Here is a 288,358-nt window from a genome sequence, read left to right as displayed (position 1 = left end):
AAGAAATTCACCAATTTTTATATCTTTATTTCAGAAGCCAAATGAGCATCAGCGGCTCTATCCCCTGCTCCTATCTATTCACTTAGATAATAGTTCACAAAGGCTCCGTACACCAGCCGTATGATGCGACGTAAAGTCAGTTTACTTGTGAGATTAGTAGGTACCTTACCTATGACTCTTTCTGACCCTGAACTATGTTTCCCTGAACATTTATTTACAACAAGTTTAACATTGATAGCAGTTCATAGTCAGACAATGGGGTGAGAGAATTAATTTTTTATAAAAAAATACAATTTTTATATTGTTTTGTACATTCCAATAACAGTTAAGAACAAATACCTGACAACACAATATGTGGGTGTGACCCATGGTTGATTTTAACTTCAGTCCTATACTGTCCCACCGTGTTCTCTTGGCAATGCACCCAGGACCAGGCCCTCCACACCTCACCCTCTGTGCACCCACCACAGAGGCACCTTTGGTATACGTGTTAGATAAATTTTAAAGAAGCTGAATCGTATGTTTTAGAGCTAAGGTCTGTAAACTGCCATTAAATATTCAAACTTATTTTGGTCAAGTGAGTTTGACATTTCAACTCCCTGCAAAAGTGTTAAGGATTAAATGCGCTAATGCTAAAAATTAAAGGATTAACCTCAGTGTTTGTAAATAAGCAGCCAGTGGACCCAATATAGCCTCCAGACCTGCTTTTCTGTGGTCAGAATTGAGTTTGAATTTGACAAAATCCTGCAGCCTCTAGTTTGCCATAGGCTCTGCTTTCCTTCTCCCTATGATGTTAACCCCGGTCTGATTCACACACTTATGTTACCTGCCTGACCCCGGGGGCATTTGAGTCTGTACTCCCCCGGTGCAATGCTGCAGAAAAGTTTCTCCCAGCTCTCAGACCCTGTGATTATTTGATTTAGAATTACTGAAATACATTTCCAGAGCCATCAAAATTCTACCTCAAAATTTAATATGAAGAAAAAGAATTTTTTCAAAGGGGAAAGACTTTCTGATCTTTAGAAGACATCAGTATTTACAGAAAAAGAAAATGGGAATGTGGTGTCTCCTTAGCATTGAACTGCAGGGAAATCTTTATTTATTAATCACATGCCAAGCTATCAACCACTGTGTCTGTCAGATGCCCACAGTGTGCATGGCACTCAGCTAGACATTAAAAAATATATAAAGAGGCATAACTCGTGGCTGTCATCATTCGAGAGGAAGATTTCATGTAGTTTATGAATTCACAATACATTGGCCTTTAAATGTCTTGTGGGCCTGAGTCCCTGAAAAGTGGCAGGTAGATTTTAAAATACTAAATCACAGTATACGTTTTACTAAGAAAAAAGAGTAAAATCAAGGCGATATACTTGGGAAAGTTAAACAATTGCCAGACACGTCCCTTTTGGCCATACTGAATAAAATGAACAGAAAAATAAATGGCTTGTGAGAAAAGGGGGCGTTTTTCAGTTTATTTATGAAATAAGGCCATTCACCGGACCCCAGGGGCTGAGAAGAGTTGAGCATGCAATCGTTAGCTGTCTCCCCCTCCCTCTTCCCCTCTCCGTTACGGGAATTCTGGCTCAGCACGTCCCCTTATCCTCTTGGTTCCAAATATAACACTCTTCTAATTTTGATGATGTCACACAAGATCGGTCCTGTCACAGAGGTAAAGCTTGTGAGCAAGGCCAGTAATCTTCAGACAATGTGGCTGAGAACTGCTATCCAACAAATTGATATAAGCTTCCAGAACAATGACCAATACACAGTTAGTGTTCGATAACTACTAAATGTTTATAATTTTTATCATCATTTTAGCCCGGATCATAAGAGCCTGTTTTTCCATTAGGAGGCTTTCAGTACTGTTAACCGATATTTTTCAATAGAAGTTCACTTGCTAGGTAGAATACATACTTGGGAAATCTAGAAGTTCATAAGGGACAAAAAAAGCTTTGAATATTGAGCAGTATACACGTGTCAAAGGAAGTGGCTACTGGCCAAGAAGACGGCTCGTGTCACTTACAGCACAGCACCCTACCCGTTTCACTTATGCCCGGACAGCTGAACTACACAGCCGCCATACGGCCTACATGTTATAGTTCTCAGTTTAAACCCATCGTTGTAAAATTAGCAGATGGCTCACAACACCATTAGAAAGTGTTGATTTCTTCATTTATCTCCCAAATGGGACTACTGAAATCTTTAAAAAATTGGGAACCAGGTATCAAGATAGAAAGTGATTACAACTATGGAGTGGGAGAGAAGCAGGAGTTTACAAATGCAACTGTGGACTCCCATAGCCCCACATGTGCTTACACATGTTGTCACCACTATTGTTATTAAAGTTCATTGTCTCCTTCCCCACTGTTCTGTTAGCAACCTGGTTGTAATTTTGCTCCCTGTGCAGCCCCAGGCAGGGCCGAGATGCTAGCACACATAATGGGCCAGTGGTACATCATTGTTGAGTGGATAAATGAATGAAATTACAAGTGGTATATTCACTCTTTAACTGTGAAACTGACTAGCCTTGTTTGGGGGTTTTTTGCTTTTTTTAAAATTTTTGCTCAAGTCAGAAATAGTTCCATGATCTAAGTTCACTATTTAACAAGAAAATCCTTGATATTTTTGAGATCTCTTCCTTTATTCCAACCATCAGTTATATATACCTGACTGAAAATTCTCTGCACTTGAATTTTTTGGAAGACATTTAATACAAGATTTTCATTGAGATTATTATAGGCATAAGATGTATTGTAGATTCAAAGTCAGAAGGGTATGGCTGACTCATGTAAGGCCTTTGCTTCATGTGTTATTTTTTTTCCACCCTCACAGCAATCCTCTGAGGAAAGCAGTGTGATCCCATTGTGCATATGAGTAAACTGAGGCTCAGAGAGATCAAGTTAGCCCGAGGTTAAAAAGCTAGTGTGTGGAATGGCTGGATTTCAAACCAGATCTCTGTGGTTCCAAAGTCCTTCCTCATTTCACGATAACTTGCTAAATAAGCAAATAAATTTCAAGTGAAAATATATTAATGATGGTTTACAAATCAAAAAATGGAAATTCTAATAATTAAGTAATCTAATGATTTAAAATTAAGGCCTAGCCTTAGAGTACAAAATCCATTGGTTTTAATTAAAATTATTGCTACTAAATAACTTCGTTGCCGATGTGAAAGTATTTTTCCACCACCTGAAGTCCAATTCTGTAATAGAGATCAATATGATGTATTGTTTTTTTCTATAAGAACCTGAAAATTATTTTCCCACATGTGCACTTTTTAGTCCCTTTACAAAGACAGAAAAGGATATGACCTTGTATTATGTTTTAGGTGTAACAAATCAGATATCACAATTTTAGACTACCAATATTTACTTCAAAATAATGAAAGAAAATGATTTCCTAGGATGTACTTTCCCTAAAACCATTTCCATTCCTCAGTCGGAGTTTTGAAAAGGTTAGGAGGAGGAACTCGGGGAATTGCAAGGCGTGAGTGCTAACTATGTATCCAGGGTTTGGATAAAGATGCTACATCTGCAGAAAGATGGGAGCTGCAACTATAATAATTATTGGGAGATGTCTATCACCTTCTACACCCCAGAATCCTCTACTGAAATCCTGTTCGGAGAATTGTCTGCATTCAACTCCCCCACCCCCCCTGGGAATTCCTGCAGCTATATTTCTACAGAAGGCAATATTGTGCTTACCCATGGAGAGGAGGAAGTTAATCTGCTGAGCTCTTGTCCTGTTCTTTAAAAATACCCAATCACTGACAGTATCGATTTTTGGCTCTTTATAAAACTTTAACTCTTCAGAATTTAATATGGAGACACTAATGTTGGAAAAAAACAAAGACTTTTCTTTTGGACAACCTCAGTGCTTGAAGGGTAAACAAGTATTTTGTAAATTGGTCCACTGAATGACAAGCCAACAGATTTGAAGCCAGCTGTCACCTTTTATTAGTCACACCCATAAATCTAGCCTGGTACTGGGATTGTTCCCGGTGTCCCTACACCACAGGCACGGGTATCGAAGGGAGCCCATCGAGGGTGGGTATCATTTCCTTCATTTTAGAGCATTTTATTTGGAAGTCTGAGGGACTGCCTTTGTTCTGTGGATTGATATCCTTACAAATTTTCATAAGGGAAAATTGATGACATATATTATTTCCTTTTTCCTCTCTCAAACTGTCCACTTCTCAATCACGTCTGTAGACATTAGTCCCGATGAACACTCTACATCTAAAATTCATCACTCCCCATCGGCACAATGCTTCTGTTTTGTCCCTCCTCCCCAAACCAAATTCTACCTTCTTGTTAATAGATCTCACAGGCTCACAACATTACTAAATAAAGTATGATAACCAGAGCAAAGCCTTCATATTTTACCATCAATGTGAATTTTAAAACAGTGGCATCAAGAAAATCATCTTCAAAGGTATTTTCTTGCATGCTTAAATACCGCGGCTGAGATGAAACTGGAATGACGGCAGCCGCTCTGCTTTCCTGGGCTTCTTGGTGTTCCGATTCTTTCCTCACTAACAGAGCCAGTGAATTTAACACTCAGATTTGCTCTGACAGGCTGACAACCGATATCACACGACCACAGCTAACAGTGGTTTATTACTTTTAGTGGGATTTATTTAATTCAGTCTCACAGCCTGAGGGTGGGGTAAAGATTTAACTTGAAATTAAATTCCAGCAGGAGACCTTTTAATATAAGAAAAATGGGCAGAAGGATAAATGACATGCTCAATTGCAATGATTTTTTTAAGCCTATATTTAACATGGAGAAAAAAAAAGTCCCACCATATCACTTCAGTTGTTTGACAGATATGGAGAGAAAATGTGCAGATGAGTCAGTAACAATAATATAACTTAAAAGAGAATAATCTAAAGGAAAGTTTTTGACACACTAGAATTTCTTCCATCCGGGAAAAAAAAAATCCCCATTTATGAAAGCTTTCATTGAATGTCTGGATAATTTGTTAAGAGATCTCAAGCGTTCTTTTATTGGTTGACCTTGAAATAGGTTGACCTCTGGATGAAATACTAGAGTTTTAAGCAAAGTCATGGCTAGAAATTACTCTGATTTTTAGCCTGAACTCAGGGGATGTGTACACCTGAAAAGCTGGTACCCGAAAGTGGTAGTCATTTGTATTATGAGGCTACAGGTAAACCAGACAGGGCCTTGCCAGTTGAAATACTTAGCACATGTTGGATGCTTACAATCATGGTCTCCTGATACCACACATACGGAGAAAAGGAGATAATTCATGGTTGACACATAGTTGAATGTCAATGATATATTTTGCTTTCTGTGGTAATATTTTGTTGGTTTGGACTTTCTCCTATAAGGAAAAATAACTTTCATACAAATATAAAAATAGATATCTCATTTTGAGGCTTTGGGGCATTTGGCATTTGAGGCTTTGGTATTTCTCAATGCCAAAGAAAGAGTAGAATATAATAAATAGAATACCTTTAAACACATACCTTACTATGTGCTTAAAGATACTCCAGTTCAGTCCAAGCTTCAAATATGTGGTTCCACATCACATCCAATCCAGGGCCAGCAGGAACAGTAACAAGCATGGCCCTGGACAAAACTGCTGAAATCATGACGTTTTGTGGTTAAAATGTTGTTAAGTGATTAACAATTAAGTGATAATATAGTAATGCAGGAGACCACATATTATCTTGGTTTATGGCAACCTTAATTGTCTCAGTAATTGCTCCAGAACATCCTCGAGGGAATAAAAACTCTTACAGTCCCATTTATTAAATTCTTAGGTCCAAACACCTTAATAAGCCTTTATGTGTTAAAAACATAGCAACTATTGACACTACACAAATCATGGAATCAGATTGGACAGCATCACCCCCATTGAAAGAAACAAAGCAATTAATGTTAAAAGTATTAACTACCTTAAGCTAATAGTTCACATGATGTCCCACAGAGGTTATCGTGCTTTTCTTGAGTTTTGAAATATCCTGCAGTGCCCCTTTGAATTTTCTGTGGGGTCCCAGGTGACCTCAGTGCTCAGTCTGAGAACCATGGGCTTCATGTGTTGTCTCTGTAACTCTGCGTTTCAACAGAGACTCTCATTCTTTGTGAACAGATGGCTGTTCACAAAGTTGGTGGCAATTTCATATAATTTGGTAGACTCAGCTAGGAAAGATGGAGACAGCAATTCTTTTGGCACCTCTGAGCTCACCATTCACCGGCTTCCTAATCTATGGAAAGATGATAAAACCCTAGTCAGAGTCTATCACGTTTTTATTGGTTTACCTAAAGTCCTAAGAACTCAATAATTTGAAATACTGACTTTCAATTGTTGACACTTTTGTCTATTATCCTTCTGCAATTTATCAATGAATTTTTTAGAGTCTAAGGAGTAATAGTCAAACCTCTTACCCAGTGCATCAATAAAGCCCTCGTTAGCAGGTAAATCACAAAAAAAAATGGCCACAGCCATTTGGAGAACAAATATGTTCCTCTTTCTGGCTTCCAGCATTCATTCCTCTTCCTCTTTTTGTCTACCCACTCAATCTGGATAGACAGAATACAGTGCAGTGAGAATCTTCTCTTGCTAGGAGCTATGTTTCTATGGGAGTTTTTGTCCCTCAACTTCCCCCAGTATGATTCCTCTACTGGTTCCCTTTCCTAGAATCTTGCTTGTATGAAGTTAAATGCCTTCAGCTCTGTGTAACTTGGTACAAAGTTGCCTCAATCCAATGGCTCTTCATCCTTATATGAGCTTTAGTTTTGTCTTTGCGGGTGAGCTTCATCCTCACAGTGGTATCTGAAATGCCTATTGTGGCACTATGCCTCACAGCCATGGTCAATAATTCCCACAAGAAGAGAGAGAGGGTCACTTCCAAAAACCCTCCCAGAAGACTGAGGAATAACTTTCTCAAAAGCCCCTAGCAAACTTCTTACATCTCACTCTTTTCTTTTTGCTGCCATCACTTTTCCTGCAAAAAAACACACTAAATAAACACACTCACTTTTATTTCACACAGGAGGAGTTATCTTGCTTACTAATATTTCAAGTACATGTTAAGTGCAGGATAACCATCAGCCAGTCCCCAGAGAGACTGAAGACTGGTGAATAAAATGGTGCAGAAGGAAAAACGCCCTTTCAAAGGCCAACTCTTTCCACCTCTTCTGACTCACCGCCAACCACTTGAAAGTCTCATTCCTTTGGTGAGCTATCACGTTGCATTTAAGATACTAACTATAATTATTTGTTTTTAAGTGATTATTTCCTACTTATGGAAAATTGGTTTCATTGTTCAAGGATGTTTGTTTCTTTTTGTGATTTGAGATGAAACTCATAAATTTTCTATTACAAATAATAGATTTTTTTTTCATTTAACAGCTTTTTACTTAGTGGCAGAAATTTTTTTTTCAGGAAAGAGTTAAAGTGGTTCAATAAGAGAGAGGTGTATACTCAAAGCAATTTACTTCTTAGGTGATTTGATAATTGAGATATCACCATACTTTTTTTCTATAATAAAGTTAAACTGAAGGCCCATCTGCTGATGAATAGCATAACCAGATTTTAGGTTAATTAGCTCCCAAGTGCCCTGTATGTATTTATACCATCAATAGATCAAAAGGTACATATTTGAGTGTTCCTGAAACCTGAGCTTTCTTCTACTGAAATCCAGCATATGCTTTTTACTGAGCCCCTTCTCTGCCAAGTAATAGTCAAATTGTAAGGTGTGCTTTCAAAAATACGTTCTATGAAAATTGTTATACTGAAAGTTACTGGTAAGGAATGTGCTAAATGCTTTTCTTATCTTCAAATTCCTAATAATGATAAATGTTTATTTCTTCCAAAAATCTGTGTATTGAAACACCCTAGAATGTAAGCTATTTGAATGATGGCAATACAGCCTACATATTAAATGTAAATCTCAGAACAAAGATTCTAATATGCAAAAAAAATCATTCTTTTTTTATACAAAATTCAACTCAGCTTCTATTGTATTTCAAGGCCCCTTACGAACACACTGGAAGGAAATGTGTATTTCTGTCCCCAGGGTTGTGTCAGGGCTCTGGAGGAGGAGGGTCATTCAGTGCCAGGACATTAGGAGTAAGGGACAGACTGTGTCCCTTAGTCATTTCCACTAACATCATCATTGTCTCAATCCAAGAGCTTCTTTACTCTGCCATGCTGAAAGGTACAGCCACCTTTTACGAGGATGTGACATTCCAAGTGCCCTTTGCAAACCCAAAATAATCTTTTCTTTCTGCTGGCTGATGCATATGCCTCTGTGGAGGGTTTGCCACATGGCTTAGAACTGAACTCTGATTATAATACAAATACACTTAACAGAAGAAGCAGCTGTAGAGATGGCGGCCATTTTCTCATGGTGTAAATTAATGCTAGAGTTTTTCCTAGGAACATGCTCATACAAGGGTAGAATGCAGTGTCAATTTTCTAAACATAAAAGGAAGCTGCTCGAAGTGCTGAGCTTCCCAAATACCACGGTTCTCATTCTCCTGTTTTTTTAATACACAACTTATGATTTTTATTTAAATCCTAATTAACTGATTAGTGGGGATTTTTCCATGTTCTATTGTCTTTATCTGTGTTTTTAACAAAAAGTTCTTAACCTAGACATCTCTAAATTTAATTCATATGGGTATTTTGGTATACTCAGTTCTTAAGAAAACCCAGTCAAATAATAAATAATGAGCATCAATAATACTAGTTTCAGTATAATGTTGTTTCTTCATTTTTCCAGTGTTTAAGGGTTTTTCCTTTGTGAATCGGACTAATTCTCAAAACACACACAAAACACACACATTCTCCCTTTCTCTCCCTCTCTCTCTCTCTCAAGTCATAAACTACGAGAATAAAGAATTAACCACGTGGAGAAAAATATGAATATGTTTGTTTTTATGAAGGAACTGAAGCAGAGAGAATAAATAAGTCATGTATTTCAATTGGCTTTCACTAATGGAAGACTTTTGACTGAAAACAGAGAGCACGTTGTATAGGGTAGTAATTGCAATTGGAATCAGTGAAAATCCATTTTGAGTAAGTCATCAGAAAAAGTAGAGCAACATGCAAAAGTAATTTATGTTTTAATGTAAGATACACATTTACATACCTTTTATAATCCATACCACATCTATACAGTTTTAACATACACTGAAAAGGCTAATTAAGTGACATGATTCCCTCTGCCATAAGTGATCCACCTTCAAAGCAGTACTTGGCCAGAGTACATCCGCCAGAGGGGCAAGCAACCTTGCAGTGGGCAACGAGGGAGCTCTGTTTTATCCCAGTGCTTTAAGTGTTGGTATTGATTTCATTTTTTCTTCTCTTGCCTCACTTTTGCAGCCCCCAAATTCTTTACACCTTCTAAGCTATTTGCCCATAAGCTGTAAATTAAAGTTAAGTCAATAATTATTTTCTACACTTCCATTACACATTCTCACTTGAATCTTGTCTCAAGTTTCTCTATTTTTCTTAAGGTTAGGAAAAATGAAGACTGTGGAGCTATGTGAGAAAGTGACCTTGAAAGTGGCTACGTTCCTAACATAGCTCCACAGTCCTCATAGCTCCACAGCCTGATGTGGACTCTATTGCCNTGAAAAGGCTAATTAAGTGACATGATTCCCTCTGCCATAAGTGATCCACCTTCAAAGCAGTACTTGGCCAGAGTACATCCGCCAGAGGGGCAAGCAACCTTGCAGTGGGCAACGAGGGAGCTCTGTTTTATCCCAGTGCTTTAAGTGTTGGTATCGATTTCATTTTTTCTTCTCTTGCCTCACTTTTGCAGCCCCAAAATTCTTTACACCTTCTAAGCTACTTGCCCATAAGCTGTAAATTAAAGTTAAGTCAATAATTATTTTCTACACTTCCATTACACATTCTCACTTGAATCTTGTCTCGTTTCTCTATTTTTCTTAAGGTTAGGAAAAATGAAGACTGTGGAGCTATGTGAGAAAGTGACCATGAAAGTGGCTACGTTCCTAACATAGTTCCACAGTCCTCATAGCTCCACAGCCTGATGTGGACTCTATTGCCATGTTTTGCAAGGCCAGCCCTTGGCTGAACTAAAATCATAGGCAACACTTGTTACTGAGGTATAGGTTGATTGAGAACCAGGTTCAGACTCTTCTGGAAGATGCCATAAGTTGTAGCATTCCAGTTATGCGAGAGTATGCTTAAAACTTCTCTAGAGCTGTAGCTTGAAAGGGTCATTACATTAGTGGTCAATTAAAATTCAAATATTTCAGGAACATAAAGGCAATAGTAAAGATGAACAAAATTTATTTTCAACATGATGAGGTCAAAGGAAAGTTCTAGCTACAAAAATGTTGATGAAAGAAAGGGGTGCTATAGCTTAAGGACCTGTCGAAGAAAGACATTCAGACAAAATGCTGGAATAGAGAGCTGTGTCAATACCAGTACACAGGGCACCAAGGTGAAGAATGGAGAGGCAGAGGAGACATGATGGACTAGCTTGGCTGACTGGCCTGTGGTGTCACGAGATAGAAGTCTGCGTGTACCCCATTCCTTCATTGGAGCCCTGTTCTTTCTGAGCATGTGTGGTACCACTGATGGTCCTCAGTGGAACTTCTATTAGCTGGATCCTTGATCCAGCCCTAGTCGACTCCAACCCACTGGCTCGCCATAACAGATACATTGAATTAGCTTCTCTCTCAATCTACTTCCCAGTGTATAACAGCAAAGTACTTGCCACTTCAAACTGAGCACAGCACTACAGTAAAATCAGACTGTATAAATGCAAACTTGTACAAAGACAGGCAGGATTTGAAGACTGGGAAAGAGCTGAGGGATAATCTTCCCTCTCAATCTAACTGCTACTCAGAACTTTCCTAGTACAGTCAAACCTCAGTTCTCAAACAATTCGGTTTTCAGCTAAGTTGTTATGGGGAAAAAGTCTGTTATCTAACAAAACTCTGGGGCTGGATTCTTTAGCTGGCAGCCCTTTCATGCTGATACCTGCATGCGCAGTCACATAGCTCTCAGGCCACAAACAAAGGAAATTCAGTTTTCAAACAAATTGTTTCTTGAACAGTTTTCCAGAATGAATTAAGTTCAAGAACTGAGGTTCCACTGTAATAACATTCTTCCAGGAACCTAGGAAAGAAACTTTGTAGTTTTTACTTTTCTTTCTGCCTCACATTTCATGTCAGTTGCTAAGTCTCAAGTCTTTAAATTCAACTTCCCAATACCTCTTGCTTTTGTCATTGTTTTGCCACTCCTTTAAGTTTTTAAAGAAATTTTAAGAAGTAATTTTCCCTGGCTGGTGTGACTTAGTTGATTGAAGGGTCATCCCATACACCAAAATGTTGGGGGTTTGATTCCTAGTCAGGGCACATACCTAAGTTGCAGGTTCAATCCCCAGTCAGGGTACAAATGAGAGGCAACCAGTCAATCTCTCTGTCTGTAGAGACAGATTTATTGACTCTCTCTCAAGTCAATAAACATATTTTAAAATCAATCTTTTTTATTACAGTACAGTTTCTTTATATAGGTGGGGGTTTTTCTGTATGTAATGAACTATCACCACAAAAGGGATACTCAGTTCAATCCAGCTCCTCATTTATATAATTTAAGACAATCTTGCAAACAATAACACATGGTGATGAGGCTGCATATATACTTTTTCTTAAGTTGCTAGTAAGTTGTCCAGCATGATGGACCTTGACCTGTCTTTTTATTTCTTTTTTTTTCTTCACAAAACATATGAGTCTAACAAAATTAATTTCTCTATGAAAAAATATGGGACATTTGAATAATATGCCAAATAGTAATGTACATTTCCAAGAGAAAACAATATTTTATTTTCTAAAAATTCTCCTTAAAGAATACAAAGATAAAAATCTAATGTTAAAAGCAAGCTCTGCAAAATGTCATGTTCAAAGAGCTTTGATTTATAAAATGCAAGAAAAAGATTGCCTTTCAGACTAGTAGTAAATAAAACTGCATATATATTTTTTCTATTTAACAACCCCATTTTACTATTTATCATTTTTATAGAAACATTTTAGATGGTTAATAAAAAACTTCAAAGAAGAAAAGGTGATTATTTTCAGAAGTTATAATTAACTAGAGCCAAATGTGATGCAACAAAATAATATAATTATCATTCATAACCTCTATTTCTTTACCTTTGGAAAAAAATAGAAGTAACATGAAGTTTCTGTTTACTTCATTTCAGTTTTGTTTTATAAGTATGCAATAACCTAGAAACCTCATGTACATACTGTGAAACATTAAATGAATTCCTAAAACATTCATACCTTAAACATTTGGTATGAATATAACAAATTATAACAGATACAATGAAAATGAATTTGAATTTTTGTTTAAGAAGAATTAAAATAGATATTTATCTTTACAGAGATACAAAGCTTAAGATCTTATCATCTCTAGATAGATATTCTCTGAAAGAATCAGTAAAGGATGTTCATGAACAGAATGAAAATGAAAACAAAAAAGGAAGTAAAAGAATAACACATTCACAGAACTTTTTAAGAATGTGTTGGCAAATTTAATCATACATTCACTATAAGGAATAGATATGTTTATAATTAAAAGCATTTGTTTTTATGAAATATATGGAAAAATTTTAAATAAGATATGGTATGCTATTCATTGAGTAGTTAAAACATGAAACATTTCTTATATGATTCAGAAGGATGGAGAGAATGAATAATTTTAAACCTTGTAAAAAAGGCCATATTTAATGAGTAAGCTAAATATTAGAGTCAACATTTAAAAATATAAATAAAATAATCTATTTTCCAAATTAGCAGAAAATGAAAAAGAAAAATATCAATCCAACTTAACTGTGAAGATATTATATATATTAAATATCATTATAAAAATAATTCATTGATAGAAATAAATTCAAATATAAATGGAATAAACCCACTAATTAAAAATGATACAATGATAAAGACTATGCCAACTTGCAACCAAAATTAAGAATGTATTTGCTGTTTTGCCCTGGTTGGTGTAGCTCAGTGGATTGAGCATGGGCCTGCGAACCAGAGGATCGCGGTTCAATTCCCAGTCAGGGCACATGCCTGGGTTGCAGGCCAGTTCCCGGCAGGGGACACACGATACATTGTGTGTCCTCGGCAGAGGCAACCATACATTGATATTTCTCTCCCTCTCTCCTTCCCTTCCCCTCTAAAGATAAATAAATAAAATATTTTAAAAAAAGAATGTATTTGCTGTTTTTAAACATCTATGAACAATGACATAACATAAATGTAAAGCAGACCTTAATAAAGTCTGAAGAATAACTGTCATATATATCAGGTTCTCTTAACTTTGACTTTAAAACAATTGAATTAATTACAGTTGCCAGATAAAATATAGGATATCCAGTGAAATCTGAACTTCAGGTAAACAATAATTGTTTGTAAAAGCACATTCCATGCAACATTTGAAATACACTTAGAGTAAAATATTATTTGTTACTTATCTGAAATTCAGATTGCACTGGGAATACTGTATGTTTATTTTCTATAAATATTTGCCAATAAAAATGCAGAGAACAAAGAAAATTAAAAAGGAGGCTTTTGTAAACTAAACAATTACTCCAAATTAGCACATACAGTCAAAAGAAAATTATAAAGAAAGGCATAAAGTATCTGAAGAAAAGGAAATGGGGGAAGAGAGAAAGAGAAGATTCACCCCACCAGATATCCAAACCATTGTAAGCCATTTTATGGTTATGTGTTTGTAAAAAGGAAAAATACAAAGAGTGACATTGTTGCAGAAATAGACATATAGGGAAGTGGAGAAGAATGCACAAGAGAGGTATCCCTTTGCGGAGGTTTGGCACCTGACAGAGGTGATATTATAAGTCAAAGTCAACAGATGACTTAGTCGGTAAAACTCGTATTAACAGTGTACTTTCCATTTAGAAAATAAAGCTAGATTGTTTTCCAATGCTACACGAAACTTATTTTTAGAAACATTGAAAACAAATTTAAAAGTAAAAAGTTTAGAATCATATAAAGAATATCTATTTGAACACAAGTTAGGAAAGAATTGTCTTATACAAATTTTGGAAAATATTAATCACAGTAACTATTAATAACATTATCTATACTGCATGAAATATATGTATATATGAAAACAATAAAAGACTAGCTACCACTGAGAAATGATACTTTTATTACATATAAACAAGAAATGATTGTATCTGGAGTACAAAACATCTCTGAAAAAAAAACAAGAGAAAAGCAAGCAACTCAATTTTTAGGCAACGGACATATAATTCCAACACATGACTTAGTGGAAAGGAGCTTGAATTGCCAGTAACTGTGAAAGGAAGTTTAATCTCAAAAATTATTTAAAAAATGTGACATAACCCCTATGAAATAGGCAAAATAAATTTTAATAAAAATCTGCCAACGAGTATTTTCTGCTTTCAAAATCTAACTTTACCACTTTTTGGCTGTACAACTAAAAGAAAGTCATTTGACCTCTGCTCCAGTTGCCTCATCAATAAAATGGCAACATTACCTATGTCAGAAAATTGTTATGATAATGAATGAGTTAATATTTTCAACATTTTTAGAACAAAGCCTGAACACTGTAAGTGTTATATAGCTTTTTGTTCAATAAAAGAAACATTGGCAAAGACGCGGGCACACAGGAACTGTCTGTTCTGTGAGCAGAGGGATGTGTGGGAACCCCTGCACAGCAGAACCCCTTGGCAATGTCCAGTAAAGGTTGAAATGTGTACAATTTGAACTTTTAACAAGCAGAATGTGTCATAAAACTGACTGTATTTTCTCCTGTGACAAGGTCCATAACTCAACCACATACTGCTGGTAAAGCTAAAGTCCTCTGGTTACTTTAAAACACAGATAGTTGCATTTTAATATTTAATACTTGACTGCTGAGCACTTTGTACAAAGTTACTCTCTTCTGTCTGGGCCCCAGCTCCAGCCCATTGTAGGGGAAGAGCCTGCAATGGGAAAGGAAGCTTGACCCTTAGCTTCTTACACTTTGTTATTTTATTTATATGCTTCCTCCCTCAGTATGAAAATAACAGGTTTTTGGGTTGTTTATTTCTTTCTGGGAGATACTTTTGTGGTGTTGGGGTTGAGGGTAAGAGAGTGTGACGTTTCGGTCCTATGGGAAACAGAACCCAAGATAGAGTTAGAAGAGTATAAGATTTATGGGGGATAACACCTATGAAAGGTAAAGAAGAGAGGAAAAAGGGGTAGGCAGAGATAAAGTTCAGACTTTGGTGTGAAAGGAGACGAGAGAAAAAAAAGATTGGAGTAGGAAGAGACTCCGACTGTGGTGTAGGTCTAAAAGCACCTTGGCAAGCCCAGAGGGGTCATCTGGCAAAAACTGAGCCATTCATGAGTCCTTCTCAGCAAGACTCTGTCTCAGAGGCCGTGGGAATGCTGAAGATGCTGCAGTGCAGGCTGCCCTCTGAGCTTCTCACAAGTTCTCTGTGGAAAAGCAACCTGAGCAGGCAGAGGGGTTCCCTGGCTCCAAAGAGGGGGCCAGGATTGGCCTTCCTTGACTTGTACTATCATGATTTGGTATCCATGCTCTCTAATCTGGAAAGGCAACGAAAGCTAATTCTATTTTTCATGGGTGCTTTTGTGCATTCATCAGGGACACTCGTGATGGTATTGTTCATCAGAAAATCTGTTGTCTTGGGACTTCAGCCCAAGGTGAAATAGCAAAAGTCCCATTCAACATCCTCTTCTATCTCTGGTCCCTTACACCTAGTAATTTCACTTCTACAGAAAGCATATGCCCAAGAGTATTCATAAAAGCATCGGGTGTAATGTGAACAAAAAATAGAAATAATCTAAATATCCACGAATATAACAATGAATAAATAAATATATATGATAGATACATGGCAGTGGTTCTCACACTTTAATGTTAGCATCACCTAGAGGGCTTATCAAAACACGGACAGCTGGGCCTCAGCCCCGGGAGTTTTTTAGTGGATCTGGGAAAGGACCTGAGGACTTGTGCTTCTACAAAGCTCCTGGTGAGACTGGTGCTGCTGGTTTCAGATCCACATTTTGAAAACCACTGGTATATGGAAATTGAATAGAAAAAAATAGATCCCTCTGTGGTATTATAAGTAAATATTAAAAAGAGTTAAGCAAATTTCAAAATGATACATGTGATCAACAACAATCATTTAAATTTAGAAACAAAATAGTTCTATAGGCACAAAAACATGCAATAAAATATAAAACACCATTAAGAAGGACATGTGTCAGATTAATAACAGTAGTTACCTAAAAGAGAAAGGATATTGGGATAGAGACAAGTTGAAGATCTCTAAGAGTCCATATGATTTGTTTTTATAGGCAAAAAGGTTAACATTTGCTAATACTGGGTACAAAGGAGTTTGTTTCATTTTTTTCTCTGTGTTTTTTTTCACATTTGAAGTGTATCATTAAAAATAAAAAAGACATTCATTGATTTTTGATAAAAGCATTATTCACAATTTATTTATTTACTCATTCATACCTTCTCTTGTTCAAAAGGTATTTAAGGAACTCATACATAAAAAAAATTTATATTCAATGTTATAGATGTATTAACAGCAAAGATTATTGTATTTTATAAAATAAATCATTACAAATTATGTAGAATCTTATCCATTTGGAAGGAAAGAAGTCAGTAAAACGCCCCTAATTGAAAGTTTTTTGTGAAAATATTTACAATTATATTTATTAATTAAAAATAATGATGACATTACCATTGTTATTAATAATAATAACTATAACTAGTTATCCTTTTGAAGCAATTCCATGGAAATTGGGGAGGATGGAGAGAAGGCAGCAGGCATCACAGGTGGACTGCCTAAACTTTAAATCATATCATTAATACAGAGATAAGCTTAAAGAGTCTTTTAAACTATAAAGTTGTTTGTGGTTTCCTTAAATTAATTATATTAATGGCCAATTGACTGAATGGAAACTCTGATAGCAGATAAGTTAAACTTGAAATAACTAACATGTACTTGAAACATGTTTTTATCAGTGATTGGAGGAAGATCGGCAGCTGCAGACATCAGGTGTGTCAATGGCAAACAGGATTGTTTGTTCTAAAATTTTTTTCTAACCTCACCTTAATGTTGTGGATGGTGAGCGATAAGGGGATCAAACGTCTGAGGAGATGGTAAATTGGCCAGTTTTCCTGATGATACTGAAGCCTTTACTACTATTTCTTCAGAAAGGGTTAAACATATAAACTCTTTCTACGCAGCATGTACCTCAGGAAAGCTAATCTACATCAACCCAATAATTGCTGTGATGTTAAAACGCATATCTTGTTATTCATAGTCCTTTTAAAATATGAATACACACTCATTAGTTTTCTCAATTAGAGCCATATCAATTGCGTCATGCCGGTTTTGTTTGAGAATGCGATTTAGTGTGGTGTTTTAGGCTGGCAGAATCCGTGGTTCACCACAATGTACTTAGTCATTTCGATTAAACAATTTATTGCTGGCATCCTGGAGACCTGGTCAATTACAGATTTTTCAGTGTTAGGCATCTTCTTTTCCCACAGAAAAGAAAAAAATCTCATTAGACAAGACATTTTAATTAAAAGCTATTAAATACCAATTTCTTCTAACTAAAGCAATCATTTTTAGAAAAAAAATGTTTATTAAGAGATGGGTTCTTAACTTGAAATGAAGCTATATTCAACTACTAATCACTGTTTAACTTCAATAAAGAACATTTACCTCCATAGTGTATTCTGAATCAACGCTACTTTTTCGTTTTGTTTTGTTTTAAACATCTGTGATGCTGCTAGCAACAATAATCAACCAAATTTGTTTAGTGTTTTTATAATTCATTATTGTGACCCCCCCACCCCAGTTTTCTATCCAGAAACTAGTGGGGCATTTCTATTGCTTTTGCGTTTCATTCCAAAATTCTAACTCACGGGACAGCGAGGCAGGTCCACGATGGATATTTAACTCAAACTGGAAATGGAGGTGGGAAGGGAGTTTGCATTGGAAGTAAAAACATGAAAATGCTTCAATTGCTTTCACGTTAACGTCTCCATTAATTAAAGTCAGCCTATTTCTATGAATTCATTTCCCCATTACAAGTGGCGGGGATGGTACAAAGCAAAAATCGGTGTAAATCCCATGCAAATGATTTTTATTGAACATGTCCTGTGCACATTTTAGGGGCTGTATTCTCCCTAAATAATGCAGGAGCATGTGATGCCTGCCAAATTCCACACAATGTTGAAACCCCAGTTAATGTTTTACCTTTAAAGAGAGAGCTCTGCATCCTTCTGGCTGCTGAGGAGTTCAGATAGAAAACATGCCAGCAGTGTGGACCGATGCAATATCCCACACACACCCCTGCCTCCTCATATGCCATAACATTGGCAAGCAGAGCCCAGAGCTCTTTAAGAACAAGAAGCTCATAAATAATGGTTGAATCACAGAAGAGATAATTAAATGAGACAACCGAATGCCAATGACTCCCCAGCAGAAAATACTCCAGTGAGGATAATTCCTGCCTCTCTTTCCTTTCTTTTTTTTTTCTTTCTCAGTTTTTGTTCCAACAGTTCATTACTGCTGATACTTTTCAAATGGATTTTTTTTTAATTTTCAAACTCCGCGAAACATTTCAGGCAATTTTACATTTAGGAATATTTCTTCCACATACATAAACATACAGACATATTCTTATTTTACATTTTTTATCTTTAATCTCCTCATTCTAATGACATATACTAGTTTAAAAACCAACCACAGATAACCTTCTAAAAAGCAAAAGGAGAAAATTCCACAACATGCAGAATCTCACTGAGCTGCATGTCCTACAATGTGAGTGGAATTCATTCATTCTTTTCATTTAGGATAAGTACACATTGGTGTTACAGCTGCCTCCTCATTCTTAAAAAAAATGAGATTCACAATACACTTCAATGTTTTTTCACCAACCTCCTCTGAATTCTTTTCAGAAATGCTTAATGTTTCTGGTTTGACAGATTTGCGCTCAGGGTGGAGAAGGTATTTTTAGTATCCCAAGTATTTTAAAGGCTCGAAAAAAATCTAGCTCTGGTTTGCTTGTTTATGAAATACTTTTAGCAGACAATTACAGTTGGTTTAATATGCATTTATTGCTGTCTGAGGGAAAAGTGCCTTCAGCTTTTTTGGCAAAATAAGGAGAAATATGCATTCTGCTACACTGAGGGCACGCAGAATGGGGTGTGCTCACCGCCCATGGAGTCTTGCAACAACAAAAGGAAGGAACTAAACTGAGAATGGAGGTAAAGCTTGTTGATCAATACAAGGAGTCCAAGGTCCCCATCCTGACTCATTTGAATTTAGTAGCAGCAAGATGATGTTGCATAGCAATGCAAAGTTGCACCTCACTTTCAGGCAGGGCTCTGAAAAGTTATATGAAAATCTACTGTGTCTCTTTGGTCAGGCATCCAATGTTTATTTAACACTTATACTGTGCCAGGCCCTGTGGTCCGCTCAGGAGCTGAAACAGTAAACAGAATAAAACGTGTCACTGCTCCCTTGGTAATTAGTATCCATCACGGAGAACAGACATAAAGAGATAATTAAAAGATCAAATATATTCTTGACATCCTATAATATCACTTATGCATTTATTCCAGACTGAACATAAATCTAACTATGATAAAACACCAGACAAAACCAAAATGATATCAGTTTCATTTAAAATGAAAAAATAAACCATATTCTTAAAAAATACTGACTTCTTGATAGACAAAAGGAAAGCTGTGAAAATTTTCTGAATTAAAGAAGACTAAAGAGAATTAAGTGACCCCGGACTGCATCCTGTCCTGGTAGGTGAATGAACAAAAATGGTATGTAGGTGGTATAACGGAAAAAGCTCCCTACTGTGTCTTTCTTTCCTGTCAGCGTCCTTTACTGTTCATACAAAACACTTCTTGTTGGTCACCAAATGTACGGCGGTTTTTCCCCACACCACCAAGCAATTTTTGGACATCAGAAGAGTGTCCAAGAATTCAACTGAATTCTGACACTATCTACCCAGAGTAAAAATCAGATTCCACAGGTTCAGGTCTCAGTCCAAGGCTGCCCAAATTCCACCCTCGACACACACACACATACACACATGCACAACACTCCAGACCCATGTTGCAAGCTGAGGTTATCATCACCTGTGCTGCTGACCAACTGGCTACAGACTGGGGGTTCCAACAACCCCCTCCTTGGGTTTGATTAATTTGCTAGAGTGGCTCACCAAACTCAGGGAAATACACTTACCATTGTAATAACGGATATGATCAGGGCTACAGAGGAACAACCAGATATAAGAGATGTGTAGGGCAAGGTATGATGAGAGGGGTGAGAAGTTTCCACCCTGACCAATCATGCCACTCTCCCAGCACCCCCACATGTTCATCAACCTGGAAGTTCTCCAAGCCAGGTACTTTTGAGATTGTATGGAGACTTTATCATGTAGGCACGATTGTTCGTAAACTTCATTTTCAGATCTCTCTTCTGAAGAGAATGAAGGGTAGGACTGAAAATTCCACACTTCTAATTATGGCTTAGTCTGCCCAGTGACTAACCTTCATCCAAGAGTCCACCCAGAAAGACCTCATTAAAGCAAAAGACACTCCTACCAACCAGGAAATTGCAAGGGGTTCAGGAGCCCTGTGTCAGGAACAGTGGTCAAAGACCAATATTAGGACCAAGGGTGGGAGGTGGGTGTGGGTGGGGCAGAGAAGACTGGTGGGGGAAAAGGGAGACAACTGACTCGAACAACAATAAAAAAATTCACTATAAAAAAGAGTAGAACACACACACACACACACACACAAAATGACCAATATTAGAATAAGGGATGCTCCTAGTGTTATTATCACTTAGGAAATTACCAAAGGTGTTAGGAATTCTGTGCCAAGAACTAAGAGAAAAGACCAATATCTATTATATATGTTTTCTATTATTTCCCAGATGGTAATCAGATAAAAGTGACATAGCAATGTTATGTTTACTGAAGTCAGTAACTCTACTGTGGTTATGAAATATAATATCTCTATTCTTAGAAAAGACATTTTGAAGTATTTAGGAATAAAAATCTATGACATATGTATGCAACTTACACTCAAGTTGTCCAGAAAAATAATGTATGTGTTTGTGTTATTTCTGTGTGTTCATGTGTATGTGTGAAAGAGGAAGAAGACACAAATGATAAAGCTAATGGGACAAAATATTAACAACAGGTTATTCTAGGTAACAAATGTTCTGTTTACTTTTCTTGAAAGTTTCAGTAAGTTCAAAATAATAAACTTCTAATAAAATTATAAACTTATAATAAAAAATATTTTAAAAGATCTTTGCAGCAAAGGAGTTGCACAGGATGCAATGAATATGTGCAGGTCAATATGCTTAGTTTCTAAGAGGGTTTGCCTCAGAAAAGTTGCATTTATGATGATTCCTGAATGAGAAAGAGGGGTCCAGGGTAAAGTAAGGAGGTGTTAGGAAGTCATTCTAGGCACAAATGTTGGCGAAGGCCTTGGGGCAAAGTGTTCAACACCAGAGCAGTGTGACATAGCTAGAGCACAGAAGTGGCAAGGAAATGATCTAAGAAGAGCATGGAAGGGGTAGCAGGGACCTGATTGTATAGGGTTTCATAAACCAAGTCATAAGAACTGGTAAGTCCAAAATGGCATGATAAATAGTGTGATGTAATTCAAGGCTAACAAAAAGAATTATTTTATCATAATAAAGAAAAGGAAAGGTGAAGGTGAACATCTTCAAAGGGTAAATGTTTGTTTTAGTGAATCCAACATAAGACCCCAAATGGTGAGGGCCCAAGCACACTCCCATTCTCCTTTCTCAGGACCAAACGACTCAACTCTCTTTCCACCTCATCCTTCCGTGAAACCTAAAGGAAGAAGAGCCCCTAGGCTACAGCTGGTTGCAAGAGTCATGGGAGGAGGGTGATGCTAATGAGCAGTTGATTGGAACAAACTGGCTAAGGAAGAGAGGAGCAGGAAAAAACTACAGGAAGGATGTTCTTAGGAAACCTCCAAAAGATCTCCTCAGAGAATAAAGGTTGTAAACCCAAGTGTTTGTTTTAGGAAGAAGTCAGAAAGAATAATGAAGCTCTTTCTTCAATTTCTGTGACTCTAAGCTTAACTGCATCACTTGAATGTGAAAGACTGAGTGCAACCTTCTCTAGTGTCCCCGTGTGTTTCTCCACCTGGAGGAAGGACCTCTTTATGTGTTGCTACTTTTTCTCCCACAGATATCTTGACCATAGCGAGAAAAATGCCTTGTAATGACGGGTAGGGAGATGAAAAGAGAAGGGTGATTTCTGGGAAACAAATTAGAGGGCTGCTGAATTATTCAAATGACAATTATCCAGGGATATCTAAGTTGCACCCATGGTGACATTCCATTATAATTATTTTGTAAGTCTTATTCATTTAAATATTGAGAGAATAACCTTCTTTCACATTTTGAAGTTGCTTAAAATAAGATACACTTATTAATTAATATCCTAGCCTCTTGGATTTCGATACCCTGCAACAGCTTTACCTGGGTATGATGTTATGTAAGTAATCTAGACCCCAAGAGCATTCCACTAACTAGGATCTCCCTTACTGAAGCAAAAATGCACAGCCTGAACTGTCTAAGCAATTATGCTGTCAAGCACAGAGCCTCCTAGAACCTACCTAGCACATATGTTGTTTTTCCTTAGGATGCAGAAGAGACCTCAAGATGAAAAAGTTGGCATGGAACTGGTAGGACCTGAAATGACCCAGACATCTTTTAAATTTTCTATGTATTCCACCAGGTACTGGCTCTAGACGAAGCTCATTAACCTCAAAAATAGGTACTGGACTGATAGTTCCTTTCTTTGATCTTTAGTAGACTTACTAAATTTTTGTTGCTTATTTATTTGTCTGTAGTAAAAAGTACTGTTCTCTTAAAAAATGTTGTTTTGATTTATAAAACCAAAGGAACTATACCTCTTTTTGATGGTATACCTCTTTTCTAATGTCAAAATTAATGCTTAGGCCATAAGGAAGTGGAAGTACTCAATGTTCTCCCAAGTGGAATCTAAGAATCTTAGTATATTTGGTACAATCATTTTCATGAAAAGTATGAAATACTAGCATAATTGGAAGAAAACAATTTTATATATGATTCTGTAAACTCATATACTTATTGTTAATTAGCATGGGAAGCTGAAAAGCACCTAAGATGAACATTTAAATTATCAGTGAACATTTACATTGTCTCCAATTTGCCCAGTTACTTGCCTTTCAAGTACTATCACAGTTGCATTAAATAAGAAAAACACAAGTCAAAAACTTGTTTCAAGAGGTCAAGAATTTTTCTCCAACAAATCTGAAGGGGCCTGCCAGTTGTTCAGTTCATCCTTCTCCTTGCCGTTGAGACAGAGAAGAGTATGATAACTTTGATTGTAAGGACAGAAGACACAATGTGATAGAGAACCTGGGAAAGAGTAGCAGAGCCGTCATTGAACAAAAATAAAAGTCCAATTCTACAAGTCCTCCTCTTTAATTTCTATTCACTGGACTTCAATAACACTCCCATGAAGTACCANGATGAACACTTAAATTATCAGTGAACATTTACATTGTCTCCAATTTGCCCAGTTACTTTCCTTTCAAGTACTATCACAGTTGCATTAAATAAGAAAAACACAAGTCAAAAACTTGTTTCAAGAGGTCAAGAATTTTTCTCCAACAAATCTGAAAGGGCCTGCCAATTGTTCAGTTCATCCTTACTCCTTGCCGTTGAGACAGAGAAGAGTATGATAACTTTGATTGTAAGGACAGAACACACAATGTGATAGAGAACCTGGGAAAGAGTAGCAGAGCTGTCATTGAACAAAAATAAAAGTCCAATTCTACAAGTCCTCCTCTTTAATTTCTATTCACTGGACTTCAATAACACTCCCATGAAGTACCACTCATAACTAGGACCTCATCTCCGCTCTGTCCATCTCTGCTCCATCTCCACTCTAATGGGTGTGGAAGAAGTCAACACCCATTACATGCAGGCTCACCCTTTCCTCCCCTCCCACCTGTCACTGGACTACATTGTCCTTTCCCTCGGAAACTTTTGATTTACTCCACCTGAGCCTTCCTAAGACTTGCCTGGGCCCTGGATAACCTAATAATCTGATGCTGGTCAGTAACTGTAGCTTAGGTAGGAAGGGGCTAGACTGCTGGGACTACACTACCTGTATCTGTGGGAATCTGTCTTTAGGAAAAACAACCTATTTAACTTTGTTTAAACAGTGAAGACAATTTACTGGCTCACTTAGTATTGTGCGGGGGGGTTGGCCTCAGTTACTCAACAGCTGTTTCTCGTTATCTCTCAGCTCTGCCTTCTGGGGTGCTGCCTTCACACTAGATTCCATAGCCTATTCCCATAGCTCAGGAGTCTCTCCATCAGTTCCTCAGTTCACAACAAATGTCTGTACTGGTTTGCTAGGGCTGCCATAACAAGATACGACAGCCCGGGTGGATAAAACAACAGAAATTTATTTCTCCTCAGTTCTAAGGGCTAGAAGTCTGAGATCAAGGTGTCAGCAAGGTTCATTTCTTTGGAGGCCTCTCTCCTTAGCTATTAGATGGCCACCTTCTCCCTTTGTCTTTACATGGTCATTCTTCTGTGTGTGTCTGTTGTAATTTTCTCATTTTTAAGAACACCCATCACACTGGATTAGGGCCTGCCCATATGACCTCCTTTACCCTCATTACCTCCTTAAAGACCTATCTCCAAATACAGTTACATTCTAAGTTATTATTATGGGTCAGGACCTCAACATGTGAATTTTGAGGGAACACAATTCAGCCTATACCAATGGTACTTATGGATGGTCAAATAAGCAATTAAGATACATAGTATGAAATTCATGTTAAAAAGTGATGATTATCCCTGGTAATTACTGTGAAAATGGGAGCTTTTCTTGTGCAGAAGTCTCAGTAAACATGAGGTCACCAATCTCATTGATGGCTTGGGATAATGGGATTTTTGAAACACGTGTTATTGCCAGAAAGGTAATATTAAACTGTCATCTGAGTTTGTCTTTAGAGTTGAGAAGGCACTCCAGGTTCCCTGGAGGATAACAAGGGAGCAATGATTTCCCAAAGAAAATTTGGGGTACTGTTGGGAAGGGACAGGTATATGAGACAAGCCTAAACAAAATACCTGTACTACATTAACTCAACATAAAAATGGGAAAATCCCTCAAGCAATAGACATTTCAAAATCACTGTGTTGTGCCCACCACAGTAATTATTGACTCAGGCAAGAAAAACAATGGGTGTGGAAACAGGGAACAAGACAATCACTGTGTCAAAGTATCACTTTAGAGACTACATTTTAATTATAATGGAAAAGTCTGGTAGGTAACACTGAACCAAGATGATCAAACTTAACAGTCTGTAAGACACAGAAATCATAATATCACCTATAAAGTATTTCTGCCCCCAAAATGTTTAACTTGAATCCAATCATGAGGAAAGAATCCCAGATGAGAGCATTTTTCAACACAATTAGCCAGATGTATTTCAAAATGTCAGTACTTGAAGGACTCGGAAAGGCTGGGAAACTATGTATACTAGACCAAAAAGGTCAGAGAGACATGACAATTGAAATGTAACATGATTCTTGTTTGGGTCTTGAATCAAATAAAATAACAACAAAAATTGTAAAACATACCATTAGGACAGTTGGGGAAATTTGCATATGAACTGCAGTATACGAAAGAAGATAAAATTGTCTGTGTTAAATTTACACAGTATAATATTGAGGGGTTTTTTATAGAAGAGGATGTCCTTGTTCTTGGGCAATATATGTTGAAATATATCAGTGTATATTTAAATGCTAAAAATCTCATGTGTCTTAGTCTTGGCTCACTGAAGTGAGAAAGATGCTATTCTATCAAAAAAATAAAGGTTTTGATGTTTATTTTCTTAAAAGTTTCAGTCTTTTATAATGTCAAAAACTATTGATATTCAAAAAACTATTGATATTCCTTTGGTTCCTTGAATTTCTCTTCTTCTTTGAAAGGAAGAGTATATAAAATATGAACAGTCCAGCCCTGTTAAATGTGCCCCATTTGCACACCACAGAGAGCACGGAAATTGGGAACATCTGTTTGTAACCTCCTCAACAAAACCCACACTTCTTTGGGTGTAAGGCAACTGTGGCAGTGAAGAACATTGGGGCATCCCACAAAAATATGTAAAGGACTTCTTAAATGCTAAAGACCCAGTACTTTTCTGCTTATCTCTTTTCTTAAAATATTTTCTTTCTTTTTCTCCCCCTTAAAAAACAAAACTACTCTGGTTTCCTTGGTCACTTTTTTTCTTTAAGCAATAATTACTGAGCATCTTCTTAGTGATTTATTAAAATGTCTTTTTTGCCCTGGCTGGTGTAGCTCAGTGGATTGAGCACGGGCCTGTGAACCACAGGATCGCGGATCGATTCCCTGTCAGGGCACATGCCTGGGTTGCAGGCCAGTTCTCAGGAGGGGACTCACGAGAGGTGACCATACATTGATGTTTCTCTCCCTCTCTCCTTCCCTTCCCCTCTAAAGATAAATAAATAAAATCTTTTTAAAAATCTTTTTTTATTTCCAAGAGAAAGTAACCAAAGGAAATGTACTTAATAGATGGAGATATTTAGAATATGTTTAAAGAGTCCGTCCCCTTTTCCCCTATGATTCTCTCCCCTCTCACATGAACAAGTATAAAGGACACATGGACAATAACTAAGGGTGGGGGGCTGAAATGGGAGGGAGGTGGGGAGCACGTGGCAGGGGCAGGCAGGGCTGGGAATATAAGACAGAAAGCTCTACGTGAACAAGAATTAAATTTTTTAAAAAATTATAAAATAAAAAAATATGTTTAAAGAGCTACCTGTAACATTAACTGCAAATATAAAAAGTCTCACTTCAGAAAAGAATATGATGACCATCTTTTATAGATATTTTGGGTATGTATTCATGAAAGGGGAAACAAAGGATTTGAACCAAATAGTTTCCTACTTTGCTTTGAAAAGCTAGAAGTATGTGATAATTGATAAGTATTAAGATGCTGACATGTTTCCTGAATGTTTAAAAGTGTTTTGCTTTTGAGAAATTTAATATAAATAGGTACTCAAAACTATACCTAAGCTCCATAAATGTCCACCCATGCTCCTTTCTGATTTTATAGTATGTACAAGATACATAGCCTATTTTACTAATAGTACTTACCTTTCCTTCTCATGTGAAGTAACAAAGATGCTTGTTACAAGTCCATGTTTACGTGATAGCCCCATATTCAGAGAAGGGTGTAATTGCATTAAAGAGCTCAAAATGTTTCCAAGGGTCTCCAGGTTTTTTGTGGGGTTTTTTTGGAACAATCAACTAATTTTAATCCTGTTCTTCTTTCATTAATCTATATTTGACTTTTTTCTTAATATTATAAAGAACAGAAACTCATCCAGGTAGTCACCATTATATCTCATCACTATTTTGAAAAAGAAAGGAGAGTGATATATTTATTGACTCAATTCTTGAATGCCAGCCTCTGTTTTGGTAAACTACACAGTATTACAAACCACATCCGAATTTTGTGGTTCAACCAAAAAGAACCCTTACTACCTCTCACAATTCTACAATAAAAGCTGAGCTAGGCTGGGTGGTTATTGTGTCCCACGTGGTACCACCTAGTACTGTGGTGCTTTTGCTCCACTGCACTCTGCTCAGAATGGCCCATTCACATGGCTAGCAGCAAGTGTTTCTCATGGACCGGAGTATCAGATGGGTCTGTGGGCTGAAATGCCTCTATTCTCCTCCACGTCGTCTCTCCAAGTAGTCTGGGCTCATAGAACAATGGCTGGCCCCAGCATATTTCTCAGTTTTATCCTGGGATACATGCAATGTCACTCTGTTAGTCAAAGCAAATCATAAGCATAGTCCAAATTACAGGGCATTACAGAAACAAAAAAGCATAGTATTTACAATTTATATATAATTCACACTCCTGTCTCTTATATGCCATTGTCACATATTTTACATATATACATATATATACATGTATTACAAAAAGCATAGTCTTTACTATCATATATACATATTTATTTATTTATATCCCTTCAACTTAATATATACAATACACAACAATACCACATAAGATGTCAGAAGATAGATGTACATAAAATACATGTTATATGTAAAAATAGTAAATACTGTATTTTCTGTTTCTGTAATTCTACCTGTGTGTGTATCTCTCTCCATATATATACAACACACACATATGCAACTATAGATAAATTCATAAGTACAACAATAGCATATATGAAGTCAGGAGGGAGATAAATGTAATTAAAATTTCTTATGCTCTTTTCATTATGCATTAGCTCGAGAAGAGAGGATGAAAACTAAGCACTCATCTCAAAAAGATTTTAAAGATCAGAAATTACACCCAAAGCAAGTGGAAGAAAAGGAAAAGTAAAGAGCAGATAGTAAAGTAAAAGAAAACAAACATAAGATGGAGATGATCAACAAAATGGAAATGGTTCATTGAAAAGAATATAAAATAGATAAATCTCTGAAGAAATTTACTATCCAAAAAACAGAAAGGAGTCAAAATAACCAATAAGAAAAATGAACAGTTTGCAAAGCTATAGCTCTTTTAGGCATTAGAAAGACTAGTAAGATAATATTGTAATGTTTTTATACCAGTATATTTGAAAATTCAAATTCCCAGAAAAAATAACATACTAAAATTGACCCTTCAAAACCAGAAAATTCGGAATAGTCCTATGTCCACTAGTTCGTGAATCTATTTTTATAAACATCCCCACACTCACAGAAATGTACAAAACTGTCATCAAGTTCACAAGGTTTTACCAGTGAATATCAAACTTATCAAATATATGAGAAAAGAATAATAGCAATCAATAAAACACCTCCAGTGAATTTAAAAAATCAGGAATAGTTTCCAATTCACTGTAACCTTAAAATAACCTGGCAAGGACTATTAAAATAGACAAATTACAGGTTAATCTTACACATAAGTATAAATTCAAAAATACTAAACAAAAGTTTTAGCGGGCTGAATTAACATATACAACTGACATGATTTAATACATTAATACTGAATGTGTATGTGTAATTGTATGCCTGTGTGTACATTATAATCAAAAGAAAACAAGTGTAGTTTATTCCAGGAATGCAAGAATATAAGACTGGTTTAACATTAGAAAATTAATTGGTATGTTTCACTACATTAACAGAAAAAATATAAAAAACATACATTCACCATATTAACGGAATAAAGAGAAATGCATTTTTATGGATTTTATAAATTTTAATACCACTGCATGATTTTTAAAAAACCTTCAAAAACTAGGAAAGAAAGAAGACTTGCTTTATCAGATGAAGAATGATTTTATTTTTTTAAGTACAACAAACACTTAATGATGAAATAATGAAAGCCTTCTCTGTGAGCCTGGGAAGAGCACAGAGATACCCACTATCACCTCTTCTATTTAACATGGTATTGAACGTCCAGTGCAATCAGATAGATGATGGATGATAGATAGATAGATGATAGATAGAACAGAGATTGAAAATTAAGATTTACAGTATTTGCAAATGGTTTGATGCCTTCTTTAGAAAATTTAAAAGACTCTACAGAAAAATTATTAGTATTATTGTGAGAGTTTAGCCAGGCACCAGGGTGTAAAGGCAATATTAAAAAATCCATTTATTCCTACATGCCAACCAAAGAATTTGACATTTAAATTTTATAATTATACCATTTATAGTAGCATCAAAGATATTAAATATTTGGAAGTAAATCTAACAAACACATGATTACCTCTAATGAAACTATAAAACATTATATTAAAAAGCTAAAGAAGACCTAAAGAAAGCAAATGAAGAAATATATCATGTTCAGGGGTACAAAACAGTAATGTAAAGATATCAATTCTCACCAAATTGATCTATAAATATGATTTGATCACAACCAAAATTCACAAGAGATTGTGTGTGTGTGTGTGTGTGTGTGTAAATTAACAAGCAAGTCCTCAAATTTGTATGTATATATAAAAAGCCAAGAATAGCTAAGTCAAAATTGAAAAAGAAGAAAAAAGAGGTAAGAATTGCTGTACCACGCAATAAGACTTATTTTTAAAGCTACAGTAATTCAGAGTGCGGGATTTGTGCAAAGATAGACAAATCCACAACAATAAAAAGAGAAAACCAGAGTGCAGAAACAGATGGACTCATACATGAACCCTTGAATTATGATGAAAGTGGCTCTGGAGAACAATACAGAAAGACAATGTCTTTAATAAGTGGTGCTGAATTAATAGGGTCCACGTGTGGGAAATAAAAACTGGATCTCTACTTCACACCATGCATAAAAATCAACTCCTGATGAATAGTAGAATTCAAATTAAAAGGTAAAGAGGAAAGTATGTAAAAATATAATCTGTTCAAATAGCTTCATGATTTGAGATAAGCAATGATTCTAATATGACACAATAATCACTTCATTGAAAATTTGAGCCATATTAAAATTATGAACTTCTGATTATCAAAAGTCACCAAAAAATGATTACACAAGCCAGAGTGGGAGAAGATATGTAGGGCACCAAGAAAAGGCTTGTATCCACAATGTATAAGGAACCTCAGTAAAAGACAAGCAACCTTAAAGAAAAAAAAAAAACGAGCCAAAGACTTGAGGAGGCATTCCCAAAAGAAGATATAAAAATGGCCTGTAAACATTTGAAAGAGTACTTAACTTTAACAATTATTATGGAAAGGCAAATTAAGCCACAAAAAAGATGATATTACATCCTCACCAGAATAGCTGAGGTTAAGAAGGCTGATGATTTCAAGTGTTCTAAAGAACAAGAAGCACTGAGCACTGGGAACTATCATAAAAGGCTGAAGGAGAGTAAATTGAAACCACTTGGAAAATGGTTTAGCATTATATGCTAAGATTAAACATAAGCATACCTAATAACCCAATAATTCCACTCCTAAATATGTGCCCATATAAATGCATGCATACATATGTCCAGCAACATACAGGTACCAGAATTTCATAGCTGCGTTAGTTTAGAATAGCTCCAAATAAGGGATAATTCCAATGTTCATCAACAGTAGAATTGTCAAATAAATTGTTGAATATTCATTTAACAGAATACTTCATAGCAAAGGAAATGAACAAGATAACATTCCATAATATGGCAGATGTTGTGAATAGTTAAACACAGGGCTGTTGAAGATCGTGTAAAGATTAAATGAGATTATCTTTATGGAGTGCCTCATCTTTAGATTCTGACTCAATTTACCAGCTGAACATTACCACACAAGTATATCATGGTTACATCTCCTTTACTTCTTTAGTGAAATGGTCCTTCTTGATGTCCAGTCTTGTGCCATTACTGTGCATCTACCCGATGCCTTTCTCATGTGGCGGCCTTAAACAAAGGTGGTCTCTAGAAAGTCAGTGGACCCCAGGAGCATTAATTATTCAGCAGCTGTGCATTAGGATCTGCAGTCTAAGACCAATCAAAGCTATAAAAAGTTTCTTAGAAACTGAAGACTTAGTCAGCCAGAGAATGATCCATCCCACTGAATAGCCAAAGGGCACAGGGTAGAGGGCATGGGTGCCAGAGAGAACCCTGCATGGAGGATGTGTGATACACACACAAAGCGCTTTCCAATTCCAGAGTTAAGAGGAAGGTACAGAAAAACTCTTGGAAATGTACAGACAGTTAGAAAAGGCAGAGACCCTTCACACACAGATTTGTATAAGGTGTCAACAGCTTCTTTAGATGTGATTCAGTCTGCAAGTGCCAACTCTAAATGATTCACATCTGGGGAAGTAAGATTTGTGCATAAGTAACTCAAATAGTAGTCAGCCTGTTTTTCTAAAATAATAATTGAGAGTTTAGTAGTTAAGGCTATATGCCTTGGTGTCAGAGTTACACATGTTATAATCTAGCATTTTGTGAGCTGAGCATTTTCCTAGCTGTGATGGTGTTACTGGTTTAGCCAGCCTGTTTTCAGGTCAAGTTTATCCCTAAGTATAATAATACCTACCAACAGGATTGTTGTCAAAGCTAAAAGAGATGATATATGGAAAGTATACATCACAGTACTTGGTAAAAAAATAATTATTGAATAACTGTCATTATTATCCAAAAGACAAACAAACATATTCATACACACACACACACACACACACACACACACACACACACTCAAACTCAAGCCCAAAATCTCAGGAGAGAAGTTAGCACTTCATCATGTGAGAAATGTAACTAGAGATTTAGCTTTTTCACCTAACCAAGACTGAAGACTAGCCATTAAGAAATAAATTTTGTATTGAAGAAAATGGACATTTTTGTGCTCAGGTGGATGTATGCTAGAAGGCAATACATGCTATGTGATAATATAATGCTTTCCAAATGGGTTGTGCCAATCCAGAATGCCACCAGCAACATGTATCAGTCTTGCAAAAAATCATGCTTACATAAGGTCTTATCATTTGGGGGTTTTTGGTTAATTTTCAGTCTTTTAGGAGATGTTCGGTTAATTTGCAGGACATTAAAAGATGTTCGATTAATTGCCATGATTTTTAGGAGAGGTTTAACTAACAAGCGTTATAGAGCTGTTCGGCTGAACCCATCAGTTCTCATCACTGGCATAAATTGATGAGGTTCATTAAACAAAGAGTGAAACAGCACAAGAAAAATTTTTTGTTCTCTAAAACGTTATATACTTAATCCAGAAGCTCATGCCGTTCTGAAGCCCTTTCACAAAGCATTTGCAATTATCTACAAAATGTGCTTCCCAAGAGCATTCTGAAAACTCGAAATTGGGGCTTATTTTCACACTTCCCAGTGTTTTCAGGCTTTCACTGGTTTTTAAATTAACAGGAAAAGTGTGACAAAACAAACAGAATTTTTTCTTATGAGAACCTATTTGAAAGCCCATTGTGCTTTTTGACAGTAAACATCAGGTAGGAAATTCAAGTTTTTTTTTATGTCAGCACACTCAATTTCTTGTTTACTCTTAAAGAGTCATTTGTTAAGTTTCTTTATTTCTAGTAATGAAATATGTCCAATCATTTCAAAAGCAGGATAATCATTATGAGTGACAATTATATGACAAAAAGGATTAGGCCTTGAGAGAGACAGAAGAGAGTTTAAATAGCTTGTGATAGACTGTTCTGTGAAACGATACTGAATATGTACTGAAATAGGTATGTATATATTATTGCTACTGTTTGTCATCATTGCTGACCATAATACCTGTGATTATGATTTTGATATCACAGACATGTATAATCACACCGATAGTATTTGTAATTTCTCCCATTTTGTGGAAAGGGTATAACAAGGACCCCCTACATAGTTAATAACTCCAAGTACCTTAAGAAACCCATCACAGCACTGAATTGCTTTCATTTTCAGTTTAAAGAGAGAGAGAAAAGGAAGGATACGTGAAATATATCATCATGTCCTCTACAATTTTTGTGCAACAGCTTGACATAATTGTCACCTGAATAATGTATGACCCTCTCTACCACTCTTAAAATCAGTCTATTTTGTGTACAGTTACTTCTGTTCCGTGGTAACTTACCTCTCAATATGGAAAGAGTAGCACTAAGGGTAAGCTGGTTTTTTCAGGCAACTCACATCTCTTGTACTTTCAGTATGGTATTGAAGATGTTATTGACTACATCAGATAGAATCCTCCTTATAAAGATATCTTAGAAAAATGTCCTTCAACTTTTGTTCCAGTGAGAACCAAGCTTCTCATTAGTAACTTACTTATGTTCATATCATGAGAGTTGGTTATAATGTAAACAAATGATTGTATTTCTCTCTTTGTCTTGGCTTACCATGGAATTAGTAACCTGCCTTGGACACATATATGACTAGACCATTCCTCATAGTTACTGTGATCCAACTTATCAATTTTTTCTTTCTTTATTCTTATTTCATTTTTAAAAAATTATTCAAAAAATTATAAGCTCTCTTAAATTCATTTTTATGCTGCAAGATAGGCATAAATACAATACAACCACCACTCAATACATTACTAACGTACAGGAGTGGGCAAAAGTAGATTTATAGTTATAATAAAAATAAAAAATAAACCTACTTTTGTTCACCCCTGTAGTATTTCACTTGTGCATACATATTGATTGAGCAACTGCCTGTCTCAAAGAACTATGAGAGACAGCATGGATGGGCCTGGAGAGCATAATGCTAAGTGAAATAAGCCAGTCTTTCTTTTACTGGCTTATTTCACTTTGCATATGTTCTCCAGGACAATTTATGCTGTTGCCAAGGGTAAAACTTTCTTCTTTTTTATGATTGTGTAGTATTCCATTGCATCAGTGTGCCATGGTTGTTTTATCCACTCATCTATTGAGGGACACTTGGGCTGCTTCCATACTTGGAGATTATAAATAATGCTGCAATGAATATAGGGGTGCAGAGGTTCTTTTGAATTAGTGCTTGGGGTTCCCTCATGTATATTCCCAGAATTGCTGGGTCAAATAGCAGATACATTTTTAATTTTTTGAGGTGTCTCCATGTTGCTTTCCACCATGGTTCGACCAATCTACATTCCTACAAATAATGCAAAAGGATTTTTCTTTCTCCACATCCTTGCCAGGCCATGTTTGTTGATTTATTGATAAAAGCCATTCTGAAAGGTATGAAATGATATTTCATTGTGCTTTTAATTTTCATTTCTCTGATGATTAGTGACATTGAGCATCTTTTCATATCACCGTTGGCCATCTGTATGGCCTATGTGGAGAAGTGTCCAACCAGGTTCTTTGCCTATTTTTTTTAAGATTTTATTTATTTATCTTTAGAGGGGAAGGGAAGGAGAGGAGAGAAATATCAATGTATGGTTGCCTCTCATGCGTCCACTGCCGGGAACTGGCCTGCAACCCAGGCATGTGCCCTGACTGGGAATCAAACCGCAATCGTGTGGTTCTCAGGCCCGTGCTTAATCCACTGAGCTACACCAGCCAGGGCTGCTTATTTTTTAATAAATGTTTTAGTCTGATGTTGTCCCATTTGTCTATTTTTTCTTTAGTTCCCCTTGCCTGGGGAGATATATCCAATAAAATATTTCATAAGCAATGTCTGAGATTTTACTGTCTGTGTTTTCTAGAATTTTTATGGCTTCAGGTCTAATATTTACATCTTAAATCCATTTTAAATTTATTCTTGTGTGCGATATAAGAAGGTGGTCTAGTTTTATTTTTCTACATGTACCTATCCAATTTTCCCAACACCATCTATTGAATAAACTCTCTTTAGCCTATTATATGTCCTTGCTTCCTCTGTCAAAAATTAATACACTAAAAAGGTGTGGGTTTATTTGGGGCTCTCTATTCTGTTACATTTATCTATGTGTCTGATTCTTCTTTTAAGATTTTATTTATTTATTTTTAGAGAGGGGAAGGAAGGGAGAAAGGGAGAGAAACACCAATGTGTGTTTGCCTCTTGTGTGCCCCTCACCGGGGTCCTGGCCCACAACCCGGGCATGTGCCCCAGACTCGGAATTGAACCAGTTACCTCTGGGTTCACAGGCCAGTGCTCAATCCACTGGGCCACACCAGCTAGGCCTATGTGTCTGTTTTTATGCCAGTACCATGCATGCTGTTTTGGTTACTATGGCCCTATAGTATAGTTTCATATTAGGTATCATGATCCCTTCAACTTTGTTCTTCTTTCTCAGGATCACTGTTGCTATGCAGTGCCTTTTGTGGTTCCATGTAAATTTTTAAATATTTGTTCTAGTTCTATGAAAAACATCATTGGGACCTTGATAGGTATTGCACTGAATTTATAGATTGATTTGGGTAGTATGGACATTTTAATTACGTTAATTCTTCCTATCCATGAATACTGTATATGCTTCCACTTATTTGTGTCTTTTTCAACTTCTTTCTTCAGTGTCTTATAATTTTCTGAGTACAGGTCTTTTACATCCTTGGTTAGATTTATTCCTGGGTATTTCATTCTTTTCAAAGTAACTGGGAATGGGATTGTTTTCTTAATTTTTCTTTCTATCAGTTTGTTATTGACATATACAAATGAAACCAGTCTCCAGAGCTTAATTTTGTATTCTGCTACTTTGCTGAATTCATTTATCAGTTCTAGTAATTTCTTGGTAGAATCTTTAGGGTTCTCTAGGTACAGTACCATGTGATCTACAAATAATGACAGTTTTACTTCTTCCTTTATGATTTGTATGACTTTCATTTTTTCTTCTTGTCTGATTGCTATGGCTAAGATTTCCATAACTATGTTGAATAAGAGAGGTTAAAGTGAACATCTCTGTCTTGTTCCTCATCTTAAGAGGAAGCTCATAGTGTTTGTTCATTGAGTATGATGCTGGCAGTGGTTTTGTCATATATGGCCTTTATTATATTTAGGTATGTTCCCTCTATTCCCACTTTGCTGAGAGTTCTTATCCTATATGGGTGCTGGGTTTTACCAAATGTTTTTTCTGCATCTGTTGATATGATCATGTGGTTCTTATCCTTCATTTTGTTTATGTGGTAAATCACATTTACTGATTTCTGAATTTCTGTGAGGTACCAACCTCGCATTCTCAGAATAAATCTCCTTTGATCATGGTGTATGATCTTTTTGTGTATTGCTTTATTTGGTTTGCTAATATTTTGTTGAGGATTTTAGCATCTATGTTCATCAGAGATATTAGCCTATAATTTTTTCATGGTGCCTCTACCTGGTTTTGGAATTAGGATAATGGTGGCCTCATAAAATAAGCTTGGAAGCTTTCCCCTCCTCTCAAAATTTCTGAAACACTTTGAGAAGGAGAAGTGTTAGTTCTTCCCAGAATTTTTAGTAAAATTTACCTATGAAGCCATGTGGTCCAGAGCTTTTGTTTGTTGCCAGTGTTTTTGATTACTAATTCCATTTTACTAGGTATGATCTTTCTATTCAGGTTCTCTGATGCTTCCTGAATTAGTTTTGGAAGATTGTATGTTTCTAGGAATTTATCCATTTCATCCATGCTGTTTAATTTGGTGGAATACAGTTGTTTATAACATTTTCTTACAATACTTTGCATTTCTTGGGTGCCCATTGTTTTTTTTCCCTCCTCTTTCATTTCTGATTTTATTTATTTGAATCCTCTTTCTTTTTTTCTTCATGAGTCTGGTTAAAGGTTTGTTAATCTTGTTTATCTTTTCAAAAACCAGCCCTTAGATTAATTGTTTCTTTGTATCATTTTTAGATTCTATTTCATTTATTTCTGTTTTGATCTTCATTATTTCCTTCTTTCTACTCACTTTGGGCTTTGTTTGTTGTTGATTTTTTTCAAGTTTCTTCAAGTGTATTGTTAGATTGTTTATTTGAGCTTTTTCTTATTTTTTGAGATAGTCCTGTAATGCCATGAATTTCCCTCTTAGGATTGCTTTCCTTGTGTTCCATAGATGTTGGATTGTTGTGTCCTCATTTCATTTGTTCAAAGCTATCTTTTGACTTCTTCATTGATCTTATTTTTGACCCATTCATTGTTTAATAATATTATTTAGCTTCCATTGTTTAATAATGTTATTTAGCTTTATGTCTTTCTGTATTTTTCAGTATTCTTCTTGTGATCAATTTCTAGTTTCATAGCATTTTCGACAGAGAAAATGCTTGATATGATTTCAATCTTCTTAAATTTATTGAGACTTATTTTCTGTCCTAATATGTGGTTTATCCTAGAAAATGTTCTATATATGCTTGAAACGTGTCTTTACTCTGCTTTTTCGGGATAAAATGCTCTGAAGATGTCAATTAAACCCATTTAATCTAATGCGTCATTTAAGGTCACTATCTCCTTGTTGATTTTCTGTCTAGAAGATCTATCCATTGAAGTCAATGGGGTGTTACAATTCACAACTATGACTGTGTTTCTGCTGATCTCTCTCCTTTTATATCCATCAAGATTTGCTTTACCTATTTAGGTACTCCTATGTTGGATGTGTAAATGTTTACTAGGTTTATATCCTCCTGTTGGTGAAGTGGTAGCTCTTGATAAAAGAATTTGAATAATCAGTAATGTGTTTTGGCTTTATTAAGAAATATGAGCATCCCTGGCTAGTGTAGCTCAGTGGATTGAGTGTGGGCCTGAAAACCAAAGGATCGTGGTTCGATTCCCAGTCAAGACACATGCCTGGGTTGCAGGCCAGTTCCCAGCAGGGGACCCATAAGATGCAACCATGCATTAATATTTCTCTCCTTTTCTCCTTCCCTTCCCCTCTAAAGATAAATAAATAAAATCTTTAAAAAAAGAAATACAGGCACCCCCATGTTCTGTGGAGTGTACTATCACTTAATCTGGGCTCTCTCTCTCTCTCTCTCTCACTCTCTCTCTCTCTCTCTTTTACTATAAAAAAATATGGGAAACCTTTCAAGGTTTCCTTTAAGATTTTATTTATTTATCTTTAGAGGTGAAGGGAAGGAGAGAGGGAGAGAAATATCAATGTATGGTTGCCTCTCATGTGTCCCCTGCTGGTAACTGGCTTGCAAACCAGGCATGCTGCCCTAACTGGGAACTGAACCATGATCCTTTGGTTCATATGCCCAGGCTCAATCCGCTGAGCCACACCAGCCAGGGAACTTTCAAGGTTTTAGTCAAGGACATCGTGTAAAAAAATTAATTGGGGGACAAATGTATTCAGTAATGAAAGTGAAAAAATGGTGCCAAGTGAGTTGACTAGTACAGTGGTTCAAGCAAGAGATGATGATATTTAAACTACAATAGCTGCAGAATGAACATAAAGGAAATATGAGTTTCCTCTGCAAGATATCTTCCTATCAAGATACTTTGTACCTTGTATCAAAGCATTATATTGTTCCTATCAAGATAGGAAGATATCTTCCTAAGCAAGATATTCATAGACTAAAAATGCTTGAAAACTTGGTTTTGGTGTACAAAAAAATTTGGAGAAGTCAAAGTTTATGACTTTAAATGTAGTTGATAATCAGTATTCAAATGTCATCAAAGCATATAGGAAGTTAAGGGAAAAGAAAAGAGATAAGGTGAATTAACTCAGATGGGATGGATGGTGTTTGAGGTGCCAATAGAATGTGAAGGCTGAGGTCTTAATAGAGTCAGAAATGGAAGCACTCAGAGGAGAGAGATAAAAGTAGAGGTAAAATAAATGGGGAGTCATTTGCATTGTTAAAGCATTAGATTAGATGAAATTTATTACAGAGAAAATAACAAAAGAAAAACTAAGAGAGGTAAGGATAGACCCTTGAAGAGCATTTAAACTTATGCTCAGTGGTGGAAGAGCACCCAAAAAAGAGTAGTTAATGAATTAGGAGGAAAACCAGAGCAATATGGTGCAGCCCAAAGATGAAAGAGCTCCATTCAAGTGACTCAGTGTTCCTTCATCTTTGGCTATTTCCATTTTCATTATAATTTGATGTTATCAGGGTAAATTTCACATCCAGAAATAGTATCATTAGATTTTTCCTGAATGTGATCATTATTATGTTTGAGGTAGTTGTTCATTTTTTAGCATGGAAAATTCAACAGAAAGTATCTTGCCATAAGGTTGTCACAAAGACTGTCATAAGGTTATACTGCAATAGTGAATTTAAAATTTTAAGAGAAACTGAATTGTCATGATGTATGTAGTGTAACTTTTAAAAAACCACAATACTCTGAGTAACATGATATTACTAATTCATTCTCTACAGCATTTGTAGATAAGCACATTTTACTTACTATCTATTTTTGCTTCTGTTTGGACATTGCAGCTTTAGAATGTCTTCACTCCTAAAAATCTGTTGTTATTCACATTAGGCATTTCATTTTTATTAAGATCTCCCTTCCGACAATCTGTTTTCTTTTTTCATATTTAACTTCTGACATACAGTTAAAAAATTTTAAGAACACTGGTAGTAAACAATAACATTGGTTATTAAATTGACCTGAAAGCTTCAGAATATACCAGCAACTGGAACCAGTAAGTTTATATAAATGCTAAAACTCTGATTTCACTGTCTACCTCTCCCAAGCAAGTCCCTCACATTTATTTTCGTCACTCTGCTACACTTGGGCTCACAGGCCTCTCTCGTTCTTTCTCCTCCTTGCCCCCATTGCCTGCAACTCCACTCCAGGATCACACCTTTCGATGACCACTCATGATGCCCTCCATTAAATCAGAGCCTCCTCCCTGTGCATGAACCTCAGTTTGTCCAAAGTGGGGCATGTTCCTTTCAATCACCAATGTACAAAAACCAAATATGTTCCACAGAAATGATGAGTACGCCAGCAGGTCACACACAGTGCATTGCACCAAGGTTGAGATGGTTTTTCCCCATCTCTTTTGAGGTAATCATTCTAAAATGTTTTTATTATAGCCTCTCTTTCTTCTATTTCAAATTAAATCACCCAAAAGAAGCTTATGATAACACTCAGCTCGGCTGTTTATTAGATTCATTACATTCTGAATTCCAGTTTATACAAGCTTGCCATCCTAATATAGATAGAGATGAAAGTATATTAATATAGAAATATATAGATAAATATTATATAAATATAAATATTATATAAATGTTAGAGATGCAGATTAAGTGAAAATAAAATTAATGGAATTCCCATGGTCACTTTGAGAACCATTTTCTATATCTTAACACAGGTCATATCAGGAGCAATTAAAGTAAAATGCAATTTTGGTTCAGTATTGCACCCATAAGTTTTTTCTGCATCAGAAACATCCCAGAACTTAGTAGCTGAAAACAATCATGTATTTCACTCACAATTCTGCATGTTGGCAACCTAGGCTAGGCTTAGCTGGGCGGTTCTTCTGGTCTCAGCTGAAACAGCTCACGTCTGCCGCAGCAGGCCAGCCCACATTGGCTCACAAAGTGGTCACAGGGATCTAAGACAGTAGAACCCTACCTTACTTCCAATGGCCTAAACTCAAAACTAACATGCTGTCACCTTGTCCCATGTTCTGGCCAAAAGAAGTGGCAAAGCTAGTCTAGATTCAAAGGATGAAGAAATAGACTTTCGCTCTTCATCAGAAGAGATGTGAAGTCACATTGTAAAGCTTTGGCATATGGGGCTAGTGAGGATAATGTCCACATTTTCAATCTACCATGGAGGTTATAATAGACTTTTTAGGTTGGTAAATGAAAACTGTATTGAGGTGAGCAACAGAACAGACAATGGGCACAGGGCCATCCTCTCCACAAAGATGTCTATGCTGCATATTGAGAGGTGAGGAATCCTGGAAGATATCTCAGGGTTGAAGGCAGTGACTAGCAAAAGGAAGGCATTGAAAACTGTTCACTGAGAGCATAAATTATTTTGGAGAATGAGCTTTCATGGCAATTAAAACTGGTCAACGACTAACATATTTTAAAAATCGGTTGTTTCCTCCCGATGCTTAGCATTGATTTGAACAAAAAGATAGAAATTACTCCAGGTTACAAGAGTTCAGGAATATAAGTAATTTTCAAAAGGCAAATGATATACTAAAATGAGATATGTCTTGCATTTGCTAGAGAAAAATGAACTTACCTTCAGGTTCTCTTCAGTATATTCCCATCAAAGAATAGAACCGAGTTAATGGTACCATACTGTATGTTTGACAGTACTAAGAGTAGATCTTAAAATTCTCAACACCAGCAAAAATATGTAACTATATGTGGTAATGTATATAGCTGAATTCATTATGGCAATCATATATAGTTATAGATAATCAATTATATCTCAATTAAAACAATTTTAAAACAATAAAGCAAAATTGGTAAATACTGCAAAAAAAGTTCCTGAAAGTCCATGAACAGAAGGAAAGGTGTTCAACATCCAGTAGTAATGAAGGAAATGCAAATTAAAACAATGGATACCAAATGTTAATTAAAGAATAATTCTGAGTTATTGGTGAGGGTAAAGGAAATGAGTACCCTCATAAATCATTTGTGGCCATAAAAATTGAAAAAAACATTTGGAGTTTGGTTCATTCAACAAAATGATAATGTTAAACTTGAGGCCTAATGATTCTATGTTATGGAAAAACTGTTTGTAGAATTGTTACATTATATATTATATTATAAATACTATATGTGTATATGTGCATACAGATACATATATACAGACAAACAGATATACATACATATACAAAACAAATTGTGAGTTTGAATGTAACATGAAATTTTTTTATTGCTAGGACTATTACAAATGGCCCTCATTCTCCACCCTCTCCTTTGCCCTCCTCCACCAAGCCCCTACCCCACCCCTGCCTGGCCTTTACCACATTGTTGGTTGTGTCCATGGGCTATGCATATATGCTCTTTGGCTGATCTCTTCCGGACCTCTCTCACCCTCTCCCTTCTGAGATCTGTCAGTCTGTTCCATGTATTTTATAAACAACACACGAATATTTTAATAGTGGTCCCTGCTATTAGAAGAGAAAAGGAATTATAATTCTTACCCTGTATATAAAAATGTACATAAAATGTACATGGTAATACTTGAATTTTTCATAATGCATATGTGTTTATGTACCACTTGTGTTATTTAATGTTTTAAAGAACAAATCCTGGTTATTTAAGAAAGTATCAAAATTAGGTTCTCCTGTTTGCAAATATAACTGCATTTCAGTTTTGCCATTTGCTATCTCGGTTTGCTTTCTCTGAGACTATTTACGTAATCCAGATAGAGAGCTAATTTAACTTTTTTGGCCATATTTACAGTGGACCACTTAGGTAGTATATAGAGAAGTAAGGTCAAATCTAACCCAGCTTGTGAATAGTCAAAGGTTTTATTTTTCGCCTCTTTTCTCTGCTCCCCTTTCTGTAATTCTGGTATCTCTAGTGTTGTCCCTTCAGCTGCCAAGGCCCAGCTGCGAGTGCCAGGCCAGCTCCTAGCAACCCCAAGCCCCCTGACAGCACCAGGCAGCTCCTTGCTGCCAAGGCCTCCTTCTCTGTCTCTCAGGGAGGACTGTTGGCTGGCATGCACTTTTGCCCTCTGTCTTCCCCTCGTTCCTGGTGTAATGCAATTGGTGGAGAAAATATCTTGAGATCTCCAGGGATTAAGCAAAACGGAACAAAAACTCATGGACACAGACAACAGTATGGTGATGGCCAGGGCAAAGGAGGTGAGGGGAGGTGAAGGAGGATAAAGGGGGGATAAATGGTGACGGAACGAGTCTTAACTTGGGGTGGTGAACACATATACAATGTACAAATGCTGTAGTATACAATTGTACTATGTGCCTAAAACCTATGTCATTTTACTAACCAATGTCACTCCAATAAATTCAATTAAAAGAAAAGAAACAGAGTAAGACTCGGATAATAGTAATTGAATGCTGGGTGCTTTCACATATGATTTCATTTAGTTCTCAAAGAGTCCTGTTTGACTGGCACAAGAGATGAAGAACAGGGAAGAGAATAAGTTAGTGACTGAACTCTGACTCCAAATCCTTATTCTTTTCCTGGCTGAGATCTCAATCTTGACCTGGTTCTTCCAGCACAGGAAAGTGGCTATGAGCTCCCCACCAACACAGGATTTTTGATAAGTCATGGAAGTGTTAAAATTCTAATTAGAAACACAGAGAACATATCAAAACCTCCAAAGCTCAAAACTGTGCCAGTTTTGAAAAGTTCTTCAAGATAGTAAGCAATCTCATGGTGGCAGCTCCATTGTAAAATGTCTTCTACACAAACATTTCTACAAAATGGATGTAACACTTCAAAATTGGTCATTTCAATTTACAAGACAACATAATTTGCAATAGTTGCACTTTCAACTCAAAAATAGATCCTTAAATTTATTTTGTTAAAAAAAACTTTCTGAAAGGCAAGGACCTACATCCACATTTACTCTGTCCAGCAAAGCTATCATTTAAAATGGAAGGGCGGTTAAAGTGTTTCCCAGACCAAGTCAAGTTCAAGGAGTTCATCATCACCAAATTCTTATTATATAAAATGATAAAGGGACTTATCTAAGAAAAAGAAGATGATCAAAAATATGAACAGTAAAATGACAACAAATAACTATCAACAACTGAACCTAAAAACAAAAACAAAAAACAAACTAAGCAAACAACTAGAACAGGAACAGAACCACAGAAATGGAGGTCACATGGAGGGCTATCAGTGGGGAGGAGGAGGGAGAAGAATTGGGGAAAATAAACAAGGAATAATAAGCATAAAGGGCAGATACAAAATAGACAGGGGGAGGTTAAGAATGGTATAGGAAATGTAGAAGCCAAAGAGCTTATATGCAGGACCCATGGAAGTAAACTAAGGCAGGGGATGTTTGTGGGAGGGGGGGTGCAGAGCAGAGGGGAATAAAGGGGAGAAAAATGGGACAACTATGATAGTATTAAAAAAAGAGCCCTGGCTAGCGTGGCTGAGTGGATTGATGGCCAACCTGCAAACCGGGTCACCAGTTTGATTCCCAGTCAGGGCACATGCCTGGGTTGCAGGCCAGGTCCCTAGTTGGGAGCATGTGAGAGGCAACCACATGTTTCTCTCCCTCTCTGTCTCCCTCCCTTTCCCTTTCTCTAAAAATAAATAAATAAAATCTTTATTTTTTTTTATTTTAATTGTTGTTCAAGTACAGTGTTTGTCTTTTACTCCCATCCCAGCCCACCCACCCACCCCTCCCCACCTCCCTCCCATGTCTACACACCCCTAGTTTTTGTCCATGTGTCTTTTACACTTGTTCCTGTAAACCCTTCCTCTTTTCCCTTGAAATTCCTCTGAAATAATTTTTTTGTAAAAGAAACTTTGCGAAACATAACATGACATGGAAGTATCTTAATATTCAAACCAGGGAATGATTACATAAATTGTAATATATAGCTATTTATTACAAATTATATTAACTAAAATCTTATTAAACAAAAGCAGCACATAAAATTACATGTACATAATGATAATTATGTAAAATCCTTGTGCATTTGAAAAGCAGAAGACAACATAGGAAAATACTACAAAAATGACAATAATTGTGTGAGTAAATATAATTATGAGAAGCTTATTCTTTTTTCTAAGCTTTCTCTGGTGGTTGTTATATGTGTTTTATAAATTAAAAATCATCATTTTGTGGGAAAAGTGCTGAACAGACACATCACTGATAAGATAAACAGATAGCAAAGAGGTACATGAAAAGGTGTTCAACATCATATGTCATTTGAGAATTGCAAAAGAAAACAACAATGAAATATCACCAAACACTATTAGAATGGTCAAAACCCAGAACAGTAACGATACCAAATGCTGGGGAGGATGTGGAGAAACAGGAACTCTCATGGCTGGTGGGAATGCAGAATGGTACAGCCACTTTATAAGATGGTTTGGCACATACCATCTTTATAAGATGGTTTGAACATGCTTTTACTGTACGATCCCGCAATTACACTTCTTGGTGTTTATGTAAGTCAATGGAAAGCCTGGAAGCAACCAAGATGTCCTTAAGTAAGTGGATAAATTAAACTGCGGTATACCCAGACAATGGAATATTATTCTGTGCTAAAAAAAGAGAATCAGTTATGAAACCATGCGAAACCATGGAGGAAACTTAAACATGCGTCACTAAATGAGAGAAGCCAATCTGAAAAGACTACACGATGTATGATTTTAACACTATGACATTCTGCAAAAGGCAAAACTGTGGAGACGAGGAAAACATCAGTGCTAGCAGGGACGTGGAGTGGGAACGAGGGAAGGGAAGATAAATAGATGACACAAGAGGATTGTTAGGATAGTGAAACTATTCTGTCATGGTGGGCACAAGTCATTATACATTTGTCAAAACCCAGAGAGTGTACAACACAAAGAGTGAACCCTCTTGTGAACTACAGGATTTAGTTAGTAATAATGTATTAACATTTGTCATTAATTATGAACACAAACACACTCATGTAAAATGTAATTAGAAAGGAAAACTGTTGTGGGAGTGGAGGGCAGGTGTGTATGGGAACTCTACACCTTCTGCCTAATTTCTCTGTAAACCTGAAGCTGATCTAAAAAATAAAGTCTATTAGCTGGAAAGCATTATGCTGAGTGAAATAAGCCAGGTGGTGAAAGACAAATACCATATGATCTCACCTTTAACAGGAACCTAAACAACAAAACAAACAAGCAAGCAAAATATAACCAAAGACACTGAAATAAAGAACAGGCTGACAGGGACCAGAGGGGAGGGAATTTCAGAGGAAAAAAAGAAGGATTCACAGGAACAAGTACAAAGGACACATGGACAAAAACTAACAGGGGTGGAAATAGGAGGGGGGTGGGGAGCACTGCGGGGGGGTTGGGCTGGGATGGGAGTAAAAGACAGAAAACTGTACTTGAACAATAATTAAATTTAAAAAATGGAAAAAAATTAAAATAAAATAAATAATAATTCAATGTGGTTCACAAAATTATCTTATCAATAAATTCTAGTTGTGTTTTTATGTAGTTTGCTTAAATTTTAATATGTGGAGTATTTCTTTGCATTTGTAAATGCATTAAAAATGTTCTACATAAAATTTAAAGCAAAATTATATAAGGTAATGGGGTTTTAGGCTTATGTATATCTTAGAATATTTTATAAAAGAATTTCTAGTTAAGTAAATATTTGACATTTTAACAATTTTTGTTGTCTTTGTAACACATTTACTCAAGGTGTTATCTCTGTTGAAATATATGGGTGATCAAACTGGCAGATTTTATTCAAATCCATAGTTATTGAATTTTTAAATGAATGAGAAACCTACTTATAAATATAACAATGGCTTCATAATGTCTTCTTTTAAAAAATAATTCTATTTTTCCTCCCCCGAGTTTCATCTCAATCATTTATAACCGTATCATCCACATTTTTCTATCAAGTCCAAGATCCTCACAGGCATTGAGGTTGCCCACTCATCACAGTCCACGGGATGAAAATTGGCTTGCTTTTTCCTTAGGCATTTTAATGTTTCCATTTACTGTCCTTTTGTTATTGTCAATTTCCTTAGTCCTTTAGAAAAAATTTTTTTTTTCCTTCAGAGACTATAGAACTTCCTGGGAGCTAGCATAAGGATCTATTATCGCCCAGATGCCCAAGGTAAAAAGATTCATGTGCAGCCAGGTTGCTAAAGACTTACTGATTTCAACATTTAAATGGAACGACCTTAGAATGAGCCAGAAAAAAAATAATAAATAGAGTCTGTGGGCAGGTAACATATGAGAAATGAAAGAGATACTATAATATTACTATCCTTTATGGAAGGCATCTATAAAAAATTAATGGCTGATCAGTATGTTCCTGATAGTTTCCCACTTATAATACTGTATTATAGAATTAAATTAAGTAACAACTGTTAAAGCAGATCAGTTTGGCTTTTATTTACATTTTTGCGCTCGGTGGGCTTGAATATAAAACATTGATGTTGTGGTCTACCGTGAGCTCTCTGAGTGTGGGAGGGTACTGGCCCCTTTTATGACCATCACTACAGTGTCGTCAGGTCCTTTCGCTCCTTCTATACAGAAGATTCAAGGTGGTTGCTAAACCAGATCCAGTGCTTCTGACACTAGCTCCCTCTGCTGGACACTGTTCTTTCATTTCCAAATCTGTTGGGACAAGTAGTGAATGCGGCCCACACCCGCGGCACGGGGCAGAGAACACACACTTATTTGTTGTCCTGACTTCTTTCACTTACTCATTTCATTTATATCTTGCTGGTAGCTCCAAAAACAAAGAGAATATAGTGAATATGTTCAGTATATCTCTATAGTGAATATAGTGAATATGTTCACTATATCTCTATAGTGAATAAAGAGATCTAAGCAAATCCCCACATAGTACAACTATTTATCAACTTACCTCAAGTTTAAACACATGAAATAATACTTGCACATGTATTCAAATATAACATGACCAATTTTCATAAGTTTAAGGCATAACATGACAAATAATTTTCAAAGCCATACTTTTCTATTTCAACTTTGATTACAAAACACTTTGATCCTTGGGACCTGCAAAAATTAATTCTGTTCAAAAACACTTGTGTTCCTATCTCTACCACACTTTGAGTGTGGCAAATTTATCGAGTGAAAAAAGAGAGATTCACTTGTATATATATATCTTTTGTCAGTTCACTGTTATTTAGAAGGAATTTTTTCTCTCTTTTTAAGATAATGGCTGTCTTATAGCACTAATTTTATTATTAAATTAAGGAATTTCCAAATGAGCAATATTAAACTCACCAAGTTTTTTTTTAAATTTTTATTAAACAACTTAGTTAATAGCTATGTGTTTACTTTGCAAAACAAAAAGAGACCTTTCTGAAACTTCTATCTGGGGACTATGAACAATATTCTGTACCACTGGCTTAATATTTGTATGCTGTTTATAAACTTAAGCAGAAAAATTCATCTCTCCCTTTTTCCTTGGAGAGTAAAGTGGTCAAGATAGGCCCTCGTAGCTTAAGGGTGCTACTGTGAGAACAGCCTAGGAATTAAAATGCCAAAAATACAATTAAAACCCTGCATACTTTTTCTCAGGAACCCAACCAATTTCTGTTTAAAATAAAGTTTCCCCTACCTCTTGTCTTCTTCTATCACTTTTTTAACTCCCCTTTTCCCCTTTCTAGTCTCCGTCTTTATGTCCCAGCTCAACTTTTCCTCATTCATCATTGAATGACTATTCTGAAATATCCCACTAAATATAAAATACACAGTACTCTTTACTCTATTGAGGACATCCATATACCTTTCTATTTTTCTCAAGACTTTTTAATCCATGGATTCTCATTCCTTTTCTGACACTTCATTTCCACCTCTGATTTCACTTTCATATTTTTTTCTCTCTTCCTCTTTTAAGTCCTGGCTGTTGAACTGAACAGAATTTACATTCAAATAAAATATAAAACCTTTCCCCCAGATTTTCATATCAGCTAACTGAGACTGTAAGTGCCCCAGTAGGGCATTCCAACATACTTGTTCAGAGTGTTTAAACTTACTCCCAGTGTCTCTCCTGAGAGAAGGATGAACTATTCAAAAACTGGTTTGGATTGATAAAGAACTTTGCCCTTATTTAAACAGTGCATCTTGCATCAAGCTCTTTTCATCCACTGAACAGACTCTGCAGCCCCCTCCTCGTCTGAGAGAACTAGGCCTCCCACATCCGCTTTGATCCAGAAAATCACACTTTCATTAACACAAACACCTCTTGATCTCTGCCAATGCACTTTAGATTTTCAAATTATGTGTGTGTATCATTTATCAAAGTGCTGTCATGCCCCGGGTCTGCCAAGCATTCAAACTGGACAGTCCCATGGCATGTACATGGATTTATTCGAAGGAAGGGTCATGGTGATTATAATCTTGGTCCCTAAAGGAGCTGTGCAGTTAGCTATGTATTTCTGACTTCAAGGAAAGACACGCAGTAAATTCTGAGAATGAGATTTCACATCTTAAAAGCAAGATTTAGATTCCCATCTACTCCTTCAAGCAGTAGAAAAGATGAAAACCAAATTTTGTACTGAAAATGGTCTGATTATGGTGAGTTAATTGATAAAAGAATAGTGTCTTTAGTGATATTGTAAACATGCAGCAATATACCAGTAACAATGTTGATACTTGAGAATTAGAAAACACAGAAAGTTCTTAAATTTTAATGGAAAATTCCCCAGGTAAACTTGGTCCACGTATATGCCTTTCAATAATTTTTTTTTAAATTCAAGTCTTCAATCTTCACCTCTGTTTTCTCTGTTCAGTTCAATCTTTTCTAAAACAGAGAAAGATAAAAACCACCATTTAAAAAAATAGCATTTAAACCATCTAGATACTCTGTAATGACAAAGTGTGTCAGGACTTCAATGAAAAAATTCTGGAAAATAAATAAACATATACAACTAACAGATAAAACAAATACTGACACTATCAAACATGGACTTTAAAGTTACTATATATTTATACATTCAAGAAAATAGATGATAATGTGGAAGACTTTACCAGATAACTGGAACTCATTTTTTAAAAAGGAAGTTCTGGGACTAAAAAATATAACTGAAATGGGTACCGTAATAAATAGGCTGAACAGCAGACTGGAAGACTGGACATAGCTGAGGAAAAGATCAGTGAACTGTAAGTTAGGTAAGGATAGAGTATCTTGGGGGAAGTTGGAAAGCAAAAAGCCTAGAAATTGCATGGAAGAGTGGAAATGCCACATAGGACACAGTGAAAAATTCTGGAAAACACTTAATACCATCTCCCTGCAGAAGGGGAAGAGAGTCAATGAATGGGGCAAGGGCAGTAGTTAAGCATATATGTCAAGAACTTTCCAACTGAAGAAAAATATCAAGTCTTAAATTCAACAGGTGCTCCAAACTCCAGACAAGAAAATTGCAAAGAAAACCACACCTACACACAGTAGAACAGCTGAATAGCAAAGACAAAGAGAAAATCATAAAAGGACTCAAAAAGGAAGACACATTATTTTCGAAGAAACAACCACAAAACTAAGAACTAACTCTTCAATAGAAAAGTTGTAAGACAGAAGACAGGGAATGATTTCAATAGGATGTGAAAAACAATCTGGCCCCCAGTGAAATTACCTTTCAAAAGCGAAGCGCTGGAGACATTTCTAGACCACCGAAGACTAAGCATGGTCATCAGCAGCTGCCTACATGACAAGGCTAAAAGCAGTTCTTCAGGCAGAAGGAGAATCATCCCAAAGGGAAATAAAAAAATTCAGGAAAAATTATATGGGCCAAATTTGAGGCAAATCTGACTAAGTGCTAACTATAGATAATAATAATATATTAAGGCATTTAAATACATGTTGAATTAAAATGCATAATAATAACAAGACCAACGGCATCTGGAGGGTGGCAGACTGTCAACAGAGTTCAATGTCTCAAAGTCTTAGCATTAACAGAAATGTGTTATGAGTTCTGATGCTTAGTTCTGGTAACTGTAATAATGTAAGAACACGTGTTTAATCTGTGGGGAAATTACTAAAGAATAGTGAAAGGATGAGTAACCAGCATGCCAACAGAAGAAAATAAGGGGAACAAACCAAAATTAATTAATTCAAAAGAAGAAAATTAAGGAGACCACAAAGCAATTAGAAAAACACAAGTTAAAAAACTAATAATGTGGTAAATATTAAATTAGTTTATATTTTGTGCACCTATTGTTTAGAAGTAGCTGGGAAATATGATAAACAAACAAAGTCTTATCTACCTGAACTGAAAAGTTTAGCTGTGGAATTAAAATAATTAGCTATTGTTCATTAGACAAATTTTCCACAAGCAAATAATAAAAATTATCAGTAGTTGATGATTTTTGCATGATCGTGATGTGCTAAACATTATGTTAGATACATCATTTTATCCTTTTGAGTTTGTTTATTACGTATTTTACACTTTTTTAAGTGGACATCGGGCAGGTTAAGTAACTGCTTACATTGAAAATAGCAGATCTATGAGGACAAAACAGTTTTTGTTTGTCTTTGTTGTTGTTTTGTTTCATTGATACACTTAATCATATCCATATATGTCAACTCTCTGGAAAAGGAAGTCAACGTTTCATGTGATTTTAAAATGTGGCAACAATGAGACATGGGGTGGTCTTAGCATGTGTGAAACAAGTTTTAAGAAAGAAAAAGGGACTTGTTTACGGTGCTCAAATCCTAGCAATTAGTCCAACCCACTGATTTATTGAACAACATTTTATTAAGCATGTCCTACACGTCAAGCATCATACTTGGCCCTGAAAATATAATACAAGAGATGTGGTCCTTGACTCATGGGGCAAATAATAATATTAATTATAAATTAATTTATTTCTTTTATTAGATAATAACAAGAGAAGAGAAGCAAATAATTAATCACAAATTCTGACAGGTACTATAAAGACCACAAAGAGATGCTCTGAGAATTTTATAAATTAGTTCTCTTTTAGGTGGTATAATGAGAGATGATTTCTCTGAGAACCTTAACATTTAAGCCAGCAGAGCTCTATAATCAGGGAATTGTATTCTGTATAGGGTAAACTGGAACACTTCTGAGAATGAAGGGGGCTGTGTCTAATAGTTACGTAGGGTACCAGGCTGAACCAGATTAGGTATTCGCCCTTCTGAGCCAAAACAAGTATGGGTTATTTCCTAAATGCAATTGGAAGATACTAAAATATTTTAGCAGAGAATATTTATTGGCTGGTTTACATTTTTAACAGACCTCTCTAACTGCTATATGGAAAATGTACGGGTTAATGGGCAAAAATAAAGGTAGGGAGACAAACTCCAAGGACATGGTTGGTACCCATCTAGGCAGGAGGGGACAGCAGCTCGGATTGATGAGACAGAGACATAGAGATGAGTAGCCAATTCAAGGTAAAACTTGAGGGGGTATACAAAAATTATACAACATATCACATTTTCATTTTAATAGACACACAAGAAATTATCTTAAATTTCTTGTGATCATCTGGAGAAGGGCTTTTCAATAGCATTAACAGGGATATAAACATGAAGGAGAAATTATTTACCAGCGGCAAAAACCACCAAGTATAAAAAAAATGCAATAAACAGCTCCCCTTTTCTCTACTAACCCATTTTGAGCTTTTTGTCCAATTCTTACCAATATGTAAGTTTATACACATTTGTTAGTAAAAACTATTAATTTTGTTCAATGATATTTTCTGAAACCTATTGTGGGTCTTCAGAAAATTATTTATTTGGGGGTCTTCAACTATTCAAAATATTTATGTTTAAATTTGTGTATAGGCAAATGCATGTAATTTTTATAAAGACTAAGTTTTCTAATTTAGAAAATTTTGTCTCATCCAAAACATTATATAAATATATATACAAGTGGAATTCTATTATTCCATATATTTCCTTATATTTTTTATGTAATCTCTATTCCACCTGAGTGTACTTTTGCATATGATCTGAAATAGGAGCAAGCATTGTTCATTATATTAATATACATCATACCTTTCCATCTGAACAGAAATTCCACTTCAGTTTTCATCAAGTCTTTAAGTCTTAAATCAATTTCTGTATGCTCTGATACACTCTACTGTCTCTCTATTTCTATACCCATATATTCCATTTTCGTTGGAATGACTTACAATAAGTTTTGCTAAGGAAAGTCCTCTTTATTAATCTTTTTTCCCCTTGTGGTCCTCCTGAAAATCGTTTTTCATCTCACACACACAGTAATATCTACCTCTTGTAAATAAGTCAAACAGTACCAAATATATGGCATGATATGTTATAATTCTCAATCTCTCCCTGATTCTTCCATTAACCACTACGAAATGTTGGTGTATTTTCTTTCCATTTTTCGGCTAAGCATTCATACATTGAAATTCATTCTAGAGTAATCTCATTTTTAATAATTTCATTAGTGATGCACAGACACTTATTCTTCTACAGAAACTTTAAAATACTTTCATCTAGTCCGTAAAATGAAGAACAACTCATCTACTACTGTCTGGAACATGCTGGCAGCCAGTAGATCTTTAGATTATTTTTTTAATCAGCCTGTTTCAGCAGAGCTTGGAGGGTTGCAAGGAAAACAGATCTACTCAATCTGGCTCACAAAAATGAGGATTTGTCATCTCTAAATCTTCAAGGGCCATGATCAGAATTGGAAGGAAGTTCACCAAAATACAACATAACAGGACGAGCATTAAACTGAGGCAAAGTTTCACTGGTGATTCATCCCCCAAATTGAACTAAATCACTTCATAAGCAGTTTAGAATGCCAGGTGCTGGATACCAAAATGAAAATGACAGAATTACTATCCTCGCCACACTCACTGTCTAATGGGGACAGTGGGATGCAGAAGTAATGTGACTGGCCTGGTGTCACACAGGCAATTTAATTGCTAACTGAGACCTAAACTTCAATAGTTCTCCTCTGCCTGTGCCTCTAAACCCTGTTAACTCCACAAAGTTGCTCTGTCTTTATCTATTCATTCTCTTTCTTGATTTCAGTTGCAGGAGAAAAGGTGACCTTATCAAAGCTAACCCATGACTCCTGATCTCATTTCTCCAAGTCTCTTTTTTTTATATTTAAAAGTACCATTCTATCATTCCAAAATTTATATTAAAAAAAGAAATATTTGGGGGGCTAGGTACAGAGAGAGACTCAAATGGCCCCTGATTTCTCTACCTAACACTGTGGATCATTTCTTTCTTCCTGAAACTCTTCCTTGTCTTCATTGCTCTGACCCAATACCATCAGAGATTACCCCTTCCCTCCTCCATCCATCCTCTCATTCGGTGGCTTGTCATCCATCTCCTGCCCTGTAGAAAGGGATCCTTGTTTTCTTCTCATATTATTTCTCTTCTCCTTAATATTTGTGAAAGCCTCATAAATCTTTACTTCCACATCTTACCAATTTCCAAATCTCGATTTCCACATAATGTCCAACCATTTGTTGGATGTTGCTGCCAATATGCACCAAAATTGAAAATTAACCTCAAGATTTTTCCCTATTTAATCAAGAACCTGCTTCTCCTTACTTACTTCTTTTTTTAAAAAGGTTTTACTAATTGTATTTTTAAATTTTGTGTGATTCTTTTTTTTAAATATTTATTTATTTATCTTTAGAGGGGAAGGGAAGGAGAGAAGAAGAGAAATATCAATGTGTGGTTGCTTCTTGTGCATCCCCTGCTGGGAACTGGCCCCTGCCGGGAACTGGCCTGCAACCCAGGTATGTTCCCTGACTGGGAATCGAACCACGATCGTCTGGTTCGCAGGCCCGCACTCAATCCACTGAGCTACACCAGACAAGGTCCTTACTTATTTCTATTAATGGTGTATTCATTCTCCCAGTCTCCTACTCGTGAAGCTTTGGTTTGACTTTTCCCTGGCCTTAACCAACCCCCTTCCTCCCAACACCACCATCTGATTATCCACTTGACTTTATAGCTTCTGCCTGCAAAATGTCTTGGATCTGACCGTTTCTCTTTTTACTTTTAGTTTTTCTTTGTACTGGTCCCAGTTTAATTTATGCTAAAAGTATCTGCGCCCTGGACTATGTATTACAAAAGTATTTCTAGACTCCATTAAGGATCTGAATTAGGCATTACATAATTGTTACATACATTTTTCGCCATATCCTTTTATTTTCAAAGTCAGAATTTGTTATTCTTTATTGAGTAGCATTTAGCAAATAACTACTTTCAGTCATAGTGTGCATGGCATGTAGTACTGTGCAGACAAGAAATCAAATGTCTACTTACTTATTCACAAGTGTATGTTAAGCACATAGTATTTCCCAGGTAAGATTCTAGATTCTGCGGATTCAGCACTGAAAAAAAACAAATAAATAAAATCAAGAAAGTGCCTGTACTTGTACTAAAACATATTTTAGTGGCTATGTCTGGGTTTGAATCTTGGATCTAACGTTTTTAGATTTGTGAACTTGGGTAAGTTACGTAACTTTCCTAAGCTTTTGTTTCTTTGTCTGTTAAAAAATGGTGGAGGAAGGGAGGGTATGAGATATATTTATATACCATGTAAACTCACTCTTTTTTTTACAGGAATTATGTAAAATGTTTTTATTTTTAATTATTTAATTTTGTCATTCTATTACAGTTGTCCCAGTTTTCTCCCCATTGATTTGAAGAAACAGAAATTAGGCTGACAGCTCATGTGATTCATTCAATACGAGTTAGCTCCTTTTTTCCTGACATATATGTTTTGTCCTTTCATAAAGCTTGCCTTGCTCACTTCTTAACCCACACACCGGGGTTCATTTTGTTTGGGCCCATAGCCCCCCTTTCCAATTTATTATATAACACACAAGCTACATACACATTTTTAGTATTTACTCTTTTTCCATTCTGAAAATCTGTTGAATTTTCATCAATACTTACAAATTAGGCAAAACTTAAACTATTAAAAGATATAAAGACTTTTCATCTGGGAATAAATTAAGAAGAAGAATAAATATTAAAATAACTAGATCTCACTTTCATTTGTAATTATGTAACCAATCTCAAATATTTTTCTTCCCCAAATTAAAAGATTTTAAAATGAAAAATATATACATATATATATCTATTCCTCTTTTCCTCTCCCTCTCCCTCTCTCTCTTTTCAGTAGTGACTCAGAAAGAAAAGACCATATTCAGGTCTTTGCTGTATTTCTGGTTCATATTCAGTGGACAAAAGAGTGGGAAGCATTCAACCAACCAGTGATTAATGAGCATCTATAAAGTACCAGAAGCTCTTCCAGACCCTAGGAAGTCCTGGCTCCTGCTCCCGTGAAGCCTGCGGAAGCATTAGCCCTGCAGCAGCTACTAGGGCAGTGGTAGAGGCCTATATGTGAATACACTTAGAGTAACAGAATGTATTGGAGGTAATCTAGATATTGTCCAGCCTAATAGAAAAATCTGTATACTTGTCTTTCATTCCACCTTTTCTTGGATGCCCTCAGCAACAGGGAGCTCAGTATCTCACCCTTTCCATTTTTAGTAGGTTTCAACATTAAAAGTTCTCATATTTTTCTGGTCTTCCAAATATTTAAAGGCCACTTTATACCACTTTTTCAACTTTCACAGCTACACAGGTCCCTAAACTGGGCTAAAAACACACAATCTTTTAGTCATTCTAAATGTAATATTATTATCAGTATTGCCAATGTTCCTACAAGATTTGTAACTACTTCAAATGGTCTTTATATGCAGACTGACCAGACTAGAATATAGTGAATCATTTCTTCCTATTTTGGTTCAAGCATTTTAGGATTGAAATAACCCTAAATGCCTTCATCACCCTAACTGGTTGGTTCATATTAAACCTGTGTGTCTACAGAATATGTCTTGCCATTATTACTCTATGGCCTTACAGCTAAACATGAAGGATGGTGATATGTGCGGAAAGCAGGTAGGCAGGCAAGCCAAACTGATTTTGTATCAGTTTTTGAGATTAAATACAGTGCTCTCTGACTTAATGATTTTCATTTTAATTTGTCAACATTTAGTTATCAACTTAGAACATCCTTCATGCCCAGAGCCAAAAGCAGAGTTTCAAGCTTACAGGAAACCAAACAGTTCCATAACCATTCAAATGAAATTGCTGACAAGTAACTAGTGTGAACAAGGACATTGTATCAATATATTATTATAATGCCACTTGAAATATGGATATTTCCTGGCAGATAGGTTACAAAGACAACAACAAATTATACCTAAGTATTTTATTATTTCAAGCTGATTTCTTTAATTTAAATCCTAAATATTTATTTTATGTAAGTCTTTTACTCCATTCAGTTGAAATAATTTGGATGTTATTGGAAATGCTGAAGGACTCATTTTTTTTTTAATTTTGATGGAGATCCAAAAAGTCCCAGGTCACCACATTATAACCAATGATCACCATTTATTTACTCTAAAAGAGAAAATAAATACTTTGTACTACCATGTATATAACAACATTATCTGTGCACCTTTGAAAAATGATAAAAAACATATTGTCTTTATTCCTAATTTAATTTTTTCAAAAGTAGAGAGCTTAGGAGATATGTGCTATGTGATATAGTTCTAAGCAAAATTAAGCACTGTAGAACCCAGAAAGCAAAAGACATAAAAATGTATAGAAGAAGAAAAACATACTTTTCATATGTGTTGGCATTTTAAGAATTACAGCTATAGAAGCAGCAAAAAGAAATTTTAGAATTCAATGGATATTTAGATGTTTAAGACAATGAAAGAGTTAAAACTTTTACATTTGTAAATTCTTCTTTAATGAGAAACAGAAATATAAAAAATGAAAACAATAATAATTATAGTGTTTACAAAGGCTTCGGAATTTTCAGTGTTCATGGGTCTCTTCTTGAACCACATAAAATTGAAATGATGCAGTCACAAATTGTTTCTTAACTGTTTTATATTCAGTAATTTTTAATGAAGCAACTAAATTAGGCATAACTTAGTACAGCTTTAATGTTATTATGATGAATCTATTTTACTTGATTAAAAATTATAAAACCAGGGAGCCTTAAATATTATCTTAAAAGATTAACTACTGTGTCAATTACAAATCTAGGGGAAAGGTATTTATAAGAGAATAACTATTCTGAACAATAACTTCCTTTTGTTCATTTCATTTAATTAAAGACTCAGTCAAATTTTTTTTATTGATTTTAGAGAGAGGAAGGGAGAGAAAGAGAAACATCGTTTGCTGTTCCACTTATTCATGCATTCATTAAATGATTCTTGTATGTGCCCTGACTGGGGACGGAACCCACAACCGTGGCATATCTAGGTGATGCTCTAACCCACTGAACTACCCAGCTAGGGCCTCAACTTTCATTCTAATACTAATTTTTTTCCAAATTACACATTGGCTTCAAATGGAAGGGCTTACAGCAGAGCTAAGTCAATTTAACACCAATGGAGATTCAGCGAGTAATCCATTTTTTATTACATGGGGTTGGGAGGACTACTTGGCAACGCAAAGTGAAGTAATTGCTAACTAAATAATCACCAATTCTACACTACATTTTGTGTTACATGACATAATATGAATATATAACAGTAAAAAATTACTTGGATACCTAAATGATGATACCATTTTGGCCTGCTCTGCCAGAATGCACATTAATTAGTAGAAGCCTCAATTCCTTAACACTGAGTCCATGAGGCAAATATTTTTACCTGTCTTTTAAGGTGACCAATTAACCAATGTATTTAGTGTCCAACTGTTGAAAGAAGATATGATCATCTGTATGATATGTTTGTTTTGAGAGGGGAAAACCTGCAAAGGAAACAGTTTAGAACTATGCATTGGATTTTTATCAAAATACAAATAAATGGCCATAGGAAACAATTTTCACCTAAAGAATACAAATAACTTTACCTATATTTAGTTGCCAATCTCCTCTAAATTGGTACATGTCTTCGGAGCAACTGAAATGAACAGTCCCTCCTTCCCCTTGCACCCCGATCAAATAAGCAGCACCACGCACACGTTCTGGCCTCAGCCCTCTGCCTAATAACCAAGGTAGCCACACTGCCAATGGGGCTACTATTGTGAGTGATGGATCCCAACGCCAGGAGATTCTTCAAGTGCTAATAAATATCTATTTCTTTGACAAAGGAAAGCATTAAACATGTTTAAATAATCTTTAAAAGCAGAAGGGATGACAGTGTTTTTGCTATTGTTCGTTTTTAGGTTTGGAAGCAGGAAGCATCTGAAAAAATGAGTTTAAAGGAAGCAGACTGGTACTTGGCATGGGACTGCATTTTGGATGAGTTCAAAGTGACGGAAGTTGATTTGTATTTTTCTGCCACTAAAACTGAAGCGTCCTGCCCAGGGAAAGTCCCGCCAGACTAAAGGAGTTCACCGAAAAAGGACTCAGCAGAGCGCTACCATAAATTCAAAAGTAATTCTCCGGGGCCCACAGGCTTTGCCAAAGAGGCACGCGACTTGGGACCCGGAGAGCCCCGCGCCTCTCGCCTCTGCAGGACTGATGGGTCAGGGTCCTCTCCTCACTCCTTGAGTCGTCAGTAAATGTCACCTGCACATCTTCCCGACTCTCTCTGTCGGTCCTTCCCGACCCCTACATAGTTAGGACAGTCTCAAATACCCATTTGCAGCCCTGGTCGTCTTCGGCTCGAGTGTCCCTAACCCCAGCCTCTAGCCTCGGATCTGGTCCCCTCCCCCGCAGTCCCAACCCTTCCAAGCGCTACCGGGCGCTGATTGGTAGTGGCGCTGACAGGAGGCGGGGCCTGGAAGTCCCGGCCAAACCCGCCCCCGCGTATAAGCCCCTTCTCGGCTCTCTCTTTCCATCTCTCTCCTCTCTTTCTCTCTCGCTCCCTTCCTCCCTGTAACTGAGCAGTGAAAATTCATATTGTGGATCCACTAACAGGCACAGATGTCATGTGAAAACGCACATGCTCTGCCATCCACGCCGCCTTTCTTTTCTTTCCAATTCCTCTTTTTTCCCCCTTGCTCCTTCTCCCTCTTCTTTGTAACTAACAAAACCACCACCAACTCCTCCTGCTGCTGCTGCCCTTTTTCCTCCTCCTCAGTCCAAGTGATCACAAAAGAAATCTTCTGAGCCGGAGGCCGTGGCATTTTTAAAAAGCAAGCCCATTGGGGAGAAAGAAAAACAAAAGCAAAGCAAAACCCAGGCACCAGCCAGCCAGCACATTTTTTTTCACCCTTCCTGAAAACAAACAAACAACCAAACAACCATCAAAACAGTCATCACTACCATCATCAAAACTGTTAACATAGCAGCGGCGGCGGCGGCAAACGTCACCCTCCGGCCACGGCGTCTGCCTAAAGGGATGGTTTCCTCAGCAGAGCAGCTCTTCGCCGACCACCTTCTTCACTCGTGCTGAGCGGGATTTTTGGGTTCTCCAGGGTTTGGGCTGGGAGCAGCTTCATGACTACGTGGAACAGGAGAGCGGCCACACCATGCGAGGTAAGCGAGCCCGCGGGCACAGAGGCTCCACGGGCACCAAGGCTCCAAGGGTCCGGCCAACTCCAGCCACAGGGAGATCTGGGGGAGGGGAGCGCACCCAGACGAAGGGGAAGAGGTTGGCGGGGCGCAGCTTTCTACTTCGTGTTCGCAGGTGGGCTACAAATGGCCTGGGCGTGGAAAGTTGTAGGGAGGCGTTTATGGCCTCTTGGGAGTTCTGGGGGTGCTTTCTGGAGAAAGGAGCTACGCTAGTTGCTTCTTCCTAGTCCTTGAGTTGCACTGAACCCTTCTGCTGGTGGCTTTCGGGTGCGGAAGCGTATACGGGATGGAGGGGGAGCCGGGAAAGGGATGTCTCTCAGCAGAAGCAGCGGGAAGCTGCCGGCGCGTGGTGGTTGCCTGCCGGGGTTGGACTTGCTGGGCGCACCAGAGGGAGGTGGGGCGGGAGCGTGCGGTCACACACTCTGCAGATTACAAGGCCCACCAACCTGCATCCCGGCAGGTTGACGCGTCCCTTCGTGGGAGAGGTAGGCAGAGGGGCGGTGTCGTGGAGCAGAACGCGAATTCCGGATCGTCCGCTGCGCGCGTCTGTCGCGCCGGCGCTGCGCCCAGGCCAAGTCTCCGTGCCCGAGCCCGCGCAGACCAGGGACGAGCGCCCACCCGAAAAAGTTGTACAGAGAAAGTTCCAGAGAATAGGACAACTTGCACTACCAGCCGTGGGAAGGCTCTTTTGTCAAAGGGCTGCTGCGGTGGGCGGTGCTTCTGCAGAGCCGGTGCCAAGACCCCCCGCGGTGACGGCGGCTGCCGGGACCCCTGGGCAAGGTGGTAGCTGTTGGGTGTCGCTCAGAGTACGGAGACCAGACACCGGCTCCTTTTGCACTCTGGGCTGCTGGAGCAGCTGACCTGGCCGGCTTTAGGAAGTTGCTTTGTTTGTTCCCTCCCCTGTGTTGCTGGGACTTTCAGGTTTTCTGAGCGGAGTGTCCGGACCCGCTCTCCCTTACTTTCCACTGGGCCACAACTTCACTCTTCTCTTGGAGAGCAAGCCGGGTGCCCACACGCCATGGGGATCTGTGCAAGCCTCTGGGCACAACCTCACCCCACTCCACGCCCCCCCCCCCCAGTTTTTCTGCCTGGCCACTCTGCGGTTCTGTGGAGAGTAGGGTAATATCCTACCCACTTCGCGCGACCCACCTGGTCCTGGCAACAGAAAAGTTGGGAAGGGACAACTGCAGACCTTCTTACATCCCTGCCCCCGCGACAGGTGGATTAGGCAGGAAGATCTTGGGAGAGTTAGGCTATAAACACTAATCGTTTTCACTGTGTTCACCTGCCACCAACTCCCCCCGTGCCTCTCTAGGAGAGCACCGAGGGTGCGGTGGGCATGCTCTCCCTGCTCCGCAGGCGGTGAGCCCAGGACCCGGACGCTTGAGGCAGAGAATGGGTTAGCCAGCTGAGCCCTGGCAAGAAAGAAAAGTAGAGGGGGGAACGGAGAGGCTGGGTGGGTGGGCGGGAGGGAGCTGAAGATATGGAACTGGGACGTCCTGGTGGAATGGTCTTGACTGACCCCCGCCCCCCGGCCCCGCACTGGGAATAGGGGCCCCTATGAGTGAGTGCGCTTTCCAGTTTAGTATCCCAGTTGGGAGCTTGGTCACATGTTCCACTATCCAAATTCTTCCGGAAACCAAGTTTTGGGTTATTTTCTTTTCTTTTCTTTTTTTCTGTCCCATCTCACCACCATCCCCTCTCCTTTAGGTTTCCTCTTCTCGGGTCTGGGACTGCTAGTTCCCCCCTGCATTACTTCTTTCCTTCCAACACTCCTCTTATGCTGGGTTTTTATGTTCAGAAGGTCCAAAACCAGGCAGCACCTCAGCTCTGACTGGGCCCTAGGACCTGGGGAATAAAAGCCACTCACTCTCCCCTTAAATTGTAGAAAACAGAAAAGGGCCTGACAGGAGTGGATGTAGCTGGATCGCACTGCTCCTGAAGGAGAAGTTTGCCAGCGATAGTCTGGGTCCCACACGTTCTTTCTTTCCGGACTCGAGAAGCTCGAAGGATTGAAAGTCAGGCTCTCGCCTCCTGCTAAGAGAAACCAATCTAAGCCCACATCTGCGTTCTAGAGGGCACCACCCTTGCCAGGCTTCCCTTCAAGTTCCAACTTAAGGCGGCTGTCAGGCGGCCTAGTGGAACGCGCTAGAGTAAAACCAAGCTTGAAAGGTGGTGGGGTCTTTCTCTCGTTCTCCCGGTCTCTCCTTCTTTGACCCCCTACTGTCTCTCCTCTGCCATTGCTGCGCATTTGCTACAGACCTTGCCCTCCAGCGATATCAGGGGTTGCTCTTTAAGGATGAGTTGAGAAAAGAGCCAGGCTATTCAGAGGTCTTGTGGGAATCAGGGGTTGAACTTGAATGTGAACTTGAGAAGTGAGAGTAGAAACGAATCAGCTTTCTCTTGTGCCTGGGCTGCTAAGCAGCCTGTCCTGGGAGGAGGAAGGCGATTTTCGAGTTCATCTCTACAGTGTGCCCACTTCATTTCCCCGCTAGACTACACACGCACGCAGGCGCGCGCGACCCCACGCTCAGAGAGCCCCCATCCCCAGTCAGTGCCTCGGCTTGGCTCCGCTGTCTGTAGTTGGCAACCGTTCTGTTCAGGCAGGGAGTCGCAAACTTGGTCCAGGATTGAGCGGCCCCCCTTGGGACCAATCCAGCAAATACATCCCCACCCCCACCTCCACCAGGTCTAGCGTATTTAAGAGATTTTATCCTCAGGGAAGCTCTGGGGTGAGAAAGGGGTTAAGGGGCTCTGGTCTTTGAGGTCATTGTCCTGCTCCACATCAGAACTGAGTCCTGGTCGGACGCAGTGGCTTACTCGGGGCTGGCCTGAGGCGGAGGAGATTGTATTTGGTGGCACAAAAACCATTTCACCCTTTGTGTGATAGAAGGTACCACATTAGTTCTGTGCACCCTTCTTCGTAGATTGCATTATTGAATATAACTTCTAAAGACAGGAGGAACTTGTAATTGGGTCCATTCATGGGTGAGAAACAACTAAGCCAAGGTGTGGGTTTCAAGACTTCTTCCTGAGAGTCGGGTCAGCTGTGGATCTCACAGGGGCACCGAAACGGTCGGGTTTTCAGCCCTGCCTCTGCAGAAAACCCTGCTTCCCAAAACAGGGGCACAGATGTCGTGCAATCAATAGGTGATTGTGTCTCTGCGGATTAGAAATCTGGTTTTATGCTTGCTGTAAACCAGAATGGGGCTTGGCTTTTCTAAAGCCCAGTTTTCATACGTTATTTTCAGGTAGTTATTTTTTATTAATTACTAACTTTAGGGGGGAAAATATTGCTTGCTTTCAGAGATACAGCAGCCCTCCAGAAATCTGGAGCTTTGAATGTCTTGCAGGCCAGGCCTTTGGATCCCTTAAACAAGTTCTCAATCTTAATTTCCTGCACAAATTTTAATTTCATATTTATAACCAACATTCCACCTCCCACAATTAAAAAACCTTGTTGGAAGGATACCTCTGCCGGTAATCTGTTAATAATAGTTCATTAAGTAATTATCGGTAAGCTGTCTTTATTCCAAGAAAAGTAAACATGCAAACAGTTTAAAGAAAAATCCAATCCTAAAGCTATATTTTAAGTATCATTGAAAATAGACAGCCACAAAAATAAAATATTTTCTTCCTTCTTGGGACGCTCTCCTTTCCCTTCCCCAACATCGTGGGTGAATTTGTGACAGGACACATCACAACGCTGAAGTGCAAGACACCCTGGGCTCGTGGAAAACGTATTGCAGCCACCGAGCCTTTTCACTTTCCTGTGTTTTCAGAAAATCAGGAACTAGGAAACCAAGATGACTTAAAGGAAGAAATATAAAGGAAGAAATTTAGAGCAGCAAGCTCATAAACATGAAGAATAAAAGATTAAAACACCTTTGTTAGCATCCACTTAAAACTTCATAGATTTTCCATCAACAACAGGCTAGCTTTTGCTCATTAGAAAACCCTTAAAAGATGGTTTCTTGCATCATTATGAAAGTGGTTTATGTTAGCTTTTATTTTAACATAAGTAATACATTTATTGTATACTCTTAATCAAGTAACAAATGTTAACATTTACTTTGATAACAGTTTGTTATATACTAAACAACTAAGAGCCTTAAAAGCGATCATCCAGGTGTGTATTTGTATACATTGTATTTTAAATTTAAGTGGTCCAGAGTCATGAGACCTAATTTTACATCACCGAGGGTTTTATAGCACCAAGATAATACAAACTTTCAGGGTCAGTCTTCATGAAAATGATATTCGAACTGTGTAGTAATACCGACTTTTCATCTAAAAGAATTATCATCAAGGTTTGTGAATGGTTCAATATAGGAAGTTTTTCTGGATAAAAATGCAAGTAAAGCTTTTTTCAGCTATTATTTCACATTATGTAAACTTGTATTTTTTTAGGAATACAAGGAATGTTGTGTAGTTTTTGTACTTTCGATACAAAATAAAAGTGGGACTCATAACACATTAACTAGATTTTTTCACTGAAATAATGATATGCTCCTAATTTAAAGTATATCTCATAGCATTTGACTAATGCAGGGTTAAAAATTATAATAGCAAATTAGTAAGTTTAAAAATTCTGTATGTGTGGGCCTGCTGGTGTTCCGCAAATTTGTAAATAAAGTGAGGTTTAAAATCGTGAACGATAACATCAATACCACTGTGCATTAGTGAAATCCAAGCCTTACAGGTAATTAATTATATGAGGAAATAGGAGAAATAATGTGAACGTTAAGACCATCAAATTCTGTACAGACTGAAGCAAATCAAAGGTTAAGAGTGTGTGTTATTAGTGCTAAAGTTATTAGTGATTAAGGTGGCTTAAGATATATTTTTTATCATTTCAATATTATGAAGACAATTTCTTAAGACTAAATCATTTCTGTATTTATCCTATAAAACAAAGAATATGGCTTTAAATTATATTGTCATTAATTTAATGTTTCTGACATTAACAAATTATTTTATTGTTATGTTAAAATATACAGAAAAATAAATGTTAGAAATGGACATTGTGCTTAATAATTAATATGTTTTTTATTCTACATGTAGTTTTACTGTTTCACTCATTCTTATCTAAAAGAAAGAAATTAAATAAACAAATAAAATGTCTTTTTCTAACGTAATGAATGATGACCTTTGATAAAATGAGCACTTTACACATAAAGTATTATTCCTATAATTTTGTGGTCATCTTCCCATTACAGCTTCTTGCAAATATTTGTCTTACTTTGAACAGAATCTCTGACTTAACAGAATCTCTAGCAGATAATAGCAATCTTTGGAGGCGTCTGTTGATATACACTGATACACAGTATGTATATGTATGTGCCTATAACCACCCACTCAGACAAGAAGAATATTTGAGAGAGGAAATCATTCTTATCTTCCCTTTCACAATCCAGACTTCCAAATTCAAACGTATTTAGAGAAACCCAAGCAACTTTCCAGAGCATTCAAGAAGAAAAAAATGAATACGTGTGGTCCTTGAGCTTCATTTTAAAAGAAACTATTAATAGCATCTATTTTTAAATAATCTACACAAAATACCATTATACCACCTAATGATAATTAGAGAGAAAAGAAATCAAAGAATTCAGGTCTGCCAAATAAATAAAATATTCCCTCCCAAATTAAGCAACGAATTCATAGATAACAAGGCTTATGCCATGAATTTGATGTCTCCTTTGTAGCACAAGACAAAGGGAGCATAGAGGAATAAATATTGATTGAACTAATCATCTGATGAATGGAAATGAGATGTACCAGTGCACCAATATAATAGGCCATGTTAACTACTTCTTTCATAGCGCATATGCTGCCCTTTCAACCCCTGACCCCATCCATTCACTTCTTAATGAGGGAAACCACAGGTGTTATAACGGCATTTATAGTGGATCAACGTAAATATAATAACCATGTGGTTAACTAATGGCATCGGGGGTGGGGGTGGATTCTTATGAAAGGCAATATTGTGATCATAGTGTCACACAATTATTATGCATTGCATTTTTCTTAGAATTTTTGGCTTGCTCTGTTTGTCTTTTAAAATATAGCTGTGGGGCCATGAATAAATTTTAAGTCCTGGATTTGTTGTCTCCATAATAAGTACAATTTTATTAGTGCTTTTATCAGGAGTTAAAGTGCTATTTAACATATTAACATCTTGCCTGGTAAGCATCCAAAACATTTTAAAATAACACAAAAGGTATAATATTTTATACTTAGTGTAAGATATATTTGTCTTGGTTAGTGGCTACTTGTAAATATGGGAAAGAAAACATAACTTTATGATAATTACATTATAAATTTTGTTTTAAAATGAAATTGGGATATTCTTGGCTTAAGCATGTTCTTATGAAGGCCAAATGAATGTCACCTTTTGCTAAAACATGAGCCTAAAGTAATTTGTTTTGACTTAAATGTGTTCACCTCCGCTTAGTAAATATTTTATTAACTGGTCGTGTATGCTGACTTTGTAAATTACTTTACCAGATAGGGTATTTGTTAATGACATTTTTTGTATGATTAGTTATCATATCATGTGGTCATAAGGTATCATATCATTTCTGTGAATTATATTTCTTTAATTCACAGAAATCACAGGCATAAGCAAATTAATCTAGTTTACTGCATTATGTCTTTTGTGACTAGCCTACTTATTACTTTGTACTCATATAAATCCAATATCCTGGCATCATGGCACATACAAAAGATTTGGGATGCTTAAAAAAATGTTTTATCTCATAGCAAAGCTTTTTTCCAAAGCATATTGCAATAAGTCAATTTTGAATCATATTTTTTAAAACTTTTAAGCATCCTCCTTTTTACATGAATTCCATTAGAATTATGTTATCAGATGACAATTGCAGATAGACATACTCTCTTAATTTCAAATTAGAAGTGCAAAAGGTGCTCTCTGATTTGGGCACATAATTATTTTTAACACAGAACATCAAAAGCTTTTCTAAAAAGTCCTTGGCATTTATAAGCATTCCTTGGCATGAAATAAATGAGTATTGGTACTGCAAAAAAAATTGTAGAATAACTTTTAACTTTAGTTTTCTAACTAGTTTATGAAAAATATTTTCAAGTACAAATTTTTCTCCTTACTTAGAACCAAATTTGATTCTCCTTCTTCTGAAAACTTTGTCAAATTCACCAGTCAACTGATTTCTAGGATCCCAAATTAAAATATCTTCTTGAATATAAAAATAAGATCATCTTCACAAATGTTTCTACTTTTCAGTTTTAATTCAAAAAGGGACAAAGTCCAAGATTTCTTCTCTTACACCTATATATATATCCAAACAGACATGTATGCAATTCACATTTATTTATTCATGATTTATTTATTTAAGCACTCAAAGCCAGGCCCAGTACTGGGCCCTAATGATGCTCAGGTTGATAGTGCACCGATTAACTGGAGAGACTCCTCTCTGATCAAAGCAAGAGCAGAACAAGTAGAGAGGGGCGCCCTCAGCAGGACAGAATGGCCCTCACAGAATGGCTTCTCTCTTCTTAGGGAAGTGATACCTAAGATGGGCCTCTACAGATAAGTAGAGGCCCATCTTTTGGTTGATTTGTTCATCATAAATGAGGTTGTTTAAACCATACTTTGTTGCATTCCTCAATTGCCTTTTATAGTTGGTACTCTGTGAAAGTTTGTTTATTGACATAAAGCCATTCCGGAGAGCATATTCTGGTGTAGAGAAAGTAGTAGTATTGTTCTTAAATAAAGCTTTGATTAGTAAAATGATTTTAAAGCCACAACTTTTAAAAAACCTCTAAAGTAATAATTAAATTACAAAAAGAAAATGTACTGAAGGAGACAAATGCTGGTGTGGGGAAGAGAGTAACATAAAAAATGTTAAAAGGATCACCAGAAAAATACATTGGAAAACACTTTATAATATCCCCATACATTTGTTTTTATAAAAGAAATTCCTAGTTTTGAAAAATAAGGAAATGGCCGGTATATATTGAGTTTCATGTTCTTTAACATTTAAGGCATTACCTGAAAATGGTGATATCTGCTCTGGAGAGAATCTTAGATTACTAGATACCAGGGAGAATAAAATCCATTGAAGTGACAGGGTGTGTCGGCAGTGTCTGAGGGCCACGGTAATGCTCTTCAAACTCTTACATTCCAAGAACTTGGATATAAGCTTGAACTATGAAAATTAACTAATAAATCCTACACCTAATGGTGTTACAGACTTTTGAGCTCTTCTCTCTCTTAAGCATAATTAAAGAAAGAAAATCTTGGACTGCTAGACAGTAACAGAAATGTGAGTGTAAGGAGCAACTGTTGGCCATGTTCATCCCAGCATTATTTATGGGTAAATCCCCAATCGGGCTGAAAAAAAAATAACCACTATACTTCACAATTAGGATCTTCATTTTGAAATGATAATTTGGCATTCCAGTTTTATATGTTAGTCCTTGTGAGCTTAGTTAACTTGAATCCACATACTGAGGACTAGTCCACTCTGAAACACTGCCAAGATCAAGTTTCCGAACCTACAAAGCTGAAAACCAGACCCTGGACTGGGGAGAATTCACAAAAGTGTCACCACTTGAGACATCCAGGCAGCCAAATTGTTACTCTTGCTTATAACCCTCTGCATTAGTATGAACCTCACCTTCAAATTACTACATGGTAAGCAAGATCACTAAGTCATGTATTTTCATCTTGAAAAATAAATACATTTTTAAATATTGATTATTAATTAGAGTTTATTAGACCAAGGAAGAGTGCTCTTCTGTTGTAACACATCCTAATAATTAAATGGCTATTGTACTTGATTTGATTATTTCTTGGAAATGGAAGAATTTAAGAAGTGACTGAATGACCCCATTTCTTGAGGCTTTTCTAAAAATGTGAAAGGTTGGATTGAGCAGTTATTTAATGAGGCAACTGGTTTTCTGGCTTTCCATCACCTCTTAGAGTAATTCTTCTGGTGCTCATATGTTATAGGACAGTGGACTCCTATACCCACTTCATGCCGTGCCTGGGCCAGTGCACTGTTCTGAGTAGTAAATGTAGATTTAACCTTTAGAGAAGAGCAGTTTTGTTTGAAATACTGTGTGTAATATAAGTCTAGACTTTTACTCCAGTTTTTAAGAAAATATGCCTACTGCTTAGTAAATATTGTTGCCTGTAATTAATTCTAAGAATATACAATTCAGAATAGTGCTATTTTATTTGCCTAAATGGTGTGATCAAAATAGTTAAAGCTAATTACTCATCAAACTGCACTTGCAATATGTTGAATTTCACCTGTGCAAGACATGGTTCTCAAAAGTGCTTCATACAGGTTCCAAATGATTGATGTGAAAACTCATATTCTAAATTTCTCAAATAAAAAATTCACATTATAGCTTGAGACAGGATGAACATTCAAGTATTATTTTATCATCCGACAGCTGCTGGCTTCTAAATTCCAGAATCAAACAATAACACAAGTTTAAAGAACTTAGATATGTTGTTTCTAATGTATAATTGGCTGGTCAAATAATAAAATTACTATATAGGAAATTTTCTATTAACTTCTACATAAGTTGTGTCTGGCACATAGTGAAGGAATTAAACACTTTTCTTAAAAAAAAAGAAAGAAGAAACCTTGTTCCAAATTTCCACAGTTTTTGAATATGAGCAAATGTCATACAGTCTGGTTGAATACAGTAACATTTGTTCAGAAAAACACAGCATATCATTAAGGTGCGGTGTTTCATGGCAATCATTTGTTTTGTTTTTTACAGAAACAAAATATTTCAGATAAATTTATTTAGAAATATTCAGGATCCTAACCTATTCATCAGTTTGCTCTAAAATTAAATTGAAAACAAACAGACAAATATTCTGTGTATTTTTTTACTTTTCAATGCTACTTTTTAAAAGTCTTGATTCTAAACACCCTCACCCTTGGATATATATTTTCATTCTTATGATTAAAAAAATAAGTACAAAAGAATGGGGCTTTGGGAATATTTTTCCAAGGACAGCTCAAAAACATCAACAGTATGCTAATAAGGTAGCATTAATACCTTCCAGTTGTGTTTTTGTTTTATCTTGTTTACTGATATTTCTAAATGTCAGTCTGACTGCCACTCCCATCACAATAAATTCAAGTTTATTCTATTGGTTTTAGAAAGTGTTCTTCAGTAATGGAATAAGTTGATCTGAATTTCTTTCCATTGAAATTTCAGCAATTATTTTGGAAAGGTTATCTAACATGATTGACATGCGTGCTGATTTATAGTCAAAGAGGGACACTTTTTATCATTTTACAATGACCAAAAAATAAAAGATAATATATGGCAAAGTTGTAGGTGACACCTTTGATAGTTGGTCAGGTTTAATAAATCTTTTTATTGAGGACTTATGATGCATAACAGATGATGCCTTCTTAGATAACAGTCTCAAACACAACAAAGGTGGTTTCTTAGAAATATGCTAAGGAATTTCTTAGCTAATTTTTGTTTCATTCAAATTTCTTAAGTGTCCAATGTTTTCATCTCTTTTTTCCTAAATGAGAAAAATAGATGGCTTGCCCAAAATTATTTGTTACAAGAAGTGGAGAACAGAATTTGTCTTCAATCAAGGTCTCCCGACCCTGAGCCCAGTTCTATTTTTATTACACTATGCTGTCTCTCTTCAGCTACACTAGTTTTTATCACCCTTGCACCCAAAGCAGACATCACTTAATCAGTCATGACATTAATACTTGCTAAGTCCACATGCAACCTTCATTATCATTTGACAAGTATTGGTCCTCGGAAGGAAACTTTTTATCAAAACTCTCTTGTATGTTTCGGCCAAAGAACAAATAATATTATAATGAAACCACTTTTCTTCAATCACATGATCTCCTTGAGCAAAACATACTTCTCCATAGTTTTCACCCATAAAATAATGGTATTGACATTTACCAATCTCAGAAAAAATTAAAATAAACATTATAGAATGTCTATACATTCTACATAGAAATTATTCAGTAAAAATAATAACAAAGTCAAAATATATACAGTAACATTTTTGTTACCATAATTGTCCCCTTGAAGATTCCAAAATATTATTTCATAAACTCAAATATGTCTTCTTTTACAGAGATTTTCAAGTCTCTAGTAAAATTGTATATTTATACAGCTTTCCTCCACTAAGATCCGAATTTGTCTGCATCAACTTTAAGGAAGGAAACAATTTTACAATAAGTAGCTGCAAAGACTGCTGCTGTCTCAATGTGGCATAACTCTTCATTCAATAAACAACTTGCCCTTTAGTTTATAATGTTAAACTACTAATTTGTCTCTCTGTTTATCAGTTCACTCATGTGGTTTTTACATTTGTCAAGGAAAGGATTACCCATCCTTGGCCATAAGCACTTCAAGCAAAAGAATGGGTTAAAAAAACTAGCATACCACCCTCTGCCTACCTGGGTTTAATTTTGCCTGATTAGAATTGAATATCTCAGCAGCACACCATCTTATCAAAGGCTTATTATCATCCTATCCAATACTGTGTTTGTACAAGCAAAAGTATTTTATGAAAGAAATAACCTTGATGACATTAAAAAGATGCCTAGCAATATAAAGAAAAAAAACAGAAGTTTGACATTAGTTCTAAATAAATGCCGAGTTCTGCTCCTCCTTAACAATATTGCAGTTTATTGTATTTTGCCTTTTGGCTGAAACATAATATTCCTTAGATCACCCTATCATGTATATGGTTAATTTTTATGCTTTCAAATTAAGTCCATTCACATTTCTTTAAAAGCACATTTATTAGCTCACTGCTATTGATTTTTCAGTCCTCTTCAGTGTAAGCTGTGCTATACAAACATAGCTGGAAACAGCAACCCACCCCATCATTTATTCTCCAGCACGCAAATTGATCTTATTATATAATGGTCCTGACTCCCACAACTCAACTAAATTTGACCACAGATACTATTAGAAAGAAAACGGACTGCATCAGAAACTGCATTGGACTGTCTCCATCTTATACTCAGCTATCTAGTATGTTTACTAATATCACAATGAAAAAAACTCTAAGCTTATCTCAGGTGATTCTCTTTGTTTCGCTTCATGTAAAATACCTTCTTTGCTTGCTCTGTGTTTTAGAAATTACAGCATATTTCTTCGTATTCATTAATTCTGTCTGTCTTTGTACTGTGGCTGCTCTGAAGGAAAATTCTGAAAACATTGTAAAAAGAAACCCACTAAACCTGAAAGGAGCTGACAGCTGCAATCCCATCTTTTTACAAAAGGTGATAGCAGGTAAAATTAATAATAATACCTTGTCTGTGTTTAGCACTCTAGAGTTCCCAGTGAGCTGCTGGAGACACCACACCGGCGATCTTGTGAGATGTGCAGGATACATAGGAATTCGAATGCGCCCTGGAAGCCAAAGGAAGCCCCAACCTATAAAGAGTGTTTTTTAAAGAGTTTAAAAATGCAGTCTCCATGTGTTAAAAATCATCCCCCCAAACATGAATGATTGTTTTATAAAAAGAGGAAATACAAATGGCTAGTAAACAATTGAACAACAGGAAGAACCTGATTTCACTTATTGAAGAAATTAAAACATGAGTGGCATCTTCACCTCTCGAAGTACAGAGTGGTGTGATGAATTGCACACCCCAATATTGTATAGTGGGTGTTAATTTAAAACAATCATTGAGCCTACACCCTTAAAAATGGCCATACCCTTTGGCCCAGGAATTCACCCTCTGGCAATCTTTCCACAGGAAGTAAACTGCAAGAGCAAAAGACTATACCTAAAGACATCGTAGCCTCATTGTAACGTTTACAGCGATATAGGGAAACTTTGTTGTAATGATACGTTTACAGCGATATAGGGAAACTTTGTTGTAATGATCATTATGGCAGACTTTGACTTAGTAGGTGCTCACTGTTCGACCACCATGTATTCACCATGTATTTAATATACGTCACTAGTGTTGAGTGTTTATACGAACCTGGCAATGCGTTTTAGGTCCTAGCAATAAAATGGTGAGAAAGAAAAATCCCTGACCTCACTGAACCTAAAGACTAATAAAAAAAGTTTGAATACAAAACTGTAAATATTTTGTGACCTAAAGTATAGAAAATGCACAAAAATGAAAGTGAAGGAAACATACAAAAATGTTAAAAATTATCTTGGGATATTAAGATATCAGGTAATTGTGTTCTTATTCATTGCCATTTCTGTGTTTTCAACATTTCCCGTACATCCTCTGTAGATTAGCCCTAAGAATCCGAGTCAATACTCCTGCACATTAGTAAGACTTTTTCTACAACTCATTGTTTTTTAGCTCATCCATTTGCCTGAGGTCAGCTAGTATGATAATAGGGTTAAGGTTGAAAGTTGAATGGCTCGTTGATAAAATTAACTTATTTAATATTTACCAGCTCATTCATTACCAAACATCAAGGACCTATTATGCACCAGGCACTACCCTCAGTGTTAAAGATACAGGATCAATATGATTCCGTCCCATTCTCTAAAGAGCTCAGAGTCTAATCTCCTTGGAAGCTCTATGCTGTAAATCGCAAAAAATAATGAAAATACCAGTGATAATAATAATACGTACTTTTAAAAATGTTCTCCATTATTGGAAAAAGAAGGATTCTCCCTTATTAATTTCTTATTAAGAGTAGCTTAATATTATCCCCCTTTTTCCTCTGATGGCTTATATTAATTTGAGAAATACACTGCTTCAAATTTTGAAGAAAAGATAAGGATGGGGTACTCGGATAGAGAAATTAGTCAATGTGCTTTCATTTCACCTTGGTTGAACTAGAGCATATATCTCCCCTGACAACACTGTGGGGCTTTGCAACCCCTAGGATGTCAAACACCAACACAGACACGCTCAGTTCTCAAAACAAAAGAATCTGGAGGATGCACTGACTCCTACTAATGGAGTTGTGGAAAACTTAAGACTCTATGGTCTATGGTAGATGAGGAATCTAATTTGCCCCTAAGACTTTTGGAAATCTGTTGGTCTTAGCAATGAAGAATTCAAATATAATGTTCATTGCTCAGGTGGTGGTCATTCGTGGCCACTCATACCCCTAAGTCAGTGTTTCAAAACCGGTGCTGATTTTTGCCCCTGTTGTTATCTATGAGTCTGTTTATATTTTGTTTGTTGGTTTATTTTGTTCACTACAGTACACATATGAGTGAAATCAGATGGTACTTGTCTTTCTTTGACTAGCTCATTTCAGTTAGTATGTCTCCAGGTCCATCCATGCTGTTGCAAGGTGTAAGGTTTCTTTCATTTTATGGCTGAGTAATAGAATCTGTAATATATTTGTTTAATTCATATCAATTGTGATTTAGTGATAATGATAATAATAAGTCAACCCAGAAGAAATGTTAATGCTCAGAACTCATGTTCACAGAGGAAAAATGTTAAATTTACTATAAATTCATATTTTTTGTTGCAGAGAAGTATAACCAGGTGATTAATAAAAGATTTTCAAATAGAAAATTTTGACATTAGTATAACATTGTGTGCGGTGGCAGTGTGAAATGAAAGTATGAATTTAAGGAGAAAATATATATTGTAAAATTTATGTTACAGAAGTGCTTATTTTTTTCTTTTCAAATGTATTATACAGATATCGAAACATTTTCAGATTTAGATTCCATTAATATATTTAAAGAGTGACTTAGTTTTATTGTAAAGTATGTGATCTAAAATGCCTCAGAAATTACATCCTTTGCAGTGAGGTAGTATGTACTACATTGTCTGATTTTACAATAGCCCTAGGTTGAAGGGGAATCCTTCAGGACCCCTGCCTCCTAGTTCATGTTTTTTTCAGGTTCATATTAACCTGGTATCCTAATTGCTTAGGAAATACAATAGACTGAGTACCTAGGCAACAACTGTTCCAAAGTCAAGAAAAGCCAAGATTGACAACCTCCTCTTTAGGAACTTTTCTGAGATGATTAGGCACAATGATACCCGAGAACCTTTGGCCCATAACCAACTGTTCATTTCACCCAAGCTTCTAATGTTCCAGTGGTCTGTAGAAGTTCTGGATGACTGCCAACCTCAGAATCCTTAATAGTGATATAAAAACAACGACCTTCACAAAAAAAGAGGTGTTTCCAGACATTCCTCTAAACCAAGGGTCTGTGGACTTTTTCTCTAAAGCCTGAGATAGTAATATTTTATTTATTTATTTTTTAAATACTAAACATTTTATTTATTTATCTTTAGAGGGGAAGGGAAGGAGAGAGGAAGAGAAACATCAATGTATGGTTGCTTCTTGTGCATCCCCTGCTGGGAACTGGCCCCTGCCGGGAACTGGCCTGCCACCCAGGTATGTGCCCTGACTGGGAATCGAACTGTGATTGTCTGGTTCACAGGCCCACACTCAATCCACTGAGCTACACCAGCCAGGGCTAATATTTTAGACTTTATGGCCCATGTGGTCTCTCTCACAACTACTCAATTTTGACATTGTAGCACAAAAGCAGTCAATATGGCTGCTTTTGGTAAGTGATTGATTCTGGCTATGTTCAAATAAAACCTCATTTACAAAAACAGGTGGCAAGCTACACTGTGGTGGGCAGTTGTTTGCTGAGCTCAGCACTGGACTGGCAAGTCCCTGAGGACAGGATCTGTGTCTTATTGAACTGAGTATTCTCATTACCTAGCACAAAATTTAACACCCGTTAAGCATTGAATAAACGAGTGAAGGTATTCAAGCTTTAAGAAGATAGTAGCCCTGGCTGGTGTAGCTCAGTGGATTCAGCATGGGCCTGTGAACTGAAGGATCATGGTTCGATTCCCAGTCAGGGCACATGCCTGGGTTGCAGGCCAGTTCCTGGCAGGGGACGCATGGGAGGCAACCATACATTCTCTCCCTCTCTCCTTCCCTTCCCCTCTAAAGATAAATAAATAAAAATCTTTAAAAAAATTTTAAAAGAAGATAGTAGTATATTTAAAATATGCTGTAATACAATGCACTATAGAGGAGAATAAGAATGGTGAACCTCACAGAACTTAGGTATTAGCCAAGGAGATCTATTCCTACAAGTACTAGGCAGCTTGACCACAATTAATTGAATGAATCTGCAGGGTATTATTATACATGTCTGCAGGATATTATTATATATGTCTTTATATTGAATAACTAATTAATACTCAAGTGTAACTTCTTATATATCTTCTCTATAGTTTGAACTTCTTGAGGTCAGACACCTTTGAAGACCCAACTCTAAATTCTGTACCTTATCCACACATAATAGATCATTGACACTTCAAATTAAATGTGGATGAGAAAAGGTAACAAAAAATAACCAATTAACTAACTGATCGACAAATATTTGGCATGTCTAGTATGCTCTAAGCGTAATGTAGTTGTTACAGGGGATCTAATGGAGAAAATTTATTTATTAAAAATAAATATATAGTGCTTATGTATTATATTCAGGTCTAATTCCTAGTAAATGTTAACTCAGTTAATCCTCACAGCAAATTTTGTCATAAAGTAGTGTTTAAGTTCTGATAGGTGAGGAAACTGAGATACAGAAAGTTTAAGTAACTTGTCCAAAGTCATACATCTACTAAATGGCAAAACTGGGATTCAGACCTAGGCAGGCCACCTCCTAGGTCTGTGTTCTTAAGCATTGCAGAATGTTATTACTTGCCTTAAGTGATATCCCCAGTTTCTAAAGGACAGATGTGAATTGTTAACTAAAATACAACACAGTATGGCATTGCCCAAGGACCTCTGTAACAGGAAAAGTCTAGATGAGTTAAGAAGTAAGGCCAATGTTACAGTGATAGGAAGTCAGGAACTAAACCTTCAAATTGTGTGGAATTTTGTCAGCAAAGAATCCTAAGAAGCTTTCAGATGGAAGAGCAGAGTGAACAGAAGCTTGGTGGCAGAATTGTAAGGCATATATTCTGTGTATATCGCCCCAGACGAAACAAAGCATAAGTAAGGAAAGAAACTAACTTTTACTCTACCCTCAGTATGTGCCAGATCCTGAGTCAGGTCATTGAATACACAGAGGGCTATATACAATCCCAGGCATTAAAGTGAACTTTCAGGTTCCAGTCCAGCCTCTATTGCTATGTGGGTGACCTGGGGCAAGTTACTTAACTTCTCTGAGCCTCAAAGTGTTTGTAAAACAGGGACAAATGCCTACATCATGGGGTCATTGTAATTGTAAGGGTCGGGTTACATGAGATAGCAGTATCAAGCACTCACATAGTGCCTTGGTATTAAATCCTTACTGAGTGCTTTATTTTTGTTCTTAATATTTATTGTCACAACACAGTGTAAAGTGTAGTTGTCTCTATAATGCAAACAGAAAAGCTAAGGTTCAGGGCGTCTCAGACCAACATCTACAACATGCGTTTCATTTTCCAAGTAGAACAGGTTTCCCAGAGAGTTCTCCTTGGGAAGCAGAGATCTGGTTAGACAGAGGAAAGAACTGAGACATGCTGAAATGTCAAATTAAACATTTTGTTGTAGTACGGTGAGATTACAATGCGGAGGCTCTGGTGTTTGAACTTTTGAAAAACTGAAATAAATGACTATTCCTTCTGTAAAATTTGCTTCTTAACCATATAGGGGTCACTGGATAAAAAGAGGAGTCAAGCAAAAAGCAGACAGGGGGTCTGGAGACTTGCTTTGGCGTTGCCAGAGTCAAAGGTTTAGCTGATCTCTCAACTCCCCTTGAACTTGTCTCATAGTAAGTGTCCTCACTTTCACTTAATATCTCTTAATGTACCTGTCAACTTGATTTCAAGACATTGATTGATAATGGCATTGCACCCAATTACAGAGAAAAACTCAAGATTGTTATGATAGTTTGGTTGTTTTTATTTTCTTATATTTATTTACATTTGTTCAGCACGATCTGGTTGGAAAAGCTTAGAGACACATTTACCAGCTGAAAATTGCAATGTTTCTCCACATTCCATCTCATGCAGTGTTATTATACTCATCAGGTTTTGTTTTGTTTTGTTTTGTTTTGTTTGTTTTTGTTTTGTTTGTTTTTGGTTTTTTTATAGCTGTGGAGGGTTGATCTGTTCTTTGGGAAAGTCTGTTCTGTAAACGACTTTCAAATGGGAGCTTTTTAAATAGGAGCTATCCAATATTTTATTTCCCTATATTTTGCACACAATTTTGAAGATCCCACCAGGTATCTAAAATAGTTGAATCTTTCCTCTTCTTCCCACTAAAAATTATTATTTCCATCAGAAAAACTCAAAAATTTCATCTGAATCTACTTTCAAATATACACCTGCAGAATGCACGCATGATTAAAAAGATCCCTCAAATGCCCCATTACTTTATTTTATAACAAATACTTTCATTCATCATTTCACTTTAGGATCCCTACTGGGGGGCTCATAAGTCCGATGGTGCTTTCTGCCACCACGGAAGGTGCTGACACCAGCAATCGCAACTGTGAAACTTATGTAACTTGCACTATCCTCGGCCCAGCATCTCATGGTCTAATTAAGTATGAACCAAGTCAGTTGGCAGAAAAATAGTGTTATGGTGCAGATATTAGCACCTTGTTAGTGGTCCAAAACTTGCTTTCTCAGGCAGAACCTATTTCTGAATGCAAAATTTTATATAGATGAAAGCCATGATGTTTGAAAGCACTGATGAACTTACATGTGGGGAAAAAAAAGTTATTTTCTACTGGACATTTTCAATTAAAAAAAATCTAACCCAGCATTCTTAAACATGACAGGCATATTCCAAAACCATTCTTTCACTTTTTAGGGCTCAATGTCTAGAAAAAGTCAAGAAATTTATTTATTGATGCCACTACATGATAACTGGCGATGTGCGAAATACACTATAAATGTGTTATATAAATGTGCTTTAAGGTTCTTGTTCCCCTAGCATTAATCTATATTTATTATAATCACCATCGCTAATTTTTACTGATCACTTACTATATGCTGAGCACTGTTTTGTGTACTTTATATCAATTACCTCACTTAATAACCAAAATAAGTCCTTGAAATTAGTAATAGGCTTTGATGCACATTTCACACATGAGGGAAATGGAACATGAAGAGGCACAGCAACTCGTTCAAGGTGACCCAGCTGGCACCTGGAGGAGTTGGGATTTGAATCCAGGTTTTTACCAGCTGCGCTGCCTCCTCTCCCCATCACTCGTTTATGGCCAGAGGCAAGTTTATTTCCCCCTCTTGTTCTGTCTTGTCTATCTCAGACGCCCTTCCTGGGGTACATGGCCTTCAGACACCTCCCTGACTCTAGCCAATCCCAAGCTGGGTGAATGGTCCGGGGAAGTGATCTGTTTATCTCCCTTTTTAAGTTAGGCACAATATTAAACATCCCTCCTTAGCACCATCAATAAAACATCTGGAATGAGAGGCTGATTATTCAAAATCACTTAAAAGCATGTCTTTCTATTATAAATGTGCATTTTGAAAAATTGCCACCAATGACCATACACTACACCTGGCCCTGAGACAACCTGTCTTAATTGGAGTGCGTGTGGCTCACACCCAAGTACAAGCAGTATCCAACACAATGATAATTTGCTGCTTCACAAAAGACATATCTTCTGGGCATTCAGTGGAAAGAGTTGTAGATTTTAAATCAGGAGACATTTCGCTGCCCCTGACTGAATACCCTTGAAAAATCACCTCTGTGATCTCACTTCCTCTTTTCCAAATGAGATTGTCTCTAAGGCTCTCCACTTTACAGAGTGCATGGGTGCCTACCTTTAAGTATAGTACTTGGATACATCGTAACCGGGGTTGTTTCTCAGTTATTTTAGTTATTAAGGAAACAGAGGCTTCTGCAGATTTGGTAACTAGCCAAAACCAAAAGTATCAGGGATTCCAATTCAGGGCCGTGTGACTCAAAAATCCTAAACAGGATTGTCCTTTGTGATTCCAAAATCCAATAGGTCTGTCCCGCACAAAATGCCTGGTCTCCGACTTATTAGAATCATAATGAATGTCTACACAGCCCCATAATCTTACAATATGCCAAACAATGCCATATTCATTAGAAGTATAGTAAAGCTCACATATATCAAAAGAGTCTTAATTGTTCTTGAATTCTACTATAGGACATATTACCAAGAAATTTAGCCTCAGTATCGGTTACACCCTAGTAAATGAGTTTACCGAATCTTCTCCCCAAAACATGTTTTCCCAGAGATAAACAGAGAGACCTCGAGGTCCTGAAAGCGCGAAAATCTATCTCTTGGAGACGGAGTTGAAATGGGGCGGGCTCAGAAAGGCCGTGCTGATTTCGGGTAAATAGCCTATACCCACTGCACAGTTTTGCAGAGGGCTAGTGCGGGTGCGCGCCCGTGCTGCACGCAGGAAGTATTTAGAGAAGTGAGGGCAGGTAGCTTGTGTGGGAGATCAGGGAATTCAATGAAGGGAGATACTTTAGCCTTTCCTTTAAGTACATCTCCCTCCTGAGTACATTTACTTCCATCACAATGGACTAGAAGAGATCCTTGCTTAGTGGTGCGGAACCCTTGAGACCTAATTTAGCTTTTATAGGAAATTCAAAAAGAGAGAGACGGCACAAGAGCAAGAGAACAGAACAAAGATATGAGTTTGTACAGGGAATATTGATACTTCTGGACTGCCTCTGTAACTCTTTTGAAAGAAATTTTCTAAGTAAATGCTGACTTAGACGTTTCTGTTCGTGGAAGGCCCAAGCTCCTCCTGCAGAACAATGTGCTGCCCGAATCATCTTTACAATTCCCGACAGTCTGTCGTCTCGGAAGCTCGAGTTCATTCGTTTTTATGCTGTGAAGGTCAGCAAACATTTTTGGAAAAATAAATTTTCCCTTTTTATTTCTTAAATGCGCCCTCACAAGGATGCCCAAAAATAGGAAAGTTACATAAATGCAAATTTAAAACATGCCCGACAAGCTGTGCCTGTTGGTCCCGTTGATCATTTTTTACTCACATTTCACAGACATTTCCAAGAGTTTCACCACACCCTTTGTTAGCTACGTATCCATTAAAACACCTCAGAGAGGCAGGTACGATAATGTTCTTATCTGTCTCCAACAGCGAAAGGCCCACTTTTTACCACCTGCTATCATGTAGAAAGACGGGGCGAGGGTGGAAAGCCTGCCTCTAAGGGTTTCACAGAAGATGAAGAAAGACTTTTTTTTTGTACCAGTGCTGGAGGGGGAAAAAAATAAGAGGCTTAACCAGGCAATCAGTGGGAGGAAAGACCAGAACACCGATATTCTTATTCTTTCTCATCTATTGCAGCCATGAAGTCTAATAAATTGTCATTCACAAGCAATTTTCCACACAAATACAAAGTTATTAGTGCAGAGAGCCCAAATTACTTTTGTGATGGCTCTAACGGTAAGCCAATGGAGGGCAGACTGATTTTAAAAAAGGAAAAAGGAGGGTAAAGGAAAATATTGAGCTTTGAAATTAAGTATCTTTCTGCCCTATTTACTTTCTGAGTCAGCTGGGGTCATTTTCCTACCCCTCAGGGTCTCAGTTTTCTCACCTGTCCAACAGAGGACTTCATTGGATAGGTACAAGAGTTAAAGAGGCAATACATGTCCAATGTAGCAGCTACTTAATTTGTAATATTATTTTCTGATAGCAGTCATATGTAATGTTTGCACTTTTAAAAGATAGCCTTAAATAGTTCCACTGCATTTAACATGCCATCCATATTTGTAGTACTGACTTGCTTTTCTGCATACTATGAACCTGCCTGTGGTTATGCTGACCTTGTGTCTTGTCTGATTAACAAGCTCGAGCATTATCATTAACCTTGGAGTCTTTCATATCCTTTAGTCTATTTACTATCTATAGCTCCACACAATTTTAGGTCTGTTAGATATGAATACAAAATAATTGTGTGTGTATATATATACATATATAATAGATAATTTATATAGAATTATAAATTCTGTGATTTAATGGATTAATTAACCAGGTCAAGATGTTGAATTGAGGCAGTGGTCTTCACATAACTAACAATATATTTAGTTTATTAGGCAATTGGGTGCTGACGTTTCCTACCAGCTAAGAAAATATATCAAGAGAACTTCTCAGCTTCCTATATCTATCATTAATGACCAGTCTTAAGAGGTCTGGAAGCTGAAAGAAGGAAGAGGGCTTAGGCAGGGAGGTCTTCTTGTTTTTATTCTGGAAAGTTGATTTATTCAAAATAATGTTTTCGTGTAGGGGCCTAATCATAGGCTCAAGATGATTCAGATGGTGACATCCAGCTGTAACAACAACAGCATCACGCAAAAAAACAGCCACATGTACACTGAATCCCCTGAAAGTTTTCCATAACAGATCTTGGGATGATAAATCATGCACACTCATTCTATAATTAACTAAAGTGTTCTTTTTCTTTCACCATAATCCAAAAGGATTAGCCCATGACCTTTAGTTGGATAAATCAGGGGTATAGGGGGATGTAATTTACTCTGCTGTACAAAATTAAGTTCAGATTGTAAAATCTGACCAAAAAATCCAAGCACACACAAAACTGAGCTTTTTCAGAAGCTTTAGAAAACATTTTCACAGAAAATTTTTTAAAAATTCAATATCTCCATACTAAATGACTGGCTGGTAGGAAACGTCAGCACCCAATTGCCTAATAAACTAAATATATTGACAGTACCTGCCACATGGGTACCTTTGGAATAAAAGCACCCAGGAAACGGACCCACACCTTGTTTTGCTAACTGTGATACTATGGAAGAAGTGAACCCCCCTTCGGATGGTTGACTATGAAATTATGAGGACTGGTAAAGCAACATTGTACACTACTCCTGTCTTTATAAATATGATCCTTGTGTGTTACCTCCTGGTTGCAACAGACCTTGGTTATATTCCTGTTTGGTTTTTGTTTTCTGTGGTCATTCTACTGATACAGTCGATAAAAATGTATTGAGCAATCACTTAAGAACTTTTTTTCAACAAAGATGGATGAGTGAATGGATAAATGGAAGGACAGGTAGCTTTCTTTTCAGAGAATACCTATGGTTGCTGAATTTTAGCAACATGTTTTTAATTTCAGTTTTACATTTTTAGCTCTAATAAGATATTGATCATCTTTGGAGAATCAAAGATGTTGCATTGTGCTGAACTTACTGATTTCCACTGAGCACGTTGAAAATGCCCATTACTTGATACATCATTAATGTAATAATTGAGATCAAGCATTTTTAGGTCCAAAGTAACCAATATCAAAATTTCACAAGCATTAGAAAAATAGAAGATAAAATCCTTCATCCCATGAAATATCAAAATTATCTAGATGGTGATTTTATAACATTATTTTCTGAATTATCAGTACACAGTTCAAATAAAGCCCAGAAAATTGAATTCACATTATTAACCCAAGTCCTGATCATGAACTGGTAACACAGCAGAGGGTTTGGCACTTACCAAAACTCATCCTTTGATTTTGCTCAGATGAATCATGTAATGCAGTGCATTGTCTGTGACTTGTTTCCCAGGAGGGTGGTATTGATATTCAGTTCTTTAAACTGGTTACAAAAAAGAGGCATAGCATAAATCAAAATCTGTGGAAGTTATTCTTCACAAGGAACAACCTGTAAGCTGAAGTCATTGTTTGGCTTTTCACTGTACCCAGATAATTAACTAAAGAATGGAAGGAAATGTTTTGATATATAGGGGCATCACTGAAAGTCACTATTAACAAGAAAGAAAGAAAGAAAGAAAAAAGAAAGAAAGAAAGAAAGAAAGAAAGAAAGAAAGAAAGAAAGAAAGAAAGAAAGAAAGAAAGAAAGAAGGAAGGAAGGAAGGAAGGAAGGAAGGAAGGAAGGAAGGAAGGAAGGAAGGAAGGAAGGAAGGGAAGGAAAGGAATGTAACATACACATGATCACCTCTTTTCTAGCCTGAAGCTCAATCTAATGCTTATTAACCTAACACATCACTCTGATTTATAGGGTAGGGATGGTGCCTTTTGAATTTATGTGTACAGGAAGCAGTAATAAGCATTTAGTAGGTATTTTTTGAGGTTTCAAAAGAGTTGTTAGCTGTTGATTCAAATTTTCTTTCCTATAATCATCTTTTAATGTGCAAACATCCTATGTTTTCACCTTATAGTCTCATAAATTTACATCTTTTTATTTCCTGTCATTTCTCAGTTTTTCCCTCATGTCATAGCTCTCCCCCCTGGAGACTGATTCTTTTGCTCTCTTTGTTAGTCATATTCCTTTCCATCTTTTTTTTCTATTTCTATTTACTTTATTCCAATGGTCTATTATTCCCCCCACCCTTTTTGAGTTTGCTTGATGATTTTCTTATCTCCATTTCCTTGATCTGCTCATTTTCATTCGTTGCTTTAAACTCCTCTACTTTAAGCAAAAGTTTATCAAAAATGCCATTAGACCTGGCTGGTGCAGCTCAGTGGATTGAGCGCAGGCCTGCAAACCACACGATCATGGTTCAATTCCCAGTGAGGGCACATGCCTGGGCTGCAGGCCAGTTCCCAGCAGGGGACGCATGAGAAGCAAACATACATTGATATTTCTCTCCTTCCCTTCCCCTCTAAATAAAAATAAATTTAAAAAATTAAAAAATCTTTAAAAAATGCCATTAGAGCTTACAGAAAAAAAGATCTCAAGATCTCCTTCTTGTACCTTTGCAAACTAGGTCAGATGCAAAGCACAAATGCGTATTTATAGGTCATGGCAGTGACTTAGAACTATGTTTGTTACATGTCAGTGTTGTTAATACTCCACACTAGAAAGCTCCAGAGATTTTAAAATGTATAGATATTGAGCCTAATTGTTAGTATTTCACAATCAAAAGTTAAAAGAAAATATCACATGTGATATTGATGTTTTCCAAACTAGCTTTCCGGTTACACTTTTTCTAGAAGACTATGAAGCCCGTTTTTTTAATGTGTGTTTTTTAATTTTTTATTGTTGTTTGATTACAATTGTCCCCATCCCCCCCCCATTACTCTCCCCTGCCCTGCCCACCTCCCACACTCAGTTCTCCCCCCACCCTGTTGTCTTTGTCCATGGGTCCTTTATACATGTTCCTTGCCTTAACCTTTCCCCTTCTTTCCCCTGTTGAAACCAAACACTTTTTAAACTTAATTATTTTAATAAGGATAAGTAATCTGTCATTTCCTGTTGAATCTTCCTTCTACAATCAATATTAAGTATGGCCTGACCATTTGGGTAAATTGACTATGCATCTGAAGCTGTTTGAGTTTAGGCTCAGTCTTCATTTCCTGAGCTATAAAAACCCAGAGAATATCTCAACAGAGAATATTCCACAACAGAGCTTGCAGTGTGGAAATTAGTGCCACGACTTCATTCACTGGGTCAACCACAAATTTTTTAACAAATATTATGTCCTAAGACCTGTGCTAGGTTCTGAAAGAACAATAAAGTGAAGATCTCATCATGTACAGAGAGCCAAAGATACAACTGAGCACTAGTTAGAGTGCAGAGCAATATGCCAGGGTTTTACATAGAGGGCTCAAGGTCATAGGAGAAGAGCCTTAATTTGTCTTAGGTTTGGGAAGACCTGATGAAAGGTGAGATTCCTTCATGAGGAAGAACAGTTAAGGCCAACCCAAGCAAAAGCAATGTCTGGAAAGGCATTCGGTCTTACTAGATATGATGGATAATGAAATTGGGGGAAAAGTTCGCTATAATGGTTCATATTAGAGCTTTATCATTACTATCTCACAGATACTAATTCTTAAGAGAACTTGAAAGAAATCCAAAGGCCTTGACTTCTGCTGGAAGCTAATTAACTTTACTTTTTGCTGACCTTTTAATTTCCTTCACATAAAATGATCTGCTGATTTAAATATATGCATGAAAAGGTTTAACTAACTTATAGAAGATAATGTTTAAATATTTATTCTATTGTTTGCTCAAACTGTTCCTGTGGTCTTTTCTCTATTTGCATAATGTAAATACTTTTTTCAACCACACAATTCTTCCCATGCCGAGTAATCAAAGCTTAGATCAACCATCATAGCTCAAATATGAAAAGCCAAATTCAAAAATTATAATATTTATCTTTATTTTATAATTAAATACTGAAAAAGAAGGGATAATATTGTATTTTTTAAGATCACATCTGGAAACCAAATAATCTTTTAAAGCCTTTTTTGGGAAAATATGTGTTTGATTCTAATTACATACAATAAGGAAGCATTTTAGAGGGGAAATTATTGCTTTTTACCTCTGAATTGCTATAGAAAAAAGCTAAGGATGTACAGGATATTCAAAAAATTACTCAAATTATATTTCATTTTACTTAAAGCTGAGTCCACTTAGTGATCTACATCCCAAATGCTGATAAACACAAAACATTAATCCAAACAATATTACCTTAGGGTAAGAATGAGGATTTTAAACTCTTGGTTTTCAGAAAACAAGCAATATTTTATTTTGTCAGCTGAATGGAGAAAGAAGAGTTTGCTTATGTGCCATAATCCCTACTGTGACTGATTAAATCCTTTGTAAGTAAAATGTAGAAGTTATAAAGAGTTGGAGGTTGTATTGATTTTTCATTACTAGCTAAAGGCTTGCATGCCATATAAAATGAATTCTAACATCAAGGCAGGGAGAAGCTGAGTTTCTGAGATCTTTTTTAAGAAATCCGTAGGAAACCAAACAGTTGTATGGTCTAGTTAATAAAGTCAGGCAATAGGGTAATGGAACTCTATTTTTACTTTTTTTTAGAGAAAGCTAGAGATTTATCTTCATAATTGGTCAGCTAATCTTTAGTTTCTCATCTTGTCTTTCATCTGTTATTGAACCAGTCAGATTTTATTCCTGAGTCTCTCTTCAAAGGACAAGAGGACACCACACCCCACATTAGAATTTTCATTCTATCAACACAGCAAGTCGGCAGGTATGTGGGAAACCTGATTTAAACCCAGATGTTCCCACAGGAGGATGAATAAATGGACCCATTTTCAATTTTTATAATAAGTGCAGAATTCTACTGTTTTTGCATTCCACCCTCATTCTAGAGGCACTCTTATAGATGTTCACCTTTGCTTCCTGAAACCTGCAACTAAATCAGAATCTTTTATTAAAAGTATCCCAGGTAACTCTTTCCTGGCTGATGTGGCTCAGAGGCATGAGTGTCAGCCTATGAACTGAAAGGTCACTGGTTCAATTTCCAGTCAGGTCACATGCTTGGGTTGGGTTGTGGGCCAGGTCCCCAGTCAGGGGCATGATTGAGGCAATAGGTGGTTGTTTCTCTCACACGTCATGTTTCTCTCTTTCTCTTTCTCCCTCCCTTCCCCTCCCTAAAAATACATAAATAAATAATTTTTAATAAAGCATCCCAGATAATTCCAGCATGGAGTCAGGGCTGAGAGACATTGAGGAAACAAATGCAAACATACCATAGTTGATCACTGAATTTTCAAAGTTAAAGAAAAAAATCATTGCAAATAGACTGGTTAGAAAAATACAAGATGAGATACAGTAAGTTTAAGAAAAAATGATTGCTCCTAATTTACTTCTTCATGCATGGTCATTCTCACAATAAGAAAACCAAAATACAGTGGATTGAGCGCGGGCCTGCGAACCACACGATCGTGGTTCGATTCCCAGTCAGGGCACATGCCTGGGTTGCTGACCAGTTCCCAGGAGGGGACTCATGAGAGGCAACCATACATTGATATTTCTCTCCCTCTCTCCTTCCCTTCCCCTCTGTCTGAAAATAAATAAATAAAATATTTAAAAAAAAGAAAAAGAAAACCAAAATAGACTATCAAATACTCACCTGATGTGGAATCACCCAAGTTGTGCTCAGTGCACTGCTTGCATCAGAACTTCCAAGAATTCATTTAAAATACAGAAAACTCAATAAAAATCTCTGACTGAGAGGCCCAGTAATAGAATAAATATCTATTGTAACAAAGACCCTCCAATGAGTCTACACTACTGCTTGAGATTCCTTACACTTGTTAACTCTCACACTTTCTCCTTAGAAAAGCATTTAATTTTGCAGTTCAAGCAACTGTTGAGAAAAAGCCTAAAAGCTTATCCAGAATCAACTGGACAGTCAATGACAGCGAGACTCACTTACATGGAGCTCACATTACTTCTGCATTGTGACTCCTCCATCAGATGGTTTCTCCTTTCTCACCTCTGCAGATCAAGGCTGCCAGAGTTCCATGGGTCCATTTTCCTTCAACGCTGTTTCTCAAAATTTCTCATGACTTTTCCAAACTACTGAAGATACATATGTGAGACATCCAATATAAACTTCCTGTCATCTACCAAAAATTACAGTGTTCCAGATACTGGGGAAGGTATATTTTGTTAGATGTGCAAATAAAGTGTTCATCATGATTTGTGGTCTCGCTGTCATGATATCTGGGGTTTTTTAATTATGTAATTATTATCAATTTCAGAACACACATCTGAAATAATTAATATAAAAGAGGCACTTAGGGCAAAGTAGGAGACTTATGGCTAACCAGGGAAAAAGCAGGCAAATATGCATTTTGGAAATTTATGCTTTAACATTTCCAAAACAAACAAGACAATGAACAACAACAAATAATAACACCCCCCACCAGGAAAGAAAATAGAGACTAGATGTTAAAGAAAAGACATTCTGGGACACACTGGTAGAACTAGGGCTGATGAGTCAAAATTGTTAGAAAACAAATTTTCATTAATAATAGGAAATATTCGTCCAAGGGAACTGTGTTGGGCTCTGTCATTGGCATACCCAAGCAGAGCTTGGCATGGTTAATTTTTACAAATATAAACCTTGCTGAATGGAAGATTAGGATTAAAGATCAAAATTCCATTCCAGTGCTAATAGTCTATGTTGATATATTTACAGTTATTCACAAAAGGCAAGTTGGTAAAAAACACCCTAATTAATTAAAACTAGCCATAAAACTTGTAATTTGGACTTAGAAGCCATAAGCATGAACAGTTGACCATTATCTGATACTGCCAGTGTATCTTTCAATGTGAAAAGACTTCTTTTAAATTAGAAATGTATTCTCAAACATTTATTAGATAGCATGTAAGGAGAAGTTTTAACTACAGTACTCTGCTAGAGAAAACAGAATGCTAAATTATGACCAGTGATAAGACCCATTTATTCTATAAGTATTTATTGAGCAACTATTATATGTCAGTCAGTGTTCCAAGATCTGGAAATATATTCATGAACAAAAGAGACCAAAATTCCTGCCCCAATGAAACCTATATTTCAGAATGAGATACAGATAACAATTTTTAAAAAATAAAATCTATAGAATTTTTAACTGCCTTAAGGTCTGCAAAAGAAAATAAAGAAGATGGCTAGAAGGACTAGATTGCTAAGAAATTGCAGGGAATTACTATTTTTTGTCTATAGAATAAAATCATGGCCAAGTTTATCATTGCCGAGAATAGTGTTAGAATTCATAGGTAATGGGTCATAGAGTTCAAACACCTGGTTTTACAGAAGAATGAGCAGAGCCCCCAGACATTCATGTTCTATCTAAGATTTCTAAGGCCTGAGTTGAATGAGAATTAAATTAAAAAATAAATTAACTAATTTTTTTTAAAAAAGCAAATTCCCCAGACATAAGCCAGAACTCTTTCCAATGTATCATGTGCACTTCTTAGGAGTTTAGAAATTTCCCTTCCAATCTATTTTGTCACTGCAAATGAGGCCAGACTTAGCCTAAGAATATTTTCACTCTTCCAAAATATTTCTCTGTGTGTATGTCTCTCCAGCAGCATGTTTATAGGGGGGCCAGTTGACTTCGTGCGCTTGAAGAAAGATGGCTGTTAACACCATGTTGTGAACATGACGTAATTTCACATGATTTCCAAATGGAGCTTCCGAGCTACACTTCCAAGACTAAGATCTATGTAGACTATCAACAGATGACCATAAATATAGTTTGCTATATTATATTTTTAAACTATCTATCTGCTTTTAAAAGACACTCCAAATCTGTCACTCCCTTTTCCCTAAACTTCAATGACATAAAATGAGAGAAGGTCATCGTTCTATGAGGTCACAGACCAGAGAGACTTTGAAGGAAGAGGTGAGCAAGAAATTACCCGACTTGAATAAAGCAGTAATCTACATAGAGAAAGTGAGGGACTCTTAGACTCCAAGTGTTGAAAACACTTTTACAGTGCAGTTATTACTAGAAGTAACTGTGAAAAAACTACTCTCCTCACGCAGCTGCTCCCTTCATATTTGCTTTACTGAAAGAGAAAAATGTTTATTACGCTTAGTAATGCAAGCCTTGGGCATCGATGTCTCAAGTGCTTCCTCACCTCACCTCCCTCTGGCGCGTGTCTGACAGTGGGAGAAGCAGCAGCCCTGGATGTTTCCATCCAGGATTTCGTGTGCTGGGCCAATGTCTGTCTCCTTTCCCACCTCTAAACTCTGAACAAATGAGAGAAGGAGAGACTGTGGGTGGACCCAACACAGTCTCCACAGTCTAACTGTGGGTATAATTGGGTTTTCAACATTATTTAGGGACAAACTCTAAACTGTTTATTTCTGAACATGATGTGTCCTTGTCCTGTAGTATTATTGAAATTATTTTCTTCTTTGTCGGTCATGCTGCCTAGCATTTGTGGACAAGCTACTAGATGCTGCTTCTATGCCTAATCTATGCTTTGTTTCAGGTTTTGTTTCACCAGCGAGAATAGTAATAGTATTTCTCATGTGCCTACTCTGTCCTAGACACTGTGCTAAGACGTTAACACTTGTTATCTCATCTCATTCTCACAACAATCCCATGAAGTGGAACCTTTATTCCTGCTACATTGCAGAAGAGGAAATGAAGCTGAGGGAGGCAGAATAACATTCCCAAGGTTACCTACCTGGGGAGAGGTGGAGCGAGGATTCCAAACAAGTAGGATTCACAATCTTGAAGCTTCTTTGGTCAACACTGAACTCTGAATCTGACCACTTTTTCATTGAGGAGTGCCCATTTTCTATCCATGACGATAGTTAAGGAATTTTTCAAATATCAAGTACTTCATAATTTTTAAAAAATTCCTCATGCTTTTGGAGAATTGGCTTTTAGGCAGTAATGTTTATTTTCTTCATAAAGGCAAGAAACATTAAAACCCACGGACTTCCAAAGGTTGATTTGTTATTGGAAAATTGAGGAAAGAAAGGTAGTTTGCAGTGGCAAGAGGATTGAACAGAAGAATGAAGAAGATAAATAAGGAGCTAATCAGCTGAGAATAGCCAGTGCAAAGCTAGAAAAAATGTAAACCTAAGATTAGATTTAACTATTTCCTTATTAACCATAAAAGTGCCCTCCATAGTCCCATTAACAAAAAACTCTGAGGCCAAAAGTCATCCTAAAAGAAAGGGTTTATTGAGCCATAAACTAGCCAGACACAGGACCAGGTCTTGGGAGGTGCGGTCTGAACCACAGCCAGCAGGGCTGGTGGGAGAAGACACGCAGCCGACAGGGATCATTCATACACTGTGTTGGGGAAGGAAGATGTAAGTTGTTTGGAAAGAATTTACACGGGCTATAGATAAAGGATTGGGAAAAGGTGAGGCAGGGCCAGTTCTAGGATAGGAGCATAATCACTAAGGAAGAAATACAGTATTTCTTACTTCAGGATTGGACTTGGCCAAAGGTCAAGAAAGTTCACACATACGCAGGATGCTGTGACATCTGGTGGTCAGCTATTTTTTATGAGAGCCACCTGAAAGTCGATTCGAAGTTTGAACATACATTAAAAAATGTGAGTAGTCTTTTGTTGGTTTTGACAGTGGCTCTGTTAACTCATTAACCTCTTATCTCTTCCTCTCACCCTCCAGCCTGCTATACTTTAACTTAGGACATCTCAGAATTTTTCTCTTGTCATCCTCTTCTCCTTGTCAGATCACTGTATGTTTCTCCAATATTTAAATCTTTAAAAGTTGAGGCTTTTGTTGCCTCAACTTCTCACCTATAAAATGAACATCATAATAATAGTACCTGGCTCAGTGACCAATTATGGGAATTAATACAGTAAATGCATTTAAAAGAGCACGTACAAAGTATTTTACAAAGTGCTTTGAACAGTCTCAGTACATCGTGAACACTCAAACATTGGAAACTGTGAAGTTTTATTGTTACATGCTGATATGTAAGAGAGCATGATACACAGGGGAATCAAAACCAAATCAGAAATTTCTGTCTTAAATATGAGAACATATTATTAACTGGCATATTATTTAACTTACCAACCCTCCAGTGCTGTGTGGACTGGAAGAGTAACAGACCACAGATGTGCCCGAGCAATGTGCTATCGTGTAAACACGTATTCTGTCCCTCACCCCAACCATAGGAGCGCTCCACATCTCTTTTGAAAATTGATTTTTTTCTTCCTGTTTCTGCAAATCTTTGATATAAATCCAAATTCTAGCCCAAGTGTGAGGAAAGTTTGCACACATAAGCAAAATATTTTTCAAATAGGAGTAACATTTTATTCCCTATTATATTTTGATGGTCAGGGCAGAAAATACTTTTGAGAGTAGACTGAAAATCCTCTACTTTTCTTTAGGATAGCAAAATCCAAGTTATCATCCCTACTATACACTGGATTTGAAGCCAAATAGAAGCTCCACAATTAAAGTGAAACCCCTATCTTTCAGTGACACCAACCCAGTTATGGATGCTTCTGGGAAATCTTTGCAGAGCTTTTGTGCAAGTAGAATTGGCCGTATGGCCACCTGAAGAGGGAATTTGATCTTTCTTGTTGTGTAGATCCAGGGCCTTTGAGCCAGGCAGAGGAGAAATCATCAGACCATGCCATCTATGCTGGTAATCAGAAGGCAGAAATGACAAATCAGACAGAAACACACGTAGCTGGTGGCCTGAAATCAGTCATTGCTCTTTATCTCGCTTGTCCCCGGAGGTATAAATTAAGGACATCAGCCCTTCTATCCTGGCCTGAAAGTGACTTTGTGTCTAATGCAGGTTAATTGTTTATTTGCCAGTGAATACTTGAGACATTTTAATGCTATCTTCCTTATCATTCCCATTTATTAAATGTGACTCATTCCAGAAACCAATTTATTATAATCCTTCATTTTCCTTTGTTGTTTTGTAAAATACTAGACCATTGTATTGTTAATCGCAACATTCCCCCTGCAGCCCGAGAGTAGTGCTCCGCTAAGAACACTATTTGTTTCAGGAAGAAGCCCTCAACCCATGAGAACAGTTTGCTAGGGAGGCAGTTTAATACGGAGCAGAGTTGTCAGCTGGTGTGAGTGAGTTCACACCTTGTTAAAGATGTAAACCGACAACCTAAAGCCTCGGGATTTTCTAATTATTGGGTCACCATGACAATGCCTGGTCGAGGTAAAATGCGAATTTTAAGCTTTCCGCTTTGGAAGAGGCAGCATAACCCCAAACTTACCCAGTTCCAGTGGGTACAGAACTCCACCTTCAGACTAGGGCCACGTACAGAGCCAAATCAAAAGTGCCTTCGAAAGCTCCCAGTGGTCTGCCTAAGTACGTCCAAGCTTGCAGTGACGGTCTGGAGGTACTGGGGAAGCTGATTTTCCTCCCTGCAGGAACGACATTCCCATTTCAGAAATACCAGCCTTGCAGTTTTATGCTATTTCATCCCCCTGTAGAAAACGGTTCCATTTCTGAGACAATGTACAAGGCTCAGACATCATAGGTTCAGACATCTGAACTTCAGATAGGTCTAACCACTGCATAATGGCCTTCTTTAAATGGAGTGACAATCAAGTCCTATTGTTATTTGGTTTCTTTCATATACAAGAGAAAAAATTAGCCCTGCATATATTTTAATTGGATTTATTGGGGTGATATTAATAAAATTATATAGGTTTCAGGTGTACAATTCTATAATACATCATCTGTATATTATACTGTGCTCACCACTCAAAATCAAGTCTCCTATCACTATGTATGCCCCCTTTACTCTCTTCTACCCCCCCCCACCCACCTTTCCTTCTAGTAATCCCATACTGTTGTCTGTGTCTACGAGTTTTTGTTGGGTGCAGGGGAGACAGGGGGTGGATGAAAAAGGTGAAGGGATTCAGTGCTGCATTTTTATAATATCTTCTTTTGAAAGAAAAGTAAATATAAGTCAACTTAGAGTAGCTTTTCTTTCTCCACACTTTCTCATTAAGATGAGTGTAAACATGCTAACCTTCAAAGAAAATTATTTTTTGTAACGACTGTTAAGTGTTCCTGAAGATGGGACCCGGTTTATGCGGAGAGAGTGATGAATTCCTAGTCTTGAAATTTGCAGTGTCAACATTATTGGCATTTAAAGTCATGTCTTGAAATTTGGGGGGGAAATTAATGTTACATGATATTTGAAAATCATGAAAAACTTTGTGTTTCTTTTTATCTAAGCTGACACACTGTCGCTGTGAATAAAAAGTTTTTAAAAACCTATAATGCTGTGAATTGTTTGCAATCAGAAATTTTCTTTAAAGTTTACCTAACCTTGATTAGTTATCCATGAACTCTACAGTCAATATTAGTCTCTAAGAATCAAAACCTAATATTTCTATAACTCTTTTTCGTGCTATGTTACATATAAGGGAAATGACAGAATGTAAATTGATCCTACCTCATTTACTGTGAAGATCATACAAAATCTAACAGATTCTTCACCTTACCTCCCTTTTTTTCCTTTTTCTCAGTGATCAGGTCTAACATTCTCCACCAAAAAAAAAACCACTTTAAGCTTAGTTTTTATTTTTTTTTTCTCTTCAGTCTTATTCACTCCTCCTGGTCTTTATTCCTCAAAAAGTCCAATTTACTCTCATTTTGCTAGAAGAAAGAGCACAATATTCTACTGTACTTTCGCAGTACAGTTGGAGAGCCACCTTCTTCACTTGGCTCAGCTCCCCAGGTACGTATCAGACTCTTTAAGAGTGAAATCCTTGTCCTCAATGTATCCAGTGTTTTTCAGAGCATCAGTATTGAACTTTATATTCAGGAGACTCGCAATCAATATGCATAGTGTGATGAGTACTCTATAAATCACAAATGGAGGCTGAAGTGCTGAATCCTACCACCACTTTTTTTTTGGTTAGTTTATAGTTTGGGCTCATTTTGAATAAGTGCCCTTATTTTAAAGGCAGGACATTTCATAAAAATCCAGATTTCCAGTTCATTTGTAAAATATTTCCACAGGACAACTGGAACTCAGAAGTGGCTTCCATCTTTAGATGGGCGTGCCCTCTGTTCCCTGTGCCCACTGGACTTACTTTACACAGTACATGGCCTGCCTGTCCATCTGAGTTTGCTGCCTCTGCTCTGCACAAACAGGGTTTAAAGACTTTCTAATCTATTCTGTAGAATTATCTCACAAATGCCATTTCCCCATGTGGCAAAATAATAGCTGATAGGGTCCAGACAGTGTCAAAAATGTTGCTCCCATGGCTCTCTTCATATTTACACAAAATGTTGCGGGACTTTTCTTTGTAGTTGAACAAAAGTTCTCATTCAGCTGCCGCTACTCTGGGAATACAATGAGATCTGCATTTTGGAAATGTTCTGTAAAATGTCCTGCAAAATTGCCAACAGTGGCAGTGACAGCAACATCCCCACCTACAATAACCTAGTGGCAATGGGAGAGAAACAATTCGCCATCTTTGTTTTTAACCACAATACAGTTCTCCAAGGGTTAACAAGCTCTGGTGCTTATTATTTTGTTGGGTTTTTTTAAAATTTATCCCCCAACTTTCCAAAAATGTATTTAATCTGGATGGGCCTGTCAAGCTTACTTAAATTGATTGCAAGGCTGAAGGTCAGTCCAGGGAGATAATGGCACCAGTTCTCTCAAGTTTGGCTTTGTTATTATATCCGTGAACTCCAGCGGTTGTGGCTCTTTCATCAGGGGAAACCTGAAGATATGTTTTTCCTTCCCTTCAATATATGCATTGCTGTCGAAATAATGGACTTTTAAGAATACTGATTTTGTTCTCTTACTGAAAAAAAGGCGATGACATTCTGGGGGAAAAAATTTGCCCAATGAATTGAGTAGAGGAGCCATTTAAAATGAACACTTTACCATTGACTCATTGATTTAGTTATCTAGTGGGGAGAACAGAAATCTATCCAGATAGCGAATGGCCACTGTGCGCCAGATTACTGATCTGTTCACAAAATTATTCCTTTCTCCCTTGGGTGCTCCCCGACAGACTGAGGCTTTACGTGATTTTTCTAATGAAGCTCCTCCTTCTGTTTCTTAAGTAGCCTTTCCCTGCATTTGCTATTTTCTTCCTACTGTTAAAATGTTCTACAAGGATAAAGAATCAACGAAATACCTTCTACCCCTCTCTTAGGGAGTGAAGAGCATTCTGAAAAAGAAGTTTCTCTTTGGATTTGGAATGCTGAATGGAGGGCGGTTGTCCAATGGCACCAGTTTAAAATGATTGATAATAGTTTGATATTATTTCTTTGGTCTTATTTCCTTTTTCTCTCTTCAGTCCGTATAAAAAGTCATGAACGCAGCTGAGTGAATGAATACAAAAAACAGATAATCTACTGTGTGCATTTTATATGCTCCAATCTAATCAATACATTGTCTTTCACATCATTAATTAATTTTGCAAAATCTGCAATATTTTCATACAAAACTATTGTAGCTGATTTAAGAGTCATTTGACCATATTTTGCCCCTGGCACCAAAGTGATGGCTAAATTTTAATTACAAAGGCTAATTCTAATTAGCAGGCCTGGGGAAAGTCAGACTGAGTTCTGTGTGACCCTGTCCACCCACTAACACCCTAATGCTAACTTGAACCCCAAAGCCACAGTATAGGAACTCTGATGCCTAAGAAAAGATGCTGAAGTTGCTGCTGCACCCCCTAGGGTGGATATGGTGCCAGAGAATATTTTGGTGTAATGATTACAATAATATACTCACTCTGCCATTACTATACCCCAAAGTGGCTATGTCAGGACATCACTGCTTCCTTTGCTGTTTTCTCAACCACAAAACCGGTCTCACGATTGGATTTGGCAGCTGCCAAGCCTCCCTAATACAGCAGCAGACGAATCCAGGTGCAGAGCAGATCTGTCACTGAATCTGACTGATCTTTCTGCTCATGCACAGTGACAAAGTTTCACCTCTCCGTACAGATGAGTGGGCTCTGTACCCAGTCAGTCGCGCAGAAGTTGTGACAGCACATCACGAGACCGGCATTTGGGAGCCTTAAGAACAAGGTGAAACATGCAGTTACTTTACATGAAAACTGCAAGTCTTTCCCAGAGCAACATAGTGGTGTGTGTGTGTGTGTGTGTGTGTGTGTGTGTGTGGTATGTACATATTACAGAAAAAAACATACAGGCGGACAGTGACCAGAGGGGAGAGGGAAGGGAATTTCAGGGGAAAAGAGGAAGGATTTACAGGAACAAGTATAAAGGACACATGGACAAAAACTAAGGGGGGTGGAAATGGGAGGGAGGTCGGGAGCACTGGTGGGGGGGTGGGCTGGGATGGGAGTAAAAGAGAGAAAACTGTACTGGAACAACAATTAAATAAAACATAAATAAATAAAAAGACATACTATCCCATTCACTTTATTAAAATACATAAGGAAAGGAAATTAAAAAAACAAGTCTTTGTGCCACAGAAGAGGAATTTGCATTATCATTGTATAAAGATTACCTGGATTTCTCTTCCCACCTGCTCCTAAGTTACTCAGAGAGGCTAAATCACGGGGGCCTCTGGCTAAAGAAAATACTTGTTCGCATCTGTGTGGGTCCAGTGCTATCTATGCTCATGATGGCAGATGCAAAAATTCTTGGGAGAAATTTTCTAATCTTTCCCCTCCTATTTCTAGTGAAATATACTCTTAGGAGGTTTGTGTTGACCTTCATAAACTGAAAACTCCCCACTTTTTATCTTTCCACTTAGAAACTTTTAAAAAATAGTTTTTTCACTTCCATGTATTTGAGAGAACCCCCGCTCCTTGTCATTTTATGATAAGCTTACTCACAGAATAAAATGCCTGGCTGCTCCTGATGTGGTTTAAGGTATGTGGGGGGATCATCCCCATGAGCTACCCAAATTTGGAAGAAGGCAGTAACTGGCTAATAAATCTATTAATGAAGTGAACATGTGGGAATTTATAGATTAGAGCTATGCTATTTAAATGTCTATTAACACTAGTCATTTATAGGCAACTAAACCTGAAAACAAATGGCTCAATAAAATAATATAGGGTTNTAAAAAAACAAGTCTTTGTGCCACAGAAGAGGAATTTGCATTATCATTGTATAAAGATTACCTGGATTTCTCTTCCCACCTGCTCCTAAGTTACTCAGAGAGGCTAAATCACGGGGGCCTCTGGCTAAAGAAAATACTTGTTCGCATCTGTGTGGGTCCAGTGCTATCTATGCTCATGATGGCAGATGCAAAAATTCTTGGGAGAAATTTTCTAATCTTTCCCCTCCTATTTCTAGTGAAATATACTCTTAGGAGGTTTGTGTTGACCTTCATAAACTGAAAACTCCCCACTTTTTATCTTTCCACTTAGAAACTTTTAAAAAATAGTTTTTTCACTTACATGTATTTGAGAGAACCCCCGCTCCTTGTCATTTTATGATAAGCTTACTCACAGAATAAAATGCCTGGCTGCTCCTGATATGGTTTAAGGTATGTGGGGGAATCACCCCCATGAGCTACCCAAATTTGGAAGAGGGCAGTAACTGGCTAATAAATCTATTAATGAAGTGAACATGTGGGAATTTATAGATTAGAGCTATGCTATTTAAATGTATATTAACACTAGTCATTTATAGGCAACTAAACCTGAAAACAAATGGCTCAATAAAATAATATAGGGTTTTAGGACTGTTGCTGAGGGTCATCTACATGTTACAAGTATAAGAGATAGGGCATCATGGTCTTAGGACAACCTCAAGTTATTGAATCAACAGATAGTCCCAATATGCAAGCAACAAACTCACATCGAAAAACTCAACTTGAGCCCTGGCTGGTGTAGCTCAGTGGATTGAGCGCGGGCCTGCAAACTGCACAATTGCGGTTTGATTCCCAGTCAGGTCACATTCCTGGGTTGCAGGCCGGTTCCCTGCAGGCCAACTCCCAGCAGGGGACACACCAGAGGCAACCATACATTGATATTTCTCTCCCTCTCTCCTTCCCTTCCCCTCTAAAGATAAATAAATAAAATATTTAAAAAAAAAGAAAAACTCAACTTGTTGTAAAATCTTATAAAATATAAAACACTTCTCTGCATACCTGAAGTTTTAAATTCTTCCATTAAATTTACTTCCATTAAGAGAAGGTGAGACCTTATTCAGTCTGTGGTTTATTCTGTTTGAGACAGTTAAAAATAACATCTTGTTTGTAGGTTTAAAAGAAGGGGAGTCAGATGTCATACTTCCTGTGCTTAAAAGACATGAAGACACTCCATTACAATTGAGTAGGAATTCGGTATTTGATGATGATGAAGATGGTGATGGGAGAGGAGCAGGAGAATTAAAAGGAGGCAGAAAAGAAGATTAAGAAAACCATATTAACATTGGCATATTTCTGTGGGATAATGTACAGAGAGCACATATGTCAGCAAACTAGTTCTTTAGTTCACTTAAGTCCTTGGAAATGCATTAACTGAAATCCTTCATCTCTTTTGGGGACAGTAAAGTAAGATTTGTTCAAATATTTGGTCAATTAAGATTATAAAGGACTCAAAATCTCCCTTTCTCTCACTCACTGTAGCAGACCCAATGGACTATATTATTTCAAACAAATTGTTCACTCTGACTGTTCTGACAAAGTCAGTAACTTCAAGTTTCCAAAAATGGATTGTGTAGCTGGATTCATTTATTAAATTGTTCTCAGAACGTGAAAAAGAAAAAAAAAACCCTGAAATTCTGAAGACGTGGAAACTACAAAGAGGAAATATCAGCTGACTAGCCCAAGGTCACCTGGTGAGACAGCGATAAAGACAGCAGTTTAATATCTATCATTCAAAAAGCTTTTAAGTTTTTTAAGCTTTTCCTTTTAAGAAAAGGAAGGATTTTTAAGCTTTCCTGAAATGTGTGAACATTCCTGTGACCCACATAAGGAGGAAGTCTCTCTTGTATTGATAGTGAACTTGTATTCTCTGCACATGCAGTTCCCCTATTTGTATTGATCCCCCAACCACTGGGTGTTATCTATAAAAGACCCATTTTACAAGTAAGGAAACTGAGCCCCAAGAGGTTAAATGACTCTCTGTGAGTTACAGGGCCAGTTAGGAACAGAGCTGCAAGGAGAGCTTCACCCTCCTAATACAATGTTTTCTACCATGTGGCAATGCCTTCCTCATTATTACCTTTTCCACATGCTTTCTGGCACAAAAGTCTGTTTTTGCTTGGGGGAGTTGAAGAATAAAGACTGTACATTATCTTATTTATGTAGCAAACAGAAGTGAATGAAGCATTAATGTATTAAATAAACATCTGAAAGCAAGCAAAGGCATTTTTCTCCACATAGTTTTGTAGTTCTTAAAAGGGTTTATTTTTTTCCTCTTACTTTCGTCTCCTCAAAAGAAAGTTCTCATAGCATTGCCTGAAACGTTAAAAGGCTAATTTGTTTCCTCCACAGGAAACTCTCAATTCTGTTTAAATATAAGAAATCTTCAAGCAGGTGTTTGTTTTCTTAAAAACAAGAATGACATTTTAACTTCATCCTACTTCAAAAGTAAGCATTTTATTCATTAGTTCAAAATGAAACATTTTCAAATAGCTTCATTGCTCACTAGTTTCATGCCATTTGAAGTTTTAAATGTCATTCGTTGAGTTTTAGCAGAAGAAACTAGAAATAATAAAAAGACTGGCTGAGGAAAAACAATATTCTTCTTAAGAAAAACACTTGGATAAATTTTAAAGATTTTATTTATTTTTAGAGGAAGGAGAAGAGAGGGAGAAAAAGAGGGAGAGAAACATCAGTGTGTGGTTGCCCCTGGCATGCACCCTACAGAGATCTGACCCTCAACCCAGGCATGCGCCCTGACTGGGAATCAAACCAGTGACCCTTTGCTTCACAGTCTGAAGCTCAATCCACTGAGCCATACCAGCCAGGGCTTGGATAATTTTTAAATAGTGAAAAGAAATGTTATTACTATAGAGATTTAAGTGCATTTGATCACTGTTCACCCCTCAATAGAAAAATTAAAGATGAATAAAAGAAAACAAAACTCCAGAATTTGAAAGGCAAGGAAAATATTTTCACAACACCAACTATTTGGTACCACTTATTGTGAAAATGCTTCCTCTGTTAGTGTTTTGCTTCAGTAATACTATTATCAATACTTGCTACTTCAATTGTTATTTCCATTGTTTACTAATATTAATACTTATTCAATTAGTATGCAAATAAAATTATAGAATTTTGGAAGGCATTTATGTATGTTTATATATATATCTATTATGCATGATCTACTTTGTGAAATAATTTTGAGTAGCTTACAATAAAAAGCAAGATACAATTGGTAAGTAAACAGCGTTAAAAGAAGAGTGAAATAATAAAAGAGAAGTAGTCCAGTCAGCACGCACTTTGAAGTCAGACAGAACTGGGTCTGAATCCGAGCTTGGCTGATGGCTAGTGTGACCTTGGACCATTTATCCAACCTCCCTGCCTCCCAGTTCTTTAATCTATAAAACAGAGATAATAATGACCACTTCAGTTAAGATAATGGTGACTGCCGTTGTTTTTATTCCCGAAATGTCTTTACTAATGGGCTTTATTGCAATTAAATACGAAAACAGAATTCTGACTTACAATCTGTCCCTACTCATGCTTATATAGAAATGTAGAAACAAATGCTAAACTCGGGTTTATTTTTCCATGAGGTTAGAAAGATCAAATTGTAAAACAAATTCTGTAGAATGGCATTCATGAATATGTTTTATATGTTAATACCTATGAGAGTAAGCAATCAATTAGGAACCATGGCAGAAAATGTTAAGCAAATATCAGAGATATCCACACACATTTATTCTTAAAGTTCTAGGTGTGTTTTCCGTTAGATTTTGTTTAGACATTGCTGGTTCCTTTGTAACCGCCCCTGAAATGCAATGTTTTTAGAGCAACTAACTCCATGATACATTGATAATGAATGCACAGCAGTCCAAGATTTGTTGCTGTTTGGACAAGAACAAATAAAGGCAACAAAACTATGTAAAAAACTGCTCACTATGAACACATATATTTAGATAGAAAGAGATTAAACTGGGACTCTTTTATTAAAAACTTCAATAAATATTTATTGAAAGGGAGCCATTGTCTTTAAGTGGACTGGCTACAACATCTAATCCAGATGAGGGGTTTGCCCCATCGAGCATTTTATTCATTAGTTGGGTAAGGCAGACAGACAACAAAAATTAGACAAATGGCAGCTATTGAGAAATGCCATGGACTAAAAGGAAGCAGAGTAAAGCAGGTGGCAGGAAATCTGAGGCAGTGTGACGTGGCGTCTTTTACTATGAATTCCTTGTGTGGATAAAAACAACATCACATTTTAAGCAGAATTTCAGAAAACCTTTTTTTGTGGTTGAATTACCTGATCATCTATCCATCCCGACCATCAGGAGAAAAAAAAGGAGTTTTAAGAAAAACAAAGTGAATTTGTTTCTTGCTTTAACCCTTAAGTCGTCTCCCAGATAGAAAATCAGACACCTTCAGTTGAACAAAAAGATGTGTGTGTGTGTGTGTGTGTGTGTGTGTGTGTGTGTGTGTGTGATAGAAAGTCCAGGCTGCAGTAAACCAGATTTACAAGTCACCCTTTGCAACTTCCTCCACCAGCAATGTAGCAAACAAATACCTTACACTGGAAACAACTGAAAATGCTCGGCACCATTTCATGTATAAATACATGTTTATATGTAAATACATACGTGTTCATATTTTATATACAGAGTCTGGCAGAAGTAATGCCTGCTTGAGTGTGGCTGCTAGGATAATAATATGCGTGTAATAATTTATAGTTTCAATTTGAACATTTCACCTAAAATGTCATATGGCGTGCATTAGAGTGATATTGTAATGCTATAGAATTACATGCTTATGATTTTTTAATAAAACATTGTGTCATTTAAAAAGGGCATTATTTGTGCTGGACCCTATATATATTTAAAATACTTATATATAAGTATGTATATATTTTACATATACTTATATATAAATATATAGCTACATATAAATATATCTATATATCTATAAACAGACTATATATGGAAACCTTTTGCTCACGCCTGCCCCTTTGACTACCACTGTGACCCAACCTGCCCCCTCTAGTTTATCAATTTTACGAGTTTCTTGTGTACCCTTCTACTTCCTAGTTCTGTGACCTTGGAAATGTTACTTAACCTCTCTGTGCTTTAATTTCTTCATCTATAAAAGTGGGGATAATAAAATCCACCCAAAGGATCTTAAACAAGGATGAATTGTGTTGATATTCATAAAAATCCAAGGGGTCCCCAACTTATGATTGTTTGACTTATTTCTTTTAGACTTTTTGTCATGGTGACTTTCAGACGGTGCAAAAAAAGTGATTCATTTAGTGGAAACCAGAGTTTAAATTTTGGATTTTGATCTATTCCTGGGCTAGCTATGGGCTGTATGATACTGTCTTGTGATGCTGGGCGATGGCAGGGAGCACGGGTCCCAGTCAGACATAATCACAAGACTAAAAAATCGACACTCCATGGAGTAGTATTAAATGCATTCTCAACTATTTTCAATTTATGATGCATTTATTGGGAGATAGCTTCATTGTAAGTCAAGGAGCATCTGTACATAGAAGAATTCCTGGCAAATGGAGTGTTAGGTACATGCTTTTTAAATAATAAATACACACATACAGCACATAAAATGTATTAGTAATGTTTTTCTTTATTGTTTAATAAGTAGAATATAATATACTTTATTCTGTAATTTTACTTTTTAACTCAGTATACCTTAAAAGATTTCATTATTAGTACACAGAACTTTCTCATTTTTATAGCTGAAGAGCATTCCATCAAATAGATGTACCAAGCTTGGTTTAGCTATTTTTCCGCTGATGATCATTTAAGAGGCTTCTGCCTTCTGCTTTTATAAACAATACTTCAATGAACAATCTCATAAATATGTCATTTTGCAGGTGTTCAGGTAAATCTGCAGGACAAATGTCCAGGAATGGCAGTTGCTGAGTCAAAGGGTAAATGCATGTGTTTTTTATTAATATTCCCAAACTTCCCTCTGTCGTGGTTGCACCGTGTTGGACTCGCACCAACAATCTATGAGAGTGAGTGAGGAAACATATGTTTAAACTACATTGTTGGCTCAAAAAAACAAATGACTTCTCTGAGAGAAAACAGTAGTGAAAGTGAGACTGAAAAGTAGCGGAGTCAATTCCTATACTGTCGTATCTTGAAAGAGAGCTTAAAATGATAAAGTAATTCTTCTAATAAAAACTTAGAGTGATATGCATGGTAAGGAGGACAAGCTCTCCTTTGAGGAACCAACCTATTCTCCAATCATTTTGGAGTTTTAGTGAGGATATTCTAGGAAAGGGATATTTTAAATTTTGAAATAACATTTTGTGCAGAGAATATACTTTGCCTTCAATGCATTTATAAACATACCTAACCCAGAACAAGAGAGAGAGAGAGAGAGAGAAGCATTTAGACCGCCCTTTATCCCTGAGCGATCTGGCAACCCTCGTAAGCTTCCATTTTGATGGCCCCTGGTGGGTAAGTGGGTGTTGAGGATTCAGGAGATAGCCTAGTGATCTCAGGACCTTCCCAGAATGGAGATTCTAGAGATGTGCAGAGAAACCTGGAGCCAGGGATGCCTCAACCTTGACATTAGAAGAACAAACATCTTTCTTGAGAATAAATAACCACAGAGTAGTCTTCTTGTAGATTTTCAGCCCAAATTTATATTACCTCTATGGGAGGGAAGAAAAAGTCCAATCTAACACAAAATGGTTTTTTAAAATAATTTTATTTATTTATTTTTTAGATTTTATTTATCTTTAGAAGAGAAGGGAAAGAGAGAGGGAGAAAAATATCAATGTATGGTTGCTTCTCATGTGTCCCCTGCTGGGAACTGGTCCCTGATGGGAACTGGCCTACAACCCAGGCATGTGCCCTGACTGGGAATCGAACCACGATCCTTTGGTTCGCAGGCCCATGCTCAATCCACTGAGCTACACCAGCCAGGGTGGACAAACTGTGTTTTAAGTTATTAGTTGTGCCGTCAGAAATCTAAGGGAGCCAACTGCAGTCCTCTCTGGAAAAATGAAGCTTCAATCCAGACCTCAAAGGTTCACACAGATGGAGTGCTAAGGAATGTAAGTTAATCAAAAATGACCAAAACAGTAAAGAAAATAAGATATTCTGGCAAACACTAGACTTCAGTTATAGAACCATGAGATTCAAAATATAAAACATGTTATCTATGTTTTAGGAGGTGAAAAGTGATACATAATATGGAAGTAATGAATAGGAGATAATAAATAAGATCAAACATAGTTGAAAAAAGAAAAAAACTTGTATAGAAATGAAAATAATACAGGGTCTGACACAAATAATGCTTCATTTTATTATAAAAACTTGTACCACAAAATTATAAGCCTGTAATTCTGTAGCCTAACAATATCACACTCAAGCACACCATATGGTATGTAGGTAAAATTTTCAAATTAAAACTAAAAACTATTACACTCATGTTATTACCCTACCAGCCACACTCAAGCAGGCCTTACTTCCGCTGGACCCTGTATATTGATTCAGAAGTTCAAGGAATTATGGTTTAAAAAGAAGAACCTTAGCTTGATGGAGGAAGAATCAAAGAAATTGGAACTTTTGGAATGATGCATGTAAGTTCAAATAAAAACAAACTGAGTCAGTAAAGAATATCTCCCTAATCGCTTGTATCAAAAGCTCATATAATCCTCTATCAGTGACCTTTAAAAGAGAGTGGGGAGATGTTTTCCTTTGTAGTAATGCAAAGGAAGTTAATATCACTTCACCAGAGCATGAAAGGAAATTACCGAGAAACAGTCTCCACTAAATGCATGTAATAGGAAGGCTAGTTTCATCTAGATGTACAAACTAGGATGTGGTGTGGTTTGCAGTTTAATTGAGCACCTTGAAGCTAGTCTTAAACTGCTGGAGAGTCTTGTTTCCAGTGCCCTGACCTAAGGCTTAAATTGGACAAAACCTTTCAGGATATTGTGCTAGTGGCTCTCTTTGGTCCAGAAGAGCCAGTGAAATGTACTGTCAGTAGACACAGTACCTTTGCACTTTCTTATTTTTGTCTTCATTGCTTGCCCTTCCCCACCCCATAGCCCACTCCCCGGCTTGCCATTTGCCTCTGTGCTTCTGTTTGCTCCATTCCTTATCATTATCCCTCTGATTTGAGGACACAACTATTGAGGTTGATTGCTACCTGGTCCCATACTGGAGGCAAAAGAGGCCCACGCCGGTACAGAAGCCTTCCTTCTTCTCCTCTCTCTTTCTTCTCTCTCTTTCTCTCATACACCCATGCACACACAGAGAGACTGTTCTTCAGTTTCCAGCAACCCTAGGATGTCTATGCACAATTATACAATTTTATACTGTAACTTGTTAAAAACCAAAGATAGGGGAAAGAGATTTGCTCCACTGATTGTTTATCATTTTCAAATTTGCATACAGTGGGTCTAAATACATAAATCCACTAAGGATGTGGTCCTGATTTAGGGGGCTGGGTCTGTGCTAAATTACCATTCATCTTCCCAGCCCAAATCTCTTCTCCCACCTCCCTCCATGCTTATTGTCCTCCCTCGCTCTCCAGCAGTTCTTCTCTGGGTTTGTTCCCTTAAGAAATAGGTCCGCCTCCCTCCCATTTCCACCCTTCTCAGTTGTTGTCCATGTATCCTTTATATAGGTTCCTCTAAATCCCTCCCTTATTTCCCCTGAAATTCCCTCCCCTCTCCCCTCTGGTCACTGTCAGCCTGTTGGGACGGGATGGGAGTAATAGACAGAAAACTATACTTGAAAAATAATTAAATAAAAAAATTGGAAAAAAAAATAAAAACCAAAAACCAAAAAAAAAAAAGAAAGAAAGAAATAGGTCCGGAGATTCTTCTCTCCTCTTGATCAACTGAGTCAACCCCAACCCTCAGAAGGATGACAGATGCCATGGCCAGGTGCTCACCATCCAAAGGAGTAAACATAAACTTTGAAAACGGAGCTTTAGAAGTTGCATTCAGCATAACCACCCTAGTTGTGTGCAATGGTTGGGGGTGGGATGGGACAGGCATTTAACTTCTCAGAAGCTCATTCACTTCATCTTAAAATTGAGATTAATAACACAGGGTATTGTGACACTTAAATGTGAAAACGTATTGAGGGCCCTTTGGAAATTGGGCTGTACTACACAAATGTGAATCGTTCCTCTTCTACTTCCATTGCCACAGGATTCTTGCGGCACTAATTTTGGGGTTCCCTCCTACTGCCTTTCAAAGTGATAACTAGCTAATGTCAGGTTGGATTGAGCTCACAGTTGAATTTACTTTTTCCACTAAATGCTATTACCTTTACTGAGATGGTACTTTGTATTTTATATTCAGGAAGTGTTTTCACGACTTCAGCTTGAAACAGCAGTTTCTGTTGGTTGAGAAGCATAAAAAATTTATAATTTGGGGGTAAGACAAGGACAAACCATATTCTGGAAATGAGCTTTCTGGTTAGAAAAGATTTTCTTTATCCCATGGAATTCAGTATTTCTTGTCCAGGTTATTTTTTTTCAGTGATTCCTATGATGAAACTTATTTTTTTAGGGTAAGTGGATTTACAACATAATCTGAGCTCCTGCTTACAGCTATGCAAACAGCACACAGCACAGGCCCTGGCCCACCGTTTACACAGAGCCTTCCTGCTCTCCGGAGGGGCTCAGGGCAACTTCTGTGAAAGCAGTGTGAGCTTCAGAAGTAACAGTCAATCAATGCAGAGAATGTGAACAACACAGAAACACATAAATGAAAAAATTAACAAAAATTAATGAACACTGAAATACATTGGTGAATTTTCTTCGGGCATTTTTTCTATGCATATGTGTACATATATATGTTTTGTTTTTCAAATTTGAGGCCACCCTGTAAACAGATTTAGTATTCTACTTACTACATTCTTTCCCATTTAAAAATTCTAAGGATTTTTCCATGACCTTAATTATTTTTCATAAGCTTGCTTCGTGGCTCATAATATGAATAATGGATACATCATATTTGTTTAATAATTATATCATTATTGGATGCCCTTTCAAATAACACTCTGTTACAAATAACACTGTCCCAGGCCTTTGTTTCTATTTCCAATCCTTTATTTAAATCTTTAACTTGGACTGCAGGATCGCCTGATCTTTATCTCCAGAAATTCTCATTTAGCAGACCTGGGGTGGGGCGTGGGTAACTGTATGTTTTGAAAGCTCCACCGCCAGTCCTTCAGCCTTGCCAGAGCTGAAAAATACTTTTCTGTTAGTTTCCACTGGAAGAGAAGGAGTTTTTGTTTCTAGTTCTCTGAAATTTCCTCGTAATTGGACAATGCTAACTTTATTCCCTTCCACCTTTCAATTACCACTTGACAATACGTTTGAGAGAAAAGAATGTCACCTCAAACTGTTTTCACTTCTCTTCTTATATAGCTACTCAGGAAGAAAGCAAGTGTCAGGTCAATCGCATGTGCTGGTAGTCACAAACAGCATAATCTAAATGGCAGCCCAAAGAATAAATATCTGTTGGGCATTGTCTCCTATAAACATATAGAGCTTCACTGTTTTATACAGCAGCCACATGTGGCTGTTTAGCAGTTGAATGCAGCTCACCCAAACCACCATGTTTTATAAGAATAAAATGAATAATGGCTTTTAAGACTGCCAAAAAAGAAAAGTAAAATATTTTATGAATAATTTTCATATTGTTCACATGTTAAAATGATCATTTTAGATATATTGGATTGACTAAAATATATTATTAAAATTTTACCTTTTTCTACTTTTTAAAAATTAAATTTATTGGGGTAATGTTGGCTAGTAAGATTACATAAATCTCAGGTATACAACTTCATAAAACAGCATCGGCACGCCTATTGTGCGCTCACCACCCAAGTCCATTCTCCTGTCACCGTGTACTTGGCCTCCATTACCCTCCTTGTTCTCCCATCGCCTCCTTCCCCTCTGTAACCACCATCCTATTGTCTGTATCTATGACTTTGTATTTGTGTTCATTTATTTATTTTGTTCATTTGTTGCTTTTTGTTTTACAAGTCATGTATGAGCGACATCATACAGTTCTTGTGCTTTTCCATCAAAGTTATTAATGTTTTTTACTTAGCATAATACTCTCAAGCTCCATCCATGTTGTCACAATGGCAATAGTTTATCTTTATCATGGCTGAGTAGTGCTCCATTGTGAATATATATAAGATACATCTTTATGCATTCATTACTCTACTTCTTTTAATATGGATACTAGAAAATTTTAAATTACCTGCAGGGCTTGCATTATATTCTATGGGACAACATCAACCTAGAGATAAAGTATGCCCACTGAGACAAATTATATTTATTTTCACATTACTGAAAATTTAGGCACCTAAAATTATATAATTAGAGACTTAGAGTAGATACTTTAGTTCATTTCAATCTGATGCATATTCACAGTGTACATAAAAATTCCTCAAAATAATTGCAACACAGAAAGTTTGTCCTAGAAAAAAATTGTAGTATTTACCATTTGTTTGGTTTTCAAACATTTATTGTGTAGCCATTTTCACAACCCAGATATGTTTTTATTAATTTGATAGAACTGATGAAGTATTTTCAAGCATAGAACTCCTTGTTATTCAAAGTAAACTTAAGTAAAACTTTTTCTCTTGTTCTGCTCCTTGTCACAAAGAATAGCCAAAGGGCAGTACAGTTTGAGCCCAGAAAGAGAGAATATTGTTAAGGGCATATTAAAGTACTATTTCCAAAATGGAATCTCAGGGAAGCCAGAATGTCAGGCAAATAAGCCATCCTGGATGCAGTGAGCCAGTCAGGGTGGTGTGGTTAAGGACAGGTGTCGGATGGAGCACAAGCCTGGTGATATGGTTTAGCAGCAAACTCTGCCGGCAGGAAGAGTGTGGCAGTGTGGGCAAGCTGCCTGCTTGATCAGGACACCCCAGGTGGCACAGCACAAGGCCACTAACAATGGGACAGCTCCAAGTTGTGATCTCTGGAAGAAAGCAATGTCTCTTGGAGGTAGAAATCTCACAACCAAGTTCTGGACTATGCATTTGATTTTCTTTACAGGTAACTCTCCAATAAAGCAATGCCTCCCCAATATAAGACCCTTAACTCCTCAGCATCACATAATGTTGGACCACAAAATTTTCCAGGTCATTGAAATTAGAAAGGGTTTTACTGAGATTATTCAGAGATGTTGCTTAGTGTTACGAAGGACAAAACGTTGGGGGTGGGGCAGGTTTGAATATTAAAAGAAATTCTATTCTTTTTGAATTTTCTTAAATGCTAATATGCACGATAAGTTTTCAAGTTGAGAATGTGGTATGGACATTTTCCACCCAACAGCCATCGTTCTCAGATTCATTATTTGAAAAACTTGATCGAGTTCCAACATTTATTTTTTCTAGGACACGGCAGAGGGGTGTGCAATGCTTTGTCTGTAATTGCAAAGTGAGTCAGTGACAGAGTCCAGGGCTCATTCTGCCAGTTCCAACAGGAGAAAGGAAAGTATGAGTCAGAACAATGCTCAGTAGGAGATTTTAGTACATTGGTGGATAATGTTGCTATGTATCTGGAGCTGGCTTTTCACTGCTTTGAGTAGGACTGACTGTTGAAAAAAATTTTCCTCGTGACTCAGGACACAACACACATGCCATGTGCACACACGCCATGTGCACATACGAAACCAAAGTGTCAACGTAGTGCTGCGTTAGCATGTGTGCTACACTCATACTTTTAATTTTTAAAATGTTGATTGTAGAGACAGGACATTTATGAAAATATGAATGACTGAATATGTGATGGCAGTGAGGAATTTATTTTTAGATATGATCAATTGTAGTTATATGAATAAGGAGTCCTTACATTTTCTTATTTTTAGATTAAATGAAATGACTTGTGGAATTTGTTCCACAATGACTCAGGAGGAAGCGTGATAGGTGAGGAACAGATCAGATGAGACCTGTAGGAGCTGGGGAATGTACACATGTTGATTTATTATGTTATTGTGTTCGCTTTTCTACATCTGTGGCAGTCCCTTTGATAAATTATTTTTTTAGTCTTAAGAAGAGATGATCCACTAAGAGTTTACAGGCCACTGGTAGTAACCTATAGTTTGAGGCCAACACTCTTTTGGAAGAGGAAATCTTGCCACAGATGCCATTTTTAACTGATTCACTTGCTTGAGAAATTAATTTTTCTTAAAAACTGAAGTATAATTTTAACACAGGTATACAATTAAAGAAAGAATTTTGAAACATTAAAAAAATGAAAATGTCAAGTGAGCTAAATTTTTTGGACATAAGTTGGAATCAGTAAGGGCTTTGGCTATCAATGAAATTACTGTTTTTTCTTATTAATCTCTATAAATTCCATGACCATGTTTTAATAAAAGAATATTATCAGTAATAATGGGAAAAACTTTCCACTTTCTTGTGTTGATCAGTTCACAATAAAAATACCATATTCAATGCTGGGACCAAATTTTTAAAGGACGTATACTAGAAGAACAATCAGTACAGGAAAGGAGCTAATGTCCATGCAAGAGGCAGTGAAAAAAACCAAGGGATGGTCACATGGAAGAAGAACAGATTCCAGGGGGCAATGCTAAGTAGCTTCCAAAATTTGGAGGGTCATCCTAAGAAGAGAGATAAAACTTGTTATACAGGCTTCAAGGAGTATAACTGGAACCAAGGGGCTGAAGCAACATTGGGAGAAATTTTGGACCGCAGAATAAGGGAGAACTTTTATCAGAGCTTTCAGTATAAGAAATGGGCTGATTTTGAAGTAGTGAGAATCTTATTAGTGGAAGTTATCAAGCATAAATGAGGTAGTCAGTTGGCATGGAGTTTCTGGTTGGGGGTGATTTATCTTAAAGGCCTTATCTTACCATCCATAACATAACGGTTAAGAGAACAGACTCTTAAAACAGACAACCTGGGTCTGAATCCTTACCATGTACTTACCGGTTTTCTGACTTTAAGCAAGTCAGTTAGCTTCTCTCTGCTTCAGTTTCCTCATTTGTAAAGTAGACAATATGATGATGGTACTACATCTTAAGTTTGCTATGAGAAGTCAGTGTTAATACATTAATAAATAAAGCACTTCAACAAATACCTAGCATGTAGTAGACACAATGTAAGTGGTTAGCTAGTTTAATGTAGGCTGCATGCTATACAAACCAAAAGAATTTCTCCTATATCATGTTTATAATATTATTCATTCATTCAAAAATGAACACATTCAGCACATTTCAAGAAAAAGAGCCAGGAACAAGAGCTATGCCTTTGACAGAGGGTGAAGTAATAGGGAGTGATTGGGCAGTCGTGGAAGATCTTTCTGAAGATCAGAATCAGAGCAGGACTCAGCCTAGAGAGCATTTCCGCAGAGGCCCTGTTGGTGCGAAGGCCCTGAAGAGGAAACCACCTTGGCAAGATCAGATAGATAGCCGAGGATCAGAAAGCAGGTCACTGTACGGTTTTGGAAGCCATGGGAAGACTACCTGGAGCAGAAGGAGTTGCAGAGGAGAAGGAGCCTTGATATGGAATTTGGCTTTTAGTCTGAGAGCAATGAGAAGGTATTGGGGGATTTTACACAGGGGAGTAGACAGCAGAAGCAAAAGCAGAAAGACAATTTTGGGTAGTCCTGGTGAGATAGATGAGATAAGCCATTATTTTGTCCCCTAAATCTAGAGCTACCAGATCAGACTTATGTAGTTTGCCTCTTTTTTTTCTTTATATTTTGGTTTTGAAATAGATCTACATTTTATGTACTTAAATATTTAGAAATTTAGAATCAATCATAAACAAATATTGCTACTCTAGGCAAGAATGGTAGCATTTTATAGATAAGAATTTTGAGACTCAGTGTAGTGAAATGGCTTCGCTACAATTGCATTTGATCAATACCATAACCAGAACCAGAATTAACGTCACGTAACTTACCAGTGGCTACCCAGACCAGCACTCATTTACCAAGAACTAGGGTTACATTCTTTTTTTTTTTAAGGGGAAAGTGAAATTTTTTTAAAGATTTTATTTATTTATCTTTAGAAGGGAAGGGAAGGGAAGGAGAGAGGGAGAGAAATATCAATGTATGGTTGCCTCTTGTGAGTCTCCTGCCAGAAACTGGCCTGCAACCCAGGCATGTGCCCTGACTGGGAATCGAACCTCGATCGTGTGGTTCGCAGGCCTGCGCTCAATCCACTGAGCTACACCAGCCAGGGCTAGAGTCACATTCTTAACAGTGAGGTGAAATTTACATGGCAAACGTGATTTGATTTTATTTTTAATTATTTTTTAATTTTTTCCAGCGTTATTGACATAAAATATACAAGTTTAAGGTGTACAATGTGCTGATTTTAACCCACTCTGTACTGCAAAATGATTATTGCCATAGCATTACTAACACCTGCGTCACATCACATAACTACTATTTCTTTTTTTTTGGTGAAAACATTTATGATTGACACCTTAGCCACTTTCCAGTACATAAGACAGTAACATTAACTATTATCACTATACTGAAATGTATGTAACAGACATGATTTCAAATGCAAGAAATAAACACATATAAAGAGAATACACAAATTCTGTTAATATGAATTTATCAACAAATGGATTTCCAACTATGTCTTGCTCAATTTGTATAATTGACAGATATTATATTATCTTGCACTTTCATGTAGACACTTGTCATCAGTTTCTGTTATCATTATCAAACAAATTATTTCAAAGAAAACTGGCATCTTTTTTCTACTGAAATAATAAGAGGCTGAAATTTTGATTTTTCTACTGAAATAGTAAGATGCTGAGTTACAGCCAATCACCAGTTCTTTTGACTGAAACATAAACAATATACCACAGTCTAAGTTAAAGTAGAAAGATGTATAGCACTTCAGAACTTACAGATCCTTTGGAAACTATCTAGATCAGTAGTTCTCACTGAGCGTTTCCTGACCCACAACATCAGTGTCACCTGGGAAATGGTGAGAAATGCCAGTTCCTAGCCCTCACCCCAGACCTGCTGAATCAGAAACCTTGAAGAGGCTTCACACCCAGCAATGTGTGATTTAGCAAGACTGGTCGGGTCAAGCAAGATTGAGCTTGACTCATGCTTAAGCTTGAAAACCAATGAATGTTCTAGTTCAAATTTTAGTGCACCGACGAGGTAACTGAGAACCAGAGGAGTAAAGTGATTTGCTTCAGATGACCCTGGTTAGCATCACAACCAAGAGCAGAACTGGGGCCCGGTGTGGTGCATTTGCATCTTGAACTGGACTTCCTTCCATTCTCTGCAGTTGCAACCTGAGAAGCACCAGGTTGGGCCCAATCGTCACTGCTTTTTGTCTCTGCCCTCCTATCCTACATCAGGGAAAGGTATGCCTCACCGAAGCACCTGGGCTCTTTCGTTTCTTTTTGGATGGTTGTAGGAGTTTGTTGTTTGGAAGCTGCATAAATAATGAGCAGGCAGAGCCAGCCCTGTTTAGCCACCTTAGAAGGGAGTGTAGAGCTGCCCGGAGTCCAGCCTCCTCCAGATGCAACTTGAATAACTTAAAAAAAAAAAAAGAGAATAGAGGTTCACTATCTATTTTCACAAGCATTTATCTGATCATAGTTTCAATACAAGCTTTCTGTTTGTTTGTTTGTTGAGGAATGAATTAATACAAAGGTTCCAGTCGAAGTGGAAAGATAGTTGAAATACTAGCCTGAAAATTCAGATGAGCAGTGACTATTTGGTAGCACCTGGCCATAGCAGCGTACCCCCTGCTTTCTTTGCTAGTAAGATGGTATTACGAATTCAGTCCCCGCTAAAAAAGAGATCTTGTCATCCTAGAACGCTACCTGGCATCTCCTTTCTATAGTTGTTAATATAGCCAAACACGATACAGTTACCCTAATGGCTGGGTGGTGTTTCTAGTGGGTGTGATTGCGAGTATGTCTGTGTGCAGAAGAGGTGAGCAAAGAAGGAATTAGGGAGAAGAATGAGCGAAGAAGCAAGTCAACATTGGAAATTGGTTATCTGAGGAGATCAGTCATTAAAACCAGGCGCTTGCTAATTGCGCAGCCTGGCCCCCCACTCGTCCTCCCTCATGGCCCCTTCCCAGTGCGGTTTGTTCTCCCAAGCACTGAGGCCACAGCCTGCCGGCCTCTTATGTAAGTCTGAAATCAGATCTGGCGTGCGATTTGTTTTAGCCTGTCACAGACGCAGGGCACCGCATTGCCCTGACAAGGCTGTTCAGCGTAGCATATGACTATAAATCTTCTTTTTTCATGCACCACAGTGGGGACCTTTGTCCGAACAGTGATTTAGCAGCTTTCATTAGCCTGAGAAGCAGCCAGTAATCAGGAAACATTTAAAGTGGGAGCTTGCTCATTGTGATGGAGAGGAATCCAGAAACCAGCAAAAGTAATTTAAAAATTACTTTTGACTTAAGGAAAATAAAACCTAAAAATCAAAGTCTACAGTGTGTTTCCATTTTAATCTCTTATTGCTCAAACTGACCCACACATAATTTAGCAAAGACCTGAACACATGACTGTTAAAGTATCTTTAAAACTCTGGATTTGTCAAGTCATGAAGCAGGGGAGTTTAACTTTGGGTTTTCAGAATTATGCATGTTGGAAAAATGTAGTTCTTGGAGGGCATCTCGGTATGTGTTATTCACATGCTGGAATGTCCACTACGCCCAAATCCACTGTAATTCCAATTAGAGTTTGGGCTCAGGAGTTGGCAGCAGCTGCAAATAAGAACTAATAATGTTTCGTTCTACTACTTATGTATTCTGCAAATGTGTTCTTGACATGGTAGTTTGCATATGATGTCAGCGTGGGAAAATAAGAAGGTATTAGCATCTGTAAGCCCAGCAGAAATTTCTCAGAGAAGTCACCCTTCAAGCTCTACAGCTGATCCCACAATTTAGGCAGTGTTTGCATTTTTTAAAATGTATTTGGTGATTTTTTTGTATTAGTTGAGCCATAAAATATCAATGGCTCTTTATTTGCATGTATTTGCAGATTTTTACTTCATTTTCATTGAGATCAAATTTTCCATTACAAATTGATTGCTTTATTTCTATCGGCCATTGGAATTTTTATACAGATACAAAATAATTATTCCCAGAAATTGAAACCTATATGTATGGCCACCAATATGAAGGCTTTTGTTGAAGTGATTTCTGTAAGGCCCTGAAACTATCTGTGGGAAGACTGAAGCATTATCTGAATTCCATCCATTTATATCTTATACTTATTATTGATATATGCTATTGTAGAAACACAAGGGCCTCTGCTGTAGGTCCCAGGGCCCTGTGGGAGAGTGAAAGAGTGTCATATGACACTAAAAGAGGAAAATGAGCCTTTCAAAAGGAGCCCTAGCTTTTAAAACGTGGCATAAATGATCTTATCTCTACAGCAAGGAGTTTGATCCTGATTCACAAAGAGCTGGAGTTATGCAGCCAAAGAAAAGTGGAGGCCTATCCATTTATCTGAGGGTTTGGGGACCATCCACAGTGACCAGGCAGGTTGTTCAGGAAACAAAGCCCACCCTTCCCTGCATTATCTGATGGCATGGATGGTCTTATATTTCCCAGATAATTGCGCCACACACTGTTTTGCTTTGCTGGGTCATAGCAATTGGCTGATCAGGCATGAGATAAATGAGAGGCAGGGGCAGGGAATCACCAGGAAAGTTACTCCATTAAATGTATTTACCTATATGCTGTAGTGGGTGCTTTGTGTGCTGGGGAGCTGGTGGATAGGACAGGGGAGGAAAGGAATGAATAACAATCTGATAATGGAGCTGAATGGGACCATAGAATTATTTTTACACCAGCTTTCTATTGCTGCAATAACTGAAACCCAGAAATTTTGTGACTTTCTTCACAGTCAAAGGGCTTGTTAATTCTGACTACTGAATAGATTCTGGGTGTCCTGACTCACAGCTTGATGATTTTTTTTCTTTATTATAAATATACTACCATGTAATAGATACTGTTCCTTGCTACCTAACATTTATTGCCCCCTTTTCTTCTATTTACTAGAACCCATCCCCTACTGACTAGGACCCCACCCTGCCCAACTGCCCACGTTTTTCTCCCCCAGGAACAAACTCTTTCTCCTCGTGATGCATAGGACCCAGGCACAATTAGTCCTATACCCAGCCGGAGTCTAAATCAAGGTAGTCCATCCCCTGCCTTGCCTGAGATTGGTTCTGAAACCAAGCTTAAGCCAGTCATCACAGGGCATTCTCTAACATCTTTATTGGCCCAAATAAACTGACAGGAAGGCCTTTTACCCCACAGTCAAGTCAGCGGTCTCATCCTTTCACAGATGTCACTACGGAGGCAGGTGGCCCCAGTTGCTGCTGGCAGCCATCTTGCCACCACGCCTTACAAACAGAGGCAGGCGAGCAGAATACTAAGGGTGTTGTGCCTTGAACTTGTCTTGCCTCTGGATGTTTTAAGTGACTTAAATTTTTAGTCAATTCAGCCAATGCGAGTCACAGCTTCTGTGACTTACAGTTGAATATATCCCAATTAATAGGCACTAATGTGTTTAGATATGTGAATACACTTGCATATGTAATTTGGCCTAAGGATAAGATTATGTTTTGAGGAAAGTCCCCACTATTATTGTTATGATGACCTTCCAGAACTTTGGCCTTAATTGTGGTAATGGCAAAGAACTGTTTGTGACATCCCTCACTACTCGAGTAGCCTGGAATTCTGCCCTGTTTCTTTAGTTTTGGTTTTGATTTATTAACAAGGAGAAAACACCATGTTTGATTTCTCTTGGATTGCTCATAGGAGGAACACTTATTGGTTTATGTTGTATTTTCCCATACACTTTAAGTTCATAGAACTTAACATTGATAACCAATTATAATATAAAATTTAAGAATATGAAACCAAGAAGAAAATACAAAGGACCTATCGTATTCCCAGCCTCCAAAGCAAACCTTTGTTGGGAGATGACCCCTTTTCTTCTACCCTCCCACCAAGAAATATATGTTTTCCTTAATATTTATGTGTTACTTATATAAATATTTATATAAATGTTATAATAGCTACATAAACATTGTTCTTATGTAATGTGACATCTTGACTCATGTTATATTCCATTTGAGCTGTAACATCCCACAAAGCCACATTTTCTTTTGCGGCTGCTCCTCCGGTGGCGGCATTGAGCTTACGGGCCGATGGACTGAAAGAACTGTGATCAGGCCCGAGTAGGAGCAGGCGGCAGCCGCGGTCAGGGAGTGCTACCACTCAGCACTGAAAGTCTGCGGTGCTTGGACGGGCGCCTCTGGGACACACGCTCGTCTCCTCTGTCAGTTTTCCCTTTTCCTCTGTCTTAGCTCTCATCCCCACTTTAAGACTACATTTGAATACATACATGTGGATGTTAGAAGTCTACTGAACAGAAGAGTGACTTTTTATCATAAATAGTATTCACTCACACTCCACACAGCCTAGTCTGGAGTGGATGGACCGGAGCTCCGGACCTCCACCGTTCCGTCTCCACCATGGCAATACGGTGTGAAGACGGTAAGAGCGTGCTGCTAAGAAGAAATAGAAGGGGAATAACTAGACCCCACAAGCCCCACTTTCTTTCAGGAGCTGTTCACGTTTGTACTGTAATGTCATTTAACATGAGGCCTAAGACTGGTTAGCTGCCAGTTTCCTCATCCTGGGACTTTACCCCTATAAAGATAAAGACAGATGAAGACAAATACCATGTGATCTCATTTATATGTAGAATCTAAAACAAAACAGCCAAGCTCAGACATACAGAGGACATATTGGTGGTTGCCGGAGGTGGAGGGCAGGGAATGAGACAAACGGGTGAAGAGGTTGAAAGTTACAACAAACTTCCAGTTAGGAAATAAATAAGTTACGGGGTGTAATGTACAGCCTGGTGATTATAATTAATAATACTGTATTGCATATTCAAAAGTTGCTAAGGGGGTAACTCTCAAAAGTCCTAATCACAGGGAAAAAAATTGGCCCTGGCTCATTGGATTGAGCGCTGGCCTGTGGACCAAAGGGTCACCAGTTTGATTCCCAGTCAGGGCACATGCCTGGGTTGTGGACTGAAAGACAACCTATCATTGTTTCTCTCACACACTGATGTTTCTCTAGTTCTCCTTCATTCTCCCTTCCACTCTCTCTAAAATAAGTAAATAAACAAAATCTTTAAAAAGAATAAAAAATTGAGTGACTGTATGGTGATAGATATTAACTAGAATTATTTTGGTGATCCTTTTGCATTATATACAAATATTGTATAACGTTGTTTACCTGAAGCTGATAAAATGTTATATGTCAATTATACCTCAATTTTAAAAAAAAGACTGGTTACTTGCCAGTTGTCCTGGGCCTTTAGCTCAAGAAAAGATCTGAGCTCTTGTCTGTTACAATAAACCCCATCCCCACCCCCTTAGAGAGGGTTCATTAAAAGTGAAAACATGTAAATGGTCATTATTATCAAGAATCATGAAAAAAAAAGTTTTAGGGAGAATGTTATTGACCCATTTAATTAAGACTTCAGTCTCTTAAAGTGTGTGGTCAACTTGAAAATATCATATTTCGTTGCAGTATTTCCCAAACTCAGGGCATAGCATTTGATAACCATTGTGGGCTCGTAGTGCAGAAAATATGAAATCACTACTATATTGAGTAATCCAAGGCACTGGATTTCTGTAAACCATATTTGCTTGCATATTTGTGCATTTGAACAAGTCATTTTATTTACCTTTTATACTTGAATGCCAACTACTGGCTTTTAAAACTCTGAAATAGGTAGAGTGATTTTCTCGGACGTTGACTTCCCAGCTTCAAGGTACAGAAATTAATGGGAGACAGACACTTAGAGCTGCCCCTGCCAGACAGCGAGCACGAGGTAGGGTCCTATGTAGAGTTACTAGGTGTCTGTGACCCCTGAAACCCTTCCCAAAAATCCTCGGCCACCATCTTTCCTTGCCTCTTTTCCTGGTTTGTGCGTTATATTTTTCTTTGTGCTATAGATACAGTTTCACCATTGACTTTGCATATTATTGATAGGAAGCTGATGAAATGTAAAATAAATCTCTATCTTTCAGACTGGAATTTTATATACAAAGGCAGGAATTTGGGGCTTTAAAGTTCACTCAGCCTAGATGGGATAATAATAATAATAATAATATTCTGGTTTTCTATGACATCTTCCCACCAAAGAGATGAATGCACCTTGATGATAATATTGAAACATTCATAAAGTTTCCAGAAAAGTAAATTCAATGCTGTAACCTTATGTTATTTATGAGGAAACCAAGGCCTGCTTCTTTTGTAGGCATTTTTCAAGGTTGTACAGAAAGTGGCAAAGTTGGAACCTTCAGTGTTTTTAAAACAGGGACACTAAAAAAAGACTTAAGAATTCTGTGCAATTGTCATACAACCACCTTGCAAACCATTTACAAAATCTCATTTAAATGTATTGACACTGAGTAGTCATACGACGCAAATCCTTCTTAAATCACATGTCTCAAAAAAAACTATAGCAAATGTGTTTGGAAAGTGTTAAGAGAATTGGAGCATTTGTTTCCTCTACAATTCACCCATTTCTATTTACTATTCTTCAGCGGCATGTGGAAACCTCATGATTCTCACACAATGTGTAATTTCAGAGTAAAAATCTATCTCTAGAAGCATCCTTTAGCTATTATCCTTTACAAAGTTCAAACTGCAGTTCACAACTTCAAGAGCAAGATATTTTTAATCTATTGTGTGCTTGTAGTGCAGTGTAATGAAAGCATTCGGAATCTAAGGTAGGGCCTGAGGCGCACTGTGGCACAATCCCTTAGGTCCTCAAGCTACGTAAGAGTGTTATCCTGCACAGACGTGTCAAAGGGCGCTGTGGCTCCGTGTATTAACAATTGCTGTTCCCTGATCACTCCTAACTCTAAAGCAGCTTATTTAATTAAAAATATTAGGGGGAAAAGTATGAGGAGGGTTGTTTATGCATAGATTTAAGGAAATACATATATTCTCATAAGTTTTGAGCTTTAGTAAAAGCATTTGAGACTTTCCCAAAAAGAGGCTGAGGTTGTTGGGTTAAATCTTAAAGCAAATTCAGAAGATTTTGATCAGCCTTTAAAAATCTATCTAATAATATATGAATTTAACTGAAGCACCTTTCAGTATTGATAAGACGATGTTAATGATTGTCACAACTCACTTATAATTTTAAAATTACTTGCCCCCCTAAAAATCAAAAGCAAGACACATAAATAGTTCTTTCCCAGAACCATGTGGTCTTCAGTTTCTCTTACATGATCCTGCAGAATCATGGCAACATGAAAATGACACTGTTTGCCATGCTTCTGTCTAAAAGTACACGTTATCAGGATCAGGCCTGAAACCTAGTATGAGTCAGTGGTCTTAGCTTTCCATCTGTGGAGTAGATGTGAAGCTGCTATTCCTCAGCCCCTGAGTCAAATTAAAGATGGTGTTGCATCATCTTTAGGTCCAACTTGCCCTCCATCCTTGTGTAAGAAAGTCATGCTCTTCCACATACTCCCAGTGGATAGAACCAGAAGAAATATTAGACACAAACTGCAGCCGTGGAAATTTCTAACTCTCTGGGATGCTTTTGTTGAGTCCTTTCTAGAAACGTGAGGAATGGGCTATTTTTGCTCCAGTTACCATTTCTAGCAGTATATGTTTCTCTAGCTCTTGTCTTAAATGGCAATCAAAAAGAATATTGAAAAGATATCAGGGGAAATCTTGAATAAATCGCCACATTCCCATGAAAGATACTCGAGGCAAATATCTTATTTTTGCATAAATGCTATGAGTCTAAATAATCATGCTTTAACATCTGTCTATAAGTACCAACTAAATGAATATCAGTTTAAAATTTGAAACCTTTTATGTCTGGTATAAAATAACATTTTAGGACTTAATGTGCCATATCTGCACATAACATTGGAAACATTAAAGACAGAATTGTAATGGTTTTATTTCATAGAATGAATTCCTGGTAATTTTTTTCTGTTTTAAAATAATTTTAGTCTCAAAGAAAGGTACAATAATAGTTCAGAGAGTTCACATACACCCTTTACCCATCTTCCTCTAATATCGACAGTTTACATAACCACAGTACTGTGATCAAAGCAGGGAATTTACATTGGTGCAGTATTATTTAAACTGCAGGCTTTATTCAAATTTCATCAGTTTGTCCTCTGATGTCCTTTTTTTCTCTTCCAGGATCCAATGCAGAATTTCACAGTTTATTTTTTGATGAACCTCTCTCCCACTCTTTCTTACCGTCAGTACTTTCAGTGACTGCTGGCTGAGTGTTATGTAGAATGCCACTCAACTCAGTTTGGCTTTGTTTGATGTTTTCTCATGAATAGATGGATAATATGTATTTTTGGCCAGAATTTATAAAAGTGTCATTGCCCTTTTCAATGCATTGATCAGAGGCTGCAGTGTGATATCAGTATGTCGTTTTGCTTATGTGATTACCTGAGTCATCTGGATAAACTGGTATCTTCTACATCAATAGTAATCTTGACCCTGCTATCCTTGAACCAGTGAAACTGTCTGTACCCAAATTCAAACCTTCTATACACAGCATAGTCGAATCTGCTATCCTGTTGGATACCAGATCATGTGTTAGCTGTGGCTCCATAGCTCACTTTTAAGGATATGGTAAAATACTACTCTTAGCATCTTAGAGTTAGATCCAGGGAAGCAGAAATTTAAGTCAAAGGCTTCATCATGTTCTCCGGCCCCTGCAAACGTCTCAGTATGTGTGTGTATACACTTAATAGATTTAATATATGACATTATGTGACATGTTTTATGTCAAGATTATTTAAAATTATGAATTTACATTTGCTTGTGAGTCCCATCAGAGCAAAGCTAGGGCTCTGAATGTTTTGGGAGGCACCGTGATCTCTCTCCTGCTGGTTCAGCCCTGTTGGGCATGATGAGCCAGTAGTGGTCCTTTCTTCTCCTCAGCTCTTCCCACAGGGTCACGTGTGGCTCTGAAGCAATGAAAAGATTGAATACTGGAATCATCATCCTTGGTAGACAGCAGTTAACATGGAGATTCAATTTCNTTTTTGACGAACCTCTCTCCCTCTCTTTCTTACCGTCAGTACTTTCAGTGACTGCTGGCTGAGTGTTATGTAGAATGCCACTCAACTCAGTTTGGCTTTGTTTGATGTTTTCTCATGAATAGATGGATAATATGTATTTTTGGCCAGAATTTATAAAAGTGTCATTGCCCTTTTCAATGCATTGATCAGAGGCTGCAGTGTGATATCAGTATGTCGTTTTGCTTATGTGATTACCTGGGTCATCTGGATAAACTGGTATCTTCTACATCAATAGTAATCTTGACCCTGCTATCCTTGAACCAGTGAAACTGTCTGTACCCAAATTCAAACCTTCTATACACGGCATAGTCGAATCTGCTATCCTGTTGGATACCAGATCATGTGTTAGCTGTGGCTCCATAGCTCACTTTTAAGGATACGGTAAAATACTACTCTTAGCATCTCAGAGTTAGATCCAGGGAAGCAGAAATTTAAGTCAAAGGCTTCATCATGTTCTCCGGCCCCTGCAAACGCCTCAGTATGTGTGTGTATACACTTAATAGATTTAATATATGACATTATGTGACGTGTTTTATGTCAAGATTATTTAAAATTATGAATTTGCATTTGCTTGTGAGTCCCATCAGAGCAAAGCTAGGGCTCTGAATGTTTTGGGAGGCACCGTGATCTCTCTCCTGCTGGTTCAGCCCTGTTGGGCATGATGAGTCAGTAGTGGTCCTTTCTTCTCCTCAGCTCTTCCCACAGGGTCACGTGTGGCTCTGAAGCAATGAAAAGATTGAATACTGGAATCGTCATCCTTGGTAGACAGCAGTTAACATGGAGATTCAATTTCTTATCAGTGAGAGTCCTGGCAGGAATTAGACAGCACACTAAGCTAGAATTTTTGAAACTCATTACTTTTTATTTTGAAAAGTTTTTAATTTAAAGAAACATTGCATCTAAAGTTCAAAATACTCCTAGGTATGCCTCACCCAGACTTCCCACTTGTTAATGCTTTATCTCGATTTCCCTCTCATTCTCTCTCTCTCCTTCTTCCCCTCTTTATGTATACATATATTTTCCTGCTCCACTTCCCTTTACTTCCCTAAATATTTTAATGTGCATTTTCCAGCAATAAGGATATTATCTCGTATAACCACAGCACAATCATCGCAATCAAGTGATCAGCAATGCCACATTACCATTACCTAATGCACAGACATTACTTATATTTCGCCTATTTTACCAATAGTGTTCTTTATAGCAAAAAGTAATCATCTTGTCTGGACTCCAGTCTGGGAGTCACACATTGCATTTAGCTGTTGTGTTTCTTTAGTTTCCTTTAATCTGGAATTTTCCTCAGTCCGCTTTTTTCTCTCATGGCATTGACATTTTGAAGTATAAAGGCCAGTTATTCCATAGACAGTCCTTCAATTTTGTTTTGTCTGATAATTGCTCGTGATTCGATTGAAGTGCATTTTTTACAGCGATGTGTCTTGAAGAGACTCATAATGAAGGAACAATGTACACAGGGATGGGAAGGATGGAGGAAACCAGAATGGGATGCAGAGGCACTTAGAACTAGCATAAGAGGAGGTGGTTACACTTCCGGGGAAGACTGTCACAAGCTAAAGCTGGAACCTTGTAGCGATGGGGGGTGGGGAACTTGAGAAAAGCAATAGTCTTAAAGGATGGCAGACATTGAGAGAGTTGTACCAAAGCATTGTGGGAGTGAAAGTGGGCACCTCCCAATGGCTGAATTCCACAAGAATCTGAAAAGCAAGGGAGATGGGTGATGTAGTTCACATACCCAGTCCCCCTAAGGCCCTCAAAAGGGCAAAGAGAAACAGAGAATGGATCTGGTAGGTAACTAGAGACTATCCACTGCAGAATTTTTTTTATCTTCATCCAAGGACATTTTTTATTTCTTTTAGTGAGGGGGGGGAGGGAGAGAGGGAAACATCAATGAGAGAGAGAAACATTGATTGGTCACTTCCAGTATGTGCCCTGACCCAGGATCATATGCACCTGGACTGGGGATCAAACCCGCAACCTAGGTATGTGCCCTGACTTGAAATTGAACCTGCGACATTTAGGTTTCAGAAACACACTCCAACCCACTGAGCCATACCAGCCAGGGTGCCACCTCAAAATTTAAGATACATATTATTCATTTCTTCTCTTATAATCGACATATTCTATCAAGCTGCAATACATAATGTCTTAGAATAAAACATGAAAAATTTTAAACTATGAATCAGAAAACTTGGGCTCAATTACTAACATCACCTACTTCTGGCTATGCTACCTTAAACCAGATGCTTATCTCCTCTGGTCTCTGTAAAATCAGCATCTTAACATCTGTCCCTGTCTTTCATGGTGTCGTTCCAAAGAATATTATCTAGATATGAAGTTAGTGACAATTTGTTAGCTTAGAGCAAAAGCAAATGAAGCATAATAATGTTTGTTTCTGCCTCATGTTCAAAGTGAGTGTGCCTTTCTTGCATCTACTGTATTACTACTTCCCTGGGAGTGGCAAAAATCGTAAAAAGCTATCATTTGGAAGCCCACCATTTTCTCCTTTGTGGAGATACTGCTGAAAAGAATTGAACTCGGTTTGACTGCTCTACCTCTCATTTTCTGTTTTTATTGCCCTTTTGCATTTCTACAGTCGTTTCTTTGTATAGCTGACTATCATTCTTTCAATAGTCATAGACATACAATTAGTGGGAGGTAGATAGAATAAATGTTAACAGGGTTTTAATGTACAGATCATTTTTAAAAGATAGCACCCACTAGGATTTAAAAGGAGGATTCAGAAATAAACATTTTTAATGAAAGAAAAAAAATAAAATTAAAAATTGGTTGGGACAACACATTGACAGGTTGAGTCTTAAAGGACCTCAGTCCTGGTTCTAGTATCTTTTTTTTGAAGTGTGTAAAGATACCACATTAGGCTTGGATTTGTGGCATAGAGAAAGTGTGGCCTTTTGATTGACTGCAAAAATTTAGAGCATCTTTCTACTTAACGTCTTCTCAGTGTGAGTTGAATAAATATTAGTTCACTGACATCTTCAAGCAGTGGTGACTCTCAAAAGAATATATCTTTAATACAATGGGCACTTGTCAGAGACATCAAAAGAAAATGAGGCATCTCTTTAAATTTGCTTATTGTACTGTTGAACATCTTTCAGTGGCAGTTGCTATTTCTGTTACTTGAATCTGGTGTTCAGGACCTAATAACATAAATACCAGACATCAGTATAATTCTCAGCTAGAAGTACCCTCACTTCACGAAGACACACCACGACATAGGAACTCAGAAGAGAGCTTCCCATGAAAAATCCATTAATCCACCAATTTGTACAGATAAAATTACTGTTTGAAAATTTCTGGGGAGAATGAACAGATTGCTCTTAACTGTTTCTTCTTTGGTTCAACATTTAGCAGCCCTGGGAAGGAAAGGTATGAGTTTTTGAGACATACCCACATCAGACTCATAAAGTTAATTAAAATTGCGTAATTGAATCTGGACACTGTTCCATTGTTCAACCTTTGTTTTATTTTTATTTATTTTTTAAAAGATTTTATTCATTGCCCTGGCTGGTGTGGCTCAGTGGATTGAGTGTCAGCCTATGAACCAAAGGGTCACCGGTTCGATCAGAGCACACACCTGGGTCGCGGGTTAGGTCCCCAGTAGGAATATGGAAAAAGGAAACACACATTCATGTTTCTCTCCCTCTTTTTCTCTTCCCCTCTCTTCTCTTCCCCTATAAATAAGTAAATAAATCTTTTTTAAAAGATTTTCATTTTTTAAAGATTTTCTTTATTTATTTTTGGAGAGAGGGGAAAGGAGAGAGAAGCATCCATGAGTGAAAGAAATCATTGGTTGTTTCTTGCAAGCCCCCACCCAGGGACCTGCCCACAACCCAGGTAGTGCCCTGACAGGGAATCAAACTGGCAACCTTTCCATTTGCAGGGTGATGCTCAACCCACAGAGCCCTCAGTCAGAGTTCTCAGCTTTTGCTTTAGATGGCTAACATCAGCAACAGACTTTATCATAAACAATCTGTATCTTAGAGATAAACGTGATTTTATTTTAAAGACTTTGCGACCACTCACCTGACCTCCCAACAGTAAGATTTAGAGAATGTGCAGTCAAAATGATGATAATTTATCTTTACATTTCTTCAAAAAGTGGAATGCAAAAACTTGTCAATGTCTTTAAAATATGCCTTTCCTTTAAAAGCATCTTCTTTTTCCTACCATTTTATTTAAATTTTTTTGGCTTGTGTGTTGGCAAAATGAGTCTCCTTCATGCCATATGTGATTGACAAATGGATATCAGTCAGTGACATCTAATTTTATCATTTATACTTAGACATAAGTCATAGTCCCCTTTATGACATTCTCTAGCATGAATATCACAATTGCCTAATTCAAATGAAACTGCCCTGATTAGTGACAAGTGCTATTTAAATAAGATGTTCTGATGACCTAATCCTAAAATTCCCCATTAAAAAGGTTCTGTAAAAACACTTCATGCACAGCATTCTTGCTCGCAAGCACTGACAGAGTAGCAGTAAAAGAGTAGCAGAGTAGCAGAGTAGCAGAGTAGCAGTAAAAGAGTAGCAGAGACCATGGTCATGTATTAGTTACCTACTGAGGGCAGTGCAGTAGTGCCTGACCCGGGGATAAATCTATTGCCTTTCTCATCTGTCCTTTCCCCACCCCTATCACTTCAAATGACAAAAGGAGGAATAAGGAGATGATTAAACTCAAGACCAGAGGAATGCATTAGCCAAAATATTCACTTCATTAATGCCTTCCATCAAAAGTTTTTATAACTCTGCTCTGGCTGGAGTAGCTCAGTGGGTTGAGTGAGGGCCTGTGAACCACATGATCGCAGTTCGATTCCCAGTCAGGGCACATGCCTGGGTTGCAGGCCAGTTCCCAGCAGGGGACTCACGAGAGGCAACCATACATTGATGTTTCTCTTCTTCCCTTTCCCTCTAAAGATAAATAAAATCTTTAAAAAAAATTTATAACTCTTTGACTTTTCCTGGCCTTATGAAATCTAAACTTTTTAAGTTAAAATCTCAAAACAATCCTGTTTCATATAGCTGTGGGGAAGTTATGAGATAATGCATATGTATTTCTTGTCTTCTTTTAAGAACATATAATTTATATTATTTTCTATTATTTTATTATACTGTTAGTTTTATTAACTTTTTTCTATGCTATTATCAACAGTTTTACATTTCTATAGTAATTCCTTATAACTTCCTCCCCAAAAGTCATCTTTTATAAGTCTTCAAGGCCCCTGATGACCCCTGCCTAAGTTAACTGGAGTGGAGGAAGCAGGGTAAGATGTAAGGCCAATAGACCCAATTAAATTGGAGAAGTCATTAGTATCTCAGCAAATCAGCCATATTGATATTGTCACTTGATATCAATTATCTTTCTGTGTGGGAACCTAATATTCCCCAGAAGCTTCTGCTTAAAGGAGTGTGGTCTGCATTATTTTGGTTTTCCAGAAAGCTGTGGCTCACCTGCCTCTCATTTGGGACAGGATGTCCTTTCTCTGGCAGGACCCTCTTGTCCTGAAAAATCAGGTCAGGTTCCAAAGGAAGTAAGGCAAAGATTAGTCTGAGACAAAATTAAATTGGACCTTCACATTTTTCTCGGTAATTAAGCCCACATAACCAAAATAGAAAAAAAGGGGAACTCAGAGCAGGTAATGGCAAGGAGTGAAAAGCAGACTTCCTCAGTGTCATAGCTCTCATAGCTCTCAGGAACAGGAACATGAGGAGTGGGGGGGGGGGAGTGACAACGAGGATCTCCACAGAAACCGTAGTGTTGAGGGGCATCATCTCTCCCAAAGCATCGACACGTGCCGGATTTAATTCAGCACCGTAAGATCCCTTCATTCTGAAACGTTGCTGCTAGTTTTAAGGGGGGAGGGGAAGCATTTCTTCTCATGCAATATGAAGACCCAGCAGTCCTATTTTCGATACTTTGAAACAGCATATCCCTCTCCTTGAGTGAACGGACAGATGCCTTTATTCAAATGTATTGCAAATATCTGTGCTGCCTGTGGAACAGTGTCATGAAAGGAAACACATTTCGGCCAATTACAGAGCAAACATCAGGAACTCTCAGATGACTTGTCATAGAGCTTTTAAGCTTAGCATCCTTGTATTTTTACAGCCCAGGGTTTCCACGACTTAGAAGGCTTTCTATGTGTTCATTAACCATAAATCTGTAATTTAAATGTACAAACTGTCCTGTTTAATCATTTGTTACATCATTTCCATTAAATAGTTTCCATTTCTTTCTGCTCTCAATACTCCAGATAGAGTCTAGATATACCAAACTCTTACAACACTTTTCACATGTTAAGTGTGCAGTTTCGCTGAACAAAAAAAATAAAATAAAATTCAGCACTGGACAGCACTCCCTGAAGCTGTTTGATTCAAGTGGAAAGTATTGTTTCCATATGGCCTGCAGGGTATATTTATGTAAATGTTCCAAAAATAGAAGCCAAGCAATATTATTGTGAGGTATTTTTCAGGTCATTACATTGAGCATAGAGACAGGTCACTTAATAATGATGAAAATTAGCAAAACAGGTATGACTATGAGAGTAACAATAACTTCCACCCCCCACAAAAAAAAAAACCCAGAAACTTATCTTTAAAAATGTTGGAAATTTTTTAATTAATATTTTAACCTAGAGTGAATGAACATTTAAAATATAATCTAAATCACATTTCTAAATATAAAAATATATTAAAATAATCTGCAGTTTCCTCAGAATATTTATAGTGTCATTGTTCTATAGTCATGAAAATTTTTTATCTTCAACCAAATATTGAAAGTCACAAACCTCAAGAAAGTCCTCATTACAAGAAATACTTTCCTAAAAACACATAACAGCTATACCCCCAGCTAGACATCACAGTGAATGTACCAATATTAAGGTTTTTGTTTATTAAAGAGGTTGTTCCTAGAACAGATATAAACTATTGAGATGTCGTTGTATGAATAAAAAATATACCAATCTCCTTCAGTCACAGCACACAAGTGGAAAAAAACATTTTATGGGCCACAATAAAATGAAATTATTGTTATGGTCCAATTTTTATTGATTTTATTAAGGAATGTAATGTCCTACACACCATTATTTCAAGCTTTAGCTTATAAAGCCTATCCATATTTTTCTTGGTTTTTATAAATATGTAAAATTCATTTGTTGTTGTTAAAAGGACTGTATTCAAAGGCATTAAGAATGTATCCGTGTTAAAGTGTATATACCATAGCCATACTCAAAGTTTATTAGAAATGTTAATGCTATTTTTGAGCTAGAGTTCATTCTAATGACAGCTTTAAAAGTGAGACCAACTCAAGAGCGTTTATTACATACAAACAAGGGCAGTTACTTTGTAGGTAAGTAACATCGTGCTGTATGGTGCTTCAGGGCTAAGATTATTTCATTAATTTGATGCATCGCCATGAGGTAGCGTGTAAGCCAGTTGGAGATACCTCCCCTCGGAGGCAGAATGTTGCTGCTGTTGTTGGCCCCTGGTCCTCCTGGAAATAACCTGGGGACTTAACAATGGCCTGCAAAAGCAAGAAGTTTTGATATTTTTAATAAATCATTCAAATACTGCAGGGAACATGTAAAAAGAAAACTATATACTATATTTTTCATGAGTATAACTTTTGACAACTGCAATACAAATGCAAATGTCTTTCTTTGGCTGTATATGCGGATAAATAAAGCCAAACATCCACCATATTCAATCAAAAATTCAGCTCTCTGTTTTCTTTGCCAAATATTTGGAAACACTTAAAAATTTTATTGCATTTTTTCCATACCTCATTACAGTGTTTATTCAGATCACCTTCTCTGTTCTTCCTCCCTCCCATACACCTTAAAGAGGGATAGCATAGGCATTCCAATAATATAAAACTTCAGTTGATATATTTTAGGGCTAATAAATGTACATCAATCTTATAACACTGAAATCCCTTCTTCCCCAAAACCTGTTTGGGAATTATGGAGAATAATCACCAAAATAAATATACTTCCTTAGAAGTTAAAGTTATTTTTAATAAAGGGAATTTTTACTTAAGATTTTGTCAGATAGCTTTGTTTTACACTTTCTCACTCTAGAATGTATCACTAAATGCTATTATTTGGTAAGTAATAGAATTCTATATATAGGCATATACATGCTGAATGTATAAATACGTATTTGTTATCTTTAATGTATTTGAATTTGGCTGATGTACCCATCAAATGCCTCCGGAACATTTGCATAATTAAGCATACTGTAATGATAAGCTATTTTAAGAAAATATGGTGGTCTTATCATCATAATATGTTTATCTTTTTACCCTTGTATATTCAGAGTACACCTGTGAAAGTAATTAAAAGTAGAAAAAGTTGGCTTTGGGTCAGGAAGAGAGATGAGATGTTATTTTAACTAATCTTCTGTTATGTCAAAAAAAGTCATTACGTAATAAATCTTAAACATGACTGGCACTGTTCTAAGGGGCAAGATTGTGCTGCCCTTTCTAACTCTCGCATAGGAAAAAACTTCTGGAAAGTAATATTGTCTGGGGCTCTGGGTGCACTGCAGCCATGTGTGTGTGCGTTTCTAAACGTTCTAGTTCTGCAGTTCATCAGGAGGCTTCATCAACAGTGTTCGATGTGTATTCTTTGTTGAATTCTTACTCTCCCTCCAAATTATATCACCATAGCATAGGTGAAGGTTAATAAACTAATGGGATCTCTTGAAGTACATTTAAACTTTTTTATTATTAACATTTAAAAAAATAAACTTAAAAATGTGTCAATTCTGGGAACTATACAGTAGTTGTAAACTGATAATAAATAATAATATAGCAATAAATTAATGTTAATTTTTTAGCTTGACGGATAGAAAGAAAATTGATGAACAAAATAGAAAATAATTTAACCTAGGGAGAAGTACAGGCATTAAGATTCTTCCCCAATGTCTCTAAGTTAGTACTGTAGTTATGGGTGACATCATGTGGTTGAGGTTGGTATCGACAACAAAGACAGAGTTTCCTAAAAACAACTCAATTACTCTCTTAGCGAGTTTCAATTATACAGTGCAATCCTCACTAAGTTGTACATTAGATCCTCAGATCTCATCTAATAAATGAATGTTGTAACTTTTTGCCAGCCTCTCCCTCTTCCCCCTGCCATCCCCCCACCCAGCCCCCGACAGCCACTTTTCTATGGTTTCTATGATTTAACTTAAATGTTCTACCACCAAAAAAAAAAAAAGATAAATATGGGAGGTAATGGATGTATTAATTAACTCATTGAGGGGAACCTCTCCACGTTGTATATGTATATCAAATCATCACATTGGACACTCTAAGTATCTTACCATTGTATTTGTCAGTTACACATCAGTAAAGCTGGGGAAATACTGCCTAGCAAAATAAAAGATCTTCAATATATACTGTCTAAATGACATTTGAAACAAGGTACTTTACCTATGTCGTGGCTAATAATTTGCCCCTCAAATTACAGACTTGTTTTAGAGTAGTGTGCAGACAGACACTTGTGAGAAATGATGAGTAATAGCACAACATGTAGAAAATGGAGGAGAGAGATTTTTCACTACAGCACTTGGTCCTGTTCCTTAAAAATAAACTAACATTTTTAATTATTTGAGCTATGTAGCAGGTTTCCTCAAAAGAGGGTAGAATTCTCTATTCACTATTTTGTGTTTTTATGTGAAAAATGTTACACTAATAAAAGTGTTTTTAAAATTAATTTTATCCTATTTTCCTTTTGCTTAAATTACCTATGATATTTTAATTAAATATTACCATGTCTGGAAAATACCTAAGAGCATCCAAAACTTAGAGGTTTTTTGTCATAATTTCCTTTTCCATTCATAATAGACCAAAAGTAAATTTTTTATTTGAACTTAAAAATTCCTTAAATGAGAGTTCTGGTGTCTGAAATAACTGTCCCCTGCACACTGTCGAGCCGATGCTTGGAGTTTGATGAAATGGGAGGGCGCTGACATTGACGTAGCCCAGCTCTCCTGGAGCAGAGGCAAGACTGAAGTGCAGCGGTCAGAAGGACTTGCTGAGCCCTCCCCGCGCTGCAGAGCCAAGAGGTGATGATTCCCTCAAGTAGACATTCCTGGGGTGTTCCTGTCTCCGCACCTCTTCCTCCCACCTGTGGCCCTTACCTGGTTCCCACCTTACATTATGTTGCATAATACAGAGCCCTCTAGGGAACCTTCTGTCCCTACCTGGGGAAGGACTTCTAAATTCCACCATATCTCCATCTGAGATATCAATTTGCGACTTTTGCTAGGGTTTAGTGAATGCCCGTTCCCTAGAGGAACTCCTATTGTGCCACACAATACTAAATGAAAAGCTTTCTTTTTCTCCTTCTCTCTTCCAAATTCAAGCCTCTAAGTTCAACGGGATGGGGAAACACAGATTACATTTATTTATTTAGGCGATTGTCACTGGTTGTAAAGAAAAATGGAAGTGATGGGTCCTGGTATTAACGAAAATGGCATTGTTAGTTATGTCTCAGAAACAAAGTCACAGAAACACAATCTTTAGTTGGCTATGAAAGTTTCCTGAAAGACAGCACAGGGACGAAAAGTCTTTTTCCGGAGCTTGCTTGACTGAGGAAATCTGGGATGTGCTTGGTACTGTGCTGCAGGCTATTTTTGGAGAGAGCCAAGACCCGTAGTTGCTTCTCATCAAGAAAGATGCCCCAGACTGATAGCCGGTTATTGAACTGGTGGCATTGGCAATTGATGAGGCGATGGTATCACCCTGTCAGTGCAGGTCACAGGAGGAAAAACAGGGTGATCTGGAGGGCAATGAGATACAAAACCAGCGGAACCACACTGCCACTGCCCAGAGCTGAATTAACACCGGTAAGGAAAAACCCCTTGGAATGTTTTTCCTCCTTCACTTGGGGCCAGCCCTGGGACTAACTAGCTAAACTCAGCTGAAACCTCCTTTTTCCTCAGTAGGTTTCAGGTAATTCCTTCGTATGTTTCCTCCTCCGGGTGTAACATGACAATGTGAAGTTCGAACAAGTCCCGGTGCCACTGTCTGAAACATACTTCCGCATTTCCCCTCACATAGCCAGCACAACTGAAGGGAATGTCTAGAATGTGGGGAAATTGCTTATCAAAGGACTGTTCAGAAATCAGCAAATCGTAGCTGAATTTGGAAGGGTAATTTTAACCCTTCAGAATCCTTTGATTGCAGATAACCGACGTCTCACCTCTTTTATATTAAAGTGGGTGGTTCAGCCAGGAGCCTCACTTTCCCAATGTATAAAATATTTAACAGGAGGTAAAAGTAACACAAGTTTCCTGTTTAGTTCTACTACTGAAAAGATTGGAAAGTTTTTAAGTGTGCCCTTTCCATATCTTCACTGTCAGTTCTACTGTTTTGAACAGAGAGTATGCGGTGCCATTTGGACATTTAATTGACTGGTACATCTTGCAAAGAATTCAAATGTAAGCTGTAACTGTTTTGAAGGGGTAAAACATCAGACCCTGATGGGGGGGGGCGGCAATCAGTCACTTGTGAGTGTCATTTGTCCAAGTGCATTTTCCCATTCGGTTTTGATTCTACTCTAAATAATGACTTCAGCGCTTGAGTTTATTCCATGGAAGGCCGGGAAAGCATTGTGTTCTCTGAGCTCAATGTGACAACCTTCCACCAAAGGCCGAGCTTTTGTTGGGAGAAAAACTGGGCTTAATGATTGCAGCAAACGGGGCTGGGATTTTATTGGTGTACTCTATGTGACTGTGGCAGTGTTGACATTAAATCAAATTCAATTAGCATGGGCCTGCTAATGACTTACGCTTCTTCAAAAAGGAGCAAGGACAAAGCACTTGGCAAAAAATTCCTCCTGGTTACACAGTCTGGTTTCCAACTCCTTTTGCTTGTTTTTCAGTGCAATAACTGACAACCAGCTTGTCCCCATTGATGAACGCTAGAGAACCCCACTAATGAAACACTTATTATCTGCATGTTATGAGAGGGGAAGGGTAGGAAGGAAAGGGGGACTTTTGTCCTTAGGTGCTCTCAAAGCAATTTCGAAAACCACTGTGGAGCACATCGAAAGAAACAGCCACTACGTCCCTAGAGGATAACTTGGCTGGACAGGGTATCAAAGCTGTGAGGGGAAATAAGGTCTGCGGTCAGGGTTGGGTTTCAGTAAAGTTAGAGGCACCCTCTCGGAATGCGTGGGAGGCCAGGCCATTATCTCAACAGCATTTTAAAGGAACAGAGGAGCCATTATGATACCTGCACCACCCCAGCAAGACGAAGACGATGTCCATTCTAGATAGCCACAGCTTTGATTGACTGCCTCCTCATTGTTTCTTCCCTGATCGTCTGGCATTCTCATTATCATACCCACCCCCTCCTCCAAATGGGCAAGGACAGCTTGGAGTCACCTACTCCTCCCGCTGTGCCGTCCCAGCACTGAGTCAGTTTCAGGAGTGCTCTGTAAACACAATATTGACTAAGCAAAGTATGATCTTAATTTAGAGAAAGAGTTTATGAAAGAAAAAGCCAGTATCCTGCCATGTTGCCATGCCATTTTAATACTTTGAGCTGATTCCTTGAATGTTTGTCCTCAGGTTATCTTCTCTCTTTCACCTCATAGATATTTTCCCTTAATGTCTTCTCTCTATTCTGTTAACAGTATACTTAACTATACTGCTAACAACAGTTGCACAAAGGAGTAGCATTAAAGAGCTCCAAAAAGGAAATAAAATAAAGCATGGTACCTGGTGAGAGCATGCATATTTGTTTCATTCTTTAAGCATACGACATCACAGTGGAGTGCCACCAGACTACTGTGCAAGAACAAAGTCGGAATTAAACAAAACGTTCAGCTTTCCTGAAACTTTTGTATCTGATAGAGAAGTCTATACTGTGAAATTGGAACTTGGAAATGCCAATAAAAATCCCTAGAGTTGAGAATTCAAGCCTACTGTGAGGTGATTTTGACATTAGTGAGAAAGGGAGAAATCTTTCAACTCTAGTGACTTCTGAGATTATAAACAAAGAGAAAAGGATGGGGAGCGATAGCCCAGAAAGAAGTATTCCTCTTAAGGAGAGTGCCCCCCTTATCACCTGTCAGTCATGCTGCTCGGGACTAAACTTATTGGGGACCGAAGCCTGGACTGGCAGTGGTGCATTCTGTTCAAGAGATAAATGGATGTAAAGAACTGTAAGAAGAAATTCAAATTACTCTGTGTGCCCCAATCCTTTCAAAAGGTGGTTGAGCCCTGGAGGGGGTGGCTTAGTTGGTTGCACGTCATCCCACAAAGCAAAAGGTCACCTGTTAGATTCCTAGTCAAGACACAGGCCTGGGCTATGAGTTCGATTCCCAGTTCTGGGTGTGTGAGAGACAACAGATTAATGTTTCTCTCTCACATTGATGTTTCTCTTCCTCTCCCTTCCCCTCTCTCTAAAAGAATAAATAAATGAATAAGTAAAATCTTTTTTAAAAAAAATTTGGTCAAGCCACATGAAAAATGAGTCTGGATGCCTCAAATACATGGACTGGTGCAGAAAGGGCAGAGCGTGCCTCTGTCTTAATAACAACTACAAGGTTACTTTCTTATGCCTCTGTTATGATAGAGTAACCTTAGTTACTCTTCAAAACCACTCTGTAAAATAGGTACCGTGCCTCTCGTTTTATAATCAAGGAAACTGAGGCTCGGCCTCAAGGGCGGCTCTAGAATTTCTCGGGGGCAATGTCCCCTCGTAAGAGGCAGTGAAGAAGAAAGGGGAAGCTGGAGGACTGGTGATGACTGCGTTTGCTTAGCAGTCACACTCTTCTCACTTCATCGTTTGTCCGTAGGGCTTAGCCCTGCTATTCTCCACACCAGAGAAGGTGAGAAACTGTTGTGAAGTCCACAGAGCACTGGTAAACCCAGGATGGTTTGAATCCACCAGCCTGACATCAAAGCCTGTGCTCTTATAGACTGCTGGCAAAAATGTTCCGTTGGTGGTAACTTTATTCACTGTTACAGGCTTCTAAAACCATTGTGCATGCTGGGACACTCGCCCAGGGAATGACTACTCCAGCTCACAAGGCAAGGGGCATCAAAAACAAAAACAAATTTAAAGTCACACAATTTTCTGCCCACAAGTTAGGGATTTGCCTACTGAAAATTTTCGCAACAAGTCAGAAAGTCAAGGAGTGAAGAGCAGTCTTCCTGCTGAAGGGAGCATGGATATTACATGCCACAGAGTAGGAAGGACAAGTTGGACACAGAATTTTGCAAAGATCAAATGAGATAATGTATATGAAAGCACTCTGTAAATGAAAAGGCACTGAACTGTAAGCTGCATTATTAATATTATCACACAGGATCTCTCTGCCTCCGTTCTTAATGGAATAATGGCCTTCTTCAAGGTCCCCAGAAGCAAAGCCAAAGGAATGTGTTTCCAGAGAAACAAAATGTAAAGATAATTGTGGGTGTCCAATAAATATTAAACAGCCTCGCTATTTGTGGGAAGCTTCAAGCGCATGATTAAGTTGCAGGTGATGGTAAAGGAAACCAGCGTGATCTTTAATTATAAAATACGTGTTAGGTTTGATTCCAGGAAAATGCAATTACCTGGAGACTTCCGGTTATATCTCACAAGAGGTTATGTTCTCAAGATGAAAGCCTTCATGGATGAATGTTAGACTCCATTGTTTGGGACCATCTCCACCAGCCCTGGCTCCTGTCGGCAGCAGCTAATCACTGTTAACTTGGCGAGCCTTACAGGAATTCCCAGCTGTATGCCAGCCGTTCCGTGGCCTGCCTTGAAGTATGGAAACATCACAGATGTGGGAATCAGGGCAACAGTGGCAGACCAGAGCGTTAGTTAGGCTGAGGGAGAAAGGGACTTAAAGGGAATTCAAGGTTTCATAGTGGACAAAAGAAAGCTCAGTAGGAGGGATGAAATGGAATTGTCCTTGTACATGTCACCATGGTTATAATGCAAACATACTTTTTTTAAAGACTAGCAAGGAAACCTCTGGATTTCTTTTAGGAAAATGATACATTGGTCTGTATAGCTTCATTTTAAATGGAAACTTTTAATCGGAGTTTATTTTTTTTAGCTTGCCCATGGAAGCAATTGATGGGCTAAGAAAATGCTATTTTGAAAGCCCTTTTTAGTTTCGTATTGGTAGGGTCCCCAAAGCTTTTTATTAAGGACCTTCTTGCATAGTAATAATAGCTAACATTTAACTGGTGTTTGCTACCTGCCATACTTCATATATGCTAAGTTAATACTCACAACGAATCCACGGGGAAACCCAGGCGCACCAATGCTAATGAACTCCACTCGAGGCACGCAATTTGTCACAGGAGTCAGCTGCAGTGTCCTGCTGGTCTGGATGCCGAATCCCTGCTCACAGCCCCTGCACCTTACTACCCCACAGGCTAGCGCCACAGAGGTTTCAGGAGCATACAGGTTATGACGAAGGCTGCATGTCTGTGTGTCTATATAGTCTAAGTATTTCGGAAATGGAAACTATTAGATTTTTCTGTTTTCTTTCTATGTTCTTCAGTTCTTTCCTGTACAATTGGTTCTCTCACATGGGTTTTGTATCTTCACTAACGTCAAAATGGTTCGGTAGAAGAGTTCTATCTTCCCTTTAAGAGTGAACTTGATGTCTTTTCCTTTACCCTCCCTTTTGAAATTATTACTGCCTTTGATTAGAGCAAGGAACTTAAGTGCAAGGTGACAATTGGTCTATTTTCAGAAATCTATCTGGTTTCACTTGCTTCATCCTACTTTTCTCTAGGAAGCAAGGACAGGCATCGGAGGACCGGAACCTTCACAGGGAAAGTGCTAGTCACTTGGTAAAGTAGTTTCTCTGTTTCTATTCCAGAGAAACTGGGGGCTGTGGATCATGAGGCGAGTGGTAGGTCATCTTCAAAAACAAGAGCAAACACTTTCTCAGAGGCAAAATTGGATGCAAAGGGAAATTGAGCACACTCAGAGACACAAACCTGAGTTTATATCCCAACTCTTCTACTTTCCAGTTATTGGGACTTGCTGATCCTCAGTTTCTAACCCTGCAAAATGGTGCAGTAACACTGTATGTTTGCTGCCAGAACTGAATTATAACCCACATAACGTGCCTGACACACAGTAGCTAGTTAATTAATCACAGTGTTAGGCAATCATTGTTTCTTTTCAGTTTTGTCCCTGGACTAACCTGGAGTTGGTTCCACAACTCCCCAGGCTCCAATTCAAAGAATCTTGGGAATCCCCAAATATTAACTGGTCTGGCCAAAAAAGTATTAATCCCTACCCACCTTCCCATTATACAGATTAGGAAACTAAGGTCCTGAGAAGGTAATTGACTTGCTCGAGTTCATATATCTAGCAAATTATGAAGATAAAATTGAAACTAAACACTGTCTCCTTCTGAGGCATTTTTCATTATGCTTGCCACTTTTTTTCTGTACTGAAAGGCTTGGGCCAGTAGGGGTCAGCCAAGAGCAATTCTACTTGTAAATTTTTACCCTTGTCTACAATGATCACCAAGATCATAAGATAAAAAATAAGGGTTCTAAGAAGGGCACACCCTGGCTCAGCAGACTGAGCATGGGCCTGTGAACCAAAGGGCTGCTGGTTCAATTCCAAGTCAGGGCACATGCCTGGGTCTTAGGCCAGGTCCCCAGTAAGGGACACTTGAGAGGCAACCACACATTGATGTCTCTCTTCCCTCTCTCCCATTCTTCCCCTCTCTAAAAATAAACAAATAGAAGGGCAGATGTTAGGCCATCAAATGCTCATGTAAGAAAGGGAACAGTAACAGTTTACAGAGAACACAATTAAGATCCAAACCAAACATATTCTTTGGTAAAGGTCCTTTTGCCTCATTATTTGGCTCAGTGAAGCATGTTCAGATCCAGGGTATGACAGACTCAGAGTAGACAGTTATGACAATCAGACAACACAGGTGTCTTGCAAATGGATTTATAAAATGGATTGTGCCATAAAATACAATAGAATTTTTTATTTTGAATATTAAAAGTTCGCTTAAAGTAGGAGATTCTAATTAAATGATACACACTCTTTGTCTTTTCTCCACCACTGTTTCTGTGCGAAGTCTGTTATGGTTAACAATCACCGATGGGGTCCTGTCTTTCCTCTGAAGGCTGCCTAACTGATTCGCACAAGTTCTGATTGGCAATCAGGTCCTCTGCCAGTTGACATTGTGTTTCTGCATGTCCTATCCCTTTCCTTCTAACAGTCCTGCCCTACCTCAGCTCAGCAGTCAGCGAGTGTCTGCATGTGGCCAGACGGCACTCACCAACCTTGGTTTTATATATATGAGTAGGTGAGTACCTCTTTGAAACAAAATATACACTGTGTTCACTATGTGTGCATATCATATCTGTATTCATTATATACGGATATCATATATAATTAACATTTGAACTGATCATTAACTTATATTTTTGTGATTTTCTAATGCTATCTCACTATTTTCTCACCCAGTTTGTTAAACAATAATTTAGCATGTAATATTTTAGTTTTATAAGAAATTCAAGTTTTGACTTTCAGCAAGTCAAATGTATGGACATGGAACTTAAAACTACATAAATGTTAAATTCGGGGCAATAACCAATGCTTATTTTTTATTCTGGGCAATAACAAGTGTTTATTTGTTAATGTTTATTTATACGTTAACAATGATTTACACGTTGCAGACTGTACCTTCATTTTTTTTCTTTCTACATTTCTTTCTTTGTCTTGTTTAAGTTTCTGGCACCATCCTTTAGCATTGTGAAAGGGCTGAATTCCCAAAGTCTCTCCTTGCCGAATCCCAGGACTAGCTGAACTCTGAGGGGCAGGCTGTGCCTTTTCTTATTAAAAGCGACTGAAAGTTGGATTGACACACAAGAGAGAAATATTGTTGGTAGATAAGTGGGAGATAGAAAAGTTTTATTTCCCTAAGAAAGTAAATTGCAATCCTGAACTCGAGAGATTCTTTTCCTATCATGTCTAGTTCACTGCAGTGGAAGAAAATATTGTATAAAATACCACCTGTAAGAATTTGAAAATACTGTATTTTTATTTCAATTTGTGCCCATCACCCCAGGCTTCCCCCATCAGTGGACAGTTTGTGTTCCGTTTAGGGGGCTTATCTGCCCGGAGAACATTGGAAGGCATTTCTCAATAGCTTTAGAAGGCTTTTTATTTAGAAGAAGATAAAATTTGGAACAGGCCTATAAAATGTAGTAACCTCAATAAAAGTGTAACTGGACCCTGGCTGGTGTAGCTCAGTGGATTGAGTGCGGGCCTGCGAACCACACGATTGTTGTTCGATTCCCAGTCAGGGCACATGCCTGGGTTGCAGGCCAGTTCCCAGCAGGGGACTCAGGAGAGGCAACCATGCATTGATACTTCTCTCCTTCCCTTCCCCTCTAAAGATAAATGAATAAAATCTTTAAACAAAGAGTGTAACTGGAGACAAGAGGAAATCATCAGAAAGCTGAAGATAAAATCCTCTGTGACATAAAGCATCTCCCAAATATATATGAAATGCACTTAAATATTTTCCTATGCTAGTTTACTAAGCCAATATTACCTTTTGCCAAATCTGCATAAATATCAAAAATTGTGAAATTGTTCTGGTGGCATTGCCCATTATTTACCTGTTTTATTGAGATATAAGCAACACATAACATTATGCAAGTTTAAGGTAAAAAATATATATATATATATATAATAAAACGATTACTACAATAAGGTTAATTAACACATCATTCACCTCAAATAATTACCATTTTGTTGTTGTTACAGTGAGAACATTTAAGATTACTCTTTCAGCAACTTACAATTATACAATAGAGGACCAATAACTGTAGTCACTAGGCTGTGCGTTAGGTCCCCAAAACTTATTCATCATATAACTGGAAGTTGGTTCTCTTTGACCAACATCATCCCATTTCCCCTGCCCCCAGCTCCTGGCCACCACCTACTCTCTGCTTCTGTGAGTTAACCTTTTTTAGATTCCACCTGTATATGAGATCATATTTGTCTCTCTCTGACTTATTTCTCTGATTTTCCCTCTCAATTTGGATACAGAATCATCTTTCCAAGAATTATTCTCTAGCAAATAGTGTAAGACTGACACTGAAATCTTTTTGGAATATGAATTCATGACTGCTGCAGAAAGATTAGAGAAGCCACTTCTCTTACCGTTTACTATAGCTCCTCCAAAGAATTCTATATTTTTTAAGGAATATACAATTTTTCCAGGAAAAGAATTCGGGCCACTAAATTTTTTTCTTCAGGGAGAGCAGATCAAGCAGCTAGTTGTACCTTCCTCTGGAAACCCAGAGAAGTTGTTGGTCCCAAACAGTTTATAGAAATCAGCCCAGTCACATGGCAAAAAACACACTAGGTACCAGTGATTCATAATGCTATCACCTTACCGTGAAATAAACCATGCCTCAGTTACTTTCATTGCAGGTTAATGGCAATTTCTTTTTTTTTATTGTTTTTCAAGTACCATTGTCTCCATTTTCCCCACTCCACTCCCCCATCCCACCTCCCACCCTCGATCCTACCCACTTTGTCTTTGTCCGTGTGTCCTTTATACATGTTCCTTGAAGACCCTTCCCCTATTTCCCCCATTATCCCTCTCGCGCCTCCTCTCTGGTTACCATCAGTCTGTTCTTTATTTCAACAAGAGGAGTATAAAAAGGAAACTTTTTTAGTTAAGTCCACAAACAAGTACTAGAATCAAATACTACATTGAATCTCCAGGTGGGAAGTTTTGCCTCTCCAAGCTGTGGAAGGAACCAGAATCAGATGGGGAAGCAGCCTGCCTCCTTCCCTCCACCTAAAGGCTCACCTCCCTGATGTTGGTAGTGCAATACCTCAGAGAACTTGCATAACTTATCTGGGGCCTTATATGGAAGTAAGGATATATCCACTAGCTCCCCTCCCCTCTTGTAAAAATGCACCAGCATCTTGAGAGCATCAGTTTGTAACTCTTAAAGATCCAAAGCCCGCCGAGAAAAGGCTCATGCAGCATCAGGAACCCAAAATGATGCCATTCCATATAAAACTGACTGTGGTTGATGGTGAGGGCATGAAATAAGACCCAAAGGTCTGCTTTTTCTTGATCTGTAAACAAATATTTTCTATGTGCTCCACTCCTACATCACCTGGTTAACAAAACTAAGACTAGTTTCGGGATAGAAACAAGAAGAGATCATTTACTAAGGAAACCAGATTTGTTGTGTTTTTTTTAATCTCATATCCCAGGAACTTGAGATCAAAGGAAGGCTTCTAATAGCAAGCAAGGTTTGCTAGTTTTCACAGCCTCACCAAAATGACAGCAAATATCCCCGTCTGCTTGAGAGGGAAAGTTGGTAGACCTCAAGCCAAAATACAGAGGAGCAAAAGGCATTAACCATAGAAAGCCTATACTCTCTTCAGATATTCCATTCTCTTTGCAAATGTGTCTGCATCAATCTATTCAAAGGCCCCAGTCTGTGTAACCTGCAGTGAAATTCTCTCTTAATGAAGTGTTCCCCCACAAGAGCCAAACATCATTTGATGTTGAATTCATGACTACCAGTAGGCATTAGAATTCAGGCATTCTTCTGATGCGTTAATTCATTATATATTTTATGCCACTATTCCCCTCTGGAACTTTAGTAACTTAAAGACACCTGCTATATACTTTATACATGTGTAGGTTATTACTTTACATTTTAAAATTAGCATTGTTATTTTAGTTCTTAAAGTCTGTACTCATGAAGTGAAATAAAGAATTCTTACTCACATCAATCAGTTCAAAGAAAAATCAGATTCCTTGGACTTGTGGTGATAATATGAATATTCTACCATCTATTCAGTGTCTACTTATATCTCTTTTTGAACTTAGCAGCATGGATGAAATATTGCATTCCATTAGAAGAAATAACACCCCAAAATAGCATTACACTAGAAGTGGAGTGGGAAAAGTTTATGGTTTTCTTAGTTGGTTAGGCCATGATACTAATAAGACCAAGCGTTAGGGTTGAAATTATGAGCCTGTTAGCCATTCCATGGTAATTTTCCCCTATTTGTCTGTAATATCAATTTCTTGCTGGTTTTTTGCTATGTGTATGAAAAACAATTTAGCCAAGAGGGAAAATGGACCAGTGGAAGCTGGCACTGATATTAGAAAAATGACTCAGAGCCCATGCCCTAAGAATGGTAGGTAAAGAGTGCCAGTGTCACTTAAAAATGCAAGCAAATCATTAAATTGAAGAGATCTATACAGGTTAACCACAAACTTGCAGGCTGCATGCTAAATACCCCCTACAATATTGCTTATTTGGACATTACAGTGTTTTAACAAACACCTGAATCAGTTACCCACACTAAAAGATTGGAAGATATCACACACAAATTTGGGGTGCCCCTTATGCCTACATTCATGCTTTGCGACAGTTTTCTGGACCCGAGCAGCGGCTGCACCTTTGGACAGGGCATGTGCTTGCAAGTTCACCACAGTCCAAACCACACCCTTTAACCATGTCTGTCACCTACCCAAGCTTCACAAGATACCTGAGCTTACAACCTTCTGAACTTCTCACATGCATGAGACAAACAATTGTAAGATCTGAGCAATTCATATTTATAAAACAAAAGATCCACTTACTTAATAAGGGTCAATATTTTTGAAAGGAATGAAAAGAGCTGCCATATCTTCAAGAGAAGACTCGAGAACTTGTACCACTGCGGCATTCTTGCTCAGGCGTCTGCATGGGATTGTAGGTCCTGAGGCTCATACTCATGCCTAAGGAAGCTAGCTAGCTGTGTGACACGCAGACATGACTCAGATGTGCACAAAGGGAAGGATGGGGAAGGCATATCTAGCATCCTGTACCCATCCTCTTTCCCCAAGGTTCTTCAAGGCCAACCACTTCCAAGACTGACACAAACCCACTTTCCAATCTATAGAAGTGAATCTAAGGCTCATGTAAGTGTTTCTCTATAGTAATTTACCATCCCCTCAATAGAGAGTTTATAAAGCAGATTATGGACTAGAGAAGAACTGGCGTGCACCATGAAGACAACTTCCAAAGCTGGACATGTCTCGGGTGACTTCCCTGAGCATCCAGGCAGTCTCCATGGGTCCAGGGATCCATTTCCTGTACACAGTCCTGGTAATTCTGCATTTCTTCCTTTTATAGAATTATTTATATTTCCAAAATTGGTGATACGTTTTATTTGATTCACTAACTCAACAGGTAATTAGTTATCTGACAACTAATTGTTTTGTCTAGTCAAATTGACTTCCAAAACTGCCCCAGGTTGATAATCTGCTAGTAACAGAAGACCACAAACCAGCTTTATTCTTCCTAGATGTGAGGGCATTGGCCTATGGACGAGGTATAGCACCTAAGAAGTCAATACCGCTTACAGTGCTAAAGCCTTCAACTTCTTGACACTGATGGCTGAACCCAAATAAGCTCTGTATTAGTTCTGCTTTGAAGTCTACAAATAAAACATATGTCTTCCCCCTAAAGGAAGAATTCAGCATTTGTCTAGCCAAAAACTAAACTCACTGGGAAGCAGCTCAGAATTTTGATGGCATTGCTTATGTTTACGCCGATATTATCATTATGCAGAACAGGTACAAACTAAAACTCTTATGATGGTGAGGAAATGTTTCGAAGGACTTGGCTTGTGCTGTCCCTATGCATGGCCGTCTTGACAGCCATAAACACTCTCTCCAAACTTGAGACTCTGTCTAGACATGCTGAGAATGAAAGACCACTAAAATCACTAAATTGGGCTATTCCTGGTAGGCTCAGTGTAGCAAATCATACAGAATTTTATTCTCATCCCCTATACAGTCTTAACAATTGTACGAGTTTTGTCCTTTTTTTTAATACTTCCATGTCATTTAAACATCGCTGCATGATGAAGGGATGGAGAGATTTTATGAGCCATCCTGTCTGGAGTTGTGCTGGCTACGTGACCTTGGACTAAAATGTATCCTCTCTATGCCTTAGTTTCCTCACGTAGAACAGGTATAATGATAATATAAACACTTACAGGGTTATATCAGGACTATGTATAGGTGTGAAAGTTGGGTAGCGAAGAAGACTGAGAGAAAAAGCTGGTTCATTTGGAATACCATCTTGGAAGAGAGCTCCACTGACACCCTGGACCACCAGGAAAGTGGTCCAGGGTATCAGCAGAGCAGATTAAGCCTGCAATATTGTTAGAGGCAAAAATGACAGAACGAAAGCTGCCCTGCTTCAGGCATATTGTGAGAAGGCAGGGTTCTTGAGAAAAGACAGTAAGTGCTAGGAAAACCAGAAGGCAGCAGGACCAAGTGTGAGCTGGACTGACTCCATAAAAGAAGCTTCTGTAGCTGGGAGTCCACAGAAGCTGAGCAGGGCTGCTGAGGACAGTGGGTCACAGGCATCACTCATTCACAGAGTTGCAAGGATTTGGAAGCAACTCAAAAGCATGCAACACACAAGAGAGTAGTGAGGATTAAATGAGGTAATACAAGAAACAGGACTTGATACAATAATTGGCATGTAGTAAACACTCATTTAAATGTTGTTTTTTTATTATTTCTCTAAAAAGTGTAGTGTGCTATGCTCTGAAGAGCAGTCTGGGACTTTCACAGTGCCAGTCAGTGCATTGGAAAGGTGGTCTATGGATGCAAGAGTCAACTGTCTTCTTATCAGGTCAGTCTCAGAGAGGACAGAAGCCATTAAGAACACACTCAGCTAGACATCAGTGTACTGATTAAAGTTATTGCTCAGTGGTAACAGAGATACATCTCAGCAAAAGTTCCATTTCCCTCTTCAATGACTACTGTCTGAGACCCACAGACTAAGACTGCCCTCAGCAAAGGGAGACGGAAGTAGAAGGAGCCTGGGGCTGCCTTCAGAGCCAGATCCCTGCCGGTGCTGGGACTGCTGTCCATGGATGTGAAGTGTGGTTGTGGTGCAGGGAACCACCACATGTAAATAAATACCATGGAATGTGCGGAGAGTGGTGACAAACCCGGGGCACTGGTGAACTAGGTCTCCACTCCGCCTTTCAATCTCAGTACTGGTGCATTGGTCCAAGCAAAGACCCTCAGGATAACAGCAGAAATTCCCAACTTATGTACATACATGGTGTTACCTGAGGGCTGATAAGTATTGTATTGTGCCGATAAACGTGACTATTTTACAAATATAAGTGTTTCTCTGAGGGCATTGGTAGTATTTTATAACTGTGACTCCTCCTGATCAACAGATTCCAAAAGTAAGACTTAAGACAACTCTGCAAATCTACCCGTCCTAAACAAGGCTTCTTATTCTGCATTTTTTAAAACACTCACCCTAGCGTGATTTTAAAAAAACAGGGACCAAAAGAATAATTTATGAATATACAAAAATGAATAGGCCCTGGCTGGTGTAGCTCAGTGGATTGAGCATGGGCCTGAGAACCACATGATAGCGGTTCGATTCCCAGTCAGGGCACCTGCCTGGGTTGCAGGCTAGTTCCCAGTTCCTGGCAGGGGACACACGAGAGGCAACCATACATTGATATTTCTCTCCCTCTCTCCTTCCCTTCCCCTCTAAAGATAAACAAATAAAATCTTTTTAAAAAATGAATGAAATCCTTCTAAGGCTTTGAATAACCATAATCTCCATGGTGCTATGCACTTTTATAAAGAACATAAGTGACTGTCTGCTATCAGATTTTTCAAACAGGTCATAAATTCAGGGTCACATATTCAGGGTTTGTCAAACTGAAGGTCTACTGCCTTTCATTAATCTTGCTAAGTCCTCCCCTTCTGAATTCTAAGTTACAGAGAATGCAGCTAACAGCCATAGTCTACACTTTCCTTGTACGACTAGATTTTTGAAGAAGAATAACTTTATTGGTGCTAAATTGTCAACCAGCCTTTCCTCCTTTCTCCCCCATAAGAAGACATCCCCATTAAACAAAAGCAGACTCAAGAAACATAGATCAAACCAATGGTTGTTAGAGGGGAGGGGAGGGGAAGCATAGGTGAAAAAGGTGAAGGGCAATGTAGTCAATAATATTGTGACAAGTTTGTGCGGTGATGGGTGATTACTGGGCTGCTAGACATAGTGTGGTGATCATGTTGTAAGGTATATAAATGTCAAATCACTTTATTCATACCCAAAATGAATATAAATTATGTTGTATGCCAATAATACTAAATTAAAAATAAAAATAATACATTTAGCTTTCAACTATTAATTTTAGGCTTGTGCATATTATCACTCAATTCTCACCCTACCTCAGTTTCTGTGCATCTGGATTTTTAAGAAAATCTACATAGCACTTTTTTGAAGACATTTTTTTAGGTTCACATTAAAATTGAGAGGAAAGCACAGAGATGCCTTTCATATGCCCCTGGTCTCCACATATGCCTAACCTCCCCCATCATCAACCTTACTCACCCGATGGAACATATTTTAACAAGGATGAGAATACACTGCCACGTCATTACCACCCAAAGTCCATAGTTTGCCTTAGGGTTCACTCTCAATGTCGTGCATTCTATCAGTTAGGACAAATGTACAATGACATGTATTGATTATTATAATATCATACAGAATAATTTCAGTGCCCTAAAATCTTCATCTCTCCCTTCCCCCTACTACACACAGAGCACTCTTTTTCACAAATGTAATATCCATAATTTATGCTAATATGCAAAAAATCCATAATTTACCTAAGTATTAAGGATCTACTGATGCCAATGGCATATGGAATTCTAAAACTAAAAGATAACTTACATTGTAGACATACATATTTTACTTATTTTTATTGGTATTATTGATTTAGGTAAATTATATATGTATGAATGTGTGTGGGTGTTATGCATGTGTATTCAGAGTATTTTGTTAGGGAAATACTTACTTCTACTTCTGTGTTATACCATTCCACAAGGACAAAGTTGAAATCTGTCCTCTGAATCTCATGAATCCTTTTATTTGTTTTTGGTCATTTACCTGAATATACAAATTGTGAGAGGAACTAGTAATAAGTGCTGATATCATTTATGAGATTGTTCAAATTAAACAAAATTTTTAACTTTGGTTTAATCATAGAATTAACAGATAGCCGCTGTCAATGGAGACACGTTCGGTTTCTTTGTTTAATGCTCCATATTAAAAGTCATGCCCAGTATCCAATGGGCTCCCCACCAATGTGTCCATTTTCTTGGTGCCAACATTAGCTGGTAATACCTAGCAGAGTGGATTATTTAACTTTGGCCTTAACTTTCTCCATCAACTTCTTCTAAACCAACAATGGTATGATAAATTATAGGAGTGCTTCTGAATTAATAAAGATTAACCATTAAAAGACTTCAGCCTGGGTGGAACCATGCTGTCCTCAGTGAATGGGCTCAGGATTTGGGTCTGTATTGGTCAGCGCTTCAATGAGACACTGAGACACTGTGAGACAAATGAGACACTGCTCATACCAACTCTTTTCTGATCACCTCCCAGAGAAACAGACCATTTTTGTATTAACAGCTACTGTGCCCTGGCCAGGTTGCTCACTTAGTTGGAGCATCATCCCATACACTAAAAAGTTGCACGTTCAATTCCTGGTCAGGGCATATACCTAGGTTTTGGATTTGATCCCTGGTCAGGGCACATACAGGAGGCAACTGATCAATGTTTCTCTCTTGCATCCCTTTCTCTCTCTCCCTCCTTCCCCTTTCTTCTCTCTCAAATCAGTAAACATACCCTCAGGTGAGGATTAAAAAATAATAATAAAAGCAACTATTATATGAGAAATTCTATCACCTCTAAGAATAAGAGAATTTGAATGATTTTAAGTCCTCTCTCTCTCTCCCCCCTACTTTCCTCTCTCTCTCTCAAATCAGTAAACATATCCTCAAGTGACAATTAAAAATAATAATAAAAGATACTGTTACATGAGAAATTTTATCACCCCCAAGAATGAGAGAATTTGAATAGTTTTAAATTTTGAAACGATTCAATTGTCAGACTACATGAATGAACCTGGAATTACCCACGTGCCTACCTTATGCATTCGTTACTCTCTGTTTTCACTCATAACCTTTAACTCCATTGTAATTGTGGCCAAATATATAAGTTAGCCTTGCTGCCTAAAAACACTTCTCCAAGACTTAAGGATTTATGAAAGTAAACATATATTATTAATCACCATTCTCTGGGTCAGCTAGCGGGGTCTTCTTATCTGAGCCAGTTTAGCTGACCTCTGATATCAGCTGAAGACCCAGCTAGGAATGGGTGGTCATAAATGACCTTACTCACCTGTCTGTGTTGGCAGGATGGTGGTCCAGGGGGCCTCAGCTGGAATGACTTCTCCTCCTGTAGGCTAGCCTGGTCTCCTTCAACTGTAGCCTTCAAGTTCCAAAGATCAACATGAGAGGCAAGGCCCAAGTTGCATGCACATGTCAAGCCTCTGCTTCTGTCAGATTTGCTTCTGTTCTATTGGCCAAAGCAAGTCACATGATCAAGACCAGAGTCAGTGCAGGAGGCCCTATCCAAACTGGTGGTACAGAGAGACGTGCAACATTGTGGGCCATTCTAGCAACAATCTACCAGGCCAAACCAGCACATGAGTTCTGTTCAGTCACTGGGCCTTCTCTTTTGGTGTTTTACTGAAAAGTCACCCCAATATAGTTCTGTGTAATTTGTCACTAGATTCCAGTCATTTCTGCACTTTCGCACAGGGCTCTTAGGTTACAGGATTCTATGTTGTTCATGGAAATTTTATTTAAAGTAAGGTTTCTCTGAACTTAGAAGACAATGTTTATATTATCTAATGAGGGTGGGAGTACATAATGGCAAGAACAATAGACTAGATCTAAGCAGGTGCGTTTTCCACCAGTACGATGCGGGGCAAGTGGGATAACTAGGGCAAGTTCCTCCCTTTCAGCGAGAACCCATTTCCTCACCTGGAAAATGAGGGATTTGGGCTAAGCTTTCTCCTGACTCTGATATTCTATAGCTATCAGATGTCCAGAATACATCTAACAGTACAAAGGATCAAAAATTGATCCTTTGCTGCGGTAAACATATGGATGCATTGCTCTATGAAGAAAATATTAACCTTGGCAAACTCAGATCAATAAATTTTGATCTTTTCCTCAAAAAAATCAATATTCACTTTTTTAAACCTACACAGAAAATAATGCCTTTAAGAAGCAAAGCCAGCCTAAGAAGCAAATCTCACCCTAATAAATGCATCATGTCGTACTCATATACAATGTAATACTGTTATAGAACATCATTCATTATAGTTGGGTACTCTTTGATTTAGAACAAGGGTGTAATACTCTTAATTCATCATTCAGTTAAATTTTCCTCTGAAGGGAAGATAAAAAACATTTCTCATTCTTTTCAAGCCATTAGTACATGAAATAGTATATTCATTACATAAGAACACTCAGAGCTTTTAAGCTATCAATGGAATCTTGTTTAGTCAGCTGAAGTACATGTATTACCTTGTTGTATGGGTACAAAGTGATTCAAAGCAAGGTATCTTTTAATCCTCTGAGGAAAACAGTTGTATATTTCTCTGGCTTGCTTTCACTGTTAACGTTTCTTGTTTCCTCTTGTTTTCCTTGGGATTTGGCTCTGACCGTTAGGTAAGATTTTTTTTTAAACCAAAGAACCCAGGAAGAAGTGAAGGCTTTACAGGCATGCTTGGCAAAAGAGTGATTCTAACTGTAATTTTCCTCTAGAATGAAACAGAATGTTAACATTCACAGAACAGTACAGGGAGGACTCAGTACAGGTTAGACATGATATTAGAGAACATTTCAAAAGCTCCCCTTTCAAAAAATTGTTCGTGTTTGAAGACAGAATATTTCTTGTAATCCTTTGTCCACAGTTAGATTCAATCTAAGGATTTAGTCACTGTGCAAATATACAGAAGAGCAGAAAGTATAATTAAGAAAGTAGGAGATTTCAGTGATTGAATGAAATGCGTGACTCTAAAGTAACTTTAACTGGGTTTCTGTCTCTCTAATATTTCTTTGGTTACTGGAAATGTGGCTACACAGGTCCCACCCCCCCACTCCATTGACTTACAGTTGTCTCTTCAAAACAGAGTTCCCGTGGTTCAGTGTAAGAGCCCAGACCTAGACTGGATTCAATGTATGACTTTGTCACCTATTTTCTGGGGGACTTTGGACAAGTCACTTTGTAAGCTTCAGTTTTCTCATTCTTTAAATGGTGTCAAAACCAATCTCACAGGACACTCTTGGGAATTTAAAAATAATGTATTGTATGGAATGCATCTAGCAAAGTATCCTTTCTCAAGAAAAGTTACTTTGCTTTTTCACGCCTTCCTTCTTCATCTCTACATCCATGCAACCAAATCTAAAAGGAAATGGAAAAATCATAGGAGCAAAACATCACAGGGCCTTCTCACATGCCCTCCTACATGCCTTGCTCTCTCCTCTCTCTAGGCCCTCCCTGCACTTCAACCCAAACTACGAGCCTCAGGTCTTCCTCGGAGAAATAGTGTCCAACTCAGAGACTAGGCTGGTTCTCCAGCTATGCGATCCCACTTCTTCTTTGCTGCAATTTGCACACTTGCTGTTAATTCATTCATTGTAATGACTGGCTTTCTGTGGTGGCTAAGAACATGGACTTTAGGGTAAGACTGCCTAAATTCTGATTCTGTTTCTGCATTTACTACCTCTATGGCCTGTCAGTCTCAAAACCCAGAGAATGACAGGAGTCACTGGAAGCCTTGGGCAAGTTACTTAATCATTCTGTGCCTCAGTTCCCTTGTCTGTAACATGAGGGAAAATATATATATCTTGAGGCAGGGAAAAATATATATATAATATCATATATATAGATATAGATAGACAGATAGATAGATCGATTGATTGATAGCCTTTAAAATTCTACCGGGCACATAATAAGCTCCAAGCAGTGACAGTAATGAGAGCAGCAGAAGTAGAACCAATACTAAGGTGCGGTACATAGTAGCAGCAGTACTATTACCAAGAGCACCAAGAGTAGCAGAACTCCTTACTGGACTGGGATGTGCATCTTTCTTGTTTACCACTGTATCTGTCATACTAAGGTTGTGCCTGGCACGTAATAGACACTCAAATGTGTCTGTTGACTGACCAACTGCTTTTGGGTCAATTACTAGTCCTCCTAAAATGTACTATAAATTATTTTATCAGTTATATATAATAGTATTTGCTACTGGTCTGGGTTATAACCTAAGAGTTGTAGTGCTGAGTCTGTACTTTGGCGTCAGCTGGAGCTTAGTTCAAGTCCTGATTCTATAATTTACACACTGTGTGATTTGGGGAAATTTACTTAGCCTTCATAATCTCCCGTTTCTTCACACGAAATTGAAATAGTCATGCGGATTGGATAAGATAGTACATATGAAATGCTAAGCATATTGACTTATGCACAGTAAGCTCTTTCCATGACTGGCTGCCATGTTGAATGAGACCTCTGACCCATCCAGCTTCGCATTCTAGCTCTCACAAGGCACCAGACAGTGTTTTGTGAGAGTTTATTATTGCTCCTTGGGATTTATTGTTATTTTCATTTTGGAAATCTTCCTAATCTGAGCATTTTATTATTTTAAGGGAAATTTCAGAGCCAGATGAATTTCAGTGAAAAGAGAGAGCACCTTCAATTTCTTTCTGAACTGAGTTCTTATAAAATCAACTTTAATGGGGATGAACTACTAAAATTCAATTTATCTCTATATTATCTTTAAAAAGTGATCCCAGTCTTAAATTGGGACCATGACATATTGTGCATGTGCATGAATGGCTTCCCATAGTGATAAGTCAGTGCCTTTCAGCAGACAAAATATCAGGGTCTCCTCATTAATTTCTCCTTCAAATTGACACCCCTTTGCTTTAAAAATGTTTTGGGAGAAAAGTTATACACACTCTAGTTACAAAAAAAAAGGAAACCAGATTTATAGCAAATAACATAAGTAAAACAAATCCATAAACACTCTAATTTAAGGTGAATAGCTGTTTGTAAGTGGACACAGATCATAAAGTCCTGGCAACTAGTCTAATTACTCATTTTATTGCCCCTAGAGTGACATGGTTGAGATAATAAATAGCTGCTTTCATGAAATTTGGAATTGTTTTTCATATGAAACATGTTTTTCTCAAAGCTGGATTTACGTAAATTCACTGGCAGCTGGAGGCCAAATGTATTCACATTAAATTGTTTACATCACTGGGATTCCAGCAGATAGATTAAGTACATTTCATTTATTAATGCATAACAAGTAAAAGAGATCCTAACTCCTCTAGTTAACCAAATATGTCATCTTGCATCATTTCTATTGCTTAGAATGGTACTAAGAGGAGGGGTGTGTTTATGTGTGTGTGTGTGTGAGATGTGACGAGATGACAGTTGATTTTTGGTTTCAACGGTGCATCATTTTATGTTTGTTTCCAGTCCGGCTTTGCAAAATATAAAGTGAATTACTGTCTACAGTGGCCTAGATTTTGATAGTTCAGAAACTGACCATAGCCATTCCTACTCACTTTCCTTGGAACCCTCAGTTTCCTGCTTCAGCATTTGCACATGCCTGGAAAATAAACAGTGAAAATACAGAACGTCAAGACGACAAGACACGGGTGCATTCATTGCTAGAGAATGTGTAGCACCTGGAGTAGAGGAAATTATTCAAAATGCAGACACTCAAGCCCCATTGCAGACCTACTGCACCAGAATCTGCATTTTAAAAAATGATTTTCATGTACGTTAAAGTTTAGGAAGCACTGCCCTGGGTGGTTTCTCACACTGCTGGCCACCTCCAACCCCCAGGTTCTTTGGAGTACCCCCACGATACTGCTGTAGAATACTCTGTACAGTTAGAGAATAGGAAATACCCAAGGATGCTGAGAAAATGTTTCTCTTGCCACACATTATCTGAATACTTTTTTTGAAGATTAGGTGACTATGGGCTGGAGAAAATGTGAAAGTAGAGAACCCAGTGGAGAAAGCAGATACTACCTATACTTAATGTGAGAAGCCAGACCTGGGTTGGACGGTAATGGTCAGTAACAGTCTCAAAACCCAGAGAATGACAGGAGTCACTGGAAGCTTCTCAGAGATGTTCTAAAAGCCACAGTTTAGGAATGAAGAAAGATAGAGAAACAGGGGATGTTGTCAGTGACAAGGTTGTGAGGAGGTTCCTGAACCTTCGGAAGGTCTGTCTTATGTCTGTAGACTGTTTTTTGAGTGAATGACAGTCACATAAGCTTTCTATCCATGGTACCTTCAAGGGCCCACTCAGCTTCTTATTAGTGACAAAATATAGCCCTCTGACTATAACGTAACTAGTGGGCAATGTCATTTCCCCAGATATGCATCAGAAATTTAGTGTTTCAATTAAACAAGTATGTATTGATTGCATGCACCAGGCACCATAAAAATGATTCGAGTTAAAAATTTAAAAGAAAATAACCTCTAAATAACCAAATAGGCAAAGTTTATAACTAAAGCTCATCATTCTTCCACAGAGAATCAGAATGGGCCGAATTCCAAGTCTACTTTTGTTTATCTTTTTCATTCTGCTTTACATACAATCCCAGCAAACCTGGTTATCTGGCTTCCAAGTCCTCCATAGAAGTATTCCAATATATGTTATACACCTTTAGCATGAAGGAGGCTTCTGCACCAGCTGTACGTTTACGAATATTCTATAGCATTTATCTATGGCACATCTGAGGGCTGAGCTGCCAACACACCCTTCTCATATTCCAACCCCCACGTCCACATTCTTGAGTGTTATTTCAGTTAAACCCTCCAAGAGCTCCAAACAAAAGAACCATAACCCTTATTTGCCTGCTCCTTAAGGAACATTCAAAAATAGGGATATCTGAGTAAAAAGTACCATGAAAATTATATATACAATCTGTACACAACATGCATATGTAATATGCATGTTGATATAGTATGCTCAATACAATATCTATTTCAGAATATACTACCACACATAGGTACTAGAGAGGGAGAGTTAGGATTACACCAAGAAAAGGTTCATCTAAAAAATATAACTGCTTAACAGTGATTTTTCTCTGAGAAATAAAATTTTTTGTTTTTTACTTTCTTCTGTGTATCTCTGCATCCTATGAAGCTTTTGCAAACAACACATGTATATTTACATATATGTAAACATGTAAAATACCAATATTTCCATTTGGAAATAAGGAAGAAGAAAGGATAGGGGAAGGGAGGAAGAAAGGAAGGGAGGGAGGGAGGGAGGGAAGAAAGAGTAAATCAAGGAGAGGGAGGGAGGGAAGAAGGCAGGGAGGGCTGGGGGAGTGAGGGAAGTTGGTTCACTGATCTCCCAAAGGCCACCCTTCTCCTTTCTATCACATAGAGCTTCCTTCCCTATCATTGCCATTGTTTATTCTACCCAGTGCCTGAAAAGGTCCCTTTTTTGGTAGATGATAAAACCCTGAAACTAAGGATAAAATCAAGCTGAAACCGCAAAGCTAGTCTTGGGTACAGCGAAAAATTGGGGACCCCCCACCAGCTGGGTCACTCTCCTAGCAGCAGAAGGGTCTCTGTGATGCTCTTCTTCTGTTCCATGTGCAGTCATTTCCCTCCTCAGAAATACGTGAAGAATCAAAAGGCATTTCTTGGCTCAGAATGACAGCCCCCTTGTCATGGGTCGGCACAAATTAGGACCAGAGAAGAAGGAGAAGACTTTGGGTACAGGCAGCCTCTCGTTCAAGAAACCCTTCTGGAAGCCCATTTATTGTTCACCAGAGTAAGCAGGGTATAAGTCATCTATCCAGGTAGTTTTATTTTTTTCTCTCCTAAACGTGCCCTTCTTTTATATGTTATTCAAGACTAAGCAGCATAAAACGGGATCGACATTATGTAATTACTTGTCTTTTACACTGTGCTAACTTAATTTGCTTTTCATTCTCAGGTATTTAAGAGCCCATTATTTTTCCATCAGACTTTACTGTCTGCCAATTAAGGCGTTAGATGGATGAGGTAGAGAGAGACCATTGTCCAGGAAGGTTTCAGGTAGATATATTAAAAACAGCAGCTGGTATCACTTTCCTTTTGTCAAAGACATTTTTTTTTGCCAGTTTACCAGTTTACGTGATATCCTCTGTGTGTAATTCATTGTGTTTTGGTTCACTTACAAATAAAAATGATATAGCCATCATAAGTTCTAGCATTTACAACTAAGTGTAAACTAAGTCTCCACTCTATGGGAAAAGTAAGCTGATGGGATCGGGTTTGGAAGCTAGAGTTGGTTTAAGGTCACACGTACACTCTGGGGCACACCTAAGTCACAAAGTGTGTTGTGATGGGCCCAGTGGCTTCACAGAGCTGTGCTATCCCTCTGTTCGGGCAGGTAATTTCATCAGAAACCACCTCTCAGCTCCACAGAGCCCCATTCCATCACCTAATCAAACGTGACTTGTGCCCAGGGAAACGTGGGGTTTGAATGGGTTCAAGTAAGATGGGACGACCCAAACAAAAAATGCAAGTCACTTTTCTTATCCACCCTCATTTTAAGTAATAAGCGTTGGAGCACTGAGGGTTTTTCCACCTCATACCTTGAAATGCAGTCATTTTCTTTCTCTCTGTGTTATTATGGAAAATGCCTGGACTTTGGAATTGCAAAAAATTGCTCAAGGACTGTGGCAGAAGAGAAACTCCAGGATAGAGATAAACACATATGTCGTCTCCAGAAAGCACTTTTTAGAAAAGGGAGCAAATTTTACAAAATAAGGTCACCATAAGTACAGCCAGATAGACTGTACCATTAAAAAAATTAATAGACTGTCAGTTGTGATAACTTGAGGACCAAGGGAAGAGAACAGCTTATGCAATTGTTAATTACAAAATATGATTATTGTGTGTCATGACCTCCTTGTCAGAATTCATGGTTCTGCTTCTGACCTGGAAAATAAGTCCCTGGGTCTTCATCAGGCAGCAGACGATGGGTTGTTTTGATTACCATAATCCTGGGCTGGGAACCACACCAGTCCGTGAGCCCTCCTTCATCTCTGTTCTGAGAGAGTACTGCAGGAGAAGGCGGGGCTGTCACCTATCAGGTTCCACGTCTGAGTGACCTGTAAACTCACTCCAGGTCTGCATCCACAGTCCCTGCGCAGTTCCCGAGCCTCATGCCTGCCTTTGAAAGAGGCTCATTAGATAACCGCTAGACACATCAGCTATCTACATTTAAATTTAAGGTAATTAAAATTCAATTGAATTTAGAACTTAGTTCCTTATTTACACAAGTCATCAATAGTCATGTGGCTAGTAGCTACCATATGGGACAGTGCATGCATAGAATATTTCCACTGTGAAAGACATTTCTATCAGACAGCACTGCAGAATTAGGAGCTCTTGTTCTCTTGGCATCCCCCACTCTAAGGAAAAGCCTTTAGACCTATAGCGGTAGTTTTAGAGTTGAGCATGCATCAGAATCACATGGAGGACTGCTTAAACAGATCACTGGGCCCCACCCCCAGAGCTTCTGACTCAGATTTAGGAGAAATCTCTCAAATTTGTGTTTCTTACAAGCTCCCAGGGGATGCAGATGCTCCCTTTCAAGGGGCCACACTCTAGGAACCACTGCTGCCGGAAGCAGGACCGAGACCAGCGCAAGGGCAGGGCTGCAAAGACCAAGCCTTGATTCTGTAACTGAGAAGGACTATTATCTAGAGCTGTGTTGTCCAGCACAGTAGCCACTGGCCACTTGGAACACTAGAAACACAAACCCAAAGAACTAAATTTTTAATACTATTTAATTTAATTAATTATAATTTAACTATCGAAGCAGTGGGAAATATTTTTCCATCCATCGCAGCTATACAGTTTTGGCAGGACTACACATCACTTGAACTTTTGGAAATTTAACATCCAACTTGAGATATAAGTGTAAAATATACATCGGATTTTAAGAAATTGATATGGACAATGAGGATAACATATTTCATTAATAATCTTTATGTTAATTAGTTGGGGAAATGTTAATATTTGGTATATATTAGGTTAAATAAAACATTTTGTTGCAATTACTTCCATCTGTTTCTTTTGCTTTTTTCAATGTGGCTACTGGAAAACTGTAAACTGCATATGTGGTGTTTATTAATCTTGGACCATGCCGATCTAGAATTTAACTTTACTCTTCTGGCCTGCCAATCACCCATCAGTCAATCGGGGTCCCAGGTTGGAAGGGAGGAGTGGTGGGTCCTGTAAGGCTATCATAGTCCTGATTCTTACAAGACAAACTGCCAGGAGATCATTTCTCTTCTTTCTCTGCTTTTTGTCCAAACATTAGGCAAACCTGCTGAATATTTCCCTTTGAAGGCCCTGGCAGCCCAGTGTCCACCAGCTGTTTAGAGAAAAAGATGATTGAATCTCCTTATGCCACAACGGACTACATGTCAGGCCCACATCCCAGTAACACACTCTTGTAACCGGGCTGCTTTTCTTAGACATATCCCTACATAACTAAATGAGAGTGGGTTTGGTTGGCTTATGTATAGTAACAGAGTGATCTCTGACTCCAAACATCCTTTCAGCAGACATGCAAATGCCATGAATTGAGATGCCAACTATTATTCAATGGCATCCAAGGTAAATATGTATATATAATATCTATTTATGATAATATATATTATATATACATATATGACTTTATTATATATTATATGTATATGCATATGCACCAGACATATATATGAAATTATTTCTGCTGCATAAAAATGAAATTTTTTAAAGTTAAAACAGTTACCCATGTTCATAGCAGCATTATTCACGATAGCCAAAATGTAGAAGTAACCCAAGAGTCCATCTCTGGAAGAATGGACAAACAATGTGTGATATACACATCATGGAATTCTATTAAACCTTGAAAAGGAAAGAAATTCTGACACATGCTACGACATAGATGTATCTTGGAGACGTTATGCCAAGTGAAATAAGCCAGTTACAAAAGGCAAAATTGTATATGATTCCACTTATAAAGGTACTGGGGAGGTCAAATTTATAGATACAGAAAGAGTGGTCATTTCCAGAGACCTGAAAGAGGGAGAAATGGGAAGGTAGGAAAATTTAGACACAGGGCAGAACAGAAATTAGATATTCTCAGACTTTCAGTGGTGTCCTTAGTCTAATTATGGAAGCAAGTCTCTATTTATCTAGAGATGAAGGTCATATGCAAAGTGAACTAGGATAAACCTCAGAGATGCTTTGGCCATCTTGCCAGAAAGATGTAGAAACCTTCAGAAAGTTCCTTCTGAGGGCAGTAGGTGTTCCTTGGATCATTAATGGGCCGTGTGGCCTTTCATTCATAGTCATGATTTTATATCATCCTCTGGGCCGCAGCTGGTCCCAAACCTGTCATTTGGTGCAGCATGAGCTGAGGGTCATGAGCTGCCTGTGGTACAGTTTTTCTCACTGAGACAGACTCAGATATTAAGACAGCAAACGACTCCAGTGACTTCATAAGGTATGTAATGTCAAACCACTATGCCGTACACCTGAAACTAATATAATAGTGTATGTCAACTGTACTTTAATTTTAAAAAGATAGAAAAAGGTTTCAAAGATAAATTTCAGAGCCAGAAACATTAATAATTTGAAATCTCTTATTGAAGTACAAATCCTACTTTATCAATACAATATTTCTGCATGGACCATAACTCTGTCAGCACCTAGTGCAAAACTAAAATAGTGCAAATTTTACCCAAATCATGGGAAACCTAAAGACAATTTCTACATAGATATTCCTTTAAAATTATAATTTTCTAATGCTTTTAGTAATTTTTATCCCGCAGATACAAAACATAAGAAGTAAAAAGCTTACAGTAAGCGGCAGGGAGAAGCCAATCTGGGGTAAATATGTTATTACATTATAACATCAATGTATCAAGAGACTTTTTTCCACCTATTACATTATCACTTACTATTGTTTAAAAATCATAATAGTGTCATAAAGAATATAGACAGGCATGCTCATTATATGCTTAATATTTTTAAAAACTTTTTAAATAACTACATCTTTTTTCCCACCTCCTCCTTTTATAAGAATCAGTTTAAGAAAAATACATCGAAATGTGCATTTTATAATAAGAATAAGAGTCTTAGAAACAACTATATATCCCCTTATGATGAAACTGAATAAATTCTGTGATGTTGTTTCAAAGAATATTTTTGAAAACACATGCATAATACCTTACATCACTGAATAATATATTAGATAATGACAGCAACAGGTGGGAGTTCCGGGGGTGAGAAAGGAACTTGTGGAGTCGAAGGTGAGAAAGGTTCAATGCAGCACTTGGCCCTAATGCACGGACGACCACAGGATGCACGACAGGACAAGTGGTGTCCTGCCCTCGGTGGCCGACCCTCCTGAGAGACTGTTGTGTCCCTGAGCCATGTTGTCTGGGCTGAGTCCTACACACAGAGTGCAGAGAGAAAACTAGTGATCTTTGAATTACATAGCACCTTTGTTTTTTCTGAAGAACTCCAGTGTTTGTTTAGCCACCATTCCTTCATTCATATCTGGTTATTTAATACCTTTCCTTCTGTTTTGTTAATAAATTCTTCACTCTAAATTGGTTTCATCTGTAACTGCTAAATATTTTTTAATTTTTGAAATGTGCATGGAAATGTACATACAAATGTGCCGGGTAAAGGCAGAAAACTGTACTTGAACAACAATTAAAATTTTAAAAAGAAAGTATTACTATTGATGAGAACTACTATCACTGCTGTAATTTGTGTAAGAATAACAATATTTATAATGCGGTCTCACAGTAATAGGCAAGTGCTGGCTGGATAACCAGTGAGCATAAAAAAGCACCGGTCCTGGTAGTCGGTGTGTACTTGATGAGAATCTATTGCTGAATCGATCGGTATGTTTAATTTTCCCTGTCATGGAACTATAGGGAGTGAGAACCAGCTCGTGAGATGAGGGGCCCAGGGAGGCAGACATTCGCGTGAGAAGGGTTACAGCTTTCTTCATATACGATGAAGATACTGGACCCCAAAACATACGTGTCCCCAGCAGTGGGTCGCCGGGAAGATTCTCAGCCTCCAGCAACGGGGACAACGCAGGTCCCCTGCACGCCTGGCGCTGTGGCTCTTCGCTGACGTAGTGGCAGCACACTCAGCTATGGGACGGGAAGTTTTCTGAATAATGACCACCGTGTGCTGGCAACTTTCCTTGTACCAAGAATGGCCCTGTTCCTTCACTCAGGGTTGCATTTCACTCCTTTGACAACCCTGTAAGATAAGAATCATCACACTTGTTTCACAGCTGGGGGAACTGACATGCAGAGAAGTTGATCATCTTGACTGAGGATGCGTGTCTTGAGGGGACTCGAACACAGCACAGATCCAAAGCCCATGCCGCAAACCAGCGTTTCTCAAACTGGGATCCTTAGTTCACTCCGAGGGCCGTGAATTCCTCCAGGCCACCCTTGTTTTTTGCTTCTTATCCTAGGACAATAACAATTCTACAGCATTTCCTTTTCCCACAGCACTAAAGACAAATCCACGGGCAATTCACTTAGTACACAGCAAGGTGTGAATAAAATATTGATTTCAGAAACTAAAATTAGCATGTTACTAAATAGTTTACAGGTGTCTCTAATTCGTTATTCTGTGAATAATTCACACCAATATCAAGGCACCGACAGGTTCTAGAGAGGTTAGTCTCTGTGTTGTAGACTACAGGCTTTTTATTGTGTCCTTATCTGGCCTAGAGATGAGCAGCTAGCTCTCTGGCCTCTCCTTATAAGGACACTAATCTCATTCAAAAGGGCTCCACCCTCCTGACCTAATTACCTCCTAAAGGCCCCACCTCCTGCTACCAGCACAGTGGAGGTTAGGATTTTAACATACACATTCTGGCGAGACACAAAGGTTCAGTCCACTACAAAGAGTTTATTCCATTCCATGTTAACAAAACAGAGCATGCAATGAGAGCTTCAGCACACAGCTTTGTTTTGGTTTTCTCATATTGCCATAATTTACATGGGATGAGATCCTTTTTTAAGAAAAACTCCCCATTGTTATTTTCTGAACTAATGATCTAGAATATCAGAAAAGGCAGGATGCATCCAATGCTGTTTAGCTCTGCCTTAATTTTCATGGGGATTTATTTTTTCAGTAAATATTATTTTAATCGTTTCCTGTTTTAAGATGTCCTAACAATTGTGTCTTTTTCGGGACCCTAAGCATTATAAACTCCTCAGCCAGGTGATTTCGTCTCTCTTCAGAAAATCAGAATAAGCACTTTTCTGAAACACACCTGAGGCAGCTGCTTCTCCAACACAGCACCCATCAACTGCCTTTAGCAAACAAAAGATAATTTTGAGATCCCGAGCTTTAACTCTTCCCGGACCTATGAGTTGCAAGGGCATGGGCAAGTTGGGTCATTCGCTCCAGGAGTGTTTCTGTCAGAGTGGAAGATCCATGTCGTCCTTTACTATTGAAATCTTCCTGTGGCATTCATGCGTAGCTCGTCTGAAAAGGTTTTTAGCAGATGAGATACAGTTTTTAATTTTCAATAATAAGACAATAATTCAATGTTTATTCCTCCAGATCATTCGATTATTACTGGTTAGTAACTGTGGTGGTATTAAATAACAATTATTTCTACTTGGTGATTTTATCTCAGCCCAAGCAGGAAAAAATTGTCTAAATCGGGTAGGAAACGTAGTCTTTTCAGTCTCAGATACGGCGTTCATCACTGAAAACTCCCCAGGCTCTGTCCACCCCGGCGCCGCTGTATTCTGATAATGCTTTCTAAGAGGTCTGACCATAACCTGAGTTTACCATTTAATAGTGTTTAAAACAGTGACCTGAACACCTAATAAGTTTTAAGAAGAAGAAACAAAATACAGCCCTGGCTGGTGTGGCTCAGTGGATCGAGCATGGGCCTGTGAAGCAAAGGGTTGCTGGTTCAATTCCCAGTCAGGACACACACCTGGGTTGCAGGCCAGGTCCCCAGTAGGGGACATATGAGAGGCAACCACACATTGACATTTCTTTCCCACTCTTTCTCCTTCCCTTTCCCTCTCTCTAAAAATAAATAAATAAAATATTTTTAAAAAACAAAATATAAATAAAATAGAAGGGTCGATGCTACTATATTCCACTCAATTGTATCCACATTCAGCATTTTACCCTTTGTTTTGACACAAAAGGGTAAGCCTGCAAGCTTTATACAGTAACCCTTTAATCCTAGGAAGCAAAGGGAGAGAGAGCATCGTAAACATGTACTTCTCTTTGTTCCTCCTTTCTTTCTTCAGGGAAACCAAAGTTTAAATCTTTTCATTCAGTCCTAACGTAATAGTCTGCGTGAAGTATAACAAAGGTACTAGTGATAAGAAGCACAAATAGTAATGATGTAAATGCCAACCCAGCCAAGGTCATGTTCAAAGGGTCGAAAAAGAAAATAAGTTATAATGATTTTCTTATTCAGACACATATTTATGACAGGTAATAAGATCTCGTGAGGATTAAAAGGATTGCAGATCCACTTTAAAAACCAACAATTCATGACACTATTGCTTGGTAAGTGAGACACTATTGCTTGGTAAGTGACCCCCAAGGGGAGCATGCTCCGGATTGTTAAACCCAGCGACCGTGGGATGTTCTGTGTGCCACAGCAGGGCCGTCTGCCCACCACAGCAATCGCCAAAGCGCCCCGGTGAGGACGCAACCCAGTGTCTGTCTGTTCCTTGGAAATACAGGGGGGATGTCTGTATAATACGCATTTTGTCCTTGTTTGAGGGATCATCCGTCCCTGATGAAATCACAGGGGCTGGAAACACAGGACCAAAAAGACAAAACAAACAAAACTTAAGATTCAGTAAAAAGTATGTGTTTCTTGAATTACTCCTAAAAATCTCTCACTTTTGTGAACAGATCTACAATATCTTGTATCTGATTTAGATTATGGGCTTGAATGCCAAAATGAACACTATCAAGGCCATTGTCCTCGGAGTTTAGCAGTCATTAGAATCAGCTGGAGGGCTTCTTAAAACACAGGTGGCTATAATGTTCACTGTTCACTCCCAGTGTCTCTGGACCACAGCTCAGTAGGTCTGAGGTGCATATCTGACCAGTAGGTGGAGCAGGTGGTGATTCCACGGTGCTCCTCTGTGGTCCACACTCTGAGACGACCACTTTAGGTCCCATTCCTTAGCCCTGTTGTGCCTCAGTCTCTCCACTAGTTACTTGAGAGTACAAACACCTACCTCCCAAAGTTGTTGTGAGAAATAAATAAGGTAATACATTAAAGCTTTTACCACAGAATTCTCAATCTGTGCTGTTATCACTGTTTAATTCTATGGGCCCTGTAGTCTTCTGCAAAAGAAAATAGTAAATGGCTTGGTATATTTGCCTTTGATCACTTCTCAGGATTTTCTGCTTTTAACTTTAGATTAAACTAAACTCCTCTTTCCACTTTTGAGTTATAAATGAAAGATTTTGTTTCTCAAGGATCCTAAATCTACTTTTGGTTTAACAACACGTCATTTGTTTATGTGGTATTTTTTCATTTGTTTTCCATTCTGTTCATTAAAATATTCACGAGTTTTGTTGACTGTAAGATGCCATGAGATGTTCCAGGATGAGGGAGGGGGGAAAACATTGTGCCCAGTTCTACATTACAAGATACTTTGGGGACAGACTTCTTTCTACTAATGCAAATTTGCACATAGAGATAATGCTACCATTCTTGGGCTTTCTACACGTTTAAGTAAATTTACTGTATCTGGTTGTCTCTTGGTGAATATGTTCCTTAGAAGATACAAGATGAGAAACTCAACTCTTTATTGAGTTTGTTTAGTACTAATGACTGTACCCTAAATTGTTTCTGACAGAATTGCCTGGTTCTCACGTAAAACAGGATATGTTGTCGGTGCCTTTATACAGAAAGAAAAAATAGAATTTAATCAATGGCAATAAATGACAGAGTCTAGAGATCCAGGGTTTTTAAAAAATCACTGGTGCTTATAAAAGGAAAAGTGCTTTTTTTTATTTGATTACCACAAAGGAAGAAGACCAGACTCTTAGAAGTAGAAATGGTTTTGCTGGTCAATTCTGAGCTAGCATGGTTGAAGCTCATGTGAAACTGTGTCATCCCATGGGACCCAGGTGCAGCAGCTTGTCGTCATGTGTCCTAGAGTAAAACAATCAAGGCTCATCCTCTTTTGTTGCACAGTCAGCATCCTGTGATGGCATCCTGTGATGGTACGCACACAAAATTGCTGCTGTCTCTCATGGTACCAGGCAATAGTGGTCTTATTATACAGGCTTACGAAGGCCCTTATCTGAGGCCAACTTCCAAGTCAAGGTAACTGGGCAAACATTTTTATGGTATCAGTCTCTTTGCATATTTTTAATAGTAGTGTCCCCTCCACTCAGAAGAATGACTTCCAGAACGGAAGGAAGTACAAGGGTCAATAATGCGGAGTTGATGTTTACCACCAAATAGAAGGTTACGAGGATGAAGCTTGCCACTTTAAGTAAGCAGAAGCCTCCAGATAAATCATAGATACATTGGGGATTACAGATTCTTTCTTCCTTGATGTAATCTTTGAGATTCCTGGTGAAATGAAAAGATTCCAGAAGGTTATAAATAATTGAAATGTCCCACATTCAAAAGCAGATAAAGATGAATTATCTATAGATATGCATTTATATTATATATATATGTACACAGAGGTTTATATTATGCATATATGTATACCCCTGTATACATACATACATATATATATATATATATATATGTATGTATATACACATACACATATATGCACTATAGACAATAACAAGACCTTGGAACAAATTGGAGACTAGAGCCACAGGACTGGGGAGATAAAGCGGTATCACTGCCTTTTCAGCAGTCATTGTCAGCACAACAGGAATTAAGTAATGATAAACTAATCCCAAGCAGTTTTTGATAGTGTTTGTTATACTGATAAGACCAATGGGGCAATAGAGGCAAAGCATCTTTGCTTCACCAAGGATGACGGGCATACTACAGACACGTGGGCCAGAGGAAGTCAAAATTGAGTGACTAGCAAAAGAATGCAATAAAATTGGTTGTCTTGGAAAGTGCTGAATGAGAGCTGGGGAAATCTCTTGCCTTCCCCCACAGTAGGCTTACATACAGATAGTAGTGGTTTTATTACATACAAGCTCATAAAGGACCTTAAGGGAGGATATTTAACTCAGTTACTAAGATATTGTATGCACTCTACAAACATGTATTTGCTGAATGAACAAATGTCAAACTCAACAAGTGATTGTGTTTTAGCCATTTCTTAATGTTCAAATCTTACTCTTAAACAGCTTGTATTGCTGCATAACTAAACACTATGGAGTTAATGTTTGCTTCATATCAGAAACATGAAAGGCAAAATAATGGAGACAATAAAAAAACAGTGATTGCTGGGAGGCCTGTGAGGGGGGAGACAAATAGAGCACGTAGAATTTTTAGAGCAGTGAAAATACACTGTGTGATATTATAATGATGGATACATCCAAACCCATGCAATGTGCACCACCAAGAGTGAACACTAATGTAAACTATGGACTTGGGGTGATTAGGATGCATCAGCATAAGTTCACCCTTGTTTAAAAAATGCACCATTAGGAGAGTGCTGATGATAAATGGGGGAGACTGTGCATGTGTGTGAGTAGGACTTACGTGGAAAATCTCTTTCTCTCAACTTTGCTGTAAAATTGCTCTAAAAATTAAAGTTTTTAAGAAAATATTTAGCACTTATTAATGTAAATAAAAATTATTGTAGCCCCAAATCTACCTTACATATTTTATCAACCTCATAATTTGTATAATAGAATGAATCCATTTTACATGATACTGGGAATTTATTCCTACTAATTTTCTTAGAGTTTAAAAACCATGTTAGAAGGAAGCTTTAAGGATGTCTTAGTAAATGAGCAACCAAGGCTCAAGATTTCTGCCATTTGAATTTTGGCTTGTACTGCTCATGTCAACTAAGAAGACCATTACTAGTCTCTCTGTTTTCCATTCTATTGTCTACATAACTTTCCCTTGAGTGGAAAATAAGTACAAGCACTGTTGGAAAAAGTGCTTGGAACTGTACACGGTTTTTATAACATAAGTTTGAACCAAAGTTTGAGCATTTGCAAGCTCAGTCACCAGAATGAGTTAGCTACTGATTGAGGCAATAATCACTACTCTGTACCGCATCAAAATTAAGCTGCTAAAGTTTCTTATATGAATTGTACAAGATAAGTGTCCTCTGGGGTATATTTGGCAATATTTGGAAACATTTTTAGTTGTCACAACTAATGGATAGAAATCAAAGATATTTACTATTTTGCTGGTTAGCAATAACATAAATAATGCACTTACAAAACCAGCCACAGATTAACCCATCTTTAGCCTTCTGGAGAATGTATAGTTTTAACAATATTAATATATCTAATTTTACTTAGTACCCATTAGAAATCAAATCCTTCTAATGCAGTTTTGATGGAATAAGATGTTGTGTCCCGAGAAACCCTTTTCACTCTTGTCAATTTAAAGGAAGTTATGCCATTCAAAGTCCACATCCATGCAGATGGGGACTGTGCCCAACTTTGTTTTCTGCTATGCTCTCATCGCCTCTGACTTGAAAGGAATTAAATCTTTACCAAGTGTCTTCTGTATACCAGGATATTGGCTTATAAGCTTCCACATACACTATCTAATATAATTTTTATAACAAATAGATAAGTTAGTCATTGTTTCCCCTACTTTACAAAGGAGGAAACAGTGGTTCTGAGAGGTTGTCACTTCCTGAAAGTACATAGCTAGAAAAGGGTGTAAGCAGAACCCTGTTCAGATTCTGACACTCCCTTGATCTTTTCCTACACCAGCTGTAGACTCTAAGATGCATAGGAGTATTTAGTCATTTGGATTCATTACTCAGCAAAGAAGTGGACGAATGGATACAGAACTTTGTAAAGACTTTAAAAGAAAGGTTTTTCCAGGGGTATAGAATCAACTTATGACTACCTATCTGTCTGCCTATTTATTTATCTATCATCTGTAAGGGATAGCCAACCTTTGCTGAATAGGCACTCAATCTGTTAAGGCTACTATAACAAAGTGCCATAGTCAGGATGGCTTATAAACAACAGAAATTTATTTCTCACAGTTCTGGAGGCTGGAAGTCCAAGATCAGGATACCAGCATGGTCAGGCTCTGGTAGGAGCCCTCTTCAAGGTTGCAGGCTTCTGACTTCTCATTATATCCTCACTTGGTCAAAAGAGATCCGAAGGACTCTCTGGGGTTCTTGTACGAGGGCACTAATTCTATTCATGTGCTCCACTCGTATGACCTAATCATCTCCCAAAAACCCATCTCTTAATACCATCACATTGGGAGTTAAGATCTCAACATATGAATTTGGAGGGATATAAACATTCAGTCCATAATATTTACCATGCTCCAGATACTGATCTCAGTGTTTTACTTGCATTCTTCTTTTATTTTTCAAGGGACATAACAGAACTTTATGAAATGGGTACGATTGTTACCTCCATTTCACAGGAGCAGAAGCTGAGGAACAGAGGGGTTAAATGCCTCGTTCTAATCATACAGCTGTTGAATAGTAACGCCTGGATTTGTGTCCAGGCACTGAAACTCTAGAAAGACTTGGAGTTGTGAACTGAGGTCTATTTTGTCCCCCAAGGACACATTTGGTAATATTCAGAAACCTTTCTGGTTTTCACAGCTGAGGGATGGGTGGTGACATGGCCTCTTGTGGATAGAGGCCAAGGATATTTACAATGCACAGAATAGCTCCCCGGGGGGGGGGGGGGGGNCGCGCCCCCGGGGGGGGGGGGGGGGGAAACAGTTATCTAGCCCCAAACACCATTAATGGAAGGTTAGAAAATCCTTTTCTAGTATCTACATTTTGGCATTTCTCTGTACTTCTAACATTAAATTGGGGCAAAATCATGGAAGTAATTAATATAACATTTGGCATTACTGATGATTAATTCTTATCTGCATTTAACCACACACCTTTTTTTCATGGCAATATCAATTTATGTATATAGCAACAGTATATTATTCTCTACTTCAGAATTAATTTGGGGTTTTTCATAAAATAAAAACCCCTAGCCTTCCAAACATTCTTACTAAATCAGTCATTCTAACAAAATCACTTCCATTCTCACTAAATTGGGAATGAGCTACTTTAAAATCTTGCTTTAAATTCTTCAACGCTTCTACCAGGTAGATATTCTTATGGCCATTTTACATACAATGAAACTGAGGCATCAGAGGGTGGAAAAATGTGTCCAGATTGTACAACCAGTGTGTGAGAACTACACACACACACTAGCTCCTCCTGACTGGAAAACTCCGGCTGTAAACCAGTGGCTCTGAAATATGAGTGTGCGGCAGAACCATAGACTGCTGAATGCCCCTCCCCCACACACACACCCGTTTCTGATTCAGGAGGCCTTGAGTGGGACCCAGGAATCTGCATTCCTAACAAGTTCCCAGGTGATGATGCAAATCAAGCTTTTCTGGGGAACTACACTTTGAGAACCACAGTGCTAAGCAGGGACACTCACCCGTAAAATGATCTTCCTTTTGTGACACCTCTTTTTGTAAGAAGCTTCATCTCTCACCCTGGAATCTTAGTAGATTTTTTTTAAAGAACTTTTTTGTCTCACTAGCCTAATGCCTGATTATACCAGGGACAGTCTAAGTATCATGTTGGTACAACAAGCGTATCACAGCCCCTACCTACAATAGAATGGGATCAAGGGAGAGCCATCTGGGGCAGAAACCAACTCACTCTTGCCTCATGGTTATACACCTAACAAAAGAAAAAGAAATCTACCAACTGGACAGAGGAAGGACCTAAACACATGGAAGTAGTCCAAAGTGGCAATCAAATTCCAGAGACAAGGGATGAGAGGAAAGGTAGTTGATGAAGTGAAAACAGGAAATCAAGAGGTTTTTTGTTCCAACTTCCTTGTTTCTAAGAACCAATTATGACTATATAAAGAGCCAAAAAAGGCAAGATCTTTTTCTTCTTAACTCTCTCTCATCTCCACTAAGCAGCAGCAAGCAAATAAGCCTATGTGCCCCAAAGATGAGCTATTAAGGTGAAACACAAGTGAGAGGAACTGGTGGGAGTAGGTGGTCCTCAGTGCAGCAGTCAGTCAGCAGGTCTACCCTCCCCCACTGACCCACTCCCTACATTTCATTGACTCTCTCTGCTGGACACTGAGACACACAAAGTGAGGGCTTTTATCTCTAAGGAGCTTACAGCCAAGGTGGAAGGTAAGCATATAAAGAGGATTAATGAAGAACACCAGGACCAAATAAGTGGTGGGGACATAGGAGCCCAGGGTAATCACTGTGGATGGAGGGTCAGGAGACACTTTGCAGAGATGGTGGGAGTTGAGTGAGTTTTCAAAAATAGATCAGATGTAGGGTAGTTCAAGCAAAGTAGAGTGAGGGCTTCACTAGGGCCACAGAGGAGAGAGAAGTGAAAAAAAGGCAGAGAAGTGGGGAATTAGGGGCAGAATTTGAAGGGAGATGAATGCCTTTGTCCCTGGACACAGGGTGAGTACCTGAAAATAAAGATGCCCCAGTCTCCTCCTAAGGAGGAGATTAAGTTTATCTTGTGAATCATGGAAGGCTGAAACATTTTGGAGAAGCAAAGTGATATGATAAAACCATAACTCTAGAGAAATCCCAACCATTTTTTCCTTCTTTTCTGACCATGTGCCCCCTTTACGGACTGGGCCCCCCACCCAGGCGTGTTCTCCCATCTCCCACCCTGCCGTTGGTTTCCAGGGGAGCGAGCATGCTCTGGGGCATCCAGATGCCAGTGAGTCTGTCGTGATGTTCTTGGTACCCACTTCTTTTGGCCAGAGCAGGAGCTGGATATTTTTCAAGGCTTGGGAGGCATGAGGTGATAAAACTCTCTGATCCTGAGATTTGGTTTCCAGCACCCTATGAATGGTGCCTCTAAATTTCATGCCACACAAGTTAGTATTGCATACCTTTTAAATAGTTCACACAGAACAATTCTGTCTCCTAATTTTAATTATAATACATTAAACATCTAGTACCCTGCAATTTACTTTCTGACAAAATAGAGCTTTTAAATGACTTTCCTATTCCTCATTATCAAAAAAGTTCTTCTAAAAATATTATTTCTAGTATTATACAGAAAACTGACAATTATAGTGGAAGAATATAAATAGGATTAAATTTATAGGCTTTTAATACACATGTACTGTAAGCTCCATAATATTTATTTTCCAGTGTCTACTACAAATAGTTAATTATTAATTCGGTAATTAATGGTATTGACTGAATAAACAAAGGATAACCAGAGTCAACAGCCAAAAGGCTTGTGTTGGAGATAAGCAGAGATAGGCAGATTCATTTTCCAGTATACTTACTGAATTTCCAAAATGTAGCAAGCTCTGTGCTAAGGACTTTCACATTATTCCTCACACAACTCTAGTGGGTAGGTGATATGCAACCTGAGGCACAGAAAATGTTAAGCAACTTACCCAGGAACTCAAAACCAGATGCTCTAATTCAAAGTCAAGGATTCTTAACTCAAGTTTCCCTCAAATTTGTCTATCACAGCAAATACCTGTGTGCTAATCATGTAGCTTTCCAGGCCCCACCTCGGAAGATTCTCACTCAGTAGTTGCAGAGTGGGGACAGGAATCCATATTTAACACACGTTTCTGGTGATTCTGAGAAACATTCCAAGGCTCTTCGGTCCTGGTTGCCCATTAGAGTCACTTTGGAAATGATTAAAAACTCAAGATAACTTGACCCCACACCAAGCAAATTAATGGGAGTCAGAAAGAGATCTCTGGGTATCACTATTTTTAAATCCTCCAGATTATTTCAATGGACATCCAATTGGGCTCCGCTCTGACAGTTATATTTGACAGGTTTACCCAGCCTCCTCTAACCACCTAATCGCCACTTGCCTTTGTTCCTATTGAAAAGTAGTTCTACTACAATGTGAGCCAGGAAAAAGTAATGATGCTTAAGAGAGCAGAGGAACAGAAGGAAAGGAGATCAAGAAACCATTTGTGACAAGGGATTAGTGAAGAGAAAGAGAGCTGTCGAAGGTGGTGGAGAGGTGAGGGGTGAAGATAAAGGTTTGCAATTCATCCTTGAAACAATTCAGTAACTCTAAGCAAAAGCTTGATAAAGGTGACACTCATGAGTATTTTGCTCTTGCATAAAGGTCATGTACTTTTCTATGCAAGTCAAAGCAATTTTTACATATTCACATATTTAGCCTTGATAGTGACAAGGGCTCAGGATCAGAAATTTCGATCCGTGTGTCTTCGTCATTCCTGTTTTATAAGTGTGAGCACTGAGGCATGCTGGGAGAATGCAGTCACTTCAGACCTCAGGATTGGAGCCAGGTGACCCACCTAGTATAAAGTCCCCAAACTTGTTGCCAGGCTTTATTACCACAGCAGCTGTAAGGTATGCATATTTTCTTTAACTATAAAATGTTCGTGTGCATAGACAACTTCTATCCAACATTTGGGAGGTGATAACACAGTAATATTTTTATACAATTCCTCATCCCTGGCCCTCAATAGAGGGTCCAAAATAAATGGACCAAACTAATCTTGAAATACATGTTATATATTAATAATCACAGACATGACTCTGTTACATGGCAGATGCCTATTCCAATGGGGTAAAATAAAGGAGAATGGAAGTGCAGAAATTTTCTGTGTCTATACAATTCCGGAGGGAAAAGTGATGTTTTTAAACTGCTGATTGTGATTTAGCAAATGCTGCATTCGTTCGTGGATAAGTAGTATCAAAAAGAAAAACCAGTGTTCTACCTCTGCCTTCCTTGCCCTGGCAGCCCTTCACTCTTACTTAATGAAATGGAACAGTTGATGCCTTTAACTCCTCTTTCATTTAATCTCATTAATGCAGTCTGTTGAGATGCTAGTTGTGGGGTAACACAGGGGCAGTTGTCAGACCTCCAGTGAAAAGTGCAATATTTTTCAGTTAGACTTCTAATCGCAACGTCAAAATGTGTGAGAACGAGATCAAATCTAAAGCTGACGCCACTGGTGAGTTTTACATTTTCTTCTCTCTTAGTTGTATGAACTAGTCTCCAGGCAAGAGAGTAATCATTTAGGAGCTCTTGGCAAAAATAAATTAATGGCTAGGTGTGGGAACAATGAAATGTTTTCTGATTTTAGAATGTATATAATAAAGTCACTCAGGCTTTATTTTACCCTGGAGAACACATTTATACATAAATATTATCATATCTGGAAGTGAATTACTGAATGCATAAGCTTTGAGATCAAATTTAATTAGTCATCTGCCACATTGTACTAACACGCAGACAACAGTGTGAACAACCTTTTGAAGCTTCGATTTTAGTCACCGACATTGCTATCATTGTGATCATCTCGATGTTTCTAATTATTTTTGAATTTAGTTTATAAATATATTATAAGAGATACTTTCTCATATGTAAGAAATCTGTTTTCAAAAAAAATTCTATTTTTTTAAATGATGATTCACAATAAGATGAATTGTTTGTGGGTTTTTTTTCTCTTAAATATTTTACGTGTGAGTTAGTGGATAATTTCCTAAACACACATTATTTCATAACACAGGCAGGCTGTGAACACTTCTTTTAAAATATCCTAGGGCAATATGATGCATGATTTATTGCCATGTTTTTACAGTACTACACAGCAATGAACAACAATTGAAAATATTAAAATGTAAATTGCTATAATTATTTTTTTCAAACATAAAGCTCACAATTGTTCAAAAAAGTTATTCATCAAACTAAAACTTCTTCAAATATTATATAAACTTAGAATTACATTTTTCCACAGTGCCGAGAGCTCCCTTGTGCTTGTATTTTTAGAAAGTAACATTATTTTAATGCAATTATTCATTAATTTCTAAATATATATATTCAAACACTTTATTCATAAAATAAGTGATTGTCAGCAGATCTCGGTTCTGACATTAATGGACTCTTTAAACAACTAGTCAGCCTTACAAGAGGCAGATTTACTCAGTATATTATTGCTGTTGTTATTTAGAAATTAATAGCACCGAACATATTAATGTCTATGTGCTTAATCCTCTTTGGGTTTGAATTACAATTAGCAGAGGCTACCAGGTGAACATAAATGTTCTTCTCTCCACGGACTCGGTATTAAAGAAAAACAAACAAAAAAAAACATGAATTTCCCCTCTCTGATAAAATTACATAAACACATTGTGTGATTGTAGGAGCTTATGTTTTTGTGGGTACACACACAACTCATTTTTAATGACCTGAATGAATAAATGTGTCTTTGCGTTTTGCAGATAATTTAGTTAAATTTTATTGACATTAAACAGAATATTCTATATTAAAGCTATAGCTTCTTTTAGGTTTCTACAGTAGAACACTTGGTGCTATGTTTAGCAATTTCTGGTTTTCATCAGTCTTTGTCCTCTATCGTTATTTTCCCCCCAAATAAATACATCTGCTGCTTTTGAAGTAGTTCAAACCTCTCAAGAAATGACCAACAACAACAAATCGAACACTTTCTCCCACCAATTCACTCCGTCTGGTAGCATCAAAATGCCTTTGGTAGAAATTAATGTATAAGAAACACAGCTGGCAAAGGACAACCATAAACATCTCCATGCAAATGCTATCATAAACTATCAACCAATGGTTACAAATTTTGTGCTTGTAGAAAGACATGCTCAAGAGGAGGAAACTTGCTAATATGGAAAACTCGCTCATTGGAACATCACAGTATCTATTCTTACTATTTGGTCACCATGTGCATACAACCCCTCCACCAACAGCTTACATAAACACTGAATAAAGCTGTTAGGGATTACGTGCCGCATGCTGGATCTGATGGGCTCAAAAATAAGATAGCTCGGGTCCTATAATATTTAGGATTATTCTGGTAATCTCTTTAGCGAAAGTGTGCAGTATCAGCAGAACAGGCATTTCAGTCTTCAAGGCAGCCATGCACTAATAATTCCACATGTGTTGGGTGGCTAAACCTTTGCCTACACTGATATAGGGCCCTGTGCTGTGTAGCATAGGGTGACGTTATAAGTGAGAGCTTCCAGGGTGACGTCTTAAATTATGCAGGTGAGAATACCTTCCTCTTCCTTTAATTTCTATGTGTCCCCTCTTTTGAGAAAGGCCATCTATGTCAGAATGAACTAAACCCAAACATCTCTTTCTCCAATCTTTGAACTCATTCTTTTCTGTAGAAATGAAATAAAAATTAAGATTTCCTCTTCAATCCTATTTCTTTTTATTTCAAGATTCAATGTTGAAGCAATGGGGGCTGAATTGCAAATCTGTTAGAACGTAAATGATATAATCATGTAATTCTTAATGCAGAAACTTGTGATATATTTTGCTATGGTAGCACTGTCTATGTTAAAAACAAAATCAAAGCTCTTAAAGACAATCTACAAAATGAGTTCCTAAAATCTGCGTTCTCAGCAAGGGTCACTAGTGCCATTATATGTCCGTGTTTTCCCATAAATGAAAACTCCCTAATGTCCTATTGGAGTGCCTATTCACACAGTTTTACCCTAAATCAACCCTCTGATGGCAAAGGAATTCTTTCAGGCTCCTGGTAGTGATTGTTCTTTTTCCATTTCTCTCTCATGCACATAACCCATGTAAATATCTCACCTACTTTCTAAATTTTGTTTTTGTAATTATTTGTTGCATTCATGGCTAAGGGCATATTAAAAAAGCAGAAGTGTCTGTAAATATGACAGAGTGACAAATAATACTACTGTTTAGTTTTTGGCCATTTAAGCAAATTGTAGGATGTTATAAGCCAGTTAAATACAGTTATCATTATTGTACATTAAGAAGGAAAGTGTTAATATGGTACTAACATTCTCATCATACGTGGACATCATCCTCACGCGGGAAATAATCTACTCAGGTGTCTTATATGAAAATGAGATGTCCCATTTATTGTACCAGATTTCTCTTTTCAAGAACAAAGTTATCAAAATTAGATTCTGATCACTATACTTTAGAATATATTTTTGTCCTTTCTCTGGTAGTCCTGTCTTGTCTCTTTTTTACCACACTTCAAGAGATTGTCTTTCTTTGTCACCCAGCAGAAAGGCACATGTTTATCTTATTTTCGTATTTTCTGAACAAGTGCTGGGAACTTCAGGAATGGTCTCTACCACATCTATCAATGAAGAGAATGAGAAGTATTCTGCGCTTTCCACCCAAACTCCAGTCGCTTGGGGTTTTCTTGGTGCGTGGGTTTTTAACCAGTGATCCTGTTCCAACCTTTGAATTGCCTACCTTCAAACTTATTATTTAATGACCTTATTTTTATATTTATCAAGTATTTCCCTGTTAATTGGTCTTTCCAGGTATTCCTGAGAAAGAACACAGTGTAATAACCACATTTTAGGCACAGTGAACTGTAATACTAGATTGAACCATGTAAAATTGCCAATGTTGGCTATTCCTTTGCACAAAAAGGTGACAGTTTCATGTGGTTTAATCTGACATGACTACAGATAAAAGAGCAGTAATTTGATAATTTTAAAAGTATTCTCCTACTATTTACTTTGAAATTGTACTTTATTGTTTATACTACTATAGCTGTCCCAATTTTCCCCCTTAGCCCACCTCCATCCAGCCTCCCTACTCCCTCAAGCAATCCCCACATCATTGTCTATGTCCATGGGTCATGGGTAAATGTTCCTTAGCTACTCTATTCCCTATGCTGTACTTTAAATCCCCATGACTATTCTGTAACTACCAAATTGTACTTCTCCTTTTTTAAAATATTTTATTTGTTTATTTTTAGAGAGAGGGGAAGGGAAGGACAAAGAGTGGGAGAGAAACATCAATGTGTGGTTGCCTCTGATATGTCCTTTACTGGGGACTTGGCCTGCAACCCAGGCATATGCCCTGACTGGGAATTGAACCAGTGACCCTTTGCTTCACAGGCCCGTGCTCAATCCACTGAGCTACACCAGCCAGGGCCAAATTGTACTTCTAATTCCTTTATCCAATCTCCCAGCCTGCCTTCGATCTGGCAACCATCAAAACATTCCCTGTATCTATGATTCTGTTTATATTCCCCTTGCTTTTTTAAATTTAAGCTTTATTGTAGTTTCCATTACCATTTAGTCCCCCTGATAACCCCCTCCCCCAGCAATCACCACACTGTTGTCCATGTACATGAGTCCTTTTTCCTTTTTCTCAACCCCTCCACCAGATAATCTCCACTTCCAAGCTGCCATCCTGTTCTCCATTTATGAGTCTGTCCCCATTTTCCTTGTTAGTTCAGTATGTTTATTAGATTCATATGAGTGAAATCATATGGTATTTGTCTTTCTCTGACTGGCTTATTTCACTTAGCATAATGTTCTCTAGGTTCATCCATATTGTCACAAAGGGTAAAATTTCTTCTCTTTTTTATGGTTGAGTTCTATTCCATTGTGTTAATGTTCCATAGTTGTTTCATCCACTCATCTACTGCTGGACACTTGGGCTGCTTCCATGTCTTGGCAATCGTGAATAATGTTGCAGTGAACATAGGAGTGCTTATGTTCTTTTGAATTAGTGTTTTGGGTTCCTTCGGATAAATTGCCAGAAATGGGATAGCTGGATCAAAAGGCAGATCCATTTTGAATGTTTTGAGGTATCTCCACACTACTTTCCACAGTGGCTGCACTAGTCTGCACTCCCACAGTGCAAAATGGTTCCCCTTTCTCCACATCCTCAACAGCACTTGTTTGTTGATTTATTAATGACAGCCATTCTGACAGGTGTAAGATGGTACTTCACTATGTGTTTTATTTGCATTTCTATGGTGATTAGTGATGTTGAGCATCTTTTTATATGCTCTATCGGCCATCCATATGTCCTCCTTGGGGAATGTCTATTCAGGCCCTTTGCCCAATTTTAATTGGGTTGTTTGTTTTTTTGGTGTTCAGTTTTGTAAGTACTCTATAAATTTTGGGCATTAACCCCTTTTCAGATGAATCAGCAAATAAGTTCTTCCATTCTGTGGGTTGTCTTTTTATTTTGTTGATGATTTCCTTTGTTGTGCAAAAACTTTTTAGTTTGATATAGTCCATTTGATTTTTTTTTCCTTTTAGTTTCCTTGTCTGGGGAGATGTATCCAACAAAAATTTCTATGAGCAGTGTCCAAGATTTTACTGCCTATGTTTTCCTCAGGATTTCTATGGTTTGGGGTCTAAACTTTAAGTCTTTGATCCGAAGACTTAAATTTTGTATTTATTTGTGCGTGGTTTAAGAAGGTGGTCTAGTTTCATTTTTCTACATGTATCTGTCCAATTTTCCCCCCACCATTTATTGAGTAAACTACCTTCAGTCCATTGTTTGTGCTTGCTTCCTCTGTCAAATACCAATTGAAGATAAAGGTGTGGGTTCATTTCTGGGCTCTCTATTCTGTTCCATTGATTTATGTGTCTGTTTTTATGCTAGTACCATGCTGTTTTGATTACTATGGTCTTATAGTATAGTTTGTTATTAGGTAGAGTGATTCCTCTTTGTTCTTCTTTCTCAGGTTTGCCGTTGCTATGGGGCCTTTTGTGGTTGCATATACATTTTTGAAATATTTTGTTGTTCTGTAAAATACATCATTGGAATCTTGGTAGAAATTGTGTTGAATCTATAGATTGCTTTGGGTAGTATGGACATTTTAATGATGTTAATTCTTCCCATCCATGAACACAGTACTTGCTCCCACTCACTTATATCTTCTCCAGTTTCTTTCTTCAGTGTCTTATAATTTTCTAACTACAGGTCTTTTACATCCATGGACAGGCTTATTCCTAGTTATTTTTTCTTTTCATTAAAAAAAATAAAACAAATAAACCTGTGTGTTTATTTTGGTTTTTAGATTCCATTTTTGATAGATATGTATTTATTGTCACCTTATTGTTCATATTTTTTCTTCTTCTTAAAGAAGACACTTTAACATTTCACATAATACTGGTTTGTTGGTGATGAACTCCTGTAGCTTTTCCTTGTCTGGAAAGCTATTTATATGTCCTTCAATTCTAAATGATAGATTTGCTTGGTAGCATAATCTTGGTTATAAGTCCTTGCTTTTAATCCTTTGTACATTTCTTGCCAATCCCCTCTAACCTGCAAAGGTTTTTTTGAGAAATCAGTTGACAGTCTTATGGGAGTTCCATTGTAAGTAACTAACTGCTTTTCTCTTGCTGCTTTTAATATTCTGCCTTTGCAGGGGAAGGGTCAAGTCAAGGAACATGTATAAAGGACCCGTGGACAAAGACAAAGGGGGAAGGATTGAATATGGGAGGTGGGAGATAGGTAGGGCAGGGGAGAGTAATGGGGGAAAAATGAGGACAACTGTAATTGAACAACGATGAAAAATTCTCCCTTTGGCCCTGCCTGGTGTAGCTCAGTGGATTGAGTGCAGGCCTGTGAACTAAAGGATCATGGTTAGATTCCAAGTCAGGGCACGTGCCTGGGTTGCAGGCCAGTTCCCAGCAGGGGACACATGAGAGGCAACCATACACTGATATTTCTTCCCCTCTCTCCTTCCCCTCCCCTCTAAAGATAAATAAATAAAATAAAATAAATTCTCTCTTTGTATTTAACCTTTTGTATTTTAATTATGATATGTCTTGGTGTAGGTATTTCTGAGTTCATCTTGTTTGGGACTATCTGCACTTCCTAGACTTCACCAAGTTAGGAAAGTTTTCTGACATTACTTTTTCAAACAGGTTTCCAATTTCTTACTCTCTCTCTTCTCCTTCTGGCACCCCTATGATGCAAACATTGGTATGCTTGACATTATCCCAGAGGCTCCTTACACTATACTCATTTTGGGGGGAATTTCTTTCTTTTTTCTATTTTAATTGGTTGTTTTCTTCTTCCATATGTTCCAAATCATTGATTTGATTCTCGGCTTCATTCACGCCACTGTTTTTTTCACTGTAAATTGCTCTTTATTTCAGTTAGTGTATCTTTTGTTTCTGAATGGATCTTTTTCATGCTGTTGATATTCTAACCAAGTTCATTGAGCCTCCTTAAAACCAGTATTTTAAACTCTACCTAGTAAATTGCTTGTCTCCATTTTGTTTAGTTCCTTTTTTGGAGTTTTGTTCTACTCTTTCATTGGGGCCATGTTTCTTTGTCTCCTCATTTTGGCAGCCTCCCTGTGTTTGTTTCTATGTATTAGGTAGAGCTGCTGTGTCTTCCAGGCTTCATAGAGTGGCCTAATACAGTAAGAGTTCTGTAGAATCCAATGGCACTGCTTCCTCTATTACCCAAGCTAGGTACTCAAGGTGTGCCCACCCTGTTGGCTATGTTCAACCTCCTGTTGTAGTTGAGCTTTGATTGCTACTGGCAGTCCCAGGTCAGCCACAGAATGTATTCTGTCTAGGGTCACATAGCATGTCTTTCTCCTCCAGGTTCATTTAGTGTTCATTTGAGTTTGCCCTGTATTTAGGTTATTCAGACTATATAGATCTGTATAATCATTGTATTCATTTTAAATATAGAAACTTGCTTTTGCATATATCTGTGCCCTAAGGCAAACAAATGTTTGATGAATAATTGATATTAAAATATTCCTTACTTGTCTTTGCTAGGCAGTCTCAGATGAGACTATCTCAGAGAAGCACTTTTGTGTAAATCAATTTTTATAATAATAGAAGTTTTAGTACAGTTTTAGATTTACAGAATAATTGAGCAGAATTCTGTATACCCACCCACCCCCCCACATATAATTTTCTTTGTTTTTAATAACTTGCATTAATATAATGTGCTTGTTATAATTAATGAACCAATACTGAGATATTATTTTAACTATAATTCATAGTTTACAGTAAGTTTCATTCTTTGTGTTGTACCTTATGGGTATTGACAAATATGTAGACATTTACCCATAATTACACTATTATACAGAATATATGCATTACCCTAACAATTCTCTGTGTTTTACTTATTTTTCCCACCTCCATTCCCTGAACTTCTCACAGCCACTGGGTTTTTTTTACTATCTTTATAGTTTTGCCTTTTCCAAAATTTAATACAGTTGGAATTTTATATAGTTTATTAAGACTGGCTTCTTTCACCTAGCAACATGCATACAAGTTTTCTCCATGTCTTTTTATTGCTCATATATTTTTATCATTAGATGCACAATTGTTAGCTTATCCACCCACCTATTGTTATCTTGTTTCTTTCCAGTTTGGGGGCAATTATGAATAAAGTTGACATAAACACTTGTATGCAGGTTTTAGTGTGTATGTGAGTTTCAGCTCAGTTGGTAAAAACCTAGGACCACAATTGCTAGGTCATATGTTAAGACCATGGACATTTAGAAACTGCCAAACCACCTTTCAAAGTGGCTGTATCATTGTGTATTGCCACCAGCAACAAATAAGCACTTCCTTTTGCTCTGCATCCTCACCAGCATTTGGTACTGTCGGGGTTTGGTTTTTGTTGTTGTTTTGTTTGTTTGTTTTTCTTTTGCTTTGTCATTCTAATAAGTATGTGGTGGCATTGCATTGTTGTTTGAATTTGTAATTATTTAAAGACATATGATGTTGAGCATGATTTCATATCCTGATTTTCCAACCATGTGCTTTCTTGGATAATGTGTCTGTTCTGATATTTTGCCAATTTATTTTATTTTATTTTATTATTTGTTTTAATTGTTCAAGTGCAGTTTTCTGCCTTTTACTGCCATCCCAACCCAACCCCCTAGTCCTCCCTACCTCCCACCTGTTTCCAATCCCCCTTGTTTTTGCCCATGTGTCCTTTATACTTATTCCTGCAAACCCTTCCCGTTTTCCCCTGAAATTCCTCTTCTCTCCCCTCTGGTCACTGTCAGCCTGTTCTCTATTTCAGTGTCTTTGGTTATATTTTGTTCATTTGTTTGTTTTGTTGATTAGGTTCCTGTTAAAGGTGAGATCATATGGTATTTGTGTTTCACTGCCTGGCTTATTTCACTCAGCATAATGCTTTCCAGTTCCATCCATGCTGTTGCAAAGGGTAGGAGGTCCTTCTTTTTTTTCTGCTGCATAGAATTCCATTGTGTAAATGTACCATAGTTTTTTGATCCATTCATTTACTGTATTACAAGTCCACTATAATCAAAACAGCCTGGTACTGGCATAAAAACAGGCACATAGACCAATGGAACAGAACAAAGAGTTCAGAAATAACCCCAAGTCTTCTATAGTCAATTAATATTCAACAAAGGGGGCAGCAACATAAAATGGAGCAAAAATAGCCTCTGCAACAAATGGCATTGGGAGAACTGGACAGCTATGTGCAAAAAAATGAAACTTGAGCACCAACTTACACTATACAAAAAAATAAATTCAAGGTGGATAAAAGATTTAAATATTTTGCCAATTTCTTTGAATCTAAAGAGCACTTTGAATATTTTGGCTTCAAGTCCTTTATTATTTATGTATTTTTCAATATTTTTATCTCAGTCTGTTACTTATCTCATTCTCGTCATGCATTTTGATTTTTAACATAAAAAAAACGCTATTTTTTATTTTCTGAAAAGAGACTTTCATCTCTTTTTAAATTTTTCTCAGGGAATGAACTCTGCCTGGTCACTCTGAATCGTTGTGTGACCTGGTGGGTAGAGTTCCTTCATCTCCACTCTCCTTCTGGGAAGGTAATGTTGTGTAAACATAAGCTGCCTGTCAAACATTTCAGCTAAATGGAGACTAGAGAAAGAGCCTCAGGAACAAACTAAGGAACTAAGGAGAGACAAGGTTTTCATGGAAGCAAAATAATTGTTTTCTTCTTTTTGTAACTGGAAAAAAATAGCTATCAAGTAGAGTACATGTCTTCTTTTTTATGCATAGTTCTCTTTACAGAGAGTTGGGGTTTGGAGCAGACACCCTAGGAGTCAAATTGTAGCATGCCTTTCCTTTCTCTCTCCCAGATCTTCTCAAAATTTGCCATGCATGGGCATCAGAGATATTATTGCAATGAAGACTTTGATTATGTGGGTGTAGGGTAGGATCTAAGTGCTACATTTCTATCAAGCATCAGATAATGGTAATGATGCTGGTCAGGAACCACACTGTGAGTAGCTGGCCTAACGACAGCATGATGATAGATAAGAGGAAGGTGATGAGTATTAGCCTGATGACAACTCAACTCCATATTAACTAATCTGCCTCCAGAATTGACACAGATAGCTGAAGTGAGTTCATTTCTGTTTCAAACATTGCTTGACCTGCTCGCCTCCACCAAAAGAAGAAAACTTTGTGCAATTCCATTTTTTAAATAGAAAAACTATTTTTAAAATCTTTTCAAGAGAGGTTTTTTCACACTGAGAATCCAGAGTGTGAGCTAGTGGCCACAACCCCAAGAGCAAAAAAGGGAGGACACACTGCCATGTGGTGTTTTAACGTGAAGACGATGTAGGCACAGCTGACAATTGTTAAATCTGCAAAGGAAACCTGGGTCACTGTGTGTTAGTTACAGTAATGCAAGATGTTTCTGGGAATACACTGGCTTCTCTTTCTTCTGCCTTGTCAATTAGTGACCAGGGATTTTTGTAACTAATCCTTCAATTGTCTCGCTGCTTTTTGAACAAAAGACAAATGCCTAAAAAACAATAGCAGAAAAGACTTTTCCAGAATCCTGTGAAGATTTTAATTTCCCCTAGTGCCAAGGAAATTTAATATTCCATTACTTCTCATGGTGGCTACAACTGTAATTACCTGGGCATCACAGAGCAGTTCTTCTCAAACTTGAATGCTGTCCTGGGGGGCTTATTAAACAGCAAATTCTGATTCAATTGGTCTTGAATAAGTCTTGATAGTCTGTATTTCTAATATGCTCCCAGGTCATTCCAGTGCCCCTGGTCTTCAGACCACACTGTGAGTGGTCAGGGAAGACATTAACTGCTTTCAACCTGAAAGATGTAAGGAACTACACACACATTATCACATTATAGTTAAAACTTTGACAGGACAATATGTACTTAATGGGAATTAATTTGTAAATTGTGAGTTTAAAACCATTATGACTTATAAAACTGATTTTCTTTGTTTCCAAAGGAGATGTTTAACTTATTATTAGTAATTGCCACTAATGATAAAACTAATCACTGTTGTTGTTCTTTATAGGTTACATTCTCTGTAATTTCAATTTTCTGGGGAGTTAGAGTAAGCAAACAACATGTAGGAATAAAAGTTCCTATGGAAAATATAAATCATCTCTCTTCATGATAATCCTACAAATCATGCCTTTGAAAAAATCATTTTTTGCCATTAACACGTGGTAGGAATTTTTTTCTTACTCTAGTTTCCAATGATACATATGTTAGGAAATTATAATATTATAAAAATAAATGTTATCTTTGGTTCATTTAGGAGCTATCAACTGAATGGAGCAAAGTGCTCACACAGACTATCCCCCAGGATATTACAGAAAAGAGTTCGAGAAGAAAGGGAGACCCTAAATGCTGATAGGTGTGAGGGCATTCTAGTAGGAATTAGGGTGCACTGAATTCTGTGCACTATATTTGGTATTTAAGCAGGGAGCTGGGATTGAGCTGTTGTGTACCTGATGAGATATAGGTGAACACAAACCTGACCCAACATCAGGAATCTTTTAGAATCACCATATAGTATCATTTAAGGGCAAAAGCTCCAAGATTTGCTTTTTCCAGTGGGTCTCATTTTTCCACACTTCTTAGGGTGTGGAAAATCCCACCCCAGTCTTAGGGTCGTTTCCTGATAAAGCAAAATTATGGTGGAACTAGATTTTAGGAACACTTGCTTCATTGTGGGAGCAACTTCTCTCACGAGTCCCCCCAGGCGCCACAGACAAAAGTGAATAAGGAGCAAGACATGACAAATCTGCTTAGGAAGGAGGAGTGGGCTGTGGCCAGTTTCTCAGGGGATACAAAGGCCAGCAGCAGCCAGTTTCTCCGAGGAGAAAAAGGCCCAAGCACCTGCCTTTTATTGGGTTGTAATGCACAGGGATACAGGGCAGCAAGGATCAAATAGTAGATAACATTTCAAAGATATCTGAGGGCTTCAGAGTCTGAGTCAGTGTCTGTCAGGAAGAGAGTTGCAGAAACTTTGGGAGACATACTCATTTCCTGCTTTGACCCTTATTATATGAATGAGATTTCACAGGTTTATCAGCAAGTCTTTGTGATTCCAGATTTTTCCCCAGGACACACTCTAACAAGGCAAGGAGCTGCACCTCTCCCCAACAGGTATTCAGGCTTAAGGGGATTAGAGCCAGGAAGCGCTTCTCCCAGAGAACATGGGGACGTGGGCTATCTCAAAGCCAGGGGGCAAGAGTCCATTGCTCTTTGTTGCAGCACCCCCCCTCCCCCGCCCCCAAGTCTTCCATGAAGGCCTCCCAAGTGATTGAGTCTAGCTTAGGTTGCCCCCCTCTGTGAGGGGTCTTACCCATCATTGACTTCTGACCAAGCTTTGGGGGCAGGGAAAGGAACTGAGGCGGTATTTGCTACCAGAGACAAGCTTTGTCTCCTGTGGCTGGCATTCCAGAGGTCATCCCTCGCCCTTAGCCACAAGGGGTACAGATACGATTCCTAAAACCAGGCGGAGCAGTCTACAACACTTCATCCTTTGGGGTTGTTGTCACGGGGCATTGGAAGATTTTATACCTAATAGGGGTAGACATTTATCAGTCTTCCAGTGAAAAAAGGAAAGACTATAGGCGGTGACTTGAACTTGGATTTGCTACAAATGGTAGATGAGATACAATTTGGGTAGAAGAGTTGCAACTTGGTTTACTGAGACCATTTACTTGGAACTTAATAATCCAAGTTGCAACTTGGATTATAAACCAAATGGTCAAATTTNACACAAACCTGACCCAACATCAGGAATCTTTTAGAATCACCATATAGTATCATTTAAGGGCAAAAGCTCCAAGATTTGCTTTTTCCAGTGGGTCTCATTTTTCCACACTTCTTAGGGTGTGGAAAATCCCACCCCAGTCTTAGGGACGTTTCCTGATAAAGCAAAATTATGGTGGAACTAGATTTTAGGATCACTTGCTTCATTGTGGGAGCAACTTCTCTCACGAGTCCCCCCAGGCACCACAGACAAAAGTGAATAAGGAGCAAGACATGACAAATCTGCTTAGGAAGGAGGAGTGGGCTGTGGCCAGTTTCTCAGGGGATACAAAGGCCAGCAGAGGCCAGTTTCTCCGAGGAGAAAAAGGCCCAAGCACCTGCCTTTTATTGGGTTGTAATGCACAGGGATACAGGGCAGCAAGGATCAAACAGTAGATAACATTTCAAAGAAATCTGAGGGCTTCAGAGTCTGAGTCAGTGTCTGTCAGGAAGAGAGTTGCAGAAACTTTGGGAGACATACTCATTTCCTCTCGGACCCTTATTATATGAATGAGATTTCACAGGTTTATCAGCAAGTCTTTGTGATGCCAGATTTTTCCCCAGGACACACTCTAGCAAGGCAAGGAGCTGCACCTCTCCCCAACAGGTATTCAGGCTTAAGGGGATTAGAGCCAGGAAGCGCTTCTCCCAGAGAACATGGGGACATGGGCTATCTCAAAGCCAGGGGGCAAGAGTCCATTGCTCTTTGTTGCAGCACCCCCTCTCCCCCGCCCCCAAGTCCTTCCATGAAGGCCTCCCAAGTGATTGAGTCTAGCTTAGGTTGCCCCCCCCCCCGCTGTGTGGGGTCTTACCTGTCATTGACTTCTGACCAAGCTTTGGGGGCAGGGAAAGGAACTGAGGCGGTATTTGCTACCAGAGACAAGCTTTGTCTCCTGTGGCTGGCATTCCAGAGGTCATCCCTCGCCCTTAGCCACAAGGGGTACAGATACGATTCCTAAAACCAGGCGGAGCAGTCTACAACACTTCATCCTTTGGGGTTGTTGTCACGGGGCATTGGAAGATTTTATACCTAATAGGGGTAGACATTTATCAGTCTTCCAGTGAAAAAAGGAAAGACTATAGGCGGTGACTTGAACTTGGATTTGCTACAAATGGTAGATGAGATACAATTTGGGTAGAAGAGTTGCAACTTGGATTACTGAGACCATTTACTTGGAACTTAATAATCCAAGTTGCAACTTGGATTATAAACCAAATGGTCAAATTTATTTTTGTATGTGTAAATTGTGCTTTACTCAGACACTAAGAGTATTTCCTTCACTGTCCACTTTTACTATAACTGTAAGATTCTGGGAAACAGAAACTAAGGGGCATACCCAGTGTCCTGGAGTGGGAGTTATTGTAGACTGGGTGGATGCCTCTCATTTTCCTTGAGGGAAAAAAAAAAAGAAGGAGGTATAAAACAAAAGATGCCGCAAGTATGGCCCCAAAGCAAAAGTCGGGAAACAGAGAAAGACTTACCGGTCACCCCTTAGTATTTTCAGATTCTAGCCATGTCCCCAGGTTGTATTTCTTCACAGATGGTTTACATGCTGTGGAGAATTCCTACTTAATAACTTGATTTATTGAAAACTCAATGGAGCTTTATCAGATCATATGAGAATCACCTGGGAGCCTATTTCAAAGTATATATCCACTCCAATATCAAGATCCTGATTTTTCTCCTCACCCCATATGTGAAAAACCAGTATTGCTTAAGGCCTCTTTTATAAAAGGGAGTATAAAATCTCTTGGTTGTACTCACACTCATACACACACACACACACACACACACACACACAAAAGCAGGAAATAAAAATAATTTCAGGACCACTGCCTTAAAGAGATATAAAAATTCTCTTTGGGGCTCCATGGAAAATATAAACAAACAAATATAACCTGCACCCTGTCCTCAGTGAACTTAAAATGCCCAGAATATAAAAATAGTCAGGTTGAGTTGTAAGAGATGGGATGGTAGGAATTGAGAGTCACAAGAGCCACGCAGTAAAAATGTGCTCTCCAAACAAAAAGTACATGAACATCCCATTATTACTACCATTCCTGATGGTTCCTTTTAAAAATTAAGGTATTTTAATGGATCAAAGTGATGCACTTCCTAGTTAACTCATTTGCCTACATTACTTCATCTAACTTAACACCTGCCTTTACAAGCAGGTGACTCTAAGGCAGCAGAACAAAAGATGTGTATGAGGTCTGTTCAGAGAGTATCCAGTCATGTAATATGAAAAATAGAGAAAATAGCTGAAGAAGATACAAGATACAAGGAACATTGTATCTAGGACAAGGACACCTCAGTCCCTCTCAAAGTAGGCACCTTGGGACCGCACACTTCTCCCAATCGCCATCAGCTGCCCCACTGTGTATTTTCCTGAATCTTACTGACGGACTGAAATTCCTCCTCTTTCAAAGGTGATTTTAGTTTTGGGAAAAGTCAGAAGTCCCAAGCTACCAAATCTGGGCTGTAGCGGGGTTAAGTCACCTGGGTGATCTGATGTTTTGCCAAAAAACTCTGCACACGATGTGATGCATGAGAGAGCATATTGTGATGAAGCAGCCAATCACCAGTTGTCCCTAGCTGCAGCCTTTTGAATCATCTGAAGTTTCTGCAGAGAAATGTACAAGCTTAACACAAAATTTGATGCAGATTCATAGCTCTATTCACTCAGTCATCTTCAATGTGATGGCCACACAGTACACACGCTCACTCAACAGCATCTACTGCCCCCAGTGACTAGTACAGTGAAGTCATCATTGTTCACGCATGTGCATTCCAGTCCACTCTCCTTGGCTGCCAGCTTACATTGGTGTTGAACAAACCATTCTCGTTATATTAACAATGGTTGGACTTTTTCCGGACAGACCTCCTACATTTCGATAAGCGGAAAGAATTCAACACATAGTGGCTTTGTGCCATGGGAAGGGGCTGTAAGGAAGAAAAGGCCTTCAGGAGGAGCTGGGAGAAGAGAACTGACATCTCCAAAGAAGAGACAAATTTTGGCTAATCTGTAATTGTTGAATAGGATCTGCCTGCCAGAAAATGGAGTATTAAGTTAACTGTACTTCATAAATTGTCATCAAGTAATTTTAATTTTGTGACTTTCTTTGACATTATAAGAATATCATTTTAAAAAACTGGATCCAATGGGTTTTATAAATTAAAAAGTTAATCAGTAAATAAAATTTTAACTTAAGTTTTCAAAAAAGATTACCAAGAGAAAAATATATGTGAGAGGAAAATAAAAGAAATGGAAAAACTGAAAAATGAGGACCATATCTCAAACCATCTCTCAGAGCATTGCAGCACCTCATGTTCATCTCTCAGAGAACACTGTTTTTGAATTAATCCAGGAGCCAAGCAAAAGTATGAAAGTTGGACTCCCTCCTTAGTTTCCTTATCACACCATAATTGTAACAGCTGGTGAGGTCCAAGCCACTAAATCCCCCCTAGATGTTCAGTCTGAAACCATGATAGACAGCGTGTCTCCAGATCTGACTCACTACAAGGCAATTGCACAAGAGAGTACGGCCGGTGCAGTGGAAGAGATTTACAAATGGCAAATATACAAGCGATCACGTGACCGGTTGTCCTAATCAGCGTCTGAAATACTCTGTCTTGAAGATGTGCTTTATACAATACATAGCATGAATTAAGAAGTTGTAACTCAGAAGCAGTTTGTTTTAAACAAGAGAAAAGGATTTGTACTTTAAATTGTTTAACTTTATCTTCATCTGTAATAAACCTCAGATGGCGTATTCTGTCATAATAAGTAAAAATGACCATAGGTTTTCCAAACCAGTAATCCCTTCCTGCACACAGCAACACACACATACCCTGTTAAGCAGTTTCTTCCTCTTTAAAAATACCGTTACAGTGTTTATGGTTCTTCAAGATTACATGTTGAGCTAGGATTATAAATATGTATAAATATGCAGATCCTCTATTGAATCATTTCTTATCTCATTTGTATTTCCGAAGTCTATGAGATAACCTTTGTGGCTTTCAAAAACATCTTCTCACATCCCAGGGGGCAAATTACCTCTGTTTCATTTCCTTTAGAGTTAGATCATTTTATAATTAAGAACTTATTGAAGCAGATTCTCCCCACGTGTAAGTTACTCCCTGGGGAGTAATTTATGCAAAGAGCCCCTCTGACTTAATATCATATAAGCCTAACAACTGTACAATGGATACCTGGGATTCTTAGTCAGTTTTGTAATCATTGCAAAGAAGTTACTATTTGAAAGTTTATCACTTTAAAAAATAACCTATAGTTTCATTCATTTGGTATTTTTAAAATAAGATTTTAATAAAGGAATAATAATATGGCTTCAATTCTTGTCCAAAAGATTTGAAACACCAGTTAACAACAATACTGGTGATAATGATGGAGACTGATATTTTGTAACTCTATTTACAAGGCACTTCTACAGAAAACACCTCATTTAATCCTCACAAAGCTATGAAGTTTGTCAGCTAAGCTTCATAAACAGAAAACAAGATCAGAGATTTTATCTTTGCCGTGAAATCAAGGAGAAGAGAACAGAATAGAATGACATCGAATTTCTCATTTTTTCCACATCACAAAATCTTGAAGATGAATACTGGTTAGTGTAATCTAAAAGCTAAAAGAATAGAAGCAAATAGAAATAGTTGGATAAGTATTTTAGTTGACTTTGTCTCTTCTAATTTATTTTTCATTATCTCTATAGCCAGTGCTCCTGAGATAATATAGAAATTCAAAATCATATTTATACTTCATCTTTGGGGGAGGAAGACAATGGGTTACTAAATGAAGTACCAAGAAACTTGGCTAATTTCTGGTTTTTATCTCCCAAGTCAACTCAAGGGCATTATTAACCACCTCAATCCTCAGTTTTCTCATAGAATATAACACTGAATTTTTCACTTAGAAAGATAAACTCACTGTGAAATATTCAATTTCAAAAATTTAATGCGCTCCTAAAGCAAAATGTTATCTTTTTTAATGTATAAAGATATAAAAAATAGGGTTATGTCTTGCATTCATTTGTTTTGTATATTCAAAGGTTAGGAAACTATAGAAAAGCATCCAAGTGGCACACTGATATACAAAGCATTTTGAAGCATATTTTGCATATTTTAAATTGAGAGTGGGAAAAGCAAATCTTTCTAGTGCGTATAATTTTAACAACACTTAGAATACTTTCAGAGGCATAGGAATTGCAATTCTATAATCTAAGTAAAGTTGATCTAATGAATTCATCCATAACCTTGATGCTGACTTAAAATCACCTTTCCAAGATCTATATACTGGTGCCTACAAGATATCACACCAAAGTATACCCACGCAAAATGGAAATCCCATGCCCCACCGTAATCTGCAAAGTGGTTGCCTCACTGATATCCCCATTAGTGTCAAGCCTACTATTTAATCTCTCTCTGATTCAAAAAGCTTAAAGTAACCATCTTCTTCAACTTCTGCCTCTGTGTCCTTTCCAGCATTTATCTTCTCAGCTCTACCTTTGAACTATATTCCTATTTGCCTTTTCCTCTCCTTTTACACTGCTACCAATGTAACCCCCACTTTCATCTCCTAACACCCAGGCTAGCCATTGCCTTTTAGTTGGTCTTCTGCACGTTTCTGGTTAGCCTGCTGAACTCACCTTTGTAAGGTACCCAAACCACCACTTTCATCATTTCTTTCACCTGTTCACTTTCTTGATTCGTTATGGCCAGTGGTATCAGCTGAAAATCCTCTGCCTCTCAGTGGCTCCATAATCTGATATCATCAGGTCCTCTGTCTAACCATATAACCATACGGCCCAAGTTTCCATTAGAGCCACGCTGACTGTCTCAATGATCACAAACCACATCATTCCAGACCACCTTCGTTCTATACCACTTGCCAAAATGCCCTTTGCCTCTCTCTTCAGACTCACTAAATTATATGCAATCTTCAAAATTAGCCAAGCTGTCTTCATTTCCAGTGGAACTATTTCAGTTTCTACCGAAGTCGTAGTTAGTACCCACATACTTCATCATTTTTTTCTCTGATTTCTCTGTGTATCAATTGTGTGTTAGTAATTAGACTATTGGTGTCATTAGTATATCATATTTTATGAAAGCAACATTTATTATTTTAGTGGACATACAGAGTGTGCTCAATAAATATTTGACTGATTTATCATTGGTATTTTCACAAATAAACACTTAGCCACATAATTTACTGGGTTAGCCAAAAAGTTCATTTAGTTTTTCCCATAGAATAAAAGACATATTTTTCATTTATACCAGTAGCTTTATTGATTTAGATATTTTGAGTGTGTTGGATATGTCTTATTATTGGCTTCTAGTGGGTAGAAACTAGGGGTGCTGCTTAACATCTTCCAATGCATCAGACAGTCAAGAATTTTTAGCCAAAATAATTTTTGACATGTTCAAACCACTTTTGACATGTTCGATCAGTCACAACACCTTCTCCAAACACTGCACAAATATTTTATTGCATTTCAGTTGTGTTTTTACTTTTCTTGAAATAATAAAGCATAATATGCCAAAAGTGTTGTGTATCTTCTTCCATCTTCAACATTAAAATGACTTCATGAAAATCCACCAATTTTGATGTCTTTTTGAAATGCACACTGATATAACAGCTGTCACAATACAATCTAACAAAATTGTTTTCAATGAAGTTAAAGAAAACTAAGCACCACCAGAGCTATTGTACAGAAAAAACTAAATGAGCTTTTTGGTCAACCCAATAAAAAGTCACCACCACCTGCTCCAGTTTTGCTTTTATTTACCTATTTTAAAAACTATTGAAATAAGGCAATGTTATAACTCTCCTTGATAATGCTTGAGGTTTAAAATTTAAAAAATGAAGTCTCAGGTCCCAGGGATTTTTGAATCACATTATTTCAAGGTCCAGGTTATGAAGGATAAAATGATGAAGGCAAAATTTACAAAGCTTCTGGTCTCTGGCTCTTTTTTTTTTTTTTTTTTTTTGGAAAAAGGCAAACAAGATGGATTTCCTTTTAACTAGAAGAGCTTCTAGGAGGCCATTCAAATGGGACTGGATGACCTCACACCATACCCATACCCCACCCCAGTGTCTTCAAACACTAAAGTCCTGACAAGGACAAGTGGAGAGGGAGGTAGAAGGGTAAAAATAAGAAGAAAACTCTGTGAGCTCAAAATGCCTGTTTTCCCTTTTCAGCACAAATTGAAGTGATACCATGCAAAATTTGTGGCGATAAGTCCTCTGGGATCCACTACGGAGTCATCACGTGTGAAGGCTGCAAGGTATGGGACTTTGACACAGTACTGCCCCCAGCATCCATGTTTGCCTCAGGCATCCGTGTGCCTCATGATGCGTGTGGTGACACCTTTTTAAAGAAGGCCTGCTATAGGATTCTTGCACCTGCTGCTGACATTCAGGAATTCTTGCTTGATGGCTGGGTGGGTTGATTTTCCATGCCTTGGCCTTTCACCTTTTTGCTATAGTCTGACTAAATGGTCAGCAGATGCTTGAAAATGGATTGTTATGTAAAAGCTTGAATTATTCACATTTACAGAGATATAAGTGCTGACTCTTGCCTTTTTAACACTATTGTCTCCAGTAAACTCCAGGACACTTATTCCTATACGAAAGAAATATAGGTTAAATTCCCCAGCTGGTGTAGCTCAGTGGATGGAACGCAGGCCTGTGAACCAAAGAGTCAAAGGGTCACAGGTTGGGTTCCCAGTCAGGGTACATGCCTATGTTGCAGGCCAGGTCCCCAGTAGAGGATGCGCGAGATGCAATCCCACATTAATGTTTCTCTCCCTCTTTTTCTCCTCCCTTCTCCTTGGTCTAAAAATAAATAAATAAAATTTTAAAAAATAACAAAGATTGTAATCTAATGGGCCTATATTTATTTATCTGCTTGAGCAAAAATGCAAAGTAACAGTTGTAATATACATATGGCCAACCTTTATGTTCACATTCCAGAAAAATTAAGCAAAAAAACTGGAAGCATAACATGTTAAAAATAGTCTGGATAATCTGTAAATTAATTAAAAAGCACCTGTCCAACCTGCTCACTTTTCAATGAGATCCTGAGGTATAAACAAGATTATGTCATTTGGCCATTGTCATAGATCTAGTGAGAGGACATGGTCAACACACCGGCTTTTTCATTCTGGGTTCAGCGTTCCCCTCCAGGACAGAGCCAGTCAATCCTTCCAAAGCAAATGAATGCCTATGGGCAAGCTGCTTTTAAAGTACAAAGCTGAGATGGATGGATGGATGGATGGATGGATAGATAGATAGATAGATAGATAGGAAGGAAAAATTAAAAGGATAGTAATCAACATATACCTAATCTAAAATAAGAGAAATTTAAAACTGAACAGTAAATTTGCTAAATTAATCTTTAGAAGCAAAGAAAGTGCAAGGGACTAAGTATCAAGAGGGAAATAAAGACAGTTCTACAATTAATTTTAAAAGGTAACGTGTAACCAGAACAAATACAATGCAGCTGTGGTTGGTAGGGAAAAGAGATATGCTGGCAAAGTTGCTGGTAAAAGCAGTTATATTTATGATCAAAAATTCAAGAGATTAAATCATTAATTTAAGGTTAGTAAACTGAAAGAGATGTAGCACAATCATAGATTCTGAGAACCAACTTTAATCTTAAGACTTCAGTAGTGCTATGTGGAAAATTGGCAGTCTTGTCCCAGTCTTAAAACAGCATGATTCCTAGAACTAAAACTGAAGGGACTAAAAGAAAAAGAAATGAATGAAAATAACACTGGGGAAGGGTGCAGCGAGGGGAGAATACCATTATTAATATGCTAACCCATCAATATACTGACCTGCTTCAGAAGTAATTTGCGATAATCTGTATTTGAACATCACAAGATGTGCCTTTCACTCTGTTTTTCTGCAGACCCACAGGTAAGAATTGCATGTTACCCACCTCAATACAATTTAATCAGCATGTCAAAAGAAACAATAAAGCAAAATTACAAATCAGAAATTTTTTACCCTCCCAGAATAAGTTATTACTGCTGGGCAAGTAGTTTAAGTAGTTTTCTTTGTAAACACTAATAATTTTAGAATCAGATCTCTCTCCAGTGAAAGCATTTCCACCACTGTGTCAGTTTATTGGGCAATTTTAAGAGCTCTGGTCTGGCTTACATAGGATCCAAAAACACACGCCCATATAGTCTAATTGCTTTTTAGACTAATATCAAAGTGGCGATGTATTTTGTTTCATTGCATAAGCTCTATTGGAAAATATCTGATTTCAAAAGATGGGGATATGTTCGTGTTGAGGAGCAAAGCATTTAAAACAGTAATTTCCAAAAGATGTAACTACTGAACAAATACGTTCCAACAGGTCAATAGCCAGGGACAAGGGCTTCAGTTCCTGTCACCTTTCTATTTAAAGGAGGAACCCACAGCCAAAGAAATTACACTGTTATTCTGAGGCATGCTCTGAGATTTTAGTCAAAATGACATTGTACTCCACACTTTTTTGAATTTCATGGAGAAACCCACACTTGTAAATATGCTACATTTTCCTCCAAATAGTAAGCTCAGGTAATTCTGTTTAGAGTAAGATGTCAATGTCAGCACATTCCGTATCCAGCTCTGAATTTTCGTCATGCAGTTTTCCACTCGGCATCAACGACCTGTTTTAAATAACATCAATTCAGCTGGTGCATTTGCTTAAACTTCTAGCCATTCAGTAAAATTTGAAACGATTTCTTTTATGTGCCAAATACCTCATATGCAATAATGAGCAATAGATAAGCAAGTAATACCTCATAATTAATGTCAAATTGACCTTAAATTAGGGCTGTAGCTATGACTTCAGAAAAGTCTTTTCTGTCAATTCTTGTGTTAAGTAAGTGACACTAGAGTATTCAAAGATTAAAAATTACCCACTTCTTTCCTAAAATGTAAATTCCTGATTATCTTTAATCAGTACGAATGGGCTGAGGTTATGCTTTCTGACAGCTTTCGTGGTATGTGAAATATATCATTTCGATCCCTGGGGGGGCTTGGTTGGGAGTAATCTCTATTTTAAGGGGCTCCATGAATTCATTAGACCTGGACAACCAAATATCACATTCCACCATCCCTGGTCCGTTTCATAAATAATACACATGTATTTATAGATATGAAACTAATGTTTGTTGTTGAATGGCTTGAGGCTTACAACCAAAAACCATTTGGAGCCCTTTGTCTTTAAGAAGATACTTGGCTACATATCCATTTCTGAGCTTCTGCACAAGGTCGGCCGAGCTCTCTTCACATTGCCATGCTGAACCATATGGGAATTTGAAACAAAGGAAAATCACTAATCTTAGTCCTGTCTTTATTTAAACTCCTGGGAGTTTATGTGCTAGTGTTGATTTTTAACATATCCTGTTTCATATTACTTATGCGGATTAGCAAATCTCTTGGAAATTCTAAAATTTTATGTCCAAGGCAATTGCCTCTCTTAGCCTCACCTTAGTCCCAGCCCCACTCTCTCCTGTTGATAGTTGGGGAAACACAGAAGCTATTTAAAGGAAGTCTAGTGACCTAGTCCAGGCCTCTCAACAAGATTCGTATTGGGCTTAACACCTAGAAATTTTCTAGTTTTCCTCAGGCAAAAGATGTTACTGCAGGTTATCTTTTCCTAAAATTTATCTTGGGAAATCTGCAGACTACCACTTTGTTCATAGCACTTTGCTCTTTTGCTGTATCGCAATTCAAGAGTAAAGAGTGATTAGGGACCTTGGTGTATTTGGCTCAGTTGGTTGGAGTGTCATCCCACCCACCAAAAGGTTGCAGTTTCATTTCCTGGTCAGGGCACATACCTAAGTTGTGGGTTTGACCCCTGGTCAGGCACTTATGGGAGGCAACCAATGGATGTTTCTCTCTAGCATTGATGATTTCCTCTCTCTTTCTTTTTCTTTCTCTCTCTCTCATATCAACAAATACATTTTTTAATTTTTAAATAAAAATAAATAAAATAAAAGAGTAATTAGGGAAACTGATTAAATGGGTGAAAGGTATACATTCATATCTCTGGAGAAAATGTTTATTTCCCCAGTAGGGTTTTCTGTAAGATAATTAAGTCAAAGGGTATCCAAAGATTAAAAACCTAATAAATTTAACTGTGGCTTTATTCAGAAGGGTAGTAAATGGTAATCTATGGAAGTTCATTTTGTACTGAAATGACCCAAACTTATTCACAAGAAAACCTCCTGCATTACCATAGCCTGAGACCAAGCATAAAGCAGTAATTCAGCTTTTATGTATTGCTTGTTTTTTATTGAACAGTTTATATACCATATTCTCTTATTCAAACATGGGATGATCATAAGGTACCTCAGTGGTTCCAAAACCAAATTCCCAGGTGTATCCTTTCCAAAGGCGAAAATTTTCAAATCAGCAAAAATGCATCTTAAAAACTAAACTAGTGGCACATACTGAGCCCAACCTCCTCGCTACTGCTATCGCAACCAATGCCCCGAGTCCCTCAACCCCACAGCACTTGACATAATCCTGTGTTATAGTCCCCATCGAGTTTTGTCCTATTTGGCTCACAGTGACACTTCTCTCTGCCACTCCTCCTCACTGCAGTTTGGGACAGGAACTCTGCTCTACTTTTCTTCACAGAGAACAGCACAGCTGGCAAACATCATTAATAGACATGGAATGAATGAATGAACAATACCATTGGATCTCTGTAGATAGTGTATTTTTCCTAGTAGAAATATCTGTAAGCTGTCCTAGGGGAGACATCCAAAGAATTTTAAAAACTAAATTCGGTCGTGCTCACTGTAGAAAATGTAGCAGACGTATATGTTAATGGTCTCTGTTTCCATCCTTATACATCTATTTTTCTCGCATTCTTTTTTTCTCTCTAGGGATTCTTTAGGAGGAGCCAGCAGAACAATGCCTCTTACTCCTGCCCAAGGCAGAGAAACTGTTTAATTGACAGAACCAACAGAAACCGTTGCCAACACTGCCGACTGCAGAAGTGTCTTGCCCTAGGAATGTCAAGAGATGGTAAGGCATTGCCTTCCTACTTCTTACATAAAGGCTTCCTACTTCTTACATAAAGGATGCTTTGTTGGAGTCTACTTAAGCTGCTGGAAGAATTCTAGACAAAGGGAATTAGAGATAAGAAGGGAAAAAACATGTGTTCGTAGTGCATTATGAGGAAAAGTAAGAACATATAAAATATAGTGTTGCTTATGAAATGCAAAGAAGAGACTTTACTGTAGCTTGTGGAGCAACCTGTGCTAACTAGGTTAGGTGAGAACCACATAGGCCTAGACTGAGAGATGCCAGCTGTCCAGATTTGCCTGCAGATGAAGGGTTGGCTTCCTGGGACATGAGATTTTCAGAGCTAAAACCGGAAAGCCCTAGGGAACTGGGACCGTTCATTTGCTTTGGTAAGTCAGACTCCACAAGTTGCTCAGTATGTAGAGATGCTAAGGATGAGAATGTGTTTCTATAGGAAGCCCAGAAGCTCCACTTGCTGGTCACAGCTATTCAGATAAGGATATAGACTCTTCTGAGTCATGCTGAAGATCCCAAATGCAACTGCAGCAGTCCGAGTCTTAGAAGGGCTGTGTAGGCAGTATCCTTCTCAGAGTATGACTCAAGCGTGCACCTATCTTCACACCCAACCCAAATGGGTGGCTTGACTCAACAAAGAACTTCTTAGACTAATAAAAGAGAGGAAATAAAAACAGAGATTTTCATCTAGCTTTTCTTCCACTTTTAAGCATTCATCTAAACTATTTATTTCCCCACTGCCATTGGCCACAGCTCTCCTGTATCAGACTGTGAGCAGCCCCGAGTCTTGGGGCCATTTCTGTCCTGTTCCCACTGTATCCTCAGGGTCTAGTTAAAAGCAGGCACCTAAATGTTTGTTTAATGAAACATAGCATTCCCTTTTTCCTAGTGCCCGAGACACAGACAGTGCCCCTGATACTTATTCTTTTTATGTGAAGCACTGTGGATACTGTGCTCCTGGTCACACTGCCTCTGCTGAAGTTCAGCATGGTGTGGACCCACCACCATCAAAAAAGAGAAAATAGCCCTGGCTGGTGTAGCTCAGTGGATGGAGAGCAGGCCTGTGAAACAGAGGATCGAGGTTCGATTCCCAGTCAGGGCACATGCCTGGGTTGCAGGCCAGTTCCCATCAGGGGATGCATGAGAGGCAACCATACATTGATGTTTCTCTCCATCTCTCCTTCTCTTCTCCTCTAAAGATAAATAAATAAAATCTTTTAAAAAAAGAAAAAAAGAGAAAATAAATGCTTCCAGATTTTTTAAAGATTAGATAATTTGCATCTACTCTATCTTAGTATAAAGATACTAAGGGGTTTTTATGAGTTATTAAATTAAACATGGGCCCTGGCTGGTGTAGCTCAGTGGATTGAGCGCAGGCCTGCATACTACACAATCATGGTCTGATTCCCAGTCAGGGCACATGCCTGGGTTGCAGGCCAGTTCCCAGCGGGGGACTCATGAGAGCAACCATACATTGATATTTCTCTCCTTCCCTTCCCCTCTAAAAATAAATAAATAAATAAATCTTAAAAAAAATTAAACATGGACCTTTTAGTCATTCGGGTAAATTCATCTCCACATAGGTCTTGATATCTAGGCACATAAACTACTTACTTCTTAGTTTGCATTCTCCAAACAGTTATGTCTTGAATCTTGGTTTATCTTTTCTCTAATTCTCAACCCATCTAAACCCATCTTGCATGAAAGTACATCTGTGAGATAAATCTGGAAAAAAAAGACGAGGAGTATGACCTTGAGCCCTTTAGTTTGCAGATAGTTTCTAAAGATGCAAAGGTGTAAGTTTTCAAAATTTTTCTAAGTGATAAATCTATTGCCTAAGTGGTATTTTATTTGTTTCTCTAGACTTGTTAACTACATAAATTTACTCCTAAGGTAAACTTATAGCACTGTGTAGTTCCACATAATTAAAGTGAAGAATTGGAGGATGGGAGTTAAGATTCATTTAGTAAAATTTTAGGGGAATTTGAGTTAGTAATTTTGTACATTGTTTCCACAATATAAGAGGCAGCATATTAATTGGCAGTATCTGAAAGCCACATTAATAAGTTTCCTTTTAACTGGACCCTTCAAAAAGAAAAAACCAATGGGTACTTGTATTTGTTACTTCTTCCTACAATAAACAGAAATGTCTCTTTTGGGAGTGCTGCTTTTGCAGGTCTGTGCTGGTGAACAGAATCATGAGCAAGGGATGGGCATTTGGTCCCAGGCAGAATCAGTGACATCAGTCCACCATTCCCATCTGAATCCCAAGACATAAAAGAAATGTGCTGAGGGAGGGGAGGGCACTGGATGGATAGAGCCACAATCTGTTTTCAAGAGGGAAGAAATTTACTGCAGCATATAAATCTCTATGCAAGTAAAAGCAATACACTGTCTGAGGATGCTGGGGATTAAGGATATGGTCCATCTTGATATTTGGTCCAGAGGCCATCCTGAGGTTGCCAGGAATAACCTCCAACATGCCTCCTGAGCATGTCTTATGTCAAACTAGTAATAAGAAGTGCTCAAGAATGGGTGTGGTGGTTGGGAATGAGGAGAAGGGGAAAAAAGATTCTCTCTAAGGGAAAACAAAGTCTTCTTTACTACATTATATACTACTGGAAGTTTGGTCTGAACCTCGATTATAAAGGATACTTTATACCAAATAAATCATACTAACACCAGGGAAGCTAAGTAAGTTTTTATCTCCTATTAATAAGTAATGCCTAATGTGTGGTATTACAGAACTGGAAAGCCCTAAAATGATCATTTATTAGCTATGTCTAGTAAGGATGCATAGAAGAGAGACAGTGTTTCTCCTGATGCTAATTTATTATAACTACCTCTACTAATTAAACAAATATTTTCAAAGTGTTTTAGCAATAGTGCCAGTAGCCAGAGTAAACTGCTCTCACACATAACTTCTTCCTACATACATTACACCCACCTTCCCTCAGACATAAGTAGCATGTTCATTTTGATATTTGCATTTTCTTTCTGTCAATTATGCCTGGCTCTAAGAATGCTTACTCCACTACACCTGGTTACTAAAATAACATGGTACCAGTAGATAGTTAGATTTAACTGTCGCCATCACTAGACCTTCATTTTCTCCTGACTGCCACTTCTATGGTGGTTTATTAGCCACGGCAAATATAGGAACAGACGACAAGCTTGGCAATAACAATTTGTTCAAACTTAGCTTAGGCAAAGACTTAAAGGTCAAATCTACTGGGAATACATACGTATGTGTTTATGTATATAGTAGGGGAAAGGTATGCATGTGTAAGTGTGTGTGAATTAACACCATGTATATGCCCACTACATCTTCTCCACTATCTGATTTCTTTCTCCTTTTAACTGGACCTTTCAAGAATGTTAGTTGCCAGAATCTTCCATGTAAACTGTTTCCAACTGTACAACTTAAAAAAAAAAAGATGTTTGGCATCAGTAGGAAGATACTGGGCTCCAAAAAGAAAGCATAGCACTTAGCTCTCAGTAATCAAGTGTGTGTCCTATTAGTGACATGCCTCTGTGAAAAAATAGAAGCTGCCTGCAAGGACAGGTTTCATAGATTTGTCTTCTCATTCAGGATGGCATTATTCAGTATGGTTTTCAAGTGTCATTATTTAAACCTAAAAAGTTAATTAAAATTAAATGAAGTTTTAAATCCAGTTTTTAAGTCCCGCTGGCTATATTTCAAGGGCTCCATAGCCCCCGTGGCCACCTTACTGGGCAGCACAGAGGACGTTCTATCATCACAGTAGTTTCTCTTGGGAGACACTTGAGGTGGAGGATCAGGTAAAATATTTTTAAATTACGAATATGGTTGAGTAGATTGGATCAGATTTTTTTTCTACAAAGCTTAGAGCACTATTTCATAGTGCTCCCTGAAATTTAAGAGTTCAATTGAGACCTGTTTCCTCGGTGAGCAGAGAGATGAAAACATGGAGAAATTTACAACCAAAATTAGTAAGAGAAAATAATTTCCGAAATAACTATAGAAAGTCATAGATGATAGGTTTGCAATTGGGTTATCTTAAAACCAAAAACAAGTGTCTAATTGCCGTATGGTGGGAAGTAGAAGTCTTTGAAGAAGCAGTGACTTTGTTTCGTTGTTATCCCAAAGACTTTCATCTCATTTAGTATCCCGCCATCCAAATAAATATGAAAAGATTTTCAGTATTTTGTGTAAAACTGTTCTTTACTAGTGCGGGGTCAAAAATGAGGGTTAAGAGCTTAGCATGAGCAGATACCGTCATCACTGAGTGTTTAAAAGCAGTTGCAGTGTACATGGTGTTGTGCTAGCTTCTTTGAGAGCGTGCAGTTTAACGAGAGACCGCCTCTGTGCTCAAGTGAATCTCATTAACAGCATAATTCAAGTTTGAGAGGGGCAAACACTTAAAATACATGCCATTCTGATTAATGGCTAGTGGTAAGAAGAATGCTAATATTTGAAAATATAGTAGTAATACAGCCTTTGTTGAAATAAGCCTACGAGTACAACAAATATATGTGCCTTGTATTTACAAATAGTGACAAGGAATTATTTATATATTAGGAATGTTATAATTTTCAATAAACCTACTGAAGGTTTGTTTTTACTATGTACTATAATTTTCTACCAAATACATCACCATGTTTATTATAGGAAGGGGCATAAAGCTGGTACACTGCCTCATCGGTATTCCTGAAATAAAGGGAAAATTCATTTTAAAATAATATTATAGTCATTGTCAGTGGAGTCTGTGATTTAGAATGAAGGCCCATAATTGCACGAGATACTGGGACTCTCTGTTGTTTCTCTGAAAATATTTCGACATGCTCAGTGACCTGATAAGTTAATTTCTTGGAAAAGGCGAAATTATTCACCACTGAGTCTTCAGATGTTCACTAGGGCACACACAGGTCTTGACAGCATACTTATTGGACATCATTAGCTTTGATTTTGAGATCTGTGGTTAACAGCATAATTGTGAACTTGAAATTGTTAAATACAGGTTCCTGAATAGGCTCATTGATCCATCTGCCATCAACTACAGGTCATTCTGTGCCTCTATTGATTATAAACGACCTTGTCTGGGAAGACTGAGGTGGCTTGGCTCTACTTCACATGTTTTATCCTCCAGCAAGCGAGGTCAGGTTTAGTCTTTTCATGGTGGGACGCTCCATCACACAAGCACTTTGCAAGCCTCTATTTGTGTCACGTGTATCAGTATCCCATGTATCATTGGCCCAGAGCAGGCCATATGACCCTGAATCAAGAAGTAGGGTAAGAGGCCCTGGCTGGTGTAGCTCAGTGGATTGAGCGCGGGCCTGCAAACCAGATGTATCATGGTTCGATTCCCAGTCAGGGCACATGCCTGGGTTGCGGGCCGGTTCCTAGTGGGGGACCCACGAGAGGCAACCATACATTGATATTTCTCTCCCTCTCTCCTACCCTGCCCCTCTAAAGATAAATAAATAAAATCTTTAAAAAGAAGAAGTGGGATAAGAATGCCCACACAGATGATAGGGCACTGCAAATTTACATGGGGGAAGAACATGAGAATAGGTAAGAGAAATCAGGGTCATTAATCCTGATTAACCCACCACTATGTGTATTTCACCTAAATACGGTGTATAGAAATCAGAAACAAGGGTTGAGTGGAAAGAAATTTCAAAAGAGGCATTGCATTTCTATCTTGATGTTAGAAAAGTTTCTCATCATCAATTTTTCTCTCCATACAAAATTTAAACTAACGAATGAAAAACTATTCTATTAAAGTAAGTCAAAAAGTAGTTATACTCAAGCTGAAACAAAAAAATTTTAATTACTTTATTGTTGTTCAGTTATAGTTGTCTGCATTTTCTCCCCACCCTTCCCCCCTACCCCAGCCAAACCTACCTCCCTCCCTCGCTTCCACCTTCCCCCTTGGTTTTGTCCATGTGTCCTTTATACTAGTTCCTGAAAACCCTTCTCCCCACTGTCCTCTTCCCCCTCCCCTCTGGCTATTTTTAGATTGTTGTTAATTTCAATGAGAAACAAAAATCTTACTCTGGCCGTGGCTGGTGTGGTTCAGTGGATTGACTGCTGGCCTGTGAATCAAAGAGTCACCATTTTGATTCCCAGTCAGGGCACATGCCTGGGTTGTGGACCAGGTTTCTAGTTGAGGGCACACGAGAGGCAACCACACATTGACGTTTCTCTCCCTTTCTTTCTCCTTCCCTTCCCCTCTCTCTAAAAATAAAGAAAGAAAATCCTTTTTTAAAAAATCTCAATCTCTAGCGACAGATACAAATTTGGGGTTCAGCGCCAGAGCTGTGTAACAAAGAGCTGTTCTGCACCAATATGAATGCAAGAGAAGGTCAGCCAATGAGAAGCATGTCACATGACTTTCTTGGTGGGGGGGCATTCTTTCTGAACCCAAATGTACTGTGATTTGTTTTTCTTATACAAAAATATTTTTCTACTGGAGAAGTATACATAGTAAATTATCTATAAAGATATAATGCAAAGGTACAAAGTGCAGTTTTGCTAAAAGCTACTATAGAATTCTTTGAACAAACTACAAATATCACAGCAAATAGTAAGCAAATAAATTTGTCTTTGAAAGCAGTCTAATGAAGACAGTGTCTCCACAAACAAAGTTAAACATAATGATCTAAATGATTCAAGACCCTGTAGAAAAGACAGTTGAGATGGAAAGAGGAGTTTGGTCTGAATTAACCAGATCAATTGTCTTCATTCAGAAAAACTACTAATTACCACTTTGTTCTCCAACTTAGGCAGCATCAGAAAGCAAGAACATAGGCTTTTAAGAAGAAGGACTAACGAGGAAGAGAAAGAGTTTGGGGTGCTCTAACTCTCCTCATATCCACAATCCAACAGACAGGAAGGAAGGAATGGCATATCCAATACCTGGAAGTGTGTGCGGCTACCCAGAACTTAATCACATAGCCACATCCGGCAGGGACAAAGCCTGGGAAATATGGTCTCCATTTTGAACAGCTGATGCCTAGATGAAATTTGGTGGCTCTGTAACCAATGGAAGGAGAAAGTGAATATTGAAGGAACACTGGGGGTGAAATGGCAGCTCTTTCACAGAAGGGACCTCTTCTGTGGGCCTTTCACGCCGGGGAGTTCTTACGCTCTTCACCATTTGGTTATTCTCGGAAGTCATATTCATCAACCCCAATGACTAAACCAGGGAGTGAACCCGATTCCATGTTCCACTTCATTCTTTCTATGTTCTCTGAGCTCCCAATAGTAACAGGTGTTAGGGAGAATGTCATGAAAGGAAAAAAAAAAAAACAGAAACTCAGAGGGGAACCTCCAAGGTTGTCATCGTTCCCACTATGAGTTGAATGACATACTGCTTGATGATTCAGACACAGTGGCCCCTTGACTCAGGATTTGCACACCCTAAAATGGGAGTTGACAGATGGTGAGAAAAAATGTCCATAACCATAATAGTCCAGAAGATGAAGCTCTGTGAGTTAAGAAACAGTGCATTCAAATGAAAGAATCCTCATAGTACTCAATGACCACTTACAGAGCCTCTTCCTCCTTCTCCTCCAAATGGCTAAGGGTTTTGCCAAATGAGATGGGCAATAAAACTTCGGGGTGGCAGAATGAAGAGGAGGAGTTACTTGCTGCCCATTGAATATACAAAATTGCTATTTTCCAAAGATCATTTTCATTTGATCCCAAAGCCAAGGCAAATGGTGTGATTTACTTAAAACTGTGTTTATCACCCTGCCCAACATTTTTCTTACCCAGCACTCTACTTAGCAAATACTGAAATAATGAGGCCCTCTCCAACAATCTAGTAATCCTAATGGTTAGGAGGGGAAGCTAAAAAATGAGTTTTGATTGACATTTTAATAAGAAGTACTACTTGGCAGTTTTGGAGTTTTTTATGATTTTTCCCCACAAGTTAAAAAACAACAAGGAAATATGCTTTCTAACTTCATGGCCACAAGAAATACATAAACTCTCAGGAATTCTCTCCTAGCTTAGATTTCATTCTCACGAGGCACCTAAACCAGTTCAGATGCCTATGAGTATAAACTTTTGCCAAATGCAGAGTGCAAAATGACTGAGCTCCTGGGCTATGGTGCTAGGAGTTCATGCATTTGATGTCGAGGGGACAACCATCCATGACACCTTGCACTTGAGATGGTTAATGAGAATGATAACCTCAAGCGCTGTTTTCTGCTTTTCTCTCCGACCCAGCTGTGAAGTTCGGGAGGATGTCCAAGAAGCAAAGGGACAGCCTGTATGCGGAGGTGCAGAAGCACCAGCAGCGGCTGCAGGAGCAGCGGCAGCAGCAGAGCGGGGAGGCAGAGGCCCTGGCTAGGGTGTACAGCAGCAGCCTCAGCAACCTGAACAACGAGGCCGGCAGCACTTACGCCAACGGACATGTCATCGACCTGCCCAAGTCCGAGGGTTATTACAACGTGGATTCCGGCCAGCCTTCCCCTGATCAGTCAGGACTGGACATGACTGGAATCAAACAGATAAAGCAAGAACCCATCTATGACCTCACCTCCGTACCCAACTTGTTTACCTATAGCTCTTTCAACAATGGGCAGTTAGCACCAGGGATAACAATGACTGAAATCGGTAAGTGGAAGCCTCCTCCCCGGCTAAGTTTTGGAAATTGTGCTTTGAAGCTGCCTTCATCCTATTTCATATGGTCATTATCTTAGGTGTGTGTTGAATTACTTGCATTCATGCCTTCTAGTGAAAAAAACGACTGACTTTAAAATATGTTCTAATAAATGTCATTGTTCCCCAGCCCCATTAAAGTTTGTCTCAAGCAATGGAGAAAGAAATTATAGATAGAAAGATGCTATCTATAAAGAATAGATGCTATCTAATAAATTTGGGTTCATCACTGAAAGAAAAATGTTATTGGTATAAACAGAAAATTTCTAGCAAAGATTCAAAGTGGTGCTATTTAATGTGAAGTAACTAGGGGATATAGAAATAATATATAAGAATTGAATGAATGAGGCTCTAATTCTCCGTCTCAGATAACTGGGGACAAACTGTAAGCAAATGGTACCTCAGTTTCCTTCTTAGTAAAGTCAGAGAGGTAGACCAGAAGACCTCTAAGCCTTTTGTAAATCTGAGTTGGAGAATTCTACATGGGAATACAGTCTGCGTTAATGGGAAGGAAAGAGTGTAGTCTGGAATGTTGCAGAACATAAGAGCAATAGATAAACTCATAAGACTAGTCACAGGCATGACTGCATCAACAACCCAATCCTTCTTCTGCAGTGATGTCCTTTGATTCCTAAGGAGTGGTCTTCAAGATGCCCTGTCTTAGGATGCTGACCTGTTGCAAATGTGCTCTACCCTGTGAAACTCGGAAGCCTATTAAATGTTTACCTGTTGATTTCATTAACTTATTGCCATAAAAATATTGATGTAGAGTTGCATGTTAATGGTAGCCTAGAAGAGCTAAACGAACAATGACTGTGTCAGGCTCTGTTGTAGTATGCAGTGTACTGGAGAAAGTGATGCAGAGCTCAGGAACCTTGGAGGCTCCTCCCACCCCACCCTGTTTGATGACAGAGCAACGGTGTTTAAGAACCAGGCCACCTGAGTTCAAACCTGACTTTGTGGCTTACTATTTGAGCTGGAGGAAGTTTCTAAATCCCAGTTTACTCATATATTTTTTGATTGCTCACCTTTAAAAAGATAAAAGCATTGGTTCATGCAGCACATGGTTGTTGTAAGAATTAAATGAGTTCATACTTGAAAATCAAGAGCAATGTTTGGAACTCAGCCAGTGCCCAGCAGCTCTTGGCTGATACTGTTTGTATACCACGTGCTCAGGCACCTTCTCTGTCTGCTTTGTGAGTAGGAGCCTGAAGCCTACGAGAGTTTTAAATAAAGTTCATGTGAACACTTAGTGAAGTACATGCCATATGTATCTTGGCTACTTCCACCATCTGGTTGAGGAAGAAGCAGTGTTACACAGTTATAAAACCTGAAACGTTATTTCTCTCTTTTAGCAATTTAGGATGTGAGAGTGAGTAAAGAAGTTGTTGACAAAATATCTGAAACAGCATTGACATCTGAGAGACATAGGAACCTGAACATCAGCTATAGTACAAAAATACTTGTAATTATTGCTATCCTTAACCGTGCTTTTTAACTACATCACTGGCACTTCACGTACATTGAATTCTCAAGAGCATCTTATAAGTGAAACTATTATTCCCATTTTATTGATGAGGAACCAGAGGCTTAGAGACGTCCTGTGGCCTTCCCAAGGTCCTTTGATTGCTAACTGACAGAGCCAGGCTCCACCCCAGGCAGTCTGATTCCAGAGTCCTTTCAATTATCCATTATTCTGCTACCTGTTATGGGTTTCAAGTTCACAGACTACATTGTCAACCAATAGGGACAATCTGCATAAGTGAAGTCACTTAATCTTTCCCAGAGAACATGTTACAAAAAAGAAGAAAAGAAATCAGAATAATTTTTCACTTTTGTCCCACTTAATATCTAAGTGCAAGAGACTGCTATTGGTTTGGAACATGTGTTTAAAACCTAATTTAATAAAACTCACAATTCTTTGTCAATCTTCTGCTCCATACTCCCCAAAATAAGGTCTTATAAGAATTCAAAAATCAGTTTCTTTATAATTTAGAACCACTAAGAAGTATGGGAGAAAATACAGTCAAAGCCATCAGTCTGGCGACCTTAGGCAAGTCACTTTTTCTCTCTGGCCTTCAGTCTATTCATCTCTGAACAGATGACTTTGGATTCAATTATTTCAAAATTCATCCAGATTTCCTATGCAGTGATAAAATGAACTAACCTAAAATGGGTCAGCAACCCAAAATGAACTAACATATATAATTTTTAATTTTTTCAAGATACCATTAATTTTTAGAATATCTCCAGATATTTCCTAAACTTTGGAGACTTCTTCCATCAGACATCTAGGGATGCTGTGAGATTACCCTGCTAGCGCTCCCGTATTTAGCATTTTCTTAAAACTGAGTAGTGACTCAGTTCACATTTTGTTAAAACAGTAGTGCCATCTAGTGGACACAACTTCTTCTGTGGGTATCAAATGTAGGTACCTATGACAAGCCACAATAATGGGACATGCTATTCTTTCCTGCACCATCCAAAAACTTGCCACTCATCTCACTAGAACACTAAGTCCATCACAGAATCATTGGGGGAGAAGGCGTCAGCGGCACGGCATCGGTGGTTAAGAACTCTGGTTCCGGAGTCAGAGTTCAAAACCTGGGGGCCTTCTCCCTTAAGCAATTTACCTAACTTTTGAGTCTCAGTTGTGAACCTGGGACCATAATAGTCCCTACCTGAGTGTGTTGATTAAATGATTTGATATTTGCAAGTTCTTAACATAACATCTGTCATGCATAAGCCTCATTATTATTAATATAATTGGTATTACAATGTTATCAATTTCATTGTCACTTAATAACATTACTACTTCTTATGGGCCATATAATTATCCTTCATTGATCACCTATGTTATTTTGAGCAATGTCCTCTATTTAATTCTCACAACAATCTTATTATGCCTGTTATATAAGTATATATATCTATTTTACAGATTGAACAGTTGAGGCTCAGAAGTTCCAAAATTTGTAAAAAGCGAAGTAAGCCCAGGTTGGAATAGCCTCAGAACCTGTCCTTTCCACCATCATGCTGTCTTTTTTTTCTAATCAGCACAGGGAGCCCCATGAGCTCATTGGCATTCCCACCACCAAACATGTTTGGCATTTGTGGCCCACCTGATGCCCTCCTAGGTGCTACAGAGATGCTTACAGTGAGAGCCTGCTGCCCTTCTGACTTCATTAATGAGCATCTGTGCTAACCTAGCTGGTGGCCAGCTGCAATAGCGAGAACCCTGTGCAGACCAACTACGAAATCCGAGTTTAGCACCTTCTCCATGGGGTGAATCCAAGGCTACATCACACTAAGGAATTTTTACATCACTCTTGGCTACTAAAAGGCCTGATCTGCTCCCTCTGGTTTCTGAAAGAACAATGAACTGTGTACAGTCAGGTCATTATTCTGCTATTGGATCATCTTAAAAGGAGGGGGTTTTTTAATCAGTTTTTGGATTAGTTCATGGAATTATGATCTTACAGTTTGGAACCTTTTGATAAATACATGTTTAAGAACCATAAAACAGCTATGGAAGTAACAGCATGAAGACCCCCCAAAATCAGTTACGTGAATGTTATCAGAGTCAAGAATATTCCCCTAGAAAAACCAAACTTGTCTATTTAAAAGTGCACCAAAGAAACCACAGACTTTCTAGGTTACGAACCTGGTAATAATACTTTCTGTGTGGAGAAAAATATAGAAAGACTTTTCATGTATGCTAGCCAATTTGAGCCTCGCACCAGTGTCTTCGGGTGGGCAGTGAAGAAGTCATCCAATTGCACAATGAAGAAATGAAGATTTATTTTGAGGAAATGGAGGTTGAGAAACAGGGAAATGATTCTCCTAGACCACAGAGTTAGTTAAGTGAGTTAGTTAAGTGAGGACACCACCTAGATTCCAACGTGGTGTCCTTCTACTGTCTTAGACTGTCAAGCATTCTTTCAGAAGCATATTTTTGAGATATGATAGACACTCAAGGCAAGCAGACCACGGTTCCTGACTTCACAATGTAGGACCCAGACATAAAAATAAATCATTGCAACTCCGTGTTATAATAATATAAGTCCTGAGCATGAGGGTATCACAAACTCTCCCAGAGGTGAGGAAGATGGGGACTCTTGCTTACTCTGAGCCACATCTCTTGTGAGGAATCATTTTTCCCCATAGTTTTGGAAATAAAAACAAACAGAAAAATAGGAAGCATATCAAGAATTATATCTTTGGGTTTCTCAAGATCCCATAAGAGAAAAGACATGAAATAAGAGAAGGGCAAAAGTAAGCTTCAAATTAGGCAGCAGCAGTGACAGGGTTAAGCTGGAATTTTCCTTCGAGATGGCATGGTGGATGTGTTCTGTCTCTGGCAATAAAACTTTACCATCGTCGGTGGCAGGGAGAGGAGTCTGGTTAAAGGATACCTGGCAAACAAGCAGGGAAGGAAAGAGGGAGCTCATGTTTTGGCTCCCCCGCGATGGCCCTCAGATGGGTTGGGAGATTCTGCAGGACTAATACTCTCCATAAAAGCTCATTTATGCTCAGAGATGAATGACAACGCATCTGAGAGGTATCAGGCAAGACAATTCCAACTGCCAAACAACATGCTTTTTAAAACAGAAAGAAAAAAATCCATTCAATTAGCTGCGATGCTAAGGAGATAAATTGCCTTTTACACACATCACCTGAGTTTGCTGTGCTAGTCTAATTTTCTCTCCAGGTAAAGACAATGAAATATAAATTAACTGATCTCTCCTATCTTAAAAATAGATTTACTTTCACACTCCTTTTGTGCTCTATTTATGGATTCCGGAATTTTTAGCATCAAAAATAGAAATTAAAAATTCACCTGTCACAGGAGCTGAGTATTAAATAGAGGGGATTACAAAAGGGGATTAGCCTAGAAGTGATCTATTTCCCATAGTGTACTCCTTTATTTTATCGAGTCTATATAGAAACACAAAGATATGACTAATCCTGTTTTATTTGGGGGAATTCTACGGAAGTTGGTGGTATTTTAATTGTTACTTATTAAGAACCCCAGTAGGTGCTGTGGTCTTAAGGTAGCACCTTGAATGACATGCTTCTACACATAAGTATTTTATACCTGCTTTAATCTGTCTATGCACATTTATATGTGTATTAGATATGTATATTATAGATATGTATATTTATACACATTTATGTTATATGTGTAGTTAATATCTGTAAATGTTAACAATCTATAGATATATATCTATACATAGTTAAGTCTTCATTCAGAGATGGCATAGAGAATAGGACTTAATTCTAGCTATGTACTTTCTATGTCCTTTGTGCCTGTACCAAACATAAGTAGGCATTCAATTCAGGAGCAACTGCCTAGTTAGTCACTAAAATGAACCTGTGAGAAAAGTCATTAAAGCAGTGTGGGGAGGGGAAGATCCAGCATCTTTAGTTCTTCCTTTCTTGCTTTGAGGGACAACATCCTGTGAACCGCCACTGTCACCTACCACCTGCTCCCACCCTCAGCCCCGACACAGGCCCTCTGCAGGCAGTTAGGAAAGTACGTTGAAATGGAGAGTCCTGACGGCATACACAGCCAAACGAACTTGTTCCAAGTCAGTTCAGCTTTCTGAGGCCCAGTCTCTTCAACTAGAAAATAAGGTGGTTGAACTAAATGACTTTGAAGGATTATTGTTCTGTCACCTCCTGATAGGAACTTTGACCATATGAACAAATATTCCCTCTGTTACAGCCACTTTCCAAGAAGAAGGATGAAGTAGTGGAGAGGAGTGGGTTTGCAGGCAACCAGCCAATCTTGAAGGAGGCTGAAACACTTGCCTATGGTAGTAGCCAGTCATGCCTCCCTCCCGAGGAGAAGGACCACATTCGAGACTCCTTGGCATAGAATGACCCAGTCAATTATACAGTTAATAACCACACTCAAATTGGATTTGTGCACCAGCGTCCTCTTTCCAAACACCAACTTGATAACAAACAAATAAATAAAGACAAGACATCCAGTTAAAATGAGAATCAAGGACAATCAGAGGCAGTTCAAGGAGGTGGTGGCTGATCCAACAATTCCTCAAGTTCATGTACAATCAATGTAAAGAATGAGCTACTGTTCAGATATAGCTTCAGGAGACAGCCTTAGATGCAGACCTACACAAGTCACCTTAGTCCCTGGAAAGGGATTTACTTGACTCCTCCAAAATTTTAGCACTATCTTGTTCTTTGCCACCTATAGAATATCTCTCAAGAGGCTGCTTTTCCAGAATCCTGCTTTCTATCTTAAAAAAGGAATTCCCCAAGTATAGGGACTAGGCTAATCAGCTTGAGTACAAGTCCGTGGCCATGAATTATTCTAGAGCATCCTGACACAAAGAACACTATGGTTCTTTGCTGGGGTCATTCAAATCCATATCTTTCTAGACATCCTTTAATAACCTCATGAAGACAGTCCAAAAATCTCCTAGTAATATGTTGTAATAATGCCCCTGTCATGCTCAGGCAGTGACTGCCCACAGCTAGAGTAAATAGCATAATGTAGACAAAAGCACCTTGTGGCCAGCGAGGCTCTAAACAAATATAAAGATGCAATGCACGCACATATATGTTCGACTCAAGTACTTACACACAAATGTTTATAGTACTTGTATACATATTGGTCACTAATATGTTTATACCTCTGTTCACACAGCTTTCCTAATGTGCTGGCATTGTCTAGATTAAGTAAATCCTCTAAATCACCTTTGTGTTTTGAGTTGAAATTGTGCAAAATTGATGTCCCTCAGTGGACTTCCTATAGAGATACTAGCTTGAGATTAATTTTTTTACTCAGGATTCAGAACTTCATAAGAAGGTTCTAAAATCCAACTATCCCCCCCCCTCTAAAAAAAAAACTATTGAGAAGCTATTGGAAAAGCAATTCCATTTTATACACTCAATTTTAAAAGCCATAGTAGATATGAAATATCCTGCAGTAAGGAAGAAGAAGGAAGATTTCATGAGGTTCTGCCTGTGACTTACCAAGGGAGGGAATGTTTATACCTATAAAGTAGCTTCTGAAACAGCCCCTACTGTTGAACAGCACTTAAGTCAGTGCAAGCTTTGACACTGGCTCTTTGGAAAAAGCTCTGAATCGCTTTTCCCCTGATTGGGTGGATGGTCTGCCTTAGCCTCAATGTCAAGCACCTATTTGGGGAAGTGCTGTCTAGGGTTAATATACCACATGGGTCCTGAAACACAGAAATGTCGACTGACAGTCAGGTTGCTGGAAGTCAACACTTTGGTGTTATTAGCACAGTATACAACCAATTTATCAGGCTCACTCTACCAACCAGTACAGGATTTATATGCTGTTCACAAAATTAGGGAAACCTATGGGAAATGTTCCTAACTAAAAAGACTTTTGGTCTTTTAATAAAAGACTTTTATGTTAGGTTATAAAGTTTCCCTTGATAATATACCCTCAATGCTGAGAAGGAAGAATTTACTATTTAAATTTAAACCATATTTATCAGATCTATTACAGAACTGCTATTTGGTTTTGTAATAGGTTTATTATTCTAGGATAATTTTGTGCTAAACTATTTAGAAAACACTTATTGTAAATGATTAGTCAATTAAATGTATTATTTAAGTAATCAAGTTATTTTTAATATTTTAGATCAAATGTTAGAAAATGTGAAATTGTCTCCAAGTATTTTATCTGAATCAGTTCTTCCTAAAGGTCAGGGATACATTGACAAATTTTCCAGAGTGGGTAGGGTAGGGGGGGAATTGCTTGTGTTTAAATTAACACTCAATCCATATGTCAACAAAATCCAAATAGTAACAGTCAATCCCAATGATGGCCCTGAGCATTTTTCATAATTAGCTCTTCATCATCTGTGACCCACCAACTGTGCTTCGGGTAGTGTGTAGAGGTGCATTTTTAAAAAGAGAATAGGGAAAGATTTTAAAGGGCTCTGGGTTGTATCATTTTTGTTTCTATCAAGACTCTCTGAGTGCTTTTAGGACTGTGAGCTATGCTCTCAACCTCTGTAACTGGAAGACTTATCCCCAATAAGCGAAAATAGAGAGAAATTTCTGGGTAGACCCTCAGACTCAAGTTGCCACGCTTCACGCAGCCCCTTAGAAAATGGTGCTGCTGCCAAATCCTGCTGTAGATAGAAAATTAAACCCAAAGAAACTGAGACTTTAAGATGTTAAGTGACTTCCCATAGGGCACAAAATAAAAGTCTGAAAAGGGGCATGTGTCCTCCTCCATCTCACAACTCACCATTTCTAGGACACTAAATGAGTTGATCTTTGCTGATTGTTCTGTGAAGGAGGTCTTTTACTATGAAAGTTAATTTTGAAATTTAATGTTTTCATAATAGATTCTTTCTCAATTTTCTTAGTAAGTTTGAAGAAAGAGAACTGTAATTTCCCAAAAATTAGACATGCACTATTTGAATAAAACAAAACATTTGTGATCCAAAACAGCTTTCCATTATTAAATGATTAAGAAGACACCATCTTAGTTCATTCGTTTTGCATCCTGCAATGTTTGTTCCTCTGCATATGCTCTGCTCAAACACAAATGCTAGGTAGAGTCTTTCAGGTTTTCTTTTTGCTTTACTTTCTGCTTTCTCACCTTCTACTAAAAGGCTCTTACCTAAGCTTTCTAAAATTTGAGAAAATGTGAACCTTTTTATTAACTCGTTCATCAGTCTTTGCCCAGATATTTTAATACTTTATTAATCTGAATCTGTATTGTTTTTCTCTATTTATATTTTATTGAACTGTGTTTATCACATGTTCATTATTTTATGTAGTTAATAACATAATCTTATATTTTATTGAAGAACTCTAAGAACATTTTGGGTCAGGTCTATATGAAGCAAAAAATAGTTATTTTACTCTCTGATACAATAATTAGGAGTGGGTGAGAGGGACTGGAAGAGATTATTAGCTAAAGTACATATGTGCATATATGCAAAGCCCATGGACACGGACAAGAATGTGGTGAAGGGTGTGGGCACGTGGTGGTGGTGTTCGGGGAGGGCTTCATGGAGGGGAGAATGGGAGGGGAAATAGGGGATATCTGTAATAGTATCAAAAATGAAACCTAAAATAAAATAAAATAATTGTGAGGAAAAAAAAGAATTTGTATGAAAAGGAGACCTGAGCTACCCCAAATCATTGGTGTGAGAGTAATGAATCATTGGACCATGAAACTAAGCCAACAAATGAGTTATTTCTACCCCAAAAATGAGAAATAAAATGAGGTTATTTCTACCCCAACTCTTTCTTAAAAGAATTTGAGTAACTTAAATGCTAAAAGTCTACTTTCCTATTGAGGCTGAGGGTTACTAAGAGGTGACTATTTTAAGCTTAAGTGTTAATGATGTTTTTATGTTGACAGCACAATTCTATTTTTGCTAAAAAAAAAAGAAGAAAATAATAATGATCTCTAAATAGAGATTAGAAAAATCAGAAAGGTCTTGAAATTGACATTGTCCTCTCTGACATTGTCATCTATGCCTCCCTAACCAGTAGACTTGTTCTATTTAATGATAGAAAACTTATAAAACTATTAGTCTATTGTCAAAAAGACAAAATGTACACTTGGTTAAATGTTTCCCCTTTCAACCAATTGTTCTAATATATTACAGTTACTGCCTCAGAGCGTGGATTCTAAGGAATCTTGATATTCTGAAAACCTAATGCAGGCACTTAAAACTTGCCTTGAGCAAGTCCGTAGAGAGATCCTGGCATTAATTCAAAATGAGTCCCCTAAGAATTCCACTTTCACACTAGTAGTATAAACTAAACAGAGAATTGAGTGGTCCTCTAGATCCTTAAGGCAAGTGATAAATTAAAAATTCATTAATCATTTTGATAGAGGCTGAGATACAGTATTTTAGGAATACTTCCAAGTTTAAAAAAATCCCAGGTGGATAAAAATGAATAGGGGGTATATATAGTTCACCAAGAAGAAACCATCATTTCTCATGAGAAAGAGAAAAAAGAAGAGAGGGAGGAGAAAGGATTAGGAAGTTTGATGCAACCCCCTCTAGTGCTATATATAGCTTAAGTCTCAGCTTTCTCACCTTGGTACCATCAGTGCTCTTGGTAATAACACTGAAAGCAGCAATTTTTAAAGATACACCCAACTTCCCTCGCTCTCGGAATGTGGGATTCTAATGAAATCACCTGGGCAATCCATGGCTGCCTGAGACACGGTAGCCTTTGGAGAGCACCATTTGCTGAAATGTCTAGTGAGAGCTAAAATAAGCCCCTTTGGTGGAAAAAACTCGCTGAGTGGTTGAAATCAGAGCTGCAGAAGGTCACTTGCTATTTTAGTAGCTGCAAGCTGGTCCTCATTTTATAGCATTACAGTTATAAACAAGAAGTTGTCACCTTGCTTGTCAGTTTACTTATACCTCACTGAAATAAGCAGATGTCGCTTCTTTTTCTATATGGAATTACATAATTTGGATGACTTATTTCCAAACTTTGCTTTGGTATGTGGATCAATACATAAGAAAAGTTATTATTCAGATATTTCTTTAAGCACTACTTTATAATATTATTTTTATGTTGTCTGATATGATTGATCTCTAAAACTCCATTTACCAGTATGAACTTTATCATATACATCTCAACCATCTATAAATGCCTTAAGGGGGATTTCATTCCTATTTATTTGATTTATTCAATAGATCACAATGAAGATTAATGAGGATGGGGGAGGAGTGTGGAAGTTCTTTACAGTTTTGGAGAATAGACTAACTGCCAGAATTATTTAGATACAGTCCATTTGGAAACGGAGGTAGGAAGTCAGTTTCAGCCTCAGGGCCCTGTAACTTTTGCACCCCTATTAACAATTACCATCAATTTTATTCCAGTTTTCCCTTCAAAAATTTACTTTCTTTTTTCTTATTGCCACATTTTAACTGGATTTAAGATTACACTTCTAGAGAAGTGTGACAATTTTAACAATATGTAAATTGTTTTAAATCAAAAATGATAAAGCATCATGGGTATGTGAAGTATACCATAGGGAATATAACCAATCATATTATAATAACTATGTATGGTGTCAGGTGGGTACTGGACATACCAGGGAGAACACTTTGTAAAGTGTACAATTGTCTAACCACTCTACTGTATGCCTGAAACTAATACAAGTAATACTGAAAAAAATTATAAAGCATGTTTGCCTAGATCAATTATTTTTAAATCTCTTTATTTTTACTGAGTTATTAATTGACGTAAGCTGTACATAGTTAATGTATGCAACTTAATAAGATTGGTGATAAATATATACCATGAAACCATCAGCACTATCCATGCCATAAACATACATCTGTATTAATTATTTTAAGGATTTCTGGAGTGATTCTTTTACTTGAATCCCACATCTCCTTTCTATCTCATAAAGAAAGTTACTTAATGTTTCCTGAAGTTGCAAATTCTATTTAGTGGTTATAAGCCTTAGGGTCCAGGAAGCCTTCCTTCAAGAAAAGTATCAGGGTCCAAGTCTAAAACCAACACAGCAGTTTTATTTTTTAAAGCTGTATACATCCACATATGATGAAATAGGAGAGAGAGAGCATGAGAACAAGCTATTGTTCATGAAGCTGACAAATAGAAAATAAAGATCATTAACTTAATATCAACTTATAATTGCATACCCAATTTCCTTTGCCAGCATCAATATTTACATTTTTTTTCTCATCATAATTGAAAGAAGTGACTGGACTGAGCATATGAAAGTGTTTTCCTCATTCTCTGACACCATTTTATTAACTCGAGCACCCACATACTCTTGGTGAGTTGGACAAAGCTCTGTCCCAGTGAACATGTATAGAATCTTAACTGCTGAGAACCTGTTAATTGCATTTACGTTCCACTTAAATCTCTAGCCTCTCATCCCTGGTTTTAGGAAGAGCAGAGTGTAGGGCCTGTCTGTGAGCATCACCTCTGCAGGTGGTAGAGTTTTCCATTAGTCAGTCATGTGGGCCCATTATCCCATCAAAGTGCATGCTGACTCATTCAACATGTGCCTACTGCAGCCTGAGTTAAAGAATCTGGCAAAAACTGAGCTCTGAGAGCAGCTGCAATCCAAGTCAGGAAACGGATGAAGGGAATGTGATTGCCCAGAAAGATTCCATATCCTCTGCTCTTTTACCTCAGTCTCTTTGTCTGGATTTTCTCATGTGGTTCGGTCCCTGGAGATGATAGCGTGTACTATTACCTTTTCTATTTTTCCAGGCAAGGACTCTTGAAAGTTCCTTTGGCTCCCAGCAGCAACTTTGCATACTGTATTCATTGTCTCCTCCTTTGTCCCTTTTTAAATCTTGCTCCCCTTTTCACAACTGCAGACTCTCAGTTCAAGCAAACCATCTTCTCGGTTGTGCATCTTTCTAACCAACAGTATGAGCCTTCAGGCCCTGCTCCTATGGGACCGAATCGAGCTTTACCTTGTGGTTTATTGACCTGAGCTTTGAGAGGGTCAAGTCGGATTTTTGCAGAACTCAGGTTTTTGCACGTGGCTCTGCACTGCCGACTCGCTGAAGGCAGTGGACGGGGACTGACTGCTTTTGCAGCTGTGTCTGAGCTTTCGTGGGCATTTACAAGTCTATGTCAAAAAGAGATTTGCCTTTTATTTATCACCACAAGAGTATGGGAAGTAGTTATGCGGGTTTAATGTTTGATTTCGAAGCCACTGTGAGTGCTTAGAGTTTAAAATCATTAAATGAAGCCCCCGTCTAACTTTCTAAAATCCTTTGGGAAATAAAGCAGAAAAAGGAAGGGAGAGAGGGAGGAAGGAAGGAAGGGCATTTTCAACACTGCATTTAATAACTCAGCATTGTCTGAACACCTACTGCTATACTGAATGTTTTCTCTCTCTCCCCCTCTCTCCCCCATCCCCCACCCCCTTTTCTTTGCAGTTCCTGTGTATCCTCCTTTACAACTGTCCTGAGTACAGCCCTTCCACTTTAGATCTGTCGTTCTTACCTAATCCAGAACTTTCTCAGATCTTTCCTGAACTTTCACAACAGTTCAGTGAATCTCACATACTCTCTAATGCCACCTGATCTTTACCATGACCAGGACTACCTTTCTAAAACAAAAACCCAAGTGATGGGTGGTGTGGCACAGTGCTTGAGCATTGGCCTGTGAATCAAAGGGTCACTGGTTCGATTCCCAGTCTAGGGCACATGCCTGGGTTGCAGGCCAGGTCCCCAGTAGGGGGTGTGCAAGAGGCAACCACACATTGATGTTTCTCTCCCTCTTTTTCTCTCTCCCTCCCTCTCTCTAAAAAATAAAATAAAATCTTGAAAAAAAACTGACGCGCATAAAAAAAAAAAAACTACATCACTCTGCTGCTTCACAGCTTCCACAAATTCCCAGTTGCCCACGAGATAAAACCCAGATCCCTTTCTCAGTTCTCCAGTCTCTTGTCACAGTTTCCATCCTTGGTGTTCAATCTCCTTACCCCTTCCATGCATGCTGTGTCCCAAACACTATAGACTTCTTGCTGGAAAAGACAGACTCAATTTCAAAACACCATTTGCTATATCTGTAAAAATGAGTCTAGAGTTGTGTACTCTGAACCTCATTTTTTTCCTCAGCAAAGGGAAATTGGTTCTAAAAGGTAACGGGTGTAAAGATGTAAAATACAATGTTAGAAATTATCAAGCTTATAGCTAGTGTTTCTATCTGTGCCTTTGAAATCATTCCCTCTACCTCAGGTTCATCTTCCTCTTTCCATGTAACAAACTCCTGCTCAGACCCAGGTCAAGGGGCATCTTCTCCATGTTATTTTCCAGATTGACTTTGACACTTTCTTCTGTGGGATCCCACAATAACTCAGCACATTTATTACGTCATGATATGATATGATATTATTGTAGTAAGATCCTGAAACAATTTTTTAAAAATCTGTACCTTAACCTGGTTTGTAAGAGTTTCCCAAAATTCATTTGCTGAATGAACATGAAGGCACTATGCTGGACTCTGCCGTCTACTTCTTGAAGAGCTCAGAGTCTTGAAGGGCACAGGACAAACAGAATCCACACAAACAACCACAGTGTGAGTCAGACTAAGGGTTTAATTGGAGGTAGAATCAAAGTGTAATGGGAGCTGGCCCTTCTACCTAGGGACACAGAAGCAAGGAAGCCTTCACCAGGAATGGACATCTGGGCTGAGTCCTAAAGCACGCATGTGGAGTTTACTTCCAATTTTGCTTAGCCTGCCCACCTATTTATTATGCCCACTCCTCCTCACCCCCCGAAACCCTAAGCTTTGGTGGCAGAAGGCTAGAGAATTCTAAAATACTGTCCAACAGTTGCCAGAATGTGTCATAGAGAAATAGATAAAGAGTTTTTCATAATGCAATTTTGAGCAGCAATTGTAGTTTTGCCTATACACCCTGAAGCCTGTAAATTACTGACAAATTTTTAAATTTGTCAGTATAGCTTTGAAAATGAAAACAAACTATGCCAAGAAGATAAAGATTTGAAAACTACAGAACTATAAGAATCTATGTTGTCATTATATACCTACTGAGGAAGAGATGTGTGTTTTTTAGATTCCCAGTAATTAGACTGCCCAAGTGAAATTGAAAAATGATGAACCATGGCATACCAATCTATTTTAATATGATGTATAGTGCAGTTATTTCCTTTTTTATAAGATAGGAGGATATTGAATAAAATTTTGAATATAGAATTTTTAAAGAAAGTATTTTGTAAGATAATAAACAATGAAACTCTAGAAATGCTCAATGCTGCATCCAATAGAACATAACTATAATCATAAGTTAGCATCCGTAGCACTTTCTGATGCATCTACCACTTTATAGTTCTAATTGAGAAACCAGTAAATATTGAAATATCATCCTTCAGTGTAACAGTGATTCCAAAATTAAATTTCTCTGCTTTGTTTCCCTAAGACAACCTATATAGAATGTCCTAGTAATGGTAATTTATTTATTCAGTGTTTATAATGTGCCAGGAAATGGGTTATGTGAGATTTTTTAATTGGGGAAGTTCATTAGAAGTTTAATAATCTTACATTTTTTATTCTCTCCATCTCACTAAAACTGATTTTGCACCATATATACCAGAAGCTTAGCAAGGTAAAAAGAAGTTCCCTAAGTACTGCTTTGAGTCATTTATCTTAGACAAATGAAAAATGGTTATTTAGGGGAAAAAACTATCATAAAAGAGATTACATTTGAATTGATACAACCTGAAACACAAGAAAAATTCCATTTCTGTATAAGCCCGGACCAGTTATCAGACCACAAGTCAACCATCGCTGACTGCTCTCACCCCACTTGCAGAATCTCTGTGCACTTTGGTTCCTGAGACACTGCCCTGTTCATGTGTTCCAGTAGCAGGTGGGAGTATGGGGGGCACCTCCCACTAGCTCTGTCCAACTTCAGGGTGTCATAGCAGGTTTTTAAGGAGAGCTCTTTTGTCTGGTTCTATTGCTTGAATTTCGTAGCTTTGATTCCAAAATCATCAGTATGTAAGATACAATACCAAATAAAATTCATTGGTAATAAATGGCCCCAAAAGGCTGATTATGTTTGTTACTCCTTTTTTATGAATATAATCATCTTCCCTTTTTTAACTCTTTTAAAGAAAAATGTCATTATATTAAAAAAACTGGAAAGGAGAATAAAATGCCCCCTTGACCCAGCTTCAATAATTATTAACTCATGAATCCTATTACGTCATCTCTAACCCCTCTCCTGTTATTAATTATATAAGATATCTACATGGCTCCAAAGCCAAATCTACAAAAATAATGCCATCAGAGAAGTCTAGCTTCTATCACTGCTCCTCTGCTCTATTCCCCTTCCTCTACAGAACACTATTTTCTAGATTTCTACTTAATTCTCCCTTTGTAAAAATATTATCAAATACATTTATATTTAAATTCTCCCTCCCAGAGATAAACAATTTTCAAGTGGTTTAAACTATTTAGACTTTAAATATTGAGATTGTTAGTAAAATTTTAGTCTAAAAGCAAGAGACATGGTAATTTGTATTTATTTTTAAAGTAACTAATTATTTGAACACTTTACAACTTGTAAGTCCCAGGTGTGTGATCAGTCAGAGAAGGAAAAGGCAGTCAATTTTAGAAGACTGAAAATTGAAAAAAAGGCCATAAAGAATTTGTCTAATGCGATTGGAGTACCTCCAAAAGGCATTCCCAGAGTAAACACATTAAGAGCAGGCTTCTTTGAGCAGAGTGGGATTTCATTCACAAACCCTCAAACTGATGGATATTCTTTCTCATAGATCGAATTGCACAGAACATCATTAAGTCCCACTTGGAGACATGTCAATACACCATGGAGGAGCTCCACCAGCTGGCGTGGCAGACCCACACCTATGAAGAAATTAAAGCGTATCAAAGCAAGGTACTCTAAAAAACTACAGGAAAGTGTTTCTGTGGCTTCTCTATTTCTGGTTTTCTCAGTCTCAAGTATTGACATTTGGAGCTGGACAATTCTTTGCTATAGGGACGGTCCTAGGATTTTAGGAACTTTAGCAGCATCCTTGGTCTCTACTCACTAGACACCAGTAACACCCCCTCACACATAATTATGACAATCAACATGTCCTTGGGATTAAGACCCTAAGTTATAAGATCTATCAATAAATGAAATTGTTTAGACTATGTATCTGTGTCTAGATATATGATTACAACACATATTGGAACAATTAAATCTTATCTCTTTTATATAAATAGACAAAAGCATAGTTATGGTCAATGAAAACCAGAATTAACTCAGTTGGATTTATGTTTCCCATTCCCAAGTAAATAACCCAAAGATCAAAATACATTTCTGGGATTCTATGTTACTTAAGAGAGCAATTTGATTTGATATCTTCTTTCTTGAAATTCATTTTATACCTAAAAACAACCTCTTTAAGTTCTGAGGAAAGAGCACAAAATAAAAATATTACAAGTTTAGTGACCATCAGGTACACATGAAAATAACCTTGTAAAAGCTTGCAAATGAAATTGGTATTCCACAGTGCAGGAGTTTGTTTATTCAAAATGGACTAAGAACTTGAGCTTATTTAGATGAGATGATGGAGGAAAAGGAGGGAAAAAGAGTAAAGAAATTATAAATAACTCTTTTTACATACTTTCCATTACTCCAGCCACAGTTACTTTGATAAGTTTGTGTATCAGGTACAAACAGTTCAAAACAGTATCTTAGAAAATACCCCCCACCTCTTTTAAAAGAATCAGGTGAATTCCCACCTTGGTCCTTAAGTGACAGGTGAGCGCCAGTAGGGCAACCCCAAGTATTTCAATAACTCTCCAATCCACGCACACTCTGTCTTTTCTCTCTTGAAGTCCAGGGAAGCACTGTGGCAGCAGTGTGCCATCCAGATCACTCACGCCATCCAATACGTGGTTGAGTTTGCAAAGCGGATAACAGGCTTCATGGAACTCTGTCAAAATGATCAGATTCTACTTCTGAAATCAGGTAAGCAAGGAGAAGATTCATGGAGCGGGTCTATTTTAGACCAGGATATGGTCAACCCTAATCTCAGTGTTGGTTCTAGAAAATCCTCCTTCCAACATGTAGCTCATTTTTACCACCCACACTGTCAGCCAACTCCCAAAGGAAACGCTCAGCAATAAAAATGCCCTGATACTCATTCAGTTCCCCTTTGAAGTCAAACGCAATTTTGCTTATTGAAAGTGGAGCTATTATTTGCAAAGGTTGAGATACCCAGCTTGACAGGCAGTGCAAGTAATTAGCATGTCGAGATGGCTGAATTGCTGAGCTGGCTCTAAAATGTACTACTTGCCTTCTGTTGGGGAGAGTAAAAAAATCCACGCTAGCTGTGCTTTGCCTCTGTGGTCATTTCCAATCATTTTAATGAGGATAGCCTGCAGCCAGAACACACCAGAAGGAATCACCGTACTCTCACCTTTCCCTCCTCCTTCTCTCACACATACTCTGACACTCACACGATTAGGAAGTGGCTCGAGAAATTGCACATGATTGACTTTGCAGATGCTTTTACCCAAACAGAAAGGGAAAATTATTTGTCTCTCTTGGCCCCATTTGAAAATAGAAGATAAGAACTACCATGGTGTGTTTGTTAACCTTCATGGCTCTGGACCATAATAATAATAATAATAATAATAATAATAATATATTCATATCTATAATATCACACATAGGCACATTATGTTTACCTACAACATTTCATTTAATCTTGTGTGTATTGTTTCTATTTTATAGAAGAGGAAGTAAAGATTCAGAGAAGTAAAAGGTTGTGTTCAGTATCACAAAGCCAATATGTAGCAAAACTGGCATTTAAATTTGGGCCACATAGAATTCTAAGTTATTCTAATTTACTGCTGCTTCTTTACCAAATGATATAGGTGGATGCAAGTCTTGACTTAAATATTAATGTATCAGCTACTTATTGCTAGGTAAAAACATCCCTCCAAATTAATTCAAACAACAATAATTATTTCTTTTGTTCCCAAAGTTACAATCTGAGCCAAGCTCAGCAGGCATGGCTTGTCCTGCTCACTGAGGCAACTTGACTGGGGCAGGGGTGGTGAGAGGCAGGCGAGAAGACTCCGCCTTAAAATTGCCTCACTCCCATGGCTGGCAATTTAGGATGATTGACAGCCCAGAATTAAGCCATGGTCCTGGGCTGGGTGCATTCGTCCTTATTCTACTAAGACTCTCCACAGGTTGTTTGGACTCTCTCACAGCACAGGTACTAGGTTTCAAAAGCTAGCATTCCGAGAGCACAAGGCATTTTTATGTCTTAGCTTCAGAAGACACACGGTGTTATTATTACTGGAGGTAGTCATGAAGGTCCACCCTAGGTTCAAGGGTAGGAGACATGGACTCTACTTCTTGATGGGGGAGGGGTAAGGTTCTAGAAAAGCATGTGGAATGGAAAATATTTTTATGACTCTCTTTAAAAAATAAAATCTGACTTCCAGTCAAGACGGCAGCACATGTAAACACAGCTCACCTCCTGGCACAACCACATCAAAATTGCAACTAAACTATAGAACAACCGTCACTCAGAACCATCAGAAATCAAATTGAATGGAAGTCTGATGACTAGGGAATTAAACAAACCACATCCATCCTTTACACTGTCAGAGGAGTGAAGACAGCTGGTCCTACATCCAGGTGTGGTGGACAAAAATTTGAGAAGGGTATCTCAGGAGCAAGAAGTCCCAGCCCCACACCAGGCCCCATAGCCCAGTGTTCAAGTGTCAAGATGAGAAATCCCCACAACTTCTGGCTGCAAAGACCAGCAGGGAGTGAGTTGATGGAAGAAGTCCCAAAGAGGAACTGCTGGAGTCTCAAGCTGTTCCTCTTAAAGAACCTACACACACGGACCTACTCAGACTCACTCCCTCTGAGCTTCAGCACCAGGGTTGTAGCTTGGAAGGCACCAGTGGCACACAGGAGGAATGGAAGTGTCTGGCATCAAGGCGACAGTTGGGGGACAGCTTTCTCCTGGACAGAAAGGCAGCCAGAGACCATCGTCCATTTTCTAAGTGCTCCCCTGACCGAGCTGGCAGGCAGGTGCCATATCTGAGACTCCATCAACCTGACTAGCACTGTTTGCCCCAACCTGGATATCCCCTGAGACTCCATCCCACCCAAATTATGGGCCCACCCAAATGGTTAACAGTGACTTTTCCAGATGAATAGCTAGTCTTGTCTCATGCTTCACAACTTTCTAAATCCTACAAATAAGTGACAGCTGGTATCAGTGAGTCCACAGCTCCCTGGACTTCCTGTTAAGTGTCCCCAAACCCAGCACTAGTATGAGCAGCCACCCGTGATTCACAGCTTGACCTAGCTTGGAATCTCCAAGCCCAGCTCAAGTAGCAGCCATCTCAGATCGCTTTATAACTCATGCGGGGTGGCCCCAGACAGAACACAGGTGGGGACTATTCTTGGCTTGTACCACCTGGGAAATTCCAGGGCCTGTGCACCTAGTAAACAGCAACAGACCACGTTGGAGCACCACTACCCTGTCTCTGCACAGCTGATCCTCCACAAGGGGTAGAGATTGGTGGTCAGTGGTCACAGCTGGTTTTTGAAGCTGACTAGCCTGGCTAAATCCCTCCAATTGACCTGCCAACAGCAACCAAGGTCCAACTACAAGAAGAGTATTCAGTCCACACAAAAAGAGCACCTCAAGTACTCAGTGTGGGTGATAGGGAAGGCTGTGCCACCGGACTCTACAGGACACCCCCTACATTAGCTCATGCTGCCAAGGTAGGGAATCATGGCAGCTCTACCGAAAACATAGAAACAAACACAGGGAGGCTACCAAGATGAGACAAAGAAATGTGGCCCAAGTGAAGGAACAGGTCAAAACTCTGGAAATACAGATAAGCAATCTCTGAGATGCGGAGTTCAAAACGCTTGTTATTAGGTTGCCCAAGGAACTCATTGGGCACTTCAACAGCATTAAAAAAATCCAGTGAGAAACAAAGGATATACTAGTTGAAATAAAAAACAAGTTACAGAGAAACAACAGCAGAGTGGATGAAGCACAGAATCCAATCAATGATTTAGAACATAAGGAACCAAAAACAACCAATCAGAACAATAAGAAGAAAAAAGAATCCCAAACCATGGATAGTGTAAGGAGCCTCTGGGACAATTTCAAGTGTTCCAACATTCATATCATAGGGGTGCCAGAAGGGAAAGAGAAAGAGCAAGAAATTGGATATTTATTTTAAAAAATAATGAAAGAAAACTTCCCTGATTTAGTAAAGGAAATATATATATGCAAGTCCAGGAAGCACAGAGAGTCCCAAGTGAGATGGGCACAAAGAAGACCACACCAAGACACATCATAATTAAAATGCCAAAGGTTAAAGATAAAAAGAGAATCTTAAAAGCAGCAAGAGAAAAGCAGTAGCCACATACAAGGGAGTTCACGTAAAACTTCCAGCTGATTTCTCCAAAGAAATTTTGCAGGCTAAAAGGGGCTGGCAAGCAGTATTCGAAGTAGTGAAAAGCAAGGACCTACAAACTAAATTACTTTATCCAACAAAGCCATCATTTAGAATGGAGGGCAGATACAGTGCTTCCCAGACAAAGTAAAGTTAAAGGAGTTCATCATCACCACCCATTATTATATGAAATGTTAAAGGGGCTTATGTAAGGAAAAGAAGAAAATCTTAACTATGAACAATAAAATGGCAATAAATACAAATAAGAATAGAGACAGAATCATGGATACAGAGAGCATTTTGATGGTTACCAAGTGGGAGGGTGATTTGGGGGAGTAAGTGAAGAGGTGAGGGGGTTAAGAAGCACAACAGGTAGTTACCGAATAGCCATGGGGTTGTAAAGTAGAGTGTAGAGTTGCCAAAGAACTTATACACATGACCGTGGACATGAACAGTGGTGGGAGGATTGCCTGAGGCACTGGGGGATGCTGACTGAAGAAGGACAAAGGAGGAAAAATTGAGATAACTGTAATAGGATAATCAATAAAATATTTTTTAAAATAAAAAGAAAATCCACCACACTTCCTATGTGACCTTGAGCTAACCTCTCTAGATGAAAGCTTTCTCATTTGTAAATTAAAGAGGGAGGTCTAGAAATAATGAACTGTAAACTTGGAATTGTATCAGCAGCATCCGAGGCGCTTACAGAGTGTTCTGAGTCATGGGCATCCTCTGAGGCCCATGGAATCTGAGTCTCCTACATGAACCCAGTTCCTTCTACTTTTAACTAAGTCTCAGGTATAAACAGTCCATGGACTGACATTTGGGAACCATTGGACCACATAATCTTTATCAGCTCTGACTGCTGTAAAAATGTTAACTCTAATATAAAAGGCAAGGTACTTAACGTCTTTAAGCCTCTTGTCACTCATCCATCAAAAGGAGCTAATAAAACTTGCCTGACAGGATATGTAAGGAGCAAATAAAAAAATGAATGTAAGGGGCCAAGGAACATGCCTTGCATGTGGTAGATACTCAATAAATGGTATCTATTATTTTTGTTAGGAAAGCATTGCTTCGATTAATACTTACAGATTCTCTCCTATGTGTAACCCCTATTCTAGGTGACATATGAGGGACAGCAAAAAGAAATCAGCAAAACAAAAGAAATGAAACACAGACATAAATATAAAGTAGCAGCCTAAGGAAGGTGCCATGGATACCTTGGGTAACAACAAATGTAGCCAAATTACCCACATGGGGTCCTCATGCAAATTGGTGGCTGTCACCTTCCAGCCCTTCTTAGGGCAAAATCTCATTTCTCCAAAACATGGAGAAATGGTGCAACAATAGTTCCTCAGATGCCAATAAATTGACAAAAAAAAACCCACAAAGGTAGTAAACTAATTCCTTCAACAGATAGGTATTAAGAACTTGCTATGCGCCAGAAACTTTTTTAGGTCATGGAAATATATGGAGTATAATAACCACAGCTGCCGATGGCTACAGACAAGAGTCCTGTCACCATCAGGCCAACAGAGAAGTCAGAGAAATGCTGGGTCCCTCCAGGTGGAACAAGCTCCTCACATTGGGACTTCTCCAAGCCTTGGATCTGTGACTGTGAAGACTCATTCTTTCTATAACCCATCTATCTCTGGAAAGAGTTAATATTCAGCATTTTGCCAAAACTTACTTGGCCAAGAAATCCTCATTTCAAATAACACCAGATAGAAGTGGTGCTCTAAGAAACACACGGCAGGAGCTCCTATTTCGAGTCACCGGGTGCTGGAACATACAAGAGTATGTGAAAAATGGGAACAGACAGCTGCTTTTCCCGTATCAAAACGTCCACAAAAGCTAACAGGCTGGGCTTGCCTGCCACAAAGCTCCTTTCTGGGCCACGTACCACCACTTGTGAATTCAGGAGTTGAAACTAACTTTAATATTAGTCAGAAAATAGAAAGCAATATAGCTTTTAAAAAATGTTTCTTCCCTCCTTTTAGCCACCTTTAAAGTGTATTTTTATCTTTAATTCTTCACATAAGCATTGAGAGAGCTTTATTTCTAAAATAGGTGTTTTTTCCTTGGGGAAGAATCTCGAAGGGTTTCTGTATGTGTGTGTCTGAATGCATGTTTTAAAGTTTATGGCAGTCTCTTGACCTATACGCAATAATAACCCCTTTATGACTGCATATATTATACATAGATTTTTTTTTTACTCATAGGTTGTTTGGAAGTAGTTTTAGTAAGAATGTGCCGTGCCTTCAACCCATTAAACAACACTGTTCTGTTTGAAGGAAAATATGGAGGAATGCAAATGTTCAAAGCCTTAGGTAAGTTTATATTTAATGATGATACAATTTTATTAACTACCATCAGTTTCTCCCTTCAGCTTGAAATTGGTAAATGAAACGCATTGATTCTTGAAGATGTACTAGTATTTGACTTTCCATAAGGGTTGAGCCTCCAATATTTTTATCTAACTCTTCAGATCTTATAGTTATGCGTCCAAATATGAAAGGAAGGAGAGAACCATGGTTCCTCCTGAGACTGACCATGACTCATCTGGAAATCAATAAAGACTGTTTCTAAAAGTTTTAGGATGCATGAGGTCATTCTTCGCAGGGTCAGTTTTTCTTCTGCCTTCGAGCTTACCGCTTCACAAAGTATATTATGTAGAGCACTATGGATCGATGGGGTGACCCCTTACATTTTTTTATGTATATTCCTAACCACTAGTTAAGGTATTTAAAGGAAGAACTCCTTCATTTGTTTCTTGCTCAGAGAAGTGACTTGTGACTCTCACCCTGTTAATGCCTGAAGTCTGGGACCACAAACAGAGTAGGTGTCAGCCTGCCCAAAATGATCCCCAGGCCACGCTCATGGGAGGGCACGATCAGAGTCAGTCTCTGGAAGTGTTGGGTATCGTTTACATCTAGTCATCAGTGCCTGGCATGGGTAAGAAGAAGGTTAGCAAAGATGGGCCAATGCCAGGAAACATGTTGATGATGGACAGAACCTTTTGTTCCATATCCTACCCTCAGACATCTAAGAAGGCCACTGGCCTTTGACCTCTCGTGCTGTTCAGTGACACGGTAGCCAATAGCGACATCGGGGCTGGCAGTGTCGCCTTCTCCAGTTGATACACGTCCGTATCATCTCCAAGGCTAGATTTTCAAGAAAGGAGGAAAAGCCTTGGCAAGCAACTTGAGTATATTTCCAGCTTCATAAAATAAACATTTACTAAGGATCATTGTAGGGATGAAGCATTATTTTTCCAAAATTCACAATGGCTAAGCAACTGAGCTGCTTGTTCTTCAATAAAATTTCCAGGAAGTTACCAAATTGAAAAATTCCTCACTTCTGTTCTATTAGTTTTTAACCTCTCAGTTTGATGGCCCTGAACACCCTACATTGCCAGGCTCAAGAGCCACCAAGACTGATAGCCCTAAGCCCTTTATACATAATGTTTTAGGTTTTCTGTGAATGCTCTCTCTAAACTAAAGAATCCCCAAATCATTTATTTAAATTCTTTAGTTGAAACTAATTTCAAACCTCTACGATTAGATTTGGGCTATATATTCCCACTTGGATATTACAATAGGCACACACCATTTCCATCTGCTCCTCATTGGTAAAATTAACTTTCATTACCTGGTCAAGATGTTACCCAGTTTCCTCATTCTATAACAATTACTAAGTCACTTTTTATGGATAGAAACTTGAAAATATTTTTCCTGTGTGCCTAGTAGGTGAATCCTTGAGTCACCTTTTATTATGAAACTTTTCTTACTAGTGTCCATTCTGATCAAGTATTTTCATTTAATTTGCCTTCTTTTATAGGTTCTGATGACCTAGTGAATGAAGCATTTGACTTTGCAAAGAATTTATGTTCCTTGCAGCTGACTGAAGAGGAGATTGCTTTGTTCTCATCTGCTGTTCTGATATCTCCAGGTAGGGAAGACTAAGGTCTTCACCTTTGCTTTTTAACCTGTCTTACTCTCTTTCACATGGATTACACCCACCTCAGCCAACGTGCTCAAGTGAAACTTTAAAAGGACCATGTTTTCTTTAGCAAGCTTGTGATATTTGGGGGCAATTCAAAGGAAAGTAGTCTCAAACTAAATGAGCAATTATGTCTCAAAAAACAAGAGTAGAGCTTATGATAAGGGTCACTCCAGATTCAGAGAAGTAAAATTATTCCTTAAAACATAAATAAAAACTGCCCTGGCTGGTGTGGCTCTGTGGATTGAGGGCTGGCCTGTGAACCAGGGGGTCACTGGCTCAATTCCCAGTCAGGGCACAGCCTGAGGTGCAGGCCAGGTCTCTAGTAGAGGGCATGCAAGAGGCAACCACACATTGATGTTTCTCTCCCTCTCTTTCTCCTGCCCTTCCTCTCTCTCTAAAAGTAAATAAATAAAGTCTTTTTTAAAAATAAATTAAAATCGATAGTGACTTACTATAACTAAGTTCATTTTGATCTTAAAAATAAAGGGTATAGGAAAAAAAGCCCAGTAAAGTAAAACTTAGTAGAAATACACCTGAATGAAAAATCCATTGTAGGGACTAAAATAAATAAAACATATACCTTCTCCTCTTTAAATATCTTTCTCTGGCTTTTCCACCCCGATTAATGTTGATGGGCTCATTTCAGACAAGTGGTGGTACTTCTATTTTTGTTTATTTCTCTATCTTTAACCACATTAGCAGCTTTAAAAGGAGGTGAAGACAAGAAAGGGGAAAAAATGGCTTCTATTAAGACCAGAACATTCTAGCTCAAGCTCTGTCACCTTTAATCTGTGTGACCTTAAACACTTGACCCCTGAGAGCCTCAGTTTCCTCATAATAAAGACCTTGTCTAGCTCTAAAATGCAATGAAATAGCAAAAAGTTTTCAAAGAAGGTAAGGGGCAACATTTATAGATCAAATAGAACTGTAGCAACTGAGATACTTTCAATTTTTTTATATTTATTTATTTTTTAGAAAGAGGAAGTGAGGGAGGGGGAGAGAAACATCAATGTGTGGTTGCCTTCCACACACCCCCTACTGGGGACCTGGCCCGCAACCCCAGCATGTGCCCCGACCGGGAATCGAACCAGCGATCCTTTGTTTCTCAGGCCTGCTCTCAATCCACTGAGCCACAGCAGCTGGGGCAAGATACTTTTTAAAAATATATACCAGCTTAAAAATGTATAGAATCCTAATATATACACGGCTCCTTCTTCAACCAGAATGAGAATTCAGAGTCATTCACTCAACTGTCTCTACAGTTAGATTTGGGGTCAAGGGACAGCAGTGTCCTTGACAGTTCTGCACTAAAAGACATACACATTCCTGCTAATTTTCACTGTTGAGGGAATTATTCCTCCTGTAACCCACTTAGCTCTAAAGACCAGATCTCTTTTCCTAGACCATAACATTCTGGGGGGAGAGTGGCAGAAATCAGCCTTACCTACAATGGCACGCTTTGACATATCATTCTAGCTGTGCCTACCAATAATACCAGCCTCTACATTTTTTATCAATTAGGCTCTATTTCTTTATTTTTAAATCGTTTGAAGATTTTTTCCATTTGCTTCAGATTTTTTTCTCAGCTACTTTATCAAAAATGGAAATTTGTTATCATTTGGAGTGTTACTACTAACAGTTTCTTTTATGGCTCTAAATATCAAGCTGTTCCTTTTTTAACTTCTTTTTTATTTCCCAGGCCTAGGAACATAAATGGAAGAAGTGACAAGAAATATTTCCTTCTGGTAGCAACCAAATGCCAAATAATTTTGCTCCTACCATTTTCTCACTGCATTTGATTGTTGCCATACAGTACAGGTCAGCAGAGCACTAAGTCTAAGCCTGTGGGTCTCTGATGAGGAAGGTGGTTTCAACCTGGTTCCTGCTTGCTCACAAGACGTGTTTCAAAATTCACTGTCCTCTGTATGTACGTTTGTGGCAAGTCAGTAAATTCCCAATGACAGATACTTAAGACCTGATATATCGAACCTGAATATCCTTAAAGATAACTACTCCAGAAGGAAGGCACGTTTTTATCTATGAATTGGGAATCAGCTGAACTATGAGCCTTTCTCTAGAAAGGATGTGCTGTGGCCATGAAATTCAGCCGAGTTTGGAAGCACTGTACTTGGCTTATTCTGCCTAATGGTGAATCTTCCAACCCTGATAGCAGACCCACACTCAGGCTTTAGCTACTCCAAATTTGCCCCTCCAGCCCAGGGCCATATTTAAAAAGAGAGGGAAGACAGATTTCCAGACTGTGCAGGCCTCCCCTCATGCCAGACCCCACCCTTCCTCCAGGTTCTTGCCATAATGACCACTGTCTATTCAGTTCCAGATAGTTTAGAGAAGGGAGAGGGAGGGAAACTTAATTTATTCTGACTGACAATTGTCAACTGAAGGCTTTTGTGCTCTCTTACGTAAGGGTTTGCTTAACTGTTGGCTAGACTTGTTCTTGCCCTGTCTAGGATTACAGAATCAAGTTTCTCACCTGACCTGAACTGTGTTCAGAAGGATCATGTCCAGGTTCTTTTCCATGAGTGTTTGTTCAGCATTTGGAGTCTCCAGGTGTCTTTTCATTGAAGTTCCAACCTAAGGCATTGATGCTGGGCTGAATCGTGTCACCATGGTGTCTAAAGCTTCTAGGAAGAAAGGAGAGAAAGAGGGAGAGAAGCAGGGAAGAAGGGAATGAAAGGGGAAGGGGGAAAGAAAAGAGAAGGAAAGGAGGAAGGGAGAAAAGAACACAGGGCTTATCCTAATTACCATTTAAAAATTCAATATAGAAAAAGAGAACTCAGGATTAAATTTTTTAAACTGATTTATGTTTATGCTATAGAAATGGCAATGTAGCCTATGAAAGGGAAGAGGTAAACTGAAGACCCAAAATATTCCTATACAATACATTTTTCCTCACTTTCATAATTCATCTCTTCACAAATTATTAACTTCCACTTTGGAAGAAAATCTCAGCACATGCCCAGAAAGTATATGAGATAAAAACTGTCACACTATAATAGACATGAAGGAGTTTATTTAACCATTGGGTCCTTGCCTCCACTCTGGTTTTCTATGTCAATGTATTGGGCATTCATGTCATCATATAATTACCTATAAAATATTGATGTTTTCTATAGAAAATTACATGATTCCAGAAGCATTTTAGAACTAATCTGAGGTGGGTCTGAAACTCAGTCCGTGTATATGTAGATGAAATAAAACAACGCGTGTTTCCCCCACCCCCACCCCCCCACTACTTCTGATCTATTCTTTTCCTTTGTCAGATCGAGCCTGGCTGATAGAACCAAGGAAGGTTCAGAAGCTTCAGGAAAAGATTTATTTTGCACTTCAACATGTGATTCAGAAGAATCACCTGGATGACGAGACCTTGGCAAAGGTAGGTCCTCAGACCTCAGACCCACTGTCACTGAAAGAGAGTGCAATGAACAAATGAGGACTGGTTGTATAAAGCAAGAGATGTTTCTCAGCAAACCAATTTCTGAAAGTTACCAAAGGTGCATAAATTTTGAGGTGCACATTTTAGAAGGGAGACTAGTAAATTATGATAGATTGAAAGGAGAATGATGTCCTTAGGGAAAGAAGATATTGATTGACCTGAACCCCAGCTATAGGAAAACAAATCAAAGAAAGTGAAGTGTTTCATCTGAAAGACAAAAGTTCGAAGCAAGGAATCAAGTCCGCAGAATTCATTGTCACAGACATGAGTGGAGACTTTGTGCTACTTAGGAGTCAGGTCCAAGTGAAAGGTAAGAGAAGGTAGATTTTTACTCAAGATAAGGAATAACTATGAAGTGATGAGGGTTACTGAACGGAACTGTGTGAAGCAGGACACTTCCTGTCATTAGCCATAGTCTAATAGATTCTGCTTGGTTTCCTCTCGGGTATATTGTAAATGATGGTGCTACTCAGAATGGCAGCTTAGACTGATTCCTTGTAAAGTTCCCTTCAATTCTAATCTTTCCACCCAAGATTTGCCCTGGGGTTCTTTCAAAATGGCAAGTGTCTTGTGAGTAAAACAAGCAACATGCCGTCAGTTTCTTCACTTAGCTTAAGAATAGCGATGTTTAAGGAGAGTACGGAGAGAAGTTGTTTACCAAAGTAAAATGATTGTAAGAAGGAAGAAGAAGTTTCTAATAATTGATGCTTAGCACGATTTCAGATTTTAAAGTACCTCTGATTTTTTAAGAAATGGAATATTTCTGAGAGCCAGAGTTATTTCAGATTTTTAAGGATCTTTGCTCTCTTAAAAACTGAGATTTTTTTAGAGGGTAAGCAATTGGGAAATGGAGCTTCTGCATGGGAAACCCTCTCACACTGCTCTTGAAGTTCTCTATTTTATTTTTNCTACTCAGAATGGCAGCTTAGACTGATTCCTTGTAAAGTTCCCTTCAATTCTAATCTTTCCACCCAAGATTTGCCCTGGGGTTCTTTCAAAATGGCAAGTGTCTTGTGAGTAAAACAAGCAACATGCCGTCAGTTTCTTCACTTAGCTTAAGAATAGCGATGTTTAAGGAGAGTACGGAGAGAAGTTGTTTACCAAAGTAAAATGATTGTAAAAAGGAAGAAGAAGTTTCTAATAGTTGATGCTTAGCACGATTTCAGATTTTAAAGTATCTCTGATTTTTTAAGAAATGGAATATTTCTGAGAGCCAGAGTTATTTCAGATTTTTAAGGATCTTTGCTCTCTTAAAAACTGAGATTTTTTTTTAGAGGGTAAGCAATTGGGAAATGGAGCTTCTGCATGGGAAACCCTCTCACACTGCTCTTGAAGTTCTCTATTTTATTTTTATTTTTTAATATAATTTTTATTTAATTCTTGTTCACGTACAGGTTTCTGTCTTATATTCCCAACCCTGCCTGCCCCCCGCCCCATGCGTCCCGCCTCCCTCCCCTTTCCACCCCCCACCCTTAGTTATTGTCCATGTGTCCTTTATATTTGTTCATGTGAGTCCATCCCCTTTTCCCCTATGATTCTCTCCCCTCTCCCCTCTGGACCCTGTCAGCCTGTTCCATATATGAGTGTCATTGGTTGTATTTTGCTTGCATGTTTGGTTTGTTTAGAATCCTGTTAACGGTGAGATCATATGATATTTGTCTTTCACCACCTGGCTTATTTCGCTCAGCATAATGCTTTCCCAGTTCCATCCATGATGTTGCAAAGGGTAGTAGTTCCTTCTTCCTTTCTGCGGCATAGAATTCCATTGTGTAAATGTACCATAGTTTTGTGATCCATTTACCGATGGGCATCTAGGTTGCTTCCAACTCTTGGCTATCGTGAATTGTGCTGCTATGAACATCAGGGTGCATAGGTTCTTTTGGATTGGTGTTTCAGGGTTCTTAGGATATACTCCTAACAGTGGAATTGCTGGGTTGCCCACTTTCACCACTTCTATTCAATATAGTATTAGAAGTTCTAGCCACAGCGGAAGTTCTCTATTTTAAAAAGAGGGGAAGACTCTATTGGACATACTGTCAGACTTTGCACATAGAGAGTATTGTTATACAAAACCTTAATGAGTTAAATATCCTGCTCTGTTATGCTACCATTTTATTAAAATTAACACATCCTAGGAAGAACATTTCCCCACTGTAGAATGATATTTCTCTTTGGTGTATCTTTGCACTGTGTGGGAAAGAACAAATCGTCTTCTCTCTGCACCTCAGTTTTTTCCCAGTTAAGAGAAAAGCAACACACTTTCAGATGCAGAAAAGATGGTACTAGTAATATATGCATCTGCCTCTATAATTGCATAATTGGCATGTATGCATAAATAAATCTAGCTAATTAAAGGGGGGGGTGTTTCTTGCATTTGGAATCTCCCCAAAACTTTTGTCCCTATATTTGCCTCACCAAATTTAAAATCTTGATAAAATCCAGACTTAGATGAAAGTTGCTACTATTCTGTTCAGGGGGCGGTTTCTGCTTTTCAGAAAACTCTGGTTTCATCATGTGTAAAATAAAAATTATAATTCCTTACTTCTGTATAGGTGTGTTTTGATGTTCAAATGAAGTATATACACTGCGTGAATTCTAATACACTGTGACAGTGTGGTTATTACTATCCTAAAGGAGCATACATTTTAAAAGGGAGAACAGTGAATTGTAATAGACTGAGAAGAGAATGACGTCCTTAGGGAAAGAAGATATTGATGAACCTGAACCTCAGCTATAGGAAAACAAATCAAAGAAAGTGAGGTGTTTCATCTGAAAAGCAAAAGTTTTTCATGCTTAAACCATTTTTCACCTTCTGTTATCCTGGTACTGGACATCTGAGTATTTGAGATAGAAAGGAGACAGAGAAATTCAAGGATGAAAGTTTTTTAATGGCAAGAAAAAAATTGAAACACCGACTGTAAGTCAGTTTAATTTTCCCTTCGCCACCTATGATGGGAAACGTACATAAGTCAATTTCTTTTATTTTTTTTTAAGTTTTTTAGATATAATTGACATACAACATTATATAGTTTGGGTGTATAACATACTGATTTGATATTTATATTATGTATTGCAAAATGACCACTGCAGTAAGTTTAGTTAACATCCATTCAGTTCTTTCCTTATAGAAACAATGACACAAAGCTGGAAACCAGAGAGAGCATTAGAAGAGGGTAATTTCTTGTATGAAATTCACTGGAGCCAGATGACAAAGCATTGCTTCCACAGGCTGTGTGTGGATGTTGGGTTTTTGCAGGGACCCTTCCTTGTAACAGTCATCATTTAACTAAGATGTTATTTAAACTAATGTGGAAGCATTATGAAACAGAATGAGAACTGGACTCTTACTTATCCCAGCTCTCAGCTGTGTAGCTTTGAATAAGGCACTCCATCTGTTAAGACTCAGAATCATCACCTGTCAGGTGCTGGGGTAGGGACGGACAAGTGTCTCGAGTTCCTGACTGCTTGAACGATTTAAGGACAATGGCTTCAAAGACATATAGGGACACCCTCTCATCAAAACCACAGTCTCCAGATGGGTTAAATGTTTCATTTAAATGCATGAAATCTATTCGACCCTACCACAGAGTCTTTGCATTTTTTCAGAAACACTCCTTCTGCCTGCATAGTCATGGAGCTCTTCAGTATCCACAATACCTCTGAAACAGGGAGGACCATCCTTACTGCATGTCGTTTATAGACCCTTTAGACCCTCAAACATTATGAAAGCTATCTCTAGAAAGAGGCACACATACCCAAATGCTGTATCGAAGTCCAGGGCCTCAGGTTAAATCCCCAGGGGGTGGGGGTACATCTGCCTTCTGCGTAATGTGCGAAGACTACTTATACTGCCGGCCAGTTTGGCCCTGAACAGGAGTAACAGGTGTGAGATGGGAGGTCCAGGACTCACACACAGTTAGTGGACTTCATCCTGAAAGAAGAGTCTCCAACGCGCTTTCTACATGCCCACCTCCTGAAATTAAAGTTCAAGTAACAGTACCTTATACCTTTGACCAAATTTGGACCAAGGGAAGTTTTTTTGAAATTCCAGAAATTTATGTCCATTAACTAAAAAGTCTTAATCTCTCTATATTAATTAGTTTGTTTATTTGTCTGTCTGGAAAAATGCTCTAATAAATAATCTAGTTGTCTTTCCTCATCAGATAATATGTAGCATATTTGTAATAACCCATCAAAACTGTTTTCTCGCTGAGCAACCCTGGACAAGTGACTTAGTCTCTCTGTGCCTCAGTTTCCTCATTTGTAAAATGTGACTGCAGATAGTCTCGCTCTCATATGGTAATTTTGAGGAGGAAGTGAGATTAAACATAAGCAAGCTGCATGGTTCATACTAGATAGTTTGTGGAGAGAAGAAATTCTGTTTGGCAAGAGAATTTTTCATCCAAAAGATGGTATATTTGAGCTAATTACCAATGGATGTAAACTATTTCAAAACATGAAAGTTGAAGGGGGTGGGAGAGTGAAGAGGAGAGATAAAGCATTCCAGGTGATTGGGGACCTGGTATGGAGGTAAGAAAGTACCAGGTGTATTTGAGCTACGAATAAGGGTTGGGTTTGGTTGGAACCAGAACTTGAGAAGCCAATAAATGAGATGACTCTGGTCACTTTCACTAAAGCTCATGAAAAAAAATCCACACATATATAATTATAATATATGTGTACATTTTCTAAGCCCCATTTGACTAAGGGAGGCAGCCCATCTGTTCTCTGGGCTTTACTTCTCTTGTCTGGGAAATGAGTTGGTTGCACTGGATGGTCACTGAAGTCCCTTCAACATCATATTCTTTGATTCAAAAAGAGAAAAACAAGTTTCTCCTTAAGATCTTTTGCCCTTCAATGCTCAGTCCAGTGTGACAGTTTTAAAATTCTGTAGATGTTCTGCCTTTACAGTAAATGAAGAAAGAGACTCATTTCACCAAGTCCTTCAAATCAGTGCTCTGTGCATATGGTGTTTTAGTCTAGGCTGCTATTCTGCCCCCAAAGCTGCTAAGGATACCATGTCCATAAAGCCTGTGTTCAGAAGTCAGCATTCCTGTCGGGCTTCGAAGTGGGTCTCTGTCACCTTGTCCTGTAGGTGCTGTGATGACCCTCTCTGGGATCCTCACTTCCCGGGGTGAGGACTGCTGTTGGGCTTAGGAACTGGTAGTGTTCTTTCTCCACTCAGTTAATAACAGCGTGACCACTGACTGTTGTGGGAGGGGTAGGATGGGAGAGAAAGCTGTGCACGTTAGAACTGCAAAGTCCAGTGATGATTCTGTTCTCTGGCCTGTGGGCTTCCTTATTAGAAGTCACGAAATCTGCCATTCTTGTGGTTCTGCACAGAGGAGCAGAGGGAGAAAGAGAAAAGGAGCCAGTCCAGCTAGTACCAGGTTGAGGCGATGTACTCGCAGCCAAGGGCAAGCATGAGTCTAAATGTCTACTTGTATCCTGCCCTCAGGTACAAGTTCTGCCCTAAGAGTGGCCTCTTTGTCAAGGTCATAGCTAGGGCCTTCTCAATATAGTCTTCTCCAGTCCAGCCCCTTCTGCCGTGTCTCTTGGGTAATTAGAGTTGTAGAACATTGTCAGGTAGCATATACATTTTTGCCAGCGTGCCTATAAATACATGCAACATTCCTGGAGGTCTGTTCTTACCCAAAACTGGACTGAGAAGTTTAAAAGTGGCAAACTCCAAAACAGTACATGCATATATCGAACGGGCAGGCAAGGAAAACTCAGACCACAAAGCCTGCTCACCTCACCGTATACAGAGCCTAGGCGGAGAGTCATTTTTATGTTTGCACAACTAGAACAGTTAGTGAGTACCATGCCTTTGACTCACTTCTCAAAACAGTGTGCAAATGCTTGTGCTTTGGCATATGCTATAGATGCTGCCTTCCCAGGAGTCACGGGCCACACCACAGCCTTCTGGGTGTTTTCAGACCCATAGTTCTATGCTAATAAACCCCTTCTGGTTCTTCCAGGGTGTGGAGGTGTCTATGTGGGGGAGTCACTTGGCTAAGCTCAGAATCTCTGTCATTCCTCTCTCCTTTCCCATTCCTGGCTGGCCAGGGAGTTACCTGCCCCCACCAGGCTCTCTCTTTTCTTCTATATTTTTATAGAAAATATCATGCCTTCAAGGAAAGATGACAGCACTGCTATTACTATTTTCTTTTTCTATCATTATTAAATAGCCTCTCTAAGCTCTTGCTGCCCATGAAGATCTCTTCCTCCACAGGTATGAGCCTGAAGTTATGCCAGGTTAACGAAAATGCACCGGGGATCTCAGATTAGCTGTGGGAACAGAATGCCCTGCTGAGAAGAACGGCTGCACCATGTGGTGAGAAGCCTGTTCCGTTGAGGTTCCTCTCCCCTCAGATCTGGAAGGCTTCAGCCTTCCCGGGACGAGCTCTGGTGGTCAAGCTGGGAGAGGCACAAGCCAACAGGTTCACTACCGGCTTAATTCCTAAGTCCGTTTCTAGCATTAGAAGGACAGATAAAGTGCTTCTCAGACAAGGTCAAGTTCAAGGAGTTCATCACCAAGCCCTTATTATATGAAATGCTAAAGGGACTTATATAAGAAAAAGAAGATGAAAAATATGAACAGTGAAAGGACAGCAAACTCACAGTTATTAACAACCACACCTAAAACAAAAGCAAACCAAGAGGACAGCTAGATCAGGAGTGGAACCATAGAGATGAAGAACACATGGAGGGTTAGCAACAGGGGAGTGGGAGGAGGAGAAGGGGGGAGAAGGCACAGAAAATAGCATAGAGGGTAGGTAGAAAATAGATAGGGGGGAGGCCAAGAATAGTGGGGGAAATATAGAATCTAAAGAACTTGAGACACGTAGTCATAAACTAAGGGGGGGAGAATGGTGGGGGAGGGAGTGTGCGGGTGGAGGGGAATGAAGGGGGGGAATAGAACAACTGTAATGGTGTAATCAATAAAATATATTTTAAAAAGGAATAACAAAACTGCATCATCAGTATAGAGAGGGAAGTTTGTCTTTCTAGCATCACGCTACCAAGTTACTAAATGAAAGCTTTAAAGTGAACAGACAAGTGAAATGGATGTACTTAGCCTCACGTGTGTCCTGTTTTTATCAGCACCTGCGAAGTTTCTCACACTTTGATCAAGCCCTTGTCGGCTTCCTGCATCGGGTCGGAGGGCATCCAGGTGGCCGGGGAGCCCATAGGAACAGGATCACTAGTTGTACGCTCTTCATGTTTCACTTTTTTCAGTTTCAAATGCTCCAGTCATAAAATGATGGATGTTTTCATAAAACTACCCTCTGGAAGGAGGCATAGAATTATTATCTCTTCTTGAACAGCTGCTTTTTTTTTCTTTTAGACCCCTGTAAGTGTAAGCTAAAGCTTCCTTCTTAGAAAAAAAAAAAGAGAGAGAGTTAAAATGCCTTTTTTTATAGACCCTCTGTCAGCTCCTGCTACAGAGATTATTTAAACATGAAGAAATTTCATGATGATTTGAAATTGACTACCCCCTCCATCTCCAAGTGCCTCTGGATCACCTCCCCAGCTGTTAAAAAAGTTGTTGAGCCATTAACTACTGCTGAGGCTGCTGGGAGCTCCCTTTGAAATGGGGGTCCCCCAGCGGTAGTACATAATATTAATGAGCAATAAGTGACTGCCTGCTGCTCCCTCCACCAGGCCCTTCTGGGCTCTGACGAGTGCTGCTGCTGCCTCCGCACGCCTGGCCTGGTGGCCCACCCTGCCTCCGCAGTGATGGATGCCCCTGTCGGCACGTCCATCTCCACGGCCGATGGGATGCCTTTAACTCGGCCTCTTCTGAAAGCACAGAGTTCGAGGGAGCCCTGTGCCTTTCTCAGTGCTCCTTGTTCAAGTGGTCCCAGTGCTCGTTAACAAAAGGCAATTCTCGCCATTCAGCCCATTCTACAGATGAGCAACAGGGACAGAATCCCAATCCCACAGAAGAGGGGGAAATGGATGTCTGAATCAGATGCCTCTTAACCCCAGTTTTAGGCAGAAAGAAGCAAGAGTCTGTTCAGATTCCCTTTCAGAAGCTGAACGCAGGGTTAAATAATTCTGGCGCAGACAAGCAGGTGTAGAAGGGTCTCGGTGCTCCTGCCATACATGTAATTTCCCACACCACTCCTCTAGAGAACCAGAAAGAGGCTGTAAGAATTTTAGTTCCTAGGGTCCTACTTGATGGATCACACTTTATTAAGTGAGCAACTTACAAGAATGTGAAAATCAATGTGTTGCTTTTATTTTGATAAAAGTAAATGGCTGGTATTGTATTCACACATAATGCACAGAGGCTCAATCTTTGGTTCTGGTTCAGGACTAAGCATGTTACTTGCCCGACGTCTCATCTGGCTAAACATGCCTGGCCTTGACTGAGCATTTCTCTCCTTGAAGGAAGCATTATGTCAGAATGGAAGGGTGACACCTAACACTTGTGTCGCTGCTGTACGACAGGCACTGCTCTAGACAGTTTGTGTTGGCCCCTTTAGCCCTCACAACAGCCCTCCGAGGGGTGGGGTGGGGGCTGCCCTAATTGCTGTCCGACAGATAAGAAAGCTGAGAGGTAAGTGACCTGCCCAAGATCGCCTAGCCGTAAATAGCAGACCCAGGATGCAGACAGGCTTCAAAGCCCGCATTGCTTCATCGCTAGGCTAATCCTCTGCCGTGTGTCAGGGGGCTCAGGAAAGTCATTACTTGTCCCTCACCAAAGCAACAGAACTAAGCCCATGGACTCTTCCCTCTCTAGGTATAACTTCCCTGCCTATTTCCTTAAAAGCTGCCAACTTGACACTCAGCTACCTGGACTGTTTCAAACATGATAAAGAATTTACTTTTCAGGCCCTGGCTGATGTAGCTCAGTGGATTGAGCGCGGGCCTGCGAACCAGAGGATCGCGGTTCAATTCCCAGTCAGGGCACATGCCTGGGTTGCAGGCCGGTTCCCTGCAGGCCAACTCCCAGCAGGGGACGCACGAAAGGCAACCATACATTGATGTTTCTCTCCCTCTCTCCTTCCCCTCTGAAGATAAATAAATAAATAACATCTTTAAAAAAAATTTTTAAAAAAAGAATTTACTTTTCAGTTTTGGAAGATGCGAACTTCTGAAGCAGTGTTTCTCAAACGGGGACCCAGTACTGCTGCATCCCCACAGGATGCTCATTTCAAACATGGAGTCTGAGCCCCTCCCAGACTAACAAAAACACCATCCCCAGGCCTAGATCCCAGCGATCTGCATGTGCAGGAAGCACCCCGGCAGTTTTTATGCATGCTAGCGATGGACCAGCTTTCTGGAGTTGCTTCTGAAGTTTCAGGAGCTCTGCACATCATCAGTTCGACCGCAGATGACTATAAAAAGCTTTCAAAGCCTCTCCCCGTTCAATAGCTGTTTCAGGGAGAGTTGTAATGTGCAGGAAGTGTTCTGGGACGGTTACAGTCTCCTTCTGTGTGAACCAGATGGTTAAGAGAGCTTGAATAATTTCCCAGGGAACTCTTGTTAAGTGGACACTTGTACATTCCTTACCTATGAAAACATAGTAAATACCCAGTTTTCCACCCGGAACCCAAAGCAAATCTTTCAGAATGAGATTCTAATTATCTTTCTGTCTCTTTTTCCCCCTTTTTGCTTAAAACCTTTACAAAGACCTCAATGGAACTGAGACCTTGTGACACCTGGCCACACCTCCCCACCTCTCCAGCTGTATCCTTGAACAAGCTCGTCCACTGCTCCAGTGACCCTGAACTTCCTTCAGTGCCTGCCAGTCCCCAAGCAAGCACAGCCTCTTTGCAGTTACTCCTGGGGCACGTTATATAACCCCTGCCCTAGCATGCAGTTAGCTGCCGCTCTTCCTTCAAAGCCCCCCAGAGTGGCACTTTCTAAGGGACGCCCTCCCTGGCCTGCCAGAAGTGGTCAGGACATCCTATTACCCACCACTTCTAGCGCTGTTCTTCTATGGCACTCACTGCAGGTTTTCCAAATGCTTTGGACTGTGTGGTCTCTTTACTCACATCTGTCTTTCCAAGCAGATTATTAGCAAGAGCCATACTGTTTTCTGCCCTCTGCTGTTCAGCAGAGTGCCTGTTACAAGTTTAAGCAACTATAATGTTGGAGAGAAAGTCTTCGCTCTCCTGTTTTATTTCCATCCTGATAGAAGCAAACAGCAGCGGAAATGGAAAGTCTGAACACCAGACTTCTTCCTGTGTGCTAGATCCCTTTCATGAGCACGCCAACAGCTCTAATCATAAAGCTATTTTTAAATTGCTCGTAGCATGGCTGTAGTGTCATCAGTTCTTAAAAGAAAAGTTAATGAAAGAGCAGACACTTCTGATTTTGGATAACCACAAAGTAGCGTTGTCTGCTTCCTTTTTTTTTTTTCACCTTGAAGACTAAAATGGTTTCTTAGTATGAAGTGGGGTAGGGAGCACAGTGTGACTGACTCACCAGTGACTAGATGAGTTTTATTGAATTTTATTTTATCGTCACTTTCAAGGGTACCTTTGGTGAGCTATCGAGCCCACACTTGGTAACAATATTCTCTGTGGACAACACATCTCCCTCCTACAGTGACAGGATCACAATGGCGTGTGATTTTAGGCTAATCTTGACACTAAATGGTGGATTCTAAGTGTCCCTAAATTATAAGGATGTTAAAAGCTGTCATTGTTCCTCTCCTAAGACTTATATAGGATTTGGCAAACCATGGATATTTTAAATTATTACAGAACACTGTCTTCTGGGTATTTGAACTACATACATACAAAACTTATGTACATAAAACCCTGAAACACCTAACCATTGTAAGTGGATAGTCTCACAAAGGCTTTCAAAACATCTCCCTAAGGGAGCTAAGTGCCAGTGATGTCTCACATTTTCTCTTGATTAAATACAGGCTTCATTTTATGTGTTACAGCAGAAAAGGATTTGCGGGATATAGGCAGGCCAGTGAACTTGACAGCAAAGCAGTGCAGGCAATTTTGAATGACACCGCCTACGGTTTAGGCGGCACCTTCCTAGTGTGGTCACTTCCCAAAACTAAAAATCTAATATTCACATCATAAAACCCTGTGGGACATAAGAGGCACTGATAATATTAGGTAATAATTGTATTTCGTGCTGACAGCGTTCTTAACCCTTCCCTAAGGATCACCTCCTTCAGTCCACACAACAGCCCATTGAGGTTGTTACTGTGATTAAGCCCATTTTATAAGCGAGAAAACTGCAACATTGTGTCTGACATGGCCACACAGCCCTTCAGCTATTTTGGAGCTAGGATTCCAGCTCAGTCAGCCTGCTTGCAGAGCACCCACCCCTAGCACTGCGCCTAGACTGCCTCCCATACGCACTTTATTTAAGATCAGTGGATCGGGAAGCTTGGTCTGGCTTCTTTTCTCTTTATTTTCCCTTTAGGAGGGGCGGGGGGAGGGGCCATGGTGTGAGCGTTTTGTTTTGTTTTGTTTTGTTCTAAAGGAAAAGCTGAAAGTGAGCCTTCTCTCTCTCTGAACATCTTTTTCCAAAGCCATTTCCCTTCATCTGGGGCCAAGAAAGACACTGATTCAGAAGACAGAGCACTAATGAGCTTCCCCCTTTGTCTCCTTCCCTGTCCCTACATTCTGCAGCTAATAGCCAAGATACCAACCATCACGGCAGTTTGCAACTTGCACGGGGAGAAGCTGCAGGTATTTAAGCAGTCGCATCCAGACATAGTGAATACACTCTTTCCTCCGTTGTACAAGGAGCTCTTTAATCCTGACTGTGCCACCGTCTGCAAATGAAGGCAAGGACAGGACTGTCTCATAGCTATGGAATGCATCACCGTTAAGACAAAAGCAATGTGTTCATGAAGACTTAAGAAAAATGTCACTACTGCAACATTAGGAATGTCCTGCACTTAATAGAATTATTTTTCACCGCTACAGTTTGAAGAATGTAAATATGCACCTGAGTGGGGCTCTTTTATTTGTTTGTTTGTTTTGAAATGACCATAAATATACAAATATAGGACACTGGGTGTTATCTTTTTTTAATTTTATTTGGGTATGTTTTGGGAGACAACTGTTTATAGAATTTTATTGTAGATATATATGAGAACAGAGCGGTACTTTACATGATTACTTTTCCTGTTGATTGTTCAAATATAATTTAAGAAAATTCCACTTAATAGGCTCACCTATTTCTATGTTTTTAGGTAGTTGATGCATGTGTAAATTTGTAGCTGTCTTGGAAAGCACTGTGCATTATGTAATAAGTATATAATATCTGAGAATATTATATATGAGAAATACATGCACATGCACTGTGGCTTAAAATATCATACCTATTAGCAAAGGAGACTCAGTCAGGCTCTCTTATGTTATTTACCTTCTGTGTTATATGTTACCTTTATGGTAGACAATCGGGATTTTGTTTTCCCAACCAGAGTTTTCATCTATAGTCAATGGCAGGATGGTACCGATTCAGAAATAAGTCTACAAAAGAGTAATTATAATGCGCAGCCTCAGTATAAAACTCTGTTTCTATCAATGACATCAAAGCCTTGTCAAGATGGTACACACTGGGGAAAAAATACAAGTATTGGAGCCATTTTCCTGTTTTAAGAATTAGGCTACAGGTAATATCATGGAGTCCAGGACTTTTTTGACCAAACAATAGATTTTGACCAGAACACACAAAACACTTTTTTGTTTGGCTTTCAGATTGTGAAAGAAACTTGACTTTGGTGCTTACTGTGTCTTCAACAGAGAAACACAGTCTGTAGATTATGACCACCAGCAATCTTTTCTAACAAAAGTAGAGTGAAAGAAGCAAATCAGAAGCCAGGGTCCCAATGCCATTTCATGTGAACAGTATCTCTAACCATTTGGGGGGGGGGGTGCAAAGAAGAAATAGAAAAAAATATACAAAGAAGTTCTTTATATGTGTTCTATTTAATAAGTTGTTTTTTTTTAGAAAAAGCAGCAATAAATGGGGAGGCAGGACTTTTAATGTCCTGTTATCAGAAGCATCTAATTTTTTTCCAATTCCAATGTACTGTTTTATAAAAACGTAGCAAAAACTTGACAGATTGGAAAAGAAGATCTGAGTTATTCTATAAAACAAATCCACCCCAAAGCCAACACTATTTTTTATGCAGTTTGAAATTGCTCCCTCCACCTGAATCCTCCACCTAAGATTATTTGCTCAACTTTCAAAAGTACAAAATACAAGAGGTGAGATGAGGATTCAGGAATCGAGGTATTTTGAAATTTCAAAGTTCAAATTCTCATTTTTCCACCTGTTCTTCCATCAAACTGACCACCAGAAAACACAAATTCTAAGGAGTGGGCTCTGCCTGTGGTCTGGGGCCTTGTGCCTTTGGTCTTATTTGATCCAGAGTAAAATAATTTTTAAAGAAGGAGGTAGAGGAGAGCTTTATGTATGAAACAATGAAAATTATGATCTCCTGCAAGTGCTGCCCAGCTGTCCACCCACAAAAACCTTCCCCTTTTTCCTGGTCAAAGACACCCACACACGTGCGCACACGCACGCCTGCTCTGTGAGGTTCCCATCAGGAACCTCCCATCAGGGGACGCTTCGAGTCCTTGGCCATCTCCTGTGCTTCCCTGAGGTTACAAGGTTGAGGGCCATCTCCACGAGCCCAGAGCGCCTCGCTGACGAGCAGACGGTAGCGCTCATCTTTCCTCTTAGAAAACAGAGTCTCCTCCCACCTCATGATTGATGAATTTCAACCCAATGGGGAAAAATAAAAAGACTTTAAAATAATGAATCTCTTTCTCAACTACTGTTATATTCAATTAATTTAACTACATTGAACCAAATTAACTTCAGTGTCTAAGAAGACAGCTGTAGACTGCTTATTATGCCGCTACAGGGACACCATTCTTTTTGGTGTAAATGTCACTCCTGCTAGCTCTTTGTATAAAGAATTAATTCCAAGAGTCATATTTCCTTCTAATGGAAAGATTACTTTACTGATTGCTAGGAAAACAGGGTAATGGAAGGCGCTCAATTAAACCAGGCCGTTTCCAAAAGCAATGTATGTTTTATGATTGGCTTGCGATAGGCAACGTGCAATATGTCTGCTTGGTGTTTCCCTTTGAGCTTTGAACTTGTGTCAAACTTTGTTTTCATCGTTCTGTTGGCCTAGTGTTTCCCATTGTCAGCCTGTAATTCCTGCTCAGTTGCAAAGAGGATCGTTTGTTTCTCCCAACTTACCTTAGAGGATTTAAATCGGCTCAATTGATGAAGTGGCTGAGAATTTTTTCCTCCCTTGTCCCACGAGTGGTGTAGGAAAAAGATTGTTCCCCACATTTGCCTCAGGAGGTGCTGGATTGGAATTTGTGTCATTTCCACCAGTGCAAGCACTTCATTGGGACGGCACAAACCTTCTGAAGCTAGGGGACAGGAAACGGCTAGAGACCAAACCAGAACAGAATAGTGGAAACCAGTACACACTCAGCCCACTTCAGTTAAGAAAAGAGATTTCTGGGTTTTTGCTACGGTTCCCAAATCTGTCCCTTAGAAGAGAACCAAGTCACATTTTCCATGGCAACAAAGCACTTCTAAAAGCTGCCCTTTACACAACTGCTGTGACTCCATCTTGAGGTGTTTTGAAATTTCGGTCAGAACGACTTCCCTTGCCCCGTGCAATCTTTGTCCCCTGCCCAGGAACACTCACCAATGTCCACAACACGTTGATGATGAAGTGTGCACTGGAGAAAATAGCCCGGGGTCTGTCCTTTCCACTCCATGCTTCGTAGACGACAATCACTGCTTGACGCAGATGTTGCACTGTATCCACTCAGGGATGTTTTATTTTTTTAAAAAGGTACATCAAGAAGGAGGGGAGACAAAAACAGGAAAATGACAACAAAATGTAAAGGGCATAAACTCAATCTGCCAATAAGAGAACCTCTCTGACAAGGCTTTCAGACTAACGAGTGGTAACTTCATGCTGTAAATTGAAAATTCAAAATACTTTTACCGTGTGGACTTGCTGACAAGTTGCTCGCAAGTAAGGACAACTTAGTCTCATTTTCTAAAATCTGCTAAGAGCCAGATAACGCGGCTGCTCCGTTTATGGACTACGTACCCCTCAGCGAGCCCAAGCCCGGGAGCTACAAGTCCTGAGCAAGGGGAAGACAGAGATCTCGGTGGCATTAGATGAACTTAACAGGAGAGGTGAAGCTGTACTTGTGGTCTGTGAAAGGAGAGGCAAATTTTGGAGAGAATATAGGAGAAAAGGGGATCCCAAATCCACCTAACCTCTCACATACACCCCCCACTGTCCATGACTCGGGTCACCTTTGCGTCCCTTTTTTTGTCGCCCTTTTATCCCCAAAGACTGAAAGCTCGAGGAAGAGATGTACTCTTCAAACGCAGCCTTCCTAGGTTTCCTTCGTTTTACTACTGTTTTCAGGACTCCAGACTAAAAGACCACTGGTTTGGTAAAAACGGGGGATGCAGTGGTATCCTCTGAATTGCATGGGTAATCAAACTTTTTTGACAGAATTAAGAGATCCTAAATTATAATGAACTGAATATTAACAAGAGGTGTTGGGGAGGCATCAGTACGTTCTCTCTCGTATCTGTCAGATCACAGCAGTCAAGCTAAACTTTGTTGAAAATCATACCCGTGGATGGTCAACTCACGCTCATTTCTATAATCCCACATGTGCCAGGTTGGAAAGCAAAAACAATTCTTGTGTCCTGAGGACAACCCAAAATTTAAGCAGCTTTCTTTCAAAAATGTCAGACACAAATGAGGTATGTTTTGTTCCATGTTCTCTGTTTTCGTTTATCCTAGACACAAGAAAAGTTCTACTTCTATTGGAATTTAGAAGAAATAATTTTCCCTGACAGCTTTTTCTCTAGAACCTTCTGTTTCCCAGGAAGTTAGTGTGATTGGCAGTCAGCTCAGGCAAGGACGGCTGTGCCTGACAGAACCACCATTCAACAGAAACAGCCATAACTTTGCAGTGTGCATCTGTGCGCAAAGTCCCCCATATAAAGAAGAGAAAGAAGCCCACCATCTGCTTTAGATGCTGTGGCATTTGATTTGCTGTTTCTGTTAGTATAAGGAGCAACTCAATAAAAGAAAACCACGTGGATCTTTAGTGAAGTGTTGACAACCAGTTGGAGTGGGAAGGGAAACTCAGGACCAGGGATACATGTTCACGTAAACCAAGGGTTAGAATTCAAAAGCCTAAAAGGGCCAGGGAGTTGATGCAAAGTGAGTACAGGAGTCCACTGGTGCACTGGCAAGATGTCCCATTCAGAAAGGGCCAACCAATACCTGCTGACGCTGAAGGGAGGCTGAAGCTTCTGACCCTCATAAAATCTCTTGAGCTGTAAATGATGTCCGCTGATTCAGAGCTTGGTGCAGCCCAGACAAACACATCTCTGGGCAGAAGAGGGCTCACAGTTCAAATTCGGTGGTTTAAAGCACAGTCAGATTTAGGGGCCTATTTGGCCAGAGAAGTCTGGCCCGGTACAATTCTGAATGATGTTGAGGGAGGGGGAGGGATGGAGATCGTGCCCTTCTGACACTCAATTTGGTTTCCGTATTTGACTATCACTACTAGAGCATATAGTAAGAGGTCAGCTGGAAAAGTAGCAATCTAAAAATGAAAACAATTTCATGATGGCTTATCAAAGACACTTCTATTTGTCTTGCTCAGACTCCCAGCTTCATAGGGCCGGTTGGCTAGATTTCTTGCCGCTTTTTTTCTAAAAGTCAAATGCACAATTTTTATGCTTTTGGGTCTCGACATATTTCTTTCAACGTGTGGCTTCCATATCTACAACCAGTTTTTATTTTCCCTCGGTCGTGTCTAAATAACCCATTCTACAGTCATGAGCATTAGTCTGCTGTTCTGAAGTGTGGGACCACGGATTCCTATGCAGCAGAGGCAGGCTGTCTGTTACGCACTTTTTTCCTAAGCTGCTGAAATTCCTCTGAAGCGAATTGGCCACAGCAACGATGTCTCCTGCGTGACCGTGAGCGCCACCTCCAGTGATCAGAAAAAGCAGCTCCATGATTGTTCTCACAGCCAGAAATAAAGCACAAGGTTAAGGGAATTGGATGACCCGGTTGAGAGAAGTGCAGGGTCTCTGTGCCCCAGCTGGGCAGGATGATCTTTATATTAAACGGTGTCTGTCACCCTGGCGGTGGCTGCTGGAGAGCGTTCAACTGCCTCCGTCACAACCCCAGGCAGACACACACTAGGTACGTCCCAAGTCCAAGCACAGGACCGTCTGCTTCATCTGATTCACACACACACACAAGAATGAAAACTACACCCACAGAAAACTGAGTATGTATTGTAGAAATGTAGAGGAAAAATAAAAATATTTTTTCAAATGTAATTACTTTTAATATATGCTTGTGGAAGGTCTAATACGATGTATGCTGTCTCTGTAATTTTTGCTGTAAATAACTAGAGACAGTGGATACACTGATTTTTCTATGTCTCTGTTTAAGCATAAGACTTTGTAACAATTTTTTTAGAGGGGGAAAAAACCAACAAAGAGCAAATATGTACTTGCTTCCTTTCTGCGTGTTATGTACTTCTCAGAAACTGGTGTAACAGTTTAAGCATCTTGACAGGTCATTGGTGTTAACTGTACGCTTCTTTGTGTGATACCACTGAGAAAGGGACAGGGCTGCCAATTAAATCTGCTCCAAAGAATTTGCATTGAAGATTGGCCTAAGAACTGCAAACCCTACCTGAACTAGACAATATGAAAAAAGAAAGTTAAAAAAAAAAAAAGAAAGAAAGAAAGAAAGAAATGTTGCCTGAATAAGTCATCTTTCCTTGCAGCAATGGCTTTGTCTAAATCCTCTCTGCATGAAATAGCTTAAGGAAAACAAACTCTGCTTTCTGATGAACAAAATATTTTTGTACACGTTTATTTCTTATAACCTGAGGTCAGACTACTCATTCGCTGAAGCCATAACTGACCTTCACCAAATGAATGCTGTAAAGAACCTGGGGGAGGGTCGGGGAGAGACGGAGAGGGAGGAAAATTGAAGGTGTCATGAGCTGTAACAACACGGGCAGGAGCAAGTCTGATGAGCCTGATGCTTTTCCTGCATCCCAAATATGACTTTAAAAGGCTAGTATTTTATGATGATCAATTTATAATAAAAAAGATATTTAGATTTAAATGAGACTTTCCAGTATTTTTGAAATCCCTGACAATGCTTCCTTGCTTTTAGGATGGAGAGAAATGATTTTCATATACTTCCAACTTTCAGAGATTTAATGTTTTTACCTTAGCTCCAGCCTCTACGTGCACAGGGACGAGCGACCCCAAGTCCTGCAGTGGTGGAAACCCCGGGCTGTCTGGGGGCTGGCTGTACCTGCCAACCACAGCAGCACCCTGAGGGGCCACGTGTGAGCGTGCAGTAGCCTCTCTCATGAGCATGCACACCATTGCTGGCAACGCACAGAAGTTGCATTGCCACACCTATGTAACATAAAAGTATTCACTCTAAAAAAGCATAATAATTATACTTTTTTTAAAAGAACAATGCCTTCTAGAGTCACCACTGATTTTTCTGGAGCTTCATTACATCATTACCATGTACTACAATTGCCCCATAGAGGCAAAAGGCAAACTACAAATAAACCCAGTGACATCTATAGTTTTAAAATCTGCAATTTTCTGATCTCTCTCTCCTTGTTTAATATATAAGCCCTAATTTCTGTGTACGTGAGTAAAACTGCAGCCTGAGTCCTTTAGGAAGTAAGCATTGAGTTCTTTTTAATTATAAGTATACTAGAATAAAACAGCACTCCCTAACAATTAAGGAAAAGAGTTTTATATTACTTTAGAATGTAATAGGTTTTGTCCTTATTTTATGTCCTGTAAATTATTAGTTGAATACTGTTAGCATTCCCTGATAATGCACACATGATTTCTGAATGTTTTCTGTAAATGACAATCAATGTTTATGAAGTCCCCTCCTTTAATGCTGAAGAACATTAAAAGAAGAAAAAAAAAAGGTCTGGCCTAATTGTTTTCTTTTCCTCCACATAAAACAGGGAGGGGATGAAGAAGATAGATAGAGTGGGCTTTGAAATACATGATCCCATGGATCCTTACCTATACGGTTGCCCTTTTTCCGGTAAATAATGGGATTTTTTTTTTCTGGATGTTCTTCTATCCTCATGGACCTGGGTCGAGTTAGAAATGCTCATTGAGAAAAGAACCAGACTTCATTCTAGCCAAAGAGCTTACCAAGTTATAATGAAAATGAGAGCAGCACCTCTCGAAGATAATAGCTCTCCTTTTCCAGAGCTTTCTAAAAGGCAGCCCCAGCCAGCAGAGCCAGAAGCGACACCTCTGAAAAAAGTTTATTTAAAAGGGTTGCAGCAGGTTTGAAACAGGTGTGGCAACCCCTTCATCTGATGAAAGCTTTCAAGTAATAATTAATGATGAAGTCTCCAGGTCTGATTTTTTTAAAACAAAGCATCACCAAGCTGCCCCATCACCAAAATCAATGCTCACCAACATCTGACCACTCTGAATCTTATTTGAAGCCACAGTGTGGAACAACTGGGGACAATCACAGACTCAGAGCGATGTTGACAAAGCAGCTCTAGGGGAGGCCGACAGTTTTTCAGGTGCTTGGAAGTTGTTGCAGTTTGGAGTCTCTAGAGATGAAATGCTTCAAGAATAGGAGTTTAAAGCAAAATTTAACACATTTTAAAACTAGAAGCACTAAGCCATAAGACAAAGTGAGCGAGCCTTAGAAATCCTTCAGTAAAATTTCCCCCAGCTTCAGTCTTTGGACACAGTGAAAACTTTCAGTATGTTTCCAGTAATATCCGTACCCAAGGCATCCCGATCCCACGTGACCATGTTCAGAAGATGCAGAAACAAAACCGCGCTGGTCTGTCTGTTGGAGCACTGCTTGTGTCCTTTGGTTTCTAACCAGGTCTTCAAACCCTGACTAGTTAGTCAGGGGCAGCAAACATACCATCACAACCTATCCAAGACTCGTGTCAACTGTCATCAACAATTGACCACAAGACCCTTTACCTAAAGTTTTCTTTCAGAAACACAGATATGGCTCAGTGGTGTGAGTGCTGGCCTGGGAACCACAAGGTCACCGGTTCGGTTCCCAGTCGGGGCGTATGCCTGGGTTGCAGGCTGGGTCCCTGGTTGAGGGCACATGAGAGGCAACCACATATTGATGATTCTCTCCCTCTCTCCCTCCTTTCCCCTCTCTCTAAAAATAGATCAATGAAATCTTTTTTTAAAAAGAAAAAGAAATGTATCTCTAAACAGCATTGAGACACAAGATGAAAAGTAACATTTTTTAATTCAGTTTGGACAATATAAGATGACAATTATTAACCTTGGACAGCATTACCAAAAATTAAGAATTAAACCCTTGCTGTGCACAAGGCTTTGTTCCCTTCATAGATCCTCTTCTTTCAGAGGAAGAACTGGTAATACGTTCCCATAATCACACCGGGCTAGTGTGTGACTATGTGTGACAAGACATTTCCAGTTATCAAAGAAGTCGCCGGAGTTTGGCCTCATACTCCCAATGGCAGCAGCTCCTTGACCCAATTAGAGAAGAGGCAGAAGGGAAGGAAACCTTCTCGTGCCTTCTTGGTAGGGGCGTCCCAGGGCTCTATGTTGTGAAAGTTTTCTCTCGCCATTTTCAGAACTTGAACTTGCTAAGCTTAACTGGTTGAGTAAGTATTATTCTAAGAAATGATAAGGTTCTCGACAGCTATGTCTCATCTTTAACTCTCCCAAGTTCATAGAGCGGGGCATGGCACAGCGTAAGCATTCAATAAATGTGTCAACTACGTGTATTGGAATCCATTCTCCTTTTGTGATGTGAGCTGCCCAACTCTCTCCTTGCTGTCATTTCGCTGATTTTGCCCTTGAGCAAATCAGCCTCTAGCTGAGATGTCAGATACAGACTTACTTTTTACCAGAAGCAGTGAGGGGTGGAAATAACAGTCCATTGGGAACGACATTGAAAGAATGCTCTTTCCCTTCCTGTCTCCAAAGACTTAACCAAAAGCAATAAGAGAAGGAACTGGAGTGGCTATTAAAGGTTAGACATATCTTCTCAGATTTCACAGAAGACTCAGCTGAAGAAGAAATAAAAAACAGACCAAGGAGCTTATTTTATAGAACAAATTGGACGTAAAAGCCTGGTCCTGGCATGTCTTTCTCAAATCCCCCATCTGAATTGATGGAATCTCAAAGTCTCAGTCTAGAAGAAGATAATCTGATCTGATGAACCAAATAAACTAACAAGCAACATAGAAACAGACTCATAGATACAGAGAAGAGACTGACAGCTGTCAGAGGGGAAGAGGCTACGGAGCTGAGTTATAAAAGGTGAAGGGATTAAGCAAAAAAAAGACCCTCACAGACACAGAGAACAGTATGGTGATTACTGGAGAGAAAGGGGGTAAGGAGAGGTAGAAGACGATAAAGGGGGCATAACTGGTGATGGAAGGAGGCTCGACCTGGGGTTGTGAACACACACAGTATAATATACAGACCATGTGTTATAGAATTGTGCCCCTAAAACCTATATAATTTTGTTAACCAAAGTCACCCAATAAATTTAATAAATAAAAAAAGAATCTAGAGAACTTACTATTTCTGAGCTATATCATCGCACAAGTAAGAACTTTTAGAGAAGACCCTGCTTTCTAAGAGGTGGAAACCGTGATAGCTGTGACTGTGTGTTCCTAATGCAGCAATCAAACCATACATAGGCCAAATGGCATCTGAGATGTCATCTTCATCACCGGGTACTTTGCCTGTGGCCAGAGATAAGGGAAGCCAGATGAGCTTGAAGAATTACACAGCAGGTTTGTGTGGGCGGGGCCTACTGGGCCTCCCCACATTCCGCCAATCAAAAGCAGTCCCATGGCACCACAGACGAGCAGAGGTGATGGGAGATGTAGTCTACAGGCGTGCCCGCACGGAAAAGAAAACTGGTTCTGGGAATCACTTAGCAGTCCTAACACAGATGTGAAAGAACTCCAGGAAAGTCTCTAATTTGACTTTCCATCAGATACTGCAACAAACACTTATTTATTCAACAAATATTTATTTCCACTGCCAGGCACTGTTCACTGGGAATACAACAGTGAAATATGACAGATAGTCTGTCCTGGAGATGTACAGTCTAGGTTCAAGAAAGGTGGAGATACAAGAGGATGAAGACATAATGCAAATAACTATAAAAGACAAACTTTATTGCAACTGCTACACTATCTACAAAAAGACTACAGGATGCTCCTACCGATGGTCATTATTCCCTGTTTAACTCAACCCTTAAATTCATTATCACCCATCATAGCCTCTTTCTTAAACAATCTTATTTGTTCAATTAATTTCTTAATAGTGATACAAAATTTTCCTTTTCCTATCTTTTACCCCCAGTTATTGCTAGTTCTGGCTCCTTGAGATTAAGAATAACAGGTGTATGCCCAAACCTATCCTTGTTATCAACATCTTAGGTAAAATAGATATTGCTTTCACCCCTCACTCCCAGTCTTACTTTTTTCTTCACACTACAAATTCTCAGTTATCCCAAGCATTTCTCACAATGTAATCTGCTCATGAAGTCAAGCGTTGTTCATTTGAAGAATCCTATCAGAACCACACGCAACACAGACCAGTGACAGGGGGATGAATCAGGGACCCTGTTCATATCACTGACGTCAGTCATAGATACATTTAGAACATGGCTTTTATAGACACTGGTGTTTTAAAATGTGGGTTTTAATATTATTCAAGCATGGTGAGGCCAATAGCTCCGGGAGATGATTACCATGGAAAAGATTATTTGTTACTGACAGACCCTAAGAGGAGGGTGCCCACCATGTGCGGAAGCCCCAGGGCCAGTCAGGAGGCAGGAGTGAAGGGAAAACCTGGGCCAGAGCTTTGATTGGGGTTTCCATGGGAAAGAAGAGGTGAGGACCAGTAAGCAGACCAGAGTTCATCAGTGTGTAGGGACTGTCCCCTGTTGTCTGGTACCTGGGGTGATTAAGCTGGGGAGATAGTGATACATAGTGCAAGGGCCCAATATGGGAAGGAGTTGGTTGGGGCATAGGCTCTGGACTGGTTTGTTTGCATGTGAAAGGGGATGCTCCAGGCTAGCCTTTCCTACCTCTAGGAATTAACTAGCCCTGGGAGGGGCAGTCCTGAGTCTGTCTAGATCATCAATTCCCCACATGTCAAAGCACCAGAATGAAAAGGCATGCTTAATACAAACTGTGTCAAGAATAGAGCAATTTCTATCTATTGTGTAATGCTCTTTTTCAGCTACTTATCTATTTTTCCCTCTCCATTTTCCCTCCCCTGGGTTCAAACTCATACATTAGGCTCCTCATAATTCCCTACTTCAAAAATTTGTACAAGGTAAAAGCTGAGTCCCAGGTTTCCGAGGTCCCTGCTCTAGCAAAGATTACTCTGTCTCACCCAGGGCACTGAAGGAGAGAATTTTTTATCTTCGAAGTCTGGGTCACGAAGAAATATGCAATGACTATGAGGACAAGCTAGAACACAGAAGTTTTCCATGAGAAGGGGCATCAGTTCATCAATTAAACCAGCTCTTATTTATTAAGCACCTACTAGGGCCAGACATTGTGCCAATCATGAGTATATTAGTTTGCTAGGGCTGCTGTAACAAAGAGCCACAGACTGCATGGCTGAATAGCAAAAACTTATTGCCTCACATTTCTGGAGTCTAGAATCCAAGATCAAGGTATTGGCAGAGTTGGTTCCTTTTGAGGGCTGCGAAGCAGCAGCTGCCCCACGCCTCTCCCCCAGCTTTGGGGGTCTGATGGTAGTCTTTTGCATTCCTTGGCTTGAAGCAATATCACCCCAATCTCTGCCTTCATCTTCACATGGTGTTCTCCCTGTGTGTGTGTCTGGGAATGTAAAAATTTCCCCTTTTTATAAGGACATGTCATATTGGATTAGGGCCACCTTGATGACCTCATTTTAACTTGCTTGCCTCTGCAAAGCCCCTGTCTCTAAATAAGGTCACATTCTGAGGCACCAGGGATTAAGATGCTAACATATTTTGGGGGGACATAATTCGACTCATAAAGTTAGGGAGAAGGTAATGAACAAGCAGACAAATTCCCTCCTCTTGTATAGTGTACAATCCAGTCATACTTTGTGATTTCCCACCCATTCAATGAGATGATGACATTCCGATTTGATTTCAAGAAAATAAAGGTATTCGTTGAACATCTGTATCCATAAATGGACCATCGACCCACAAAACACAAAACTTGTTCTGTGTTTTGCAAGCTAAGTGGATTAAATGGACATTCTGAGATTCAAATGTGGCTAGCCAATTCCAGACACCCCCTCACCCTCTCAGGCACTTTTCCCAGGGATCGAATGTGTCGCTTCTGTATTCAAACATGAACTCTAGCTCCAAGTGGCAGCCAAACAGATCTGCAATAGCAGGGAAGTTGTACCCAAACTGTGATCCATTCAGAGCTACCACTCAACCACATTAACAACATTCTCCTTTGTAATTTCCATCCTCACTACACCTTACAAACCTAAAGTTGTGCAGACAGATATATAACATGCTCGGGTAAGATGCTATTTGGATTTTTCCCTTATTATTTTTAAGATAGGCTGCAGCTGACTGACAGGTAAGGGTATGCAAGTGAGAAAAGCAAAATCAAGACTTTCCCCAAATAGATAGTAACTCTCATGATCCGCGGCCTATAGAAAGTCCCCCCACTCACACCTCACATTCACATTATCGGCCCAGGAATTCTTGTTCATTACAAGGAGGTGAATTTCCTTGTGCACATACTAAACAAGACAAAAATGGCACACATAGAAATTGCTGATTTTTTCTTGTCTGGTGCTTAAAGTAGTTGAGTCCTAAGATGTTTCTAGGCTCAAAAGAAAAGTGATAAAAATATTAGCTATTAAAATAATCCCTTGGCACCCAGCTTAATTCTATACCATCCAACTAAAAGAAAATCTTTATCTTTATTATTTTTGTTCAAAGTAATGACTTCAGGATAATTGGGGGGCTGTCTCTCCCTTAAGGCTTCTCTCTCTAAATTCTCCTTTCCAAACCACCATTCCTCCCTGAAATTAGGAATTAAATTCCTAAAAGTAATTTTATCTGAACTAGTGGAGACTCAACTCTCAGATGGTTAAATGGCACCATTCTAAGAGAAATATTAAACCATTTCTTAGCATAATTTCAATCTCTTATCCAGACAGGTTCAAGGTCACAGGCAGATTGCTCTTTCTAATGCACATTCCAGAGAGGAGGCCCAGATGCTACATAGATAGTTCCATCCAACTTTTAGCTTTGACTTCTCATACCTCCCTTCACCCCAGAAAGGACAAATGCCTGCCCAATTGCCCTCAATGGACTGTGCAATGAACTCCACTTTAACAATAGACGCTTCAGAGAAAGAGCCCAGACGTTCAAAACAACCAATAACATTTTTTGCACTTATTTTTCACGTAGATTGTATCAGCCATTTTTCCTGCTCATCCCCAAAAGTCAAGGATAATGATTTCCAAAAGGCAAGGCATTGTGGTAAATATAAAAGAAAAATCTGAGAGGTTAAATAGAAAGGAGAACTGAGGTCAGGCCTCGCATCCCAGAGTCATGTCTGTTTTCCTCATCCATTCAACACATACTGAGTATTTAGTATGCGCTAAGGATTATGTCAGATCCTGAGGCTAAACAGATCTTAACATGGTTCCTTTTCTTGAAGTCTTCATAGCGTCGCAAGGCAGGCAGACCAGCAAACAAATGCAATGACAAATTTGGAAGAGGTAGTCAGAGAGAGGTCTCTGGGAACTATAAAGAAGTAGTGATTAACTCTGTTTGAGAACAGTTCTAGGAGAAAGTGAGGAAAACTAGAGGAATGGTGCTCTTTGTACTGAGCCCTGAAGAATGGCCAGGTGTTTATCAGAAGAAAGAGTAGTCCTCGCAGTGGAAGCAGCATCGTGTGGAGGGAGGGAGGGAGGGAGGGGGATAGAGAAAGGGAGGGAGAGAGACTAGAATATGGAGCAACCGGCAGCTTACACTCCAAATATAATCCACCCCAGACGTATTTTGTTTGGCTTACACTTTCTTAGGAAATTCCATAGAAAATCAGAATCTCCAGATTCTTGTAAAAAAAATAGAAGTTCCAGCAACATTGTTCCCATATTCCCAATTGGAAAAACTGACTAGTGCCCAGTCAAGGCTGCCTCTTTTAAACAGTTTGTTTTCTCTAGTTTTACTCGTTACTCATTTCCTACCAGCCTGACTCCTTAGACATTGAATACATGGTGCGTAATGATGGAAGATGAGTGGAGAATAGTCAACGGTGAGTAGGTTTTTAAGGCTCTGAAATGCCTACCTGAAAAGTCTAGTTTTTAGCTCAGTGTTTCTATAACCATGCCCTCACAGAACTGGTCATCCACAAACTGGATTGGATTGTTGGTTTGTTTTTTCTTATAAGTATTTTTTTAAACATTGGTTCTAATTGCCACCAACCTAAATTGATGTACCAGGGGGGAAAATACGTGTTATGTACAATCCCAGCTACCTGCTCAGAAAGACAGTTTTTATGAATTAGAAAACCCTCAGTTCTGAGCCCTGGCTGGTGTAGCTCAGTGAATTGAGTGCAGGCGTGCGAACCAGAGGATCAAGGTTCGATTCCCAGTCATGGCACATACCTGGGTTGCAGGCTAGTTCCTGGAAGGAGACTCACGAGAGGCAACCATACATTGATATTTCTCTCCTTCTCTCCTTCCCTTCCCCTCTAAAGATAAATAAATTAAATTTTAAAAAACAAACAAAAGAAAACCTTCAGTTCTGTTGAGACTTAATCATTTTGGACTCACAAGTTTTGGAAAAGGTTTCCAAGTTACCAAGGCTCTCTAAGAGAAAGTACCTCAGGTAAGAAGGGAGATGACACCAAGAAAGGACCCGATGAGATCATGAAACATGGGCACTAACGGGCCAAAGGATTAATGAGAAACTCCCAGTCACATGATGTCCCAACGAATTTTGAGACCAGGGATAGCAAAGTACGGCTTTAGGTTCTCTGCTGCTCAATGGACAATACAGTGTCCCACCTGATCCCCACAGGGACTCCGGATTTTCAGTTCAGTCATCCTCAAAATGATCTGTGTGACCTTGAGGATTAAAACACCCAGAAACTTACAGAAATCTTTAGATTTAAAGGTTTAGACTTTCATGGGGCATGGAATTGTGTGTTAAAACTAGATCTCACAGAACAGGAAAACCCTGGCTAACGTTAAGTTTATACTAGACCTTAATCACTGAGAAAACAATACCAAAAACAAAAATATTCTTTAATTATTTCGTGGCTAATCTTAACACTCGATAATGTACTATTTTTCAGTAAGGAGCAACTGACTCCCAGGAGCTCTGACATGTGAACACATTTGACGAGCACAAAGCTGGAAAAGACTTCCTGAGGCTCTCCTCGGAAAGTGGTTCATGGAACTCAACCTGAGAGAAACTGGAGGGTATTTGCTCCAAGGCCCCACTTGCCTTCGAGGAAGATCATGCCCTTACAGGCAAAGACCCGGGCAAGGTCCATGCCAGTTTACCGGATTGCCCTTTGTTAATGAGCAAGCGCAACTCCACCTGCATTGGATTTAAATTGCAAAGTCTCACCAGCTGGCGAAACAGCTTTGGTCTATAATTTACCTCCTGGCTCCTGGTCCTTGTGCCTGATAGATGCAAATCCCCCAGCTTCCCATTCCGAATGGTGTCTGTACTGAAGCTTGGGTCTCACAGTAAATCATCAACTCATAATTCTGCCTGTAGCTGGAATGAAATGTGTCCCTCAGATTTCCCAGTCTGGACACTCTTGCCAAGATAACAAAGGCCTGCCAGGTGGCTGAGGCTCAGCAAGCATCTGCTCAGCTTCGTGTCTGACCAAAAGGACCACTGGGATGCATGTATTCCACAGATGTGTTGTCAGAATCAGCAGCAAAAAGAAAGACCCCAACATCTGCCCTTAAAAGGAAGCTGTATGTTGTAATTCATTACTAAGTAAATAATTCCCACATATCCACTATGTCCTTGGGCACAGCATCCCATGTCCCTTTTGCAAAGGGCATAGATAATGAAAAAGTAAATATGAGGCAGAGGTAGCCAAGTTAGACGTCAGATCAAGTTGACACATACTGATTGGGCACCCACTCAAACAACGGAGACTCATCACTGTAGACTTCTTTACATCTTACAACACCTTCCACGTATATTCTTCACTTGGGCATCACAACAGCCCGTTATAGGAAAAACAGGCGTTAGAGAGATCACCAATGTTTGTAAGCGGTACTTTCAAAATTCAGCTATAGAAGTAGTTGAATTTTCTGCCATAAAATGAAGGAGAGTATAACCAAGAAATAGAAGGAATTCCTTCAGATCTTAAGAGATTAATATTTGGGTGATTCATAATATTATTAACATAGATTCCACCACTAAAATAAATTATATGTCACATTATGTTACTACCGTATTAATATTACCGCTTTTTTACACACACCAGCAGTGTCAAAAATGCTTCTTAAAAACCATAAACTGAATGTCACATCTAACACGTCTGGGTTCAAATAAATGTTATATTAGAATAAATTAGAGGAGAAGCATTTACAGTTTTACCAACAGCTGCCAAAAAGATGTTTAAAATTAAAACTCTAATTAATTATAATAGAAGGAAATGATGTATACCTGATAAAGAGCTTTAGATAATCAGTACAACCATTAGGAAAACAGAAACAGATCATCTGTATATTTTAAATAACATCATGCACAACTAGAAAATCCAAATGACTACTTTTCAAAATTTCATTCAAATTAAAAAGATCATTTTATTAGATGGCTGCATGGATAGTAAATATGCAAAAAATCTACATTTGAAAATTCTCAGTAAGAAATAAAATGGAAAAATCTCTCTTACTACAATAATAAATACTATAACAATCCAATGACAAATTTAACAATAAAAGTACGGAACCTATATGAACAAAATTATAAACAAGAGACAGAAAAAAGACTCAACACACTCCATTTCTGAAGGAAAAAGAAAAGAAACAATAGAAGGGACAATGGGTAGGAAACAAAGTGACTCAAAAATAAGTGTATGCATGCTGATACTTTATAACAGATGTGTTAACTTCCCCTTTTAAAGGTAGAAGCATGAATCAGATTTAAATATATAATGTATTCAAAAAGAGCTCTAAAACAAAATGACAATTAAAAGTAAAGAAGTGAAAAAAGCTTCCCTATATAAATGCTAACAAAAAAGATTGTTTTAAAGATGTAGAAATAGTAATTGGACAAAAATAAAATTCAAGAAAAGTAGAGTATGGACTACTTCGTATTTTTTAAAAGTTACTAATCCACCTAGAAGATTTAATAGTCATCTACTTTTCATGTACCGAGCAATGTAGTTTTGAAGTGTATAAAGCAACTCAGAGTTCCAAGGAGAAACCGGAAAGACTGCAGTGGACAAAAATCACACGGAGCTCAGATCCTAGAAGATCAAACAGATGTTTTGTCAAAAAAATTTAGGGAAGACTTTAATAACACAGTTATCAAGTTTGATCTAAGAGAAAAATATTTAACTCGTACCCAATAAACAAAGAATGCACACTATTTCCAAACACGCAGAACATTCATAAAAATTGACTGTATTGAGTTATAGCAAACCTCTCAATAAAACCCCCCCAAAAGTTACTCTCCACAACAGAAAAACTAGAAATAAAGCAACAAAATAAAGAGCCCCAGTACCACCAAAAAATAGAAATAAAAATAAAAGCACCTATCGATTTAAAAGTAAATGTCTAAGTCATTCCTAGATCAAAGAGGAAGTCAAAACTTAAATGACAAATGACAGGCGTCAGAATAATGTGAGCTCTAAATACCCGTGCTGATGGGGTACGCCCACATGGAACACTCAAAGACACATATATACGTTTTAGAAAATAAAGCTGAACTTTCAGCTGGAGAAATTAAAATGAGAAAACACAAATAAAATTGAAAGAATAATGTAGACAAAAGCAGAAATTAGCCAAAATTAAGCAGAGCTCTGCAATAAACAAAATGTTGCCTTCTGAAAAACCTGTAAAATGAATAGACTTCTGACAGGTTGGACTCTGGGAGGCAGTGAGGTGGGAACTGCTACAAGGGTCAGCATCAGCAGGAGAATTTAACCACACATATGTCTGCACCATCACTTTATCAGTTTTTTCCAGGGACTCTCACTTCTCTCGGCCATTCATTATTGCCTTAGTCTTCTAAGCAAGCGCCCTACGGGCTACTCTCCACCCAGGACCAAAAGCAAACGTTTAACATCTCAAGTCAGAGCACATCTTGCCCCTGCTCAAATCCTCCTAGTGGCTACCCATCTCCTTGAGAGCTAAAATCCAAAACATACAAGGCACTATAGGATCTGCCTTCCTCCCCCCTGTTCTGACCTTCTCTCCTGCCACTCACCACCTCCCACTGCCAGCGACTGCACTGTGCTCTCTCCTCTTTAACTAACGTGACCTGCTTTCTGTTCCTTTCCAACTATGTGCCAACTCATTGCCTTTGATCTTGCGGTTCCGTCTGCCTGCAAAGCTCTTCCACAAAGGTCCACATGGCTGACTCTCAGTCTTCCTCCAGGCTTCAGGAGAGGCCTTCTCTGCCCCAGTCTCTACAACAAGCCCCCCCCTCCGACTTCTCTATCCTCCTCATGCTGCTTCATTATTCTTCATTGTGTTTGTTATACATTAACTGGTGCATAGGAAAGAAATAACCTCACCCAAAGAGAGGTCTGGATTTTTCCTTAAGCTGCTAGGAGATGATCTCCAGGCCCCTGAGATGACCTGCATGAGAGAAGTGTCTTTGTCTGGAGGCTTTGGTCCCTAGAAAGCCTAACAATGTGATCTATGGTGGGGGCTTTGGGTCACGCACATTGGTTCTGACTCCCAGAGGAACAGGAGACTCAAGGTATCAGACCAACCTCTCAAAAGGCTGGAGGCTAAAAGACAGCTAGGCAGGTAGTATGTGATCAAGCGCAGAAAATGCCAGACGCCAAAGGCTCAGGCGAGCTCTCCGGGTTGGCACAATACGTGCGTATTGTTGTGCATCACATTCAGGGGAAGGCAGTGCTGCCATGACACCGGGGGCGGGGGGGGGGGGGGGGGGGGGGGGGNGGGGCCGGGGAGGCAGCCGGAAGCTTCCTCTTTACACCGTCCAAGACTGTACCCTGAACGTCTCTTCCTTTTCCTGGTTCTAATTTGTATCCTTTTCCTCTAATAAACCATATCCAGGAGTGTAACAGCCTTTATTGGTTTCTGTGAGTGCTTCTCGCAAATTATCAAATCTGGGAAGGATTTTGAGCACTATCGGTGTCAGAAGTGAAGGAGGTCTTCTAGGAACTGTTCCCTCAGGACTGTCTGATTAGCTAATTCTGGGTGATTGGATTATCGTCTTTCTCCCACCTCCTCTCCATTTAGTTTGTCAGCTTCACACGGTGGTTCACTGCTATATACCTCAAGCACAGAACTGTATCTTATACATAGAATCAGCACAATAAATATTTATTGAATTGACTAATTAATCCAAGAAGATAAAACAATTCATTTTCAAAGGACAAAAACTGCACTGAATTGTGCAGGAATAAATGATAGAAGACAATAAAATGCTATTTATCAGATTTCAGGAAAAAAATTAAAAATGTTTACCCAAGAATCCTATATTCCACCAATGTTTGTTTCTAAGTGAAAATGCAAAAAAAAATTATTCAAAGATGCAAGATTGCAAAAAAATAGCAATTATATACCTTTCTTGGATCTTTAAAGGAGATCCTTTTCTAAAATATCAACCAAAACACTGAAGGATGAGCCAGACACAAAGAAAAGATTAAAAAACAATGGTATAGTAATAATAATTAATAGTGCTTGCTATATGCCAGACACTCTCCTGGGTGCATATTAAAATTCATTTAAATTTTTCATGCAAATCAATGATGTAGGTATTATTATTGTTCCCCATTGCCAGTGAGGAAGGCAAGACATAGAGATGCCAACATGAGGTAGGACCAGGATTTGAACCCCAGCACTCTGGCTCCAAATATAAAACTTAGCCCTAACACTGCCTTTAATAAACCTAGAAACATAATCACAAAAGTTAATTGGTTAATCTAACTAATTACTTCACTTATTATTAAGAAATCGAACACTAAAAAAAGAGTTTTTATTTCAAATGATACAGCACAGAATCCCAGAAAAAAAATTAATGAAGATTCAAAAAAAGTAGAGAATGCATCTTTAAAGCAGAGGTACTAAATTCACCATCTGTAAATAAAAATGAAAATTGTTTTCAGTTTGACATTATTAATTACATAAATATAACCTTAAAATGTTGTTTTTAAAAATGTATAATATGACCAACCATTCATAAAATATTTAAAAGAATATCTAGACCCTGGCTGGGTAGCTCAGTTGGTTAGAGTGTCATTCTGATGTGCCAGGGTTGTGGGTTTCATACCCAGTCAGGACACGTACAGGAAGCAATCAGCAAACACATGAATGGATGGGACAACAAAGCAGTCTCTGTCTGTCTGTCTCTCTCTCTCTCTCTCTCTCTCTTTCTCTCTAAATCATTAAAGAAATTTTAACAAAAATAAAAGAATATCTAGCTTTGATTCAAATCGAACTTCCATGAAAACCATCTAAAAATGCTAGGTTGCTGGCAGGGCAGCAGCTTCAGGGCAGAAGAAGCAGCCCCTTGGCCCAGGACACCCGGAATGGAACATGGGGAACACCCTGTCCTGCCTGTCCCCTGCCATGACCCTCAGAGGATCAGAAAAGACTCATAAAAACAAATCCCTGGGAGTTCCAGTCCAAATGGTGACATAAGTAAACTGCTGTCCTCCTGTGGACACACCAATTGTATAGTTTACACACAGAAAAATTCCCTCGGAGAAATTCAGAAAACAGCTGAGTGACACCTACACAGCAGGTGAATGAGGAAATACTCACAAACATGGGGTGACTGCCATCCTCCCCAGAGACTGGGGAGCCAGCGGTGCCTCCTCCTCCTTCTCCCTGTAGCCCACTCCAAATCGTCATTGCCACCCCAGAAGGTGTTCGAACACACCTCTGTGCCCCAGTTTTTGCCTTTGGGATGGACCCCTGGATCTCCTGGCTTGGAGAGCCAAGGGGGCTTGTACTCACAAGTCCCACAGGACCATGGCAAACGAAGAAGCGGCTCTTAGGGTGCAGGATCCTACAGCTATACATCCAGACCAGCATAGAGGGAACATTGAAATCACTCATCTCTCAGTTTCTCCCAGGAAAGGGGCTTCACTGTGTACTTTTCCTGCTGCTGTCTGAGGGCCCAAGTTCCAATCAACAGGCATGTAGGTGCTGACTGTGACCCCCCCTTTATTGTTCTGGAACACCCTCAACTAAGGGGGCACCTGGAACAAAGAAGGTGGCTTGGACAGTCACAAAGCTTCGAGCGCCAAGAGCTCAGGCCAGGCTGATTGACAAGGTTCCTCTCCTCCTTGAGGACATCGGATAAAACGGGGAGAGGTGGCTGCTGTATCTAATGCGTGGAAACCAACTTACCCAAAGAAAGTCGTGATGTTCATTTTCTGTTTGCTCACCCTCTACCCCAGTCCATTCTCCAGCCTTCATAGTGCCCAGCGAGTGCCACCTTTAATTCAAATTTAAATCAATTCCTTTCAAACCCTTTTCAAACTATTCACAAACGACATTGCTACTGGTACACATGCACTTGCACACACACTGGCACACGCATACTCAAACCATAACTGAAAAACAAGTTTCACAAAACAATAATTATCCCTACCATGTGTGACTTTCTATTATACTTTATCCTGTTTCTATTTTTTGTCTTTAACATGTAAATCACAGGCAACTAATCTGATTTCATGACTCACTGTTGGTCTAAACGTGCAGTTGAAAAACATTGGTTTAAAGGGGAAATAAGCCATTGTACATAAGAAAAGGTATTTACCATTATTAGGCACAAGGGAAATGCAAATGAAAACCATGAGCTACCACTACATACAATATTCATGTCTAGAGATAAAAAGAACAAACTCTTTGTACACACAATGACATGGGTAAACCTCAAAAACATGTTGGGCAGAAGAAGTAAGACACAAAAGGGCGTATACTCTGTGATTCTATTTACAAAAAGTCCGTGAACAGGTGAAAACTAATCCGCAGTGACAGCAGTCAGTATCATGGCAGAGGCTTGTCTGGAAAGAGGCGTGAGGAATCTTCCTGGGGTGACAGAAATGGTCTCTATCTTGACCTAGATGACGGTTCTACGAGTATATGCGTTTGTCAAAATTCATTAGTGCGTATGCTTAAGATTTGTGCATTTGACTATATGTAAATTATACACCACTAAGGGAATATTAGCATTTTTAAGAAGTAAGATTTTGCTAGCAAAGAGAAGGTTGGGATAGAAGATTCTAGGCACAGTAAAGGCAGGAGGAGGACGTGTGCAGAGAGAACGCTGTGAGCTGCCTCTGCAGAGGCAGGGGGCACTAGTACACCCCATTTGGAGGTTTGGGCATTGATAGGTGCAGTGGAAACCCTTTGGTTGGCTGAAAAAATAACATTATTATTGTCAAATTTACACATCTGACAAATCAAGTTGGTGTTAATGTGTGAGATGGTGAAAGGCATGAGGGAGGCCTATTGGGTGTCTTGAACATGTGTTTGTGAAGGGGCTGGGGAGGGTGGGTTTGGGGAAAGATGGGCTGTTTCCTGTAGCTGGAGCATGGGATATATAGTGAGGGGGTAGAGGTGCCCAGTCTAAAATGCTGGGTCACGATTGTGAAGGCCTTGTATGCTGTGGAAAGAAGTTTGACGTCATCCCAACCAAATGAATGACAAGGAGCCTGAGAACAGGCAATTGCAAAGCACTTGCTGTGTCAGACTGTCATTAGTTACTTAGTGTGAATCATCTTAATCTACTTGAGAGTCACCAGGAGGGAGATATTATTTATTAGCCCTGCTATACAGATGAGGAAACCAAAGGACGAAGTAAACTTTCTAAGGCCACACAACCAGTAACCATCACAATTAGCATTCAAATCCAGACCAATTGGGTTTCAACTCTGTGCTCTTTCCAGAGTACCTCACTGTCACATTTCTGAAGAACATGCAAGCATGTGACAATTCTAAAGGTATGGTTTCATCCAAATTGCATGCAGGAGTTAGGGGGACCAACATGAAGGTTATTGTAATAATCCAGGTGAGCAGCCATGGTACTGGAGAAGGTCAGAATGATCACGCTCTGAATATAGTGTGTAGGGCAGGCTGAGAGGACTTGTGAAGAGACTGGATATGAAGTAAAATAAACAGGAGGAATCAAAGATGATTCCAAAATTTTACCTCAGCAACCAAAAGGATAGATGGCGTTAACTGATGTGGGAGAGACGGTGGGAGAAGCACATTTCAGGGAATATGAAGAGCATAGGTAGTAAAATGTCTACCAGACTTCAAGACTAGCAATGAATATCAAGCAAGCATTTGAACACAGGAGACTGGTATTCCCATGAGCTTTTTTGTTAGAGAGTGTGTGTGTGTGTTTTCCACACTGTTCTAACAACATTTAGATTTGCTTATAGATGGCAAAATAAATACATGAAGCAGTCAATCAGGGTACATTTACAGAGAGAGATGTGTGGGTAAAGTTTAGCTTTTTTTTTTAAGAGAGAGAAGGGAAGGAAGGGAAAAAGAGAGGAAGAGAAACTTTGATGTGTGAGAGATACATCAGTCAGTTGCTTCTCACATGCCCCCAACTGGGTACCTGGTCTGAAACCCAGGCCTGTGCCCTGACTGGAAATTGAACCCATGACCTTTTGGTTAACAGGCCAACACTCAATCCACTGAGCCATACCAGCCAGGGCATATGGATAAAGTTTAAATAAGAATCTCTAAGTGGTAAGATAATGGGTGACTTGTACCTCCTTTTGGGTTCTTTATTGAATTTTTTGGCTTTTTTATGGTGAGCAGTGGATTGTTCTTCCAAATACTATAATAGTATATTCAAAGGATGTTAGAGGAAATTCATTTTACTTATAAAATCTGAAAGTGAGTATGTTCCCTGACATAGAAAGTATAATAAGGAAACCTTAGTGCTTGCCTTCAGTTCCACCCAAAGAGCTGAAACGTGTGTGTCCTGACGTGAAGTTTAAACATTACAAATTACCACTCTCAGGTTATGCCCAGACCGAATGCTCTTTTTCTGACTATACTTGCTGAGCCTCAGCCTGTCTGCACCTGGGTGCACATGTGTGTTATGTATGTGAGTTTATATGATGAGTCTGTGTGTGTGCCGTCCGTATCAGGACTTAGCAGGTGCCTTCCGCACCAGTGCTATGAAACTCCACTGGGGGGGAAAAAATTGGGACACTGACTGATTCCATAGCGTTAAATGAAAATAACATTCAGAGTTCAGTTAATCTGATTGCACAGGATCTATTTTCCCCCCTTGCTGCAAATCAGAGCAGTTTTCAGCTAACAAGGATGGGTGCCCTACTTGAACGGGCAGCAGGCTCTGCTGCTAGTCGGAGCGGCACTTAGCATGGCACTGCCATCATTACATCCCCAGGTTCAAGGCGATGAAACTCCGGGAGTGGCAAAGTCAAATCAGTTCAATTGTCTGATTGTTCGCGCTCATAAAGTGGGGGAGCTGGCAGGGGTCCGGCATAAAACTTGGAGTTGCACAGTGGAGCTCCTTTAAGGTAATTCATTGCCCTCTGCAGAAGCTTAAATCAGAAGGGCCAGCATGGTCACGGTAAATGCAGCTCCCCACTCGGCTTGAGAGCAATATCGCAGATAGCCGGCTGCTATGCCAGATGTCAAAGGTGCACTAAAAGCACTGGTGTTTGATCTGCCCCATTCCCGAGAAGTACAATGGATGGGCCTTTAAGCACTGCCATAAAAAAAAAAGATGGTGATTAATGAAGCAGCCCAACTTAATAAACCAAGTTGACTCCCGCTTCCTTCTCCTAGGCATTTTCACTGTCCACAAAGCAGTTCTTTCACTTAGCAGCAGGGACGTGTAAAATGTTAATCATCAATCTGTGGGCCATTAAAGAAGTTGCTTTCCCTTTCTCAACTTGAAAACCAAGGGGGAAAGATAATAGGTTTGGTTAACAGAGCCATTCTCGTAATGGTGATGTGCGGTGGAGAGCTTTGATAGAGTCAGTGTGGGAGCCCTGAGCACTAATCCATCCTGCTCTCGGGACCACAAGTTCAAATCCTAGCTGGAGCCAGGGGGCTCAGGATGGAGGCTGGGTGAGGGTCTTGATTTGGCTGAACGGGGGAAAGGTTGCTCTACCCGAGGAGGGCCAAAGTGAGATGAGAAGGCATGGAAGCTCTCTGTGTCAGAAGAGAGGGACAGGTGCTGTTGGTGCTGCCTGATCTCACCTAGCCTTTTTCCCAGAAAGAAAAAGGAACAAAGCAGCTCTCCCAGGAAGGCAAGTGGCCTTGAGGGGATCCCTGGACAGTAGAAGCCTCCCTCCCGCAGAAACCAACAGTGATTAGCTAATTCTCCAAAACCTAATGAAGCACTTCTCTGCAGGAAGTCAAAACAAAAGTACTTCACTCAGAGACACATAATTTAAAATTTTACTCGTGCTTCAGACGTTGCTTTTGGCAGAGGCAGAAGTCAGAGACACACAGATGGGGCACATGGCTCACGAACGTTTGACAGGGTCAATCAGTGAATATCAGTAAGCAAAGAAAATCTACTGCAAGGCAGTGTTGGGTCAGGACATTTGAAACACCCATGTTTAGGAAAGTTGATGCTGAAATTAAGAACAGTTCTCGCTCCATCTCTTTTCACTGTTTTAGGTAAACTCTTGATCTAGTCTCGCCTTGGTTAAAAAAAAAAGGCGCTTGGAGAAACCCTGTCTGGTCGGCTGAAATATTGTTTCCCTGCTAGAACCTTTGACCTGCAGCTTTCATTGCTTCCTCTAAAAACTAAATGGGCGCAAGACCATTTCTATCTTTCAAAATCAAGCAAACCTACATTTTTCATGTGGCTTTCCTCCACACGCCTCTCCTAAATTACAACTTCAGACCCTTAGGTCCAATGAAAATTAGTGTCTTACTAACCCAGGTGGTCCCCTTGGCCTGAGGGAAATCCACCAGGCCCAACTTCTCAGACCAGGACATGCCTGTCAAAAGAAAAAAAAAGGGTGAAAAGTAGACTATGGCCAAAGAACTATTTGGAAGTTTATATTGGGGTCATTTTCACTGTTTTATGAGATTTCTTGGAGCAAGAACATAATTTGTGAGAGAGCTTTGATGAGTCATAATAATAAAAGTGGGCTTCCTTTCTCTCCCCACAGTTCATTTAAATCCATTAGATGGTTATCAAGGAATAGACATTGGTCAAATGAGCCTAAACACTGTCTTCAACACCTTTTATTCGTCATGGTGGCCATTCCATTCTCCAACCTTCAGCCTCCAGCTTCTACTCCACAGAGCAAACACGGCCATGGGTCCGAAACACTTGAAACATGCTCCTGTCAAATCAAAACTTACTCCTGCCCCCCGGCAAGCCCACTGCTCAAAATGCCCTTTCCCATCCTCTGGTCCAAGGTCTTCTCATTCCGTACGGCTCAGTGTTGTCTTGAGTCCCTCCAGGAAACCTCCCTTCACTACACACATTAACTACCACACAAGAGCCTCTGCACCCCCTGACCCATGTGGCTCGGTTGGGCATTGTCCTGCAAAGAGAAAAGCCACTGGTACATGGCCAGGCCACATGCCCAGGTTGCCGGTCAGTCACCAGTCGGGGGCATGTGAGAGGCAACCAAGTAATGTTTCTCTCTCACATCAATGTCTCCCTCCCTCTTCCCCACCTCCCTCTCTAAAAATAAATAAAATATTTTTAAAAATAAAAAATAAGAACCTCTGTGTGTACCTTCTGCGCACACCTCCTTAGACTCTAGCAATTGATTCGGTGTGTCCCTCAGCACAGACCTAGCAGAGCACCTCACCTCAGTACACAGTAAAACCTGTTCCTGTTGGCTGTTCCAGACTTCCTCTGGGGGGGTGGGGAATGGCTATCTGATCAGACAGGTGGCTGAGGGGTTTTTTCTTGATTGTATACTAAGGACATCATTTTTATATTGGTTTCATGTTGTAGATTGATAAAATAACAGCACTTTTCAAAACATACTTAACATAGTATTGAGAAAAATTTCATCAGCCACATCATAGGCAATGATAATGCCTAAAGTGAGTTTAAAGTGAGTTTGGAATGGGTTGATGGTAGGAGCAATTAGAGTCCTTCCCCCAAGCCCCTGGAGCCACCTGTACTGGTTGTAATCATTCCACATACTGTAAGTCCCTTACAGGCTGGTCCTACATCATGTTCTGATAGACTTCTACAGCCAAGCAGTTCATATTCAATGAATGATTAATAAGTTCTCTGAATTAATGAAATAATTAGCCCAGAATTTATTATGCTTAAAACAGTTCCTCACCTCCCTAGATTGATGATAAAACTTATTAAAATTATTCTACGTGAAACTCTTTTAACAAATTTACCCAGTCTACCCATCCTCATCACTTGCCGCCTCCTACCTTTACCCCTTCAGTCTGTGTGCAGGAACTAGCCACACAACTAATCTCCCGTCCTGAACATCTCTCCCAGCTCTGTTCCCTCCACCAGGTGAATTCCTTCTTACCATTCTCTATGAAGCCTTTCCTTCCCTCTTGAGAAAGGAAATCCCTCCTTCCTTCTGTAAACTGCAAAAGCATTTTTGCAAATGCCTCAATTGTGGGTTTTGGGCCAATGAGGTTGTTTTATGCATCTATCATCCCAGGACCTGTGAGTACCCACCTTGCTAATCTCAGCACTGTGCCTGGCAAATGCTAGGCACTGAATGAATCTTAGTTAAATCAGTACATCAGAGACTGAACCAATAAAGTAATCGTGCAGCCACTGGAAGGGAGGGCAGTTACAAAAGACCACATGTGCTGTCTAGTCTGTGTGTGCTCTGCCAGCCACAGTTCTTAGGGGGCTTAAAGGGAGCAGATCACACGTTTTCATAATAGTCCTCCAGCAATGTCTTCAATTGTAAATTTGGATAAATTGACATATTTCATTAAAATCTTTCAACTCCTCCAACCACTTCCTTTCGAGAAATAATCCAAGATGACTCTAAAAAATCATTTTCAAGTTTATGTATCCAAGCTTTAAAAGCTGATAGTACTGAAGTACTGTTTAATGTCTTCTACTTTATGGAAAAGGTGCATAGCTCTCTTCATACAATTTAGTCAATTCCCATCTCTTCTGTATATCCAAGTTGACTTCCTCCATCTTAGCTCTTGCCATGATGGAAATTTACAGTGAGCATGGCTATTCGGTGTAGGAAATGAATTAACATTCTCCACAGGACCCTCAGTTGCACAGTGTATTAACAGGCTCCTTGTGTAAACTTCTATTCTTACCTCCTTGCATATTTGCCTCCTAGCTGGTTGTGTGTCACTCAGAAATGAGGGCAAGAAATGCTTGGTTTCACATGATGCTTGGATGGATAATGAGGGGGGCAAATTATGGGGGTTAAGCAGTGAGAGGAAAGTTACAATGGACATTTTTATAGCTGTCACCAAACTAACAGTGATCAACAAAGCCAACTCTCATTCCAGTAGATTTTAGCATTATAAATAATGAGAAAATAAGACAATATACCTGATGATATATTGAAAATGTCTGTCTAGTGAGAGATATAGAGAGTCAGTCAAAAGTATACCATATCCCAAATAAGGAGAACTTTTTATTAAAAATTTCTATAGAAAGAAAAAAACCCACTCTCCAAAGCCATACCAAAGAATACTCTTCCATCTTTTGGACCTACAATCAAATGAGGAACTGCACCAGAATAGATAACCCTTAATTTAGCAGAGATTGCTTGTTGTTCATCAAACTCCTTTTTCTCTTTCTTGGACATATTGTTAGATTCCATGTCCCAGCTTCTTTTTGCACATAGGCATGAGCTTGTTATAAATGGAGTTCCAGCAATGGTACATAAACAGGAGTGCCACTTCTAAGGCCAGCCCATAAACTTCCCATGTGTTCTCCTCCCCTCATATTTCTTTCCCCTTCTTGCGACAGGGCTGCAGATCCCAAAGGGCAACCTCAGTACCCGTCGGTTACACTGAGCAGAACCACCATCAGCCAGGGCCACAGAAAGACTGTAGTGTAGAGCAAAGAACCCAGCCAGTCACCCCAGACTGCCCTAGACTGCAAAGTAAGCAAGAAGTAAATGTCTGGCGTTTTAAGTCATCACATTTTGGTGTCTATTCATTGTTGTTGTCCAGCCTCCCCTAATAGGGGACCCTTTCAATTCTGGCATTCTAGGCTCAATGTCATGAACTATTAGTCCTTTATTTGAAACAAGAAGCATTGTGGGAAGTGGAGAAGGTATAAGGGGGCTAAATGGCAATGGAAAAAATACAATTAATTTTTTTTAAGAAAGAGAACCGACTTCTGCCAAGATGGAGGCATAGGTGGAAACACTGTGCCTTCTCCCACAACCAAGTTTGGATACAACAAAAGTTTTGGAGAACTAAGACACACCCAAAGACCAGAAAACGGAATTATACGGAAGTCCGACAGCTATGAACCGTTCAACGGGACGGTAAGAGAGGCAGAGCCAGCATCGGAGCAGGGTCAGGAAGGACAGACCTAGGAGCGCAGGCAGCCCGGACTTAGTCGGGGTGCCGGGTAGACTGACCAAGGTCGCACATTTGCATGCAGTGAGACGGACCACGCAGGCCCCAGGGGGCAAACCCAGTGGTGGAGGGCTGACAGCGGTGGCACACTCGAGTGCAGTGCAGCGGGGCGTGTGGCCCTGGTGACAGTGGTGGCTGCGGTGCTGGTGGGGGTCGCGGAGGCGGGCGCCGGAGGGAAGCCATTGTCCCTCTTTGACCCCGCCCCCACATACAACGTCACAACCCAGCGACTGAGTTGCCCTGCTCTGGTGAAAACCTAGGGCTCCGTTCCTGCTACTTAACAGGCACGAACAGCCCAAAAGATGGTGCAAGAACTCAAAGTCCCAGAGCCAATAACTCTAAGCGACCAACAGATTGCCAGCCTCTCAGAAGCCCAATTTAAAACACTATTTATCAGGATGCTCACAGAATTGGTAGAGTACAGTCACAAATTAGGGGAACTTAGTCACAAATTAGAGGAACATATGAAGGCTAAACTAATTGAAATGAAGGGAGATGTCCAGGAAACCAATAGCGATGGAAAGGAAAATGGGACTCAAATCAAGGGAGTGGACCAGAAGGAAGAACGAAACATCCAACCAGAAAATAGTAAAGAAACAAGAATTCNTTCCAAGTCATGAAAGGCAAGGACCTACAGCCAAGATTGCTTTATCCAGCAAAACTTTCATTTAGAATGGAAGGACAGATAAAGTGCTTCTCAGACAAGGTCAAGTTCAAGGAGTTCATCATCACCAAGCCCTTATTATATGAAATGCTAAAGGGACTTACATAAGAAAGAGATGATGAAAAATATCAACAGTGAAAGGACAGCAAACACACAGTTATTAACAACCACACCTAAAACAAAAGCAAACCAAGAGGACAGCTAGATCAGGAGTGGAACCATAGAAATGAAGAACACATGGAGGGTTAGCAACAGGGTGGTGGGAGGAGGAGAAGGGGGGAGAAGGCACAGAAAATGGCATAGATGGTAGGTAGAAAATAGATAGGGGGTGGGCGAGAATAGCGGGGGAAATATAGAATCTAAAGAAATTGAGACACGTGGTTATAAACTAAGGGGGGAGAAGGTTGGGGGAGGGAGTGTGCGGGTGGAGGGGAATGAAGGGGGGAATAGAACAACTGTAATGGTATAATCAATAAACTATATTTAAAAAAAAGAGAGAACCAAATGGACAAGGCTGTGCATGTATGGGGACAGGGAGTGTAGAGGAAATCTATGTATATCCTGTTCAATTTTGCTGTGAACCTCAAGTTACTCTAAAAATAATTTATTTAAAAAAGAAAAAGCAGATCCAGCTCCGCCAATTTGGGGCAGAAAATTGTTTTGGTGATTAAATAAAATTATCTTAAATAATTATTAATAATTCTCAGTGTGCCTACTGTGTGCCTTACCCTGTTCCGAGTGCTCTCTATGCATTATCTCTAACTCAAAGAATAACCCTGCTTCATGAACATTAGGTTACGGAAATGAATTCGCTCTACCACACTCAGGCACCAGAAATGGCACGTTACCTTATTTTTCCAAATCTAGATAGAGGTCTGTTCTCTTTAAAATGACAAGAGAGTCCATCTCACTAATATTTTCAAGCATAAAACATTCAAGAACAAAGGTTGTGCACTGAGCACTTGCAAACCAGGGAAGGGCTCTTAAACTTTGGGCCACTGGGCCCTGGTCCCAAGCCTATGTGATCCAATCAAAGACAGGAGCCTCCATTTGATCCATGACCAGCATGGACATGTATTGCTCCCTGTGACTTCTCAGGCCATTGCCCTTAGTCATTCCTCCTGGTATCCAACAACTAGCCCTTAACAAGCCCTGTACCTCTTACACAAAACATCATCTTCTCTATCTCCAGGAACGAATCTCTCTTCTCTTTCCCAGGGCAGGCCTCCCTTCCCCCATCAAAGCCAAGGTCCTGCCCCCATCAATTTTCCAGAAGTCTTCTTGGGCCTTGCAACTTCTGCAACAAGTCATTAACATCCTGAGGCAAAGGCATTCACCTACATTCTTGAGTTGGAGAACAACAAAAACAAACACATGTCCATATGCAAACAAACTATCCGACCATATTCAGGTGACAAACTCAGCTCAGAGACGTTAAACAGGTTGTCCGAGGTCACAAACTAGTCAATAGCAGAGCTTCAATCCCAACCCAAATCTTTCTGGCTCCAAGGAATAGCAAATTTTCTGCTGTTCCACACAGGCCTCTCTGGGACACTTCAAGGCAAGTCACAGGCCTAATAAGGCTTTTGGTGACAATAAGATAGAATCATTAATCATCTTAAATAACATGAACTATGTAACACAGTCACTGACATCTAACTCTTACAGTCTTTTCATTTTAATCTTCAGTGTTCACCCAAAGTTGGTATTCAAATAACTACTTTCCATTTATATAAACACACATTACACATGTGTACATATAAATAAGCCAAGAGAATTATTAAAATCATTCATTGGTATTCATATGTTGCAACTAGAATTCTGAAATTTATGAATTCTAGAATGCATAAATTTTCTCTTATGAATTAGCCTCATTGAAAAGCATAGAAAATTAAATCTCATTTGACTATCTCAATGATAGCTTATAAAAACTTCCAAGTTACAATTTTAGTCACAGAAACATCTGCATTGTTTTAAGGAAAACAGAGAATTTTAATACAAGAGGGTGTTATTTACCTTAATACACAAATTCAGTCATTATTAAGATAAATGTTGGTCACTTAGAAGCTGAGTTCTAGTCCCTCCTCTGACAGTAGCTACACCAAGTTTGGATGGAGCACATCTACTTGGACATTATTATTTTCAGCTCACAGATTTTCTAATTCTACATTTCTGGGAGAAAATTGTACCTTACTCATAAAATTAATTGTTTCTTGGTCCATATTTGCAGTCAGTGTAGTACAAACAGCTGTAACAGGAACAGGAAATCAGAGAAAGAAACTTTAGGAAGGAAGGTGGGAAGGAAGGAGAAGAGAAGAGGAAAGGAAAGGAAAAGAAAAGGAAAGGAAGAGAAAAGGAGAATGGGACAGAGGGACAGAGAGTGGGGGAGGACAGAAGAGAAAAAAAATATCTTCCCATTATGAGCCATATTTCTCAAGGGTGACCTAAGCATCGCTTGAAATTCTGCTGCTTCCTTTGGAGTCAGTCGAGAGTACTGTGCTTTGGGTATTCCACTCGCACAGGCAGGCCCATCCACTGGAGAAGATGGGATGAAACAGGACGTCTTAGCCTGACACCATTAAATATTTGATTTATCTAACTCCCTTTGTTCTGATTCCACGCACTTCAAGCAACTCTCTGATTACAATCCAGCTTCCACGTCCTCCAAGGACACAGTGTAATGGTCAGGCTGATAAATGTTTGTAGTTTGCATAGATTCTATTTTTCAATATGGATTGGTAAACTGGAAGGTCACTGGATGCTATTAAGTAGTTAGTTGTGTTGAACAACAAATATCTAGTCATCTAGGAAGGCAACAAAAAAAGGGCGGATGTGCAAATGGAGGCAGAAAAATTCACTGGCAGATACCGTGCTGGACACTTAAGAACCCACTCATCATCTTACACTCACTTTGTGATGATGTCAAGTGGGAGTGGCTCCACCATGGGCTCACAGTCTATAAATGGTCTTTACTGTGCAGGAGAGATTTCCTTGACATTGACAGATGCAGAAAGGATACAAGGTAACATGGCATATATGCCAGCTTGGATTTTCTCATCTAATGGCCTGTTAAGTCCTAATTTTTAAATCTGCATTTCAAACCATCATAGGGATTCATACTCTAGTAATTTTAAGTTTGCTGCCCTGGCTGGTATGGCTTAGTTGACTGAGCACTGGCCTGTGAACCAAAGGGTCATGGGTTCTATTCCCAGTCAGGGCACATGCCTGAGTTGCGGGCCATGTCCCCAGGAGTGGGCACAAGAGATGCAACCACACATTGATGTTTCTCTCTCTCTCTTTCTCCCTCCCATCCCCTCTGTCTAAAACTAAATAAATAAAAACCTTATTAATTTTTAAAAATTGAATATATTTTATTAATTATGCTATTACAGTTGCCCCATTTTTTCTTTCTTTTATTCCCCTCCACCCTGCAACCCCCCTCCCACTAGTTCATGTACCAGGGTTGTACATATAAGCTCTTTGGCTTCTCCATTTCCCATTATTCTTAACCTCCCCCTATTTTGTACTTATCATTTATGCTTCTTATTCCTTGTACGTTTTCCCCCATTCTTCCCTCTCCCCTTCCCTCTCCCTGCTAATAACCCTCCATGTGATCTCCATTTCTGTGACTCTGTTCCTGTTCTAGTTGTTTGCTTAGTTTGTTTTCATTTTTGTTTTAGGTTCAGTCATTGATAGTTGTGAGTTTTACAACTTTTGTCATTTTACTGTTCATAGTTTTAATCTTCTTTTTCTTAGCTAAGTCCCTTTAACATTTCATATGATAAGGGCTTGGTGATGATGAACTCCTTCAACTTCACCTTATCTGAGAAGCACTTTATCTGCCCTTCCATTCTAAATGATAGCTTAGCTGGATAGAGTCATCTTGGATGTAGGTCTTTACTTTTCATTACTTCAAATGCTTCTTTCCAGCTCCTTTTTATCTGCAACTTTTCTTTTGAGAAACCAGCTGATAGTCTTATGGGCACTCCTTTGTAGGTGATTGTCTCCTTTTCTCTTGCTACTTTTAAGATTCTCTCCTTATCTTTAAACTTGAGTAATGTAATTATGATGTGCCTTGATGTGTGCTTTCTTGGGTCCAACTTGTTTGGGACTCTGTGAGCTTCCTGGATTTCCTGGAAGTCTATTTCCTTTGCCAGATTGGGGAAGCTCTCCTCCATTATTTTTTCAAATAAGTTTTCAGTTTCTTGCTCTTCCTTTTCTCCTTCTGGCACCCCTATGATTTGGATATTGGAACATTTAAAGATGTCCTGGAGGTTCCTAAGCCTCTCCTCATTTTTTTGAATTCTTGTTTCTTCATTCTGTTCTGGTTGAATGTTTCTTTCTTTTTTCTGCTTCAAACCATTGATTTGAGTCCTAGTTTCCTTCCCGTCACTGTCGGTTCCCTATAGATTTTTCTTTATTTCACATAATGCAACCTTCATTGCTGCCTGGGTCTTTTTTATACTGATGAAGTACCCAGTGAGTTCCTGAAGCATCTTAATAACCAGTGTTTTGAACTGTGCATCTGATAAGTTAGCTATCTCTTTGTTGCTTAGTTGTAGTTTTTCTGGAGCTATGAACTGTTCTTTCATTTGGGCCATATTTTTTGGTCTCTGAGAACCTGTTACGTAGTAAGGAGCAGAGCCTTAGGCATTCGCCAGAGCAGGGCAACCTGCTTGGCTGTGTGGTGCTGCTGTATGTGGGGGAGGGGCCCAAGAGGGAACAATGTTACGTGCTCAGCTGTTGGCTGACTTTCAATCACTTCCCCCACTACCCACAAGCAAATTGAGCCCTTCTGGTGCTGACTCCCAGGTGGGCAGGCTGGTATACATTCTAGGACCCAGTGTGTCTCTCCAAAGAACTCTCCTGTGAGGCTGGGAGTTTCTCCCACCACCACAACCCCCACAGATTTTTTGAGTCAGAGGTTTCGAGGCTTTATTTCCCTGCATTTGAACCCTGGTCTGTTGGGTCTATCTTGCTCCCTAGTTGTTCTTCCCAGTTTATCAGCACATAAGTGTCAGACTGCCCACTCTGCCAGCCACCACCTCACCGGGTCCACCAGCCGATGCCTTCCTGTGAGTCCTCTCCATCCCAGCTACCTGTCTCCACCCCTCCTACTGGTCTGGATGACTATTTTTTTAAACCCTTAGTTGTCAGACTTCCATACAGTTCAACTTTCTAGCAGTTCTAGTTATTTTCTGCTTTCAAATTTTTGTTGTCTTTCTTTTGGTTGCATGAGGAGGCCAAGGGTATCTACCTATGCCAACATCTTGGCCAGAAGTCTAAAATAATTTAACTTTGCTACTGGCTAGGCTCTACATTACTGATTTGATCAAGCTTTAAATCCCAGCTCCTCCTTAGGTAGCTGACTTAATCAAGCCACTTAATTTATAAGCAGCATTTCCAAATCTTTGTAATGGTCCTAGTAGATGTAGCCCATTAGGTTAATGTTCAGATGAATGAAATTATATGTAGCACATATTTGTCCCTAGAATAAATTAGTGCTCAATATGTGTTACCTATAATAATAGTATATAAGTTATCATTATAATCATTATTGTTGTTGGGCAATGATGGGTCAGCATATTGTAAACTCCTTATTTGTCTTAGAGACCTTTGAAGACAGAATTGAATTTTGTCTAATAAGGCTAACTTTAGTTTAAGGACATAACACATGGTAAGGCTCAGTAAGTATTTCTTGAATAAGATACACAGATGTACAACTGTTTTGAACAGTTGTACAGAACTAAGGACTACACCACTCTTCCTATCCTGTTCCACAAAAGGTCCCCTGAAGTCCTTTAGCAGTAGGCAAACACCAAATCTCATGAAGCCTGGGCCATGTTTGTTTTGTCTTGTTTACTCTTTGTTATATTTTTCCCATTCCATTTAGACCTCTTACGCACACCCCCACAGCAATCACCACACTGTTGTCCATGTCCATGAGTCCTTTTTCCCTTTTGCTCAATCCTTCTACCCCCTAAGCCCCCGCCACCAGCTGTCATCTGCTCTCCATCTATGAGTCTGTCTCCATTTAGCTTGTTAGTTCAGTTTGTTCATTAGATTCCACATATGAGTGAATCATATGGTACTTATCTTTCTCTGACTGGCTTATTTCTCTTAGCATAATGTTCTCCAGATCCATCCATACTGTTTCAAAGGGTAAAATTTTCTTCTTTTTTTATGACCAAGTAGAATTCCACTCTGTAAATACCCCATAGTTGTTTCATCCACTCATCCATTGATGTACACTTGGGCTGCTTCCATATCTTGGCAGTTGTACATAACTCTGCAATGAACATAGGGATGTTTAGGTTCTTTTGAATTAGTGTTTTGGGTTCCATCAGATATATTCCAAAAAAGTGGAATCACTGGATCTAAAGGTAGATCCATTTTTAATTTTTTGAGGTATCTCCACAGTGCTTTCCATAGTGGCTGCACGAACCTGCATTCCCACCAACAGTGCAAAAGGATTCCCCTTTCTCCACATCCTCACCAGCATTTGTTGTTTGTTGATTTATTGAGAGCCATTCTGACAGGTGTAAGATGGTACCTCATTATGAGTTTTATTGGCATTTCTCTGATGAGTAGTGACATTGAGAATCTTTTCATATGTCTATTGGCCATCTGTATATCCTCTTTGGAGAAGTGTCTATTCAAGTCCTTTGCCCACTTTTTAATTGGGTTGTTTGGTTTTTTGGTATTCAGTTTTGTAAGTACTTTGTCATTTTGGATGGTAACCCCTTATCAGATCTATTGGCGAATATGTTTTCCCATTCTATGGGTTGTCTTTTTATTTTGTTGATGATTTCCCTTGCTGTGCCCAAAACTATTAGTTTTATGAAGTCCCATTTGTTTATTTTTTCTTTTGTTTCCCTTGCCTGGAGAGATATACCTGATAAAAAAAAAAAAAAAGTTGTTACAAGCAATGTCCAAGATTTTGCTGCCTGTTTTCTTCTAGGATTTTTATGATTTCAGGTCTAACACTTAAGTCTTTGATCCATTTTGAATTTATTCTTGTGTGTGGTGTAAGGTGATCTGGTTTCATTTTTCTGCATGTATCTGTCCAGTTTTTCCAGCACCATTTATTGAATAAACTATCTTTAGCCCATTGTATATGCTTGCTTCCCCTGTCAAATATTAATTGACTATAAATATGTGTGCTTATTTCTGGGCTCTCTATTCTGTTCCATTGATCTATGTGTCTGTTTCTAAGCCAGTCCCAGGCTGTTTTGATTGCTGTGGCCTTATAGTAGAGTTTCATACTAGGTAGCATGATTTCTCCAACTTTGTTCTTCTCTCTCAGGATCACTGTTGCTATGCAGGACCTTTTGTTGTTCCATACAACTTTTTGAAATATTTGTTCTGGTTCTGTGAAACATGTCATTGCAGTCTTCATAGGAATTGTGTTGAGATAAATTCCTAGAAACATACAATCTTCCAAAAATAAATCAGGAAGAATCAAAGGAGCTGAATAGACAGATTACACCTAATGAAAGTGAAGCATAAAAAAAAAAAAAAAACCCTCCCAACAAACAAAGCCCTGAACTAGATGGCTTCACAGGCGAATTTTACCAAACACTCTGAGAAGGACTAACACCTCTTCTTCTCAAATTATTTCATAAAATTCAAGAGGAGGGAAGGTTCCCAAACTCATTTTTTGAAGCCACCATTATCCTAATTCTAAAACCAGATAAAGACAAAGAAAGAAAAGTATAGGTCACTATCACTCATGAACATGGATGCTAAAACTGTCAACAAAATATTAGCAAACTGAATATAGCAGTGCATCAAAAATATCACACACCATGATCAAGTGGGATTTATTCTGGGAATGCAAGGAAGGTACAAGTTTTGCAAATCAATAAATGTGATTCACCACATAAACAAAATGAAGGATAAAAACCACATGATCATATCAATAAATGCAGAAAAAGCTTTTGATAAAATCCAGCACCTATTTATAAAAACTCTCAGCAAAGTGAGGATAGAGGGAATGTAATTAAACATAATAAAGGCCATATATGACAAACCCACTGCTAACATCATACTCAACAGACAAAAACTACAAGCGTTCCCCTTAAGATCAGGAACAAGACAGGGATGTCCACTTTCACCTCTCTTATTCAACATAGTACAGGAAGTCCTAGCTACAACAATACAACAAGAAGAAGACATAAGAAGGACTTCCAGCCAAGATGGAGGCATAGGTGGAAACACTGTACCTTCTCGCGCAACCAAGTTTATGAACAACGAATATTTAAAAACCAGAATGCAACCAAAACAGAGAGAAAATTAAACTGTAACGAAGTCCAACAACAATGAACCATTCATCCAGACCTGTAAGAGGGGCAGAGTCAGCAGCTGGCAGAGACCGGTCAGGGCAGGAAAAAGCAACCAGATTGACCCAGGTGCGGGGTGGCAACAGGCAGACCCAATGAGGGTGCAAGGTGGCTGGGTGACAGTGGTCACACATTCACATGCAGATAAACCAGGCAAAGGAGTGAACAGTGAGTTAGACCATGCAACCCAGGGCCCCAGCTCTGGGAAATAAAGCCTAAAAGCACTGATTGGAAAAACTTTCAGGGGCCAAGGTGCCAGTCAAGCTTATTTGACCAAATAATGAAGGAGAACTCCCCCAATTTGGCAAAGGAAATAGACTCCCAGGAAGGCCAGGAAGTTCAGAGTTCCAAAGAAGTTGGAACCAAGGAAGAACACACCAAAATACATCACAATTACATTACCCAAGATTAAAATGAAGGAGATAATCCTAGAAGCAGCAAGAGATAAGGGGACAGTC

General features: G+C 38.7%; 1 protein-coding gene across 2 annotated transcripts; it reads left to right on the top strand.

Moving 5' to 3' along the window:
- Nucleotides 1-60,224: 60,224 nt before the first annotated feature.
- RORB (RAR related orphan receptor B) lies at nucleotides 60,225-254,600 on the top strand. 2 transcript variants are annotated; one of them, XM_037030320.1, is made up of 10 exons: nucleotides 60,225-60,496; nucleotides 195,148-195,233; nucleotides 199,842-199,983; nucleotides 208,217-208,606; nucleotides 224,938-225,059; nucleotides 226,010-226,142; nucleotides 231,844-231,951; nucleotides 233,462-233,572; nucleotides 236,908-237,020; nucleotides 248,699-254,600. In XM_037030320.1, exons 1-10 carry the CDS (start codon nucleotides 60,490-60,492, stop codon nucleotides 248,852-248,854), a joined length of 1,368 nt encoding a protein of 455 aa, XP_036886215.1. In that variant the 5' UTR covers nucleotides 60,225-60,489; the 3' UTR covers nucleotides 248,855-254,600. The 2 variants fall into 2 exon arrangements, with proteins under 2 accessions (XP_036886215.1, XP_036886214.1); XM_037030319.1 differs by lacking the exon at nucleotides 60,225-60,496 and adding an exon at nucleotides 174,972-175,102.
- The last annotated feature ends 33,758 nt before the right edge of the window (nucleotides 254,601-288,358 follow it).

Source organism: Sturnira hondurensis, unplaced genomic scaffold, assembly GCF_014824575.4.
Source record: "Sturnira hondurensis isolate 20B ecotype Veracruz unplaced genomic scaffold, ASM1482457v3 Scaffold0020642, whole genome shotgun sequence".
Taxonomy (NCBI): Eukaryota; Metazoa; Chordata; class Mammalia; order Chiroptera; family Phyllostomidae; genus Sturnira; species Sturnira hondurensis.
The sequence above is the reverse complement of the archived record's forward strand: the minus strand, read 5'-3'. Positions and strand labels throughout refer to the sequence as shown.

Coding starts and splice junctions, on each gene's coding strand:
- RORB (XM_037030319.1), top strand. CDS start 175,063: ATGTGTGAGAACGAGATCAAATCTAAAGCTGACGCCACTG. Junction 195,234..199,841: donor TCACGTGTGAAGGCTGCAAG/GTATGGGACTTT, acceptor TTTTCTCTCTAG/GGATTCTTTAGGAGGAGCCA. Junction 199,984..208,216: donor CCTAGGAATGTCAAGAGATG/GTAAGGCATTGC, acceptor TCTCCGACCCAG/CTGTGAAGTTCGGGAGGATG.